Here is a 288,358-nt window from a genome sequence, read left to right on the forward strand (position 1 = left end):
TGTACTATCGAGTATGGCAGAGATCCAGCGACAAACACCACTTGTCAGAAAAGTCCACGATAAATCAAGCCCTCCTGTCTGATTCTAGGTGTACAGAGGTTCTGCAAGAAACAGGTGATAGAATTTATGTTTGTAAACATACCTCTGTCAGTCTGAAGCCTGCTTCTGGCCGATGAAGACATTCTGCGTGGCATTTAGAGAAAAAGGCTGAACATATTTGCAGGAAATAGTGCTTCAAGAATGTCATTAGTTTCGAATGAGAAAGCACAGGGCTCTACTTTTAACGGAGCAAAGCGGTGTACTTACACACATGAGTAACAGCAGAAAAAACAGCGTTAACTTACAAAACCGATCTGACACACCTTTCTACGCCTCCATGAGAAATGCAACAATTTCACCTCGTCCAGTTGTTACAAGGCGATCCAGAGTCTGCATAATATGACTCACAAATTGTAGAAACAAACATTTGCAATGCAATAGGTCTCGCATTTCCACGAGTTTAAGCTATTGGCATTGTAAATGGAAATGCCTATAGCTTCAACTCACATAAATACGAGACCTATTGCATTGCAAATGCTTCTTTAGGTTTAAAACTGAGCGCGGCGCCGCCTCAAGGATACTTTAACACTGATCGCGGTGTCCTTAAAGCGGGCGCCGCGCTCAGTATTAAAGTACAAAAAAAAAAAGAGGAACCGAGCGCGGTGTTCTTGAAGTAGAGCCGCGCTTAGTTTTAAAGTTAAAAAAAATCAAATTAAACCTAGCGCGGTGTCCCAAAAGTGGACGTTGTGCTCAACATGAAAGTTATATAAAACTGATATTTAAATTGATCACTGTGTCCCTAAAGCTAGCACAGCGCTCATTATGCATATGCCCCAAACAGCAGCCGCCATTGTCACCATCAGTGACAATAACAACAAAAATAGTGCTTACTTACTAGATAAAGCAGTCCGTGTAACATGCCAAGTAAAAGCTCCATTCCTTATGGGCGGTAACAGATGGAGACAAGGCGGTAACAAGGAGGGACTAACGAGCCTCATAATGAATCGGAAGCCAGTGTTTACCAAGGACAATGACACCAGCCAATGAAAAGTATCGGCGGAGAGTGGGCAAGGCTTACACAGCATACTCGACTACTGCATGCCTCGCAGAGCGAGCAGCGCATCCACCCTGCTCCTAGGTTCGACCTAAAAAACTGGCCCGGTTCATTCGAAAGAAAAAATCAACCAATCAGCTTCTGGCCCATACTTTGCCTGCTCTTTTTCTGGCTTGAATGATGCAGTTGGTGAAAAATAAATGTGGCCCAAAAGAAAGAACAACCAGTCGTAGCACTGAGCTATCCTGCACATTAAAACATACATTCCTAAACCTATATGTTCCAGCTTCCTGACAAAGGCTGTATGAATAGTATGAACCTCAACGGTGCAACTAGCTGTGAGTTATATTAATTTATAGTCGCGATTCAGTATGAAAAGATTACAAAGACTAACACTGCTAGATGATTGCATTTAATTTCAGATTTTGCAAACAGACTTTAACACTTCTATCTGGTTTGAATTATGTAAAATGTCACAGATGTACTTAGATTAAAATGAAATGCAACAGTGCATGCACAGAACAGAAAGGCCTTTTTTTGAGCTGTAAGATAATGCCCTAGATTGTAGACCAGCAAATTGCACCAGTGTTGGGAAATCTCTCCCTGCTGCTGGGCAAATTTGCAGTGGTGATGTGCACTTATTGACATCTTGAACTGATATTTGAATGAGCCTACTGGTATTAAAATGTTGTTCATGCACCAGGAAATCCCCCAAAATTTCCCATAACCAAAACAAAATGTAATGCGCGACCTTCAGCGGTGAGGGGGGAAATCAACAGACGACGCAATAGGTAAAGTTAAATAAAAAAATAAAACCACTTACAATGCGACGAGTGCAAGGTAAGTCATTTTTAAAAATTTAACTTTACCTATCCCGTCGTCTGTCTACTTCACCTCTCCCCCCACCCCACCCGGCCCCGCCCCACCAATCTTACCTGTGACGGCCGCACCTGTAATACTTCCCAGCAGCAGTGCAAATAACGTGATCTGGCCAAGACTCCATAGGTCCTGCATTGACGGAATTCCATAAAAAATTTGGTTTGTCAACTTCATTCTCTTTTTTAACATATAACACTCAACACAAAGCACCTTTTCAGCAATAACATCTTAAGTCAAAATATGTATGAAATGAAAGCTAGCAGAAGAAAAATGGGAGGATGATAAAGGTTTGTTAACATCGCAAACTTGTCACAATAAGCTGATAAATCTAACACAGTATTGGACTATTGCTGCGGCAATATTTCCATGTTTTTTTTAATTGTAATACGATCAATATATAGATTAATTTTCTATTTCTTTTGGGTTTTTTTGGATTCTCACTCTATTAATGTGAGTATGTTAATAAATTCAGATTATTAAGGTGTGGAAAGGAGAGGTCACAATCTAAATATGTGGGGCCTCATTTATGAGAAGTGACACATCACTGCGTGATAGCAGCGATGTGTCACTTCTCAATGCGCCCTCCTTGAGACATGATGGATGCGTCATATTTACTGTATGACGCTTAATGTTGCAAGGAGTTACAGATACGTCAGTATTTCTGATGTATCTGTAGGCGCAAAAGTGACGCATTGCTGGAGTGTGTCACAAAAGTGACGCCATTCCAGCAATGTGTCCTTTCACATGGGACAAGCCCCATGTGAAAGGGCCTGCGTCAGTCTTATGCCTGCTGTGAGGCAGGCGTAAGATATTTATGCATTTGCACCCTAGAAGTGGCGCAGTGAAATCTCGTAGATTTCACTGCGTCACTTCTACGAGGCTTACTTACGTGGGAACGGCCACCCTGCATAAATTATACCTGACACAGGTATAATGTAGCACAGGGGTTTACAAAGTGACACATCTGCTTAGATGCGTCACTTTGTAAATAGGGCGCAACAGGAGGCATGTTTTACGCCGCCGATACGTCACAAAAAGTTACACAACGGAAGTGCAAAACTGTCGCAAGGCCTCATAAATAAGGCCCGTGGTGTCACTGAGCTCCCACAAATCGCGAGCAAACAGACCCTGCAAAGGTAAACTGGGGTCTGTGAGGAATCCTTGACTCACCCATGGTAGCCTGGCTAAAGTCGCAACGTTTTTCCCAGAGCAAAATGCATAACTGTGAAGAGCTTAAGAAGGTTGGATAAGCTTTTTTGTCGGTCCCGCAGCATTCTTGAACATTACACTAAAAAGCTCAAGATGAAGTTGTTGAAGTCAGGTCTTTTTCGGGTAGTCTTGGCACTTTATCATGGTCCTCCGAAGATTGACCTTTTTTTAGTTTAAACGTTTGCGACTGTTCTGCAAGTCTCCATATCTTCAACACTGGAGTCTTCACACACTGGTCCTGGTCCACAGATTAAAGTTGCAGAAGGGATCCTCAAAACGCTAGTTCATGTCTCAAGCAAAACCAACTAGTCACTGGGATGTCTCTGCAGCAGCTCGAGCTTCATTTTCCTCCGAAACTTCTTCAACTCCCAGCATCACTGGAGCGGGTTCACTGCAAAAGGCTTGTCCAGTTATAAATGGCTCACTAGTTTTCTTTATGGCAGGCCGCAGCTTCCAAGACCTTTTTCACTTGGAAAACACAGGAGAGAAGTTATAGAGGCACAAGGTATCCTCACCTGCTAGACCTTTACTCCTGCATTGTTAGTGGTCAGCAAGATGCTAGTACAACCCGTCCAAGTAGAAGCGTTCAAGGATAAGATAGGATAGAGCATAGTTTTATAGAGTGCTCGAATGCCGAGGCGTCTTGGCGCTAAGAGGTGAGATAGGGGATCGTAGGAGCTATGACTGATTTTTAAGGAGGTGGAAACAGTCGTGTTTTTAGTGCTTTCCTGAAAAGAAGCCTGTTAGACATTAATCTCATGGAAATAGGGAGCTGATTCCACAGTTTGGCTGCACAGTGTGACAGACTTCTGCCTCCCCACCAACCACTAGTCATCAAAGGAAATGCTCCGTCTGCAGCGCCTTTAGGCTTTGAACATCCAAGGACTGATACCCAATTCAAATGAAAAGTGTGCAACTGCTGCTGGCTCTCTGGCTAAAGGAGCAAATATAATTTGAATGACAGGAGCCCAGCTAAGAATGTGAATTCCCTTTTGTTGAGTAAAGTAGACACGCTCTGGTAAACGAGCTCTACAATTCATAAGGTGTTTAAGAACCGCAAATGATGAAATATGACAAATTTAATGGTAATTTCATACAGGGTATTTGATGGAACTCTTCTATCAAAAGTTTCCTAATAAATGTTTTAATTCTTGGTTTCTATGGGATACAGTTTCATGTGTAAAAACACATATCACGCTTAAGGTGCCAGTGAGTGGTTTCTAAAGCCCCATACCTGCACTTTGTACTGGTGTGCACCAACTTTGCATACACTATAGACATACTGTTGAATTACCAGAGAACCAGATATTACAACTTTAACTACATTGGTTATCTTCTTAACAGAGCCTCCGCTCTGCCTGTGTCGATCAACACCAGATTTCCAAAGTATAAACATTAGGAGAACAAGTCTTCCTCATCATCATTCGCATCATCATCTGTAATGATATTGACAAAACATTGAGCAATTCAGCAAGCGTAAGATTAAAACTCACAAAACATTTTAAGTTTAAAAGACAAAATTATTTCATCTGATGTCCCTTCCTTCTACTGAAACAAAATAACAGGCCTGGGCGGAATACGCAGAGTTCCGCTATCCGCGAAGTGACAGAAAAACTCTGCAACACTACACAGAGTTTCACAAGCGGCGGAGTGCGTTAGATCACGCCATTAATGCTGTTTTTTTGCACCGGGTGTGCGTCTCATGCTGGAAAATCAGTTCCGATGGCACTATGCACAGCCAAGAGAGCGCTGCTTCTTTTTGGTGCTCGGGTAGATTTTGTACTCGAGCAGCAGCTTCCTCAACGCGAATAAAAGGTTGCTCAATGCGAGCAGTTGCGATCATACATGACAGCCCGCGTTGGGAAATTTCACTGGGAGTGGGTCTAGTGGTGGATTTTCCTCGCCCTCCCTTGCCAACTTAAGGTTGGCGAGGATGTTCGAGGAAAAAGCTCTGCTCCGCGAACACTGCGTGCTCCGCGGAGTGTGGAAATCTCAGCAAACTCTGTGAACGAAGCAGAGTTAATTATCCAGGCCTACAAAATGCATGTGGCACCATCCACTATGATTTTTTATGTAATGCCTTTTAACTTATTCACACCATTAAGTTCATATGTGATTCAATATAAAAAAAACATAAAAATGGTTTATGCAAATTCCATACTTAGTTACAAAAACAGAGGAATATTCCTAAAATACGTAAATAATTTTACAATGATCTGATTGCCTGTTCATCACAAAAATGTATATATAAATATAGCAGTGTAAAATCATTGTTATATATCGAGGTTCTCTATAGTGGTTATCTGTATATTCACAACAACATATATAATACCCTACAAAGGAACATAATGTGACTTATTATTTAATACTTTCCAATACTAAGCAAAATTCTCACATCATCTGGTACTCTATTGTTACAGCTGGTTACCTCCAGTACTCTCATTTGTTCCATCTTCGTAGACGTTTTCCTTTCGTTTAGGTCCTTGAGTATAACACAGTTTTTTTGCCATTTACCTTAAATAAAATAGTTGTGGTCTAGTGATTATAAAGCAGTGACTCCAGATATAATTGTTCTACCCATATTTAGCAGAACAGAATATAGATTTTCTTAAAAACCATTAAGAGCCATTGACATATCAGCTGATAAGTGGCATAAAAACAAATTACATAGTGGCGGGTTAAGCAACAAATTGCAACTTTAATCCAGTTGCAACAATCTCAAAATCAAGGCCAACACCAGCCTAAGTAATTATTCAAGAGTTGCATCTTTAACCTCCAATAACCACTTACACTCTGGGCTTTCCAAGCTGTATATTTGCATGGTGACAATTGAATACCAACAGAGTGCACAATATACCAGCTCTGAAAATACACTAAGCTGATATTCATTTTTCAGTTCAGGGTAAAAGCTCCCAAATTGGCATTGACTATTTGAAATGCAGCAGAAGGAGGGAGCAGGTTGTGCTTTTCAAATTTGCATCAAAACAAATCCCTATATTTAGGTAATAGGTTTGCTATGAACAGCATTAGCCAACAAAGCATTGAGGATTATTTAAGACTGACTGAGATGTAATGGCCTATGTACCAAGCAAATGGATGTTAATCATCCTAAATCTTTATACCCTCCACAGCGGCTTAGCATGGGTTGCCAGTGCTGGGGGCAAGGCAAGTATCCTTCCACTTTTCTTTTTAAATTTCACACCCCTAATAACATTTTGCACCCCTGATAAATGCCCCTAATAATTTTGCACCCGGAACAACTGCCTCTATGCCCACCACCCACCACGCTAGACCTCTGCCCTGCAAGAGCGAATGAATTTTTATTGCAGACTAAAAATCTTAGAATCATTTAAATAGTGGCTGAAATGTAGAGCTGTCACTCAGAGTATCATATGTTGATCTAGAAGTTGTGTAGCACACTCAGAATATTAACCAATGTATACCACCCCAGTCAGTATTTATTCCACAAGAAGCCTTTACAATCCTAATGACTATCTAAGAAAAGTTGATAAATGCATAATGCAACAGTAAGGCTCATGGGTGACATGCATGACTAGCCATGAGCGTAAAAGTCATGAATGGAAGGACGGTGCACCAGAATGAAGTCAGATAATTTCAGATGTCTTCCAAAATATATTCTTTATTTTTGACTTTTGAGTTAAAATTTGGACATCAGCCAACGCGTTTCATTCCGAATGGAACTTCGTCAGGGCAAAAAGTGTCTATGTTTTGTATCACTCAAACAGTATCCAACAATCAATGGGTTCCAAAAGGGTTGTTCTTTAAGATTTATCGAATTTCTTTGAGGGACTGGGTTCAGAAATCATATGCCAGTTTCAACATCCCACTTACTTCCAATTAAATCAATTCATTTGGAGGATTAAAAGCCAGGTCCTACGTGTACCTCAACACAAATCTCCTCAGAATGTAAGAAAATCCGAAGGTCAATATAATTGCCAAGGGTCCTCGTCAAGGTTGACTTTCGCACCAATCGTCCCGTAATCCAACTATCGGTGAGACGCGCCATATTGCAACAGGCTTAAGTAATAACATCCTGCCATGTGATACACCTGAGCGTAAAAGTCATTGGAGCGTGTGCCATCAACTGTCAAGAACTGGGCACCTGGATGGTTTCCTGAGTTCTCTTCTCGACTGCACAAAGAAAGAGTGGCAATAGCAAGTGGAGATCGTGCCACCATACAGAGTATAGTGTACATGAAAGGTGTCAAAATTGTCCTTACGATCAAAACTAGGAGGAAAAGCCCAAAAAAGGGAAAAACATCTTGGCAATCTTAAGAATCTCTTTAACGCTGAAGATTAGAGTTGAAGTGAACAGCAAAGAAACAGACTCCTCCTGAAGAAGGGGAAGCAGAAAAAGTCAGGTGAAATTCCAGGATTATAAATAAGGTGAAAGTTTCTTCTGCAAGGAGCAAAACGCAGACACAAATTGAAGCAAAGGGGTGAAGACACAAAGGAAAATAAGGAAAACAATGCACTGTTATGCATCTATAGAATTTCTTCCTTAGATATGGTTCTACCTGGAATTGACATCATATGAAAAAACACACCACTTCATCAAGATGAAGTGGTGTGTTTTTTCATATGATGTCAACTGAGAACCTCTGGCTGTGGCTCCTCACATGGACTTGGATTCTGAGAAGGTAAAACCTCCACCTGGACATACCTGGTCCCTGTATCAGACCAGCACTCCATTGCGGTTTGTTGGCCTGAACCTTTGCCTTTGAACCAGTCCAGTGCGATCATATAACCGTGAGCGACTCTTTGTGCTTTTTGGCACTATTTTCACCTAAAACCTTAAGAGCTGATAACTCCGATTCTACAGATTTCTGTCATTTAAAGTATGCAAATTTACTCACGTTTCTAAATTGAATCTTAAATTTGGATTTTTTCTTGTGTTTCGTTTTCACTTTATTACTGTTCTAGTGCTGCATAAATACTTTAATAGCATGCAACAATGTCTCAACAGGTAATATTATAATGACAAATTATATAAAGTAAATAAAATTACAAGCGTACGAAGCAAAACAAGAGAAACACCAAGGCTGGCTATCACAGTCTGTATTCAATGATGGGCGCTGGAATACATTTCAGAAAGCAAAAATAATATTACTTGTAAGTAAGTGTAATCAGCAAAAAAGTTAACACATAGTGCTCGTGATAAGGTGAATGACGCATTAGAGGCACATGACATGGTGAAAGCAAACAGTGAGAAGGCGTGACTTAAAGTGGTACACAACATGAGAAAACTGGGGAGAATAATTTACAGAAGCATGTTTTGTGCCAGAGTCCATACGTACGCTGAGGTTTGTAGACAGCATTTCAACTGTGTGATTTCAGGTCATCTTCAGGACAAGGATAACACAAACCACTTACAATTGCTGTTAGAAAGATGAGGAAGGAAAAGGAAAGGATTTAGGAAGGGCCAAAGAGAGGGTATCAGGCAGAGGGTGATTAATAGACTGGTGGATAGCTACCTGTGCGTAGTCTGTAAGCATGTATGTCTGCGCTGTCTGCTAAATGGCACATGGCCTCACCAAGAGGTAGGAGGTACGTAAAAATTAGAGGTGCCCAGGTCGGGTCACCCAGGTAGATGTTCGGAGGGACCACTAGGGGATAATGGAGTCTGCAAGTAAAGAAGTGCCATGTGAGAATCACTGCATGTAGAAATTGCTGCACAATAAGTAGGGACACTAATGGTTGAGGAAGTGAATTCAATATGCGTTAATCATGGGCCATAAAGAAGAAAGAATTAAAAAGCACCATATCAAGCTCAATATATGTAAATGCAGGCCACAGTGAGGGAGAAAATGCCAAATGAGCATCAAGAATGTGCCATTATGTAAAGAATGGGCCTACCTTAGGTGAAGCAGCAAAATTCAATTTAGTAATGCTGGAAAACAATCAGTGTCACCGCGTGGAGCATGAAAAGTGGTAGTATCAACCGGCCCAGCGTGGTGAGCGAGCGGGTGGTGACCGCTGCAAACCTGCTTTGTAATGTCCTTCTAGAAATTCCAGTTGCACTATTAGGAATTGTTTTCACTTTGCCCAATTACTGGCAACTTTTGTTTCTGACATCTGAGTAATTGTAATTGAAAATGTCCAGTGTACACTAATTGTACACTGGACATTTGTTATTACTTATCATGTGGGATACATAGTGGTAGGTATGCCACAAAACGTCAATGCAGTATTATGTTGTAAGGCACTCACAATGTTGATCAGCAGTATGATGAACATTGCCTACAGTTTGGAAGACAATTAGTGTATCATGAGCATGCAGGATACAAATGAAGCCAAAGGATTGAATCAGATGGGGGGTCATATACCATTTAAAAAGCAAGAAAGATTTTTTTCAACCCTCTTTTTCCTTCAAACCTCCAATGGGCTTAGTTTCAGTGAAAACATTTTAATCGGAAAAAGGGGTCTTATTGGGCTAAGATGTCAAATGTGTGAACTGATGGCATGATGCTGACAAAGTCCCACCCACCGGAGCAGACTTCAGAACCACGTTTGTTTTAGGACATGGTTCTTTTCCATCTCAACTGGTGTAATATTTTACTGGCCCATGTTGTCTATATCTACTCTCCCCTACATCATCACACCTCATCAAAGGTCATTTTTAAGTCTGACAGCATCACATCTGTCCTCAGAGAACCTCAACGGCACTCAGTGCCTACCCAAATCACATTCAAGATCTCCTGCTCCATCTACAGTGTGGTAAAATCTGCAACCACAACATACCAGGTGACCAAGATTAAAATGTTCGGTGAAGAAAGACCAGAACATGGTCACAGCATCACCAATCAGAAATCAGAGAATATGAGAAGGAAAAGAAGAGAGACCAGTTTTCCACTTTAGTACACAGAGCTAGTAGGTAATTTCAGTCTAGATATACCAGGCTCCATTCAATCTTAACTTCTGCAAAGAGTGAGTTCAAATCCCAACTTTAAAAGCAATTCCTCATCAAAGAGTAACCGGCTTGATGTTAGACCTCCCTTGAAACCTTTACACTTTTGCTCGTCTTCTCTAACAAATTTGTCACTCTCCTTGTGCCACAACCATGCCTGTAAGTCTCACATTCAACCTCATCATCATCTACACTGTAAACCCAGCCATACAGACGTCCCCACCAATGTTATCCCTCATAACTATGATATATTATCTACTGGCGGTTATAGTTAGGACTGTGTTTCCATAGGAAATCTAAAAATTCTATTTTGACTAACTTTGGCGCCGGTTGACGAATCCTCGCGAAATTTTCAAAACTAATGGGGCGCTCCGCTCAGTTCCTACCCTGAAAGTCTAGGGGGGATTCGTCAAGCGGGGGCCGAGAAAAAATGGGGGTCCCAAAACACATTTTCCCCATGCATTTTCCCATAGGACCTTTAGTCGAAGGTACAGCCCGAACGGCTGAACAGAATTACTTGAAATTTGGCAAAGAGGTAGTCCTCAGGTCAGGCATGTGCCTTTTGCATATATGGTGTCAAGCTGTTCAGTAGTTTCTGAGAAAATTGCAGTTAGAGGTACATAAATATCTATAAGCGTGCACCGTGCGCGCACCATGCGCGCACCGTGCACGCACCATAACGTGCACGAGCGTAATTCTGATTGGTGGTTACATGTCAGTCAACATTCGAATCGGTCGAAATCAGGAAGTGTCGGCCGCCATTTTGTGTGTGACAGTGAAAAAGAAAGGTGGAGAGCGTGAAAAGGGGGCAGGGTAGAGAGTTCCTGACCCCCTAGCCTTTGTCAGGGGGTCCTTGAAGGACCCCGAAGGGTGAAAAAAACATTTAATTTTTTTTGCAAAAAATCACGGGGTGCGCGCTCCATGCGCGCACGGTAAAAAAACCTTAAAATAAAAAAAAAACATTTTAAATGATTTATTCCATATTACAGGATACAGTCAATCTATAACTATATACATAGGTAGTTTATTGTAAAATAAGTATATAAAAAATATAATAATACATACATAAATTAGCATTTAAAAAAACCTTAAAAATTCACTTAAAAAACCACAAGTTTCACACACGTTATAGTTAGGAATTAGCATTTAAAAAACCTTGCAAATTCACTTAAAGAACCATAGGTTTCACACATGTTATAGTTAGCTGGACATTTCACTCGTAAAAAAACATTGAAATTCCCCCGTTATAGTTAGTTCAGATAACTATAACTCGCGCAACCGCCACTCAATCACAAGGATGATGTCATCAGTGATGTCATGAGTGATGTCACTGACCATGTCATGAGTGATGTAATATGTAACGTCATCCGCAGTGGATTGCGGTCGCGCGAGTTATAGTTATCTGAACTAACTATAACATGTGTGAAACCTATGGTTTTTTTAAGTGAATTTGCAAGGTTTTTTAAATGCTAATTCCTAACTATAACGTGTGTGAAACCTATGGTTTTTTGAGTGACTATATATATATATCCAATTTATTGGTGTGCCTCATAAAACCTTTTATGAAGATTATAACCCCAATATTCTGTCCTTGGGTTACACTGGGTGGTTCTTCTCTCTGGAATTGTCTTATTTATGAAATGTATTTTTCCAATCATTTTTAAGTTCAGGCATATTAATTGTATTTTTCTTTTTGTCATTAGTCTTTTTATATTGTTTGCACTCATCACTTTTCCATTTTAATGGTCCGTGGGGCAACCTGGATCTTTTAACACAATACCTTTTATCATAATATTTATATTTTTATGAGATATGTTGTGTTATTAGTTGAAGTCTGACCCGAGCAAATTGTTCATCCGCTTGTCGGCAATTAGGTTATTCATGCATAACTGGTACAATTCCTGTTTATTTCTTAGGAGATGCCATAAGTGTTACACTGTATTCTTTAAAGGCATTAGGCATTCATGCCGGTATTATAAAATATATATGCTATATGTGGAAAGGTTAGAAATATGCACAATGCTTTAGCCTGTAATTTGATTACCTGCATTTTTTGCCATTTGGTTGATTGTACTTTCTCGCTGTCTATGACTTCATACCCATGTGATTCCCCCCATGTGACCAACAGTATCACTTTAAATATGTGACATCACGAGTTACACGCTGTCATGTGAACAAGGCTCCACGGAGCCGAAACGTTATGGCCGTCGCTCTGGGCATTGAATAAAAAATTGCACTATATGCAGGCTCGTGTACTTACTTCCTTGGCAGTTGGAGGATCTTCAAGGCTGGTGGGAGAAGTCTTTGGACATATATATATATATATATATATATATATATATATATATATATATATATATATATATATATATATATATATATATATATATATATATATATATATATATATATATAGATATAGATATTATATATATATTGGTATATATTGATGTATATTGGTATATTAGATATATTCACTGAAAAAACCATAGGTTTCAGGGGCGTTATAGTTAGCTGGACATTTCCCTCGTAAAAAACCCTAGAAAGTCCCCTGTTATAGTTAGTTCAGCTAACTATAACTCACGCCCCCGCAATGCACTGCTGATGACGTCACATATTAGATCACTCATGACATGGTCAGTGACATCACTGATGACATCTCAAATGACATCACTGATGACATCATCCAGTGAGTATGTGTTTCTGTACAGTTTTAATATGTTTAATATATATAGGGAAAGTCCTGTTGAAGAATGAGTGGGTGTACAAGTGTGTGAATGGATGATTTTCTAGGTGCGTAACTGACTCTATAAATGATTCATTAAATGTATCTTACTGCAGACTAGCGACTAAACTGTGTGAATGTCTGTATGTGTCTGTGTGTTGGTGTATAAGTGGCTGCATGGTTTGTGAATAGCTATATGAGTGTCTATATGGGTTATTGATTGGTTGTCTGAGTATCTGTGTGGGTGCCTGAGTGTTTGTGTGGGTAGGGTGTGTGTGACTCTGTGCATAGATGTGTGAGTGGGTGATTCTATGGGTGCATGGTTTTAAGAGTGCAACTGTGATGGACTGTATGGTTGGGTGAGTGTATGTATGGGTGTGTTAGTGATTGAATGTATATCTCAGTTGTACATGTGTCAGTAACTACATATGTGAAATGCAGTGTATATGTGTGTAAGAGTATATAACTATCTATATGTGAGAGTGTGTGATTGCGGGAGTGGCTGTATGGATGAGTGTGTGCTTGTATTAGTAATTGTATAAGAGCGTCAGAATTTGTTAGTATTTTTATGAGTAAGTGAACTTGAGTGTGTTTAACTGTATAGGTGAGTAAATTGGACTGTGTTTAATTATTTGCATGACTGACTAGGTGTGTCAGTACCTCAATGGATGATTGGCGGTGTGTGAGTGTCTATATAGGTGTATAAATGCATATGATAGTCTTGTACGGAGTGACTATAAGTATGAGTGACTGCACAGGTGAGTGAGTGGAGATGTATGTAGACCTAAGAGTCAATGAGTGGGTATGTACTTATTGGTATTGGAGTATCTATGGTTTTCAAAATGGCCGTCTGAAATTTTGAGCCGGTGTATCAAAGGTTATATTAGGGTGTGAGAAGATGCACTAATTTATCACATGGATGACGTCATCAGTGATGTCATTTGAGATGTCATCAGTGATGTCATCAGTGATGTCACTGACCATGTCATGAGTGATATAATATGTGACGTCATCAGCAATGTATTGCGGAGGCGCGAGTTATAGTTAGCTGAACTAACTATAACAGGGGAATTTCTAGGGTTTTGTATGAGGGAAATGTCCAGCTAACTATAACGCCCCTGAAAACCTATGTTTTTTCAGTGAATTTCTAAGGTTTTTTAAATGCTAATTCCTAACTATAACGCCCCTGAAACCTTTGGTTTTTTCAGTGAATTTCAAAGGTTTTTTAAATGCCAATTCCTAACTATAACGTGCATGAAACCTATGGTTTTTTCAGTGGATTTCAAAGGTTTTTTAAATGCCAATTCCTAACTATAACGTGCATGAAACCTATGGTTTTTTCAGTGAATTTCAAAGGTTTTTTAAATGCTAATTCCTATCTATAACTTATCTCTAAAGATATCATCTTTAATGATGTTCATTGGATTTCTACATTTTTCAAATTCAGTGTGTCAATTTCATTAATTAAGTTTTTTATCACCATTTTTTAAACCTATTTTTTCAATTAATTCTTTTAAAAATATAATTTGTTTTTATTGGGTTTTTCAAACATATTTTTGTATATTTTTAAAATATTTTTTAACTATATGTTCAAAACTTTATTTTATATTTTTTTCCATGTTTTTTGGATCTGCGCACCCTATGCGCACCGTTCTCGATCCCTACGCGATAGCATCCGCGCATGGTATGCGTTGGGTACGTGTTTAGTGCGCGATCACAATGCGACCGGTACGCGACTCCCAGCCTATACGCGACACGTTCAATGTACGTAACGCGACGTTTACGCGCTTCAGCGATGCGTCATCTGCGTCTATGCCGTGGTAGGTGCGCGGATCCAGCGAAATATTTAACATTTAAATAGACATATATATGTATTTCATGTGAATATTAATTGAAGACAAACTCTAAACTAGTCTTAAAAGTAATATATTTTTACATCTAATCCTATATTTTTTTTAATTCAATTTTGCGGATGCGTGCTGGGTGCGTGATGCGTAAGTGCAGGGTGCGCGGATCCCATGAGACCTGCAAAAAAAGAGATTTGATTGGTTCATTACACTTCCTGTTCTAACTATTGAAAGATCCCACCCAATTCAATCATTCTTCTTTCACCTTCTTTGGAGGAGCATCTCTTTGCAGAGAAGAAGATTTTTGGGACTAAGATTTCACTAAGCTCTAACGTTTTTCAACCAAAAATGGATTCAGGACAGCAGGCATCACCTGCATCTCCTGATACATCTGAGGATGAATTGTTGGAGGAGACACCACGCACACCACGTTTTTCATCTGTGGTGTGGAAATTCTTTACTTTTCCCGAGGGGCAAACGAAGACCAATGCCACCTTGGTCAAGTGCAAGATTTGCAACAGAGTGCTGTTGCGAGGGGATCCTAACAAGAAATACTCGTGCGGCATGGCAAGTATGATGAAGCACCTGAGGACCCTTCATCCGAACAATCTTGCACGAGAAGAATGCCGACGGATGAGAGACACTCCTGCTCATGCGCCTTCCACCTCATCGCAGCCGAGCACTTCAAGAGTGCATCCATCAGCCCAAAATTTGGACATCCGTCCTCAATTTCAATTTTTAAAAGTGCTCTGCACTAAGTGCAATGCGACTTTGTGCTACTGTGAGCAGTCGATCGATCTGATCTGCCGCCGGCAAGAAAGTCACAATTGCTAGGTTTTTTTTTTGTGGTTTTTTTTGTTCCCTGAAGTTCATTGTTCAGTTCCTCCTGTTTTGTTTTTTGTTTTTTTGTTTTCCAGAAAAACCAAAAAAATCACATAATTGTTAGAAAAAACAAAAAAAATATATAAAAGAAGAAAGAAAAAGTTCTTCTAAGAACTTAATTTCCTGGTTTGAAAAAAGAGCTAAATTTTTTTCTTAGTGTGTGAAAGTTTAGATGAATGTATGTGTAGTACGTAATTGACTGAATGAATGCATTAGTAGCGTATGGTGAATGTATAAGTGCAGAACTATGAGGAAGTGCTGCAGCATCACACAGTAACCTCTTTAACTGCAGTGTGCTGTAGTACTTCCGAAGCACAGGGATGCAACATATGTACATAAATATGTTGCAAATCTATGCTTCTCTCTGCACGGCTGCTTAAACTGTAGCCATGTGGTGACACAGGCACCCTTGCACCATAATGCAAGGATATCTGTGTCATGTGCTGTTTGTTTTTCTGCAGGAAGACACACCTTCCTGCACAAAAAAAATGAGAAAATGCATTTTTCTCCTTCAATGAATGCTGAACATTTCTGCATGCATTGAAGATATAAAAATGTGGAGAAATGAAAACAATTCTCCTTGTTGTGCTTTCCTACACCAATTTCAGAATGGTGCAGCATTCACACACATATCGAGATTTATGATTTCTGATAAATCTAGACATGTGTCTTGGTCTATGAGTATTCAGTGCAATCATGCACAGCAACACTTATAGAACACCCTTTCAACGCAAAGTGGTGTGCATAATGAGGTTGTATTTACATGGAGTATAAAAAGTGCACAGAGTGCCTTTTCCTCTCGTTGTAAATCTGAAAGTGTCTTGCGCAATATCTATGTTACAAAAAGTGACATATTTCCGGTTTTAAAATTCCTTGCGAATGATAGAAGGTAAGCACAGAGTTTTGTCTGCAAAGATGTTCAAAGAAGAATGATTGAAATGATTGCGGTCCTTCAATAGGTACAATGGGAAATATTATGAACCCCTCAAATCTCTTTTTTTGCAGGTCACATGATATCTGATTATGGTCAGATTTCAAAACTACATAGGTATAAACAGAGTGTTTTTAGAAATGTGTTTCAACTTTGTAGCTTCTTGCAGACCTTCTCAGTCTGCATATTGAGACTTAGTTAAGCTTACCTTCACAATAATAGGAATAAAAAATGGTATACATTTTTTTCAGATTTTCATTGCAGTCTAAATTCATATAAATTGCTTATTTTAAAATGTGGATCTGGCGGAAGAAAATAAAAATAAAATTATAAAATGTAAGAATACATTTTTTACAACACAGCATAATTTCCACAAAGTAATTTGTTTGCCTTTTTTGCTGTTCTCAGAATATATTAAATTTCACTAGAAATAGTGATTTCAATCGTTCTCATCACTTAACAGCGGACAAAAAAAAAAACAATCAGAAAGATTGTTAAAAAAAAATCATCATGCTATTCTCAGTAAAATACCACAAGATACAAATCACACATATATAAAATGCTTATGGCTAACAAAATTTTATAAGTTTAACTTACAAAAACTGTAAATGTTGTCGCTTAAAAATATTCACCGAATCTAAGGATGAGTTTTTGGAGGAGGCACCACGCCCACAACGTTTTTCTTCAGTGGTGTGGAAATTTTCTACTTTTCCCGCGGGGCAAACAAAGACCAATGCCACCTTGGTCACGTGCAAGATTTGCAAAAGAGTGCTGTCGCGAGGGGATCCTAACAAGAAATACTCATGCGGCACGGCAAGTATGATGAAGCACCTAAGGACCCTTCATCGGAACAATCTTGCACGAGAAGAATGCCGCCGGATGAGAGACACTCCTGCGCCTTTCTGAGTTTCTTTTCTTTTTCTTTTTTTTCTGCCATGATTTCTCTATTTTAACGTTGAAAAACAGTATCTGTAAAAAAGAATCACAAATAAATGTATATTAATAACTTTCAAATTTATACTATTCCATTACTGTACAAACACATTTTATATAAAAACTGACTAAGAAACTATAGCCCTGAACCACAAGTGTGACGATGGTTAAAACACTACATGCATAGTGCATACTACTTTGAAGCAGTTCATGCCCTGACGCCTATCTCACTAAAAGACTACATGCTAACTGACTGACTGACTACAGTACTATAAGGAGACACACTGGGTGAGTAACAGGGTGTTTGCTAGAAGTGTATGAATACTGAGTGGGGAATTGAAGGTGTGAAAGACAACTGTGTAGGTGGTTAAGAGGACTGCATACATAGTGGATAGGCGTTTGAAGCAGTCCATGTGCCAAGGCCTGGCTCACTGCATGAGTACTTGGGTACTGACTGAATGATTAGAGTACAGCAAGGAGAGTGCCTGGGTGAATTTATAAGTGGTTGGCTTTTAGCACAGTGAATGGATTAGCACTTGGTACTGAATGGGTCACTAGAGGAGTGCAAAGGGAGTGACAGGAAGTTTGCTGGACTGTATGGATACTGCCTATGGAATTGAAGGTGTGAAAGACAAGTGTATAGTATGTTAGAAGACTGCATGCATACTGCATAGACATTCAAAGCAGTCTATGTGGTAATATATGGTTCACAACATGAGTACTTGGAAACTGACTAAATCATCAGACTACTGCTAGGACAGTGCCTGGGTAAAACTTTTACATTTTCAGTTCTGGCGCAGTGAAGAGAATAGTACATGGTACTGCACTATAGTGTCAAACCCTGACTAATTTTATCAATGCATAAGCAAAGACTAGCTTCTAATGCTACTAAAACTTGACAACATGACCGGTTTTAAAACAGTTATCTGTCAGCAAATACACAATGTTACCAAATGTTTCTCTCACAATCCTTACCCAAATGCACACAGATTCACAGTGTGATTTTAGACAAGCAACACTATGCTAGGAGTTTACCAAAACTCATTCACTAGTCTAGAAGAGGTAAGGGTACTGCACACAATCTACATATTTAAGTACTGCACTTTAGTGTCAAAGCCTGACTCATTTTATCAATGCATAAGCAAAGACTGGCTTCTAATGCTACTAAAACTTGACAACATGACAGGTTTTAAAACAGGTGTCTGTCAGCAAATACACAATGTTACCAAATGCTTCTCTCACAGTGGTTCCCAAATGCACACAGACTCACAGTGTGATTCTAGACAACAACCACTATCCCTAGGAGTTTACCAAAACTCATTCACTACTGTGGAAGTGGTAAGGGAACTGCACACAATCTACATATTTCAGGACTGCACTTTTGTGTCAAAGCCTAGCTCATTTAATCAACGCATAAGCAAAGATTGGCTTCTAATGCTACTAAAACTTGACAACATAACAGGTTTTAAAAAGAGTTATCTGTCAGCAAATACACAATGTTACCAAATGCTTCTCTCACAGTGGTTCCCAAATGCACATAGACTCACAGTGTGATTCTAGACAAGCAACACTATCCCTAGCAGCTTACCAAAACTCATTCACTACTGTGCAAGGGGTTAGGAGACTACACATAATCTACATATTAAAGTACAGCACATTAGTGTCAAAGCATGACTCATTTTATCAATGCATAAGCAAAGACTGGCTTCTAATGCTACTAAAACTTGACAACATGACAGGTTTTAAAACAGTTATCTGTCAGCAAATACACAATGTTACCAAATGCTTCTCTCACAGTGGTTCCCAAATGCACACAGACTCACAGTGTGATTCTAGACAAGCAACACTATCCCTAGCAGCTTACCAAAACTCATTCACTACTGTGCAAGGGGTAAGGGGACTGCACACAATCTACATATTTCACTACTGCACTTTAGTGTCAAAGCTTGACTCATTTTCCGAATACATAAGCAATAACTGGCTTCTAATTCTACCAAAACTTGAGAACAGGAAAGGTTTTTAAGCAGTTATGTTTATGCAAAGATATGAAGTACCCAAATGCTTCTCTCACAGTGGTTCCCAAATGCACACAGACTCACAGTGTAATTCTAGACAAGCAACACTCTTCCTTGTACTTTACCAAGACACGATCACTAGTCTAGAAGGGGTAAGTTGACTGCACACATTCTACATATTTTTCAGTACTGCACACTACTGTGAAAGTCTGACTCATTTTGCAATTGCATAAGCAATGATTGGCCTCTAATGCTACTAAAACTTGACAACAAAACAGGTTTTAAAGCAGTTATCTGCCAGCAAATACATGATATTACCAAATGCTTTTCTCACAATAGTTGCCCAAATGCACACAGACTCACAGTGTGATGGCAGACAAACAAATATCCCTTGTACAAAATACATTTACTAGTCTACAAGATGTAAGGTGATTGCACACATTACAGAAAAATTTCGACTACACATTAGTACCAAAATGTTTCTCTCAAAATGATTCCTAAATGCACACAGACTCACTGTGTGATTCTAGACAAACAACACTATCCCTTGCACTGTACCAAAACACATTTCATAATCTAGAAGGAGTACTGCATTTTAGTGTAGAAACGTGACTCATTTTGCAAATACATAAACAATGACTGGGTTCTAAATCTACCAAAACATGAAAACAGCACAGTTATCTGTCTACAACACATGAAAAACACAAATACTTATCACAGAATGGTTTCTAAATGCACACACACTGACAATAAGATTCTAGACCACAAAAAGTACTCCCTGCACTTTAGCAGGAGAAACACATTAGTCTGATTAAAATCAAAATAGACCACATACATCCCCTCACAATTAAAAAACTCACCTTTCAAGTTGTTTTGTAGATTAAGAAGTATGTCAGTCACACACCAGATTTTCTTATACAGAATCTCTGCACTGTGCACCTCTCAGCAGAACCAAAGAATGGCAAAGTTTCTCTCTCATTTCCCACACATATACATGTAAACATCAAATCACATTCCTGCCCACATAAATTCAAAAGCAAACACACATTTCTATTGGTTAAACATTTCAACCCTTTCCAAATGACGGAAATTTCAACCCTTCCCCCAATCTGCCTTCTGCCCGTTACCATAGAAACAGATCATGGCACACTGTACTGAGCACACGGGTCACAAGTTCAGCACACAATGTTGCTAATCAAGACAGCAAGTGTGCTTGACTTTTCATCATATCAGCTTATCATATATAATGTTTCTTTCAATCAGTTTTTGTTAACCAATAAGAATTATACGTTTAGAAAATATATATATATATACACCCTACCTTTCAGTGTAGAAGGTTGTCACACAACCAATGATTTCTTGTCTTTTTTCAAAACTGCATCTTAGCCACCATTTTAGAAACATCTTACTTTCCAAACTGCCATTTCATTTACAGAGACCATCTGAGTGCATCCAGACCTCCTTTCAAGATGCTTAGAGTGTGGATTGTGGGACACAGCTATATTTTCTGGAGCCAAAGGTATGCAGAAAACAAAGGCATTCACAAAGACCTAGGTTTGCCAAATGTAGACATTAAATGGATTGGACAGAGAGGGTTAAAGTGGCACCAATTGATGCCATTGGTGAAATCCTTCATGCATATCCAACACCCTGACCTCATCATAGTGCACTGTGGTGGCAATGACCTAGGCACTTTGACTGCGGTAGGTCTGGAAATCCTTATGAAGAACACCTTTGCAGAACTGATTTCACTTTTCCCCAAAACTGCCTTTGTGTATTCTAACATATGGCAAAGGCAGAAATGGAACTGATCCGATCATTTTTGTCCACAAATTGAGAAAGCTAGGAAACATGTGAATAAATATGTTTCTGCTTTTCTCCGAGACTATAGAATGGGGTCCATTTACAATAACAATCTGCGCTTTCATATGCAAGAGATGTATAGGAGAGATGGAGTACACTTTACTGATGAAGGAAACAGAGTCTTCCTCAACAACTTTAGACTCTGTATAGGTACTTACTTATAAGTACCAAAAACTCTCAATGAACACAACGGCTCTTTTTAGAGCCACTCAAGAACAAAACACTTAAGCTTGATCTTTATCTCCCAAAAATGTCAATTTTTTTTCCTTTGGATCCGCGCACCCAGCGCGAGAGAATCCGTGCACCCAACGCGTTAGGGTGCGCACACCCTGCGTGCATTTCGCCGTTTAAAAAAATAGGGGGCCCCAGGGGGTCCTTCTGGGACCCCCTAAGCACCTCTAGAGGGTCAGCGTATTTCCACTCTGCCCCCTTAATATGTTTTACACACTTATTCCCCTTGCTTCTTCAGCCTCGCTTCTACCGATGCAGAAAATGGCCACCAACAGTTCCTGGTTGCGAATGTAGACAGACACTCAACAGTCAATTAGCATTCAGCGTGCGATCGGGAGGGTGCGTGCTCGGTTCGGGGAGGATGCTCTTACGGTGCGGGTAGGGTGCGCGGATCCTCCCCAGCCATAGATATCACTAACTTTTTTACCCTAATTTTCTCAGGAACTACTGAACAGATTCACACCATTTATGCAAAAGGCACGAGTCTGAACTGAGGACTACCTCTTTGCCAAATTTGATGTCATTCCGTTCAGCGGTTCGGGCTGTAGCTGCGACAACAGATCCTATGGGAAATTGCATGGGGAAAACGCGTTTTGGGACCCCCCTTTTTTCTCAGCCCCCGCTTGACGAATCACCACGAAACTTCCAGGGTAGGAGTGGAGCAGAGCTGGCCAAAAGTTTGGAAAATCTCACGAAGATTCGTCAACCGGCGCCAGACTTATTGGGAATAAAATGTTGCGGATTTCCTATGGAAAATAGGTCCTAACTATAGCTATCTACTGGCGACCGCCAGTAGATAATATATATATGTATATATATATATATATATATATATATATATATATATATATATATATATATATATATATATATATTCACCGAAAAAACCATAGGTTTCAGACATGTTATAGTTAGCGGAAATTTTACTGATAAAAAAACCAATGAAATTCCCCCGTTATAGTTAGTGCAGGCAACTATAACTCACGCGACCGCAATCCTCTGCTGATGCTAATACTGTATTTAGGGGCATATGCATCAACATTAGCATTTGCGATTCCTTATTAGCGAAAAATAAGGAATCGCTAATAAGGAATAGCAAAAGGCTATGCATGTAGGAATCGCTATTCAAATAGCGATTCCTTAACATTCCTTATTACCGAATCGGTAATACCGAATCGGTAATAAGGAATACCTACCCATTCATTCCTATGGGCTTGGAGGCCCATAGGAATGAATGTAAAGCCATTCTGTATTAGCGATTCGGTATTACCGAATCGCTAATAGCTGGAGCACTTTCAAGGGTGCCAGGGTGTCAAAAGGACACCCTGTTGCACCCCTGAAAATGATATGTGCACATATGTTGCACACACACATGCTCTAAGGGCATGTGTGTGCGCAACATGACACTTTGAAAAATGCACAAAAGTGCATTTTTCAAAGTTTTTGCAAATTACCATGCAGTTCATCTTCATGGTAATTTGCTCCCCTTATTAGCGAAATCGCTAATTTTTTAACTTTGATGCATTGCATTTAAGGAATCTCACTTTGGGATTCCTTAAATGCAAGAGCTATTTAAGGAATCGGTATTTAAGGAATCCCTATTTAAAGAATCGCTATTTAAGGATTCCTTAAATACCGATTTCTGCTTTTGGGTTGATGCATTGGGATTGGGTATTTTCTACTTAATACCGGGAGCTAATAAGGAATCGGTATTTTACCGACTGGATTTTGGCTTGATGCATAAGGGTGTTAGACACTTATTTGCCCATGTCTTCTTCCATAAATTTTTAGCTATACATATATTACAAATATTTTTTTTTCATAAAGACACATATGTCATCAGCAGAAGATTGCGGTCGCGTGAGTTATAGTTGCCTGCACTAACTATAACGGGGGAATTTCATTGGTTTTTTATCAGTAAAATTTCCGCTAACTATAACATGTCTGAAACCTATGGTTTTTTCAGTGAATTTGCAAGGTTTTTTAAATGCTAATTCCTAACTATAACGTGTGTGAAACCTATGGTTTTTTCAGTGAATTTGTACGGTTTTTTAAATGCTAAGTTACTTTACGCCATTCGTGGCGTGCACGCCCACTTAACGCAGTTCGTTAAGCGCTTCGTGCACCGCGCGCCCACTTTACGCAGTTAGTGCCGTACACGCAAGGTGGTCACGCAGTGCGCTACGCGCACCGCGTGCCCACGTTACGCACCGTGCGCACATGGAGGACATATTATGCGCTTCCTTGTGATAGGTAATCTGTTAAATTTAATTTGTAAGTGATGACAATAATATGCCATGCACAGAGAGTGTTTTTTTTTTATTAAAATTTTTAGCGTAAGCGCACCGTACGCGTACGGTAAGCGTAATCGGCGAAATTTTCAAAAAATAAAAATTTACCGTTTTTGGCCTTGGGGGATCTTTGAGGACTCAACTAACATGGCTATGTGCATGGGCGCTGTCTAAACAGCCCCTTTATATGTTTTTTGCCTTTGTTTACAGCCCCCCCCTCAGAGTGCGAGAGAGAAAATGGCGGCCGCCGCTTCCTGGTTTCGACCGATTCGAATGTTTACTTAGATGTAACAGCCAATCAGAATCGCGCTCGCGCACGCCACCGTACGCGTACGGTAAGCTTACGGTAAGCGTACCGTAAGCTGGCTCAGATATATATATTGATTTAAAGGCTATTTTCTCAGAATCTACTGAACAGATTTACACCAAACCTACAAAAGGCACTTCCTTGACCTGAGGACCACCTCTCTGCCAAATTTCTAGTAATTCTGTTCAGCCGTTCGGGCTGTAGCCCTGTCTAAAGGTCCTATGGAAAAATGCATGGGAAAAACGTGTTTTGGGACCCCTCTTTTATCTCAGCCCCCGCTTGACGAATCCCCCCGAGACTTTCAGGGTAGGAGCGGAGCGTAGCGCCCCACCTATTTTGAGAAATTCGCGAGGATTCGTCGACCGGCGCCAAAGTTATTCAAAATAGAATGTTGCGGATTTCCTATGGAAACAGGGTCCTAACTATAACTACCTACTGGCGACCGCCAGTAGGTAATATATATATACATACACACACACACACATACATATATATCTACATATGATGTAACAATTTAGTATATTAAAAACGACATAAAATATTCAGCATGGCACATACATCATTCATAGAAAAACATAATAATACTTTTCCTTTAAAAGCAATTCATTCCAATATTATGTACAACAATCGGTGTGCAAAATAATCCCATAGCTGCTCTTTTAGGAAAATAAGTGCATAGTGCTGACCTGGACGGTCACATCCTACTTGTGCCAAAATATGACCAATGCTATGGCTCTGATTGATTACCAGGGTCAATTGGAGTAAAATCTATAATGTTGTTTATACTTTATTGTGTCGCCCTAAATGGGATGGGTATGCCCAGATGTGAGTCTTGTGCACACTGTGTCACTGGATCCAAGCTGTACCCGCTGATGAGCCCATAACTAGCCCAAAACTGGTCCTGGGTTACTTGTGTTCTGGCTCAGAGAGGACCCGGCTTGGCAGTTCGGGCAGGACTGTTCTGATGGGAGCAGGGTCAAGACTGATTTGCATATAGCTGGGTCCAAACAGAGGTGACATGGTGTGCAAAATAATGATTTATTGGGATGCAGCCCAGAGTAATTAATGGTGGCTGAGATTAATCACTTTTTTGTATACCTTAGAACTTCCATGAGTGACACCCTGCATGAGCCACCTTGATCCAATACCAGAAATGTGCTGATTCACCTGACCATTGCAAACATTATGCCGCAATCGGAATGAGGTCACACAGGGCTAGAGAATGTTTGGGACACAGGGATGCAGACAACATGTCTTGGAACTACTGCTCTCTCTGAGTGCTGGTGACAGGGCAAATGGGATGCTGGGAAACACATCCATTTCCCATTGTGACAATCAGGTGCTACAATGGCAGGAATAACTGGAAACAGTTCACCTACAGGTGTACCAAAAGAGGGTGTCTTTTACAATGTCTGGTTGTGTTCTAGAGTGTAACATAATAAATATTGTTTCACCACACTATTGAGGCATAAATATCAAACTCCACACTAGCATATATTGAATTTAGGAAGCCACTCATAGATTCTATGCTTGTGATTCCCAAATTTTCTTCTCTTCCTCCTCCTTTTCTGTTCCTCTTCAGGAACATCAAGAAGACCAGAGCAGGAGGTCCTTTCTTCTCTTTCCTCACGGCCAAGGCATGGAACACCCTCCGTCTCCACCTCCGACGGACTCCAACACTCTACAAGTTCATGAAGGACCTCAAGACCTGGCACGAATCGCCGTGAACGTCCAGAAGCTGCGCCCCCTCCCCCCCACACAGCACCTTGAGACCCTATCGGGTGAGTAGTTACGCTTAACAAACCAACGATTGATAGACGGATTGAAAGTAGCTCTGTTTTCTTTTTTCTTTTGGTAAGCCGATAACAGATAGTGTACATTTACAATGAAATTACATAAACAAGAGCAAAAGCATGAGGGACCAAAACATACATTTAGTCACAATAGAATTTCAAAAAGATACAAATATATACATAATACCAGAACCATAACAGGACAGCAGAGTCAAAAGGGGGAAAGAGTGAAATAAGATAACAAGAGAAGAGAGAGATGACGAAAGCATATAAGAGACCTCATGAATTATACATAAAAAGTGTATACAAACATATAGTGTTTCTCTAATTTCATCCTTCGTTAAACATCAAAACATTAATAAACACACATAAAGAAACAAGGGCATGCAACAATACAAAGGAAGGCAAATTTAAATCATAGTTATTTTAAATGGTCCACTAACGCCCCTCATGTCTTAATACCTAACCTATGTTTCTGTCGCCCTTTAAGGGTATAAAGACTATGTTCTGGCGTATAGTCTGCCCCTCCACCTTTCAAAACATGGCGGCTCTTTTTGCCTCCATAGTGACACTATGCACAGTCTAGCCACGCCACAGCTATGAATATAAAGTACCTGAATTCATGCATCCCCTGTGCAGCTAATGATTCCTCCAATACACCCAAAAGAATCCCCATGGATGTAATCACAGTCTGTGCCCCTGTTACCTCTGTCAGGAAAGCCTCAATCTTGTTTATCAGTTGTCTCAATTCTGGACATTTAAAAACATGTGCAGACTACCAGCTTGAACCATCCCACAGCGCATACGTTTGTGTCATGTCTATGGGCTGCGGCTCTAGGGGCATCTCCACACAGCGCAGTTTGTGCAAACACTCTCATGCACGCTCGCTTTGTAGCAAAATGCACTGCGCCTTCCCCTTGCCACGATATTGGTGGTTTTGTACTCAAACTTGTCACAGACACTTGAGACTTTAAATGTTATGCGTGGACGCAAGGAATGTTCTGTGCATCTATGAGCACAACCACTGTGACTGTACTGTTACTGTAAGAATATCCCATGCTCCAACAATGAATATGCCCATATAGCTCATGCGCTATGATCATGATTATTTATGCCCATATATTGTAAACAAAACACTGTTTCCCTTTTCGTTTGCTTTTTATTTAAAAATGAAACATTGTTCTTTTCTCCTACAATACTGCCGAGTTCTCCGCACTGGTAAATATGGGCCACTCTCTCTTCCAGGGCAAACTGAAGCGTGGGATCCATCTTGGCTTGGTCCCTTTTATAAAAAGGGACCGCGCCCTTTTACTCATGCTCGTTATTTTCTCCCGTTTTCCTGCTGTCAGAGCATCGTGGAGGCAGAGCTGGAACATCTTCAGCTGTTCAGCGCGGGGATTTCTGGATGAAGGTACAGAGAATGCTTGGTACTTGGAAGGGCAGATGCTCAACAGAGTTGTGGTAAGAGCATTCCTTCCATTTCTTTGGGATCTCGATTCGACTGTGATCTATGAGTGCTTCATGGATAGTTTTTGTGAAAAGAATATGTGAATAACAGTTATGATCGTGGAATTCTGAACTCTTTGGTCATCTCTACAGAAACTTTAACCCTTGAGTTGGTTATAGATACTTTTTGGAACTATTGACAATTACTGATTTCTACCTTGAGTGGTTTCTAGGTGATTTTGTGGAACTTTTGCTAATCATTTAAAGAACATTTGCTCTTGACAGTTAATCTCTTGTATAAAGTTGCGAGGCAGGTCCTGCATACAAACTCGTCATTTTATGGAACAAGCTGGTGCTGGTGGGTATAAGTACTTTCATTATTTTAACCTACTAAGATATAGTTGAGTATTCTAGCTGTATGCAGAACCACTGACGTTTCTCATATATTCTTTTGTTGTGTTCTCATTCCCATTCTTTACAAACTAAGCAGTAGGGGAGACACAGGTGAATATGTTAAAATCACTAGTAACATTTTATCAGTATTTAATAGAAAGTCAGTCTGTTTAACACTCTTTACAATTTCTATTTACAGATCTCCTTCCCTGCTGTTCCTACCCCAACACCCTTTCCCCCATCTGGCCACTCTAATGCTCTGTGTCATAATGACAATCAGACTTGGAGCTGCCTGGAGGTGAACCCTTCTAGGACCTTGCAAGCCCTGAGGAACGTTGACACCTGACAGAATAACGAGTCCACGTATTACTTTCCTCGCGGCTTGCTCGATTTTAGAATGGTCACCCTAGATGACATCCTCAAAGCTTTAGGGCACACGCAACAAGAGTTGGCAGACTCTAAAACACATACTACAGCATTAGCAGATAGCGTTTGACATTTACAACACAGAATAGAAAGTAGGGAAAAAGCGGAACGTAATCCTTTTGATGTTCCTGTGGGCAAATTTCCGAGTGCAGTTCATTCCGTAGGTCACGGCACTGCTGGTGGAGGTGTAAATCCTATGTCTATATCTGTGACGGTTCCTCCCCAAATACAACTAGCTGTACCAGAACGTTTCTCTAGAGATCCAGCTAAAATCCAGATCTTCCTCACCCAAATAGAATTGCATTTTACTTGTCGACCCACAGCATTCCCAGATGCAAAATCCAAAGTAGCATTTCTCATCTCTTACTTAATCGGTTACGCAGCTTCTTGGGCTGTCCCATTAGTCCGTGAGGATAACGCCATTCTGTATAATTGGAAAACCTTTGTCCAAGAGTTTGAGAAAGTGTTTGATAGGAGGGCAGCAACACAATCAGCAGATAGGTAACTATTGGAATTGCGTCAAGATAATCGAGATCTGGTCACGTATTTATCACACTTTAATCGTTTGGTGTCAGAAGCGAAGAGGCCTGAGGAAAAAAGAGCTGAGATTTATTACCATGGGTTACGTAACGAATTGAAAGATGTCCTAGCGTAAATAAACCCGCAAACTAAAGGATGCACTGAACGTATTAATCTTACCTTGCGTTTGGATCATGCACTAACTGAACAAAAAGGACATCATCCTGAACATAGTAGTTATCGCTTTGAACGTAGTAAACCACTATGCAGTACCGCACCACAGGACAATCGTAGTGAACCCATGGAGATAGGATCAGTTCGCCCAGCTCTAACTAAAGAAGAAAAAGAGTCACATAGAAAGAATGGATTATGTTTGTACTGTGACAAAAAGGGTCACTTCATCAAAGAATGTCCTACAAAACCAAGAAACAAAAGCTTTCAACCAGCCGTTAAGACCATACGTACAACTGTAGCTCCGACGGAAAACTAGTCTGCTCAAAAGATAAACAAGGGGGACCTTTTGAGTGCTTGGCAAATCCCCTCCATTAATACTTCCAGGAGTAGTCGAGTTGCCCATGTGATGCTAGAAATGGTGGTGGAAATCACATCAACAACTAGACATTCAATCACTGTGCTCCTTTATTCATGAGCAACAGGAAATTTTGTAGATTCGGTAGTGGCACAGCAATTACAGTTACCATGTGAACCTACGACAAAAAAGGAAATAGTGCAGACCGTAGATGGGCATGTTTTGACTTCTGGGCCCTTTACTAAACAAACCAAAGCCTTACAACTGGAATTTACAGTAGCAACCATGCAGCATACTGAAATCATCTCTTTTAATCTTATTAGTGCTCCTCAATATGGATTTATTCTTTTGATGCTATGGTTACAAACCCGTAATCCGCAGATCGACTGGGTTCAACGAAAAGTTACTGACCTTTCGGATTTTTGTAAACAACATTGTGTTGTGAATTCACGTAATCCAAGGAGACTTGAGCAAGTGCAAGATCATGCCTTAGCTACAACCGAAGAGAAAGAGACCATGTTATCCCCACAGTATGAAAAATATCATGAAGTTTGTAACAAAAAGCAAGCAGATAGTCTACTTCCTCATCGGGCATATGATTGCCAAATAGACTTAATACCTGGTTCCGTGGTCCCTAATTGTTGTATTTATGCTCTAGCTGAGAAAGAAAACAAATACTTAAGAGAATACCTAGATAAATACCTAGCCAACGGTTTCATTCAACCCTCCAAGTCCCCTGCAGCCTCTCCATTATTTTTCGTATCAAAAGCCAATGGCGAGCTCCGTGACCGTATTGACTATAGAGCAATGAACAAAATCACAGTAAAAAACAAATATCCACTCCCACTCATCCCTGTTCTTCTAGATCAAGTAAAACCAGCTGTAGTGTACACTAAATTAGATCTAAAAGGTGCATATTATCTGGTACGCATGAGAACAGAGAATGAGTGGAAAACGGCATTTAAAACCAGGTATGGACTCTTTGAATACACCGTGATGCCGTTTGGGCTTTGTAACACCCCAGCGGATTTTACATTTTTCCCGAATAATATCCTGCAAGACTTCCTAGACAAATTCGTCATTGTATACATAGACGATATTTTTATCTATACCACTTCCAACGAACTGCACGAACAACATGTTTTAACTATTCTGGAACAACTACAGAAACACGGCCTATACTGCAAATTGAGCAAATGTGACTTTCATGTCACAGAGGTCGCATTCTTAGGTGTCATATTAACTCCTGGAGGCTTTCAAATGGCACAAAGGAAAATTCAAGCGGTACTCAATTGGCCAAGTCCTAAAATGGTACGTGATGTCCAGTGTTTCCTGGGCTTTGCAAATTTCTATAGATGTTTCATTGTCCATTTTTCTCAAACTATAGCTCCAATCACCCATCTATTGAGAAAAAAAGTCCCATTTCAATGGCACTCTGAGGCTCAAAATGCATTTGATCAGCTTAAACTAGCTTTCACTTCTGCTCCTGTTCTAGTTCATCCCAACCCTGAACAACCTTTTATTGTGGAGGCTGACGCCTCTTATATAGCAATAGGTGCTATTCTATCACAAAGAAGTTCACTCACAGGTCAGTTACATCCTGTAGTTTTTTATGTCTAAAAAACTATCTTCAGCAGAAAGAAATTATACAATTACTGAGAAAGAACTATTAGCACTAAAAGAGGCATTCAAAGAATGGAGACACCATTTATTAGGAGCACGACATCCCATCACTGTGTTCACTGACCACCGCAATATAAAGTTTATGAAAACAGCTCGAGTATTGACTCCACATCAATTGCGGTGGATGGTCTTTTTCTCTGAATATGATTTTTTGGTTACATTCCGCCCAGGTATAGACAATAAAAAAGCTGATGCACTAACCCGCCAAGATTCAACCCAAATCCCTTTAACTGAAAAACTACAAGCCATAATCGATCCAGACAAAGTTCTTTGCATTATTTCCACTGAAGACTTTCTGGAGTCAGTATTAGATCATTTCCCTGTTCAAATGTGGAAAGACTGGTTGACACAAGATGCCAATAGACGAATTATTCAGGATCTACCATTTCATGAAACAGCCTTGTTCCTACCAACAGAACAGTTACGGAAAACAGTATTCGATTGGCATCATGATCATCTATGCTCCCGGGCATCCCGGTAGAGTAAAAACAATAACAGCAATTCAACTAAATTTCTGGTGGTCCAAATTGACTCAAGATATCACAAGATGTGTGGCTAATTGTGTAATATGTGCTTGCAACAATAATGAACATGGAAAACTCAGAGGTTTGCTACTACCTTTACAGACTCCACAAAGATCATGGGAGCATTGCTCTATAGACTTCATTACTGATCTACCAAACAATCAAGGTCACACATGTATCCTTGTAATTGTGGACAGTTTCTCCAAATTGGAGCATTTCATAGCATGCAAAAAGGTATCCACATCTAGTGAATTAGCTAACCTGCTCCTCTTTCATGTTGTCCGTTTGCATGGAATCCCCAAAAAGATTATTTGCGATCGTGGAACCCAATTTACTGCCACATTCTGGTCCCAATGGTGTCAAGCCTTGCAAATTTCTCCTGCTCTTTCCACAAGTTACCATCCTCAGACCGATGGTCAGACGGAGAGACTCAACCAAACTCTTAAGCAATACTTACGTTGTTCTGTTACCTCCATAATAAACTCATGGGTTCAATTACTTTGGTTAGCAGAAATTGCTTACAATGCTGCTCATCATACGTCCTTACAGACCTCCCCTTTCAATTCCACATATGGTTTTCAGCCCTCTTATTTGCCACTGGTTCTTCTCAAAAGTCAAAGTTTAGTTCCATCAATCGCTACAGGAGTTAAACATATCTAGAAAGTGCATTCTCAAATCATGCAACGACTAAATCTGGCAAAAAACAACTACAAGAAGTCAGCTGACAAACATCGCAGGCCTGATCCTCAATATGATGTGGGTGACAAGGTGTGGCTTTCCACCAAAAACATTCAGTTCAAAAACAAAAAGGCATTCCACCCCAAATTCATTGGTCCATATACCATCGTCAAACAGGTCAACCCTGTCGCTTACAAGCTGCAGCTTCCACCTCTGGTGAGGATCCATCCTGTTTTTCACACCTCGCTACTGAAGCCTGCGCCCCAGACGTGCTTGTCTCCACCTGCTCCTCTGGTGCTGGATGATCACAACGTATTTGAGGTCCATCGTATTTTGGATTCTCGCAGGCGCGGTTCGCGCTTATGGGATCTAATCTCTTGGAAAGGCTATGGTCCTGAACATGACTCTTGGGAACCTGCGGAGAACGTGCATGCACCTCAGCTGGAGCGCAGTTTGTACAAAAACTCTCATGCACCCTCAATTTGTGGCAAAATGCACTGCGCCTTCCCCTTGGCACGATATTGGTGGTTTTGTACTCAACCTTGTCACAGACACTTGAGACTTTAAATGTTATGTATGGACGCAAGGAAAGTTATGTGCATCTATGAGCACAAGCACTGTGACTGTACTGTTACTGTAAGAATATCCCGTGCTCCAACAATCAATATGCCCATATAGCTCATGCGCTATGATCATGATTATTAATGCCCATATCTTTTAAACAAAACACTGTTTTCCTTTTCATTTGCCTTTTATTTAAAAAAGAAACATTGTTCTTTTCTCCTACAATACTGCAGAGTTCTCCGCACCGGTAACTATGGGCCATGCCCTCTCCCAGGACGTACTGCAGCGTAGGATCCATCTTGGGTGGGTTCCTTCTATAAAAACGGACCGCACCCTTTTACTCGCGCTCATTATTCTCTCCTGTTTTCCCGCTGTCAGAGCATCGTGGTGGCAGAGCTGGAACATCTTCAGCTGTTCAGCACGGGGGATTTCTGGACGAAGGTACAGGGAATGCTTGGCACTTGGAAAGGCAGATGCTCAACAGAGTCGTGGTAAGAGCATTCCTTCAATTTCTTTGGGCTCTCAATTGGACTGTGATCTATGAGTGCTTCATGGATAATTAACCCTTTCCCCCATCTGGCCACTCTAATGTTCTGTGTCATAACGAAAATCAGACTTGGAGATGCCTGGAGGTGGACCCTTCTAGCATCGTGCAAGCCCTGAGGAATATCGACACCTGACAGTTTGCCCTCATTTGACCCCCCCCACCTTGCAATTTTGGCAGGCGTACAATATAAATTAAATATGGTTCTATAATGTTGCGCTTTGAAATCAGAAGCTTATCTGCCAAGGCGATTGATTCTTGTATGATATTCCCTCCCTGATCTAGTTTGGTGTTCCATTTGAGGTTCTGTATTTCCAGATCATCATTTTGTAGTTCAATAAGACTTTGATACGGGGTGCCAATCCTTCCACGCATCCTTATTACCTCCAGCAGGTTACTTTTTTTGGCCAGATTAACTACCTCTACTCTTTTTTAAAAATAATCCTGAATCAGTTTTAGGGAGATCATATTCGGATACCATTGAGGAGTAAGCCTTGATACCACTATTGTCAACTAAATCCCACAAGGTCAAAAGTCCCTTTCGTCTCCATCTAGTCATGATGGTGTCAGAGAAAATGGAGGGGGGTAGTGCTCGGAAGGAGGTAGGCGTATAAAAATTAAGTTTACCAATCTTCAAATACTTTCATATCTGCAGCCACGCTTTGTGGGTAGCCTGAACCACCTTAAATCGAGTTTTTTTTTTTATAGTAACTGGGCTCTAAGTTTTGAAAGAAACTCCTCTCTGCTTTTGATCCCAACAGCATCTGAAAAATGTTTGGAGACTCTTCTACCTTTACCTCACCTTCCCCAACCAGTAGGATTTCCATTTTTTGTAATAAACACACCCAATAATAAAAAAGAAAATTAGGAACAGCCCACCCCCCTCGAGATCCTGGTAAGATCATATACTTCGTTGCTCGACGGGGCTTACCTTGCGCCCACAAAAAGCTACTACAAATGGATTGAAGTGTCTGAAGTCGCTTCCCCATAAGTTCCAAGGGGACAGATCTGAAATAAAACAGCACTTTAGGCAAGACATCAATTTTTAAAACATTACATCTGCTCACCATTATTAGATGAAGGCCTTCTATTTTGTCCAAGTCCCTTTTTATTTTTCGCACCAGGTGTTCCCAGTTGGATAATACCATCTTATCCAAGCATGCGTTAATACATACCCCCAAATATGTAGCCTCGTCTGTAACCCTAGGATCATTAATGCGCACTTGCTCTGTACAAACTATTTGTGTTTTTGTCATATTTAATTTAAAGCCAGATCTTTCTCCAAATACAGCTGCTAATTTTTCGATCTCTTCCAAGGTCTTGGCTGGATCTGGTGAGATAACTGCAATGTTGTCTGCATATGCTAGTATAGTAACCTCCATCCCAGGTCACTCCAAGAGCGCATTTAACCAATTTGCCAATAAATTCAAAAATAATTAATGTAGAGGGCAAATAATAGAGGGGAACAAAGACACCCTTGCCGGGTGCCTCTTGATATTATAACAGAGTCAGACTCAAGCCCCAGCGCACATATTTTTGCCATAGGGGATCTATTCATAGTTTGGAGAGCTTCAATAATACCAGATCCAAACCATGCCATCGCATAGTTGCCCATAAAAACTCCCAAGAGACACAGTCAAACGCTTTCTCTGCATCAAGTAGCACTACTCCACAAGGCGCTTTCATTACATTAGTGGAGTTCAGAATAGCTACCTTGCTAACGTGATTGACCGTGCCTCTTCCTGGGATAAAACCATGCTGACGGACAGAGACTATGGGAGTTAACACTCGGGAAAGTCGTGTTGCCAGAATTTTTGCATATATCTTCCCATCGCAGTTTAAAAGCGAAATGGGTATATATGACCCCGGCAGCTTAGATGGTTTATCTTTTTTCAAGAAAATAATGATACTTGCTACATCCCATGGCGCTGGGGCATCACCTTTCTGTGCCTCGCGAAGGACCGTAAGCATATCGGCCTGTAACTTGGGTAGAAAGGTCTTGTAAAATTCAAGCAGGAGCTTATCGGGCGCAGCAGCTTTCCCTGTTGCTAACGAACCGACCGCCTCCACTAGCTCTTCCAGGGTTATAGATTCTTCCAGGTATCCACAATCTTCCGCACTTAATATCTTCCTATGTGGATCTTTATAAAATGCTTTAGATCTATCCTGATTCACATAATCCTCCATGTATAGCCCCTCATATAAGGCTCTAAAAACCTCTAGGATCTCTGCCGTCGTTTCTACAATTTTCCCATTTACATCTTTAATTGTAGTAATTGCATCTTTTACCTCCCTTCATCTGATTTTCTTAACCAGGTATGTTCCAGTCGATTCCCCATACTCATAACAGTCCCTTCTGAATATTTGATATTTGTTAGCATTAGCCTAAGCCCATTCCCCATTTATCCTAGACTTGCAACAGGCTACCTTAGTTTGTGCCTGAGAGCTTTCTAACTTCTCCCTCAGAGCATATATAAACGCATATTCAGCTTGTTGGAGGTTGTCATACAACCCCTGAATAAACTGCCTCTGTTGCTTTTGAGCATATAATCCAAAGCTCAGAATTTCCCCCCTGAGTCCAGCTTTTAAAGCATCCCACACACTGCCACATTTAGTGGAGTTCCGATTTATGGCAAGAAATTGCTTTAGCCACTGTCGTACATGACTAATACATTGCTTGTTAAGCAATAGCTTCCGATCAAAGGAAAAGGTCCCTCGTACCACTCCTTGCATTTTAACTTTTAGTAATAGTGGATTATGATCTGAGGTAATTCTCAGGTAAATCTGTATCTGCATGGGATGGAGGGACGCCTCGCATTGCCCTCTGAAAATTGACAAATGGATGGTACGCTGGGGGAATTGCCCTTCCGGACTTGCGTCTATATTACTGGGCCACACAACTAGTAGCTACTAACCATTGGATTCATGACTCCCCATTGAATCCGGCCTTTCATGTAGAACGCTATGAAACTGGGCAAGAGGGTTATTTAGCCGCCCTCTATAGTAAGGTCCGGAGGGGCCGTTACTAGGGGCCTATGTCACAAACAGTAGCTATTTGGCACCAGGCCACCAAGCGCCTGGAATGGACGGATACATTTACGAAAGCTACACCGCTATGGTCCTCACAGCGGCTGGGACTGCTTTGCCACCATACAGGATTCAATAAATGGGACACCATTGGTATAACTAACATAGGAGACCTAATACACAGGGGCAAACTTCTCACCCTCAAAGAGCTGCAAATCAAACATGCCCTCGCACCGGGCGACGTCTTTCAATATTATCAGATTAGACATGCACTTCTCACCAATATTCCAGACATACCCTCCTTACCAGACTCTTCTCTTCTGGAGGACCGCCTACTTTCAGAACCGCTATTGACAAAGGCTGTCTCCTGCACATATTGTCAGCTTTGTAACAACTTACCTGACTCCTTTCAGACTCTGCGGGATCATTGGCAGAGAGAAGTAGGGCCGTTAGATGATGACGACTGGCAGACTGCATTAATGTCCCCCAGGGAAACGGCGATAAATCATCGCTTTCGCCTTATCCAACTAAAAATACTTCACAGATCCTACCTCTCCGGGGTAATCCTGGCCAAGATAGGCAGTCGGGCGGACGCACTATGCCTTAGACAATGTGGTCAAGATAGGACCTTTCATTATATCTTGTGGGACTGTCCCGAGGTACACCCTCTATGGAACAATGCAACCAAAAAAATGAGGGACACACTGGGCAAGCAGCTCCAATTGTCACCACGGTTGGGAATTTTGAATATATAGGAAGCCACCGATCTGACGGAAATCGAGCAACAATGGGTGGCATTGGGGTACCTAGTAGTGTAAAGGGCTATAGCAATGCTTTGGGGGTTGAATAAACAGCCTTCAAAGATTGGATGGGTGGCGGAGATGGATAGGTGCATGATAGCAGAGAAGGAGGTCTACAAACTGCGAGGTTGCCCCAAGAAATGGGACAGGAAATGGGGGGTGGAACGCCTTTAGGGAGGATATTTGTACATCACCAACAGAGGATATGGCGATGCGCAGAAGAACAGAACAGTAAACACCCAACCGCCTAAAATATGTAGCATGATGCATTATAATTCACCATATTTGACATGTAATATGATATCGCAATGATGACTCTGTGATTTAACTTTAATAAAAGTTGTTAAAATAAAATATTTTTTTTTTAAAAACCGGTATCTGCTCTTCGGCCAACAGTGTTTTAGTAACAAAGAAATAATCAAGCCTAGCTAACTTCTGATACGGACAAGAATAGTGCATGTATCGAGGATCAGGTTGTTTTAATCTGGGCCAGACATCAGCCAGACCCTGCTCATATATAAGTTGCTGTAAAGCCTTATACACCTTGGGTTTCTGACCATAATATTTATCTCCAATAGAGCCCTGGGTGACTTCTTCAAGTTGAATGTTGAAATCCCCGCACAGTATATGGGTAGATAACCTAGAAGCTAGCTCTGCATTCAGATGATCTAATATCTGAGCTTCATCGTGATTTGAACCATACACCGAGCAAATTGTAAACATTTTGTTGGCAACAACACATTCAACAATTACCCAGCGACCACATTTATCTGCAAGGCTTTTCCCTACCATTAAATTGTGATTTTTGGCTAAAATGGCCACCCCTCTTGTTGTAGTCCCTTGTGATGTACAAGCCAGTAGTTTATACCCTACCTGTTTTAGCACCTTATGCTTAGTCCAGGGAATGTGTGTCTCTTGAAGACAGATCACATCAGGGGACATAATTTTAATTTCTTGTGCTATCCTTTGCCGCTTAGCCCTCTCATTGAGACCCCGAACATTAAATGAACATATCGAAAATATATTCATCATCAACCTTCTTCAAAGCTACAAAAACAACTCCCTCTCTCCCAATGCACCACATAATTTCTTCTTCTTTGCTTGAATTCATTTATTGCCTTTTTCCCCCATTTTTCAACCCCTGTGCCCCCGCAGCAGCCACCCCCCAAGTGCTCCACCCTTACACACCCTAGTGTCTCTTCTGCCAGCAGAGACCCCCTGCCCACCCAACCATAGAGGCTGCAAGACCGTCGGTCTTGGATGATGGAGAGCCTTGCAGCAACGCAGATGGCCCACCCCCCCAATTCACACAACCAATATGCTATTAAACCCAACTGTTCAGGCTCATCCCAACAAGTGCTTGTATAACAAAGGAAATGAAAACAAGATTGGAGCATATCTTTGTATATGACTCACATATTGAGAATATAGATACGTAGCATCCTTGTAATATAACTTAATCTGCTACAGCTCCCTTCCCTGAAATTTAAGATTTAATGTCATGGAGGTATTCTTTGGCCTTGATCTCAGATGTAAAAAACTGTGTGTTGTCCTTATATATAATCTTGAGTTTGGCTGGAATCGATAGGAATGCTTGGGCTCCTTTACCCTGAAATGGAGATATTAACTGCCAGAGTTGCCACCTTTTTTCCCACTGTTTGATGACAATAGTCAGGGTGAACAAATAACTCAAACCCATTCCCCTTTCTCTTCCTATCTGGCCTGGCCAAGTCATACAAAGCCTGCCTAGATAAAAAATTAGATAGACAAATGAGAATTGCTCTAGGTTGTGCAGCAGATTTACTGGACCCCTGGTTGTTACTTTGTCGGAAGGGGAACCGATGAGCCCATTGCACCTCGATGTCCCATGCCAAATGAGTCAACTTCGGGAAAGCTTCTGTTAATAGTCCTACCACGAACTTCCAAGGATCAGAACCTTTGATGCCTTCAGGCACACCAAGAATTCTTGAGTTGTTGCAGCGGAGCCGATTTTCCATGCTCTTGAGCTTACAAGCCATATCACTCCGCTGCGCTGTCAAGGCATCTGTAGCCGCTTTCTGAGCAGTCATTTCATCCTCAAGAGTGGACATCCTGTTCTCAACTTCAGTTATCTGCTCAGCAAATTCAGAGCAAGACCTGGCCACTCTTTGAAGTGAATTTTTTAGCTTTCAACATGCTCCCTGCGTTTTTTGGCTCGCTGCCCGGGTTTCCTCCCTATGTGACATATTTGTCTCATAAATGACGGCCTGGGATATTTTTTCCGTGTGGTCTGTCGGGTTATACTGTTCTTGTTGCAATACCCTCTCTGAGGACACAGTTGGGCCTAACTTAAACATAGGAGGCTGTGTTTGGATAGACATGGTTGCTGCATCCGTCGCCTCTCTGGGTGTCACTGTTGATGTTTTTTTTCGTATTGTATCTGGGCCAGACGTCCTTGTCCAATTCATCGGTGTCTTATCTTGGTGAATGTTGCTGGTCTCACTCCACTGTCCACTTGCTGAGCCAGAAGGGCCATCAGATATCTGTGCAGACTCATCTCCTGATGAGTTAGAATGGTCAGACAATGAGAAAAAATTACCACCCATATGCACCTCAGGCAGTTCTTGAGATTTGCTCTGATCTATCCGATCTCCCATTGGCAGCATGTTGCAACTCTTTTATCCATCTCTGGGTTACCTACTGCTAAATCTGCCATATTTGCACCATATTCCACCCCCGACGTTGTGTGGTTTGCAATACTTTGCCCCCTGTCCCATCAATGCCCCCTAGAGTATGCATTAAAGGGTCGCTATCCCTCTGCCCTCCATGGTTCATTTAGTTCATTGCTGCCTTCAAAAAATAGTCAGAAACCCCTGCATTTCCACCACTCACCTCTTCAAGGTGGGTAGTTACACCTGCCTCTTCCGTCATGGGACCGTCCGTCTTTAAGTTCTTTCCCTTCCTGGCTGTAACAAAATAGCGGGGGAAGTTTTCTTCCCTAGCCCCGCAGTCTGGCTGTTCCCGGATCCCACATTACTTCCTGGATCAGCAGCCGCTCCATGTCGTTGTTTCGCTTGGGCGTTTTCTATGTACTTCAACAACGTCGTTGTGGGGTCTATGCCGTGCTGCTTGGCTCCTTGGGTGCCCTTTGGTAGCATCTTAACTCCGACCGCTTCTCGCCAAACCCCAAAGACGGATCGGCGAGCTCCTTGAGGAGAGCACCACACTGGCCGTAGAAACTGAATCACCGCCTAGGGACCAGACATCGCTGAGCAGCGAGACTTGAGTACACTCCAAAGCATTTCTCGCTCACCCCTGCTATACACCTGTAGCCTCCAAGAGCCTGCATTAATCTCTGCTCTTGAACTTCTTGAGCCGCATCGTGTCCGAAAAGTTTGGGGAGTTTGTGGAGGGCGGTCAGCTGCAAGTGCTAACTCAACCACCGGAGCAGTCACCATCTTGCCTTCCCCTTAGATTAAAGTAGCTCTAGGGCTTTATAGACAAATAGGTGTTGATGACTTGCCAAGCGTGGGTCCTCTTCGTCAAGGTAACTTTGTCTTCTTGCAAGGCATTTGATCATGCTGTTGAGTTGTTTTATAGACACCTGAATGTTCCATAGACTCATATCTAGTAGCAACAGCATTGCATCTTCTAAAAAGAATCTAAATATAGAGATTGAGTTCTGCTGGTTTATTTCTAGCGGGTAACATGAGACTAGTGAGGTTTCTTCGGCCAGTCTGAATGTGTATCTCATCTAAACAAAAGAGCCTGTTGTGGCCCATGTTTGTTTTATCAGCCCAAGCTCCAGGCTCATTTGTGCCTGTGAAGTGTAACTCGGGACTTTGTGTACAGACTAGAAGGCTTTAGCCATCAGAAGACCTAACATCCTGGCCAACTTGCCCGCTATGGTTTTTCAGCCATACAAGATAGTTAGTAAAAGTGTATATCCTAATATACCGCTGCTTTATTGTCTACTATTTTCTTTTTTCTGAAAATGTGATTTTCTATGGGCCCTTAAAATGCTGTCATTCTCTGGTTTGTCCTTATCTGTTATCCTTGATTTCACCTTATTTTACAAGTTGTGCTTTGTGTTCAGTTTCTTTATGTCTGTTGTCTGTATTTCCTCCTCCCTGCGCCTTTTCCCAACTTCGTTCTTTCGCACTATTGGCCTTGTGGTTATCAACTTTCTTTTAGGGTGAGATGATATCTGCTCCAATTTACAGACCTAAAACTTGGTTTTATTATCACAATGAAAACAGATATCGAAAAACGAAACACTTCAGGCCTCATTTAGGAGGTTTTGCCGTAGGGCAGCACCACAGGCCTTCCTGCTGCGGTGCCCTACCGCAAAAGAAAAAGGCAGCAATGTGCCGGATCTATCAGATACAGAGCATTCCTGTCCTTTTACCCTGCGACGGCGCATAATAGGCTGCAGTGCGCCTACTCAGGCACCCTTGCACCGGGTGCCTGCGTTGTGGGGATGATTAGTTTTGTGCAGGAATGGAAACCTTCTTGCACGAAAACAATCACAAGAGGCTTTTTCCTCTTTCTATGTGTGTTACAGAATGCAACACACATAGAAAAAGGAAAACCAGGGAGAAATAAAGATGTTTCTCCTCGTGCCGTTGTAAATCTGAGGCAGTGTCAAAAAGCCACGGATGTTGCGGAGAACGCCCCCAGCAACACCCATGGCTCTCCCCTTTCATGCAGAAAACTGCATTATAGGGAAGGATATTTACGAGGCAGCATTAAGCCAAAAAAAGTGGCTGCCTCATAAATATGGAGCAGGCTCCTGCGCCACAGAACGCCACACAAAATGACGTTCCAGCTGCGCACGGGTCATCTGGTGTTTTACCCCTGTTATGGCTGCAGGGCTTTCTTTAAGCATTTGTAGAACACTGGGACTTGAGCAACGTATGCACTTTTTATTTCTCGACCTCAACAAATTACGGGGATATGGAACGTTGCCATCTGTTTAGAGTTCTATGAATTATACTTCAGACTGAATATCTCTCATACTTTGCTTAGTTTTCTGGGCTAGTGTACACACGCTGAAGTGTTCCTTTAGCAAACACAAACATAGTGTTTATACAATGTGATATTTCAAATATATGGAAACAGAGAACAACCGGAAATATCATTCAGGTCTCTGGGAAAATGGCAGGTATTATAAAGAATTCAAATTTTTCGCCTTAAGATAACTGCAGTTATACAAGAAGGTGCCCTTGTTATGATGCCTAAAAATAATATCTACATTAAAAAAAATGGTCTGCATCTAATTAAACAATGCAGGTTAAAACAAGATAATGTTGGAAAAACAGAGCTTGACAGAAGTTTGTGATTCTAAAACAGGTATTTAAAAATATGAAAGGTTTGACCTTGTTTGGCCTTTCACCGAAAACCCGAGAATTGGCAAAGGCTTGTACATTTTGGGTTTTGAAAGGAGGTTTGACTAAACACGTACACTAGACAAAAATGCCTGGCAGGACTCCAGAGATGAAATGCCTCCTTCAAACTAGTTTACTCTACCTATTATCATGAGAGGCAGCCCACCCCTTCTGCCTTCCTCCTTCCAGATGTGATGAATCATACTTTTCCTATTGATTTCAAATATACCTCTGAGATTTTAATAATGTTGTAATAATGTGTACCTTTAAATATGTTATTTTCTTTAATTCTGAGGTAAGGAATCAATCCATGCCATTAGCTTATTATTCCCTATCCTGATTTTGTCTAAACGCCTTCGATAAATCAAAGTACTTTACCCTTTTGATAAATTGATGTAGCTTAGGTCCTCAAAAGCAGGGATGTCAATTCTTCTCATAACTGCAATGGAGACGGAATGCCTGAATAAACCAAATAATACTGTGCCGCTCGCTGAACCTGCCACGGACTGAGGAATACCTTGGAGCTGGTCTCTACCCTGTTGCTGGACCGGAGGGGAAGTCGCGCTGCCTGCGGAGAGGCCGCTGCGGAGCTCGTGAGACCGGGACTGCGAGGACCAGGGTGCTCTCTGACAACCTTACTCGGCACACCTGGTGTCTCTTCCCGGTCCCGCCCCTTTATCGACCCCTCCCCCAGTTTAAGCCTATTCCCCGAACGCGCCAGCGGAACGCGCCCGGAGCGAAGACCGGGCAAAGAGCGGGCCGTTTGAGGCCGTTCGAGTACGGACGAGGGAGGGCGTGGGGCACTCCAGCGTGTCCGCAATCCACCACATATCAGGTGCCGTCGGTGACATTATGACCACGAGAGAAACTAGGAGCAAGAGTGCTATGGCGATGGCAAGGCCAACAGGTACTTTGGACACGTACTTTGCTAAAGCTGGGTCCCTTCTCGTGGATGAGATCTCCATTCTTGAAAGACGTATCTCCCAAGAAATAGACTGGGTGAGGAGATCCTCCCTGGGACCCATCGCACATGTTGCCACCCCCGCCAAGCAACCAAATCTCATAACACTTCCGGCAGGGGGGGTAGTTGGGCTGCCTGCTCTCTCAGACCTATCCGTTACTAACTGCTCCATTACCTCCTCTATTGACTGTGAAAATTCTGAGCATGCAGAGCTTAGCATCCTACCTCTCCCAAACTGTAAGGGCCCCACAGTACACACCACTGCTGAGGTAGCTGTCATTGAGCAGACCATAAGCAATACCAAGGCCCCGACTCAGCCCATACAGCAGGAGAAGGAGGGAGCAATCCCGAAATTGGATAAAAGGGCCTACAAAACCAGGGGGGGTAATTCTAAAGCTACTAAAGCTAATCCTAGAGCTAGGGGAACTAAACAGGACATAGTTAGCAAAGGGCCGGTCTCATCCCGTAAACACGAAGCCCTGCACCAACACACCCCGGCAAAAAATCCTCCTAGCCAACAAAACGCTGCCGGGATGTATGATAGTATGTTCTCTGATTTACGCACTCTATTGAGGGAACTGCTTAATCCCCTAGAAGACCGTCTGGCCAACATTGAAATCTGCCTAATAGATTTGCGTAGGGGATTACTAGGTTTAGTCTCAGACCAAAGAGCAGGTATGCACGCAGTAGGTGGGCACTCCATAGGGGCTCCCAATTTACCTAATCTACTTTTAAATTCCATCATCCCGTCCCCTGTACCCCTCACAGCCACCTCATTGGAAAATGTGCAGCCAGCTTCTTTGTTAAAATCCGCCTCCGCACTACCCTGCAACCACCAACCCGTCACAGGATCTACCAGTAGGCTGAACTCATCTGGTACGGCCTCTGGTCCTAATCAGGTAAAACTATTAAATGACGCAAGGAACCCTACAGACAGGCAAGACAGTCTACAAGATCGGCGCAAAGTGGTAAATTTGCCTCCCGAGGCTGCTGCCTATTCTGTTGTTTTGAAGGGAGTACCCCCGTTCGAGGGAACCGTGGTGGAACCATATGATTCTTTACATAACAAGGTCACTAGTTGGCTTAACACTCACAGGCCACCACCACCTAACACTAAGGGAGAAATTCTCATGGTTAGAAGAGTCCCTTGGATCGGCCATACCGATAAGAAATGTGCTGGTGACTGTATAATTGTAAATTTTAGGAACCCCAAAATTGTGTCCTATATTTGTAATTGGACCGGGAACAAAGGGTCTACATCTATTGAAGTGGTCCACCTGTCATACTTTTATCCCAATATTTTTAAGCCAATAATGAACATTGACAATGGCTGGACCCGGGTTGGAACGGCTGCTGATGGCCGCAGAGTCAGGCCCACCCGTAATGCTTCATGCACAAACTTTGGTAACCTTTTCCATCCCAATAGATATAGCTGTCTTGAACAGACAGATTGACTCTCTAAGGGCCAGGGGCATGGCGCATGCGAAATAGATACCGCCACTCAAGAATACGGTGCCCCCCAAGGGGAGAACTTGACATCCATTAACCCCCACGGTGAAGAAACTGTAACATCCAAAACTAAAATCATCTTGGGTTGTACTAATAACAAGTTAAAATTGTCAGTCCCAACGCATCATAATGCAGACCCGATGGAACTATCTACGGTGGAAACATTCCTGCCCAGTCTTACGATTGCACCATTGGATGCTGCCCCGCTTAAAAGTGCTGGAAGTGTCCCTGACCCGCTTAACGTCTCCTTAAAGGTTCTTTCTTGGAATGTCGCTGGCATTGTCAATAAACTCGACACGAGCGACTGGGAGTCCCTGATAGCCAACAGCGACATCTGCCTCTTTCAAGAGACATGGGCAAGGGAACCATTATCTAGAGTGGGGTATGCTGTGTTCGAAATAAACGCGATCTGGTCAGGCAGAGGGAGGCCCTCCGGAGGGTTGGCGATCTGGGTGGCTAGCCACATTGGGTGTAATGCGGAGAGCTTACCGACGCATTCGCAGGACATCCAGTGCGTTCTACTCAGGTGGCCTAACGCTTCGAGACTAGCAATAATCAATGTATACTCCCGTCCCACCAAGCTGGCCATGGAATCTCCCACACTTGATGATCTTACTTGCTTTTTGGCCAGCCTCCCTAATGACTTTAAGATAGTCTTGGGAGGCGATTTGAATTGCCACTTTGAGCCCTTAGAAGGCCTCAAGGAAGGAGCCCTCGTAGTGGAAGACGACCTCTGGGGCGTACCGCGTTGTCAATCGCCATATGTCAAAATCTGGTCGCCCCTAGTAGTACAAATTCTGTCCTTAACGCTAAATTTTTCTTTAAGGGCATGTAATGGCCGTAGTACCTCAGATACTCCCTCTGCATGTACTTTTAACAGGGTGAACCAAGAATCTAGGCTAGATTACATTTTTGTAGATATTAGTCTCTGGCCTATGGTTCTGGATTTTAGAATAATATCAAGAACGGACAGTGATCATAATGCACTTGTAATGTATATGGCGCACCCTAAAGGTGCTGATCGATCACTTGCCGTTGAGCCCAGCAAAGATCCCGGGAACTTGACAATTAGTTCCAATAGACGTAGGATCAAATGGGGGAAACTGGCGAGCTCCGAAGAGTCCCTAAGTAAGATTTTTCGGCTAGCACTCCCGAAGCTAATAGAAACGGACAATCTAATCTCACAGCCAAGAAACTTGGAATTCAATAAGAAACTAGCCCACATACATGAGGAACTGGTGGCCCTTTTAGGTGAGGTCTTTTACCCAGTGTTACCCCCAAGGAAAAATACAACTCGAACTCCAACCTGGTATAATGCATCTTGTAAAAAGGCTAAGTCCGAACTCCTGAAGTGTGTTAAAAAAGGATCGGACAAGAGCAAACTTGTTGAGCTTAGACGAATCTACAAGAAAACCATGGCAGTGGCACGAGCCGAATGGGATTGGAATAAATGGCAGGATTTAACATCAGCACTGGAAGCGAAAGATCTGAGGAAATTTTGGTCCCTGGTGAATACTGGTATGCCAGACCCCAAAGCTGCAATAGAGCCAAATATTGCAGCATCCGTTTGGGAGGGCCATTTTGGCCAATTATACCAGGAACCACCTCAAATTGATGGTGGGAGGGATATGGTCTCTACTGCTGCTCCCGCCTCAGTACCAGCCCTGGAATTTACTCTTTCCGAGGTGGTCAATGTTATTCTAGCCCTTTCGAGGGGGAAGGCCCCTGGTCTTGACAGGTTGCCTGGCGATCTTTTTCGCTCATACGCAGACATATGGGGTCCCTATCTCCTTACACTCTTTAACGCTATTCTGGGTGGGATGGAGATTCCTTGTACTTGGCTGGGGGCTGAGATAGTGCCCATTTTCAAAAAGGGTTCCCCTCTGCTCCCAGCCAACTACAGGCCAATAAGCCTCATAGATGTCCCCCAGAAAATATACTCGCGCCTACTCCTAAACCACCTTTTGGAGTGGATGGAGGAAAATAAAATTCTCAGCCCCTTACAAGCTGGCTTCCGGAAAAACACGTCCACCATGGATCAGATCTTCCGCCTCGTACTCCTATATTGGAAAACTGTGATCATTGAGAGGGGAAGACTGTACATGGTGTTCGTGGACCTGAGGTCAGCTTTTGACCTGGTCCCCAGGAAGAAACTATGGGAGACACTAACGGGGCTGGGAGTTCCACCCCATCTACTAAATGCCATTATTAGGCTCCATGAAAACAACTTTGCACAGGTCAGGTATGGAAGGACGGGTGCGCTGACATCTAAATTCCCAGTACATAGAGGGGTCAGACAGGGTTGTGTCCTTGCCCCGACCCTGTTCTGCCTCTATGTTAACAATGTAATTGCATATCTTGACAATGTTCATGATAATGACGCCCCGTCTCTGGCCGGCAGGAGGGTACCGGCCATTATGTTCGCGGATGATACCCTCCTGCTGTCCAAATCCCCGATGGGGATTCAACGGATTTTAGATGGTTTTGGCCTTTTCTGTAGCCAACATGGCCTGGAAATAAATACAGGGAAGACCAAATTTATGATATTTAACCCCTCAGCCAAAACTAGACCAAACCCATCCCTGAGTTCAGTCACACTGGAGAGAGTAAAAACCTTTCAGTACCTAGGGGTAACGCTGCATGAGAACCTATCATGGGAACCTCACGTAGCAATTAGACGCATGAAACTTGCACAACTGTCCGGGGGAATTCTGAAGGTAGCAAATTCCTCCACCTACAAACCAATTAGCCCGGCAGTTGTAATGTACAAGTCGCAAGCCAAAGCAGCCGCATCCTATGGTGGAGAACTCTGGGGATACACGGTGGGCACAGGAATCATTAATGTAGAAAACAATTTTTTAAGGCGTCTCCTGGCCCTCCCCCGAGGCACACCCCTTCTTCCCCTAAGAATGGATATGGGTCTACCCTCTATAAAAGAGGACCTGGAACTTATGCCATTAAGGTTCTGGCATAGGCTCTGGTCCACTGTTGAGCTTCTACACTATAGGCAAGAGCTTGTACATGTTATGAATCTGAATTCCTGCGATAAAATTACCTGGCTAGCCTCGATTAAGAAAGAACTCTATCGGCTGGGGCTCCCCGAATTATGGGAATCGCCAGAGCAAGGCTGTCTTGGGGTCTCCCGCAAACGCCTTGTGGGTATATATAGGGAACAACGTTATGCCTCCCTGGTCTCTGCATCTAACAAAGGGTCCTTGACTGATCGATTTCTGACTTTCAAGGACCATTACCAGTTTGAGGGATTTATGGATATTATTTTTCCCATCCTATCCAGAAAATTGTTCATACAATGGAGGCTAGGGACTCTCCCTATCAAAATTTTTACCCACAACTGGACAATAAAGAATGATAAAATCTGTCCAGGCTGCTGCAATCATGATGAGGAAGAAACCCACATTGTGTTCTTTTGCCCAGCTTACAATAGACCAAGAAGATACTGGCTAGTCCCGCTATGCAGAAATCTGGGCATTAGGAGTCATCAGCAGGTGTACAGAATATTGAAAACGAACACTGATCCGCACATAGTCTTTGCAGTTGCAAAATTTTTAACGGCTATGTGGCACATAAGGTCTAATATAAATAAGAACTGTGTTGTTTAATGAATTCCATTGTCTAGATGTCCGTAACATTTGTATATTGATTTTACTGGTTTTATCATGCTTGTATTTTTAGTGACCGTTTTAAATGTATTGTGTGATTCTATCTTTTATGGCCTAATCGGCCGAAATAAAGAAATTTTGGATTGGATTGAAATAATACTGGTGATTCCCCACCACACCAACACTAGCTCAGATGCTTTGTCAATAATCAGAACAGTTACCAATGCTTGTCTGTTATTTGTGTAAAATGCAATGAGCAATTAGTTTCCTGGACAGGCTCTCATAGAGTTCAAAACAGATGACCGCCAAGCAATGAACAACACCCCAAAAACATACAAGTTTGACTGACACAGTACTGCAAAGGTTCATTTCTCTCCCAGACTGGAGCAAATGGGAAGAGGAAGAATCCATCAATTCAATGCCCAATTTAGACTGCCCAGGGATCCATACCAATATACCTCATCTTCATACTCTACATAGAACCACCAAGGTCCAGCAATACCGACATCACTGTAGTACAGAGACGCACTTCCTGTTGGTAATCAGCCTAGGCAAAGCTCTACAACCAGGAACCTACCTTCCACATGTTGTGACCCACACCGCTTGGGGCACCGTTGGAATATTGTATCAAGGTGTGTAACACTCCAACTTCACCCCAGCTCAGGGAGTCCATTACCTCTGGTATAGCGCTGAGTGCCCTACATGGTGCTAGAAACAAAGCAAGGCTAAGACTTGGTGCAGGGAGTTTCACTCCCCCCAACCAGCATGCACTCCACTCGCTGGAAAGCGAGCAAACTCAGAGCTGCAACACTGACAATGCACATCACAGTGCATCACAGTGCATCACAGTGCATCACAGTGCATCTGCTGATCTTCCGGTTATAACGGAACCAAGACTGCAGACAGAAACACACCAGAGACTTTATGTGAGCCGAAGAGGAGAAAGTATAACTTATATTGATGGATGTTGCGTCTCCAGACGCCGTATCCAGTGCATTGCTCACAGCTCTGTGTAGGGTCAAAGGCAAGCATACGGTGGTAGGAAAGGTATCTGGTTTCTAGGAGAAGATGTGTACTGTTACTGCATTGTGATGTAATGTTCTTTTAAAAGTGTACCTTCAATTCTTTCTAAATTGGAGCAATGTTGTGTTAGTCATGATGGATACAGGGATACTGTTTCAGATGCTTCTTATCCTCCAGTCTGAGGGTTACCTGGCTGAGGGTGTGCCGAGCCATCAAAGAACGTAATAGTGACTGCAAAATATGCAGGAGTGCTGTTTGCGACTACTTTGTACATAATGCAGCAAAGGTTCGAAAAGGGTAACCACTATGTGCACACATAAGTGGATTGAAACTCCTAAGCCTCACCACACCTCCCCTGTTACACGCAACTTCATACAAACAAATTAACAATCCTAAGTGGTACACAGAATACTGAACTAATACAATAAATCAATGCCATAAGCAGCTAAAATACAAACCAAATGGAATGCTTACAATAAATATATAATATGAAACAATGAGTCCTGAGCCCTTGCTATGACAGGAGTAGTTTATGAGTGTACTAATAAATGTCTTTTCTGCTTCCTCACCAAGTGTCTCTGCCTTGAAAAAACACAACTTGGGGCCACTGGGAAGCCTAGGAGGCCATGGATAAGGGCATTGTCACCATCCAGGTGTAGGGACATAAGGGTTTGAACAACATTTGTGAGGTTGTTTTCTAGAAAAACCAGTTTCACTTTCTTTAGAAGTACCGTTGTTGAAGGTGGAGGCATTGTGGAACTTTGGAGATCCCCAAAGGTGATAGGGATCTTTTTGGACCTGGAGGTTCTCATGTGAATGAACTGGTGTTGGTTGGAAATTTAGGAGTAGAGTCAGCGGTGGACATTGCCTGTGAATCTTATTCTGGACTTCAGGGTGTGGATGAGGGAGAGATGCTCAATTGTGACGAGGACAACTGACACCAATATCAGGAAGATTAGGTCATCTTCATTTGTGGTCAGGAGGGCTTCATCTACAATGTGTACAGCAGCGAACTATCTGCTGCACCATGATCTGAAACCTGATTAGTAGCCATGCAGGAGATAGTAATTTTCTTTCATTGACATTTCCATAGTTACAATACCAGCATTAGTTGAACATACTGGATCACAGCTTGGATTATACGCAAATCGTAATATAAACCCCCCCCACACCCCCAACCATTACAGCCTTTGACCGTTTTATACAAAGTTAAAATCAATGCAGTAGTAAATTGGTGATATTCTACAGTGGAGTGAAGATCTTCGTTAGTAACACCTAGGCCTAGTAACAAACAATAGGACTCAGGCGTCCCCCTAAAGTATGCACCCTATCACATCTGTGCGCAATCTCAGCTTCCTCTTAACCTATGGGAGTAACACATCTGGTGGTGTCAGCTGCTTTGTGAGCATTGCCACCCGGCCCTCATATTGCCCTCCAATTTTTAAACCCTGCGCGTCTTTTTCATATGATACCCTTCTGCAGTTATCCATTCAGCCATATCTTTCAACCCATCATCTCTTTTGGGCTTTTTCGGAGACAACAATCCAATTACAATCCTACATTTTGCAAGCGCCAACCCCAGGATAAGGAATCTTCTACTTAATTTCCTCTTCTTTCTAAAGGGGATATGCCCCAACAGGCAAGGGCCCATCTCTCCAGGTATCCTCCATCCCATGGCTGTATTCAGTTTTATCAGCACTGATTGCCAGTAAATATCTATATTCAGGCAGCTCCAGAGTATATGCAGGAAATCAACAGCCTGTCCTCTACAGCGGGGGCATTCCGCTGAGCGCTCCAGGTTTGTGGTGTTTGATCTGCTGGGCGCAAGGTATACCTGGTGAATCACATTATACTGCAACAGTTTGAACCACGCATTTGTGGAAGTGGCTTTTACCCCTTCATGAATTTTATCCTAGTCTTCGCCATAATGGGCATCTCAAGATGTGAGTCCCATTTATGTTGTCCCGAAAGCTCAGCCATAGGAGCAGCCTCACTCAGGGCCCTATACATATGTGAGATTAATTCCTTGCCCCCTCAGCCAAATCTCAAGTGCCGAAGCCACTACTTTTCCGTATAGCAGAATTTCACCCGCACTGAGCTGAAACACCTCGATGGCGTCTGTCAAGGTAATAAACGTATTATTAGGGTAAAGATTGTGCAAAATGTCGCAGCTACCTGTGCGCCACTTCTACACAAACACAGAACGTTCCATGGGGCAGATTTACAAGCCCTTTGCGCCACTTTTGCATCACTTTTCCCATGTTAAAAGTGACGCAAAAGTGGCGCAAGGGGCTTGTAAATCTGCCCCCTTATTTTTAAATGTGCGCAATGTCCAGATGCTCATGTCCGGTGCATAAGTGCCCTTTTCAGTACAACTTTCACTTCTTGCTCCCATGACCCACAGACCATTCAACCACATATGGCAGGTTTGCTGGAGACTTTGCACCCATCATCAAGATCTCTGGCAGCGGATACCCACCACAGGTGCCTTTCGATAGTCTGTTTTCCCAATGATCATATTCATCCAACAAGTGGACTGCATACTGCAGTTGTGCAGCCAGATAATATTCCAAGCAGGGCAGTTCCAGTCCACCCCTCCGCCTGGTACGTTTCAAAGTAGCCAGACTGACTCTTTTCCTCACGGTATCCCATAACAACTCCACTATCAACCTGTCTAATTATTCAAAGAATGTTCTGTGTATGGCAAACAGTGTTCCCTGGAAGACATACAAACATCTGGGGAGTATGATCATCTTGAGCAAGGCGATTTTCCCCATCAGGGAAAGTTCGAGTTTATTCCAAAATATTATGGTAGGTATTAGGCCATCTATAACTCTGCCCATGTTTGCCACTTCGAAGTCCTGAACCCCAGGTGTTATACGGATTCCCAAATATTTTACCATCTTTGTTTCCCAAGGGAGGTCAAGCTGCGGCAGATCTGTTGCTGGTTTCCCTACCAACCTACCCAGGGGGAAGAATTTGGATATGTTGCGATTCACATGCAGCCCGGTGTGGTCACCAAATTTGGCCAAAGTCGCAAGCATGATGGGGAACGAGTACCTCGGGCTACGCAAGTATATTAATGCGTCATCAGCATAGAGGGCAATCACGTGTGTGGTCTCCCCAAGTTGGATTCCTCATAACCATACCACCTTTCTTAAGTGGCAGGCTAGTGGCTCCATTACCAAAGCAAAAAGCAATATGACATGGGGCACCTCTGGCGAGTTCCCTTGCACAGAGCAAAGCTCCCTGACACCATTCCCCTAACTCCCACCCCGCGCCGTGGGGGCTTTGTATAGTAGCTACACCCATCTTATTTAGTACTCCCCAATGCCAACTTTACGCAACACCTCCCACAGAAATTCCCAAGAAAAGAGGTCAAAAACTTGTTCGATATCCAGCAGCGCAAGCACATACTGGTCTTCCTGCAAGGTAGGCAAATGCAGTATCAGCAACAGTCTGCGTAAATTACAGAGGGTACTTCTATTTGGTATAATTTTAACGTTCACATTGAACATTGAGAGTGGACTATAGAAGGACACTGCAGAACTGTCCCTGTCGGGTGCTTCTTGCATGGACGCCGGGAGCAATCCCCCTTCATATGCCTCCTTATAGACCTCCAGTAGGCGTTCAGCCATTTTCCCCATTGTAATATGATAGAATGCGATCAGCTGGTAGACCATCTCCACCCGGGGCTTTGGCCATCTTCAATGCCCTGATTGCTGTCATAATCTCGCCCTTACACTGGGATGCCTCCGGGTAGCTACCCGCTCTATAAGTGCTGGTTCATTCATTCAATATAAGTGCTTAGTGATGGGTGCATCCAGACTGTCCCTATCATCTCTGGCTAAAGAGGACGTCTGTATAGTTGCCAGGTATGACTTCCCCTTCTGAGGGTTACTGCCCCCTGGTGCCGTGTATACCTACCGGAGGTGCTCCTTAAATACCACTGCGATACCCTGTTGCGAAGATACCATTCGTCCCTGCCTATTTCAGATTCCCACTATCTGTGTATATCTATTTTCACTTCGGAGTAGCATGGCAAGCATCCGACTAGCTTTGTCCCTCTCCCTATGTAGCCTCTTTCTGTAATTCATATGTACAAATTTATCGAGCCTATCCCAAGTGCCTAGAAGTTCTTTCTTACATTCTTGCCATGTGAGCAATCTAGGAGGCCTCCCTACTTCTCATGTTCCAGTGCACCAAGTTGTTTCTTAAGGCCATCCAGAGAGACCTAGTAAGTTGTTCTTTAACCCCATACATGATTTTCATGCAATCCCTTATCAACACAACCTTCATTGCATCCCATTCCATGGCTCTTGATGATGCAGTGCCCCAGTCTCAGTAAAATAATGATCCAGCCATTTCACGCGCAAACACCTGGTCCAATAGCGCCTCCAAACCCATTCTCCATAGGGGAACTGCAGGCATTTGGAAAATGACCAATAGTGGTGAGTGGTCTGATTTATAACACAATAGGTAAGTAACATTTTCCACCCACCGCAGGAGTACATATGATATTAAACAATAATCAATGCGGCTGTATGTCCTGGTAGGCACAAAGCAAGATTACATTTTGCCAGGCATCCTTCATCAACACCAATAGTGAACTCGTCATCAGTGGTTTAGTATTTACCTTAGGAGGGAGATAATCAATCTCGCCATTAATACACAGTTCAGGTCAACCGCCATAACTATGCCATGTACATATGTTTGAGGGCCTCACGGAGCACAGTACCAACAAATTTGTGATCGTCTTTATTCGGGGCTTATACACATCTCTAGCGTCCAGTGTCCCAGAAACTATCACATAGCGGCCATCTGGGTCTATTTTTGCCTCCTTCGCCACAAAAGGAACCTTGGGAGCCACCCAAATTAAATCCCCCCAACATAGCTAGAATATGAAGTAGCGAACACGTGCCCCCACTGTCTATGCCAAAAATAAGGCAGGCAAGGCCCACACACGTGGGTCCCCTGCAGGAAGGCCACTGAAACCCCATACCGACACAAATAAGAGGGCACTCTCTGCTGCTTTCTATATTGCCCCAGTCACCTGACCTTCCTGGTCATAAAATTCCAATCATAAGAGCCATTGGTATCTATGGTGTCTGGCACCAATGTCCCTTTGTGTCATCCTCTGCAACCCAACCACACCCTCCCGATCCTGCTTCGCAAACTATTATAATCGCTGTCGTCATGTAGTTTGAGCTTGACTCTCCCCGAGGAACAGAACCTACGCTCAAACCTCGGGCAACTCCCCCCAAAATGGCCAAAACTCATGTCCTACGCCACAACCCCTTCAAGGAGGCACCAGCCTCCGTCACTGTGAGCAGAAGAGGTGTGGCTCAGCAGCCATGGCAGCTGATTCCAGAGCGTGGGGCTCACGGTTTGATTCCCAGCGTTGGAGGCGGATCAGCTCCGCATCATGTGACTCTGGGCAATAGCTCACTTAATCTCCCCCAAGGGGGATAGAACCTTCACAACGCAACTATTACAACTCATGCCATTACATCGCATGTCGTTGCAACGCAAAAGGTATGCAGCAGTGGATACAAGGTGTTGGATTTTACTCCAACACCTTCCCTACTGTTGTGTTGCAATAGAAAATTATTCTATTCCAACTTTCAGCGCCCCCACCAGACAGAAAGTTGGAGTAAAGGTTTGCGATGCAACGGCATGCCATGTAATGGCATGCTGTTGCACCCCAAGGCCCCCAGCACCTTGAGACCCTTATGGGTGATTAGTTTGCGCTTTATAAATACTGAGTTTTTACTTGCAAAGGACCCATCATCCCACGAGGCCAGCGAGGCCGAGGCACCCAGCCTACCCAGCAGGACCATGGCCCTTAGTGAACTACCGCTGACATCTTAGTCATAGCACCCTTCATACCATATCTTCTAAGGAGTATAAAGACAGGTCCCTCCACCACCCGATCCCCCTGCATATGATAATACTCAACATATCCTCGATCAGCACACCTACAACATGCTCATATTGGGATGGGTGATCATTAAAATATAGTAAGACAAATATTCAAATATCAAAAAACTGACAGTGAATAGGCATAGTGTTCAATCCATCATCCCCGAACCAGGTCAGGGGCATCTCTCCTACTTCCCCCGGTGTCTCTGTGTAACATGAGGACTCACAAGTATCTGGCACACAGTTGGAGTCTGTCAACTGCCGTTCGGGCAAACAAGAATTTTCCCAGTGCGGTAGTCCTCTAGCTAGGCAGGGAGTCCGCGGAGCGTCTACATGTCTGTTGGCTGCTCAGGATGCCCAGCAAGTCATTAGCCTCATCAGGGCCTGAAAAAGAGTATGCCTTCCCATTAAACTGGACTCTGAGTTTCGCTGGGAACATAAGACTTTACCGGATGTCTCTGTCTCTTAGTAATTTTTTAATAGCTCAGAAGTTCTTCTGCAGGTCCTGTACTTTACGGTTATAGTCTGGGTAAATGATTATGTTCTGGCCATCAAATTGGGGTGTTCTGTGTGCTCTAGGATGCTGCAGAATAGCATCCCGGCCTCTGATATTAAACAGGCGTGATATGACCTCACGGGGCGGTGCACCAGGCCTGGGTGGTGGGGCCAACATCCTATGCGCTTGTTCACTTGTGAAAAAGTTTGAGAGTCTTTTGGGCAGAACGGTGTTCATGATCCAGTCCTCTAAGAAGAGATCCATGGATTACCCCTCTGCTCTGTCGAGATCCCCTTGAGGTGAAGGTTATGTCTCTGTGAACACCCTTCAGCATCCTCAACCTGGGTATCCAGGCATATCTATATCGACTGTTACTGTTTTCCATAGGGTGGTCACCTCGATCTGCAGGGTATGTACATTTCTTTCATTTTCTGAGGTCCCCATCAGATATTTTGCGGAAGTCGCGTGGAGCTACCCCACCTCCAGCGCCACCATATCTATTCTTGTTATGTTTTGTTATTCAATATTTGTATAGAGCACATCTCGTCCCCGAGGGGACATCTCGGCGCTCGAGGTAGCATAGAGTCAGTAGCTGCTAAATTAAACAGACAGGTTTTAAGCTGTTTCTTGAAGCCAGCAAAGTCTGTGCACAGCCTTATGGTCAAGGGGGGTTTGTTCCAGTAGAACAGAGCTAGGTAAGAAAAGGCAGGTCCTCCATATTTAGCTGAGCAGATGTGTAGAGGGCAGAGAAGGAGCTGATTTTTAGATCGCATGTTCTGTCAGGGCAGTAAGGTCTCAATTTGTCTTGTAAATATTTGAGTCCTTTACCTGCCTGGGCCTTGTGTGTCAAGCAGAGAACTTTGAAGATTGCTCTCTTTGTTATTAGGAGCCAGTGCAAGGCTCTAAGCAAAGGAGCAGCTGGAGTTCCCGATGGTTGTGTATTAATCAGTCGGGCTCCAGTGTTTTGAACTACCTGCAGTTTGGCATGGAGAGATGAGTTGGATGCTACTACGAGCGAATTACCATTGTCAAGGCAACTAATAATCTATAATTCTTGCAAGGGTAATCTCCCAGGACCCCTTTATTTCAGCTAGTATCTCTGCCATCGAGGGGACCCCCTGTTCTCCATGCGGGGCATGCTGAGTCGCACCTCCCTCTGCATCATCAGGCTGTAGTGGCTGTGAGTAGTTATCTATTTTATTAGCCTGGACCATCTTCACTACTTTATCTTTAGCTATGATGAGAGACTAGGCAGTCATTTAAGAGATCAATACACCTTGGGTTTAGATCCCCTTATCGCATTGGGCCCTGTCCAGTATCTCTGCAAGAACTCAGTACTCACTGCAGAGATGGGGATCTCCCAACCTGTCTAGCCATAAACTAGTGGCCCCACCACGGGAAACTCTTCTGTGCTCTGGATTCTCATGCATGCAGGGTCTTTAGCCTGATCCTAGCATCAGCCAGTCTCAAATAAAAAAAATAATCCAGTGCTTGTACAACAGGGGCTTCATCCAAGGTCAGGATGTTCTAGGCTCAGTCCCATCACCAGCCTGGCTCAATGTAATGTAGATGTAGAGGCAATGCAGACGAGGAGGTCGTCTCTGGCCCCAGCTATGACCCTGGCACCCTATGGGATGTACAGATGACGCACACGCAGCGCTAGGCTCAAGTCAGGAGACATACCCCAGACTCCAGGAAGTCCGCCACACCTCCCATGCGCTCAATCCGGTTACCCCCGCCCTAAGCTAGTCACTGTACCAGGGTGCCCAAAACCACTGGAGGCTGCCCGGGGCTCCGAGGATGCTGATATCTGTTGCACTTCCTCCCCTGCTGCATGAGGCTGTCATATTTTGGCAGCCCGCTCCGCCACATGGCCAACAGCACATCCCAGCGCTCGACAGTCCCACCTCAAGGTAAGGGTGATACCGCCAGGACAGGTCACAGCTCGGATTATTCCCCGCAAGTGCGCACTCCCAGCACGGCAGGCGACACAGCTCACCTCTTCGCCTCTGCTCTCAAGCACACAATCCATTGGGCCTCTCCCAATAGCGTCTCTCAATTGCACAAGCTGTTCCCAGGTTCCGGAAGCCTCCAGTGGCGGCCCAGGGCTACTTTGACCCTCCGTGGCTCTATGTCCCTGGCCCCCGCAGCAGCCCACCACTACAGGAAGCTGCCCCAGGTCCTGTATACCTCCTTTGGGAGCCGGGGCAGCAATTCACTACGGAGGACCTCTGTCCAACATGCCTTCAGCACCTCAAGCACTTTCCGGGGGATAATAGGCCTCTAGTTTCAGATGCCCTCTTCCACTCTACCTCTCCAATCCGCCTGGTTAACAACCTCGTCGTCGGTTGGGGGCCGACTTGGGGGGCACCCGAGCCCCCATACAGAAATTAGGGAAATCGATTGTAAAGGATACTGTAGTTTTAAGGATGTGTCGGTGGGAGCTCTGGGGAAACACGTCTAGGCAGTAATCTTGCCTGGCCTCACCCCCATGCAGGAGATCGTTATCATTGATGCAGCCTTAGATTAGGCTGTTGACTGTTTTTTTAGTTATCTTGCGAATGAAGGGTGAGTGATGGTCAAGCCACTAATGAGATCATCTGGATCTAGTGTAGGGTTTTGTAGGAGGGGAAGGACGTGGCCTGTCTTGAGAGGTCCGGGGAAGATGGCTTGTGTGAGAAAGTCATTGATAATGGTAGGTAGGAGTGAGAGATATACCAGAACAGTTCAAGATGGTGGTTGGCCAATACAGTGTTAACAGTGGTTCGCAATCCAATATAAGTATGAATGCTTCCTGTGTATTACATAACATTTGTTTACTATTTCATTGTGCTCTTTGTCTCTTGATTACATTTTTGCCCCAGATTTTTCCCCTGCTTTTTAGAATTGTTTGGATCCCTTAGACTGGACTTGTTGCTTGGCTCTTTCCTCTCCCTGATGCCATGATGAGTTTAGTTCATTGTTGTTACACTTCAATCCAATCTTTAGATTCAGTCATGTGCTACACGATTGTCAAAGAGGTTTCCCCGCTCACTCAGTGTTGACTGTAGTGTTACACAAAACTTTAGTGTAACACTACAGTTAACACTGTGGGGAACTCAAATTGTGGACTGCATGTACCATGATGCAAACGAGCAAAGTTTTTTGGGATGTGATGTAGTGTCTGGGCACACTCTTTTCCCTTCCCAAAACTGATTTTCATGACCTGCTCTACCATTCATCTCAAGTTCCTAATGTTCCTTTCTTTAAAAATTGTGTTCGGGCTGGAGATTCTGCCCCGGGTGTGGATATTCTGACCCAAGCCAGAGAGTATGGCCTGAGTCGTAGAGTAGGGTTTGAGCCAGATATTCCGGCCTGACTGCAGACATAAAGATATGACCCGTAAATGACCTCTGTGAATACCAAAAGTCATAAAATTAGGCTTTTGTCACAGATTACTTTTGTGAATCGGCACATACTTTTTACCCAAATTTAAACTTCTAGAAAGCCTTCCACATATTTCAGCTCACTCTGCCAAATGATTGTTACTGCATCTACCAGATCAATCGAAGGGAGAGCCAGATTACTCAAATCACATCCATAGGGTCATTAGTGACTCTGATAGTTCTGAAACATGTAAATCCAGCCAAAGCCCTTCTAATCATCATTAATCCAAAGTGGTGGGACATATACGTTCCGTCAGTTACCAGAGACTGTAGCCATTATTTTTCAGTATTTGATTACGAAGAAGACGAGACAGTATGAATCACATTATATTGCATCTTTATCTGGCTCTCGGTTTACGGAGATTGTAGTTTATCTCCACAAACTCAGAACAGAAACATCATGTATTAAAATGCTAGCTAATGCTGTCAATTTGGGGATAGGCAATTTTCATTTGTGTATTGTTCAGCTGGACCGCTATAGGGCAAGGGCTTTACCTTCTATTAAGCGTTGTTAGTTCCTTAATTTCTCTTTCTGCGATAAATTATTCCTTTAGCTTTTGCAATGTGATCTCTCGTTGTTAATCTAAGGACTTTAAATATATCTTGACATGTAGCTTGAAGGATCTGCCCTCCAGCTACCAGGCATTCACTAGCAGTTCTTGCATGGCAAGTCTCCACCAGGCCCATTAGCAGCAAATCAAAGCAAGGCCTGCTCTTCCCTTCAAGCTAAATTTTAGCATTCAATGAATCGGTAACCTCACATAACCAGCAAAGTCATGGCCATGAGTTCCCCTATCTCTCCACAGAGGCAGTCTATTAGAGCGAGGCCGTTTTCCTCTCTTTGTTCTGTGAAACTCCAAAGTTGCTCTTGCACCGCTTTCCATAGCAAGTCAAGTCAAGTCAAGAAAGCTTTATTCGACTATGCAAGACATAAATGAATTGCAATTAGAAGGAAATAAAACAATGATTACAAGAATTTAAGATCTGGATTAAACAGTTGTGCAAATAAGCAATCAAGACCGTCATTATATTACACATTAGATGGTAAAAACAAGATTTAAAAAAAAGACACATTGTTAAAATAACCCACATAAAACAATCATTAGCCCATTGGCAAGGGTAGAAGAGCCCGTGGGGCCATGTAAGCTCAATCCTATGCTCTATAGAGACATAACAATAGGCATCTCTCCATTTAGGTCTCTGACGACCTGAAAGAGACAAAGGACTATAACAGGTAACCACAATAACGGGTGAAGGCCGGTGCTTGTGCAGTATTTACTGTGCACATGTTTTGTTTCAATAATCATGATCAGTATTGCAGAAGTCACAATCATAATACTTGTGAATATCTGAAATACACGAAAAATAAGCACAAAGGGTGAGTGCCCCATGTATGGGTTTAATGTACTTGGTAATGAGTAACCAGCTCCACTGCTTCCAGCTTCCATTGTTGCAGGGATTCTGCTTTTGCACAGAACTATGCGCAGGAGACCAGGACCTCAGAGAATTGTGGTGTACCAGAAAACTCCCCTCAGAACCCAGAACCCCTTATCCGACTAGCTTAGTATCTCATTCGTTAACCTAGATCTAGCTAGGTGGTCCCAATGTATAGACAAACCAGAACAAGCGACTTAGATATTTCTCAGGAGTGGTGGGAATCCGAAATACCTGTTCGTACTTATTTGTTAGTCCACAACATAATAATACAGACACGGTAAAGTTTAAAGAGTTTATTTTATAAACCTCGCGTCCTAAGATGCAGTACTTTGGCTAACACTAGCAGACTAACAGTACAGATCAGAATCATGAGCATTATTACAATACCATATAGAATGAAAGGAGCAATCATACTATTAATGACAGTGGTATACGACCACACTCCTTTCACTATAATCTAATACATTATTATTATTATTAGACTATTAGAAGGTCTCGTAGGCTAACAGGGGGGACCCCATACCGTAGAGATCAGCTTAGTAGAATCACATCAAAGGATCAGCGCTCACAGCATGCATCAGCTCTTCTTGTTCGAATGAATATAGAACCAAACTGTTCTGCAATATTAAAGACGCTTGTCCTTCAAATATTGGCAGCTGTATGCATGATATGTCTAACAAGTGTCTACGATCAATCTAAACACAACACTCTGTACCTTCTAGTGACCCAGACGCGTTCTTTGCATGATGTACAGACCAAGGGCACATTTCACGGTTAAGAATGTGCAACAACAGTTTGTTATCCTGCAAGGCAAAGTCGAGTCAGCATTTTACAAAATGAATAACACATAACACCAGTGTCGTGTGCAGCGCAGCAGAAACGACAAGCTTGCTTGTTAACTATGATCTCGGTTATGCTAACTTAGTGTTGTAAATAGGACGTGGCTTAGTCCATCTCACACCATCACCCAAAAGCCAGCTGCAATATGCTGTCACTGGCCATGTCATTTACACAGGAGATCAAGGAAGGTACAGCCTCAAGATTATCGGGTGCAGAGACCAAAGATAGGGATCCACTTTTGGGTTACCCCAAAGCAGGGATTATTGAAGAGTACCAATATGCAAAGAAGTTTCGTATGGCATGGGCAAAGTGGGCTTGGGCCTAAGCTCCCCCCCCCCCATTCTAGGGTCTCTGTCATTAAACTTGCAGGACAGTCCCAGACAGTGGCCCCTGCACAAAATGAAAAGGGGCTCCCAGGCCTCCAGTATCTCATACATTCTGAAAAGCTTTGCACTGAATGGAGGCCCCCTGATGGACTGCGGTCCCCTTTTACGTTTAGAGGCCACCTAAGAGTGTTGGCAATGATCATACCATAGTTGCTGAGGACATAAATGAGCTAAAAATGGATAATAAATTCAGAGTTGTTTCTTGCAGGGACCCCAAATTATGTTTCACCCAGGACCCCCAACATCCTTAAGATGTCCCTTCCAATATGCAGTTTGATGGAACCATCAGGATGAGAAGCCCAAGAAACTGAAGCAAAATGACAGGGGTTCATTCAGAGACAATAGACAAAATAGGGAAGAGTTGCAGAGATGTTCTTATTTACATTGGATTCATATGAAAATGTTCCTTTTGTTTTTCTTGGGGTTCATTTAATTTATTGCTACACTGTCCCTTAGTCCCATTAGTCAAAGCCACTTATCTGCTTCCTTTAGTCTAATGACACTGGAGCATTCTGTACTTGTGAGATGGAACCTTCCCATGAATATTCTGTAGGTGGTAGCTAACATTGAACTGGCTGTGGGTGATGTGCAAAAAGATCCATACTTGTACTTACCTGCACCATGCATGCTATTTTACACTGGCCGTGAGTGTGTGACAGGATATGAGGAACTGGTCATTTGTATCCCAGTATGAATCTGTTATGCTACGCTGCAAATGGAAGTCTGTCACCTATTGTGGTGAGTTCTGTTTCCTGGAGATCATGAACCATTGGTTTTGTCAGCCCATTGTCTCTTCAAGTGTATGGACCCATACCTTGATTTACATAAATGTCTGCTGGTGGTATCTATCTGTGAGAAGCCATAAGTTATGGTTCCCAGTAATGCTGCTGTTGTACAAGTGTCGACTATAGAACGTAACCGATAAAGAGTAGCCAAAGAAAGAATGCTGGCTAGTGGCATTGCAGAACACAGACATTGGGCCCGATCCCGATCTCGTTCGCAAAGCCCTATGGCCGACTCAGTCCCGTAGAGCTTTCCGAACGACTCATGCTCCTGTGCTTCGAACGCCCGAGTACGATGCTAGTACGCGCTGACGGCCTCTGGTCGCTCGGAGCCCTATTGAAGTCAATGGGAGCCTGTTGTATGACGCGTACCTAGGCTTCCATCGTAAAAAAGTACGTCGTGGAAGAGGGAGCCCCCTGTCCTGGGTACGAGTCGGTGCCCCCCACAACGTAAATACATGTGTAAGGGGGACCTTGGGTCCCCCCTGTGACCGAGTCGTAGGGCTACGGGTGATGGGGGGCCTACGACGGCCCCCCAAAGTGCCTTTCCCGAAGCTTTTTCGAATCGGAGGCTCCTAGTCAATCCGGCTGCTCGACGCGCGCATCGTACTTGGTCGCTCAGAAATTGGACCCATTGTGCGCTGCACAAGTCAGCCATGTTGTAGTTGTCCCTCTTACCCTGACTAGAAGCAAGGGTCCCTATTTGGACAGCGGTACCTACCTCTGCCAACTAGAGACCCCCATTTTTAACAACAGTCAAACATATCTCTCTCATTCTTATGCACATATCATGTTCCCTCACACTTCCCCTTTTTGCTGTCTTGCATGTGTGCTCCTTCACATCTGTGAAGTTTTGGCCTTTCATCTACTTCTCCTGGGATTTTGTGCACCTCCATCTCTCATCAGTTCACTTTATCTGTTCCACTTTGCTGCTTACCTCCAACTCCACAGCTCTTATTCTCAAAACTCTATCTATACTTATCTTACACTTACCAGTATCTCTCCAAGTTTCAATCTACGCACCACCTATCATTCTCCTCTTTCCTTTCTTGTCAGTTCTTCTTAGTCTTCAATTTATTTGTGGTTTCCCCATTCTTATATCTCATTTGCTCTTGCTACGAAACCTATTTTCTCATTATAGCACGCATGTTTTTCATTCTAGTTATTCTAATCCTGTTCCTTTACTTTTTTTTTTAGATATTTTCCATTCCTTTTTATATCCTCGCTGTTAGCAAAGGGGGTCTCTAGTTCACAGTGGTAAGTACCCCGTCCAAGTAGGGACTCTTCCTCTAGTAAGGGCTTACACACCCAAGATAACCCCTTCCTACCCCTTTGGTAGCTTGGCACGAGCAATCAGGCCTATCTCTGAGGCAATGTGTAAAGCATTTGTACAAAAAGCACATAGAAACCCAGTGAAAACACTACAAATGGTCACAACAACACTTTAGAAAGATTAACCAATCTTTAAATAAATCAAACAAGACCAAACGACAATCCAACATACACAACTCAAGATTACGGGCCCGATTCACAGAACTAACTTAAGACAAAATCCTAAACTTAGTACCATTTTGGTATTCACAGAAGGCACTTACTCATTTTGGTATTCACAGAAGGCACTTACTCATTTCGGTATTCACAGAAGTTAGGAGTCCTAACTTTGAGACTCCTAAATGCCTTTTGTGAATACCGAAAGTCTTAACGTTAGGATTTTTCTCAGTTTAGGAGTAGTAAAGTTAGGACTCCTAACTTTAGGACTCCTAAATGCCTTCTGTGAATACCAAAAGTCTTAAAATTAGGATTTTTCTCAGTTTTGGAGTAGTAAAGTTAGGACTCCTAACTTTAGGACTCCTAAACTGAGAAACTGACTCCCTACAAACAAGGTTCAGTTGAATAGAGAGGAGATTGGGCCCAGGGCGTTGTCTCTGGCCAATTTGACATCTTATTTTTTGTGTTGTTTTTTGAAGGATTTTTTAAAATATATTTGAACCTTTTTTGTTTGAAACTATTGACTATAAAAATATTTGCTTAACAATTATGAACATTTGAATTTTGTTTCTTATTGAATTATTTTATTTTAAGGAGCATTTTTTATTTCTTATACTTTTTGTGAAAGTCATTGTGGTACTGTTATAATCATTGAGTGCTGTTCTGTAGTACCAAAAGAAGCACAGCTGGACTTCAAAGTTTTAACTAAAGATAGGTTTACTATAAAGGGGTCATATTTTTCATGTGGAGAGTTTTTAACTACACAACCTAGCAAAAAGAATATGTCTGAGAATAAAGTCAAATGCCAAATCTGTTACAAGGGAGTTCACAAAAAAAATGGGAAAAGGTACTCCCTTGGTACTTCCGGGATGCGTTAGCATCTCAACTCATGGCATTCCAACCTACTACACTTAGCTGCCATCACACAGATAGTGACCTGCTTGGGTCAGTAAATCACCATGTATGTGAATGTTTCTCCAAGTTAAGGCTCTGCACCCCTAACGCCCAGGGGATTGCCAACCCCCATTGAGCAAAGCCAGGTCATGTTTTGCGGTAGTGGCCAACTTCTTTTTTTTTGCATTCTTTTTTGGTACCACTTTGTATCAGGGTACTTCATAGGGGTCTTGCTAGTTCTTGTGCTGGTACCATAGTGTCTGCACAAAAAACTGCATTGCTTTCATTTAAGACACAGGAGCATCCCCATGGGCCGAGCCACATGGGCTTAGGGTGTGTTTACCCTGCACCCTTACATGGCCCTTTTTTCTTTTTCAGGACTAGTGGGAATAGTGGCTGGAACATTTTAACTTGATGTTACAGTCAGCCAATCAGAAAGCTCTGTTTCCAGGGCACCCACTAGGGAACCCTAGCATAAAATTTGCCAATGGAAGCAAAATCTCTTATGACACATCAGGGTGCCGATCACGATCCGGTAAAAAAATTCCCCGTGCGACTCGTATCCGGTCTTTTTACCGTACGAATCGTACAAGTGCCGTACGAACTGGCAATCACGATTCGCATGGGAAAAAGACCATACGAATCGCATTGGGAATAATTCCCCACACGTCCTCGGGTCGGAAAAAGTGTCCGACATGTCCTCGTACGATTTACCGTACAAACGTGAAAAGCGAAGTCCGACCGGGGAATCACGATCCGTCCCGGGCGTCCGAATGTACAACCGTATGGTTAAAAGACCGTCCGCACCGAACTCCTATAACAACCATGGAGACGTCCAAACAGGTGCCCGGTACGTGTCGTACCCCCTCAGCCCCCGCATGTACGCGCCGTACCCCCCCCCAGCCCCCACATGTACGCGCCGTACCCCCCCCAGCCCCCGCATGTACGCGCCGTACGCCCCCCAGCCCCCACATGTACGCGCCGTACCCCCCCAGCCCCCGCATGTACGCGCTGTACCCCCCCAGCCCCCGCATGTACGCGCCGTACCCCCCCAGCCTCCGCATGTACGTGTCGAACCCCCCGTGTATGTACACCCGAGTACGTTCGAGTCGTACCCCCACCCGTGTATGTACACCCGAGTACGTGTCGAACCCCCGTGTATGTACACCCGAGTACGTTCGAGTCGTACCCCCCCCCGTGTATGTACACCCGAGTACGTTCGAGTCGTACCCCCACCCGTGTATGTACACCCGAGTACGTGTCGAACCCCCCGTGTATGTACACCCGAGTACGTTTGAGTCGTACCCCCACCCGTGTATGTACACCCGAGTACGTGTCGAACCCCCCCGTGTATGTACACCCGAGTACGTGTCGAACCCCCCCGTGTATGTACACCCGAGTACGTGTCGAACCCCCCCGTGTATGTACACCCGAGTACGTTCGAGTCGTACCCCCCGTGTATGTACACCCGAGTACGTTCAAGTCGTACCCCCACCCGTGTATGTACACCCGAGTACGTGTCGAACCCCCCCGTGTACATACACGGGGGGTTCGACACGTACTCGGGTGTACATACACGGGTGGGGGTACGACTCGAACGTACTCGGGTGTACATACACGGGGGGGTTCGACACGTACTCGGGTGTACATACACGGGGGTTCGACACGTACTCGGGTGTACATACACGGGTGGGGGTACGACTCGAACGTACTCGGGTGTACATACACAGGGGGGTTCGACACGTACTCGGGTGTACATACACGGGGGGGTTCGACACGTACTCGGGTGTACATACACGGGGGGTTCGACACGTACTCGGGTGTACATACACGGGTGGGGGTACGACTCGAACGTACTCGGGTGTACATATACGGGGGGGTTCGACACGTACTCGGGTGTACATACACGGGGGGTTCGACACGTACTCGGGTGTACATACACGGGGGGTTCGACACGTACTCGGGTGTACATACACGGGGGGTTCGACACGTACTCGGGTGTACATACACGGGTGGGGGTACGACTCGAACGTACTCGGGTGTACATACACGGGGGGGTTCGACACGTACTCGGGTGTACATACACGGGGGGTTCGACACGTACTCGGGTGTACATACACGGGGGGTTCGACACGTACTCGGGTGTACATACACGGGGGGTTCGACACGTACATGCGGGGGCTGGGGGGGGGTACGGTGCGTACATGCGGGGGCAGGGGGGGTACGGCACGTACATGCGGGGGCAGGGGGGGTATGGCACGTACATGCGGGGGCTGGGGGGGTACGGCACGTACATGCGGGGGCAGGGGGGGGTACGGCGCGTACATGCGGGGGCTGGGGGGGTACGGTGCGTACATGCGGGGGCTGGGGGGGGTACGGCGCGTACATGCGGGGGCTGGGGGGGTACGGCGCGTACATGCGGGGGCTGGGGGGGGTACGGCGCTTACCGGGCCACTTACTCTGGTCGTTTCGCGCCGTACTTCGCATTTGCGGCACTTTTTGGGTGCCGTGAAAATATTGCCGTCCGGACTGCTGTCGGTTCGAATCGTAATTCCTGGGTCGTGAAACGCTGCCTAGAAGCGTCCCGACGTCACGTCGCAGCATTCCCGGATCACATTCGTATGCATATTTTCGTCGGTCGGTGTTTTTTACGATTCGTACGGAAATGGTGTTTCCGTGCGAATCGTAATTCCATGTTTGTAATGTTTTACAACCGGGTACGAGTCGGACGGAGAATACGCTCCGACCGACGGTTCGTACCCGGTTTTTACCGGATCGTAATCGGCACCCAGGTATGAGTATTGTTTTTTATTTTGTACCACAGGAGTCCCACAGTTACAATATCGCAGAGTTACCATGGTACAAAGGGTTCAGATGTTTCTAACTTCTTCTAAGAGTTAGCCTCTTCATGGCAACCTGAGACCCTCTTCAAATGCAAATTTCTCGAAAATGACTAAGCGGATATACACCAAATCACAAAAGCACGTTTTTCTCCTTTGGTTGCTGTGCTGTGATGTGACAAAAGCTATTAAATTTGGCCCATAGTTCCATGTATCCGTGTAAGTAAATCAAAGGTGTATACACGTTAATGTTTTAATATTATCATTTAGAAGTCAAACATATGGTCACAAGTTGTTCCATGTGTTTGTCAAATTTGAAAAAAATAGATGGTAATTGAACAATATTGTAGGGTTTAGAAATTTTCTAATAAAGTTGTAATAACCATAACTTTAAAATCTGATGGCACTGATAAAGTTTCCATGATTTGTTGAAGTTGGTTTTAATAAGGTCAGCCAGAATGTTGGCTACTTTCCAGACATGTCAAATGGGACAGTTATTGGGATCCTGCATTTTATGACTTTATTGCTGGTTTCATTTCTTAATAGCCAACCATGGAAAATGCGGTAGTCTATTTCTATTTGTGATCCTACATGTATATGTTATGACAATACTCAATCCTGCTTTTTTGCAGATTTTTGGATATCGAAGATGTTTGTCACTAAGAAGCTGTATAAACTGTGAAAGAAACTTCGACTACAAAGGCCTATCTTTTCCAGAACCTTTGAGTGAGTCAGTCCCTTTACAATCTGAAAGACTTCCTTGGTGAGGTTGGATGCATTGTTGCCAGAATGTGATAATACTGAGTTTTTGCCTCTTTGTTGTTTTTTAAAAATGTTTCTAGGAGCCTGTTTTTTGCATGTTTTGATTCTTCCTGCTATGATTGATTTTGGCTATTTAGCTGCCTAATACATGATTTTCCAGGGTCACTGTGAAACAAAGGAACTGCATTCTAACCTGCATCAGTCTTCATTCTGACAGGAAAAGAAGCTTTAAGAAATGATGTTGGGTGAATATTAGATTTAACATATACCCAATTACATGGTTGAGGCCCTCCTAGATATTGCGTGCAGGGACATTTTAAGGCTTGGGAAAAGTGGGCAATTGCCCAGGGGCCCCACCTCTCAAGGGCCCCCCTCGGAAAGTGAACTTTCTTTATATTTGACTAAAAAACTATATGAATTTGTTTTTGTGATCCTGTTAAAATGTAACATAATTTAGTATTGTTTGGCATCATGCAGTTTTATATTAGCATGAAATTGTTAATACAATTCTAATTTGTTTTCTACAGGAGCCCCCAAAATAAGTCTTGTACGGAACTCCACAATTCTTAAGATGACATTGTGCATGCATCCTAAAATGTTATATTATCTAATAGCTCCTTTATGCGAGGATCATCTCTCTACCTCTCTCCACAAATTAATGTCCCCCAACAGGAAATGCAGTATTGTAGTATTAACATAGAAATGAAGTCAGTTAGATGCTAAAATGATTAGAAACATTTATAGATCGATGTAATAATGTGACCAAAATGAAGGTGATAACTTCCAATTTATTTACAAATTCAGATAAAAGAGGCTTAGGAATGGTAAGAAAGCTAAAAGTCCCAAGTTTTCTCTTTCTGCTGGGTTATCTTTTGGTAGGCTTTTAGGCTGCTGGAACGGTCTCTACTTTGTTATGATTCCAGAAACTAAGGGGCATATTTACGAGCCCCTCTGCATCACTCTTGGACAACACAATGTGGCACAAAAGTGACGCTACACAAAAAAGAGATTTATGATGCCACGCAAGGCCACCTTGCGTAACCTTGAGTGGATTCATACATCTCAAGTCAAGCAATGTAGCGCAAATCGCTGCATTGCCTTACTCTGCTCCAGGGAGGCATTCCGTGGGCGATACGTGGGTATTTCCACGCAATTCCCATGGTTTTTGACGCATTCCCAGATTTACCAGAACTGGCAAACCAGGTAATGTCCCAAAAAGATACCACTCCCCAGGTGAAGCATAACACGCAGTGACATCATTATTTCTCCTTGTTACCTCCCCTTTCTATGTGTGCTGCAGAACCCATAGAAAGAGGAATTTGACTCCCAGAATTGTTTTTGTGCAGGAAGGTGCCCCTTAGTGTACTAAATAATCCTGTTTGGAATGCAGGCACTCTTGCACCATGGTGCAAGGCTGCCAGCATTGGCGCTAGGCAGTCAAACCGGTGCCAGTGCAGGGGCAAGGACAGGAATGCGTCCTATTCTTTTAAATAAGGCACATTCCTGCCTTTTCCCTGTAATGCAATGCAGCATAGCAAGGCGACTTGCCGCGCTGCATTGCGTTACTTTGCCATAAATATGGCCTTAGGTCTCCGTATATCCTAATGGCCCCAGACCATTTGCTTCCCTTAATGTGTGGACGCTTAAGTGATTTTCATCATACCCCTGGAGTTGACTAGTTGAAATTAAGAGTGTTGGTCCCATGGATCTGTTATTTACCACCGGTGATATATTAGGTGTATAAGTTTTTGCAGAGGTCTGTGGAAAGAACATACCTTTCACTGTTAAGGGCAAGCAGCCAGATCCTGGGATAATGAATCAGAGAGACTGGAATGATTTGGGCAGGACATCTCGGACTTTGCAAGGGCCTCGTGCAGGTGAGCTCTCTTTTACAGAATATTCCAAACATACTCCTGCCGTGGGGTTTCAGTCTATGCCCCAATCTTGATTTTTCTGGTATTATCCTATGTCATAACATGTGTGTTTGTGAAGAACACTTTCACCCCCAAAGGGGTATCTTGGTGCTGAATAACAGATGTTTATTGTTACACAACTCAATGGTGCTCATTTTATCAATCTCAGGAAGGATGAAAGGCCCAGTGGCCCTGCCGGGAATCGAACCTGTGACCATGAGGTTAAACACAGTCCCTTGTAGTGGATGCATTTGTCCACTAAGCCACCGGACACGACTAATGAGTGGCACAACTAGACCTCAGCTGGAGCATTGACTGATGGGGTCAGGGTTGCTCTCATATGATATTTTCAGGGTCTGCAGGATCCAATGGGCATCCAATGTGTCCATAAAGACTAAAACATATAGTTAATTCGTTTTTCTCTTCAAACTCCCTCACATTACACATTTACTAACCTTTAAACACTTGGGAAAGTTCTGCAATAAAAAAACTGGGTCTAACCGCTGACATGAGCTACTGATGTCTAAAATGTTGTCTTGTTTTCTGTTTATCAAAGAACTGCCACCAGATTAACATTCCATGGTGTCTCTGCTGGGATTTCGGTGTGGTTTGAAAAAATGTTACTTGTGTCACCGGATTTTCCTTCCAGAGGCTGACTTCACCTCGTGGGGACGTCAGGCCTGTACAATACACGCTGAAAAGGGGTGATGCGAATGAATGGGCCCAAACTCCCTGGGAAACTTTTACATTATAAACGAGCGGGAACTTGACGTCCAGGGCTGAGCGGGGGCGTAAACATCTAACTTCCACCAAATGTTCCACAACGAAACTTGTTATTGTTTGCTTTCTATTGGTTTATTTAAATTGAGTGTGCCGCCAAACAATCGCCGCAGCCTCTCTGAATGCAAGAGCTGTCCCTGGTTAAACATTTCTCCGTTTATTTAGTGGCATAAATAGAATCTTGCCACACACAATTCATAAATGTCAGCCCAGGAACACAAGGCACTTTTTGAATGTAAATTGTCTTTGTGACTTTTTTTTTTAAGTCGCAAACCCCCCAAAAGTTTCTTGGCTTTGCATAGTTAACATTTCGTTAATGGGCAGCCAAATTTCTCTCAGCAGCTCGGCAGCATTTTCTAAAGCTCGCTGGCGTTGTTGTAGCAACTGGTGGCTGATCTGAGAAGAAAGAAGATGCCACAGTGGCAAGATAAAGAGAGAACAATCCATCATCGAGTCGCTGCCACTCCTTGTGCCCAAGCAAGTCATCGCACTGACAGTCTTGGAGCAGCCGGCTTCATCTCAGGGTGGTGTAATAATACATTTACTCATCGTGCAATTAAAAGAAAATGAATGCCAAGTGAGAACTGCTGAGAATGTTTTCAACTCCTGCTGCTCGGCTGTGGAGTAGCGAGAGAAGCTCACTGGCTGTTTAGCAATGTCCTATCCGGGTTCTCACGTGGGAAAGCTCCCTGCTGGTTGCTTATGTTAAGAAACACACTAAGGGAAATGGAAGTGTAGGTCTGTTTGGTGAAGTGTAGGTCACTAAGCCGCAGTGTTTGTAACAGTTGTCGATAAAATTATGGGGCATATATACAAGGGCTTTATCTCCGCTTTTTTGGCTTTCAAAGCCAAAAAAGCGGAGATAAAACCAGCGCCCTATTTACAAGAGGGTGCTAACATGCATAATCGCGTGTTAGCACCCTTTTTTTCAACGCCTCACTTTGCATCTCCAATGAGATGCAAAATGGGCATTACTGGGCGTACCCAAGATGGACTACCTTGCAAATATCGCTGATGTTTACATCGCAATCTTTACAAGGCAGCCCACATGATTTTAGCACACATTAGATTTGGGCGAAAACTGCCGTTTTCGCCAAAACCTAACGTCTGCTAAAATCCTGACTTAGCCATCCCTAACATAGGGGGTGGATTATGCTGATATGACCCTGTGGGTCGTATCAGCAAATTTATCGCCAGCAATGTTCCCTGCAAAAGGGCGATAACTTCGCTATCTCTGGAATGTTTATCGCCCTGGAGTAATACGTTGTTAATAACGTGCTACCAGGGCGATAAATACCAGAGATAGCCTGCGATAATATAATTATCGCTAAGCACGGCCAGCGATAATTATCGCTGGCCGTTGTTAATATGCCCCTGAGTATTTTATGAAGGAAGAGGACGGACAGGCATGTGGTCTAGTCAGCGTTGATTATGGACCCTAGAAACCGTGAGTCAAATCACATATTTGGCACTTTGAGAAAGAATTGTGTGATTCTGGGCAAAATGCTTAACTTCCTTGTTTCTCAAATTGTTACTAGATTACAAAACTAACTGCAAAGTGCAATGGCGCATTATATTCTAGTTTCTAGCTACAACAGACCCCATACACTTAACATCTCTTGCCTTTGAAACTAGAAATCGGCTTTAAGTGGGATGAAAAAGCTGGGGGGGTCTCTCAAAGGGGCGTGTCCAGTGTAATTAAGGACGTGGCTTAAAAACACATACACTAAAAATCTGTGCTGAGCATAGTCTGCTGCCTGTATTTTGCGGTTTCTGTCATTGCATCCAGATATATGATACAACAAGTAATATCATACCTACAACAAGTCAGAACTATTGGCTTTGACAATGGTTGTTAGTTGCACGAGACAAATAAGCAGCACTATGGCTTGTATATAATGTTGAAAAAGCTTCCACTTAAAGCCCTGGTGACACCATGACAATGTTGCTGCTCCTGAGTTTCAAAAAGAGAAGGGAAATCCAGAGAGAAAATGACTCTCTTTAAAGGATTTCCCTTGTCCAACAGCGCTCACCTGGCATGGCGTTATGCCGTAACTTCTCCACTTGTGAAAAGTGAGCAGTGTAAGCACACGCACATGGATGTGCCTGATGTCACTGTAGTCCAGAAAAAAACAGACCAACCTGTGCTAGGGCACAAAACAGAGCCCGATAGCAGTGACGGCCCGTATAGGGCGTGTTACCGGGGCGGTGACGTGGGGCAGAGGAGGGGCAGGGTGGGGGGGTTGCAAAATGCGGCATACGGCCGATTGCAGGTAAGTTATGAAAAATAAAAAATAAAATAATTTTGTTGCGCGCGCAGCATCGCCACATGCGATGCAGCGCGCGCAACAAAATTCGTTTTCTTTATTTTTTTTCGTAACTTACCTGCAATCGGCCGTATGCCGCATTTTGCAACCCCCCACTCTGCCCCGCCTCTGCCTCACGTCACCGCCCCGGTAACACGCCCTATACGGGCCGTCGCTGCCCGATAGAGACCCGTTTCGAGGCTCCCATTAAAAAACTGCCAGTGCTCGGTGAGACCCGGCCCACTTAAAGCCCTGCTAGAATACACACTCTATCAAGGCTGCAGTAAAGTCACCATTGGGCACCCACTCAAAAGGTGGTTGGACAGTTTTGAGAGCGTCTTCAAGAGGGATCATGGAGCAATGCAAATATATATTTATTGTTTAGTTTTGTATTATTTATTTCTGAATATTTACTCATCGTGAATCTTTTGGGAGCACTGTGCAAGTCGAACAGCAAAGACTTCCAGGTTGAATGCAGTAAGGGACAACTAATAATAGTCTGAACATCAATGCAAGTAAATGAGTTTGGGAGACACAAAAAACACTGTAGAAATCAACGAGACGCTTTACATTTTTGCTTTTTCGTCAATGTTTTTAATTACAATGTGTATTAAAAACATTAAAGTTACCATTGGACTGGGATTTAAAATATGTTGGACCAGCATCTGATTTATTTTTGATTAACTCATAATACTTTATTCAGTTGCATCCTTCAACATGAGATAATATTTCCACAAATTGTCTCGAATTCTCGAAGACTGTCCACATATTGATCTATTGTTTATTACAAAAATGCTTCCTACAAGCATCCTTGGTGATGGCATGTTTGCTACTGTTTACCCCATTATTGGTGAAGCTAATAGAGCATTCTTCCAACATGATAAACAGCATTTGTGCATGCAACCCATGTTAAGAGCATGTGTGAATACCTGTATTTACCTACGATGGCGCATTAACCCTTTCGCTGCGGCGGGAATTCCGCCGCAGCGCTGGGGGGTGCGGGGGGGGCAGCGCGGTGGCGCTGTGCTCATGACGGAGCCACTCCGTCATGAGCCACGGTTGAGCTGTGCTCATGACGGAACGGTTCCGTCATGACTCCGCCCAGTTGCGTTGTCCCCCCGCACAGGCGGGGAAACAGCGCCACGTGGACGGAGCGGCCGCCAACGGTCGTGGCATGACGGAACCGCTCCGTCATGAGCACACGGCAACCGTGGCTCATGACGGAGCGGTTCCGTCATGAGCGGGGAAGGGGTTGAAGCCAGGCCTGTATGCTTTGCGAATGCTTCTTTATATAGCGATCCTGTCGTCTTGATGCATCTTAAGTACCACCCGTGACTATTACCCTGTTTAATGATACTCACTTTATTGACCTCAGAAGCATGGAATGTTGAGTTCATCCTGCTTGGATTTGACTTTTTGCAGATCACCCGGTATGCCAGCAGCAAATGTTTAACTGACTGACCCACACTAATGACATCTGTCGAATCTGAGTAGTAGTCATTAGCTGCACCAAAGTGAGGCCCTCAGTCTTCTAGCATCTTCATCTCTAGTAGGGTGCCTTCCAGGGCTCAGTTCTTGCTCCTCTTTTTAGACTTTTTATCGGCTGTACCACTTCTCTTGCTTATATATTTATTTGCCTTCTTTGATACTACAATTCACCACACTCTTTCAAATGTCTACCTGAGATCAACCAGCCAGTGTCTTGCCACTGTTTTCACCTTTGTCCTTTTGACACAGGAATGTGGTTCTCCATCACGGTTTCTTCAGTTGTGTGCCATTTTCATCATTTTTTTCTTTTAATAACACTCATAGTCTCAGTATCATTTTGAATTCCTTTTGTATTGTTTTTTTCCATCATATATCATATTTTGTATCTCATTAATCTATTTATCCTTGCTTAGTGCTTTGATGAAAGTGCTATATAAATTCATTATATAATGAAGAAGGAAACACATATTGCCAGGGTATGTTGAACTAAGTTATCTGCACGACACTGGAAGAAGATATGTAGGCCCCAGCATGTCTGCTTTAGTCCAAGCTAAAACATGTAGGTTCTTCCCTCTGCAAAGGTAGTTGTTTTTCACTGAAAGAACACCATGTCATCAGCCATTCATGTGCTCCATGGCTTGGAACACTGTAAATGTATTTGCTGTTGATCTATTTGCATTCTCCCAGGAGTTTAGATCACCAGAGATGGAAATATTCAGGGCTCAGTCCAGTATTTTGGAAGATTCAGTCTAAAGACTATTAGAGTAGTGTCAGGTCTTGAAGAAACTATATCGAAGGTTGAATCTTGCTCATCCGTTAGAAATCTTTTATCCACTGAGTTAAACATTTAGACATCCACTCCTTCAGGGAAAACATAAGTTATGAAAAGGTGTGATGTCTTGTACCAGTCAACCATCTTTGCATTAGGCTTCTAGAAATGTACTGATCAATCTATTTACTCCAAAAAGGTTGACAAATAGGTTGTTCTTCACAAGAGAACCACCCTTTAATCTCTGCCTGGATGACCATAATCATATAAGTCTGAAGCCCTTCAAAATACATTTTTTATAGGAGACATTCATAATTAGCTGCAATTATATAACAGTTAAAAAAAGTCCCCCTATTATTAACTTTAGCAATCCTCTAGTACAGAAGTTCTATTATTTTTATAACTATGACCTGAACCAGCTTTTACCTTGAGAAGAATGCTTGCCCATTAAAGTATACTGAACTTAACTGTAAACTGCTTACTCTGTTCAGGAGAAGATTTGAGGTTTTTGTAGCAAAAATATTGTAGTCAATATACTGTCTGACATAAATTTCATACCTTAAATATTGCTTACTAAAGTGTCATCCCATTGAAGTTAAGAATAGAAAATCTTTACCCAATATGGCGGACATTTTGTACACGATAGGATACAATATTTATAGAGAAATGTTATGTCAGACAGTATTTATATATATGATATTCTGAAATACATCTGGTTCCTTAATATTGTGACTACAATAAATTATCAGCTCTTGTATTGGGGGATGATCCTTTCCTTTGTGGTTCCTCCTGTGCTTGGAGAGCAGGTGTGACAACGTTCTTGTGTTTCCTAGTACAGTGGTGCATTCTTGTAAGTGAATAAGCACAGTGTCCAAGAAAACCTCTATTCCAACTTCTGTCAATGCATATATGCAGCCTATTAGACATGGCCATAAGTTTATATTGATACATCTATTGTGTAAGAGCACCCTCCAAAAATGCAGAGTCAGATAGGTTTCATATATCTGAGATGAAGTTGTTCAAACTATGCATAGTTCAAAGATGCTGCTAAATGTTTTCCAATGAGCCATTGTGTATCGATTGTTATCACCTTGTAAGCTACTGTTGTATGTAGAGATCAAATTTGTTTGGCACCATCCAACATAGACTCTAAGTGGTGAACTCTTTCTAGATAATTTCTGCTTTACATCATTGACGGGACTAGTGTGTCATACCCTGAGCAAAGATATTACCTTTGCTCTTTGAAACAGCTCACTTTTCTTTTTAAGACCTACCAAATTAAACTTTGGGGGAAACAACTTCCATTTTATATATAGGTCACACTCTAACATATATGATTCAGTCTCTTCATTGGCAGTTTCCCTTACAGCTTTATCACACCATTCTCAGGCTAGATATTATCAGGTTGCGTATAGAATTAATTCTAATAAGTTGTTTGTTCTTTCAGCTTGAGGGTGTTCATGGGTCAACTTTGGTGATACCTATGTGTCCACAATATGCACAATTAAAAAATCAATGTGTGCTCTCATATTACAATACCTTGGACAAAGTGTGCCTATCTATACAATTGTAATTGTCCATGGGACTGTGATGCTGGAATTGTGTTTTAACTTTAAAGCCGAATAAAGTATATTTTGATTTGATTTGATACTGACGTTTGACACCCAGCATAAAGGTGAAATGATGCATAATAGTGCAATCAAGCACAGGTGCACATATTTAGAAGTAATCATCATCCAGAAGCAATGTGATAGAACACCAATGTTGATTGACATGAGCCACAGCCACAGCGTTCAATATAATGCTTACAAGAAGAAAGTGCACTTGACAGTGTAAATTAGATGGATGGTCAGTCATACTAACAGATTAATAGCCAAGTGAGCTTTCAACACATCAAATGCTCAAAGAGATGTTAAGAGCTTGAAAGTTTCAAAAAGTATTGCTTTTGATTTGGAACCTTGTTACATTTTGTCAGTAATAAAATGTCCATGTGCATTTAAAAAATCATTCATAAGTCACGCACTTAGTGACTAAAAGATTTGGATTATTAGCTGACGACTGGAAAACCTTTTTCTCAGTTTGTTGAGACCCTCAATAATGCCATCCTGTTTCTGAGACTCTGGGAGCTACAGCTTGAAGAGGAGAGAGCCCTGCCAGGATTACATCATTGCTCCTTTAAAAGAGATGGCCTGATTCACATACTGTATTCTATGAGTAGGTGTGGTTTATGTCAAACTTAGTTGTGATCATTCCTTATCGTTCTTAAGTAAACAACATTCGCAATTAAGCACTTTGTGAACTGGGTCCAAATTCAGCACTTCCCTTTTGATGCACTTGGCCCACATGGTGCATCCCAGAGTGTAAGCTCCTTTCTATACTAAAGATTAATTAAGGAAAACCATCATCAAGCCTTCACAATGCGTTGTTAGGTGCAGCTAACTCATACAAATAACTGCATCTATGAAGTTGAAAATGGGATCAACATTGTGAAATCATTTTGACTAAAAAAAAAACATATCTTTCAAAATCCTGCTGATTATTGTGACTTACATTGTAATTGTGCACCTCCAAACTTATGAAAATAATGTTGCATCTCAAAAATCAGGCTTGAGAATTTGCATATGATATTTGACTCTTCCAATAATTATATTTCATGAATCTTTCAGCTGCAGTAAACGGATTACACCTCTGTGGATGATTAAAAATACAACTACTATTTGGAAGATCTTCTTGTCAAGGCTTGTGTGATTTCATGATAGTTAAACTATGATAACATTTTCCAGGTTCAAGGATAGGCCCCTCATGATTTTTAAGACAAAGTAGAATGTGACTTCCCAATAGATTGCCAGTCCAAATGAATTCCTCAATATTGTGTTAATACTGGAAACATTAAAGTTGTATGAAATAAAGAATGAGCGTAGTTTAAATGTATTACTTTGGAAAGAAATAGATGTTTGTCAGTCATCAACAGCCATCTCAAGAACTTGGTGTGATCTTAGCCAATCAACACAAAATGTACAATATGTTTCATAACATTCTTTGGTTATGTAAATTCCCCTACACAGCTGCTGAAATACACCACTGCCTATGTGTTGCCACTTTTTCTTTAGGCCTTCCCACTCAAACATTCTTCTACACTCAAGATTGGTATGTTTTCCTTGTCTTCAATGTATGTTTCATAAGACTACCCTCTTTTTCTTTTAATACATTCATCCCTGTCAATCCCATTTCTATGTGTACCCTCAATAACAATTGACTCACCAAACAAAAGATAAAGTTTAACAATGAAAAATATATTTCTTTGCATACTTAGCCATCAAACAACCTGTTGACAGGGATCTTTCTCAGGATGGCCCTGTCAAAAACATTGCATCCAGGGTTAAAGTGCTGGTTCCATCTGCTAATCTACATTATGAACCCATCCTCAACCTCACAAATAGAGTGAGTCAGCAAATCTGATTTTCAATGCTCTTTGTACCCACATCTTCATCTTTTCCACAATATTCTACCAGGCAGAATGGTTAGCCTCCTAAAATGTATTGTTTTCTGAATGACCAAAGAGAAAACATAACAGGTGTAAATACTGAAATTATTGTCTACAGGCCTATTATAATTAACCATCTTGTAGGTCATGTTCTCATACCTTTTCTTTTTTCTTAAGTTCCTGGCCTAAACAATAATTACACCCTTTGCTGTATCAACATGTCTTCTTTTTCAACATTTACTGCCTTAGCATCCCAATGCCCCATGGAAAATCTTCAGATTTCTTACTCTACTCTATTTGTTACATTTTTCTTCTGATCAATTCCCCCTCCTTTTTCAAAGTCACTTAGCATACTCAGAAACATTTCTGCTGGTACTGGACCTGGGTCATTGCTGGCTACCCCTTGACGGAAACAAGCCTCTCTTGAGCATGATACGCCTAGAGTAAATATAGCTAATTCCTTTTCAGACAGTGAGAATACCTGCACAAATAAAATGAAAGTACAGGTTCATTCTGCCATCCTGTTATTTTAGAAGATCCACTGAATTATTGGTTTGACAACACTATAAAAGACCAACAGTAGATATCAAATCAAGGAAAGGGATCCTAAGATGCAGCACCATGCCCCCCCCCCACATCTCACAATCACTCACTCCTATTTATTGCTTAATACTAGTCTGTTATGTCAAAGGGGGTGTCCATCCACTTCTGGAGAATCTATCAATCTATCAATCTATCAACTTTCCATTGAGGAATGTTGTGGTACATGATGGTTGCAGACTAGTGTACTTCAGGGCTAAATCACAGATTCCCAGTCATAGCAGAAAACTGCAATAGTTGCTGTTTTCATGACTACTTAAACTATACTGCACAAGGAGGCTCCAAACATTGAATTAAACTTGAAGGTACACACCAGAGTAGGTGCACTCCTGACTGTTCTCACCCTTTCAGGAGTGTTAAGATTCCCTCTGAGAAAGTAAAATCAGAGCTAACTCATATGCAGTTTGACTCCATGCTTCCAGTAATGATATCTGGTTGAGGACCAGAGCAAACCTAGGCATACATTATATGGTAGCCACAGACCCCTGTTTATGTCACCAGTAATTTAAATGTCCATGAGATTATTTTGGACTCTTCCAGGCCTGTTCCAAAGTTCCCCATCTGGACAGGTAATTTCCCACTTCTCTCAGGTGACAAATACACCCAGAAAATATTCCATAATGAAAACCTGTGATGGGTCAAAGAGGAATACTCAATTTTATTAACAGGAAATGTTAAATATGGCTCATGTAGGGTTATCCTTTTACTCTGCGACACTCTTCACCAATTCTTGGACAAGCCTATTAAGTGCTGCTCCCAGCAGTATTTGTTTACTGAGTACTTCCCCATTCATTAGTATCGATCGGGGTAACTGAGTGTTGCAGAACACACCTTTTGTATATTGATAATTCGACTGCAAGTTGTTGTTTTTGCCAGGTGAATCAGAAGCGTGCTAACTATTGGTTTGTGAATTGACCCAGGGCTATGAGTGTGTCTTGGCAGCAGACACTTGCTCCATCCCATTCTTTCACTCTAAGTAAGAGTGAGTTACCTATTATCACAACTTAGATAGTTCACTGTAGCCTGTAGTCTGTCTACAAACGCCCTGTTCAAATGTGAAGAAAGGCAGAAAGCATGTAGGTTGGTTAGGGATTTGTAAATAAAACAGATGATGTACTCTTACTCTCTTTTCTAGTGATGAATTAAATAATCAATTCCTGGTATCGCCATTTGCAATAACAGTGTGTCTGCTTATACTGGTAAGTGATATTTGTATAAAGCAATCATTTTAAATCTAATACACAACAAAAAATGAGTTATTTTCGAACTCTGCTGTTACTGGTAAATAGATTTTCTAGATTTCTATGTGTAATTGTTTAGGGAAGTATAACCAATCTTCTCCCAACCTCAATAAAAGTGGTGGGCCAGATTCATACCAGATTTTCAGGATTACCACAGACTTTGTAAATGAGGTCAATCTAAATTAATTGCATTTGAATGTATCTAATCGGGATATCCTTAAAATCCAAAATGGCTCTGGTCCGCCTACATTTATGTTAGACAAGCCTAATCTATGTGATTTAAGTAAGTGTTAGACCTGCCACCCTTATGGTGGTCTTCCTACAACTTTTGCCTACTTACCTCAACTATTTGCTGTATCTTTTTGTTAGCCTTAGGGCTCTGAGCACTTTACCACTGCTAACCAGTGCTAATGTGCATGTGTTTACCCCCCTAACCATGGTGACATTGGTGTATACCTGATTGGCAAATTTAGTTTACCCATGTGTCCCTTGTAAAGTGGTATATCATATACACAGGGCCTGTAATCTAAATGCTACTAGTGGGCCTGCAGCACTGGTTGTGCCACCAAAATATGTAGCCTTTCAAACCTGTCTCAGGCCTGCCATTACAGGGCCTGTGTGTGCAGTTTACCACCACTTCAACATGGCATTAAAAACCACTTGCCAAGCCCTAAACTCCCCTTTTATTACACATAGGGCTCCCCTAAGGTTGGCCCTAGGTAGCCCTATGGGTAGGGCGCTGTGTAACTAAAAGGAAGAACAGATACTTTTAAGTTTTACATGTCTTGGTAGCGGCAAACAGCTAAATTCCCTTTTCACTACTGTGAGTCATACTCCTCTCATAGGCTAGCATTGGAAATTCCTTAAATCACTTTAAAGCTGTAATTCCTGATTAGAAAGGAGTAGCTAAATCATGTTTTATAGCTTTGGAATGGTAATGGTAAATGGTCTTTAGTGGTAAAGTTGGATTTGACATGACTATTTTAGAAATGCCACTTTTACAAAGTGGACATTTCCCTGCTCTTAACTTAGCTCTGTGTGCTTGCAGCCAGTCTTCAATACACGTCTGGGCTGGGTGACAGCTACACTTTGTGCATGCCCTCTAGACAGCCACAAATGCAGGAAGGGAGGGTGTGACAGAGGACTCATATGCATTCATCTGCATTCTGATGGTTTTAGTGGGCAGGAAGGGGATGAGGGAGCTCAAACTTACATCTGAATAGGCTGTGTGCTTTCCCAACACAAGTGCCTGATTACCCCCCCCCCTCAAAGATAGCCTGGTAGACCAGGCTGGGATTAAAGGGAATTGTGCACTTCACGAAGCTGGTTTGAAGTCACCTCCCACTTCAAAGGCACATTTGGTTAGAAGTACCGGGGCTCTGACCATACCAAATGAGCACAATACTGAACCTGGGAGAAACTCTGCTGGAGTAAAGACTGCTCTGACGTACTTTGCCTCGACTGACTGTTAGGAGGAACTGCTTCTCTGCTTTGCTGAGCTGCCCTGCTGCCTGCTGATCTTTGCCCTGCTGAGGACAAGGACTGGACCTATCTCACCTGAACCCAGAGTGACGCCAAGGGCTTGCTGGCATGCCTCCTGTTTTCTGAAGTCTCAGTTACACAAAAGAGTCCCTGCTGCTGGACTCTGCCATATGTGAGTTTTACCCTTGCCTGAGACCCCCCTCCAGTTCTGGGTCTGGGTTCTACAGCTGTTTTGCTACAAAGCCAGCGTATCGTCACCTTTGCACCGATCGAAACCAAAGCATTCGCCCTTCGACGCTGAAGCAGAAGCTGTTAGGCGGCAGCGGTTCTACAGTCTGTGCAGCCCAACAACGTTGCTCTGCGCAGCCTGATAACACACATTGCCTGCATCTTGATGGAGCTTGACAACAAGACGGGTAGCCACTGAGTGAATCGGAACTGACACATCATGCTCTCAACGTTGACACTTTGCTCCATCCAAAGTACTTTTTAAGTGGGACCTGCGTGAGTCTCGCAGCCAGGCTGCCCTCCATCACGGTCAGCCTGAAATTTGGATTTACCCCTCTCCCTCACGACCTCAAGTAACCTTTTAGCGCTATTGACTTCTGAGAACTGTTTTTTCATTTATTCTTTAAAAATTCTTATCTCGACTTCTACTGATTGGAGTTTTGTCATTTGGGTCTTGTTCTACACAGATAAATATTCTCTATTTTACTAAACCTGTGTGGCCCCTTTTTGGTGATATTTTCATTGTGTTACTGTGTGTGTGTATGTTGCACAAATACTTTACACATTACCTCTGTAGATACTTCTGGCTGCTCTGTGCCACGCTACCAGAGGGTGAGGACAGGTTATCGTTTAGTGTGTCTCCAGCTTACCCTGACTAACATTGCAGTCCCTCCTTGGACAGGGTGCACACCATTTTTACCAGTGAGGTACATGTGTTTTTAATAAATTTGATTAAATTGTGGTGTCTTTAATGCTAATGTACTCTTACCCTCCATGTACCACTATTTAAAGAAACAGTAAACCTTGCCACTTTGCATCCTGCTGAAGGCAACGAAAACGTCATAGCATTGGCAGAGTTGAAATTCACTCCCGAAAACCAGGGTTCAAAGAACCAACATCTCTCCATAATGAGTAGAGAAAAAGATTTTCTTGACTTTTTGATGCAATCTGATTATGAACCGCCTTTTTGGTCTTCGTAATTATGGAACTATAAAAAGCCTTTGAATTCCATCTATGCATAGCGTATCACTTCTTTAATCTTCTATGTTGCCAGCCCTTTCTTCGTGAGCTCTGAATATGATTTAAAAGGGTTGCAGTTCAGATAATTCTGAAGCTTAAACCTTTAAGTAACTTTGTATCACTGTTCAAATGTAAGGCATTCTTAATATAAAATTCGAATTAAATGTTACATTTTTTCAGGAAATATTGGCTACTACTGCAAAGATAAAATCTTCTTTCTAATGCTTGATTCTAACATAGAAGGCTCTGAAGAATCATGCAATTTAAAGGTTGGTCACACCTGTCACAAAGGTAAAAACTTGTATTTACCAAACAAACGCATTAGCAAACTTAGATTTAAAAGAACAAAAACACAACAAAGATTTTAAAGTTAAATAAGCTATTTATAACTTTTAACAAACAATTCAAACTTTGTTCGTACACTGAGTGACTTCCTAACAAATATGACATCTTAAATTATGTATATGTTTCACAAAAGTAAACATTGGCACTTATATGTTATGTTTTATAACATTTTTAAAGTTACTAGTGGGCAAATGTTATACTTTTTTCCAGTAAAAATATTCAGTGGAAGACAGAGTTTCTACAGGTTAAAACTGGCAAATATTACGAATTCTTGCTTTTGGGCAGCATTTTTCACATTCCCTGACCCTTCCTCAAATGTTTCTTCCCCACTCGGTGCAATAATACCTGATGACATTAACAATGCACTAGCAACCCTGTACAGTTTATAAATGTGCAAAACACAAAGGTGAAGGGTGGAATGTTTGTAAAAGTATCAGTCACTGCTAATTGCTTGGGCCACGTTCCAGTCCATCATTTTTCAACCACTAGGTAGATTCAGAGACCAGCTATATGCAAATCAACTTTCTTCCTGCTCCAGTAGGTCTCATCAAGACCAATTTTGGAATAGTCAGCCCTCATCAGTGAGGTGCAGCAGTATATAAATGTGCCTCAATTGAATCATCACTTGCCAGTCAAACCACTGCTTCCTTCCCAACTTTATCAACCAAAACCATTTCAAGTTCTCCATTCCACTCACATACCCATCAACCAGCTATTCCTCTATTGGCGATGCTTATCTCCGTTTGTATGTCAGCCCACAGCTCATCTGCCACCATCCAACTCACTGTGTCAAATGAAAAACTCTGAAATCTTTTTCTACATCATGATTGCTGGATATTTTTTCTGCCAATGTTATTATTCTTCCTAGATTCTTCTTGTCCCTGGTTTATAAATACTGCCCTGCCTTTGATCATGATTTGCAACTATGTGCTATCACATGCGTCGGTGAGTAATGTTGTAAACTATTAAATGCTGGGGAGTACTCTCCAGATGCACAGTGTAGCATTTATAAACTTCACAAATAATCTTGTCTTCGGTGGTTGTACACAAATATATCCACTTTTGATACCGAAACGCACCTCCAATCAATAAATGTTGTGGAAAGAGATGACATCATACATGGTTCATTACATCATAATCACTGACTCTCTTCATTATTTGGATGTAAAGCTTGATTATCTATGGGGTCAGAGTCGCTCCACAGCACTAAAACACTGTGCCTGGTAACCGTGTTTCCCCTCAAACAAGGCACAGTGACCCAATAGTTATGAGGTTTGCATACCGAACTCGAAGCCCTAATCCTTCTATGCTTCACTGATGACCATCACAAATCGTTTTTAAAACAGCGATAAAAAGAGATTCGATTAAATCTTCGCCCCTTAGCTCCTGCTAGGTAACTTGTTTCATGTTGTCAGGCATTAGCAATCTAAATGTATTTCCTATGATTTCTGGCATTTTCATAGCCCAAGCACAAAATCTTTCCTGTTTTTATTGTTTGCCTAGATAGTTATATTGCATTGCATTGTAATTGTATTTATATAGCGCTGCCTATCCCTAATGAGGCATCAGTGTCCTTTTTGTGGCAAGCAATACTGTACTCTGGAATCCAAGGTTAGTAGTTGATTCAGCTATGTGTGGTTACTGAGTTAAGTCTTGGGTTCTCAGAAGAAACCCTTACATGCTATACCTCACTATGTGGTTAAATGAGAAGGGGTGGAAGGGGAAATGCATGCAAATGATTGGTGGAATAAACATATATATATATATATGCATATATGTAGAGAGAGACCTTCTGCTGTAAATATTTCACCTACAAATGTTTTTGTCCTTTCTTTTAATTTCAGTAATTTATGTACATTGATGTTCGAATCAAACCATGTAATTACCTTATGGACAAGTTTGCTTTGTGTTGTGGTAAATTCTCATATCCGTCATCTATATGAGTAGTGTTTCAACACTGATTAATGCCAAAGAGATTTAAAAAAAAAAAAAAAACATATTTGAGTATCAATCAGAATACCCAGATGCACCTGGGATTTGCTGGAACATAGCTGTAAATGACAACCATCACTTTGTGATGATTAATTACTAGAAATGAGTTCACAGCCTATGCGGGATGTAACATCACCAGTATCTCTTTATAAAACTTTAACACACTGCTGGGTACTGCAGGTTTCTCACTTGAGGAGGACAACGTGCGAGGGAGTCGAGTATCAAAGGTAAATAACATCACAACAAGCAGCTGAGATCAATCCTCGGCGTCTGAGGTCTCCACATAGAGGCAGAGGGGCGATAGGGGTCTCTGCTCTTTGATGCTAACCAAACACAAATTCTTCCCATGCTATGTGGCCGTGAAGATGATATGATCTCGGATGCTGACGGTCCTTTGCTGTGATTTGTTGGCACTCTGCTTGTTTCATGTGGGCGCACAGCTGCCTTTACAACACTGGTGCAGCGTGTTTACAAAATAAGTCTTAAGCGTGTTGCGCCGTCCTTGTAGGTGGACAATCTACTGCTTCACAGTGAAGCATTACTTAAGTTTGTTATTCTACTAATTAAGTTTGCAATTTTTAGGTAACCATGCATTTGCCAAGCGAGTCAATTAAGTTTAGAGGGACTCTCTCTTTAATTGTTGCTGTTGAAAGACGTGTCTTCATGAAGTTTGTGCAAACATAACAAAGACAACTCAAACTCACTCATGAGGTCTTTTCTTTTACCTAAAGTGTTCCCGTTCACTGGCATCAGAGCACTCACTTTCCAACTTTAGCATTTTTATTCAGCATGATACAATTGGAATTTAGCAGTTTTTGTACGTGATTCAGGATGTGCTAAAAATGTGCCCTGGCAATGGTAGGCCAGGCAAGGAGACATGCAGATTAAACTGGGGCTGCACTCGCGGAAAATATAGTCTGCGTTGGTTTCTTTTTGTTCCTGTTGCACCACGATATATTGCCGGCTTCAGAGTTTTGCAGCTCATATTGTTAGAGACGGTATTGGTGGAAAGCAAGGGGGACCGCGCATTCTAATGAGATGTGGGGTGCGATTGTATGTGTTGCACGTCCATTGTGGGATTCTTCCACAAGGAAAACAGAGCTAGTCTCCCAGACGACAAAGGACAAACTGTTTGAATAAAAAGTATCTGAGAAAACATAAATCCTTTTCTTTCTAGCCTTTATTCCGTGTTCTTTTCAGGCACATTTGTGAACAGACATGGCCAATTAACTCCAGATTCAGAACGTCCCCCCTCCTGGACCAGGCATCTAGTATGGTAGACTGTTCTGCTGCATTATACCACAGTGGCTCAAAAATTTAAATTCACTTCTATTTTTCTAGATGCTTAGAATTGATAACACCAGTAGGCCTCAAGGTCAATTTAATGCGCTAACATAAAAAGTTGGTGTCGCAATATTTTCTTAGAATATTCAACAGAAAGCCCTTTTACTACTACAAAGAAAATTCGTGCTGAATTTTCTAAACATAAATCCATTTTCTAAAGATAAATTCTTTTTTTCATCCAATAATTTTGAAGGACACCCTTATAATATTTAAAACTTTAAGCAATATATGTGTGGCCCAAATACGTTGTGTGCAGCCTTTAGGAATAGTTACAAGTGGGCCGATAATTTTGAGACCTGTTTGTTAATGGATTGAAATTCCAAGCTTTTCAGTAAACACTGTACCCTGCCATTTTGGTGAATTTCTGCAGGTTGAACCCCCTAGAAATATCCCAGGAGAAAGACTCTCCCGTTACATGTGCATTTTGGAGCAGAAAACACAAAATCCACCAAACAACTTCTAATTTTCAGAAACTCGAAATAGGAGGCATTCACTGCACCGATAAATACTCCTACCGACAGTGTTGGTAGGTGGCATAAATACATCACCCTCTTCAGGCCCATTTAGAATAACAGCCTTAGAGGGAGTTAAGGAAAACAGCAACAGAAGCAAAACTACTGTGATTTTCTATCATGCTTTAGAGAATTTGTGATGTGCATGCCTCAGTCCCTCAAACAGAAGTCTTTGCCATTATCTTCTGGAGTTCTGTGGATGTTGCTGATTTCCTTGTAGAATATGTATATATATATATATATCACAAACAATCCCGATAATGATGAAGGCAGTCTAACAGGACGGTCCGTGTCGGGGTAATCGGCGGCCCCAAATTATGGAACTCCACACTTTTCTCTTCAGAAAGTATACACGGACACCAAGGAGATTTGCAGTTTAAAGCTGGTTTAATGAACTGCACACACAACGCGTTTCAGCTTTCGCCTTGTTCACGCTCGAGCGTGAACAAGGCGAAAGCTGAAACGCGTTGTGTGTGCAGTTCATTAAACCAGCTTTAAACTGCAAATCTCCTTGGTGTCCGTGTATACTTTCTGAAGAGAAAAGTGTGGAGTTCCATATATATATATATATATATATATATATATATATATATATATATATATATATATATACACACATATAAATATATATATACATGTGTATGTATATATAAGTGTGTGTAGATATGCATGTGTGTGTGAATATATATATTATATATACATATAGGGGTGTGTGTGTGCACTTAGCATGATCGACCTTTATTATCCTAATATATGTGAAATAATTAGTTAACATATATTCGCCAATCGTGCTATTTTATTTAAGTACATTTTTTGCCAATTATTTAACTCCTTTCTTGTCTCTTGAAAGTTTTTTCAAAGAGTGGATTTTTGAACTGAGATAGCAAATCAAATGCATATGTTTTTACTCACTCTTTTATAAAGCATGAACCTGGTAAAGACAGTGTTTAATTTATAAGCCTGTTTTAGCCACTCACAGCTGCATTGACTGCGAATAGTTTTCATTTTGCTTTTTACACCAGTGGTCTCTTCATGGAGTTGATATATGAGCTGTGCGCAAAATTCCCTGCATGTGTGTGAATAGTTTCTCAGGCTGTAGGTAGTGCGCTTCACACATGTGTGGTTATTTTCAGCACACATGACTTACACTGGAGTGACTGAAGTGTAAGTGGTTTAAGAAATGTTTGAAGCAACGTCAATTGCATGCAAATTACAACTTTAGTGGGAGTAGTAAATGGAGACATTCAAAGAAAAACTTTTGTTCAAATAAATAAAAAGTAAATCAAAAGATAAAAGTAAGATTCCACAAATGTGCTGACCCTCCTCATGTGTACTCTAAGGTTCAGAAACTGGCATACATACATATTTATTAAATTCATTAACTTGGAAGATTTACAACATGCATAAATTGCACATGTCCAAGTAAGAAAATTATGGTATATAGCCAAACAAGTAAAGCCATAATCTATGTCTATGGGATTTTCAATTTATTTTTATAATTAAGCCAAGCGATTGTACAAGGATTACCTACACACTGGTACTGCAACCTGTTTTTGAAAATTAGCTTAACAGGTTTTAAATGATATGTTACTCTTGTAGTATTTCCAAACCTGTTATTGTGCAATATCCAAATGTGTGTAAAATGATTACTTATACTTGTGGTACTTTCAATGTTGTTGTGAATTAGCCAAATGGTTGTAGAAGGATTAGTTGCACGTGGTATTTTTAATCTGCTTTAATGAATGATCCTAAACCTCTTTTTTTGTCAGTACACCAAACAGCTGTACAGGGGTAACTTACACATGTGGTACTTTCAACCTATGTTTGTTGTTCTTGCCCTTTTTGCTGCCAGTAACATTATTTGGTGAGAGATGTGTTGGAGTGCTAACATTGGTTCCCGGTGCAATGTGGGCTCCTCGCCTTGTTCAAAACTGCTTAAGTTTTACTTCTAACAGCAATATGTCTCCCTCTAGTAAAAAAAAAAAAAAACAACATCTATTTATTTGATCTGTGTTAGACTTTCCACAAACTTTCAGTAGCATTAGAGCACATTGAACATACTGGAAGCTCCCATAATGCCTAGAGTGTTTCCATACTTTTAAGGGAGTATCTGCACTTAAGGATGACTGTCTCATCACTCACAATCAACAGAATTCCAACTAAAAAAATTGTTTTGCAATTGCATTGTCCATTTCTCCAAGATTCGTAAAGACTACAGTTCATTTTCAGATAACATGCAGATGTGTTATATTTGGTACAACACTTGCCTACTGCAAGGGCTAATGGAACCATTTACAATGAACACAGTTACCAGCAGTAGCTGTGCAGTGTTAACTGCACTGTAGTGTATCCCAGGGAAAGAGACATATTGACTCTGAAGTCACACTTTAATATGGACGTGCCAGCCCTGTGTGTTATCTGTGAGAATCAGGCAGCCTGTGGCATGCAAGTTTTTACAGTCAGTCTACAGTCTGCCAGTGATAAAATCAGATTTGACAGCAGCACAATATGAAGGTTTAACTGGCAGCCCACACAGCAAATTCGCCATTCACACCGCCGCAGTTTCAACAGATGATGCCTATGGGAAGCAGAATGGGACAAGTAAGCACCCAGGGAAGTACCAATCACGGATTCCGGCCATGTGACAACACTGATGCTGTGTCTTTTGTACATTCTGCGAATTGTAGTACAGGGAAAACTGAGTCAGTTTGTGTACACAGAATCGCATGCAGTCATACACAAACACTCTCTCATGAAGGTGCACGCACACATATCCAAATACACACTTCTCCTCAACGCGTTCATCTAAAAGAAATATTTTCCAGCTTTTTCACATATAAACTAACATTACACCGGAATATTTCCACCTGGCTACAGCAGTGCAAACAGATAAGGCAGACATCTATAATTTGTTCATGGGGCTATCCAGTGTGGAGGAAACAATCAGTTCTCTTTACTCTGCCCTGCACCTCCAACAATAACAGACAATAGACATTCCAGAATATTCCTTTGTTTGATGATGTTAGCTTGGGTTTTGAGATCTATTGTGCCATCATTCACCGGATGCCCCTTTAAACACCCTTAGAATGATTAACAGCGTTCTTGAGTTTAGAAAAAAAGGGACATGCTATAGCGGGATACAAGCAGACATGGTATAAATAAAATATTCATATAAAAATAGTCTCTTACAAAATATACTCTTTCATTTTATGGTCCATTTTCCAAAAGGTGGAGATTAGCCTGGAGTATCATATTGATGTCCATGGTATGTTCTTAAATGCTCTTGCTCTCATAAATGAAAATATAGCGAATGCACAGAATAGTTCTGCTAGATCGTATTTACAGACAATTAGCAACAAGCAGCAACTGTGTGTGTGTGTGTGTGCGTGTAGATGTGTACACATATAAATCTATATAAATATGCATGGCTATTTGTATCACTGCTTGATTTTAAATATCAGAATATAGCATGAAAGTACTATACGACCAGAACAAGATTGGAAAGAGCACTGCTATATACAGCTCCAGTGTTTCCTAATTGCATCTACCAAGATTATTCTGCAAAAAAGCAACCAATTGAGGTTTTTACAGAACCTTCCGAATGCTGATAGAGTCTTTCATTAAATAAATTAACATTAGTTTTAACTAAATACAATGCTTAAATATTGTTATAATTATGCCCAGTTGTTCCAAGTCCCTGCACTTAAAAAGAAAACTGCTGAACATAAAAAAGCATCAGAAAATCCAGTGTCTAAAAAAGCTGCGGCAGCTCTACACGATTTGGCTGAGCCTGAGGGAGAGGGCCAGCAAGAAAGGCAGAAGCGTTTCACTAGTGTAGAAACCTCAATCCGCGTAGTCCATACATTCACACTTGGGTACTGTTGCCCTCTTTTTTTTTTCTTTCCATTTCTCCCTTAATGACCGTAGGTGAATAATCAGTCATCTAGTTCCAAAATATAAGTGCCACACTTAGGTATTTTGCTCAGTCGTTATTTGTGTTCCTCAAGTTGATCATCGCGCCCACATTGATGTTGCGTTCAGCGTTGGTCTGGTCTGCCTGTCTGGATGATACGCATATGCACAAAAGGACAGACGCACTGAGGGACAGGGATCCACATGCTGGCTTCCTTTTCAAAGGCAAGTGGTCTTTGCCATAGTTTTGCAGCAGGTCACTTAAGATTATGTGCAATGTAATGGCGTCATTCCCAGGGATGCAACGTCTGTCCTCCCAGGGTGTAGGTTCACTTACAGGTAAACACCTCTGTCCTTTCACTGCATGTGTTACACTTGACATAGCAGCACCAATGGAATTTGCAGTTGCACTTCCACACCCTTGAGTACTGGTGCGTGTTATACCCACGACCACAACACATCAGGTCGCAGCCGCTGTTGTGCTGCGCTGTCTTGTTGCACATTCTACCCTGCGTTCCCACGCTTCCGGTGACAGGGTCTTCTTCACAGTAGTTTGGAGATTTCTCAATGTACACCAAGTCCGTATCCATGGGTTTGAGGTAAGACAGAGGCTTTTTGATCTTCAGGAAGGTTGGGCGCTTGTTTCGGCTTGCTCTTACTGGCTCAACGTGAACTGCTTCATTATACTTATCTTTCAGGATGTAGCCCAGCTCACGAAACTTTGGCAGAGTCGTCCAGCAAGTCTTGGTTGTGCAAGATCCAGAAACTCCATGGCACTTGCACTCCAGCCTCAGGTTTTCCGCAAGGATCTGGCATAAACAGAACAACACACAAGAGAGTTATCACACTGAAGACTGATTGTAAAATATTTGTAATTAAAGTGCTATACACGTAAACGATTTTAATGCCACTCCTTAACAAATTTGTTTGACCATAAACACATGCATGGGTATCAAGTGGTTAGAAATGACCTAGTACAGAAGGAACATCTTTAAAAAAAAAGTGAATAGAAAAAAATTTGCTTTTGTCTTAGATATGTTTGTTTTGTGACTTGCAAAAATGTCTTTCCAGGTATAGGAAGTAGAAATCTAGGTCTTTCTTAGATTTTCAGAGGAAGAGAAAAATCCCTAGCCCTTGTCAGATGGGTTTTCCACCAGGTTTAAGTGCCTATGCACAGGATTTGTTGTCAGTTTATTTTTCTAGACGGAGGACATACTTCTCAAGAAAGGGGTACCTCATACCCAACATCACCATAAAACTTGGGGATAAGACCTCTTACTTTGCCACCCTGCAAATACACTTATTCCATATTATCGTTGATGTATATTTACCAGTGTCTACAAAGTGAAAAACTATGCGCAACAGGTTGTGACAACCCCAAAATTAAGAACATAGCTGCTAAAAAATTATTATTCTTTCAATCAAGTCTTACATATTAGGAGCAGAAATCAACATCTTATGCTTGTAGGTGAAAATATTGAGCCAAAATTGATTCTGAGTGAATTTGGTGCATCCTAAAAGCTCAACCATTGTTAAAAACAAAATGAATGTCTAGAAAATAGAACAAATGTACAACTAAACAGTAGTGCATCCTCAATGTAAATTGAATTGAGATAAGATCAAATTCCTCACATACACAAAGTGATTTTTTTAGCAAAGGGTCTTTCACCCTCAAAACGTATGAAGGCAAGATAAACATGTAATTCTGCATGTGCGGTTGTCTGTAGTTTCATACACATAACTCAGGATCTGCATGCAATCGTTTGCAAAACATGTGCTGCTATTTATATAATCCCTTTGTAAAATCTGAGTGGTACTCAGTTTTTTATGTCAGCAGTTACACATAGCCATTACATATTTAACCAACAGTCTAGGTGTGATATTAACACCTTTGAGGAAAGAATAAGTGCAATGTGGGCACTTAAACGAGGTACCTATAGATTGTTGTGTGTCAACAGCAGTTACAATAGATGTTGGTTATTGTGGATCCTAAAAGAAGGACCCCAAAAAAATTGAGGTTGGACTGTATTAAGTAGGACTGCCCATGTAAGGATGGAGTTCCTCTTATGTGGGATGATGTATGAGAGAATGCACCCAAATAGGACCAATAATTGGAGGAACCATTCACAAGGACCAAAGGAACCATTGACTAGGACCAAGCCTGTATAAGAGGAGACTGAGTAGGGCCCAATCTTGTCAGGACAACTAACAATCTGAGGTAGACTTTCTAGGTTAGGGAAGATAACATTTAATGAATTAGGGCATCACAATAAAAAGGAAGTAATGACACTAATATTTCTCCAGAAAAAGAGCAGTGCAACTCAAATGTGGGTGCATATCTTCATATGGTTGACTGTAAGGAATTATCTAAGAAAGAATGCTGTCTTGCAGCATAAATTTATGAAGAGTTTACAGTGCTAGCTCGGTCACTCAGAGATGTGGGTGGGGAATGCTACATAGTAACCAGCGGACCAAGTAGAACCCTCTTCTGTTTGGAGAGAAAAACTCCCATGTAGTTGGCAAGACAGCCTCAATAGACTACATTGGCATAAAGGCAAAGGGTTCAAAAATCTCTTTCTGCTCACAACTGCTGCACAGTCCATCTGTAATCATTCTGGGTAGCTACAAATGCTACTAACTGCCTGAAAACTATTGAAGGAAAAACATAACTCTCCCCTCTTCTAAAGTTGCCTGTCTATCAGCTCTGAAATTAGTCTTTGATAGCCAATGATTCAATAGACGTCACTGATGTGACAGTGTGAATCTAATCATATACAGAACCTTTCCCATAGTCAAACATTATTTCACTTCCCAAATTCATACTCTTCAGCAGACTATCTATAATACACAAAACATTATTTGATCATGTCCTGGTATGCGAAACACACCTTAGCGCCTATACACCATGTCCCCGTCAAACAACAAAAATAGGAAAGACATAAATACAGTGTTTCAACGGTTTCTCCACATAAACACCTTCATCCGGACAAAATTTTGCTTACATTTTTCATTATAGTTTTATAATTATGATAAATTTGAAATAATTCTTTCTACAATAGAATTGCATACTAAATATACATTTCAGTCATACTTAGGGACACCGTGAAACTGAAACTCTCAGCAGTGTTTGGCCTCTTCGCGACCATGCAAAGTGCTGTCATCCGTTCAAAAGACTGATGCAGGGTGGCTACGCGGCGAAGTAAGATGGCCGCTAGCTGACGTGTCTCCGTAACACCCTCCCTGCAAACACCTATCCGCCATATTAATCCTTTCCCCAGAGGCCAGAATCGGAAACGGGAGGTGCCGCTGAATGCACCAAACCCAGTCTCGAAGACGGCAGACCTCTAGAACCGAAGTTGGCGGCATGACTGACTGAGGCCTTCACCGACGTAGAAGCCGGAACCTGGCATGGCGGCCGAGCCTGGAGAGTGCGAGTGGTTACCGTTGAATTTCCTTCATCTGCGCGGACTGACAGACCGGATTTCTCCACAACACCGCTGCATGACTGGCAACACATTTTGAAGTCCCGCAGCCCCAGCCTGAATGTGCCCCACGACTAATGAGCTCCGAAGGATAGCGACGGAGCCATCGCAGAAGAGTAGGCAGAGCAGATGAGAGGTGCGGATCATCGCGGTGAAGAAACTGCACGGTACACTGGTCTACTGAGGAGCCGTACACCTCGTGGGGCCCCGGTGGATGGGGGGCCAAAAATCGGGCGTGCAGGAACGGACTGCGCCTCATGAGTATCAGCCCGACTGGGATAGATCTGGTTGCGCACAGTGGAAGCAGTTGAGGTACTGGTGTCCCACACTTCACCTTTCAATCTGGGCTACTCGACGTCCGGGTGTCCGGTGACTTGCGGTGGCCTACCGGGGCATGCTGGAGGTATTGGCCCCGCTCCCCCCCCCCCCCCCCCTGTGGACAGACTGAGAGCGCGAGACATCGAGGACCTGGGACCCTTGAGAGTGGTGAGGAGTCCGGCCAACTCGCCCTATGGGTCCCAATTGATGCGGAAAGCGGTGGGCTGTGCCCCAAAACTCGCAGTGGGTACCGAGACCTCGGCATTGCACTCTGCTGGCTCCCCTCCCCTATAATGTTCCAGTAAGAACTTGCCTTAACCCAGAAGTATCACCCTCAGCTATGGAGCCCTGAACCTGCGACCCCACGGATCTCACCATGTCTAGCACCAAGACGGTCCAACAAAGTAGGCTGGACCACTACACCTGCCCAAAAGCAGACCTACCTGACCAGAGGCAGACTAAAGACAAGCAGCAGGGGGGAGCGGAAAGTGATATTCCAGACCTGACATTGAAGGACGTCATGGAAGCCATTAACAGGGTGCGCACCTCCATGGAACAACGGATGAACACCCTTTCCTCTGAGATGATGCTTATTAGAGCCGACCTCACCAAGAAAAGAGAAAAGGTCAAACACCTGGAAAAACCACGGCGAGCCTGGTGGAAGACACCTCGCAACTGCAAACCGAAATTCAAGAACTAAAGGCATTTCGAAAATTCACGGAAAGTAAGCTGGACGATTATGAAGGGCGCATGAGACGCAACAATGTGCGCATTCTAGGGATGCCGGAAAAATCGGAGGGACCAGCCACAGATCTCTTTGTAGAAAACGTAATCACTGTGCATCTGCAACCAAAGGGCCTATTTGTGATTGAAAGAGCTCATAAGGTGCCGGGAGGCCGCCGAAGCCTGGGGCTCCCCCTCGCCAGATACTGGCCAGGCTACTGGACTACGGCGATAGAGACACTATCATGCAAGCCGCCAGGGTCGCCCCACCGATCAAGTATGAAAACTCGGAGATCACCTTTTATCCGGACTTTACGCAAGCTGTCCAGAGGCAACGGCATTCATTTCTGGAAGTCAAAAAGAGACTTCTGGACAAGGGCCTGAAATATGCTATGCTGTTCCCGGCCCGTCTCAAAGTGGAAGCCGAGGAAAAGACTAGATTCTTCGATTTCCCAGACGCTGCGGTTGAATGGCTCGACAGATGGGGGAAGACGGCAGAAAGGAACTCCAGTGACCGCTGAGTCTGACCGCCTGAACTTTTCAGCGAGAGTCCAAACAGGCTCCCGATTGACCGCCCACTCTGGGTTGATCGCCACCTGCCAGGTGCAGGTACAGGTAGAACACTATCGAGAGGGGTGTACACTTGAAGTCCCCGGACTACTACCTGTACTGTAACTTTGGCCCCGGGAACTCAAGACCTAACGTAGCAGGGAGGGGGGGATGCAGGATATCTTATTCTCCCCCAGTTTCTTCTTTTAGTAAATTGTTGGGTGACAGGCACTCTGCGTTAAGTAAATTATGGGCAGTTTTGAGCCCAGAGTGCAGGGAAGCAGGGAGGGGGGTTGTTGGGTGGGATTGCTATTGTTTTGTTTGGTTATTGTTATTGGTCTTGCATCGACAGTACAGTTCGGTCTCGTCGTAGAGGAAATCGCAACCTATCCTGGTATCAATGTGTGCGCAGTGGGACAAAAATGTTAGATTATTGAGTTGGGATGTTAATGGGCTTGGGGACAATATTAAACATAGTATTGTCCTGCAGCATATCAGACGACTTGCACCAGACATTGTCATGCTCCAAGAAACACACTCGGTTGGTAACTCATGTAAGGCAATGCATTGATGGGGCTACACGATGATCGCACACGCTGGTTTCACATCTAACTCACGGGGAGTGGGCATCATGATGAAAAAATCATTTGCCCTAACAATTAACTCCACTTGGACCGATGATCGGGGTAGGTACATTGGGGTCACCGGTACATGGGAGGGGCAGATCATAACATTTATGTCAATTTACGTACCACCAGGTCTACAGACCACCACATTTAAAGACAGTGCTATTTTATTAGCACTACCAGATGGATTGCTGGTACTTAGGGGGGACTTCAACTCTGTAATTTCAGGCACACTAGATCGCCACGACCCCCCCCCCCCGTGTGCTGGGTCAGTCATCACACTGGTTGTCTGAATTTTTGGAGGCCATGCGGCTTGTTGATGGTTGGAGAACTTACAACCCAGATAAAATTCAACACACGTTCCATTCCGGGGTACTTAATAGTCTCTCCCGCCTTGATTACATTATAGTCCTCGCACCGCAGGTCACGTACATCCATGAAATCAGACATTTAGCCAGGGGCATATCCGACCATTCCCCGCTATGGGTGCACATAGTCCTTGATCGAACACTGGTGGGAAGAGTTGCCCCCATTAACCTGTGGTATCTACGGGATCCGAAAATCCACAAAGACCTGATCAAATCCATAGACGACTATTTCCGAGAAAATGAGGGGATGGTGGGATCTCCCCAAACGCTATGGGAAGCCTTTAAAACCGTACTCCTAGGTCAAGCCTTATCAATAATATCTGGGATGAAAAAGGATAGACACAAAGAAATTTCTGATGCAGAAGCAGAGATATACCGACTAGAGCATGAGCTAGACTCAGACATCACACCCGAGGCACTCCACATGCTCTGCCTCAAACAAGATGAGTATAGGGCACTTGGGCTCATGGTAGCCAAAGCATTGGGAAGGGACAAGATGGGCAGAATTTATGACTTGGGCGACAAAGCAGGGAAACTAATAGCCTGGCTTAATAAAAAGGAGTGGGCTAGCAGACTGGTTCCTGAGCTTAGAGACGCAGACATGACTCCCATAACGGACCCGCAGGGTATTGTAAGCCAATTCGCCGACCACTTCTGCGCTGTTTATACATCCGTAGTGCCATACACTGAAGACGACTCCACGGAGCTCCTGAGGGACATCTCTCTCCCCACACTTTCGGTTGATGACCATACCTATCTTGACAGCAAACTGACAACAGACGAAATAGCACTAGCGATACATTCACTACACTCTGGTAAAGCTTTGGGTCCCAATGGTATCCCTATTGAACTTTGCAAACTTCGGCCAGACAAGTTGGCTCCGTACTTGAAGGCCATGTACGAGGAGAGCCAAGAACGAGGACTGTTACCCATAGATCAGAGGGTTGCCACTATTGTCACCATCCATAAAGAAGGGAAACCCAAAACCGACTGCACATCATACCGCCCTATCTCGCTCCTCAATGCAGAACCTAAAATACTGGCCAAACTGCTAGCTAATCGGTTAGTTAAAATCATAGGGGGCCTAGTACACCCTGATCAATCCGGCTTTATGCCGCACAGGAATACTGCAATGAATCTGTGCAGGGTCCATGGTGTCCTGGGTAGGGCGGCCACAATACAGGAGCAGGCTATAACTGTCTCCCTGGATGCCACCATGGCATTCAATACGGTTGAGTGGTCCTATCTCTTCACTGTGCTCACAAAGATGGGATTCGGACCTGGTTTTGTTCAGTGGGTATGTCTCCTATACTGCGAGCCTATGGCTCAAGTAGTAGTCAACAACAAAAAATCAGACACCTTTAGGCTTAGTCGGGGGACCCGGCAGGGGTGCCCTCTCTCTCCCCTATTATTTGCACTGGCCCTAGAACCCCTTGCGGCATGGATCCGGAGAGACCCAGTCATACGCGGACTGCGCTGGTACCCGGACTGGGAAGATCGTATTTCCCTCTATGCAGATGATATCTTGCGGTTTCTTGTTCCCCCCAAGAAATCCCTGATTGTGGTTCTTGACATCCTGACCGTATTTGGCAGATACTCCGGGTTCAGTGTCATTTGGCAGAAATCCCTCCTCTATGCCCTTTGGGGAGACCCACCCCTGCCACCACGAAATTGCCCAATACAAACCGCCACCGAAGGTTTTAAATACCTGGGAATATTCATCTCCCTTGATCAGACGCTCCGCTATTCCGGTAACCTTCCCCCCCCCCCCCCCCCCCTCCAAAGACTCAAACGAGACATAGCCAGCTGAAAATAACTTCCACTCTCGATGTTAGACAAGGCAGCTCTTTTTAAAATGATGTCGCTACCCCGGTTTTTATACGCTTTGCAGAACTCAGCCGACCCTGTCCCTAATTCGTATTTCAAAGAAATTGAAGTACTTCAGCGTGACCTTCTGTTGGATGGAAAACCACGCATCGCGTTGCATAAACTCACACTGATTTGGTATGAAGGGGGCATCAGCTTACTAGACATCAAGAAATATTATTGGGCAGCACACCTTGCGACTATTAACCACGGCATATATGGCCGACCTGATGCCCCTGGCTTTATTATGGACAGGTGGCTCCTCCCTGGGGGCACCTACAATCGAGTGCTCTACTCGCAGCCAGGTAGATACCCACTCACGGGCCCCACTAAACATTCGGTCGACGTCTGGCATTCAGCCAACAAATTGCTCGGATGGGGGCAGAAACCTACACTAGCAAGCGCCCTGTGGGACTCTCAGATGCTGGGTGACCTGTGGAAATCAAAGGGCTTTGACAAATGGGAACTTATAGGCATCGCGCGTAATGGGAACTTATAGGCATCGCGCATATAAAGGACCTCTGGGGCAAAGGTGAAGTCAAATCATTTGCCACACTACGACACCAACATGAGTTAGCAGACTCGGAACGGTTCCAGTACCTGCAGGCCCGCCACGCTCTCCGGTCACTTCTCCCGGAAGGGTCCTCTCCCCCAGACGCTTCCCCATTAGAGGACAGGATACTTGACGGTCACTTACCCAAGAAAACCCTATCCTTAATATATGAAAAACTTATAAACAACATGGAAAACCCCCTCCACACACTACGGGAAAAATGGGTGAGGGACGGCATTGAAATAGATGATGAGGAGTGGCAGGAAGCGGTGTCCTCCCCTAAGACAGTCGCAATCCCAGCACGTCTCCGATTGATACAACTCAAAATCCTCCACAGAATCTATGTCACGGGGCCTCAACTGCTACACATGGGGGTGGCCGGGGGGGGCTGTAGAAGGGGGTGCACTCAGCTAGGCACTTTTATCCATTTACTCTGGGACTGCGAACATATCCAACACTACTGGCAAAAGGTACATGATGTAATCAGTGAAGTACTGACAGTCGTTCTCCGACCGGAGGCTCACAGGTGCCTCCTAAACATCTGGGAGCCCACTGACCTCAACACTTACGAAACACAATGGGTTACGCTTGGGCTCATGGTAGCCAAAAGGAATATCGCGCAGCTCTGGGGAGCCGCGCTTGCACCCACGATTGTAGGCTGGAAGAAAGACCTTGATTGGTGCATGTACAGGGAAAAGACAGTCTACATAGCTCGAGGTTGCCCCCGCAAATTACCCAAAATTTGAGACCCCTGGAACTTATATCGAGGGAATATATGTATCCCGCCCGTAGCATCGACTGCGACGATGTCCCCCCTCCATAGCACCCAAAGGAACATTAAGCTGTAATTCTCACGTCAAATCCACTGTACTGTATGTTTATGTCGATGTATGTTAATAAAAAGATACCAAAAAAAAAAAAGACTGATACAAGTACACGCATTCAGTGAATACTTACTACACCAACTCCTCCTAAATTAAGTAATCTACTGTTTATGTTACTCTTTATCATGTATCTTACATTAGGGCCTAACTTGACTTGATGAATTTCAGTCCCACATGGTTCCTCTCTCTCACATCTTACATACAAAATATAAACTGGGTGTATTCATTTAAGCAGGCTCTAATGTCCAATATGAACCCTTCCAACAGGAGAGGGAACTTACCCTTAGCATTTAGAGGGGTAAGCACTGGTCTGGCTTGGAAACCAGCTTATTATTATTTTTCACTTTTTTGTCACTTTCTAATCGCCAATGCTATACCAAGCCCCGGTGGAGAAACACATATTTATATAGCGCACTTCCTATTGCTCTGTATCGACATCAGTCCTCCTGTACTCCCCCTGAATAAAAAAATAATCTCTCTAGTCAATGAATATGGGGGATTCATGGTTTCTTTTAACTTATCCCACCCTCTCTGGAAACCCATCCATAAAGAATCAATCATATAAGCGGGCATCCATGTCTATGTCTGTTACCTCACTGTTGATGTCTATTACCTCAATGTTTTAATGCCACCAAGGACTTCTCATAAACTTTAATGCCATTTAGCACTTGATACAGAAGGTCTGAAATAAATCTGTCACATTTGACAATATCACACTAGTCTGAGCATTTTTCACAAAGGTATTACGTACCTGGATTGTGCTTAGGTGCATGAATAACTTGAGGTAGAAGTGTCCAAGAGCAAGTTCATGTTAATGTTCATGTTAACTCACAAAGCATGAACTTGCAGTAGACAATTAATTTACTCACAGTTAAAGATGCACCAACATGCCATTTGAAGACAGGTTGTATACAAGGACAAGGAAGCTTTCAGAATGTGGGATTATCGTATACATTTTGAATATTCACAAGTCTTTTTCAGGTATTTTCCCCACTACAATAAAACAATCTCAACATGTCTCCTTTCTAAGGCTACAGTGAAGTTGGCTTCAGGGTGAGAAAATGGTGGGAACACCACCAACATTGGCAGATGTGCGGCAAAGATAGTTTCTCCCTGGATCATTTGTTTGTTCCATGAAAGAGCAAAACAAAATTATTCAATGTACATTCAATAATACATTACACTTATACATGTGAAATTATTTCTGCGTTCCCAAATTAATCATTGTCATGCATCCAGGCCATCGTGGGAGGGGCAAATATTGCAGTGTCGCAGGATTTCTTTGTGAATTTTTTGGGAATTCCAAACTTGTTGCAAATTTAGGTGAAAGTGAACCCTTACAGGAGCAAATTTCGGACCTTCTTTGCAAAACAGTCCTTTACCTACTTTTCGCCGCTGCCGACATGCCCATTATTCGCAAGCAATCAAACCAATGTAGATTTCCCCCATTCACAGCAAAATTTAAAACATTCTCTAATATTTGCTCGACTATTTTTTTTTGCCTCTTTGTATGAATGTAAAGCAGCAAGGAAACAATGCTTCAGACCACATAGCTCCTCTGAAATCAGCAAAACAAAATACTGCCTTTCCAGCTGGTTTACTACAAAGGTGAAATCTTCTGAAAGTAATACTCAGGTTCTTACATCCATGTAGCATTAAACCAAACTATAAAAAAAGAACAAACACGTTTATTAAAAATAACAGCACTTAGTATCGCATAAATTAAATCTCCCGGACCAATCTGAGAGAGGGCTATTGTGCTAGTGGGTTTTCAGCCTGTTGTGTATTGGATATAGAAATCATTAGCATCATTCTGTCCCTCTATGAGCGTTGTCACTTCATCTTCGGGTCAGCCCCTCTGCAACAATGCTCTCTACATTTTTTTTTTTTTTTAAAAAGATAGCAGTCACGTGTGAATGCTTGAGTTCAGTGTGACAAGCACTGCACTTTTTTTTTTTGCCTCTGTGAGGGTCTGTAACTGGAGGAGTAATAAGTGTAATTGCTTTTTATTGAAGTGTTATGGGTCTCTTGGAATCAATCCCATTGCTAAGTCAGGGGAAGAGGGTGATATCAACATAAAACAAAATAGAGCAGTCTGCCTATTCTTAGCTGTGACTTTTTGTCCAAAAAGACCTCTTGTGTCATCTCGATTTGACATGTAATTCGTGAACTTAACAAAACTGTGCACTGATTTAGCTCCTAAAAAATAACCACAAAGCATCGTCCTTTGATGTTAAATAGGACAGAGAACAAGATACTAATTTAATGCCTGGATTAGGCAATGTGAGGCCAGGCAGTAATAGTTCAATTTTGGCTTCCTCTCTTTATGAAATGTGTGATTCTTGGCAATTACTTTACTTCAGATGCAATTATTTTATTTAACTTTGCCTCTTTTTCCTTTTCGTATTTCTGAGCACCTTGAAATAATTCAGCTCAGGGTATGCGTTGTCCAAGACCTCTCTTGCTGATGGTTTAATACAGCAGAATGGTCCGCCGTCTATAACAGCTATTTAGTTAATATATATGTGGGTGCATGACCGCTCACTTTCCACTTGTCACTAAGGCCATCAAAGTCAAGACGGCTCATTAATGTTTTTAAACATTTGTGAAGATATTATCACTTCTAAGCAATGCCCCTTAATGCAGAGATATCATCAGGTGGACCAAAGTAAAAAGCTTCCTCATATTGAAGAAATACACATTTGAATTGAAGTGTCTTCATCATATTTTTTATAGGACTTCATCAAAGATCCATATCTTCAAGCTTCTCCTAAAAAACTTCCACTCCATCGGCTTGAATGAAAACATACCTCATTGGTATTCTAGGGTCATATGTATCACAATGTTGTTTTGCGATTCTCAATTAGCGATTTTTTGCGAATCGCTATTTGAGAATTGCAAATTGCTATTATAATTGAGAATGTCTTCCCATTCATTCCTATGGGCCTCTAGGAATATGGAATAAGGAATATGTAGGATTCGTAAAATTATTAGCAAATCCTACATACATAGCGTTTTGCAATTCTCAAATAGCGATTCACAAACAATTGCTAATTGAGAATCGCAAAACAACATTGTGATACATATGGCCCTTGAAGTTGGTGGTAATTTGCGATTCCTTAAGGCCAAATTGAACTTTTTCTGTGCTTCTTACTCTGCATTTAAGGAATAGCAATTTGCGATTCCTTAAATGCAATCGCAAAAAAAGGAATCGCAAATTTTGCGATTTCCTATTTTGCGAGGCAGTTTTTCTTTAATACATACCACTGAGCCCAATTGCGATCGCAAACGCCGAAATTCAGCGAATTTCGGCATTTGCGATCGCAATTTGGAGTGATACATATGGCCCCTAGTTCTTCTGTAGCATAGACTCAACGTGCCCGCAAGGAAGCGGCTGCCAGAATTATTCCGTGGTATGGGACTAAATGACTGGTCTGGCACAGGCCTGGTCAGATTTGAATTTAAATTTAGAATTGTCGCCAAAACAAAGAGGAGGGCTCAAGGTAACCCCTGCAGACAGGTAACATTGACTCATACGTTTTTTCATGGAATGTCTAGGTGCCGCTTCACCTGTCTGTCTCTTCCTCTGTCTGGTATCTACGTTGGCGCGCGTCCTGGGTGTAGATTTGAAAAGCTTGTCCAGTGGACTGTAATGAAATGAGAAGGAATCGCAGAACTGTAACCAGCAGGATGTGGGCAGATATATGCATCAGATGGAATGACTCAGCAATTTATCTTTTCAACAACAGGTTGGATGTGATCATCAGTAGGCAGCCTCCCAATTCTGGTTTCATTTGACTCCAATAAATCAAGATAAAGTAGAAGGAGGATGTGGCTAAAACTCAGCGATACTCTTGGCTGTGCCTTTATCCCAAAAAGAAAAGTGTATTTATTATTTAGAATATGTTTTTGTTACAATGTTTTACTTATTTTTCTTTAATGCTTTGTTTTTAACCCTTGAGGCCTAATTTATAGTTTAGGTAAATGACAACTCATCTATAATTGCATTTGGAGTCAGGCAATTTTCTTTTTCCCTTTGTCTCTGACTTGCAATAGGCAGAGCTTTCATTGAAAATGTTAGCCGCAGCATTGTTGCTAGGGAAACCTCGCTCATGTCCAAGGTTACCAAATAACTCCATGTCATCACAGACACAAGTTCCGAGTTCGAGGCATCTTCAACCACCTAATGCATTGTGGGAGTCATATCATAGTCTATTTCCTAAAAATCAAGCAGACTAACGCGCTTAAATATAACAATTTGTAACACAAAAATCTGAGGTCTGGAACCTACTATCCCTGGTGACACAGAGAGATCTGTTAACCTTGCAATGACCATGGACTGAATGGTGAAGACTGCCGGCAACCCTGGTGCAACCTTGCTTGCTGCTCCCACAGCCCCTAGGGTTACTGTTAGGCTAAATAAAAGCTGCTGCTAAGCCTATATTTTTTTTGTGCAGCGATCTCCATCCCGACTCCAGAGTCTCCACAGTTGTAAACGTACTATTAACTTGTAGTTTGTGAATACCAAAAAATAGTAAACTTACACAAAGGTTTGCCTTTGTCAATCAGGCTCACAGTGTTTTAAGGGAATAAAGAAAAATACAATCAGCATGAAGTCAAGGATTAAGAGACGCAGGAAATATAAATACAAAAGTGAAGATTGACTTCACATGTGAGGGAATGCAATTTAGCAGAAGAAACCAAAGCAGAAATAAAAGAAGGATAGAGTCTCTGCCAACGAGAAAGCAGTATTCACAGGTATTCGGACTGTAGTGGTGAAAGTTATCCGGAAGTCTCCAGGTAAAGGGGTCACTAGTTCAGTTTTATGCTCCTTTAATAGCTGCAGTCCAATCTTTAGCCCAATTTATTTCAATGGAGTCACACAAGACCTACAACTCCCAGAATACTTTGATTTGTTAAAAGAAAGCCCCAGACTTTAACAATGTATCATTGGTGACCTAGAGTCATCCACATTTTAGTAGAGATTACACAGAGATGGCGAGGAAAGAGGCGGGAAAATGTTGGAAAAGAAGACCAGAAATTCCATAAGGAGATGTGGCTTTGTGGTAGGGATGGCTGGGAATTTCTGCCAAAGGCCAGAAAATGATACAATGTACATTGGTACTACACTATTCTGAGTTCCACATCTTTGACTGGTGAAACAGGTAGTGATACTGTGACACTTGAAATATTGTACACTCCAAACAACCCCCCCCCCCACACACACACACACAAATTCTGCCAGATATTATCTGGCAAGATCTTTGCGAAATTAAAAAGTGCAAAATTTGCCCACAATTTGCAATACCAATTCGATGTTGGAGCACAAAAGTGTTTAAAAAATAGTAACATTTATGTATAGTCATGTTTGACCTGGTAAGCTAGGACCAATACTGACAATTTGCTACTAATGTACAGAATACTAAATTTATTAAACCCACTCATGCCATGCAAATAACCTTCATTTCATAAAAGAATATTTATTTCATTGGTAGCCTGTCTACACACAATAGAGGTCTGGGAGATTCATCAGCCTCCCTGGAAATGGCTGAGTAAGCTGGTGGAGCGGATCAACAAGCGAATGGTGTCATGTGCACTGGCTATAGCTCTCAGAAACCTTCTGTGTGAAGAACAATGATGCCCGCTGAGTCAGGAGCTCACTGTGCTGCATGCTCTTTGGCACCCCAAATGGATACCTGGCTCGAACACCATGATTCGGTCTATGCGCCTGAACAGAGACATGGCCTTCATAGTAGTGGGCAACCAAACAAACAGGGAGAACCAAACAGAGCCAAGCTAAGGGTCCAACTCGGCCTTGAGAGCTCATACACAAGCTGAACCTTGAAAACTTTTGGCATGTAAAAAGTGCAACAAACATCATGTAAAAAAGGATGAAGTCTCTTGAAATGCAAAAAGTATAATTCTTCAACACACAGAGGCAATCAACCTTAATACATAAGATTATATCACTGCATCGATTGTTATTTATTGGAAGTGATAGTTATAAGCATAGGCTTAGAAATATTCATCCCCCCCAAAAAATAAATGCAATTACAGAACACAGAGGCAAGTCAGTTGTTATCTGCACTTTATATATGGTCTAGGCTGTTATTAGACATGTTTTTATTTTATACAACACATTGGTCCCTAACACACACATACACTGTAAATAATAACAAAATATCTTTATTTAACGGGAACCATAAATACAAAAAACGAATTGGGTGCCAGTGAAACAAAAAGCGCTCTGTGCACTTTTTGGTGTGACATAGAAGTGAATGAAGTGATCCCAATTGTCTATCATATAATCAAGAACATGGTCTATTTGATACAAATGAAACCATGCAGATGGGTTCTCTTAGAGAATTGCTCTCTGTGAAGGGTCATCCCAAGCATTTTGTCTTCCTCCTCCTATTATTCTGATCTTCTTTTTGTTGGCTTTAGGACTCTTGGCACTTTGCCATTGCCGCCTAGTGCTAAAGTCCTCTAAACATGGTAAAATTGGTTTGCACCTGTTTGGCATATTTGATTTACTTGTAAGTCCCTTGTGCAGTGGAATACCATATACGTAGTGCCTGTAAATAAAATGCTACTAGTGGGCCTGCAGGACAGACCGTGCCACCCGTAGAGTAGCCTTTCAAATCCGTCTCAGGCCTGCCACTGCAGGGCCTGTGTGTGCAGTTTACAGCCCCTTCAACTTGGCATATAAAACTACTTGCCAGGCCTTAAACTCCCCATTTATTACATATATGTCACCCCTAAGGTAGGCTCTAGGTAGTCCTCCTAGGGCAGGGTGCTATGTAAGTAAAAGGTAGGCCATGTACTTTTATGTTGTGCATGTCCTGGTAGTGATAAACAGCCCATTTTGTTTTTACTACTGTGAGGCCTGCTCCTCCCATCAGTTAGCATTGGGATTTTCTTAATATACTTTTAAGCTTTAATTCCTGATCAGAGGGGAGGAGCTTTTCATGTTTCATATGTTCGGAAAGGTAATAATAAATCCTTTTTACTGGTGAAGTTAGATTTATCCTTACTGTTTTAGAAAAGCCACTTTTAGAAAGTGACTCACAAAACGGGCACTACACTCGCGCACCCTTCTGTCGCACTGCTGAATGGGGAATAACCCCTCAAGGTAAACCACATCCTCTTGAATTTAACAATAATTGACACTGTATACCAAAATGTATCCAACTCTTTGTCAAGCAATCTTCCTGCTTGTTCAATCACCACGGAGACAGGATGGTTGTACCTGAATATTTTATTCACCAGTTTCAAGTGCCTGCTGCCGCCCATCCAGGTTTTCAACAGTGGCACGTGGGGTCAAATCAAACAGAGAAGGCTCATTAACTGCTCACATGCATCATAAGCATAAAACTTGGCCAGTAAATGAAAAATGAAGAATTAAGAGAAAGAGTGCATCCTCATCATTTTGTCATTTACTTTTAGAAAGTGGACATTTCTCTGTGCTTATAACTCTGTTGCCTTGCAGTCTGTGTCCAATACATGTCTGGGTTGGGTGACAGCTACACTTTGTGCATTCCCTCTGGACAGCCACAAACACAAAAAGGTTAGGCTCATCTGTATTCTGAGCACTCATCTGTATTCATCCTCATTCTGATGGGTCTTCCTGGGTAGGAAGAAACGGGAGGGCTGACACTTCAATAGGTAGTGTCCTGTCCACACACAAAGCACAGATGTCCCCCCACAGAGAGCCTGGCAAATAGTATTGGGTTGAAAGGGATATTAGTGCACTTGGGATAGGTGCTTTGAAGTCACCACCTATATCAGAGGCACTTTTATGTATAAGTACTGATGTCTCTGACCCCCTAAAATCAGACACTTCTGGATCTTGAACTGAACCTCTGTCAGAAAGACTGCTTTGCTGCTTAAAGGACTCAACTAGACTGGTTTTCTGGAAAGACTGCTTTTCTGCTTGTTGCCCTGTTTCCTGCTGCTTCCTGACTCTGCTGAAGAATAGTTGGACTCTGCCTTCCCTCCAACTGACCTCCAAGGGCTTGCTGGCTTGCCTCCTGTTTTCTGAAGTCTCAGAGACACAAAATACTTCCTGCAATCTTGCTGGACTCTACCTTCTGTGATTCCTACTCTTGCCCTCTACAAGTTCTAGCCTCAGAAGTGGGTTCTGCAGATTTTTTCTACAAAACCGACACATCGTCACCTTTGCGCCAATCGGAACCAACGCATCACCAATCAACGCTGATGCAGAGGCTGTTCGATGACAGCGGTTCTACAGCCTTCATGGCCCAATGATGATGCTCTGCGCAGCATTACCTTCACCACAGCGAAGCTCGATGATGACGCAGTGAGCAACTGCGTGGAAAAGATCAACACATCAGATCCTCAGTGTCAACACTTTTCTCTATCCAAGGTACTTTGTCAGCGGGCACAAAGTGGGTCCTGAGCTGGTCTGCCCTCCATCGTGGTCAGCCTGAACTCTGTATTTGCACCAGTCCCATCAACCTCTCGCAACCTTTTGACCCCTAGTGACTTCTAAGCTCTGTTTTTGCTTTCAATCTTTAAAAATGCAAATGTTTTGTGACTGCATTTCGGTTACACAACATTCTACTATACTGCTGCAATTCGGTATTAGGAAGGGACACCATAAACACGCCCCTTCCTAATACCGAATCCGTATGTATTCACAATTCCAAGCTGCGATTCGGTAACATGGTATTGAATCGCAAATTGGAATTCATACATACCAAAATGCATTTTCCCGGTTGCAAACGGCACAATTCTGAGAATCAGGCCATTTGTAATCGGGAAAATGCATGATACATGTGTCCCTAAGTCTCTCCCATTTACATTAAAATGTATTGTTTTGTCTCTAATTTGTGGCACATAAGGTTTGAGCATGGGTGGCAGCCAAAAGCCAAATGAAGGCTCAGGTCGTTTTGGGATCAGGGTCCAGTCTTTGGTCTCAGTGTCAGTAGGGTGACATTTTGTGCTATATCAATGCTTATTTTGAAAAATATGGGGCCTATACTTTCTTTTTAGGACCCTGGCTAATTTTGACTCCGCCTCTTCCCTCTTTCTTTCCACTGTCCTACACTTCATGTCTCTGTATCTCACTCTAGCAGGTTATTTTCCATCCCTGCTTTCTCCCTTTTCACTGTTTCCATAAGTTTCTGTTTCTTCATCTTTTTGTGCTGTGGCATTGGTTTAAAAAGCATGCTTCTAGACCTATGAGATGAGGTTTCAGGCTGCATTAGACTCTGGGAAGCAGGGGAAGGTCAGAGCTGACTATGGAGAAAATTCCATAGCAAGGAACTAAGCAGTTAAAATGATAGATACACAGATTAGGGACAGTGTGGCTTCTTACAGTGAGTATGTGTTGGTATTGTGTACAACACTATGGAAGATATTTGTGATGGATTATTAACTTTGTTGAACACAAATGTTCTTGGAGTGTGTGGAGTGATACAAGTACTTTTCTGGAACAGCTAAACCTAGGTCCAGATATAATAATTACTGATTGCAAAATACAGGTACAATTTGCAACCAGTATTTTTGCTATAAATATTTTTACAGACCGACCTATTTTCTATTAGGTCAGTTCTTAAGAAAGTAGTATCAGGTTGAGTAGCTATCCGACCAAGCTAATTAATATTCATTTGGTAGGTGGGAAAGTGTGGCTCAATTCAACTAGCCTCAATCACAGGAATAGTGGCCTACACAGGTAATATGGACACCATGTTTGTGTATTGATTTTACATAAAGTAAACTTTTATTAAATGTAGCCTGTTTTCCTTAAAGGAGACAGAGCTTTTTTTTAATTAAAATTTAGTTTTTTGTTTTTATGCAGTTTGTTTAAGAGTTGGCAGTGGTCCCCTGGACCCCTGCTTCCTATTCAACAAACGTTTTTGTTTACATTCACAAATGGGAAAGGGTCTCCAGGGAACTTCTACCCATTGTAAATCAGTTACTATTTCTTTTGAGGTGTTGGTAAATTTTCCTATTTTTGCAGCTGGCGTTTGATCGCTAAACAGTGATACATTTGGAAGAAATGCCTAAAACACACTCCTTCCAGATTCCAATTGGTGTTCATTCAAAATACCATTTTAGGAATCTGAATGGGAAAAACGTTTTAACAGTTGCAAGTGGGGAATTGTAGTATGCTTAGTACATGTGGCCCATTGTTCCTTTTAGGAAATTAATATTCTTGTTGAATGGGTACAAAGAGTACTGCTGGTAATCCATGGCTGAAATAGTTCAGCTAACTATTCACTAAAGTTCTGATCAGTGTCTAAAAGAGATCATGAGGACAAATACATATTACAGTGGACGGTTGGAGTCTAGTGGCTAAGGCAGTGCAAAAGATGAAGGATACCAGTTTTTAATGGTGGTGATAGTGCATCATGTTCCGTGATGAGTGGGGGTAGCAATAGGCAAGGTATCTAGGGGACAACAAAATTGGAGGGCAGGACTGCGGTGTAGAAGAGGCAGAAAAGTAAATTTAAAAAAGATTTTTATGAGTTTATCATTATGCACAAATTCTGGAATCCTCTTCATCTTAATGTGTCACTGTGAAGATTTGCCCAGCTCATTATAGAGATGCCCTCAGTATGTTCACTAATGAAAACTACCAAATGACTTTCTCCACACAATATGGGCAATGGAGATGCAGCAACTGGATCATGACTAATAACGGTGCAGGTGTTACCATTAATTGTGAGATTTCTTCAGTTTCCCAATAATTCTTTAGTAATATCAATGTGAGATAATGCAATGATAATATTATAATTTACTTGTGAATACCAACTAAAAATAATTGTTGAATTTATGAGATAGAGCAATTCCAAGAAAGTCACAGTTCTCAAATGTTCCTAATCTTCCAGCCCACCCACATACTTCTAGATCTTCTAAAGCCAAATTGAAATATAGGATTCACATATGGTTACTTTTTAGAATATACAAAGGGTTTGGTTTCAGATGTGGACATACCATGGGCGGTATTTGCGAAATTAACTTTCGCAGATTATCGTGAAAATGTTTAAAATTATCGCAAACAAGCGGAAATATCGTGAAAATGCGGAAGTTTTTTTCCCGCATGTTCGCGAGATTTTCTGCATGGTTGCGGGTCGCCAACTTACCCATGTGGTTGCTTGCGGGCGCGGCCATCTTGTTTTGAGTTGTCTCGCGGTGCATGATCACGAGAAGAAAGACGTGATCGCGCGACGTATGACGTCACTGCAGGCGCGAACTGTCGCGAGACAGCGCAAATGGCTAAAAACAATACAACATCTCATGGAGAACGTGACCGGATCAAGAAAACTTGTCGGCGAACGCAGGGATTCAGGTAAGGCGATCGTGGGCGCTCGAGAATGTATTATTTTACAGCGCGAGCAAGAAACAAATTATCGCCAAGCTGCGGAAACCGGAAATTTTGACATTTTCGCGCTCTCCGCGGAACGCGAAAATGTCAAATTATCGCAATTTCCGCGAACGGAACGAAATTTTTTCGCCCAGGCCTAACTACAAGTGATGTTTTATCGCACTGTTGCAACATCCACATATCGTTCATAACGGTCTACATTCCTTATATGTGTGTGTAGTGCCAATATATCCATAAAGTACCTCACATTCTTGGCTAAATCAACCATGGCCAGAAATGTCTTCCCACACATTATTTTTCTGACAGCGCCTTCACTACTGAAGATTCATTCAGCAGGTCCCTCTGAAAGAAACTTGGCTGTTCCGACTCTTGCAACAAGTCTTGTTCTTGAAGGTTAATTTGCGTTGCTTCTGTATGCATACCTAAACTTTCTATGAAGGAAATGAATATAGTGGTGACATTTGCAGCTGTTGCTGCAATGGTGAATAAGTTATCTTCTTATCAGCTCTGGGCTAAGGATTCATAGGTGCCAATCCTTACTTCGCAACTTCACCATTGTGTGTTCCTGTACAAGTTACTACATTTCTGTGTGCCTAAATAACCAGTTCTGGTAAAATTGGCGCCACTTATAAATGGGCCAAAAGGTGGGCTACAAAGGCAGCTATTGGAATATACCAGATTACCTGCTTAGCCAGATTGCTGTGACTAGCAGCACCGAAATATGTGTACATCCAATTTCATGTCTTACTCAAAGCCAGGGATGAACCAGAACTTAATGGGAGATTTATAAGCAATTCCACACGTTCTTCCACCCCCTTGTTAGCTGCATTGGTACCCACTTGATAATGACAGCCCAGTACCCATGCAAGCGAAAACCTTTACACTGAGTTCTCCTTATTGAGAGACAGCAAATACTAGTCAGAACGTGGATTATAGGTTACACCATGTCTGTATAGCAGTATGTTTTTACCATTTTCCCCTCTCCATCTTCTTGTTCTAGTGATTTTTTTAATTATTTTTTTTGTAAATTATTTTAGAATAATTAAACATAGCCCTAAAGTAATCCTTTTTTTCTAAGCCTGTATCCCAAGCATTTCTATAGCAGTTGTTGATATTATTTTTTGTCTGTTATAGTAACTCTGACACTATGGGGATCATTCTGATGGCGGTCGGACTGCATCCGATGGCTCATCGGATGCAGTCCAACCGCCATCTGCTGCGGTCCAACCAACTGCTGTAGGGATTACAATGACCCTTTCCTCCTGCCCTTTCATGGTGGTTTGTCCACCATGAAAAGGCAGGTGGAAAGTGACTTTGGGGCCCCCTTGCGAGGCCCTTTTCTCCCCTGACCCTCTGCTATGGCCTAGGTGCCCCCCTAAACATCCCTGCACCATGTGGCAGACCCGCATGGTACCTGTCACACAGTGCAGGGATGTTTTTAAAGTATTCTTTTCTATTATGGCTTGTGCAGCAGCATGCAGCACAGACCGCAATGGAAAATAAACATTGTGCGACCTCCGTGAAGGCGGTCTTATTGCAATAAGGACAGCAGGACCCCGACCCCTTGTTGGACAGTCTCAAAAATGTCCTACGTTTAAGTATATGCTGTTGTTTTAATATATTTTATTCATTTTTAACTGTATTTTTAAACATTTTCATTATTTTTAATCATTTAAGGGACAGTTAACTCGGTCCTAATGTTTACTCTAACTCTTACATTTATGTACTCATTTTACTTTTGTAATCAGTTTAATTATGTAAGTTTTGATTTATTATTATAAAATATAATGCCTTTTACATTTATCCTAATGCTAAATAAATGAGTAAATTTATTACATTACTTCAGAAGAAATTTGTGGGCCCTTATTTCTTCTAATCTTTTTAATAAGGCGGTCTCATCATTATTTAATTAATGATTTCCTTAACTAGGGGAACTGAATGAATATTTGAATAAATAAAATGAAATTGCTTTCATAGCATACCAGTAAATGCCTTTTTTTGTTTTCATTTAAGAAATTCTTCACAAAAGTTGGATTTTCTAAAAAGATTTAATAAATGCAAATTTCAGCTTACACATATGTTTTTAATGCATCACTCACATTAAGATGACAGCAACGCAATGCTTGATAATCACATTGCATCCCAGGAGGAATTGGTATGATGAGGAAATGTTAGCAAGTAAAGGCAGCCTGGCCAGCAGGGGGTGGAGCCAGCATTGTGCTGGCAGGGGCAGCCCTATTCAAACCCAGGGACTACTCCTCCCACCCATCTAAAGCAGATCTCCCTATTCACCCTGCTGCTGACTCATCCAGGCTCCTGGAGCCACCTAGCCCATCACATGACACCAGTCAGCCAACCAGCACACAGGCACACAGGAAGGTTAAACAGGAGAATAGCTACTTTCTAAAAAGTGCTATTCTCACACAGTGAATTTAAAAACCATCTTGCTAAAAAGATGTATAATTAAATTCTGAACACAAAGATACCAAACTTGGATTTTCTATCTTGGCCTTATGGGAAGATAGGCATGTAAACAGCCTTCCCCATTCTATCCTATGGGCAAGATAGCCTCTCAGCAGTGAAAAACTAAAATGGCTGTAATTCACTACCAGGGCATGTTACACACCTCAGTACATGCCCTACCTTTCAGATACACTGCACCCAGCCCAGGGGGGTACCTAGGGCCACCATAGGGATGCCTGACATGTATAGAAAGGGAAGGATAAGGCCTGGTCAGTGGGTGCACTGCCCAGGTCGACATGGCAGTCCTGGACTGCACATAGGCACTGCAAGCAGGCCTAAGACATCATTTTAGCGCTACTCCTGTGGGTGGCACAATCAGTGCTGCAGCCCACTAGTAGCATTTGAATCACCAGCCCTGGCACACCCAGTGCACTTTACTAGGGGCTAACAGGTGAAACAAATATACCAATCATGGATAACCAATCAATATAACAATTTACCAAGGGAGCACTTGCACTTTGACACTGATCAGCAGTGGCAAAGTGCCCAAAGCATCTAAACCAGCATAGCATCAAAAATACAGGAGGTAGAGGCAAAAAAGTCAGTGGTAACCACGCCAAAGATGCCAGGTCTAACAGGTGTATTCCCACCACAGTTGGTAGGATCCACTGACAATAGTCAAGCAGATTTAAAATCAAAGTTTAATTTGTAAACCAAAGGCCTGAAACTCTAGGCGGTAAAAAAAATATTGATTAGTGTTTGGATGAACGCAATAGTGATGCAGCAAAATGGACATTCTGAGAGGACAAAAGGTTGGATCCTAAAGTTCCTTTTTCAAGATCATCCGTGGAACAGCAATAACCTCTGTGCATTCCTGGATCGGGGGGACCCATGGGCACACCCCCGTGACAGATTTGGAGGGCTCCGGGTGAAGGGGGCCTGCTACAGTCCCCAAAGTACGCTTCCGACAGCTGTTTTGTTTTGCTGAGTCCAAGGCGAAGCGTTGACTAGACCTAATTTTACTTTCAATCACCTTATATTTCACTGAGAATTGAAAAAAGGGAATAACCTACCTCATTGACAACTAGATCAATAGTTTTCCTCTTTTTGCCTGTTTTTAACTATATCGCATGGACCCAGGAATAAATACCTTTGAGGGTACCGGTATGATATTTTAACCCACTTGCACCCATCCCACACACCTGCACTTACCACTGCGGCATTCCTCTGAAAAAATCTCCGCCAAAGAGCCCTCTTGCGGGGCCCATGGGGGGATGCAGCACCACCCCCACGAGGAGCAAAATGCCCAATGATGAAGCATGAGACCCTTATGAGGGCACTTCTCCAAATAGGAGGAATTCCCCCCTTTTTTCTGTATCCAGCCTTTGACCGTTAAGGAAGATAGGTATCTCTTTCACCTATACTTCAAGCTGCGGAATGGGCCAGCAATCTCATTAGGAACAGTGACCCTCCAGTGAATGACACGATAGATGTGTTATCCCATTTCACATGTAGACATGTTAGCCTCCAGTGTAAGCATCCATATTAAATGGCAGGCACCATAACATAAAGAACAAAAACATGTTCACAAAGAAAGGAGGCGTACATGATGCTAACATGTCTGCATGTGTCTCAACTTCACACATTCTGATAGAAAGATTTAAAAGAGCCCGCAGGCAAGTACACAGTAGCAATAGAAGTCATTTAAATGGGCCCTGTCAAATTGTTCATTACATGTCAACTGCTGGCAAAGTGTCTCCTGGTTGGTCCTCCAGCCCATAGCTACTCAGGGGAGGCTTTGAGACATCAGTTCTCTCCCCAGCTAGGTCTGCTAAAGTGTCCTGTCCTCAGTGATGAGCTGGGACCTCATTGAGGTAGAAGTCCGACTTTTTGTGTTCCTCAAAAACGCAAATAGGTGGCCAATTAGTTGGAGAGCTGTTCTAGTCCCTTAGTGAAAGAGAGAGTTAGAAATCCTAGTGTACTTTAGTTTTTGAGCCATTGAATGGGTCCTCCACTACCACAAGACTCAGGAATCTTACTCCAGCATGGCCTTCTTCTTCAAATGGAATCTTCCCAGGTCTAACATCGCTCTGAGGAGGTGGTGGTTGAAGTGCTATATTTATCCTGTGCACTGGCCATTAAAAGGACAAATTATGTGACATCCAATCCTAACTATTTTCTTGCGGTTTCCCTACCTCTTTTGCAGCACTCCTCCCCTCATAGTGTATAATTATCCAGGATCACCTGTTTTAATATTGCAGAACTCCTCTGCCGCTAGGCAAGCCTGTCTCTAGCCCTTTGGCCATTCCTTCATTTAGATCAGCTCTCCTCCTATATAACAGTGCCAAACTGGTTCCCTTCCCACTGTGGCTGTAGCCTGGCTGTGTAGGAGGGTCCAGAGAATAAGGATGAGAAGGCCTCCCTGGTACCTCCAGATCAAAAGAGTTAATGCTAAGGCAGTCCATTCTTCTGGTAGCTGTTCCAGATTGATAATCTATACTAGACTGTCAACATTTAACAACTCCCTTGCCTTCCTGAGGCAGGCCGTTGTCATCTAAGCCAGGTTTGTTAACTCGCACAGGCAAGGATATGTTTCCAGCTCTTAAGGAGGGATGGGAGGCAGATCTGTTTTTTTAAAGAATTTTCTGGGTCAGGCCACCTAAAATAAATGTTTATAAAGTTAATTTTCTACTTCAGGTATCAAACTTATATTTCACCTTTAAGCATGATTTAGGACATTAGGTAAGAAATAACATTTAAGGAGTTTGTTAGCATTTTCCCAGGAGGAGATAAAGAATTAACTATTTAATCACATCTAGACCTCTCTGGCGTAAAATGTCTACGGGCCTAAATAGTAAAATAGCTTATAGACATCCAGTCACTGTGAAGGCACCTTTGTTTATAGATAGAGACTGAGAGTTTTTACATATTAGGCACCCTCCTTTGTGGACGTACAAGGCACACACTGGGGTGACTTATTAATGTATAAAAATAGGTTTTCCCATAAAGCAAAGGCACTTTTCCTTTCCACCTGTTACTGCAGTGTCTTTACAATTAAGTCTGACCAGAGTGCAGTGGTGCCCATGGCATCCATATACTTTTGCCATCTATATCGATGATGTAAATACACACTACAGTCCTCATATGTCATTTGTAACTGTCAGGGTAACCGATGTAACCCTACCAGCCTGACTCCCTAAAATGGCCCCCTAAAGTATGCCTGTCCAAAGCACTCTTACTCACCTTGTTGGGGATAGATCCAGCATTTTTGCCCTGGAGTCTCAGAGACCCTTCTGAGAGAGTCCACAATGACAAGGGAGTCTCACATAGTGGAGGACTGGGATTGATCCCCTTACCGCTGGGAATCGTCTCCTACCCTGCCGGAAGTCGGACACTGTGTTCATGTTGGCTTTTCTACCCCCTCCCCCTCCTCTTCCCTCCTTCATTCTTCTAAGTGTACCCGTGACCAAAGCACTCCTCTCCCCTTGTTGGGGAGGGATGCAGCATCTATGCCCTGGAGTCTCAGCGTCCCCGCTGAGAGAGTCCACCGCGACAAGGGACTCACACAAAATGGAAGACTGAGAATGATCCCTTTACCGCGGGGAGCCATCTCCCACCCAGCCGGACATCAGACACAGTTACTTCCTCTTCTCCTCACTGTGTCTCCTACCCCTTCCCCCACCTCTTCCCTCCTTCATTCTTTGCTTGCCTCCCCTATACCTTTCCTCTCTTCCTTGAATCGCTCTTCCCTGCCTGCTTTGTTTATCCTTGTGCCTATTCTCCACTTAATCCCCATCCCCGTCCCCCTTTCACCTTACCCCCTTACCCTTCTACACGCCATGAACCAACGGATGTAACTTGGAATTGATGTACCTTCTGTAACAATGTGTAACTTGTAACCTATGTAACTCTCCTTATGTAAAGTGCTCTGATACCTCCGGGTCTAGCCAGCGCTGAGGGTACGCACCGTACATACACGGGTGGGGGTACGACTCGAACGTACACGGGTGTACATACACGGGGGGGTTCGACACGTACACGGGTGTACATACACGGGGGTATGACACGTACACGGGTCTACATACACGGGGGGGTTCGACACGTACACGGGTGTACATACACGGGGGGTTACGACACGTACACGGGTGTACAAACACGGGGGGGTACGACACGTACACGGGTGTACATACACGGGGGGGTTCGACACGTACACGGGTGTACATACACGGGGGGTACGACACGTACACGGGTGTACATACACGGGGGTATGACACATACATGGGTGTACATACACGGGGGGTTCGACACGTACACAGGTGTACATACACGGGGGTTACGACACGTACACGGGTGTACATACACGGGGGGTACGACACGTACACGGGTGTACATACACGGGGGGGTCGGCGCGTACATACGGGGGGCTGGGGGGGTCGGCGCATACATACCGGGGCTGGGGGGGGTCGGCGCATACATACGGGGGCTGGGGGGGGTCGGCACGTACATACGGGGGCTGGGGGGGGTACGGCACGTACCGGGCCACCTACTCTGGTCGTTTTGCGGTGTACTTCGCTTTTCCGGCACTTTTTGGGTGCCGTGAAAATATTGCCGTCCGGACTGCTGTCGGTTAGAATCGTACTTCCTGGGTCGTGAAACGCTGCCTGAAAGCGTCCTGACGTCCCCTATACCTTTCCTCTCTTCCTTGAATCGCTCTTCCCTGCCTGCTTTGTTTATCCTTGTGCCTATTCTCCACTTAATCCCCATCCCCGTCCCCCTTTCACCTTACCCCCTTACCCTTCTACACGCCATGAACCAACGGATGTAACTTGGAATTGATGTACCTTCTGTAACAATGTGTAACTTGTAACCTATGTAACTCTCCTTATGTAAAGTGCTCTGATACCTCCGGGTCTAGCCAGCGCTGAGGGTACACACCGTACATACACGGGTGGGGGTACGACTCGAACGTACACGGGTGTACATACACGGGGGGGTTCGACACGTACACGGGTGTACATACACGGGGGTACGACACGTACACGGGTCTACATACACGGGGGGGTTCGACACGTACACGGGTGTACATACACGGGGGGTTACGACACGTACACGGGTGTACAAACACGGGGGGGTACGACACGTACACGGGTGTACATACACGGGGGGGTTCGACACGTACACGGGTGTACATACACGGGGGGTACGACACGTACACGGGTGTACATACACGGGGGTACGACACGTACATGGGTGTACATACACGGGGGGTTCGACACGTACACAGGTGTACATACACGGGGGTTACGACACGTACACGGGTGTACATACACGGGGGGTACGACACGTACACGGGTGTACATACACGGGGGGGTCGGCGCGTACATACGGTGGGCTGGGGGGGGTCGGCGCGTACATACCGGGGCTGGGGGGGGTCGGCGCATACATACGGGGGCTGGGGGGGGTCGGCACGTACATACGGGGGCTGGGGGGGGTACGGCACGTACCGGGCCACCTACTCTGGTCGTTTTGCGGTGTACTTCGCTTTTCCGGCACTTTTTGGGTGCCGTGAAAATATTGCCGTCCGGACTGCTGTCGGTTCGAATCGTACTTCCTGGGTCGTGAAACGCTGCCTGAAAGCGTCCTGACGTCACGTCGCAGCATTCCCGGATCACATTCGTATGTATATTTTCGTCGGTCGGTGTTTTTTACGATTCGTACGGAAATGGTGTTTCCGTGCGAATCGTAATTCCATGTTTGTAAAGTTTTACGACCGGGTACGAGACGGATGGAGAAAACGCTCCGACCGACGGTTCGTACCCGGTTTTTACTGGATCGTAATCGGCACCATACTGTGGCACTGAATAACTTTGTCACAGTTCAGAGTCATAAAACCAGAAAATAGGACCCAGAAGAAGGTGAAAAATTTGGGGTGAACATGCAGAAAAGGCTATTTTGGAAAAACTGGTATATTTGTTTAACATTTGTGCGAATATTTTTGCTAGCATATAATATGGATATTTTGAAAATAACTGCTCATTACCTCTTTGTACTTGAGAGAACTTTGGAGGTGACAGAACAAATATGAATGGGTGATGAGCAGCTTTATAATACCTTAAACATGTTATATGCTGACTGAAGTGCATATTTACTACTGCACTTGTGCCCTTGAGATTGACTAACAGCTTGGTGCTATACTACTTTTAGTATTGGTGCTGCTGCAGCTAACACTTTACTACTTGATTTGTCTTTCCCCACAACTGTAAAAAGTAGGAATTTGTCTTTTGTAGTGTTTTGTGCATCTCCTTGAAACAAAACATTCCTATGTTTTCTTTAAGTTTTTCTTACTAAAAGACTAAGGCTTGGTACTGTTAAGGGTGCTGCTAAATCATGCCAGAAGACATTATCCAATTAGAATCAGCACTTGCCCCTATGTGCACCTGCTGCCTGGCACAGCTCAGTATTATAGAAAGGGCGACACAGACCATTCATTATTGCCGCGGCATTGGCAGACCGAGCCAAGGCATATTTATGATGGCAGTGTTCCAATTTTTCTAGGGAAGGTAATGGTATGGTAGAAATGTTCATGCACTCAGCACATAAAAAGTGTGATGCAAAAGATGCTGATGATCTTTTTAGTAGGCCCCAATTTCTTTTTGGTTAGCATGCCTATTTATATTGCACATAGCAAACTTTCTATTTAACTTATCACAGTTGTCCATTATTTTAGCTGCATTTAAATAGGCAGATTGAAGTGTGGCATATTATGTTTTATTTGTGCCAGAAAAAAGAAATGTCCACTCTCAAAATGCAAACTGAGCTCATAGCCTATCCACTTCACAAACGGGGCCCTGTGTGTTTGTTGATGACCTCCAAACTTTCCCATCAATTATCACAAATAGTTACATAAATAACATATTGGTCATGGTCCTTTCTGCAGGGTCATCTCTAAAATGTTTGCATTCAGAACTCCTACTTTTGCTGAATCTGTTGTTGTTGGCCTCAGGACTCTGCACACTTTACCACTGCTAACCAATGCTAAGTGCTTTTGCTCTTTACCTAAAACATGGTAAAATTGGCTTACACCCAATTGGCTTATTTAATTGACTTGTAAGTCCCTTGTAAAGTGACAATGCCTGTGCCCAGGGCCTGTAAAATAAATGCTAGTGGTGGTCCTGCAGCACTGATTGTGCCACCCACTTACATAGCACTTAAAGCATGTCTCATATGTTATATGTACATAAATAACATATTGGTCATGGTCCTTTCTGCAGGGTCATCTCTAAAATGTTTGCATTCAGAACTCCTACTTTTGCTGAATCTGTTGTTGTTGGCCTCAGGACTCTGCACACTTTACCACTGCTAACCAATGCTAAGTGCTTTTGCTCTTTACCTAAAACATGGTAAAATTGGCTTACACCCAATTGGCTTATTTAATTGACTTGTAAGTCCCTTGTAAAGTGACAATGCCTGTGCCCAGGGCCTGTAAAATAAATGCTAGTGGTGGTCCTGCAGCACTGATTGTGCTACCCACTTACATAGCACTTAAAGCATGTCTCAGGCCTCCCATTTCAGACTGTGTGTGTGCAGTTTTAAACTGTCATTTCGACCTGGCAAAGTAAGCCTTTTTGCAGGCCAAATCTTCCTTCTTAATACATTTAAGTAACCCTTAATGCCGACCATGGGCAGCCCAGAGGGCAGGGTGCAATGTAATAAAAAATTAGAACATGTTTTACATGTCCTGGCGGTGAAAGACTCTTAAATTAGTTTTTCACTACTGCAAGCCGATCACTCCGCTAGGATAACATTGGAGTTGCTTTACTTCATTTTAGAAATGTAATTTCTAAATGGAAAGAGATAACCAGCTCATGTTTGGTGCCTCTAGAATCACTATTTAAATTCCTACCTTAAGGTGAAGTCAATTTGAAATTGCAATTCTGAAAATGCCACTTTTAGAAAGTTGTAATTTTCTTGTCTTAGCCATTTGGTGCCAGCAGCCTGTCTCTGGGTCACATGACTGTGTGTGAGTGCCAGTTGGGCTACGTGTATTCCTCCTAGACTGTCACACACAATGGTGAGCTTTGGTGTGTATGGGGCATCATTGGCAGGATGGGAGCGAGGAGCTGGGCACAGCCCTACTTACACTTGTTGAATAGCCTGGGTCCTGCCTCCAACAAAAGGGCTGCATACCCCCTCTGGTTCATCTGGAACCAGGGCCAAGAAGGACGGGCATCTGTGCACTTCAAAGGCCTGCCTCTAGAAGCTTCTCCCCACTTCAAAGGCACAACTGTGTATAAAAGAAGGATAACAGACATCAACTCTTCAGTTCACTAATGGACCTGTAGATACTCTCCCAGGAATATCAGGCTGCTGTGCTGCTACAATGACTGCCACTCCTCTGGACTGCTGCTCTATAGGAACTGCTGCCCTGCTATGCTGACCTGCTGCTTGCTGCAAGTTACTATTTATAATGGTTCCTACTATTAGTTTCCTTCTGATGTCGAGATGTAAGGCATTTTCATTGCGGTTTCAGTCCTCCTCTTTAAGTTAACAAGGATTCATAGCATAGATGGGAGGAGATTGGTTGGAAATGTTATAAATTTGGTCTCAATTCCAAGAGTTCATGTTTTACATATTAAGGTTCAGTAAATGTTCCCTCGTCAAAGTCTGTACATTATCAGTCACCATTGAGAAATTTCAAAGTTGGTTTCTTTATCCATAGGTATTACTGCGTATCATCAGTGTAAAAATTCAGGATCCATGTTTAAATAGAATGTGGGATCTAAACACTGAATAGGAACAGTGACCATTAGGATCCATGGGGACTTCACTGGAGATAAAATGGTGGAGGATAGGTGGTAGCATATATTTACATATTGATTCCACTATGCTAATAATGATTTAGCCCATTTAAGGCATGGAAATATCTTATAACCATTACTGTAGAGCCTTCTAATGGAAGTGTGAAACTCTCCCCCCACATTGAATAGAATCAATGTAATGGTAACCTTCATAAGCTTATTGGAGACCATGAGTTCAAATGTTTAGTAATCGCTTTTCGGAACTGTGACCTATCCTGAATCCAAATTAAATAGTGTTCTTTGTCTAGAGGGAGTCCAAATAGTCCAAGTATAGATGGTGATTTTCGAGGGAGACAGAGATGTTGATAGCTGATTTTGAGGACTAGAGGACTGACAATTATTAGACAGAAAAACTGCACAATGTCATTTTGTGAGGATCCACAGAGGTTGTGGCTTATTCTCTTTTTGGGAGGGGATTGGAGAGACCTGGGCCCATCCAAATTGGAGTGAGTTTAAGATGCATTGTCAGTTCATACTAGCATAAATTAAATGTGAGGTGTTTGAATCTTGATGACTATGTAAGACCTCAGAACAGTGATGGTAACATTATAAACTGTATGAGAGAGATTTATGTTTTTAGGCTCTGGTGGGAATAAATAGTTATATTGCTTTTGGAAGTAGTGTGTAAAAAGAGCTCATTTAGAATGGCCTGGCCTAATCACTTTGAAGATTCTATTGACACATGGGTCTATACTTTATTTCTTTAAGCTTCTGATGCATACTTAGGTGTGCCTGATGCCTTTTGGAACTTGTGCAAGGGGTCTCCAATTCAGGCAATATCTTTAAAATTTTAGATCTATCAGAACTCAGCTCAATTTCATAAGGGAAAAGTGTTGATGGTTGTAGCAAAAGACTGTATACAATTGGTACATGTTTCCTGATTAGATTGCAGTTTTGGGAGCAGTTGATTGTAAGTGGACAAGTAAAGTTAAAAAAAAAAGTCAGGGTTTGAGAGAATTTCTAAATACATTTTGTACAACAATATTATTTGCTCACAAGTGAAGGGAAACCTATAGAAGCAATGTTTGTTAGGCTGAAGTTAATAGTTGCCAGATGTATGTTCATATCACAAATGTCAAAACAGTTTTGCTATTGTAGGGAATTCAGAGTGAATTTAGAAGCAGTCCTTTGTCATTAAGTGTCCCTTTTTGAAGTGAGCAGAAGAAGCTAGCCACTACAAAGGAGATTAAAAAGATAAGAGCAATTAAGTCTGTGAGGGTGAGAGAATCAAACAGAACAGTCACCTAAAGAGTGTGCATGATTCAGAGACTGAATTAGTAGACTGGGCTCATATCGTTGGACCAGGAAGGGTTCTAGGATTTTTCAATGTGTGGGTGTCACAGATGCACACAGTGTGCCAGTGAGATCCCAATTATGTTTTCCATGTCACTAGCCATTCTACCATTTTAGCCAACTATGACATTGCCTTCTATTTTTCTGGCCACTTTGCACCTGCATCCTTATTTTTAATTCCCTTTTCATCATTTGCTTAAACACTGTTGTTTCATTGGAAGCGAACAGACAACATGTGTAGTGTGGGAAGGGAGGGAGAGGAACATTCAGTGAAGTCTTATCCGACAAACTAGTTCATGTCTGGTATCACTACCCTGCCTCCAAGATGCTGCCATTCTCCTTTTCTTGGTACTGTGCAAATCCCCTTTGCTGTTTTTTAAATTATTATTGATTGGGCTGCCCCGCTTTCAACAAGCAACACTTCCTCCCAATTATTGTTTGCAATGGTGGTTCTCCGCATACCCCCACTTCCTCCTGTTTAGTTTTTTAACAGGGTTGCCTAATGCCAACTGTACTCCCCTGTTGTATTTTTCAACTTTGTCCACCTGCACTAAATGCAGTGTACTTTTCTCCTGTGAGAGGTTCAGGTGTTGAAGTCCCTTTCAGAAAGGAAGTGACATTGAAACGTCTGCTGCATCTCACTCAGGAGCTCTATAGCTGAACACACCTTGCTATTGTCAATTTACAGTGGCTTAAAACACCATGGCTGCTAATAATGTGCTCTCCAGGCACTTGGATCCCACAGTCATATTCTAACAAAATACAATTTGCTCCGAGGTCCCTTTTGCACTTATGCAAGCCAGTCCCTTCTTTAAAAGTCACACCGAGAGCTATAGCCCCAATGTGGCTCACTCTGGAAACCACAGCAGCAAACCTCAGCCTTTCTCCAGGATTCACTTGGCCACACCGATTACCTGTACACCTTATCATCTCTATCATCTCTATCAACTATGAAAAGACTACAACAAAATCAAAACTCTGCTGCCAGGCTACTGTTAAATATAAAGCCACAAGCCCACATCTCCCCTGCCTTAAAGGCCCTACACTGATTACTGGTTGCCAGAAAATCCACGTTCAAGTTTCTTTGCATCACCCACAAAGTAATACATGGAACAAGATAGCTTGCCATCAGAAAGTAAATCACAAAATACATGAACAAAGTACCATCCACTCCATATTGGCGCCCCGCCTTGAAATCCCAGCATGCCAGGAAAGGAAATTAGCACAGTGCCATCCACACCCAGCTGTAAAATAACAAAAGCCTTTTATCACTCCAGGCACAGTATTACAGCTTTGGATGGGTAAAATGATGATAGCGAAACATGTGTCAGGGATTGCTTTTATTCACTCCAGGTGGACTTGTATGGTAATTTACAGATCCAAAGCTGTAATACTGTGCATGGTGTGGTAAAAGGATGTTGTTATTTTACAGCTTGGTGTGGATGGCACTGTGCTGATCCTATGCTTAAAGACTTTGCTGTAGAAATGGCAGAACACCTTGTCCCTTTCTAGCTCAGTGTCCATGGCACTGTGCTAAGCCTATACTTAAAAACTTGCTACAAAAACAGGAATTTAAGGTGAGGAGGATCTGAGTGTCGCAGGTGTTGGAGGGTGCTCTATACTGGAGCTGCTCTCCACCTTAACTTGGGAACTACTTAGACTTTTTTGCTTCTTTTTATACACACATATATGTGAAACTTTATCATTATATTCATGTCTAAGTAGGTCAATCCTTCAATAAAGTATAAGAAATTGAGCGTATGCTTATGGTTTTTTTCCCCTATAATAACACATTTACACTATGGGTTTATTTTACCACAATAACACATATCTGTCACAACGAGTAAACATGAATATAGCTATTGTATCTAAAGGTGCTTCACTATTGAAATATTGGGAGACAAAAATCAATTCAAAAAGAAAAGAAAGTTAAAAAAATAATGAAAATTAAAATAATTTTCATCAAAAACGGCAATCCTGAGTTTGTAAATATTTATCTATGCCTGCACATATGGGACTTTACCTAGTGCAATTTTATATCTCCAGGTTTTTTCCATTCTTGTATCATGTTAAAACCTCTATGTATGTATACTTCTTATGTGTGGTCATGTATCAACACATATATTTTGCTCACACTGCAGAGAAAAAACGTTAACTAATTTCCTCAAACCTCACCAAATCACAGGTCTGTGGCTCATCCTATTCCTCTTCCAAAATATCCCTACCTCCACTCTCTGACTCATCCTAAACCTCTTCTATCCATCCTTTATCCTAGTCATCCTACTAACAGGTTCTCTGCCTCATCCAAAAACTCATTTACTACTATGAACTCCCAAATAATCCTTTCTAAACTCTTTCCTCCTATATCAATCATTTATCCTATTCATCCAAAAAACTCACATGTCTTCTACTGCCACCACTCCTAATAACAAGTTATATTTCCCTCTACTAATTCACCACTAACCCAGGGTTCCAGAGTAGTGTGCTACTCGCCAAAAAGAGCTTCACCACCTCGTCAGGGGTAGTAAGCGCTATATAAATACAATACAATTACAACTATCACTCATGCCCAGCCACTGGCTGTGATACCTTCAGAGCATCAGGGAGCAACCATGACTCCCAAAAGCAACATTGTCACTGGTAAGGCCTGCCAGTGGCTTTCCACAGGGAGCTTTCTACAAATTGGAATTGAAAAGGTGCTGCTCATTTAAATTCCCCAGATCAGGACTATTACTAATCCGGCAGAACTACCACATAGTCTTAGAAGTCAAAGATTCCCAGGACCGATGCATTAGATCAAAACCTTGTTGTTGCCCAGCCCAAAAACCAACTTGGGTTGAAAGCAATCCTCAAAAACAACTTTGAATCAATGTTTAATATCTACATTGCTATTTTAGATGGTTGCGGTTTCCAAATACATACACAAAGACTGTCCTGCTTGTACAATTGCAGAAACACCTTCTCCTCAAAATCAAGCAAGTTTTTCTTTTACCTAACGCTCCCGTAGACCAACAAAAACAAGACATACCACTGAAGATATAAAATTTATGAGCCCAAAAACTGCAATAGTTTAATCTCTAAATCGACAGATGGCTAGCTTTTCCCTGCAGCAACATTTTGCAATGTCATAGGCAAAAAAATAATTCCACAATAAAATTATGGAAAATGCAACAAATCATAATTACAGACAGCACAAAAATGTAGTTTCCATGACACCTGTGACAGGAAGACAGCCGGGGATGTGTCACGTGGCATGACATAATCTCATGATGATGTGATGCGTGTTTCCAACAAGGTGTTTCAACAGAGGAGTGAGATGCGCCCCGCAGATAGCACAGGGCTGGAATGCACCAGCAAACCTCCCTCTGCTCTAACAGCAGAAAAGTGCTTCTGCAGGTTAGCGTGCCTTCGGTTTCTGGTAATGTCTGCCCAAAATGGCCGCCAACTAGCCCTGTTTGCTACTTGTAAACAATCTGTCAAACTGGGGAAATGGCAGGCATGCGTTATCTGGGAAAAGGCGTGATGGACTGCATTCGTCGATGCATGGGAGAGAAGATAGTCGACTCTTAAGATCAAAGATTCAGATATAAAGTAGAACTCGTGTGGGCTGTTAAACATCATTAAATTTTACAGCACATAGTAGATTAAAAAAAAATCAGGATACTAGAAAGCATATCAACACCTCCTCTTCAGTTTTTATGGCTTGTACCCTCACAAATCACTTATAACTTATTAGGCCTGACAAGATTGAATAAACTTTTGCCTGAATGTAATGCTTCAGACATTACAGCACTGTTTCTGTTGAGATTTTCAGAGTGGCTTTAACTTTGTACGTCACGGAGGTTGCTTATTATTCTCAGAAGCAGATATTAATCCAGGGAATTCGATTTGATAAGTAATTAGGAACCATATCTGATAAATGCTGCACTAGTTAAATAAAATGGCCAGATACATTTGTAACATTTATTCAACACTTGCATCAGGGCAAACATGAGAATTATTTCACACTATTGTTGATGGTTTTGCATAAAAGAAAGTAGAGACATTAATTTGCTTCACTTTTTAAATGTTAAATTTGGGACTTAATTTGACGCAAGATCATTTGCTCGATTCTATCTGCATACGTAGAAAACATCATACAAAACCAATTTGCAATAGATTTTAGTTTTTTTTAAAAAGGACTACAATTTGTTTAGAATTTTTTTTCTAATATTTGAGAACGTCAGTCTGTATTACACAAGCAGTAAAATGGTGTAAATGCCTTTGTATTTTTTTTGCCCCGTTGCTAAGTTTCTATGATATAGAGGGTCATATTACTGAAGTATCGTACAAATGCAAAAATAAGAGCAAATCCAATCATTAACTGCAATAGCTCCTAGGTCTGTGATCAGGAATAGGGAGGTCTAACAATGGACCAAGAACCTTGCTTGGGGTCCGCAGACCCAGGAAACTGGTTTGCAAACTTTGGAAAGTGTCTCGGTGCACGAATCCCACTGTGAAATATACTCTGTTTTTCCTGATTCTTTCATATGTTTTGGGGGACCCATTGGAACACCCCACCTCAACATGGGCTTGGGGGTAAGGGTTTATATATATTATGTGCATTTTAACATTTTTGTCACAGGATGTGGAAACTGAACCCTGTACTCTGTAATTGCAGCTGCCGCTGAAAATAAGCACAGCCTTCAGATCCGCAGACCAGAAATGGACGACAGTAGAAAAAAGTCACCTCATCCAATACAACGCTTATCTTTCCGAAAAGAGAAGAATTTCGCCATATCAAAATAAAATGCGACTCAAAGGAATATGCCCGTGTGTACAAAGTTCTATAAGACATACTACCGGGAAAATAGGCAAAAAGGCATTGGGATTACAATCATCTCACAGGTGTGGGCTGACTGTGATTAGCATGATTAGAATTCACTGCCCGATTACGATCTTGTCAGATGCGATACTCCTTCACAAACGTGACGAATATCCTGGCCGCTGTATTACAAGTTCCATAGGATATAATGGAATTGTAATACAGCGGACGGGATATCCATTACGTTTGTGACAGAGTAACCCTGTCCGCCAAACTTGTAATCAGGCCCTCTGTGTTAGTGACTCATAGACCAGTCCTTGAAAGCCCTGATCACTGGCAAACCCACCATAGTTTTTTCGAGAGTGAAAACAGTCCCAATTTCTGGTTAGCACAAGTTCAAGAGTGCCGGGGTTACCTGACCATCACAGTAGCAAGGTTGCCACCACAAGGCCCTTACTCCGCACACCTTCAGGAGGAGCCTCAAGACCTGGTTTTTCGACTAATGCGGAGCTGCACCCCGCCAGCCCCAGTGCCTTGAGACCCTCACGGGTGAGTAGCGCAATTTATAAAACCCTGATTGATTGATTGACTCCAGAGTATGTTTGTGTGTGACAATGAGGTGGTCCACTTATGTTATTTGAAAGCTCCTTGCAGACAGGGACTGGTCAGCAGGAGTGGCTGCAGGCCCCAATGAGGGAACAGACCCAAGCAAAAGCCAGCTTCTCACACAAGTAAAGAGTACCACTTCTGGTGATTCTTTAACAATACTCAGCTCACAAAAAGAGTCGGCGCAGGATGTCAGGTGTGAAGTGCAGTCTTTGAAAGCCATCTAAATAGTCCCACTCTTTCGCTCTCTCCTTCCCTTTGATTGGAGGAACACAACAGTTAAGGTTTAAGAAATGATTACAAGCCAGAAGACCCACTCCAGAACTCAGGTTGCCTCCTGCGCTGCTCTACCTCTGTCTTCTTGAGTGCAGCATACGATGGTAGTATAAAAGTGATCAGAGAAACAGGGAGACACACCCCAGTGCTCGGGTTGGCTCCTGCATCAATCCCATGCTAGTCCACATGTATTGGCAAAAATAATTCTAATTTTCTTTCTTTTTACATAGGAAATTATTTGTTAACGTTTTTCCCAACATCTACAATAAAATTCTGGGTGTTTCTTTACCATTTATATTTTCTAAATGCATTAACTCCATAAATTGACAGGAGGAAATCACCAACAGCTTCCAGAGTGGGAATGGGTCATACAGTGGCATACCAATAGCCCGTCAGCCCAGCTCGTGACTGGGTCCTAAGCATTGGGGGGCACTCTTGAAGATACACTTTGAAGCGGACCCCGCAAGTTTTGTTACACCAGTAGGGTCATGGGGAATATCCACAATTCATGAGTTTGTAGATGCTCCCAATATTTCTAAGCTACCCCCACCCAGGAATGCTCAATCCTGCCTCTGGGAGAGGATTTGCTGGTGCACAACATTATACCAGACTGGGATAAAATTATATATGAATGAATCTATTTGCAAGCGCAAATTTAACTTCAGTAAATTGCAAAATGGTTTTTCTAGCCTTTTGTGAATGTATGATGAATTTACACCTGCAAATAGAGTTGTGAATCCAGATTCAAGAATCAGAATCTAGATCCATAGCCAATATTTGGTATATTACTTCTGGAGTGGAAAATCCTATAAACTTTAACAACTTCAATTTACTACGTAGTAATGCTCTTAGAATGTACCAGTATCAAAGCATCTGTATACTTCATGAATATTACATATAAACCACTTTCGTGCCTAAATCACAATACTGTTCCAAGATATAACAATGAAAATCTGATTATTAATCACAAAGCCTGCTCTGAAACCCACCTACCTTGGGTAAATACTACTTTGTAACTGAACCCAGATCAGCGAATACACTAGTGGTCCAATCACAAACTGCATTTGGTGGCAAGTAAAGTAGTACTCCAGTAGTATTACTTACTTATTACAAAATTTAAATCACAAATCTACTGATGGAAATCTCCAGATCCACCTCTTCTATCTTTACTGTGTGGAGATCTCCACACCGCTGGCTGAGATCTCCACACAGTTCTAGGTTAATTGCAATTATTTTAAATTATTTTACATTTATACTTCACATTAAAATATATTTACATTTTTTTCATAAAATAAACTTTATTACATTTCCACATAATTTCCTTAGGGTAATTATTATTATTAATATTATCTAAGGCCATGTGTTAAGCAGAGCATACTCTCCACAGGAGTCTCCAGGCGCTGTATGAACGACTGTGATTGAACTGTATATTTAGAGAAAAGTCAATCTTATAGTGCCTTCCTGAACTGTATAAGAGAGGGTTATGTTTGTATGTCCAGCGCTGTTTTATTCCCTAGGTAGGCTCAATGGACACGTAAACCATGCACACCCCCTTTAGTGTAGCTGGTGGGGATAATTCAAATATTGCCTTATTGCCTGATCGGAGGCTACAAGCAGGTATGTATTTTCTCAGTTTGCTAATTAGAAATTTGTGTCCGGTTTCATGATAGTTTTTGTGTAACAGTACATTTTGGATTTTTTTTAAAATTGATTAATATTTTTCAGCCTGAAGATCTCCACCAACAATTAAAAAGTTACTTGTAGTAACTTTACGTTCTTAAGTATATTAAAAGGAGGCTACACTCACTCATCAGAATGGGTGGAGACATGTAAGTATCCATCTGGATCAAATAGTGCATAGAAAAAAAGTGGAGCGTTACACCTCGGGTAGGGACAGGGGTTGTAAATCAGTGGAACAAATTCAATTAGTGAAGCAATTTAAAATGCAGTGTATTTATGAAATTACATTCAAACTAAAATGTTTCCAACCACTCATTAGTAACCTTTTCAGGATACATTTTTGCCATTAGTCCCTCAGACTAACAAAAGCAACATGTCTAGAATGGAACAATATAAAAATAATCCTTTTATTCTATCTTCAGTATAAAGACTGGGCATAATGGGGCTGGGTACAGCACGCCTGACGTTTCATATGGCAGGAGCTTTGAAAAACTCACTTTTTATCAATGGGATCTAGTACTGAACCCAGCCATTCAATTGGGAAAATACCGTATTTCAAGTATATTCTGAAACCTACTACCTGAAAGAGACCGCCACTGAGCTAGGTTCATTGTAAACACACTATGGGGCTAATTAGGATGTCGGTCATAAAGCCTTCGACCGCTGTTATCCAGTAGAGAAGGCCATCGCTGCAGTGGGTCTTCTGTCTCTAGCAGCAAAATCTAAATATGGCGGGCGGACCGCCATCGGCAACACGGAGTACTTGGGACCACTGTTGCAGTGGGACGGCGGTAATACCGCCAAGGTCTATATCAGGCCCTATGTCTTTTGACCTGCAGATGGCAAGAGTCTCCATGTCAGTTTAATGGTGGTTCCAGTTGGTAATGGAGCATTTCGGCCCTTGTTCCAAAGAACTTTGTGTGTAGTGCATAGACTTTTAAATCTGATCCTGTATTCCACTGGTAAGTGATGGGGTTAATTTAATGGGGCTGGGGTAAAGCCATTGCTTATAGTAGATTAGTAGACGGCAAGTCTTGTTCTCTGATGGTCAATTCCTTGAGACTTGTCAATGTGTTTTAGGGCAGGTTTATGTATACTATATGAAAGTAGTCTAGCCAGGACCTTTTCTTATGACTTGGCAAACTCCACACTATATGGTTAAGTGGAAACACTTTGTTACAAAATGGTAGTTGAAAACAGAATCTTTACACCAATACATTCATTTGAATGCAAATGACTGAAAACTTGGCAGCAAATATTAATCTGTTTCGTCACATTTTGAGCTAGGATTGAGAATGTTCCAATTGCTGCAGGCCTTGGAGATGAGCATGTGTCCATATCTTTTCTAGCTAATAATAGAATTTCAACCTTAACGCCACCATTAAGGAATAGAAAGCTTTCCCTCATTAAATGAATACTTGGTTTAAACTATCTCTAGTTCTGATTTTTTTCAGCTTAGTTATTTAAGCACATTATTGTTGCATGCATCTAAAATTCTCTGCTCTGGGATACAGTGGACTCTATTCTGAACAGTTCAACTTGATTTCCTAGGAATTTATTAATCCTGTCTACGTCAGTGCCTGTTGTTTCATCCGGCTCATTCAGGTTCTCATATATATTTTGGCAGACTGGGAGATTTGCCATACATTTTGAGAGCTCCTGCTCTATAAAGTGATGATTTCCTCTGCTATTCAGGCTAGGACCAAGGGTCAAGTGTGATTTGCATATGGTTGCTGCCTGTCTGCAATGGACTAAAATGTATTCAAGAGTAATTACCAGTGTGTGAAATTAATTCAAGCATTCCACCCATCACTCTTTTATTTCTCTTAGTGTGGCATGCTTTGTGCAAGATGCATACCCAGAGATCCCTACACCAACACCTTTCCACTCCCTCTCACTTGGCCATTTTCGGATGTGGGCCACAATGTGAATCTCTTTGTCCCAGTCCCAGTCTAGTGCCTTTACTCCTGGCTTTCCATAAAGCCTCATCTCCCCATGTCAAGCAAGGGGTCACTGCAAAAAAAAGCTCTGTGCACTGCTAAAATAGAACTCACCCACATGGAGTATGCCTGAAAGAAATTAACACAAGCACTGAATTTACCACTGAGTTACATGTCACAGTGCTTGTTTAATAATTACAATATGAATGCTTTTGAATTTGAAACAAGGAAAGAATGCATCAGTTATGTAAAAACAGAACACGAAGTGATATGTGGCATCCCGCAAGGGCAGCCCATCAGTGATTCACAAATGAATGCTCTGACGTTGCACCAATTTCTACTTTTCCAACTCAAGTCATGGAGTCCTCAGCAGGTGTGGCAGGGGCATTACAGCACACCTTCTCCACTAGTGATTGATTGGGATTCTGACAAAGCTCCATCAGTTGTTAATACTTATCCATATCTCTTAGTGCTTTATTGAATGCACCCCTAGCCCTGGCTTCACTGCGCCTGTCTCTCCTTCACTGTCAAAGTTTATCATGTCCTTAATTTGATGTTTCCTCTCTTGTCTGACACGTAACTATTTCATAAGCATTTCCATTGAAACCCCACTCTTAATTACCATACTGAGACTATGGGGCAAATTCACAAAAGCACGTATGAGTATGGTAGTACTTTTTGATGTAATCTTAAATTCCTTTGTAAATTGACCCGAAACCTCAAACCTCCTGCTAGTAAAAGTACAAAAAAACCTCCTGCTAGTAAAAGTACAAAAAGAGTGCACTATTTGCACTAACTGTATATGAATATTCCCTGCCTCTTCCCAATTTAGATGTTATGGGGCTCATTCAGAAAGACACGTAGGAGTACGTAAAATAATATTACAGGAGTACTACTTTACATACTCGAAAATGCCTTCGCGAACATATTTTGAACACCAACTTCATTACAGTTGTTATGTCGTAAAACATAAGTCCTGCCTGTTTGCTGACTCGGAAAGCGTATCTGTGTTTTTTTAGGCTTGAGCAAAATTTTCATCACACAACGTCGCAATCTCATGTAATTTCCAGCATTTAACTTCTTTTTCTTAGCTGAAATTTCCAAAATTATGCCATTGCGGCAGCTCATGTATTTAAAGAACATCGGGCAAAAATCCTATTGCAGAAGCACCAGAACAATGCGAACAAACAGAACACAAGCGACTGTTGTTTAGGGCATTTGCAATTTGTATTATCTTTTTTAGTACAAGTACACATTTCAAACTAAAATATGGCGCAAAAATGCCTTATTCTTATTTTATGTAATTTCACGTCATTTTTCCAAAATGTTATCTAATTTCGAAAAAAGAAATGATGTGAATTTTGCACACCCTAGTATTTTTTATTTAATCTTTTTCTATAAAGCAAAGCAGCATACCAAAATATATTTTCCCGCACTGTGTTAGTTGGATCAATCTCTTTTCCAGCACAACAAATCGGTGATGGACACATTGGGAGCTCAAAGAACTCCCAGCAAATGAGGGTCCTAGGAGGTCCGGGTCTACCTTCTGAACCCTATAAGTTTTCCTCCATAGTTTGCCAATGCAACCCTTCGCGTAGAGTCCAACAACACATTACCGGTGCAGTGCAGGAAGGCGGTGATATGGTTGTCTGCACATGACCCTCATTCTTTTACTATTACAGTAGTCTGTTGCAGTAGTTTTAGTAACAGCAAAGATAATATTTTTAACACTGTCACAAACACACAAAAGTCCAAAACAATAGGATCCCAGAGTGTTGTGCTTGCCAGTGGTTTGGTTGACTCATTGTCAAAAAACAACACCATCCATTTAGGAATGCGTGTAGACATTTCATTTATACCAACATGGTTTAGCCATTAGGTAATACAAAGTAAAGTCCGAGCTGGAGTGCTGTATTTCCTCAAACATCTGTGGCAGATGCTTAAAAGATTAGCCCGTGCAGACACCTTCAAATAATGAATGGTTTGCCCACGCTCACAAAATTCTCTAACGTCACCCATGCAAGTAAGTGGTGGCATTCATCATGTTTTAATGTTAAGTGCAAATCGCGAATTTATTTTCCCAACGGCGGTGGAGAGAGATGAAAGCCGCACTTGGAGAAGGCCTATGTATCCTGACTTCTGACAAGCAAAACATGGGGCGAAGCGTTGCCAAAACCAGTCTTGCAGATTACAGGGCTCGTGTGTCTCAATCCCGCTCCTAATTTCCAAGTGAGTGATTTGTCACTTTTACAGAGCGCTATCTGCAGATCTTATCTCTCCTTCTCTCCAGTCTGGTTTACATAACATGTAGAGCGGCCATCCCTTTTAAAGCTTGCATACTACACTTTGAAAACCACAAGAACGCCACAAAATCAAATTGTGAAACTATGGAAAGCAAAGGCAATAACGCCACCCCTTCCAAAAAAACTTCAAAACTCTCTAGAAAGTGAATCAATGAGTTACTGAATTACAATATTGATTCACAGAAAACCTGATACTATTTGTCATGTTTCCAATACACGATATTTTTGCATAGCAAACAGTACACAGACCTTTCCTACCAAATACCTGACCTGTATTGTTAGCTTATACCATGAATATAACATAGTTTTAAAGAATTCTCAGTACAGCATGAGACTGACTTTAGGTGCAACCTGATCTGCGTGAAACGTGTGAGACTATTATCAAATAACTAGGTAAATACAACGCACAGTAATAAACATGGCTGTCAGCCATATTTTCAGTGGTTAAGAATCCGGGGCTTAATGCAATAAAGGGTTTTCACTCTCACAAAGCCTGAAGATGCAATGTTTGACAATGGCACTGCAAGTCAAAAATGTCTTTGTGACTTAAACAATGTCTACACAGCAATACTTTATAAATTGCAGGAGAAAGAGAAGGCAAACAACCATTGCCCCCTCCCTTGTGATTCATAAGGAAATGTATCAATGTTTTGTTGGTGGTCGTGTGGTCACAAAGCATTAAAAGGTTGCCAACGGACCCTATCAGTTAGTAACCATGTGCACAGAGAAAGTCGTCTCAGGGAACACCTTTCACTGTGTGACTGACTGACAGCTATGGACATAGAGTAAAGGAGATAGTGGTATCAAAGATCGCTATTTTCCTCACCCTAATATTCTTTTAACAACATCCCACTTTGCTGGAAGATAGAAAGGTACCTTTAAGGCCTCTGAACAGCATGTGCTCCTGCCACAAATTCACCATAGAAAGCTGTAGCTTTTTTAACCTCACCTCACCGCAAAAGTCAATAACGAATGTATGCTGGATGCAGTGCCGGCTCCTCCACTAAGGCGGAGGAACGTCGCCCCACTGCTTTTTTGCAGTGAAACAAATAAAAACAAAATGATAACTCATGTTATTATCATTTTATTTTCTCCTAATTCTGCAGCTTTGTGTGAGGGGAGGAGTGGTAGCACCCTCCTAAGTGCACAATGACTGCTTCGCTGGCTCTCTCAGGCCGCCTAAAACAGTCTGGCGCACTTCACATGTTCTCCATGCAGGCTGCAGTACATCCTGCATGAAGAACATGCCCAGGCTCCCAGTCAGCATCTCAGTGACGAAACACGGCGCTCAGACCAATCACAACGCTGCTAAGGCAGCGTAGTGATTTGCTGACTGGGAGCCTGGGTATGCTTCATGTTGAGGCCAAGCAAGGGAGGACTATGGAGGAGAGACGCGGTGAGTAAGCAGTGAGTTGTTAAGTTTTTCATTGTGATTTAATTTTTGTATTCCCGCTTCCCCATGTGTCCTCCCTCCCCCTTTGTGCCCCGCCCCTGATCTGTGACGGCCGCCGCTGACTGGATGTATTATTGTAACAGGAAAAAAACAACAGGAGGAATCCCGTAAACCTAGTTGAGACCTGGATAATGTGGTAGCAAACAACAACGTCTCAATGGGTAATATTTGAAGGACAATTAAACAAATGTAAACAAATACATGAGGGAGACAAAAAAAGGAAGGGACTCCAAAATTGAGTATCATGATCCGTATTAGATGTTGTAGCAGGAAAGCATGAATTTCGGACAGCAATACTTTTTCTTCAAAAGGTGTAATCACACAAGTGAACACATAGTGCTCATACAAAGATGAGCAGCGCAGTGAGGAACGTGTTGTGGTGACAGCACCAAAAGTGTGATTAAAAATGGCACATAGCATGAACAGTGGGGCCACAATCAATTTGAAACTTTATCAACTAAGGATGCTTGTTTGCTTTGTAGATGTATTGAAAATTGAGCAGCACCATACCACTAGGGCAATTATACTTGTAGCCTCAACCATTAGATGATGTGCTACATCCCCAGTCTGAGAAGCTATCACACACAAATAGTTCCTTCCTTCTTTCAGTGAACTATCAACTATACGTCTAATCAATTTCTTTGTTACTCTGCTGAGGTCAATCTCACTACTTAGCTCTGAAGACCCATTTAATGAAATATTTTCAAAGGTTCATATTTTGCAACATTACTTTTTATGTCAATGAAAGGTTTGCTGTATTTAGTTAATGACAGCAATTCTAAAATTCATTACAATGGCACACCGTTTTACTAGCAAGGGATGTAAAAGTGCAACCTAACATACAGACTCTTAAAAAGATCACTTTAAAAGCCAATCAAATTGCATCCAGTAATGATGCATTTCTGAGTCTGATGATTATATTTACAGTGTTTCTCTTTAGGAGTGCATACATCAAATAAACCACAACATTCATAAATACAGTTCCCCTATAATCCATGGACCGAAAACAGCGAAATGGAAATCAATGATCAAAATGTTTTATGTTCTGTTAAATGCTTCTAGTTCACCCAGTAGTTTCTGGAAGCCAATCCTGTTTAGGCCAAGCAGTCCAGGGTCTTCAAATACATCAAAGATGAAGAGGAAACCTGTGCACTTCTCCAAGAATGTTAGGAAAATAAAAACAATTCATTGCACCTCCCTAACACAGCCCATTTCTAATAGGGAATCATTGTGACACTTCTCCTGAACCACTAATTTGGATTTCAACACAAACCTACGAAAACACAGCAACTAAAATGGGCAAAGAGCGTTTTCATGTCTAATATGGTTCGTTCCCTGTCTCTATGAAATATTTCTACGAAAAAGACAAAAACTGAAAGGTAGGCTTGTTTCAAATAATATTAACTACTAAAAGTTCCTTCGGGTGTATTCCAATCTATAGCCTATTGCTCAAGTTGCCATTACAGCAAGTGACAAACAATATGGAAATTATTCCCGGGCAGACCTGAAAGAGGATACTCAAGCCCAGACTGCTAAGCCACAGTCCCTCGGGAACCTTCTTATGTATAATATGGTTCATTTACTGTCTCTATGGAATATTGATATAAAAAAAGACAAAAAGTGACAAGCAGAAATGTTTGAATTAATCTTAACTACCGAACATTCCTCTAGGTGCATTCCAATCTATAACTTCTTGCTCAGTGTGCCATCATAGTAAGAGACCAAGCATATGAAAATTATTCTTGGGCAGACCTGAAAAGGGCAGTCAAGCTAACACTGCCAGGCCCCATTGCCTCTGACATGGTTCACAGGAAACCCTGTGAATGTTTCGATCTTGGAAGACCTCTCCATTGAGGTGCAGCCTGAGTGTTTACAGTGCAGTGAGCTACCAAACTCATGTCTGGACGGAGGTGTGACAATTTATGGTTTTATACTGAGAAAGGCAAAAGGCGATAGATGGAAATACTTCAGTTAATCTTAACTATGTGCAATTGTTCTGGGTGAAGGCCATTTCACAGCTCATTGAGCTATAGGGACTCAACTAGCAGACAACTAATGAGGCTCCTTGACTTGTTGCCAAAGGCGAAGTTAACAGACTGGCTGTCAAGCAATTAAGGCAATGACTGTACACAACAACAAATTAAACTACAACGATCAGATTCAAAGAAGTACTTGGCGCCATTGCCAATCTATCCACAAGGATATTGATATCCACAAAAAAAAAAAATATATATATATATATATATATATATATATATATATATATATATATATATATATATATATAGATATATATATATATATATAGATATATATAGATATATATAGATATATATAGATAAATATATATATTGCAACATTCCTTTTTCACACGTTGTTCCCTGGAACCTGGAACCAGAAATAGGAACGGACTCCTCTTATTTTGTGCAAATTTGTTGTTTTATTCAGTTTGTGCGCTGTGCCATCATGACTCGTTTCGGCCTTTGCAGGCCTTTTATCACATGACGCGCCTACAAGTCCTTTTCACATTTAAAGTGCAAAGTGCAACGACGATATGGAAAACAGACTAGCGTCCTGAGTTCCAATGTCACAGTACAAAATAGCTGCATATTATTAACATGTTCATAAGAATTCATCATAGATATGTTAAACATTTGCAAAATACAAATGTCAAGTATAAATACATTTGATATGTCACACATGAATAAAAATATCCTTGAAATATTGTTAAAAAGCCCAATGCTTCTCAATTGCAGTATAATACGTTTTTGCATGTTATAATACTAAAAGAATGTTAATATCATAAAAGCTCAATCTTAAAACAACTTCTAAGAGTAATGCTGCCCAAGTGGGCTTGTACTCCGCTGCTAAAAGTTGTAAAGTGCATAAATAAGTGCAAAGTGCTAAAAAGTGTAAATAGTGTTTAATTTGCGTATGCCTGTGCTCCTAAAAGCATATTGCTGCAAATAAAGTGTATAGTGCAAAAAACAGTGCTAAATTGTTTTATAAAATCAATTGTTTTACAAAACGGAAGGTTGTGTACAGGGATTGTGAGGTACAGCGTATTTTAACTTTATATGCCTTAATGCATGTCAGTTAAATCGGATGTGTTACTGGTCATTATAGTAAAATCTTAGAGCTAGGGCATTACTAGAGCCAAATGTGCAGGTCCTCGGTGGTATTGAGTCCCTGTGGGTTTTTACTATCGAATTCCAAGATATACCTGGTTTCAAATTTCCTTAGAATTGCCTCCCTATTGCCACTTCATCTTAATGGAGGAACTGAGTCCACGGCATAGAATTTTAGATGTTCCAAATCTTTGCCGTTGACTTCTTTGAAGTGGTGGCCCACCGGGTAGGTTGAGTCCGAATTTGTTAAGGCCCTTAGGTGCTGAAGAATCCTCTTGCGGACCTGCAGTTTTGTGCTTCCCACGTACTGCAGTCCACCAGAGCACTCCAGCACGTAAATAGCAAACTCCGTTTTACATGTAAGTAGCTTGTTGATTTTGGTGGACTTATCAGAAAATGGTGTGCAGTAAGATGTTTTACTAGTTCCAAACTTCCACGCCCTACAGGAGGAGCATCTGACAAAACCTTTACGGCCTGCCAACCAGCTGGCACCTGATCTTACTTCAAGCCTGCTGTTAACCAGGAAGTCACTAGTGGATGGTGCCTTTCTGAATGTTATTGTGGGTGTCTGAGGAAGTTTGTCCCCCACCACTGGGTCGCTTAGCACTAAGTGCCAGTTCTTCTTTATAATCCTAATGAGACTGTCTTTTCTGCTTATTAAATATTAAAATTAATCTAGGAATACTACTTTCTGACCTTGCGCAATTGACTAGCTTGCCCTTGCTGTTTGATGGTTTAAACAGTAGGTCATATCTGGATAGGTCCCTGGTACGTTGTGTTGCCTTGTTGACAATATTCTCAGACTAACCTCTTGCTAGGAAGCGTGATTTGCTTTCTTCCTGAGCCTCTATCAAATCACTCTCATTACTACAAATTCTACGTATTCTAATCATTTCCCCATACGGGATGCTACATATGGTATGCCTGGGATGGAAACTTTTAGAATGTGGCATGGTGTTTCCTGCATTAGGTTTGCGGTGTAGTTTTTTCTAAAGACGACTCTGGGCAACATAAATCTCTACATCTAGGAAACAGACTGAGCTAGCACTTATGTTATGTGTAAAATACAGATTTGGATCCTAACAATTTATGTTAGTGACAAACTCCTCTGCACTTTGTGTGTTTCCCCGCCAGATCACAAATAGATCGTCAATGTACCGTGTCCACTTTATCACATGGATATATATATATTTATATATGTGTGTGTGTGTGTGTGTGTATATATATATATATCTATACATGTGTGTATATATGTATATATATATATATATATATATATATATATATATATATATATATATATATATATATATATATATATATATTGTCAACACGAAGGAAAAACAGAATGCAGTGATAGCATTTAAAAAGTCTTCAATTAAAATTCAGTTGCTCATTTAACTGCTTGGTCCACATCCTTTCATTTATCAATTCAAGAAACAAAGCAGGTACTTGTTCCTAAAAAGCAAAACTGTGATGTCCCTGAAGTGTAGGTAGTTTTGTCCCCCCAAGTGAGGGCCATTGTTTGTTTGCCCTGCCCGGGTCGCCATGCTTTTCATGGCCCACCCAGGATGGAAATATTAGTGACGGTCACCCCACACTAAATATGGTGGAGGCACCATCACTGTGACACAGTGACCCTGAGGGGGACATACCACCTTGTCAAATGTGTCTGACAGTAGAGCCAGCTGAGGTTCCGGTGTCAAATACTCAGTGGAAGCCACGCCCTCTAAGGATGAGGAGGGAACCACAATTTCAGCAAGGCAGGAGCTCTGGAGATCCTGCTCCACTGAACTGCAATTGACCCCTAAGTCTGAAACTGAACTAAAGCCCTTTACTTCTCAAAAGAAAGCTTTACACTAATACCATCTGATCACTGGTACAGCAATTTACAGGCTTTCCTCACCACTTATAATATTTTTACTTCGTTTTTACCTCCTAGACTGTTTGGAGTCAATAGTAATTGAAGAAGATCCAGGCAGAAAAAAAATCTCTGTTTGTGCGCCCCATTGAAGACATTCTTTCACAGTGGTATAAGCTGTAGTCAAGGTTATGTATGACTAAACCTTAATTATAACGCAGTGCCCTTGAGAAACCACAACTAATCCCCAAGGTTAAATCCATGAAGAGAATATGATGAAACACCTGCCTGTAAAAGGTAAATACTTTCATAAATCCTTACACCCGAATATATTTATTTACATCAGATTTTATATAGTAATTCACATCTCATCAGTAAATAAAACATGCTTTCAAATTAGGCACTAAAACAGCTTATTGGGGAGGAGTGTAATTGCCTGGCCCATTTTAACCAAAACGTCTTAATGTCTTACAATAACAGCATGTCACTTATTACTACTATATGCACCTTACTGAGTTAGTAACACTAATGTTAACACAACATTAGCTCTCCTCCCATGCGCATTCGCTCCATCTGAATCTCAAAACGGTAGCATACAACTGAATTAGGATGTAGTCTTATAACCAGGACGTTAAAGTTTGCTAGACTTACTTTTCATACAAGAGAGACATTGCTTTACACGTATTATCAACTTGTAAGGGTTGCATGCACATTGTTTACATTGTTTGCATGCAGGAGAAGCTTATACCTAGAAGGCAAATGGCTTCCCTTGTCAGGCTGTTGTTTAAGAGAGGGCAGCTCTGCTCTCTACTCAAATGTGTGAGCACCTCTCATTTCAAGGCAATCATGGTACATTATGTAAACTTATCTTTAATGAATTTTGCATCTTTTATCAAAATTTGATACAACAGCAATTATGAATGTAGCTGTTTGTACGTGTAAATGGAAGTGTATTTTCGGTTGCATATGGCACTTTGCACTATGTTACTGCTATTATAAATCATGGTGTACATGATTCCAGAGCCTGCAATATGTTCTATGCACCTTTTAGCAAAGTTTGATATAACATCAATTATGAATGTACTTGTTACTACATGTATATGGAAGTGTATTTTGGGTTGCATATGGCACTATGTACTATGTTGCTGCTATTATAAATCGTGGTGTACATGATTCCAGAGCCTTCAAGAAAAGGGGATGAGTTTTACTTGAATTTTGAAAATACAATTTTCGACTTAAGTAGACATACTTCCTTGCTGTAGTTGTATTCCGAATAGCAGAGCTAGGCAAATATACTCAGAAATGCAGCGTTTTAAAGAAATGCACATAGATGATCCAGATCTAGGTGGAAGGCTCAGATTTCGCAAATTCCAACATAATTTCAGCAAGTTAATGTGAAATGTTTTGTAATGGTTAAATAATCTCTATCTGGAAACCAGAACTGGACAAGGCTCACCGCCTCTTCAACCACACTTCGGCCTACTCGTGATCTAAACTTTGCCTAACTTCATCTCACTTTAACCTCAACCTCCATCTCACGTCAGCATCAATCTTCCCATAATCTCACTACATCAAACTCAACCTTAGCTCAACCTCATCTACAAGTTACCTCAACCTCACCCCAACCTCATTTCAGCTTATAACTGTACCTCATTTCTGCCTCAGCTCAACCTCGCTGCAGCCTCACCTCAAACTCATGCCTTCACACTTTAACCTTTCTTCACAGCAACATAACATCTACTTCAATGTTATCCTCATGTTACCACAATGCAACCTTCATATAATTTCAGTATCATGGAATACTCACTCTACGTCTCAAACTCACACAATCGAAAATCTAACTTCATCTTACCTCACCTCAACCTGAACCTCACATTGTTTCACTTCTACATCACTTCAACAAGCTCAACCTCAACCTTAACCGTCCTTCAGCATTAACCTCACTGCAACCTCGCCTAACCTCAAATTCAGCTGAACCACAAACTCCTAACTTTCCTTACTTCGACCTCATCACAACCCAATCACTTCTCACTTCAACCCAGTATCAACCTCAACTCTACCCCAACCATATCTCAATCTCATTCTCTTCAAACTCGCTCAAATTCAGCCTCAACTTACCTCAACATTACCTTAGCCCCCTCACTTAATCTCTACCTTGACCCAACCTCGCCACTCATTGCCTCACCCACATCTCAAAATCACCTTAATGCCAACGTCATCTTAATTTATACCTCAATCTACCCACATGTCGAACTAACCTAATCTCACATGAAGCATTCCTCAATTTCACCTCTACAACAAATACAACCTCACCTAGACTTCACCTCAGTTTCACCTCAACCAGATCTCACCTCAGCTTCACCATGGCTCTATACCTGAAACTCACTTTGACCTCACATCACATTCTTTCACCTCCATCTCCTCTCAACTTCAGATAATGCCTAAACGGCCTTAATATCATCTCACCTCAGCACCACCCCAACTTTAGCCCAACCTCATCTCAACATTACATCAGTCTCACCATAATTCACCACACCTCATGTCAAAATCCACTCAACTTCTCTTGCAAGTCAATCTCATCTTACCCTCACCTCTCCTTACCTAAACAACTCACCTCAAATGTAACTTCACCTCTTCCAAATCTCACCAGCAAAGCACGCCGCCCCCACCAGCCTCACCTCAAAATTTACCTTATCTCAACCTCGGTCCCTTCTCATCTCCAACCACCTCATCTCTCTCTGTATGTTCCATAATAAATTCTGTTAGAGGCTCTTGTCATTTCTATTCCAGTGTTAAGACCCTTTTATAGATTTTGAGTGAGTAAGCTAGTATACTACCAGACTCTTCTTACAGACAACAAGTGGAATCACAGTTACCTACCTTTCGCCCCGCCTCATTGTTGTGTAAATTCATGAGCGTCCTCGCATTCTGCTTGATCTCACGGGCATCCACAAACACTTTTGAAAATCCTAATCCATATCTGATGTCCGCAGAGCAGCCTCCCCACTTCCATCCCTCTTCAATATGGAATTGCCCGTGCTTCCTTTTGTCGCAGCCACAGTCACTCATAAGTCCCTGAGTGCAAGCAGATGTGATGGCGTGGGCGACTCCTGCAGCAATGATGGCGTAGGTGAATGCCGCTTCACGGCTACCTGGAAGAAAAATCTGGGTTAATATAACTTCACACCCGGCCTAAACATGTTGCAACCGACAGTTCAAAACCTACCCACCAATGGCATCTACAAACAGCTGTAAATAGTTTTGCTATTAAAGAAACCTTTAAAACAATAGCATATCCTTGGTGCTCACTTGTAATCAAAATGTTAATCCATTGAAGCATAAATATATATCCCATATGCCTAAATCTATCCACGTATTTGATTGGTTATCCTTGGAATGTTCTATGGAAATTACAATATTTACACATGTTCTATATAGTCACTGATTCAACTTATTCACATAAACAGTTAGCACAGAATTATCACAGTGCGTAATAGAAACAGTCAATGAGCAGAACATCAACCAATTGAAATGGTCTTTTCTGAAAAAAAACATAGCATCAGATTATCAATTTGGTTGCTTCAGATGTTGTTGCTTCCAATGTGTTGTTTCAATGGGACTTACTCCATGTGTTCAGAAAAATTTTATGATGCATAAATGCTTTGTTTAAAAACTAAGGGCCTGATTTAGAGTTCAGCGGGTGGGTAATTCCATCACAAGCATGATGTATATCTCGTCCACCATGTTACGAGTGCCATTGGGTATAATGCACGGTGTAAGGGAAATATGTTACTTTTCTAATGGAGCAATCCGTCTGCCGATCTCTAAATCAGGCCCTAAAAAGGGCTAACTGCTGCATCATAGGTGATCTACGTATAGAATGATTTTAAAAGTCAGGTACAATGCTACAACAGTTATTTGGGGCAACACTGGGTCTGCTAAACCCAGATAAATAAAGGCCCTGCGTCCTGTACCTTGTGGCAGTAGAAAAAACTGAACATGCATGACCTGCCATTGTGGGAGGCAGACTACTCTTTCTGCATATATTTCTTGTTGTGCCCTAAGGCACATAGGCAAACGAGTGCCAAAAATCCATTTGGTTTTATTGGGTTCATGTTACAGGCTGCCAGATGTAGTGAACAGGTTGGAGCCTCTGTACACCAACTATTGTTTCTCTATCCTCATATCGGTGTTACTTCTCTTACACCTCATTTCCATCTGATTCTATCTTTTATTTGGGTTATGTGTCTCGATTTTTAGAGATCACACTTCTGTTATTGGCATAGCCTTTTATTGCCTTTGGTGCTGTAGGTACTGTAGAATTTAAGTGGTGGTGCAAGATGAATTTTAGGATGTAGGTGAATTTTATGTATAGAGGTGGCATAGGGTGTGTCGAAATTGGGGCAAAGGATGTGTGTTGCGGTGTTCGGTGTAGGTTTGAGGTAAGGTGAGGTGAGAGAGTTGGGTACATGAATTGGTTTAGTTCATTAACAATCATGAAGTTGGGGAGGAGCCTAGCGCGCAACCAAGATGGCCGCGTAGGTGCGAGGCTCCCGAGGACCTCCGCGACCTCCTGAATTAATCCTGGCGATATCCTGTCCTTGTTGAGGGGACTGTGTCGGGGAACCCGAGCTGAGGCGCCACCCGTTTTTTGGGCTCGAATCGGACCCCGAACACCGGTGGGAGCATCGATCGAGGGTTGCGGCCTTCTCCTCGCCGGCCCCCCGGATTGGAGTAGTGGGGCGATCCGGGGACGAAGTGAATAACAGCGGCGGGCAGGGCTGGGCGACTCGCGTACCCCGCACTTTCACTTTCGCTTTTGCGCCCTCCTTGCTCTCAAGCGGGGTCGGGTTGTGGAGCGGGGTGTGGCGGTGTGGTCTTGTCCAGGAGCCCGACTGACCTGCCGGCGGTGGGTTGACCTGCGGTTCGGTGGTCGCCCCCGCCCCCCCCCTGGCACCAGCGACTTGGTATAGCGGCCCGTTCGGGGAGCTTGGCACGACGGTGGAAGAGCCAGCATGTCCACCAAACAAGATGGCGACCGGGCGAAGGTGAAGACAACCCGCCGTGGCACGGCGCACCAGGCTAACAGTATGGACCGCTACACGCTCCAGAAGGGTTCTCCGGAGACATCGCGTGCATCCCCGGTGGGCCCGACGGAGGCATCTGCTCATCCGGTGGATCTGACCCTCCGGGACGTCATGGGCGCCATCGCGGAGATGAAGGCCTCGGTGGACCAGCGTTTCGACACCTTAGCGCAAAAAATAGACTCGGTCCTGGTGGATGTGAGCCTTGTGAGGGCAGACTTGTCCAAAACGAACGACCGAGTCGACTCCCTGGCCCACACCACAACGAGCCTCACGACAGACGTGGTGGCCCTCCAGAAGGAGATGCGCCGGCTTGGCCAGGTGAGCGCCCTGATGGACCGGCGACTGGAGGATTCCGAGGGTCGGGCCCGGAGGAATAATGTCCGTATTGTGGGGGTGCCGGAGGGAAGAGAGGCGGAGGCGGCGGATCTTTTCGTGGAAGACTTGATCCTGACCCATCTCCAGCCCCGGGGGCTGAGTAAGCTTTTTGCAGTGGAGCGTGCTCACCGGGTCCCCGGGGGCAGACCTAAGACCGGTGCCCCGCCGCGGCCCCTCATTGCCCGGATTTTTAATTTTCGGGACAGAGATGCTATCCTCCAGACCTCCAGGCAACAGGGACCGGTCAAGATTGACAACATGGAGGTACATTTCTACCCAGACTTTACTCCGGCGGTCCAGAAGCAGAGACAGAGCTTTCTTGGTGTTAAACGTCGCCTAAGGGACCTGAACCTCAAGTACTCAATGCTCTTTCCAGCTAAGCTGAGGGTAGAGGTGGATGGTCGCACGCACTTCTTCGACCGGCCCGAGGCGGCTGGGGACTGGTTGGACACTCTGCCTGGAGATCGGGGCCGGGGGGGTGGGGGGGGCGCGGCTGGCGAGGAGGGCCCGCCGGATCAGAATTGAGGGGTGACTGAATAGGCCTTGCTCTGGACGTTGTTCCTTCACCATTTATTGATTGCGTATGTTCCCCTCCTATGGAGGTCGTGCGGGGTCTGTTGGGGGCTTCCCTCCTCCTCTGGGGGACTAGTTAGTATTTAGCTATGGGGCGACAGGCACACTGCACTTTGGGGGGGCTGTCTGGGCTCATGCAGGGGTGCAGGGAGGGGGGAGTTCTGTTGGGACCGGGGGGTGGGGGGTGTGTGTTGTTTGTTTGTACCGCAAGGCAAACCCGCTACTGTGTTGTTGTTTTTAAGATGCTCGGTGGGGGACGACCGATTGTTCTGACGTATGATGGGGGGTAGGGATTTGACTGTGTTGTCATGGAATGTTAACGGCCTGGGGGATAGGATTAAGCGTGGTGTGGTCCTGCAGTACTTAAAACGTATTTCTCCAGATGTTGTCTTCCTGCAGGAGACGCACCTTATAGGTAACTCCTTTCATGCAATGAATCGGCGGGGGTATCGTTTGGTGGCCCATTCCGGCTTCACTTCGGGCTCGCGGGGGGTGGGTATTATGATCAAGAACTCGCTCCCGTTGGAGATTGACGAGGTGCGCCATGATGAGAGGGGACGCTACACTGTTCTGGTGGGAAGAATGGAGGGTAGAGTGTTTGTCTTTATATCAGTGTACGTCCCGCCTGGGTTACAAGCCACCACATTTGCGGGCCTGGGGCGCCTCCTTCTGGACCTTCCGAGTGGCCTGCTGGTGGTTGGAGGGGACTTTAATGCGGTAGCCTCTGGGTCTATGGATCGCCATCCCCCTAGGGACCTCCCCCGGGCACAGGCATGGCTGCCCGGCCTTTTGGACACGCTGGGCCTGGTGGATTGCTGGCGATTAAAGCATCCCGCATTGCGACAGTACACCTTCCACTCGGGTGCCCATGGTAGCCTCTCGCGGCTTGATTACATCCTTGTCCCGGCGGCCCATGCAGGGAGGGTGGGGGAGGTGCGCCATCTGGCGCGGGGTATCTCAGACCACTCCCCATTGTTGTTGCATTTCGATGTCTTCCCGAGGGGGGATGGCAGGGTGGCCCCAATCAATGCATGGTATTTGCGCGACCCCACCATTCGTGCCGATTTGATCAAATCCTTACAGCGATATTTCGACGAGAATGTGGGGTCGGTTCCTTCGGCCATCTCCCTATGGGAGGCTTTTAAGGTAGTTCTTAGAGGGGAGGCCCTTTCCTTTATCTCCCATGCCCGGCGGCGCGAGCGGGAGGAGGTGACCCGGGTAGAGGCCGAGATTGCAGAACTGGAGGGTGACCTGGGGAGCGGGGTAACAGACGCCAAGTTGCATGTTCTACACTTAAAGCAGGCGGCCTATCGGGCCCTCGTTACGGAGGCGGCCAGGGGCCTCAGTAGAGAGCAGCAGGGGCGATTGTATGATGTGGGGGATAAGGCTGGCAAATTGATAGCGTGGTTGGATAAGAGGGAGAGAGCGAGCCGCGTGGTGCCTTTGATTGAGAGTGTGGATGGTGCGTGTGTCACCGAGCCGGAAGCCATTGTCTCCTGCTTCGCGGATTATTTCCGCGACGTCTACTCCCCGGTTTCCCCCTGCTCGGAGGAAGATTCCCATGCCCTGCTTCGGGACATCGCACTGCCCTCCCTTACGGTGGAGGACAGGGATTCGCTGGACGCCCCTCCCACCTCGGACGAAATTGCCTTGGCTATTCGCTCGGTCGCATCCGGCAAGGCCATGGGCCCTAACGGTATTCCCATCGAGCTATACAAGCTGCGCCCGGATGTGTTGGCGCCCCACCTGCGCGCGATGTTCCTGGCGGCCCACTCGCAGGGTTCCCTCCCGCCGGACCAGCGTCTGGCCACAATTGTGGTGATCCACAAGGAGGGGAAGCCCCGTGAACGGGTCACATCCTATAGACCGATTTCGCTCTTGAACGCGGAGCCCAAAATCCTCGCCAAGGTGTTGGCCAACCGGTTGGTTGGCGTGGTGGGCGATTTGGTCCACCAGGACCAATCTGGCTTCATACCACACCGCAACACGGCGCTCAATTTGCGGCGCTTACACGGGGTGCTCGCACGTGTCCCATTTGTGCGGGAGCCGGCCATCTTGGCGTCCTTGGACGCCACCATGGCGTTCGATACGCTTGAATGGCCATACATCTGGGCGATGCTGGCGAAATTTGGGTTTGGCCCAGGTTTCATTAGCTGGGTCAAATTGCTATATTCGGGCCCGTTGGCGCAGGTGGTGGTGAATGGGCGAGTCTCGGCCCCATTCGCGCTGGGGCGGGGCACGCGACAAGGTTGCCCCCTGTCGCCTCTCCTGTTTGCCCTGGCCCTGGAGCCCCTGGCGGAGTGGCTGCGGTGGCACCCTTCTATCCGTGGTCTCCGCTGGACCCCCGAGCATGAGGACCGCGTGTCCCTCTATGCGGACGATATCCTTCTGTATCTTGCCTCCCCGCGTAAATCACTGATCGTCCTGGTTGATGTCTTGCGCTCATTCGGTCGCAACTCAGGCCTGGTCATCAACTGGGCGAAATCCTGTGTCTATGTGCTTTCCGGGGAGGCTCCGGTCCTACCACGGGACTGTCCGATCCAGATTGCCTCCCAGGGTTTTCGGTACCTGGGTATATATATCACTCTCGACCCGGAGGCCCGCTATGAGCGGAATTTGCTACCCCCCCTCCAGCGCTTGAAGGAGGACGTGGTGCGCTGGCGGCGTCTGCCGCTTTCGCCGCTCGGCCGAGCGGCCTTGTTTAAAATGATGTCCCTGCCGCGCTTCCTGTACGCCCTCCAGAACACTATGGACTTGGTCCCGGCACGCTACTTCCGTGAGGTGGAGGGCCTCCAGCGGCGCCTGTTCTGGGACGGGAGACCGCGCATTGCTCTGGCTAAATTGACGCTCCCGTGGTACGATGGAGGGGTCGCCCTCCCGGACATTAAACGGTATTACTGGGCCTCCCAACTAGCTGCAATTAATCATGGCCTCTACGGGCCCGCCCTGAACCCGGCGTTTGAGATGGACAAGATGCTCCTGCCCGGAGGCGATTACAATCGAGCGCTCTACTCTGGCGCGCCCGACTCCCGTTTGACGGGACCGACGCGTGTCATGGTGCGTGTCTGGCACGCGGCCAATGCAGCTATGGGGTGGAAGGACCGTTTGACCCGGGCGTCACCGCTGTATGCGTCTGAGAGGTTGGGCTCTCTGTGGACGTCGAAGGGCTTCGAGAAGTGGGACACGATCGGCATCAGCACGGTGGGAGATCTCTGGACGAGGGGGGGATTCAAAACTTTTGAGATGCTGCAGGCGGAGTTTCAGCTGCAGGGCAAGGAGTACTTTCGGTACCTACAAGTCCGCCATGCGCTGGGCTCCGTCTTCCCGGATGTTGCATCCATTCCGGAGTCTTCCCCCCTAGAGGACAGAGTGCTAGATGGCCATGTCCCGGACAGCACGATCTCCCTCATATACAAAAAACTGATCAACGATAGATCGTGCCTGCTGACCAGTCTCCGCGAGGCTTGGGTTGCCGATGGGCTGGAGCTGGACGACGAGGATTGGATTTCCGCGGTGGCCTCTCCGAAAGAGGTGGCCATCCCGGCTCGCCTTCGTTTCGTCCAGCTCAAGATCCTTCACCGGGTTTACGTGACGGGGCCAAGGCTTCTACGTATGGGTTTTGCTGGTGACGGAACGTGTAAGCGTGGCTGTGGTGCGTTGGCGACTTTCATGCATATACTGTGGGAGTGCCCGAAGGTGGAGCGATTCTGGCGTGGTGTGCATGAGGTCCTGCGTGTGGTTACGCGTGTCGCGCTGCTGCCTGAAGCGAGGAGATGCTTGCTGAATGTATGGGAACCAAATGACTATTCGGTCCCGCAGACGCGGTGGGTGACTCTGGGATATATGATAGCTAAGCGTGATATTGCTCAATTGTGGGGATCCCAGAGGCCCCCTGCGGTGTCGGCCTGGAAAGAGCATATGGATTGGTGTATGTTTCGTGAAAAGGTGGTGTATGTGGCGAGGGGTACGCCTGGGGCGTGGGCGAAACTCTGGGGCCCCTGGAACGCCTACCGCGGGGGTATCTGTGAGCCGCCACTACTACCGGCTGCCTCGCCTGCTCCGTCTCCCTAGACGGCCCCCCTCCCTCAGCCGCGGGCGCGCGGTCCCCTAGTCCCTGATCTACTCCCATTCCCCTCCTCAGAGTTCTGCTGCTGGTTTGGATCCCCCACTTATGGAGCACGTGCTGTCACTTTGGATCGCGGGTTGCCTTGCGGGTGTGGTTTTTTAGTGTTGTTTTGTTTTAAGAAAAGGGAACCGTACTGTGGGCATGGAGCTGTGTGGCCTGCACCATTGATTACTCCTGTTTCACTACTCTGCACTGCCGAGAGACTTACTACTGTATATATGCAATATGCTTTTGTCACTCTAGCGGCCGGCCTGGTGGTTGTAGGCCCATACCTGTAACTTTTACAAACTGCAATAAACGGTTTCAAAAAAAAAAAAAAAAAAAAAAACAATCATGAAGTTGGGAGCGCAGATTGAATATCGGTGTTGGATGCCAGAGTCGGTGGATTGGTAGGTTAAAGTTGAGTTGTGACTTTAAGGCATTCTGGCATATCAGTGGTGTTGTATATGTGGTGCACGAGACATGGATGTAGCTGGTTTTGACAACATAGAGCAGAGATGTAAGTATACTTATTGACCAGGTGGTGAATGAGAGATAACAACATGTACAGGTGCTGAGAGGAGCTGTAGATTATGTAGTAAGTAGGTGTAATATGTAGGTTGTATTGTATATAGGTAGTAAAGAAGATGTAGGTGGCATTGCAAGGTGTGGTGTATGGTGTAGGTGGTGTAGGATGTAAAGAGTATAAGGCTATACCTGTGATTAAGTGTTTAAGTGAGTACTCTGTTAGATATGTTATGTAGCATGCTATTCGTGGGGGGTGTCGCGGGGGGATCGCGGGGCTGTCACTGGGAAAAAAATTAATAAAATTAAACGTACCTTTCCGCCAGGTCCCGCGTCTTCTCTGCTCCTGCTCTCCTGCCTCTGACAGGAACAGGAAGCAGGCAGCCAGGCTCCCTCCCCTAAGCCAATCAATGTGATTGGTTGGGACTGCACCCAGCTGGGGTGGACATATTCTCATGCCTGGAGATGGGCAGAGTGCGCATAACTGCTTTAGGCAGCCCGAGAGGGCTGACCAAACAGGCATTATGCACTCACGAGTGGGAAAACTACTCCTCGCATGCCCTGCTCAAACAGCAGAGCAGCCCCACCCACCCGCCTGCAAAGCAAACATAAAAGGGTAATAACTAAATGTTACCATTTTATGTTTTGGCTTTCTCACACTGCGAGAAAGCAGTTGGGTGAGGCTCCATCGCCCTAGTGGAGCAACTGCCCTTGGTGGGGAGTGGGACTGAGGAGCACTGAGGAGCAATGGATGAATGCCGGTGAGGGTAGATGATAGAAAGAGCTTGGGGGGTACTCACTTGAAATGAATCCAGAAGAAATTAATGAATTAAAAAACTCAGAAGAGGATGGTGGATAATTGAGATTGGTGAAAGCAAAATGAAGAGAGTGTGGCAGGGCCTGTAAGTGAAAGAAGCAGCTGGGGAGAGAGCAAGGAAAAAGGTGCTCCGATGGAGTGCAGATAGAACAAGAAAAAATTAGAGTCCCCTCAGGTGAGCAGTGGAAGGACACAACTCATCAAATCTAAACAAATGTAAATCAGATGTGTTCCAGTGGTGAGACAAGCACAGCAATAGGAAGGAACAAGGAATTTAGACAGACTAGAAAGACATCCAAGTATGATCAAAGGACAGACCCAAACATCAGTCTATCAATCATATTATAGACAATAGAGCTTTGACCACAAATGGCTAAAGCTACCTGCAGTCAAGATCTTAAAATTCGCTTTTATCACATCATGACCATTGTTGACTCTCAAAGGTGGCCACCTTTTCTGCTGTCCACCATTCCAACCCTCTGGGCTTCTTATGTGATAGCTGGGATGGTCACGATACAAATAGTGAATAAAGCCACTAAAAAAACTCCTTCCTACACTGAGGGCCTCATTACGATGTCGGTCGGAAAAGCTCCGAACCAGCTGCAGCCTCTGCAGGTAAGAGTGGTGAGGCTGTGGGGCCAGGTGAGGGGGGAATTCGGGAGATGACTACGAGGGAACATTTATTATTTATTTAATCTTCCCTCGTGGTCGTCTCTTAAAATCCCTCCTCACCTGGCCCCACTGCCCCATCGCTCTTACCTGCAGCTAGCGACCACTGGTGGGAGTTTTTTTAAAGTTTTATTTATTTGTTTTATTTATTTGTTTGTGTACTTAACTCTGTGCAGCCGTATTCCGCAGTTTACTGCGGCTGCTCCGAACGGCATTTTGATTTTCCTAACCCATGTCGGAACCCATATTTCCGACTGACTTGGAAACATTTCCGACCGACCGATTATGATGGCAGGTAACCATTCGGTCATTCCGAATCGGTTCCGACCGACATTCGGAGGATCCGAATCAGTTGGAGCTAAATCGTACAGCTCTATGGACTGCGTTTCTGACCAACGTATTACGATGTCGGATTCGGACAGCCTTTCCGAATCGGTCTGTCATACACGGAACAGAAGTCAGAAACTGACTTTGGGGGCCCATAGCAGGCCCCCCTTCACCCGGAGCCCTCCGGTTGGGGCCTGTAGGGGTACCCATGGGTCCCCTCTTTAAAACCATGCACAGTGTGGCAGGCGCCATGGGGTGCCTGCGACAGGGTGCAAGGTTTTCTGCAACCACCCCTTTTTTTTAGTTGGAGCCTGTGTTGTCGGTCAGAACACAGGCTTCCATTGATGTCAATGAGAGACTTTCCGAGCGATGTTAGGAACCATCATAATCAGTCGTTCGGACTCTCCGAACCCGACTCGGTCGGAACTGATTCTGATAAGGAGTCGGTCGAATTGCTTTCTGACCGACATCGCAATGAGGCCCCAAATGTTTCCACCTTTCACTGGTGATTCGTAATATAGCTGGTGGATGGTTTCCAGAGCGATCAGGGACAGTACATTTTAGAAAAGAACTCCTCGCCCTCCCAATATATGTATTATAATCATGTTTTATAAGGATGTGGCACAATGTGTAGAATAGTACAATTGCCACATGAGCTGGTCCGCAGCAAAATAAAAACTGAAGCCTATCCAAATAATGCGTCTTCATCCCCAACTGAAACACCAGCATGTTCATCAATTATATGCAGTAAAAAAAATGAATTCCTTCCAGACTTCCTCGGATTAAACCCTCACTATGTAGAACTATAGCAGGTAATATAGTTCCAAAGACATGAAAACACCAGCGCCTTTTGTAAAAGTGAGAAAAGAAACAGAGCATAAGATATCTTTCTTATTAAAACTAGGACATGCAAAACTATTTTTCCCACCAGCACAGCTTTTTGACATTTCCAATGTTATTCTCTTAGTATAGCCTGCCAAATGTCCTAGGTTCCTTTCCAGTTTTTTGCCCTCATAGCGATAGGGATTATAGAGAGCAAGTTATAAAATGGTCATAATATTGTGGCTAAAATATCAAAAACACAAACATTGAGGAGGTAAGTGAACAGAGGAAGGTATGAATTTACCATTACAACTCAACATCTATGTACTTTGAATATATATATATATATATATATATATATATATATATATATATATATATATATATATATATATATATATATATATATATCCACCAATTCTCCCCTCTGTGCGAAGGAAGTAGAGCACACTCAGGATTTTCAGTTCAAACTGCTTTTATTCCCCAATTGGCTTTGCATGACGCGTTTCGCTATAGTAGCTTTCTCAAATGCTGCCAAACAATTCACGGTTCTCCCGCCCTCCCTTTAAACTGACTGCATCATTTCGATTGGTTGATGCAGTACTGACGTCATGCCACCGGGAAAAGCCGAACCCAGGAATCCAGGTCCAAGCGGAGCAGACACCAATGTAAGTACATGCCCCAGTGGGCGGTGTCTGCTCCCATCTCCCCATGGCCGCCTAGTTCATGAAGGCTACGATGTAAATATGAGCGGGGTAGCATTGTCCTGAGTCCTTTACCCCACCGCCCTAACTCCCGACGTTAGCCTGTGCACACCGCTTAAGTAAGCAGTGCGTCCCCTGTGAAGTCGCCGTCCATCGTTGATAGCCAGGCACTATTCAGGTAAGCGGTGTTCCAGCGTCTACCACAACGTCTGTAGTTTCACCAAAGTTTGCCACATAACCGGTGGACACTTAGGGGTTGGTACTCTCAAGGTGCTCGTGGCTCGCACCAACAACATCCACCAATTCTCCCCTCTGTGCGAAGGAAGCATATATATAAATATATTCTACTAATGTTGTGTCCTGCATGGTCAGGATAACAAGTACTGTTAGTTTCAGAAACTGCATAAGGTGCACAATATGAATGTTCTTATGACATGTGCGATACATATGTCTTTATTTTATTGCCCTACCTATGATGTTATGCCTAATGGTTTTATGATGTGTAAGGTGATGTTTTCATCAGATTGTATGACATGTGCAACTTATAAGTATTGATGTAGTGCCAAACTGTTATACTTATGACACTTGCCTAGTTGGCAAGCTAATTGTGATTCATGTGATTGTGGTCTAATGTGTTCTACCTATAATACAAAGTGATGTTTTTATATAACCTTGTGCGGAGTCTCTTTTTGTGGTGTATTTTGTGTGTATTGCGCAAACACTTTACACATTGCCTCTGGAATAAGCCTGACTGCTCTGCCAAGCTACCAAGGGGGTGAGCAGGGGTTATCTTGGGTGTGTAACTCCCTTAACCTGACTAGAGTGGTAGGTTGCCTGGCTTAGGTGCATAACCTAGCCAACCAGAAACCCAATTTCTAACAATACCCAACCCCCATTCACAAAGAGGTAACTGACTATACATTAGGGCCATTCATTTTTTTTTACATTTCAGAAAAAAAAACTTTGGTTGAAGGGGTTTTTTCGGAAATTGAAAAAATACAAGCTAGTCTGCATCACATGATAGACAGCCAGCATTACTATTTTGACAGAAATGCTTCTACCATACCAGAACAGTACACTTCTATAATTTGATCCCCCCTGTTATAGCAAAGATCTCTAACTGTAGCAAGCAGTTCTCTGCCGGGTGAATGGAGATGGGAGCCTCCCCACCAGTAGTGCAGTGGGCGACCCACCAAATTGTAAAGAAGCCCCCAATCTACTGTGCAAATTATATCTTTTGCATTACCATTTTATAGCATTGCCCAAGACTGTGTGAAGAAAATTATCACAAAAGCCACGATTTCCACACAGATGTCCCGAAGCAATAAACTCAACAAAGTATGCAAAGTTTCAAAGTTTTCCACACACCACTGCAAAAACCTGAAACTTTACAGATCCCTAATTAAAACACCAGGCTTGTTAACTGTGCTGCTCTCTGGCACGCACTGACATCAATAAAAGACTATTTGCTGCAACCTTTTCCACTCTTCGCAAGGGTTATCACTTGTTCAAACACCTGGATCCCAGGTGTGGCGTATTCACTATTCACATAAATAAAGACAATTATCAGGACTCAATGAAAATTGGTCTTCACTTTGGCTGTCACTGAAGGATGAGGTACCTTCATGGAATGTGTATCTGCAGATCTCGGCACACACAGAAATGACAGGATCATGCTTCATGCTGCCAAGCTCCCTCCAGCTGTTTGGCAATCCTGCACTTAATGAGCACTGAAAATATACCGTAGCACGCAGCAGGGGAAGAAGGAAGGCCCTGCCACCAGGTCACCTCCCCGTGAAGTGTCATCGGTACTGAAGAAAGGGGGGCAGAGATTAGCAGGGGGTTCTGCACCCCAAGTGTGGGCTTCTGTTAGATATACATGGAGACATTTCATTTGAGAACATATTAAGGACATACTAGTCTGCATTGACTGAAATCAGATTAAAACAAGATTGCTGTATAATAAAACATTCTCTTTACTTTCAATTATTGTATTACTGCTATGCACGCGCCAAGAGGGCAACTAAACGTCGAACAATGCGCTATATAAAAAGATCATTCCATAGTTTGTTTTTACTGTCTATTGTCTCATGTCAAGAGGTTAGGGAGGGGGTATTTTCCAGTGTCATTTGCCACCCAGAAATATGTTCTGTTTTCGAAAATAAAGCAATGGAAAATGGAGCATATCTTTCCAATCCTGACATATGATGGGTGTGATTTATGGGTGCAGCAAGCTCCAATCCTGCAGTTTAACGGCTGCCCATTACTCATTTTTCTATCTCCATCAGGCCATCACCAGTGTGGTTCTGCCCTTTCCTTTACACACTGTAAGCCCCGCAGCAGAAGGGCTATAGGAAACAATTTTCACACTGGGAATGCCCTCCTCTGTTATTTCTCGCCATGGCATTCTGCCCGCTTTGGCTGCTTTCCCAACTCGTGTATCTCTTGTCTTCTGCTCTCAGACAGCTTCCTCTTGAGTTAAAGTTTGTTTACTGCTCTAAAAACGATGAACAAAAACTATGAGCGATGAAAAGGCAATGCTTTCAAAAGATATCCCAAACCCAGCTGCTTTCGTCTCTAAGTCAGCGTTAACAACTTTTATAACTTTTATAACTGTGTATCAGGAAGTCCTTCAATCTGCACACGTGTTCCTTTGCATGGAAAGATACAATACATGTCTTTCTATTTTTACTGTCTTCATGAAGGATTCCCCTTTGACAACCACAGTAATCGAAGTCTTCCTTAATCTATAGAAGACGTGTATTGTAGTCTCTACTCGAAGTTCAACAACAATGTAACTTAATCATCGATGCAAAAGTCTAGTATTGAGGTAATGAAATATGGGCATGTAAGTAGTGAGTTCTCGTCTAAAGATGTGCAACCCGGAGCCATGAATGTCAGAATTAATGTCAGCATCAGGCATTGGTCAAGATGTGGGATGCATTAGCGCAGGCGTTCATGTGACCCAAGCCCCTACTCCATGATGCACAACGTGGCAAACAGCAACATGGATCTTTTTCACACCACCCACATTTTATTTATATTTTTTGCTGAAAGTTGGCCCAAGTGCAGTGCTAACTGGCTTGGATTAGCGTGTTGTCAAATCCTGAGTAATTCATGCAAACTGGACATAGCACAAAAAACTCTAGGTGTCACTGCAAACCCATATAAAGTAAAGCCTCACAAAGAAATACGAACTAGCTTTGCATGAAACCCTAAAACACAAAGAAAACAGGTGGGAACAAAAGGCAAAACAAAAATTCATGCAACTTTGCTTGCATAATACGTGTACTTTCCACTAACACTTGGTTGACTGGGTGAAGAGATGTGGGCTGAAGGGAGTGCCTCGAGTGCAAATATCATGAAAGGCACCGCTTGCTTGAGTTTGCACCATAGCACAACACTAATTCTATTTACCATCACTTTAGGATGGTTGTGAAAAAGTTTAAAGGGCTGCAAAGCACGGGAGGCAACTTCTATGGTGTTCACTTTGGGAGTTTCAAAAACATGTTGAAAGTTTGACCAATGTCCATCATCAGTTTGATGGCACTATCAGTCAAACTTTGAACACCACAGTGACGGTGGTTCCTGCCACTGACCAGAGGTATCCGTGTGGTTGGCCATCTCTAAATGAGGAGGATGGGTACTCAGTGAAGACAGACTTTTTTACTCCCTCGCCCGACAGAGTGCAAACCAGACAACCCATTCTAAGACAAGCTCTGTCATATATCCATTCCTGAAGCTCATAAGACAGATTTCTGGGGCCAAATGTGACTGCATGTCTCCTGTTTCGCTCATATCTGAGAATGGGCATCTATTATATCGTTCATTATATAAATTAAAGGGTGTTGATCATATTAAATGTAAAAATGATGTATATAATTGGATCGTCACGTAAGGAAGAACCCTTGATCTATAGCGAATGTCACCCACAAACAGTGCACAACGTGAGGCTAAGACAATTGGCTCAACGTTAAAGGGCTTTTCATACTCAAAACTCTGGCACACCATTGGGATTCCACTGCAGTGCAATGGTATTCTAATAAAAAGAGAACACACAATTGTGCATAGACGTGCAAATTGGTGTATACTTTATCTCGATCCCTTATAGCATCATTTTGCATAACAAACTACTCCATTGATTTCTGTCTACTTGCATTGGGGTAGGGGCATCCATTCAGGGCCAGTTTAGCACTGGTGGCACCTGGTGCGACAATTGTTTTGGGCGCCCCCCATGACCTGCCCCTCGGATTCCCTCACTATCCCCTAGCAAAAGTGCTCCTCATCTCTCCATCGTGCTTCTCTCACATACATTTCATTTGTTTTAAAACGCTGGTAAAGGCTGAATTCACTAATCCACTCAGCTATCCACATAAAATATACAGATCTGTTCTTTGCAGCAGGCATATTAGCCCTCTGTGCTACTTTATCTCAAGTCAAACCTGCCACTAGACAAAACTCCATCTTACTCTCTAGCAAGCAAATTCATCACAAGCGTTATCTTGACATTTTTATTGCTGCCTGAAAGCTGGCAGCACAAAGAACTCTGCAGCAGGTGCTTTTAAATTGTAGGTTATTGCAAAACACAGCACCCCCCCATGAGGTCAGTGGCCCCCCTGTGGTCAGTGCCCCCTCCAGGTCAGCGTCCAGTGCTGCTGCACCAGTTGCACCACCCTAAAGCCTGCCCTGCATCCATTAACAAACAGGGACTCTTTGAGTAGAGTTGATGACAAAAGCAACACCTCGTTCATCTTGAAGGAAAAACCGAACATTCTGTGCCCTTACATTGCTGCCTTACACTACTAAGTCAAAGGTCTCCTATTATTGCAATTCCATTGTGCACCACAGTTTGTGTAGTGTCAATGTTGCATGTCATGTACCACGTTTTGACTCTTTACAAAACACAGCACAGACATACATAAGGTGCGAGGCAATCGCGCATTTTTTCAATGTTATACACAAGTTTTAATGCATATTCCATTGTTTGCGACACAAGAAGAACAAATATTTTGTTACCGCAGTGTTTTTCTTTAGCATGGTATCCTTCGCGCATATCCACTTTTTTTTTAATTATTTAACCATAGCAGACTTGTGGTGCTAAAAGGAAATCAAGGTTCAGCTACAAGAAATAGTTTTGGGTCTAATCTGAGCTAAAAGTAGTGCTTAATAGGTGCAGGTGGTTGCTGGTGGTGGGCACCACAACACGTTTTGGACGACTAGGTCGTACTTTTCATCATCAGGCTTTGAGCCAGAGCAAAGGAAGGAAGAGAAATACTGAAAAAACAGTGAACAGGGGAGAATGCAGGAATCAAAAGGAACCTGCAGGTTCAGAACTAGGCAGCCAGGACTGAACTCCTAAGAAAATCTCTCGGGCCCTGCTCTTATATTTTTTTAACAAATTATGGACTGACACCAAGGTATTTCCAGCTCAAGCAGTCAGCATAATACTCGTTTCCAAAACACATGACTAGATTATTTCCCTACTAACGGACTGCTTTCTGGACTGCCTGCTCTTAAAGGAGTCAGCAACAGTTCCTAAAATGTAGAGAGGAAGGACTGCGCTTATATAGTTGAAGGAAATATTTTCACATTTCGCTATCATACTATAGGTGTCCCTCAAATTCAGAAGGACTATTTTTTCCATGCAGGCCACCAAAGTGAAGGACAAGTGTCAGGGATATATTATTGATCCAGGCAGTTTTGGAAATCAACAGAATGGGAGTCATATCCATGCAAAGTAATGTGTTGATTGACAGACAAACATGTAAGAAACGAATATGATAATTGTCTGTATTATACTTGTGGTGAGAAGATGTAACATTATTGGTGAAGCCCATGGCTGCCCTGTCATACAGACTGAATTCCGCATTTGCAGCAGAGATTTAAGAGTTACGTCCACATTCCATATGTGAATCCCTAGTTTTGGCATTTTTTGAGAGACGTCAATAGGACACACAAATGCTTTGCCACTTAATGGGGGAATTTCTTTCCTTGGCACTCACATTAAGACCCATGATCAAATCTCTCCCCCATCCCACACCCTCTTCCCCTGGGGTTTTCCTTACATCTGCAATACCGCTAAACATACATATGTGATTTAGATACATACCCATATGATTTTGTCTTGATTTATTCATGGATGTATGGTTATGTCACAAGGATTATCATCATATTGACTGTCCGACAGCCGCGGTCGGTAGTAGGAGTAACTGCAGGGCAGTGACGTGGGGAGAGGGAGGGGCAGGGTGGGGGGTAGTAAACTATGGATTACGGAGGTTTACAGGTAAGTTAACATATAAATTTGGGGATGCAGTGCACGCAACGAAATTCGTTTACTACCCCCCACCCTGCCCCTTCCCCTCCCCACGTCACCGCCCTGCAGTTACTCCTACTACCGACCGCGGCTGCTGTCCGATACCCCTCCCCTGTTTCCTCCCCCCTTTTTTTTTGTATCCCATAAAACCAATAAAATCTTTTGAAACAAGACTCATGGTCCAATTTTAAACAACAAATGGCCATGCAGTTTTAAAGGGCTCTTTCCCTGCAGATCACTGACACAATATCGGAATCAACAATATTGTGTAACCCAAGTATTGTGTTATTTACTCTGGAAATAGGGATTGATATGACTTTGACCCTGGTATAATGAACTGCGCGTGCATTTTCCATCCATTCTCCTAGTCCCTTCAGCAGTGGAGTTAAATCTAATTAGAGCACCATAAGAATCATAATGACTGAACTAATCAAGGTCCAGTGACTGATGATTTATGTCCAATCTTTCCAGGGGCAAGGCGACTCAGCCTGGGACAATGACTCTTATTCTATAGACATGTCAACTGGCATCTATAAGTTTTAATTCACGTTTTCTTTTGTAAATAACTCAATGTGTGTCCTAGTTGCCCACATTTTAACATTTTCTGATTGTATTTATATGCTTATTTGGTTTGGAACAGATCATGTAATTGGAATTACTGTATTCCTTGAGATACTGTATTTTGGACAGCAAACCTTTATAATGTATGCCATTTGTTCTTTTATCGTCTTTGTGATTTAGCATTTAGTTACCTTGTAAATGTTGAAATTTATTTTTGGAGATCCAACACTTGTTGTCCTGTGTTTTACAAAAGGTCTTCAGTAATTTAAAATTCGACTTACAATTCTGGACTGATAACACTACCATAATTGTTATGGTCGCTAATAATGTAATAATGGATTTTGTGCAGATAGATATGTAGAGGGTAGAAACACTGGTCGTGTTCTACCATGTTTGTGCATAACACGTCACTATTTAAATAGAGGATTCAATATGGCGTTCTATGTGGTAAAAAGGCCGGTCACACGACCGAAACGCATCAATGGCAAGCTATGTTTGAATAAAGGCTTGTGAAATATGGATTCTGTGCTGTGTCAAGCCTGTTCTTCCATTTGTGGAGCAGGTAGTTGGAGAAAAATTATATAAACACAAAGGCATATATATATGTGTATGTTTTTATATATATATTTACACACACACATATATATATATATATAATGTAAAACAATTATTTACAATATATATTTTACATTATATTAATTCTTTTGTTAAATTCTTTAAATGTACTACTATAAAAAGCAAATTATATAAATATATATTTATTTTACATGAAACAGAAAGAAACTAACAATTCAATTCCCAAAAATTAAATAAATCACCAAACAAGTAACATAAAAAATGTTTTAAAAAAAACAATAAAATACATTTACAAAAAATATTATAAAAACCTTAAAGCAAATGAAATATAAACAAATACTATAAAAAAATAGCATAATTTATGCATCACTGTATGCCTGAAAGGGTTTTGTTTTGACTTATACTTGGTGCTCCCTTGTGTCTGGACAAAGCTACACCTCTCTGAAGAGCTCTAATGAGAGCAAAACATGTGTCAGGGGTTGTTTTTATTTATTTCAGGTTGGCTTGGATGGTATTTTACCAATCCAAAGCTGCAATACTGTTCTTGGAGTGGTAAGAGACTTTGCCAGTTTACAGCTGGGCATGGATAGCACTGTGCTAATCCTATGCTTAAAGACTTTGCTGTGGAAATGGCAAAAGACTTTGTCCCTTTCTATCTCGGCGTGGATGGCACTGTGCTAAGCCTACACTTAAAGACTTTGATAGAAACGCAGAAATTTGAGGTGAGCAAATGTAGAGTGTCGCTGGTGTTGAGAGTGCTCTATATTGGAGCTGCTTTCCACGTAAACTTGAGAACTACCCAGAGTTCTCTGCTTCTTTTTTACCTTCTTCTCTCCCTTTTTCGCCCTTTTTATATAAATATATATTATTTTTTTTACATGAAACCGAATTGAAACTAACAATCCAATTCCAAAAAATTAAAGAAATCACCAAACAAGTAACACATTTAAAAAAAATCAGAACAATAAAATACATTTACAAAAAATATTATAAAAATCTTTAAACAAATCAAAATATAAACAAATACTATAAAAACAAAATTTTAAACAAATATTAATAAAACATATTTTGAAGCAATAGCAGGAACTGTATTGGAGTCTGGGTCAAATAGTTGTACTATTCCCACTACAGTCTATGCGACAGTAGAGAAAGTGCAGGACTTCGGTGGGGTTAAATATATTATTCCCACTCCAGTCTGCGCAACAGTAGGGAAAGTGTTGGACTTCAGAGGGGTAAGATTTACCATTCCCACTCCAGTTTGTGCAACAGTAGGGAAAGGGCTGGACTCAGGAGGCGTAAAATGTACTATTCCCATTCCAGTCATTGCAACAGTAGAGAAAGGGTTCAACTCAGGAGGAGTAAAATTAACTACTCCCACTATAGTCTGTGCAACAGTAGGGAAAGCGTTGGACTTTTGAGGGGTTACATTTACCATTCCCACTCCAGTCTAAGCAATAGTAGGTAAACTACTTTACTTCAAGCACATTACATATTTCAAGAACACTATTAATTTAGAAAAAATATGTAACTCGAAATCTAAACATTATTGTTTAACATAGCATATATATATATATATATATATATATATATATATATATATATATATACATATATATATATTTATATTTATATTAAAAAAACAATGAATCAATTTACAAAACTCATAAATATTGTAATAAATTAAAACGTAATGGCTATTTAATTATTACTTAATTAATTTGACTCCTAAAATATAAGTAAAATAAAAAAGTTTAACACAATTTACATAATTGATCATCATTTACATAATTAATTAAAAATTAATAATTAATTGTTAATTAATTATAACTTAATTACATTCCACTGTACAACCCTCCAAACCCAGCAAACCACATCTAAAATATAAATAAAATATATAATTATTACACAATTTACATAATTTTTAATTAAATAAATATGTAATTATGAATTCATGATTATTATGTATTAATGATTGCTTAATTAACTTCCCACCCTAAACCCCTACAAACCTAGCAACCTGCAACTAAAATATAAATACAAATAAATCAGCATTACATAATGTACATAATGAATAATCAATTCAATAACTAATAATAGAATAATAAATAATTGTTAATTAATGATTGCTTTATTAACTTTCCATCCTATAGCCATACAAACCCAGCAGCCCATACCTAAAATCTAAGATATATGATAATTACAAAACTTACATAACTAATAATCAATTAAATATTTAACAATAAATTATAAATCATTGTTAATTAATTACTTCCTAATTAACGTCTCATCCTATACCCCTGCAAATGAAGGAAGCCACACCTACAAAGATACATCAAATAAATCAGCATTGTATAATATACATAATTAATATTAATCACAAACTTACTTAAAAAATATTTTAATTAGTTAATAATCAATTATTACTTAATTAACTTTCCACCTATCCCCCCCTTCAAACCCCAAAACCCAGTATGACGCTATAAATTACTATTAGCAATTAAATTAAAAATTCTAAATCACTTCAAATTACAAACTATATTAAAATAGTAACACATAAAATTAATATATGAACTAAACTACATTGAAATAATAAAACAATTATATTCTTCACAACTAGGTTATTGAAAAATATATTTACAACAATGATATTCCTAACAAACATATTACTTACCTGAAAAAACGATATTCTTGACAACGATATTTCTGCATCACGATATTTTTGGATAACAATATTTTTTGGCTGACATTTCTGACTTCCGATAATTACAAGTCGATATTTTGCCCAAATACCTACCCTGCCACAGCTATCTTGTAAGGTAGATTGGCCAAAGCAGAGAGATTCTCTCTGTCTTAAAAAAGGCTTCACCGTTCCAGACTATCACACCTAAGAAGCTTAATGATATTTTGATCAACCAGTGGTACAGCTGTTTAAGACTATGCCTTCCCTGCCATAGATGCATTTAATGTAATGGGGATCTGAGGGGTTAATACCTTGTTTCAATACTGCAAAGGAATTAAATATACTCATGAAAAGAGTTTCGTTTATTGAGAGATTCACACTAATTGGTAATCTCAGAATTTCAAATGGAAAAACTTGTTTTAGACCTAGTGAATGCTCCTCGAAGCAAAATACAAAACCTGAAACAAGTATAGACTCTTACATACTTTGCAACGTGTCAAATTGCAATCTTAGAATCCTCTATAATGCATATACAAGACAAAAGACTTTTGCGCCAAAATGTATCCACATGGGGGCAGATTTATGTTCCTGGCGCATCCCTGCAAATCAGCAAGGATGCGCCAGGAATGATGCGTCACGCAAGTTTACCCTTGCGCCACACATGATGCGCCGCATTTACAATGCGGCGCATCATGGCGCAGGAATAAACAGATGCGTGACGCATCCGATGGCGTAAGGTTGGCGCAGTGCTTCAGTTGCGTCGCAAGCGCGACGCAACTCCAGCACTGTTCCAACCTACCCTATCCCTAACATGGTGCGTCAAGCCTTACGCCTGCTTCAAGCAGGCGCAGGGTTTTGGCGCATCAGCGTTGGGAAAGTGACTCAGTCAAATCTTATAGATTTGACTGAGTCACTTTTCAGGGGCGTTCCTGCGACGGAACGCCCCCCCCTCTGTCGACACGCCCACGTGAAACCTGACGCAGGTTTTACGTGGCGCAGGGCTTTACATCGTGACGCATCTCCATAGATGCGTCACGATGTAAATATGGCGCAACGTGGCGCAGGGTTTACACCGCCGCTGCGTCACAAAAGTGACGCAACGGCGGCGTAAAAGTGGCGCATCTCCAATATAGATCTGCCCCATGGTGTTTTATAAGGTTTGACCTTTAAAGTATTTTCACTTAAACTCTGGGAACTGTAGCACTGCATTATGCGTAAAAATGTTACAAGACGGCTAGCCTTCCCGGATAAGCAACACTCAGTTATGTTTAAACACAACGATTCATATACATGTGTGCTACTTGTGAACATAGTGACTCTAATACTTTCAGTTTCCATGTGCATCCAATACAGTCTATAGATAAAGTGAATGAATCCTTGATGTTTGGAAATTTCTTGATGATCTACATCACTAAGAAAGAAATTGCTTCACATTAAACACTTGTGAGAATAGCCATATTTCTCTACAAGTTTGAACAACATTTGGGTTGCCTCTGTTTTTCACCCTTTCGAGGTTGCATAAATGAGGACTGTTGGGTAACAGGAATGCATATTGTTTACAGCAGTAACACACACTATACAAAAGCAGGTTATTAATATAAACAAAAAAACAGTTTCCTTGAAATTGAAATATCTTGTTAAAAAGGAGGACAGGAGCTTTTCCTAATCTCAGATTTCTAACTGCTGGTTTATATTTCACTCTAGGACCGAGTCCTAATTGAACAACTAGACACAGAAACTAAACCATGCAAATGAACATCAAATAAAGTTGAGTTGGAAAGATGTTGTGATTGGAAGCATTAAAAGCAGTATCTGTCTCCTAGTCAATTTATCTTGGGCTCCCATAACTTAGTAGAGGGTCTGAAAGGCAAAACTCCAGCAATGTCTGCCATTGGCCAGACTCATCTCTTCCCACCACGACAGAAAGTTGTCTTTCTCAACTTCCTCTAAGATAACTGCATGGCTGAACCTTACATTGCCACCTACACTCTTTCTCCATATACAGGTAATGTTTCATGTATTTTAGTAATCAGGGTTGTGGACGTGCACCATCCTTAGCTTTGTACCCCAGATGTGACTTGATACTGGGAAAGCACACGTACCAGACTGGAAATTGATGATCAATGAATCTATGGTCAAATACTCTCTCTTATTCCATCACCCACATATTCAGTTCAGATGGATTGATATTCCCACACACTACAAAGGCAGTACATATTTGCTTAGGTATTTTGCATTTGAGGACTGTTATCCAGTTAGGCCTCTTGTTTTGACTATGATAGGGTTTTCAGGAGCTTACAATCTGCTGTTCACATTGAGCAAAGACACAACTTGTCATTTTTACCAAGTTGGTCTATTGTAAACAGAGAATGAGATTGAACACTGCTAATCTAATGTGACGAACCACCACGATATTTAATACCACCACTGGAGGTGTCAAATAATTTAGAAAACAAGACAATTATCGATTAGCAACAGAAACTAAATTTGTGCATTAATAGATTAGGGCTGATTCACAAAGGTAAACATACATGCTTGTTTAAGTTTACTATTTTTTGGTATTCACAAAACTGCAATTCAATAATAGTTTTACAACTGAAGAGACTCCGTACTCGTGGCAGAGACTCTGCACATTAAAAGAAGGGCCGTCTAATCTTTTTATGTGCTGAGTTCCCCACCCCGACTCCAGAGTCCTCACGCATGTGCACATGCAAACGGCTATTTTAGAATGTTTAACAATAATTTTAAGATGGCTGCCGGCTGGCATGAAGGGCGGGACACAAAGCACCAGAGTGGTGCACGTGCAAGAGGGTGCTGTGTGGAGGGTGGTAAAGTGAGGGGCTAGAGAGAGGGGCATAGGGAAAGAAGAGCACAGAGAAACCGAGAGAAGATAGTCTCTCACATGCACTACCATGCAAGGTCTGAAGTCAGCAGTGGAAGAATACATGATCCAATTAAAATACAAGACCAAAATATTACTTAGCGGGACAAACACAATAATAGGCAAAAAGAACCATCAAATCAGGAGCAGGGACATGATCAGGACAACAAAACCATCCAATCTGAGCAAGGGGCTGACCAAAGCTCATGCTAAGAATATGTAATTATATGTAATATGTAATGTACTGGAAGGAATAGGCAGTCAGAAAACAGGTAAAGTTTACTGTATCGAAGACCCAAAAAAATGAAGGGCCTCATTCTGATGTCAGTGGGCCCACCACGAACAGGCCTTCAGTGGTGGGCTCACAGACATCCACAGAAGTGGTCCGATCGCCGGATTATGATTCGGCGGTCAGAGGCACTGGTGGGAGAGACCAACTGCTGCTTTTCTGACAGGCACAAGGAGCTCATCGGGCAGCAGTGGGATCGCTATCGCTATAATAGGGGCAGTGCCTGCTCAGGCACCGCCGTTGGGGTTACGATGTCCGTTTCCCTTGGCCTGTACATAGCGGTACGACTGCTATGTACAAGCAGAGGGAAACTGACTTTCGGGGCCCATCCCTCCTGGGACTCCGCTATGGGGCTTGGGGGGCACATGTCATGCCCCCCCCCCAAATATCTAAGCACCGTGTGGCACACGCTGCATGGGTGTTTAAAAATATGCCTTTTTCAATTGCAGCTTGTGCTGTGGCCCTTTTCTGGGCCGTAGCACAAGCTGCAATTGAGGAAGGCATATTTCCGACCGTTGTCCTGGCCATCCAATTGTAATACAGGGGGTGGAACCGCCGGCTTCTAGTCAGGCGGTTTTACTCCTACTGCGATGTCAGTCGGACGCTTGTCCGCTCTGCACCGTAATGAGCCCCTAAATGCCTACCTCATTGTAGTACACCATAAGGAGGCAATCCTTGGGAAGGCTGCTCTAAAATGTGAGCACTTTCAACAATCCATTTCCTAATGACGCTTACCAAAAGCTGAAGGGGCTGGCCCAATTCCCTCCTTATGTACATAAATATATTTCATTATTCATGGCTCTAGGTCCGGCTGATAGCTAAAACTGTGCTTGTGCCAGACTAAATCAAAAATAAATGGTGAGGCTGATTAACAAATGAAGTAAAACATAACACCACAGAACGTGACACAGGGACCCTATGCCCCCCTGTACACCAATTTAAACTGATTCATTTTTCACTTCACTGATATTATCTGCACTTTTCTAGGGAGAAGATTGTCTTGTTAGATAGACAGTGTGAACATCTCATATACTTTACGTGATCCCTCATATTAATGAGAGCTTGACATTGAAACCAAGCATCTCCGTTTCTAAAACCTAATGTGGGGTCGTCACTTACTCCCGAGACCTGCGTGTGGTCTGCAGAAGAATTGATCCCCGCATTGAAGGAGTGGCAGGTTGAATTGGGTAACAATATAACGTGTATTCGTAAAGCGCACAATCACCCCTCTATGCGCTGAAAAATAGATTCTTACTGTTACTCATTTCATCGTGGAAGATTGAGTGGACTTGGGATCCATACATGTATGCAAACGCATTTTACTATTAAAGATAAAAGCACCATTCAAAGTACAAGGTATTTTATTATAAAAGTATATGGGTCATTGTGGAACTATTATGTTTCACCCTAGCAGAGTTTGAACTCGAGTCAAAGCACAGAAACTCATCCACGGTTCCGGCGCTCTAATACGAGTCATAGCGGGCACTCTCACGTTATTAAGGCCCTCATGCAGCAATCTAATCAAAAGATCACAAAAGGGCAGGTCACGCGCTTAGGAACCCCAAATGTGTCTCTCTCCTGTGCTCTTGTTAAAGTTCAAATGTATGCATTTATTACACAAGCCGGCAGCTGCAGCTGTGTCTGTTGCAAAGTGACGCTTCAGCGTTGCTCACATTAAAAGCACCGGGTAGCTGCCCCTTCTCGCCTTCGCTTCTGAGCTCGGGGAAACGGGCCACCCTCCACTCCTGCCCTGACAATATAGCTTTCGATATATTAATATGGGATAGCAACAAGGATTGCCATAATGACAGCAAAGACAATTCGTGGTTGATTTTCTCTGCCCTGTGGCGCATTGGGAAAATGAGCTTGGCTGAATAGGCGCCTTATAAGAATGAATAAGCGACTCTTGCGGCTCTGAACACTTAATTAAAACTAACTTTAATTCACATTTTCTTAATAGTGACCTGTAAATCACATCTTTATCCACAGCTTTACCTGCCCCGGGGCTCTCAACAGAAGACGCCTCTCGCTGGCACCCTGTGGTGTGCAGACTTGTTAAAACAAAGGTTCTCTTTCATGACTCTTTACACATCCCTCCAATTGAAAACGTCTCCTTTTAATGCTCTGTTGTTAAATGTCTTGTCATTTATTCCCTTATTTTATGGCTTGTCTTTCATTCAAAATGTATTTTGCCCCCAGTAACAGTGTATTCTGATGGTAATAAAGAACCTGATAGTAGGTTCAGACAGACAGACAGACGTACCTAGTATACCAATATGTTTGACAACCTGTAATGCGTTTGATCCTCAGCTGGTCTATCAAGGTCAGGGATAGGCAACTGGAATTATGCACTTTTGCGACATGTTGATTGTAGCTCAAACTGATCAAAAGTTACTAAACACATGACAACACACGTTGAGGGAAGTGGAAGGCCTTTTTCAAAGGTTGATTGGTCCCCTTTTTGTTGCCTATTACTATATTTGGGTGTTACTCTGCTACTAATGGGGTGATTCCTTTGCCCAGACGGTGTTAACCTGTGTACAAATAACAAATTAAGGCAGTAATACTATACAAAATAAGCTGCATTACACTGCATAATTTGTCTTTTCATGCCTCATAATTTAGTCAACCCTGCCACATAATTTGGTCCTGGCCACCTATATAATCCCAGTGGCTATGCATAAGGTGTACTCATCAAATGCTTTTTAAACACTGTCAGATGACACTCTGCAAAGTGTTACCTCCCGTCTCAGTCGTGCAGATGTGGGTGAGTAGTCCATACTTTGAGTATGAAAGGGGAGTGACACTCAAGTGCCTGCATTTTACACCTTCAAATCTGCAAGGATATGAAATGTATCAATTGCAATGCCAATGGTATATTACAAATCACATTTGTGCATTGCAAATTGATAGTTACTTTGCCAATCTGTCCCAAAGACAAATGTGTCAAAAAATGAGCTCTAATAAACACCATAAAGGTGTATATAGGCCCATCCCGGCCCCTTTTATATGCTCTGGCAAAGCTGCACTCCACGGACTACAGAGCTCATAATAACTTGCAAAAGTACTTAAGTATCAATGACTTTCAAAACTATCTGGCACACATACTTCTGATCTAGTGTCAGCTGTATGTAAGAATATTCTCTACAGAAATATTGTCTCACATGTTAATGTGAATGTTAAAAATATTTGTAAAGCGCATGGCTGCCCCAGCAACAGGGCGTCCCAGCGCTAGCATGAGAACCAAAGGAGATAACAGCACAGAGAGAAGTTAGATTTGGGAGAATAGCCATGTCTTCACCAGCCTTCTAAAGGTGAGGTGGTCAGGGGTGCTGCGAATATGATAAGGGAGGGAGTTCCAGAGGGCCGGAGCTAACCACCTGAAAGAGCGCCCGCCTGCTCTGGCCCTCTGTATCCTAGGAACTCTGGCCAGGAGTAAGTCAGGTGAACGCAGCGGGCATGTGGGAGCATAATGAGAGCATAAATCACTCAGGATGCTGGGCTGGCGCCCCCCCCCAGGATTCTATGAGTAATGCACAGCGTTTTAAAACACACTCTGCTCAAGGGGAAGCCAGTGAAGTCGACAACGGAGACTAGTGACATGACAGTGTTTAGGGAGGGCAAAAACTGCGCGAACCGCAGCGTTCTGCACATGCTGCATCCTTTTTACAAGGGATTTAGTCGCTCCCAAAAGAAGCACATTACAATAATCTAGTCTGGCAAGGACAGATGATTGCATGATCAGTTGACGAATATTGGAGTCAAAAAGACCCAGTAAAGGTTTGAGGCCTCGCAGAAGTCCAAAGCATTTCCCTGCCACTGATTTGGCATGAGACTCAAAAGTAAGGTCACTGTCCATCAATATTCCGAGGTTTTTTACCACCGATTTAGGGGTGGGAGAGGCTCCAAGAACAGAAGGCCACCATTGATTCCTCCAGTGATGGCGACCTCTGCGTATCAGAAGAATCTCGGATTTGGACGAGTTTAGCTGCAGATAGTTAGCGGCCATCCACTCCGAGATTGCTATCAAATCCTGTCCAAATTTCACTGAATTCTGATCTGGGTTGTTAGAGAAGGCAAACACCAGCTGGGTGTCATCTGCGTATGACACCAGGGAGATGCCCCGGGTTTTGGCCAGCAGCGCCAACGGCCTCACGTAAATATTAAATAGAGTAGGGCTTAATGCTGAACCCTGGGGCACCCCACAGCGTAGTGGATGAATGCGGGAATGGAAGGGGAGACCGAGACTTGAAAGGTCCGATCCTCCAAGAAAGAGGCGAACCAAGAGAGAGCCGAGCCTTTGACAGCGATCTCCTTCAGCCGGAGAAGCAGGATCTCATAGGAGACGGTGTCAACGGCTGCACTCAGATCCAGCAAAATTAATGCTGTGGTTCGGCCTGCGTCCAAAGAGGTCCGCAATTGCTCTGTGACAGCCAACAGAGCACACTCAGTACTGTGCTGAGGCTGGAATCAATTCTGAGAAATATCAAGAATAGAGTTATCCTCCAAATAGCGCGTTAGCAGAGAATTGACATAGGATTCCGAGATTTTGGACAGAAAAGGGAGAAGCGAAATAGGACGGTAGTTTTCTGGCAATGAAATGTCTAAAGATGTTTTTTTTAATAGAGGGACCACCTTAGCGTGCTTCCATGGCTTAGGGACCACCGCCGAGGAAAGGGACAGATTTATAAGCTCCAAAAACTCAGGCAAAAGACAATGTTGATATTTCCGGAAGGTATCAGGTTTCATAGGACGGAAATCCTGATTTTACTTTGCTGAACAGGGCTTCCATAGCTTGCTGGGAGATCGGGGGAAGCATTGCGAGCGTATGGGACTCGTTGCTAGCCTGATCAATAGCTCGAGGGATAACCCCCGGAAGGAAGCTACTATAAATGCGTTCTACCTTCTCAATGAAGAATTTGGCCAATGCCTCACATTGCAAATTCGAAGATATGGTGTTGCCAGTGGCGACGGTGGGCTTTACAAGATCTCTTAAAAGACATAAATGTTGCATCCTAAATAGCAGATACATAAATATCATTGCTCTATTTTCCATCTTTGGGAATAGTTGCTGATGCAATATTAAAGGACAAGGCCAATTTCAAGATTGCTACTCCATTGAGGGAAGTATAGCTAACATCAACATGAAGGCAGAATTGTTCTGCATGTACGACTTCCAGTGAACTTTGTTTCTGTCTAAAGGCATGCAGGTATGACACCCGAGTTTGAATGTAAACAACAATGTGATGTATACAAGAGCATCCTATTGGCTCCGTTTATCACTAACAAAACATTTTGCTAGAGTCTTGTAAATTCACCATGCCAAAACGTAATAAGATATTTCATCTGCTTTAAACTTTGTTTGGTGAGATTTGCAAGTTCAGTTTGTATTACGATGTATTTCTGAAATATTATTTGCAATTGTGCAGTAGATATGAAATATAAAATCTTAAACAATTCTGCAAAGATTCATTTGGGATGAATGAGTTGTTGGGGATATATTAAGAGAGTTAAAGGTATCTAAGCTGTGATGTCACATCAGTAAAAAAGAGCCTCTGCTAATTTTCTGCTGAGCTAGCATCTCAAATATCTGCCTTCACCTCTCAAGTGTTGTGGCCATTATCCAATAAGTCACAAGCCTTCGACTCATCACTGTTGCACGAGGACAAAAACTCATCCCTGCACTAAAGTGCAGTGTGTGTGCAAGCGTTGATGGCTATGTCCTCAGATATGACAATTATTTCCAATGTTGCAACTATTACAACACCTATAATGAGCAGTACAACCGAGTGCAGACCAATGCATGTAGAAGGACCTTTGATTATGCTCTGTGTTTTCCTGTCTATGCCTTGGCCCTTGGTTTCCGTCCTTTGTGCAGGGCTCTGTCTGTACAGAGTCCAGTTGCCTAGTTGTAGGAGTAATAAGACCTGAAGAGACTACATTGCCCAAAGATCCTTATTGGTTGCCGTTTCGATGCACCACTGAATGACGAATGACGTATTAGCAGGGTTTGGAATGGGAGCAGTTTTCATACAATCTTCAGACGTCTAGTAAAGGGTTTCAGCTTAACCAGTGATTTCTGGTAGCCTTTGTGTATCAAATACACTCCGAATCAACTATGAGTTACCCATTAAGAGCCAGTGTGTTGTGTATTTATTTGCTCTAATGCATTACAACATGAAGAATTGTACCCTGGAAAAGATATATTTCAATCCAAAATTCTCTAAAACTGTGACAACCATCTGAGATTGTGCCACGGAATATCAAGCATAGGATTATCATGGTAGCATAATATCATAGACAACATATTGAAAGATAAATGCATATAGAGGAATCATAGATGTATACTCTTAATTCTACATCTATGCACCTTGAAGATATATACATCATCAAGATACGGAAAATCTATACATATTTGCTTTTCAATATTCTGTCCATGGGATTCTGTCTATGACATTAAGGTCCCACGATATGCCTTAATGAATATTTAGGAGGCATGCTATATCTAAACTTGCATACCCTGTAAAAAGAATATAATTACTGACGTCAACATTGAGCTATGTAAACTGACCACTGAATCAATATTGAAGTAAACAATATCATTTGACACAATTATTGTGCATATATTGTGTCAAAAATGTTGTTTACTAACCCCCAAACATAAAAATATAATTTTAAAATATATATACTTTTTAAATATATATCTAGTTTAAAGTAGTAAATCTTGAGAAATGTAGTATACAACATTAATATAATATAAATTATATGAATTCCACTAATACTTAATACTATATAAAAATATGTACTTATATAAATACACGCATACATATATATATGAGTATGTGAGTTATATATATATATATATTTATATATTGTAACACAATGTTTCAAAATATATATTTTGCATTACATTAAATTAATTTTTAAGATTTTTTAAATATAGTACTATGAAAAAATATAATATAAACGTTACAAATCACAAAAACACAATTACAATTTTTTCTACAAATGTAAAAAATATTTAAAATATAGAGAAATAAATACAATTACATAATAAACCAATAATAATGAAAACTGGGGGCCTGATTAGGATGTCGGTGGAACCGCCACCAACAGGACGTCGGTGGTGGCCCTACCAACATCCAGCAGAATGGTGTGACTGCCGCATTATGATGCAGTTGGTTGGACCGCATCGGTTGGAGGGACCGACCAACGCTTGCGACGCGCTAAAGGAGCCAGTTGGTTGGTTCATATTCCCTACAATAGGGGGAGTGCCTGCTCAGGCATCACCGTAGCGATTACGGTGTCCCTTTGCAACAGCATTTCTATGGTTGTCTGACCGCCATTGAAAGGCTGTCAGAAAGTGACTTTGGGGGCCCCTGGCAGGGCCCCTGTCCTTCTTGGGCCTCTGCAATGGAGCCTGGCACACGGTGCAGGGATGTTTCTAAACATGGCAAACACAAGGAGATGATGGACAGAGTGCTGAAACTTTTCAGACACTCACTCCCATTCACATATCTGGGTTGAATCCATCATTGTTCTCACTTCGCCACCCCAGTTCAGACTCAGCTATATGCTAATCAGCCTTGACCCTGTGCCTCATGGGAACAGTCCAGCCCGAACTGCCAAGCCAGGTCTTCCCTGTACCGGAAACAAGCATCCTGGGACCGGTTTCAGGGTAACACCCCTCATCAGCCAGGTTAGCTTGAAACCAGTGGCAAAGTGAGCAAGGGACCAACGTCTGGGAATGCCTTTTTTGCATTGAAGCTTGTGCTGCAGCCCTTTTCTAGGCCACAACTGTCTACATGATAGTGGGATTGCAATTCGAAGGTCGGGACCGCTGCCTACTTGTCAGGGGGTCCCGATCCTGAAACAATGGTGGTGGAACGCTCATCCAGCCCCCATTGTAATCAGCCCCTATATGTAACCAATATTAGGACAAGTATTAGAGTCTTGGAAGATTAGATATACTAGTCCTACTCCAGTTTATCCAACAATAGGGAAAGTGTAGGACTTGGGAGAGGTATGATTTACTATTGCAACTTCAAACAACACAACATTAGGCAAAATGTTGGACTTCAGAGGGGTTATAGTAACTATTCCTACTCCAAACAACCTAACAGATGGGAAAGTGTTAGACTTCAGAGATGTTACATTTACTATTCCTACTCCAGTCAATGCAACAGTAAGGAAAACGTAGGACTTTGGTGGGATTAAAGTTACTATTGCTTCTTAGGTCTGTGAAACAATAGCGAAAGTGTTGAACTTCGGAGGGTTACATTTATTATTCCCACTCCAGTCTAAGCAAAAATAGTAAAAGGTTAGACTTTGAAGAGGTTATATCTACTATTCCTACTCCAGGAACTGCAAAGTTGAGGAAAGTGTGGAGCTTTGGAGAGGATAAATGTACTTCTTCCACAACAAACAGCGCAAATTTAGGGAAAGTGTTGGACTTTGGAGGGGTTAAATTTACTATTCACACTGCAAAGAGTGCAACGGTAGGGAAAGTGTTGGACTTTGGAGAGGTTAGATTTGGTCTTTCTACTCTAGTCAGCGCAACAGTAGGGAAAGTTTTGGTCTTCAGATGGGTTCAATTTACTATTCATTCTCCAAACGGCACAAAATTAGGGAACGTGTTGGATTTCGGAGGGGTTAAATGTACTATTTCCACTTCATTCTAAACAGCAGTAGGGAAAGCATTAGACTTTGGAGTGCTTATGTTTATTATTCCTACTCCAGTCTGCACTACAGTAAGGAAGGGTTGGCCTTCAGAGGGGTTCAATTTATTATTCCTACTCCAAACAGCACAAAAGTAGAGAAAGTGTTGGACTTCAGAGAGGTCCTATGTACTATTACCATTCCAACCAGTCAATAGTAGGAAAAGTTTGGGACTTGGGATAGGTAAGGTTTACTATTCCTGCTCCAGTCTGTGCAACAGTAGGTAAAACACTAGATTTCAGAGGGGTTAAATTAAAAATCCCCCCTCCAGTCTAACCACACGTAGGGAAAGTACTTCACTTCAAACGCAATAGATATTTGAATAACCCAATTAATTTAGAAAAAATATAACTTAATATAAATTAACTTTCAAAATATATATATTTAAAAAAAGAAAAAAACACTAATAATCAATTAAATACTTAATTAGCAACAAACAATTGTTACTTAATTATTACTTAATTAACTTCCCACCTAATACCCCCAACAATTTTATTAGCCCACACCTAAAATAAAACTAAAATAAACGTGTATGGCACAATTTACAGAATTGATAATAAATTCAATAACTAGTTAACAATTATTAATGAATTGTGAATTATTACTTAATTAACTTCACACCCTATACCCCAACAAACCCAGCAACCGCACCTAAAATGTAGCTAAAGTATGAGTATTATGCAATTTACATAAATAATAATCAATTAAATACTTACCAATTCATAATTAATTGTTAATTAGTTATTTCTTAATTATCTTCCCACCCTTTACTTCTACAAACCCAGCAAACTTCACCTAAAATATAACTAAAATATATGATTATTAAACAATGTACATAATTAATAACACATTAAATAATTAATTAACAATGAATAATTAACCTTGAATTAATTATTACTTAATTAACTCTCCACCCTCTACTCCTTCAAACCTACCAACCCACAACTAAAATATTACTAGAATATATCAGCATTACACAGTTTACATAATTATTAATCAATCAAATAAATCATTCTGAATTAATCATTAACTGGTAAAGAATTAATACTTAATTGACTTCCCCCTATACTCACACAAATCTAGTAATCTACACCTAAAATATAACTAAAATAAATCAGCACTACACCATTTAGATAATTACTTTCAATCACATAATTGATTAAAAATTATAATTAATTAATGAATAACATATTTTTGCTTAAATAACTTTCCACCTTATCCCTCTACAATCCCAACATCCCGCTAAGACAATATAAATTACTATTAACAAGTAAAGAAGAAAATTCCAATTCACTTCAAATTGCAAATTACATTTTGAAAAATTAATAATTATACAAACAATTTTAACATCAAATTAATATATCAATTAAAACACATTATATTAATGAAAAAACTATATTTATTTAAACTATATTACAACAATCTTAATAAAAAAAGATATTAAAACAATGATATTCTTTCAAAACAATATTATTTGCCTCTATACTTATATTTTTGTATCACAACATTTTATTAACGATAATTCAGTCTCACAATATGTACCATCTAAATAACATTCTCAATGCTAATGAATGCAAACAATGAATCCAAAGCTATGCTCTAAGCTGAAATATGCACCACTTCAACTCACTTGCCCATTTTACATAAATCCACAGGAATGAATGAATTTGTCAAATAAACACATTCAGGTATAACATCAACACCACAACACACATGTAAAAACAATAAATTTTTCCCTGACCTGAAGACTTTTTTTAACCATTCCAATCCTTAACAATCCAATGCCTGTTCAATAACAAAAGGTCTCTACAGGCAGCTAATCAGAGTGAAGACATCCAGTCCTCAACCATCAGCTCCCTTGATCTGAATCATTTACAACCGTTGACATGAGTTCTTCCCTTTGTGCACACATCTACAAAACTTACTAAAAAAAACATAAATACTGACTCCCCAATTGTATCTCCAGTGAACATTCAAACTACCTCCAATCATGAACCTCAATTCCAGAGTAAAATCCATGTGAGCTGACCAAGGACACCTCAACCTTAAAATGTACTCTATAATGCAGCTCTGAAACTGCTACTTCCCATTTCTCTGGAATGATGTATTCTCAAATGAACTCATCCCACTTCCTGTAATCCATGGGGTTCCACAGGGATCAATACGTACATCAATGCAAAGAGTGTACATTTGTAAATGTATTCACTTTACACTCAATCCACTTGATCCTATTCAATGGTAGCACATACTATCATCAAGTTCAAGCCTGGCCCAACAAATACAAATCTCGAGAGCCTCTCATCGTGCCTACTATGAGGTAGCCTTTTTCTACGCCATCTCACCTGCTTGTAAATCTGTACCGCTAAATAAGAAAGACAGATAAACCAGACTGCTTCATAGCCACAGCACAGTAGCACAGAGGGCTCATTGTGAATTACCAAAATTCCTGAATCAAGCTAGCTGGCTAGCCAGCCAGGGGATGGACTGGTGGCAATTCATCAGCCGCCGTCTCCATCATGTGATAAGGGAAGGACTATACTTTGGCTCACCATCTCATTTCTGGGCTTCCAATGTGAGCAAGGGCAGTAGGGTAGGCAAACAAAGATTAAGCAGGGTTTTGGCTTAGTCTAACCAGAATGAAGAGGACTGCATTCTGGATAAAGTCCAGTGATGTTCATGCAGGCCAAAGTCCAGAAAATGATCAGTGACCTGCTGGACAGCTCCAGATGATGTTCACCAGGCTGAGCAGTTGGTAGAATCCCAGTGCCCAATCACTGTTTGTGCATCCTTACAATGTTAAAATGCCAACTCATCAGGCATGGCTCTGGTCTCCCTTCTGCAAGAGGAGTCTAGGATAGCAAGGCTTCTACCTAAAAGCGGGGGCGCCGGGTGGACCCTCAGGGACTTCACTAGTGGGAAGCTCTATGAATTTCCTCCAGATTACCTCAAACAAACTGAGAGTAAAAAGAAGAGATGGTTGATGGATGATCTCTTTGGACAGTACTCACCATCTGTCTTGCAAATGCCATTCGTACTTATTGAGAAATGTTTCTGAAAATGCATAGGTAATCTAATTTAGGCACAGTTTTAATGTTCTAGAAGCCTTTTATCAAATGTAATATGTTCTAACATTTGCAAAACATTATGCCTTTGATGAAGGTATTCAATGTTCGCAAACAATATTATGTATTATTTATATTTATGATTTTATTTGTGTTATTTCTTGATATTTTTCATTATGTACCATGAAACTCCAATGGCACTCCCGCCAGCTCAAACCTGTGGACTTCATTTCACGCCGGGTAGCCAGTGGGAAACTCCCCTAAATCTAGGCTCCTCAAACTATTAATCAGCTGCCACCAGCCAGAGCTGGGTCCTTAACGTTCTCTGTGGAGCCAGGTGCCCCGCAGGATCGTGGGTGGGGAGACAATTTATTTCTGCTCTCTCAGAGCTCACCCATGACTGAGCCACAGAAGCCAATCTGAAGCCTGGGGTCTGTAGGGATTAGCAAAAATGCTGAGAAAAATTTAAAATACAGGCGCTCCAGGGGTTAAAAATGAGAAAATGGCGGGTATACCTGTAGCACAAGGTGGAAGGGACTGTTGATATTACAGGGTGCTTAAAATTAAGGTTACCTCACAAGGACAATAGTTACTACACATTCCGAACTTCCAGATGTGTCTGATGCTCTTAAAGTGCTTTAAAAAGTTGCTAAAACAGCTGCTGTCTAGCGAGGATGTTCACAATATACACGCGGATTATACAATGATTCACTCGAGATGGATTTGGAAAGTCAATAGATATTTTAGGCATAATTCCAGTGCGCCAGGGGATGATTTCCTACATGATGCCAACATTCACTGGAAGTTGGCCACAGCTAGAAATAATTAAATATGCAGCCCAGGGAATACAATTATGGATCCAACGGGCTATTCAATGTGAAGGAGAAATGATCACGCTTGTTCTGCTAGGACTACTAGACACAATAGCCAAAAAGTAAGGACCAGGTTGCTTAAAGAATTTTTGAAAGCAGGTAAAGATTTTTCAATTATGAAAGGTAGAAATATTTATAAAAAATAAACATCTGTCAGAGCTAAACCTTAACTGCTATTTAGTTTTCCATGTTAAAATGCTTTGGTTACAATTTTCGGAGACACCGATGACATAAGGTAGCAAGGTTTCAAAGCAAAGTTAACAAAACAGAAAGTGGCGAGATTCTATTGCCCACAAAGGTGAATGGAATTCAAAATACACACCCAATCCCTCCTCATTGCAGAGCAAAGCCAAAGGGTTGCCTGCAAGCCCTGAGAGTGGCGTTACTGCCTCCAATACCATTCAGTGAAGGTTTGGATTCCATAAGTTGCTGCGTGTTCATGTTGATGCCCATAAGACTAGTTATCACGTTACTGTCAGCGCCGCAGAGGCTCAATGTAAATCACAAGTCAAGGGTTCAAATCCTACAGGGTCATCCCTGCCTGTCTCTTTTACAGGGGTCAATAATATGAATGCCGAGTGTGTCGGCAGCTTTGCAACAAACCTAATGAAACGCCTAGACACGCTCCAAAGATTATTATGCGCTATAAAAGTGCCACTATCTTTATGATCTCATGGAATTGCTCCAAGCCTCCCTCTCAAGCTCTACCGAAAAGGATTTAAGACCCAAGAGGCACCTCCCAACGTCACTTAAATAGTAGCCTAGATTTTTACTGCGTCCTCTCTCCTTCTCTCTCTCTCTCCTTCTCTCTCTCCTTCTCTCTCTCTCTCTCTCTCTCTCCCTGTCTATTCCTTTCTCTCTCTTCTTCCCTCTCTCCTTCTCTCTCTCTCTCTCGCTCTCCCTTTCTATTCCTCTCTCTCTCTCCTCTCTCTCCTTCTCTCTCTCTCTCGCTCTCTTTTTCTCTCATTCTCCCTGTTTATTTATCTCTCTTTCTTATTCCCTCTCTTTCTCTCTGGCCACGGTGCTAAGCAGAATGACAATGTGGGTCAAAGTTCACATGGTGCCTAACGGGAACTCTCCCAAAGACTTATACCTCCTTGAATCAACCACCTACGTTGGCAGTATCCATACCACCTGGCCGTCCACAATATGCTATACTATGATCCCACGGTGCGATGAGTATGGCAGCCTGCTTAAAAGATCTGAAGGTCAGGGATGCGCAGGCCCAGCCTTGAGAATCCTTCCATTTCACAAACTGATTACCAATCCAATAAGAATGGTTTGCATGCAGGTAGCAAGAGGTCCCACAAGCAAGAAGTGGATATATTTCAAGGCACTGAAAAGCTTTACCGCGCGTGATACTAACAAACACGCATTATGCACACACTTCATAAGTCGTAGCCTTTATTTTTTTTTAAAACATATTATTATTGCCATTTATAGTTTACAATAACAAAGTGCGTTAGGATACATTCGGTTGGATTGCATTTTTCGCATCTCACATCGTGGTACAGTGCTATCCATAAATTAATTTGTTCGATAGATATCCTGTCGATATTAGGATCTGAGGCTAAGTGATTGCCATATAGAACTGGGGCAGAAAACTGGGAAAACGTTCATGGAATTTCTGGGTACGAACATCAGATGAGGTGTCAGGGCATTATGTGTCTCACTAATCAGTACATCTGTGTGCTATTAGAGATGAGGGGAAAAATGTGGTCGGTCCAGCTCCGACACCTGGCCATCGAGTGTGACGTGATGCGTAGGTCGTAGCCTCTATGCTGCTAGTCTATTGTGCTAGTAAAGAAGAACACGATTTGGTACAGTTTGAATAATTTGTTACAGAGTAAACAGTTTCACAGAGTATATGAACTACAGGTGGACAATGGCCGTGTGATATGGAGTTGCTCTAGTGTCATTGTGTTCTGGAGGGAGATTATGCAGAGAACTGGGGCATTCACAAAGCAACTGCTGGAATGTTGTTCAGAAAAATGTACATTTAGGGTGACTAGCAGAAAGAAGAAAGGATGCCACGTGTGGAACTCCAATCAACTTGCATTTTTGTTGGCTAGCAAAAGACATAGGGCCTGATTACGAATGCGGCAGTCGTAAGACCGCCGCACTCGCGGTGCCGGTGGACCGTCTACCATATCACGACTACATGTAGTCGTAGCGGCAGAGGATCACTGCCTGCGCCAGGTAACTGCCATTCCCTTGCGCTGGCGCGGCGGAGGCCCAAGGTAACGTGCTAGGCGGGACTGGCGCAGTCCCGCTGAGCATATTACGAGTTTCCTCCACCGCCAGCAATTTCATGGCAGTATCCCTACCATGAAAAGGCTGGCGGTGGAGGAACAAAGGGGAACTTATATGGCCGCCATCCTCCCTGCCATGGGGATTCAGTCAGGGTCTGCTTGCACTCCAGGTTCCAGCGTGGCATGGATGTCACCGTCCATGCCATGCTGGAACATTTTTGCCGTTCCCACTGCGGTGCTTGTTTTTCTGGCACCGCCATGGAAAAGGCAAAAGGACCGTCTGCCTAAACGAGTTAAACTCGTAAGCAGGTTAGCTGTCCTGGTGTAGCTTTAGCACAGCTGTGACGGCAGAGAGTCGGCGCAACTGCGCCAAAGTCGCCATCAGCCCCATTGATAGGAAAAATGCTTAAATATGTGCTGCTGTAGCCCTCTGTGATGCTCTTGGTGCTACAGGCAATGACTGTACTATTACAGTCCTGACATATATCTCATGTAGGGCTCGCTGATGACCTTGGAGCGACCTTCAGTGACTATACTGTTACAGGCGTGACTTAAAAAGAGGATTGTCATTATGGAAAGAAAATAATGGAAAATGCACCACTCTGTAGAAAATAATAAAGTTTACAAAAATATCCTTCACAATCGGGGCCATTGTGTGCAGGCAGTAACTCATATAATGATAACTTCCCTGTAAACGGGATTACTTCAGTGAATGTCGAAAATTTGCAGTCATGTCATTTCAGGATTAAAGTATAATCAATCTGACAGCATCTTTTCTTTTTATAATGCTCATCAAATCCATGCAGAAAAAAACAAGTGCAATTGATGGATAGTTGGCACATTGCATCCGCGTCTTCATCGTTTAGCCATCACACTCTCTTGATCGAATGATGCCAACCTGCACAGGCACTACTGAAGATAAAGATGGAAAGAACTGTGATAAAGAGCTCTCTCTGGACTACATGGTGAGGCTTCGCAGTCACAATATACAATCTTGGAAGCTACAAGTCAAGCGTATGATCCTTTGCTAAAACCCTTGATGTTCTGTGTCCAAAGATCCGAAAATAGAAAAGATGGAGATGCTGCCAAATAAGTCCAAACCCTGGAGCATGGAGTGTTTTCAGACTCTCAGGGCTGGTGGAAGTTCAGCACATGGAGCTACAATAATCCGGGGCTTAGTGCACATGAAGTTTGTTCTCTGATCTTCATACTTTGATGTCTGTATGTACTAAGCTCCTTCACCTGGAGGAGCAGGTGAATAACCTGTCATCATAACCACTTAAAAGGGGAAGGCCTGCCTGAGTAAAAGAGATTGTTTGGAGACAAAGTATTCCTTCGCCTTGACAATAAAATTCTCCTTCCAAAATCAAATTTCTCATTCAATAAAAGTCACTTGGTTGATGCTTAGGGTACTGGATAGAGTGAGACTGGGGAGAGTTGAGACAGATTGATAGTAAAGCAGGAACAGAAACTATAAGGATGCTGAAAGTGTTCATATGTACGTTGTTATGTAACATCACAAGTTTTTGTATAGCTCAATATTCTACCTTTTCTCAAGTCTCTTTAATGTTATTCAGATGTAAGTAGCCTGGTCACGGGTTGGCATAAAATGATAGGCTCTCCATAGGTGATTAGTTTGTGTGAATCTCAGCCTTAATATTGAGTACTAAATATTGTGCTACGATACCTTAATATCACAGCTGAAATATCGACAACCAAAACATCGATAAGGTAAGTGTGTGTATATATATATATATATATATTCACTTAAAAAACCATAGGTTTCACACATATTATAGTTAGCTGGACATTTCTCTCGTAAAAAACCAATGAAATTCCCCCGTTATAGTTAGTGCAGGCAACTATAACTCACGCGACCGCAATCCTCAGCTGATGACGTCAGATATTACATCACTGATTAAATATGTGTCTTTCTGAAAAATAAATATTTGTAATATATGTATAGCTAAAGATTAATGGAAGAAGACATGGGTAAATAGGTGTCTAAATACAGTGATGTAATATCTGACGTCATCAGCAGAGGATTGCGGTCGCGTGAGTTATAGTTGGCTGCACTAACTATAACGGGGGAATTTCATTGGTTTTTTACGAGGGAAATGTCCAGCTAACTATAACATGTGTGAAACCTATGGTTTTTTAAGTGAATTTGCAAGGTTTTTTAAATTCTAATTCCTAACTATAACGTGTGTGAAAACTATGGTTTTTTAAGTGAATTTGTACGGTTTTTTAAATGCTAATTTATGTATTTATTAATATTTTTTTTGTCAGGTTCTTCGCGCACCGAGCACCCATGATGCATTGTGCGTGCCGTGCGCGCACAGTGCGCGCACCCCGCGCTTTTTTGAAAAAAAAAAAATGTGTTTTTCATCCTTGGGGGTCCTTCAGTGACCCCCTGACAAAGGCTAGGGGGTCAGGAACTGTCCACCCTGCCCCCTTTTCACATTCTCCACCTTTGTTTTTCACTGCCTCAGACTGCGAGAGACAAAATGGCGGCCGACACTTCCTGATTTCGACCGACTGGAATGTTTACTGTCATGTAACCACCAATCAGAATTACGCTCGCGAACGTCAGGCAAATCCACTACGGAGAGGCTCCTACAAGCGGATCCCCGTCCCTACCTACACATAAATCAAGCTGCTAGTCGAGTGCTACTTAAGGGGGAACAACCTTGGAGCAGAACATATATATATATATATATCAACAAATCGATCACTCCTTTCGAGTAACCAGAGGACACAGCAGGGATGCGTTCGGGAGTTCCTTTAATAACAAATGCTCGGCATAATGCATTTCGGCTTGTATGTGCCTTCCTCAGATGCCGCCTGCAGTCAAAGGTTCCATTATGCCTCTTCCCTTGAAATACTATGGCCCTCCCTTATGTAGGAGGTCTACTGGCTCCACTTGATCGGATGCAGCTGCAGTCTGGTGTTGGAGACTGCAACTACCATAATTCCATATTCCGGTAAGTACCGCTCGTGGAGTCAAGAGTCCGCTCGCATGAGCGCTGCTGTGCCTGGCAAGGGAGGGGGTTTGATGTTAAAAGGGAACTCCTAAATTAATGTCCAGGACTCCCTCGGGTCCCCAACGTTCTGCCCCACAAAGACAGACCGGGCCGTGAAACGGGAATGTAATCTTCCTGTCTCCCCGTGAAGTCACGGTCTGTACCTGACAGCGGCCACTTGCCTGGCCTACTTCTGAGGCGGTCCTGCGGAATCCGATCCCTCGGTAAAGAAAATTGCCACGTTGCCAACAGCCCACAGGACACTTGAAGAACGGGTCCTCTAAAACGCATGCTGGCAGCGCGTGAAAAAGTCAACAAATCGATCACTCCTTTCAAGTAACCAGAGGACATAGCGGGGATGCGTTCGGGAGGTCCTTTAATAACAAATGCTCGGCAAAATGCATTTCGGCTTGTGTGTGCCTTCCTCGGATTCCGCCTGCAGTCAAAGGTTCCATTTTGCCTCTTCCCTTGAAATACTATGGCCCTCCCTTTTGTAGGAGGTCTACTGGCTCCACTTGATTGGATGCAGCTGCAGTCTGGTGTTGGGGACTGCAACTACCATAATTCCATATTCCGGTAAGTACCGCTCGTGGAGTCAGGAGTCCGCTCGCATGAGCGCTGCTGTGCCTGGCAAGGGAGGGGGTTTGATGTTAAAAGGGAACTCCTAAATTAATGTCCAGGACTCCCTCGGGTCCCCAACGTTCTGCCCCACAAAGACAGACCGGGCCGTGAAACGGGAATGTAATCTTCCTGTCTCCCCGTGAAGTCACGGTCTGTACCTGACAGCGGCCACTTGCCTGGCCTACTTCTGAGGCGGTCCTGCGGAATCCGATCCCTCGGTAAAGAAAATTGCCACGTTGCCAACAGCCCACAGGACACTTGAAGAACGGGTCCTCTAAAACGCATGCTGGCAGCGCGTGAAAAAATCAACAAATCGATCACTCCTTTCAAGTAACAAGAGGACATAGCGGGGATGCGTTCGGGAGTTCCTTTAATAACAAATGCTCGGCAAAATGCATTTCGGCTTGTGTGTGCCTTCCTCAGATGCCGCCTGCAGTCAAAGGTTCCATTTTGCCTCTTCACTTGAAATACTATGGCCCTCCCTTATGTAGGAGGTCTACTGGCTCCACTTGATCGGATGCAGCTGCAGTCTGGTGTTGGGGACTGCAACTACCATAATTCCATATTCCGGTAAGTACCGCTCGTGGAGTCAAGAGTCTGCCCGCATGAGTGCTACTGTGCCTGGCAAGGGAGGGGGTTTGATGTTAAAAGGGAACCCCTAAATTAATGTCCAGGACTCCCTCGGGTCCCCAACGTTCTGCCCCAGTCACAAAGACAGACCGGGACGTGAAACGGGAATGTAATCTTCCTGTCTCCCCGTGAAGTCACAGTCTGTACCTGACAGCGGCCATTTGCCTGGCCTGCTTCTGAGGCGGTCCTGCGGTATCCGATCCCTCGGTAAAGAAAATTGCCACGTTGCCAAAGGCCCACAGGACACTTGAAGAATGGGTCCTCTAACACGCGTGCTGGCAGTGCATGAAAACATCAACAAATCGATCACTCCTTTCAAGTAACCAGAGGACACAGCGGGGATGCGTTTGGGAGTTCCTTTAATAACAAATGCTCGGCAAAATGCATTTCGGCATGTGTATATATATATAGTGGGGGTGTGTGTATATTTAATATACTTAACTCCACATACATGTACCTTGACAATGTATATCTATAAGAAACATAGATGTGGAGCTAAGAATAGTAAATGTATACTTACCAATATATGCCTACCTCCTCTATATTTAGATGTCTATATTTTGGCAATGATTTTATGTGTCACAAAAATTAGTACTCGATATTCTGACATACAACCTCTGTTAGGGGCTTGTGTTCTTGCTCTCCACATGCTACTCGACCCACTGACTGGTTGGCAATATTATTTTTAAATTTAAAACAACAATTCCTAAGGAGAAAGAAAGAGAAAACATGATATTTCTAAGTTATAAAATATTATAGTTCAACTTTATTTTCTACATCAATTAATCATCAAAACTTTTACAAGGATTACCAGCATAGTTGCAAAGAGATGAAAAGTTGTTTTTCATCCTAGACAAAGTGAAATTGTGTCATCTAACTCTTCTGGCCCTAAGGACATGTTTGATCCTTGTAGCAGAAGCCTGCCACCACATGCTGAGGGTATCTAGGAAACTCCCTGGTAATTCCTGCCATAGAATACCTCTGCATAGTTGACTCAGAAGTGAAGGTTTGCATTGGACGCAAAGACAATGGGCCTGATTAGAAAATATTATGCTGAGACCTACTCTTGTAGTACTCCTAAATTCCAAGAGTAAGCCAGAAAGAGTACTGCAGTCATCGTACTCCTTTATAAATCTGGCATGTAGTGGTAGTTTTCCAGTTCATGGTTCACCCTTCTTATACAGCAGATATAAAATATTTCTTTCACTGTTCAGCCCATATAGAGGGGACATTTTAACAGGTCTGCATTGTAAATTGAGAAACGACAGACACAGTCCTTTAGAGCAGGAATACCTGAAAAGTTCAGCTTTTCAATAAAACACCTGAAAACAGGTATGTTTTGGTTCAGTGAATCGATAAATATTCAACTTCTGTGAGGTTTGGAATGCCATACAAAAATGAGGATATTAATTCCTTCTGGTACTAAGTGAAGATCTCTAACTATTGGAACGAAAGCTGAAAGAATAATTACTGTATATCACACGGATCCCTGGCACAATATTGTGTTAAAGAATATTGTCAAAAATATTGTGTCAAAAATGTCATTTACCATAATATCATAATCCTATATTATAATGGAATGAAAATATAGGAATAAAAACACGTTTCACACTAATATCGTCCACAAATAGACAATATTATTTTTTATATAAATAGAGTTTAAAGTATAAATGTTATAGAGTTTAATATATATAATATATATATGTATATATATATATATTTTTTTTTTTTTAAATATACATACATATAACTATATATATATATATTTACATGATGAACACACATATATATATATGCAGATAGTGTAACATAATTTTAAAAAGTATACATTTTTCGTTATATTATATTATTTTTTAATGAAATTTATTAATATGAATGTTATATTATATATATAAATATATATATATTCGTTCTAGCAGTTAAAATATTATTAAAATTAAAATAATGTAAGATAAATAGTTTTATTTATTATGTTAATAAGTATATCGATAAAATACTAAATATTTTAAAGGGCAAAAAAACACATTTACAAAAAGTACTATAAACAATAAAACACATTCTCAAATAAAAACACAGAATGGTATATATAAAAAAAGTAATTAATGTGATAAACTCTATGTAACCACCATTATTAAAACTACTAGAGTCTAAGAACATTAAATAAACTATTCCCACTCTAGTTTATGCAACGATAGGGAAAGGTGTTGGACTTTGGAGGGGTAACATTAACTATTTCCATTCCAGTCTGTGCAACAGTAGGGAAAGAGCTGGTTATTTCAGAGGGGTGAAATGTACTCTTCCCACTCCAAACAGCACAACAGTAGGGAAAGCGTTGGATTTTGGAGGACTGAAATATTCTGTTCCCTATTCCCACTAGAGTCTGTTCAAAAGTTGGGAAAACGTTGGATTTCGGAGGGGTGACACTTACTATTCCCACTCCAAACAGCACAACAGTAGGGAAAGTGTTGGACTGTGGAAGGGTAAAGTTTACTATTCCCCCTCCAGTTGTGCAACAGTAGGAAAAGTATTGGATTTCAGAGGGGTGAATTTAATATTCCCACTCCAGTCTGTGCAACAGTAGTGAAAGCGTTGGATTCCGGAGGGTTGAAATTTACTATTCCTTCTCCAAACAGCACAATGGTACAGAAAGTGTTTGACTTTGGAGGGTTATAATCTACTACTCCCACTCCAGTCTGTGAAACAGTAGGGAAAGTGTTGGACAGACTGGAGTGGGAGGGGTGATATTTACTATTCTCAATCCAAACAGTGCAACAGCAGAGAGGAGTCAAATTGCAAAGAGGTTAATTTTACTCTTCCTACTGCAGTCCAAACAAGAGTTGGGTAAGTACTTCACTTCAAACACATTACATATATAAGTAACACCATGAATGTAGAGAAAATAAAACTCTTAATATTAAGTTTTTGAATTTACATACATATGTATGTATATCTATTATATGTATGTAATAACCAATTTACATATTTACTATTCATTAAAATATTTATCAATTAATAAATATTTGTTATTCAATTATCAATTAACTTGCCACCATATATCCCTGAAAGCCTAGCCGCTCACATCGGAAATTTAACTTACAAATTAAGCATTCCATAATGTACATATTTTGAATCCATTAAATAATTAATTAAAAATTAATCATTAATTATTACTTAATTAACTTCACAGGCTAGACCACTACAAACCAAGCAGCCGGCAACTAAAATATAATTAAAATAATCAAATAGTGCACAATATTCAGAATGCAAGTAAATAATTAATTTAGAAATAACTATTAATACATTATTTATTAATTAACTAACTTCCCACCCAATACCGCTACAAACCTATCAGCCCACAAATAAAATATTAGTACACTAAATCAGTATTCCATATTATTTGGCTTCAACTGGCCAGATAGCAGCATAGGGAGGTAGTAAAGGGGGTGTTTTTCAGGGCCAGACTGGCCATTTCACAAATTTCCTGACGGGCTGTAAGTTAGAATGTCTACATTCAGAGATGGATGGTCTGCTTGGACCTCATCATGAAAACCCATCTGGCTCCATTATAGTTGCAGCTCCAGCAGCTCCAGCAAAGTTGGGTTGTCTGAACATTTTTCCCAACCCGATTTTGGTTTCCCATCTGGCCCTGGTGGTGTTACTAGAATGCTGCTCTTAATTGCCTTTTGTGTTTGGGTATGTCGGTAATTGGTAAAATCCTACTCAAGCAGCAACCCCAATCCTTGTCACAGAGAAGAGCTAGCAACCCCAATATTAAGTTATGCTCAAACCTCTGGTAGTTTGGCACAGAACAGTCAGGCTTAACTTTAAGGCAATGTGTAAAGTATTTACGCAGCACTTCAAACAGTAATAAAGGGAAATTACAACAGAACGAAAATCCCACATCAATTTAGAAAAAATACAGTAAGTTTTAATAAATAAATTAAGACCAAAAAGACAAAAATCGAAGATATGCAATTTTGCCCCAAAAGGCACAAAGCTCCAACTGTGGTTGGTCACTCTGGACTGGGACAAAGTTTCAAGTTCATGCTGACTGTGATGAAGTGCGGGTCACCCACACAGTCCAACATCGGTCCACTGAACACAGTACCTTAATCCTGGTTGCAAAGAGATGCAGAGTCTCACTTTGAGGATGTACTGTGCAGTAGAGATGATGCAAGCCCCAGGTGAGGAGATGTATCACGCAGCAGAGGTTCTGGGGAGCTTCACAGTGCAAGGTGATGTCCTTGCATGGAACTGCATCACGCTACAAGGGTTCTGGTGGGCTGCATCAGGTAAGGTGATGTCCTTGCGTGGAGATTCAGATGTGCTGCGATGGGCGATGCAAAGTCCTTGCATCAGCGAGTCTGTGCAGAAGAGGCGATGCATGTGTTTCGAGCACAATATGTCGAGTAGCAAAGGTGATGTGCTGGTTCTGTAGGAGATGTGCCACACCACGTAGGAAATGCTTCAGTTCTGCTGAATCCAGAAATGTGCTGGCAGAGCACCTTCAGGTCAACTTCCAAGGGTCCAGGACTTAAGTGGCACCACTTGGTAGGGCACAACCCGCAGATGGCAGAGTCCAGGTGCTGGGGTCAAGGTTATTGGAAGCCTGTTCTGTCCCAGAAGTTTCTGATTCGGTGGCCAGCCAACCTGCCCTTAGAGTCACTTTGGGTCCTGGGTTTAGAGTTGCAGGCCCAGTCCTTCTCACCAAAACAAGAGGGCAGCAAGGAAGCAGTCAGCACAGCAAGGTGGCAGTCCTTCTGGGAAGCAGTCCAGAGGAGTGGCAGTCCTTCAGCAACACAACAGTCCTTCCTGGCAGAGTCAACAGGTCCAGAAGTTTACAGTTCAATATTTATAGCTGGTGCCCACTTTGAAATAGAAGAAGCTTCTAGAGGCCTCCACCCCTCGAGATGCCAAGCATCCCCTTCCTCCCTGTGCTGGCCCCAAAAGAGCAGTGTTAAACCCTTTGTTAGAGTTCTCTGGCATAGACTTTGTGATGGGCAAGTGTGGTAGGTGACAGCTCCTCCCCCTCCTTAACTCAGAGTAACCCATCCAGCCAACATCTATCTTCCCTTTGTCTTACTGGCTGTAAGCAATACCCAAAGACAAACTGATGGGTACTCCTAGTCATGTGACCCAGGATTATACTGCAGCCTCAAAATGGTTAGAACAAGAAAATGCCAACTTTCTAAAAGGGGCATTTTCAGAATTGTGACAAAAAATCTGACTTACCATTAAAGAGAGCTTTTTATTACAATTCTTTAGACACCAAACTCAACCTTTCTACCTGTTCCAAATCGAAAATTATGACTTATTAAATATAAAATGGTATCCCAATGTTATCCTGGGAGAGGTAGGCCTCAGATTAGTGATAAACAAATCTAAGAGTTTTTCACTACCAGGGCATGTAAACTTGAAAGTACATGTCCAACTTTTTAAATACACTGCACCCTGCTCTTTGTAGGGCCTACCCTAGGGGTGACTTATATGTATTAAAAGGGGAGGTTTGGGCCTGGCAATCTGCACACATAGGGGCCGATTGCGATCTCGTTCAGAAAGCAAACCAAACGACTTGTGTCAGGAATGCTTTCCATACGACTCGTGTCAGGGGAGTCTGACTGAACAAGTACGATGCATTTGAATGCATCTGGATACGATTTGGTCAGACTCCCATTGACTTCAAAGGGAGCTTGTGTGCCGAACGAGTACACAGGCTCCCATTGACAAAAGGGGTGGTTGGGGATAATCGTGCACTCTGTCGCGGGCACCACTTGGTGCCTGCCCACTGTGCATGGTCTGAAAGGTGGTACCCACGGTTACCCCCACAAGCACGATTCGGAAGGCCCTTGGGGAAGGGGGGCCTGCTACGGGCTCCCAAAGACTGATTCCGGAAGCCTTTTCGATCTGGGCAAAACGAATCGTAAATGCTGCCCGAATCGTTCTTCGTACTTGCTCGCTTGGAAAACCTACTCCATAGAGTTTTACAATTCGGCTCTGGAGGGCTCTATCTCTCCATATGCCTTCCAAAACCGATTCGGTCAATGCTAAGACTTTCCAGGCATCGTACTAGCTCATTTGGAACTTGGAGCGAATCGGTCAAGCACAAGGTCTCCGGATCGGTTTAGGCAATTACAAATCTGAGCCCTTCCGAACGAGATCGGAATCGGCTCCATAGGCTGCAATATCAGGCCTGAGACATGTTTAAAGGGTTACCTAAGTGGGTGGCACAATCAGTGCTACAGGCCCACTAGTAGCATTTAATTTGCAGGCCCTGGGCACATGTGGTACCATTTTACTAGGGACTTACAAGTAAATTAAATATGGCAATTGGATGTACGCCAATTTCACCATGTTTTAAGGAGAGAGAGCACAAGCACTTTAGCAGTTGTTAGCAGCAGTAAAGTGTGTAAAGTCCTTAAAGCCAACAAAAATGGGTTACAAATGGAGGGTGAAGGCAAAAGGCTTGGGGATGACCCTGCAGAAAGGGCCAAGTCCAACAGTCAACTAGTGTATAAGAGTTGTCAATAGCATGTGACATTAGATATAGTACTGTGAAAACTTACATGAATCTTGTATTTCTATAACATCAAAGTCCCGTTGCACTTTAATATGTCAATGTGCACTGATGTTTTTATAATTAAAAATGAAAGTATTTTCTTATTAATATGAAGTGCCCTTGAGCCTCAATATGCTTGCTAAGTACAACTTTTTCTAGTAGACCTAGAAGCCATTTGAGGTAGTACATTTGCACGATCACTGCCTTTCATAGTAAAGGGTAGCTTCACTTTGGATATTGCCAACGAGACGCACATTTTCAAGAAATAAAAGAAGTCAGCAGTGTATTCATATATTGTATCTTCTGACTCAAGTATGTCTCGCATTTTCTCCACGAGGAGATCCTGCCCCCTGCTCTTTAGCAAAGTTTTGCTGAAAGTATCATGTTTCTTTCACAGGTTTTTGTCCCATCAGCTTGTATGGAGACAAAAATATATAATTATGTGTGAAATTCAGCACTACAAGCTCCAACTGGCCATCTTGGGCCAGAAATCTGGTTGGTTGAAATGACAATTGTCTCTTAATTATTTGCTGTGCTGTCGCTATTTTCACGTTAAATGCTTGTTAGACTTTTGGCTTCCCAATGTGTTGTGTATTATTTTAACACCACCTTAATCTTTCAAGAGTTATAGTAGTTGATTCATTGAGTTTTTATAGCGGACATCAAGCAATAGTATAAGTTGCTGAAATCCACATTGTTTTGAAAAGGTTGTAAAGAGGCAACTACGTCCAGAACCAAAGTATTCTTGGAAATGATTGTAATAAAATTGAGAAGAAATGAGTAGCTGGGCACAGTGTGTCTAAAACAGAATTATATTTGGTGGCCAGGGTTGCCTAATGGGTTGGCCAAATAATCAATGAATGCTCAGAGATATCATATTTGGGACATATTTAGTGCTTTGAAAGCCAAGAATGAACCAAATCTATAATAACAGTTCACAGAGATGCTTGGTTTTGTAGCTGCAGAGAATTATTGTATTAAAAGAAAGTCGTTAGCAGGCACATTAAAAAAGATATGGTCTCTATATCTGAAGTCAGATGTCTAAGTCTTCTCAAGAGCTCAAGGCATTGTTTTTCTACCAGCACTGGTGGATCTGGCGTCCATTTTGTGTTCATAATACTTTACTGTCACCCGCATAATAAATGCTCCAAATGGACTTCTTTTCGGTTTTACAATAAATTATAATTATTTGTTTGTCTTGGCTTGCCAGCTGTAGTTTTGTTAAGACATAGAATTAGCAATAGCACATATAAGAAAGGAGAACAACAAATTAGTATTAACTAACCAAATTCCAATGTAGAGAATAGTGGAAAAAAAGAATACATTTCAGTTGCTTATGGAAGGAACCACAAAACTGGAATTGCTATATAGGCAGAGGAAGAGTGTTGTAGATCTGAAGTGCTTGGGGCCAACATTCTTGACCTTCTTAGACTCATCTCGAACAAGGAATGACAAGTCCCTGTTTCCATAGAATATAAGTTGATCCATGTAATAAATGGCCAGAATGTATCGTTGACATATGCAGGCCTGGCTTGATTCAAGCACTTAAAGGTCAAACAAGGCCCCTGTCTTGAAGCCCTCCTTGTCCATCAAAGGCAGCCAGTGAAGCAACCTTAGAACCCTAGATATATGGTCCCATCTTTTCTGCCCATGAAGCAGTTGCACTACAACATTGTCCAGCACCATCTTGCAATATATCCTGTGCTGTAAAGAGCAGCATCTAAGGAACTACCATAGCCAAAACTAGCGGTGACCATTGTGTCTGTGATTTTTTTATTTTTTTTATTTTACTTTTGGTATTGCATATAGCGCAAACCTACCTCCATGGAACAGGAAGCACTTTACAAAGAATAAGAGAAAGTTCAACACACTCAGCTGGGTATACCTTTTCCAACTGCTCGAGGCGATTAATTTTGGACCACGTTTCACTGCATATGTACGCCTGCTCTATACAAACTTAACGGCGTCTGTCCGAATAGCCGGGCACTGCTCACGCTCCTTTCCTATCCAAAAATACACTAGGCAGGGCTGTCCCCACTCTTGTTTACCCTTGCGGGCCTGCCCTTAGGATCGTGGGTTCTCCGTGGCTTTGAATGGTCCCCATCGCGAACGACCGTTATACGATGTCCTCTTTTTTATGACAGATCCCTGGTTTTCCGGGCCCCGCATCCTGCAAATCCTCAGAGTGTTCGGGGAACCTACTGGTTTACAAACGAACCCCGTAAAATCAGTTCTGTTTCCAGTGTGCGGTCATCAAGGCTGTGATGCGTCGGCGCGCAGCTAACCCGTGCCATAGATGGCTTTAAGTACCTCAGCATTTTGGTGTCGCCAGGCCCTAAAGTCTCATGGGCGCATAATATCACTCCACTGCTAAATAGTGAAACGGCAATATGGTCCTCCCTTCCCTTGTCCTAATATATGGGTGCTCGGCCATCTTCAAGATGGTATCGCTGCCTCGGATTTTATATCGCCTCCAAAACTTCCCATATCATATTCCGGGTTCCTGGTTCGCCCAGGTCAACGCCACAGAAAACTAATTTCTTTGGAACGGTGGGGCGGTCAGGGTTGCTCTCTACACATGTGTGCAATCCACATACTGTGGGAGGATCACAGCAGCAGACATTTATTCATATTATGTGGTGTCCCATATACTCATGGTAAATGAATGGTGGTATAACTCCCTCACGGACCCAGCATATGCGATTGAGCATGTGGCAATGGAACGGACCTCCCTCCTTCATCTCCTATATAGTGCCACACACCTGTATTTTATGCCTCCAGCAGGTAAAGTCATGATACAGCTGTGGTGGGCCAAAGTCCGACAGATGGGTTGGAGCAGAAAGCTCACTCGAGCAACCCCACTATGGCAGGGTATGTACCTCAGCCCAGTAGCCGCCTTGGGGGGGTTCCGGGGATTGGATCTGGTGGGGATATCCACTCTTGGTGATGTGATGCGGGGTACTACACTGAAATCCTTCCAGCAACTACAGGCGTAGTACACATTACACAAAACACAATTCTACAAATTCCTCCAGCTCCATCATGCACTCACTCCCCTGATCCACACGCTTGAGACCCGTCCAGAATTCCACCCATTAGAGGGCCGTCTGCTGAAGGGAGATTTAGGCCTCCACAAGATCAGGCAAATATATCAGACCCTAATGACCCATACACAGACAACGCTCGACAAGACACGGCTGGCGTGGCAAGCCGACATTCCTGATTTGACGGATGACGACTGGGCTGAAGCTTTCGCTACCTCACAGGTTGCGGCGGTCTCTACAAGATACCGCCTGATACAATTTTAATATTTGCACCGGGCTTACTATACACGGACCAGACTTTGGCAGATGGGAGTTATCCAGTCCTCTACATGTCTGCTGTGTGACCGAGAGGAGGGGACATTCTTGCATACTGTCTGGAGTTGCACGGCGTTGCTACACTTTTGGTGCAGAATTAGGTCCTGCCTACAGGAGGTGCTTGCGTGGGAACACCCGCTGGACCAGCGACTCTTCCTCTTACACAGCACGGACGACATTGTGGGAAATAAGTATAAGCAACACTTACTGTTTTTAGCTCTCACTATTGCCAAGAGAGTCATAGCACAATTGTGGAAAGGGACGTCTCCCCCGACACTGGGCAAGTGGAAGACCAAACTAGATAGATATATGGGGGCCGAAATGGCAGTATTCCTAGCTCGGGGTTTCCCTGTTAAACACAGGAAGATTTGGACCCGATGGGCGTCATATCGAGGACTTGAGCTTCCCCCCTTACCACCTGCAGACCCCTGATTGGTGCCTCCTTTTTTCCAATGCTCATTGCACGGACTATCCCGCACTGTTTGATAATGGATCCCTATGCTAATTTATTGTATACTCATGTCTTGAGATCTAGTAATGTCTGCAATTTGTTTGAGTTGTACCACCTGCATGTTTGGCAGGTGTTGGAAATTGGTCAAAATACTGGATTTTTCTGATATCAAACCTTTTTATCCTACAGTTCATTCATTGTAGGGCTATCGCCCGTCCTTTCAATGAAAAACCAAATAACATTTGTTGTTTAAAAAAGAATAAGAGAAAGAGTTACACCAGGATGTTATTAGAGGGGATCAAAAGATATCAATTGAACAGTAATAGACAGTACACTAATATTTTCACATTACACTATTACATATTTGTACATACAATTTCACATATTCACAATGTAGGGAATAAATCACTGGATTTTAGTCAAGAACAGAGCCACGATTAGAACCCATGGTCTAGGGTAAGTAAGTAAGGCACTAAAAAACCTATGACAATGTAACAATTCTTCTCGGGCACAAACATTAACATACTTTTCACCATCCATCTTTGCCAAAAACAGTTTTTTGTAATCAAAATAAAAACATGCATACATATTTATGCCTTTGTATATTCACCAGAATTCTACATTTTATGGCAAATATTGCCCATATTCCCAAAATATTTCTAGGATGTCTTCAGACTCACGGCCCGCTGCCAATTTTGCATATGAATAGGCTTCAAAGGATTTGTTTAACCTTCCAGTGAGATAAAACAACTAACATTCCAATGTGTGCATCTTGAAGGTTAAGACAATGAGCAATTGCCAATAAAAGTGAGAGATATCAGCTGTGACCTATCCCATTGACACAGTTAAACCCATACTACATGACCGATAAAGACCACCAGGTCTTTATCTCGCTAACCAAAGCAATTGGGTACATACAGTCCAACTGCACATGCGCACAAGCTCTCAACAGATATCTAGAAAAATGATTTACGCCCAATGCAACTAAAGGATCTATAAGACTCAAGACATATGAATTACAGCACACAGGTGAACAAGGTCTGACCGCACCCCCTTCTGAGATAACCCTAAAAGCACTTTACCCCACATGGGTTTGGTATGCACATCTCAAGATCTATTAAACTGGCACATCATAACTAAAGGAAAAACAATACCATGCCCTATACTGGACTTAAGAATATCAACATCTCCCGAATCGAAAATCCAGCATGGCTGCACCCAAGCCTGCAGACATATAAATCAGCAGTTACAAGTGCTAAGGGGACAAATATGTGATGGGTGTTTGTGATACAAAAACATGTACCTTAACTATCTTTGCAGCACTGAGCTAAGGCAAGCTATGTTTTACCACATATATTTATTCAAGAAACTTATCACACATACTATAAAGTACATCCCCTCTAGGATGGGAACAGCTGAAAGCCAGAGACACCAGGCCAGGGATCACTGGAATAGTTGATTCTTGAGCAAATTTCCTTTAAGATGGTATGACACAGTGACCTTGCACATAAAGAAACAGGTGGTTCTGTGGCCTACAGTTCAGGGAAGCGAGGTGGACATTCATACCACTTACATATTTAGAAGTTGGAAGATAGATACTAGTATGTTGTTTGCAAAGCAAACATTTTTATGGGTGTGATTGTGAATTCCTGAGAGACAATTAGAGGTGAGGAAGAGCAGGGAAAGGTGATTCTGGAAGTAGGAGGGGTCACTGAAAACTTTTCATTACAAGGGTGGATGGGCCATGCTCTTTGATAACCCTGATCAGTTTGTCAACAGCATTCTGAACAACTTTTTAATCAGGAAGACCAGAATACAATGCATTAAAATAGTCTACTTTAAAGAGACCAAAAAGCCCAAATTCACGGCATGGGGGAGGCCTGAAGGAATGTGAGGGAGGATGTGTCTGAGTTGCTGAATTTGAAGGAAGGCTTAGAGGATCATGATCCAATTTGGATACTCTGTATTTTTGCACCTTTTGTGGAGGAAACATTGTGATGAAGTAGGTTGGCAATGTAATGCATACCAGAAGAGTATTTAGGGTAAGCAGATGGTGTGGGACTACGAGAACTGTTCTGGGAAAATGCAGACCATGTGTCACTCTCCAGGACAAGCATGCTCTAGGGAGAGATATATTCATGCAAGTAACTGACACATGGGTGGATTTGCATGTAATCTGCATCTTCATAGGAAAAGGACCCAAGTCTACAATTGACTTTCCTTAAAGGGAGTAATTGACAAGATTAGAAGAGGTGGAAATGGATTCTGTGAGCAACACTACAGGCAGCAGAAGAAGACTCTGAAAGGAAGGGGCCTTGCTCCAAACATTCAGATCTGCAACAAATAACCGGAACACTTTGGGTCCCTTTTCCTTTGGAATGTGCTTCGATACAGTCTGCCGCTTACGCAGGGATGGGTGTAGAAGTCAATGCTTAAACTTCTTAATGTAATAACAGCCCCTTCCAAAAGGTAGGCGATCTGTCTTAGCCGAAACACTGGTTTCAGAAGGTTACCCCTAAAGAGTAATCACAAATAGCACCAGAAGGAAAATCCACAAAGATATAAAAAAACAGTCTAAATACAGCTTCCTTATATCAAGGCCCGCTTGTATAGCTGAGTCTTCAGGATAATGACCCGACGACGCAGAATAGGAGTTTTAGGAGCTGTACTAGCCAGGCCTGGAGCTTTTAAGTCTGGTGGCTTAGCATCACTGGTGTCCAGCTGCTGAATTGCAGGTGACTGGCTGTAAGCCATTTGCTGTCCTAAGAAGCTGAGGTAATGTGTGATGCTGCAATGCAGGGCTCTTTTAATTCTCTCTGTTTTTTTTAACCTTCACTGCTTTGGCCCTTTGTGAGGTTGGCAATGATGTCAGAGATGCACACACATGCCTTTATGTCACAGGCATCGCTAAAATCTCAGCCTAGACAAACTAATCAAATTGATGTAAATCTCTTCCATGATTGTCCCGTCAAAGAATTGTATGACTATTGTAAGGGACAGGTGAGACCGCCTTTTGGTAAAATGTTGTAAATGGCTGTATTTGGAGCTGACTCGGATTCAGTCTCAGAATGACTCCTAAACATTTTAGTTAAGAGATAGCCCAAAGCCATTTTTGATTGCGAATTGGTTTAGTTTGGACGCTTCTGATTCAGTGTACATTGCATACAGAACTGAAAGCTATAGGTTTGAGTGTCATTGACTGCATCTAATGAGTGAAGGCCACATCTGCGTGGTCTAATACATGCAGCATGCAAGTGAAGACCACAGCCTTCTGCAGTGATAACTGCAGCATACAAGTGAAGACCACAGCCGTGTGCAGTGATAACTGCAGCATACAAGTGAAGACCACAGCCTTCTGCAGTGATAACTGCAGCATGCAAGTGAAGACCACAGCCTTGTGCAGTAATAACTGCAGCATGCAAGTGAAGACCACAGCCGTGTGCAGTAATAACTGCAGCATACAAGTGAAGACCACAGCCTTGTGCAGTAATAATTGCAGCATACAAGTGAAGGCCACAGCCTTGTGCAGTAATAACTGCAGCATGCAAATGAAGACCACAGCCTTGTGCAGTGATAACTGCAGCATGCAAGTGAAGACCACAGCCGTGTGCAGTAATAACTGCAGCATACAAGTGAAGACCACAGCCTTGTGCAGTAATAACTGCAGCATACAAGTGCAGACTACAGCCTTGTGCAGTGATAACTGCAGCATGCAAGTGAAGACCACAGCCTTGTGCAATGATAACTGCAGCATACAAGTGAAGAGCACAGCCTTCTGCAGTGATATCTGCAGCATACAAGTGAAGAGCACAGCCTTCTGCAGTGATATCTGCAGCATACAAGTGAAGACCACAGCCTTCTGCAGTGATATCTGCAGCATACAAGTGAAGACCACAGCCTTGTGCAGTGATAACTGCAGCATACAAGTGAAGACCACAGCCTTGTGCAGTGATAACTGCAGCATGCAAGTGAAGACCACAGCCTTGTGCAGTGATAACTGCAGCATACAAGTGAAGAGCACAGCCTTCTGCAGTGATATCTGCAGCATACAAGTGAAGACCACAGCCTTGTGCAGTAATAATTGCAGCATACAAGTGAAGACCACAGCCTTGTGCAGTAATAACTGCAGCATACAAGTGAAGACCACAGCCTTGTGCAGTAATACCTGCAGCATGCAAGTGAAGACCACAGCCTTGTGCAGTGATAACTGCAGCATACAAGTGAAGAGCACAGCCTTCTGCAGTGATAACTGCAGCATACAAGTGAAGACCACAGCCTTGTGCAGTAATAATTGCAGCATACAAGTGAAGACCACAGAGGCCACAGCCTTGTGCAGTAATAACTGCAGCATGCAAGTGAAGGCCACAGCCTTCTGCAGTAATAACTGCAGCATGCAAGTGAAGGCCACAGCCTTGTGCAGTAATAACTGCAGCATACAAGTGAAGACCACAGCCTTGTGCAGTAATAACTGCAGCATACAAGTGAAGGCCACAGCCTTGTGCAGTAATAACTGCAGCATGCAAATGAAGACCACAGCCTTGTGCAGTGATAACTGCAGCATACAAGTGAAGACCACAGCCTTGTGCAGTAATAACTGCAGCTTACGGCTGAAGCCCTCAGCCTTGCACAGGAAAAACGGTAGCTTACCAGTGAAGGCCACAGCCTTGGCCAGTAATAATTGTAGCTTGAGAGTGAAGGCTACAGCCTTATGCTGTACCAACTGCAGCTTACCAGTAAAGGCCACAGCCTTGGGCAGTAATAATTGCAGTTCGCGAGTGAAGGCTACAGCCTTGAGTAGTAATAACTGCATGTGAAGGTTACGGCCTTGTGCTGTAATAAGTGCAGCTTACAATGAAGGTCACAGCCGTGTGCTGTAATAAATGGAACTCATGAGTGAAGGCTACAGCCTTCTGCAGTAATAACTGCAGCTCACGAGTGAAGGCCACAGCCTTCTGCAGTAATAACTGCAGCATGCAAGTGAAGACCACAGCCTTGTGCAGTAATAATTGCAGCATACATGTGAATGCAACAGCCTTGTGCAGTAATAATTGCAGCATACAAGTGAATGCAACAGCCTTGTGCAGTAATAATTGCATCATACAAGTGAATGCAACAGCCTTGTGCAGTAAGTAATAACTACAGCATACTAGTAGAGCCCATAGCCTTGTTTAGCAATAACTGCAGCTCAAGATCGAAGGCCACAGCCATGCACATTATTAACTGCACTATCCAAGTGAAGGTCCTAGACTTGTGCAGTAATGGCTATAGCTTACGAGTGGATGCCAGTCTTGTGCAGTAATAACTGTAGCATACTAGAGGAGCCCATAGCCTTGTTTAGCAATAACCGCAGCTCACGATCAAAGGCCACAGTCTTGTGTAGTAATAACTGCAGCTAACGAGTGAAGGCCACAACCTGGAGCAGTAAATATTGCTGCTTACAAGAGAAGGCCACAGCATTGTGCTGTAATAATTGCAGCTTACAAGTGAAGGTCCTAGCCCCGCACAGTAAAAGCTGTAGCTTACAAGTAGTGGCCACATTCTTGTGCAGTAATAACTGCAGCTTACAAGTAGTGGCCACATTCTTGTGCAGTAATAACTGCAGTTTACGAGTGAAGGCCACCGGTGTGTATAGTAACAACTGCAGCTTATAAGTGAAGACCACAGCCTTGTGCTGTAATAACTGCAGGATATGAGCGAAGACTACAGCCTTGTGCTGTAATAACTGCAGCATAAAAGTGAAAGCTAAAGCCTTGTGCAGTAATAACTGCAGCATAGGGGAAAAGGCCACAGCTTTTTGCAGAATTAACTGCAGCAGAAGAGTGAAGGTGACTGGCTTGTGCTATAAGCACTGCTGTAATTGAGTGTGTAGTACTAACTGCAGCATACGGATGAAGGCAACCTCCTTATGTGGTACTAATTACAGCATAGGAGGGAAGGTTCCTGTATCATGCAATGTTAACTGCAGTATAGGTGTTAAAACCACACTGTGTGCAATACTACCTGGAGCATAGAAGGGATTACCCCAGGGTTGCACGGTAATAACTCCTGCATACGAGTGAAGAGGGGCGTAGCTTCCATTGGCGCACCAGGTGCAGTGGGCCAGGGCCCACTGTAGTCTGATGACTGTTGTGTTTCACAACTCAAACAGCAGCAGGGACCCTATTTCCTTCCTTGGACTAGGACCTATGACACACTGGCTATGCTCCTGGCGTGAGGGACACTTTCTTAAACTGTAGTAAATGCAGCAAAGAAATGACCACAACTGGATCTTAAGTAGTACTAATTGCAGCCTAGTAGTGAAGGCCAGACCCTCGTGTAGTAATCAATGCAGCATATAAGGGGATGGCCATGGCTCGTGTTGTACTGCCACCTGCATTGGCACAAAGGCCACTGGCTCGTGTGGTAATACCTGCAGCATATGAATCAAAGATGCAACCCTGTGTGGTAACAACTGCAACAGGAGTGAAAGTCACACTGGGTACAGTACTATCTGCATTACAGAAGAGAACGTCACAGATTTCAGCATAGGAGACAAACCCATAGTCCCTGCAGTTCTAGTAAGTCATGTGTACTCACCGAGCTATCCTCATTACAGTAGTTCAGCAACAGTGACAAGACGAGACGCGCAGTGCAGAGTGACTTGAAGACACTACAGAAGGACCACCGAGGTGTGCAGGTCTGTACATCCCACAGATGTGCAGCATAATGGCCGAACAAACTCTGTTACATGGCCACGTATGGCCTCCAAAATTGACTTTTTAAATAGCACTAGAGAATTACCAATGTTAGCAATCACAACTACCCATCAATGATGCCCAAAAGAGAGGTATGTGGAACCAACAGAAACTGAGGGAAACCAAAGATTCAAACATATATCTAATTCACTAATTTCTGCTGACTTATGTTTCGAAGCTCATCGAATATCCCTTTTCAAAAGTCCAGGATTGGCCAGTGCATTTCGACTGCATGGGAAAATGTGTGAACCCCTGGATTTACAAAGACTCCTTACCGCTGTGTGATGCTTATTCCAATATCAGTCACCCTGAAGATGGATAAGTAATTATGGTCTGTTTCACAAAGGTTTTTCTGTAAGCAGGTGTCTTACTCCTGAAATTTCTGAAGTAAGTCACACCTACTCATTGAAAAAACATTTGTCAGTGGGGCCGGCAGTGGTTGGCTTTTTTTATATATTGGGGTGCTTAGAGGCCTCCAAAATAAAGTGTTTTACATTATAGGTAGACAGAACAAAATGTAAGATTGTAAAAATGTTCCAATAGATCAGTTAGGATATTTGCACCAAAGTTAGGCAGCTGAGACATCAAACCCCAGCCTTCCAGGACTACAGAAACAGGTAACATACCCACTTTCAGCTCTTTTCCAAAGACGGTCCTCTCGCCCAGGGCCGAGCAGTTCCAGCGCCCATTTCTGAACTGGAACTGGCACTCATTGATGCCCATCTGAGCCCCCTCTCCGATCACTATGATGGCGTCTGGCCGGTTTTGGCAGATGGTCCTCTGCCTGGGGGCCAGGCCTGGGATACGATTACAGATGATGCTGGCCCCCAGAGCCACCACCGAGGAGAAGCCACTGGGGGGAAAGAGAAGCCATAGTTAATATCCTGCTGTGAACAGGCATGGACCATTGCAGTGCTGTTTATGAGAGATGTGATGCTAAGCAATAAAACAGCTGGAAATCTATTAAAACACTGCAGAATGGCTCTTCCAAACAATAGACGTTTACACGTAGCATGTGACATCTCAATTAAGTATCACTGAGATTACTTAAAAGGACCTCAAGAATTATCTACCAATGTTCCCTGGAACCAACCAATCACATCGCTGTGCCCTCCGGTGCTGAGCTACAGTGAGCACCACGACTCAGATGTGCTGTGATAAAGTACAGTCCACATGCAGTGCGAGATCCAGTCCTAGAAACCTCTCTGACCCCCTTCCCCATTCTCAATCAAGCTCATGCGCACCTGCAAGGCCTTGAAGGCATGTCCACCCAAGAAATCCAATAAATCTCCAAGAAATGTGAGATCTGCGCCTCACTGCTCTCTTGCTGAACATCTCGTCAAGTTAGGACCGGCACTTGGAATAGCACTTTAAAACCTGGGTGATCGAAAGCTTCACGAATTTTCAAAAACGCAAAGGGAGACAACTGTGACAAGGGGGTTGACTACTGGGGAGACTGGTACCATGCCTCATAAAGGGGCTGCTCTGACCTGAATCCCCAAGATAAGGCAGACAATAATTGCTCAATTCTCACAACTGTGTTCTGAGGCAGGTGAGGAGATGGCCGGGCCAGCTCAGATTTGCATCCACTGCTTTATGTTTCATTCACAATGCCTTTCATTAGAGAAAATGTGTGCTACATCATCTAAAATGTACCCCTGTTGCCTCATTCCTCCTTTGCAAATGCTTTCAATGGAGTAAATTTGGATTGGACAAGTGGATCTTAAGTAAGGTGGGACTATCCAATCAGGACACAGGGAATTCCCCAGTATGCTGGAAATAATGTCCAACTTTCCAGGGTTAGAGCGGAGGGTTCCTCGGCCAATTCAACACAGAAGCAGGAGCTCTGAGAGCAGCACATATGTATACTTGAGTTGCTACTACGGAGAAGTGGTGCTCCTATACCGTACTAGACTATGGAGAACAATTTATTTCAGCATATATTTAGAAAAGTAACAGAGATAGGGGCTCTACCGTCAACATTAGCTTACCTTTCCTGTATCTATTTACTTATTTAAGGGCTTTTCAAACTTGGCCTGGCAGGTCATCAGAGTGCCTTATGTGTCCGAGGAAATCAAGAAACTGAAACATGCATTCATAGATGATCTCATTATAGAGTTTTAACACTGGGAGGACGAATGAACTTTAAATAACTTTACATTAAAAAAATACTCACAAATGAAATAACAGTCAGAAGATAAGACATGGGAAAGGCGATTTTAAATCACCTGCAGAAAGTATTGTATTTCATATGCATAATATAGCGCTTTATGCTCATGATGAAGTGTTAAAGTACATGAGTTAATGGGTAGCCCACAATACCATGAGGCGTGCGCTGGTTGGAAGAAAGTTGAGCTGTCAGCTGGCCTGTACGTAAGTATCAGCATTAAGACACAAAATGAACTTTGTGGGTAAGCGCCAGGACACATCTTCTGAAGCAGCAGTTACACTTTATAAGTATCTCTTCATTCATTCATTCATTCATTCATTCATTCATTCATTAATGGGTATTGATGTACCACATTATTGAAAGTCAGCCATAGAGAAGCATAAACACAGCACAAACCCTTGAAAAGACAACATTAGAACATTTATGCATTCTAGATCACATTCATGTACACATATATCAGATTCATAGCTAGCAGTGGTGCAGCATGTGCAATGGCACCAGAGTCCAGGAAAGCCAGATATGGCTTTTACTACCCGAGCACGGTGCTAGAAACCCACTTCCCTTGCGGCTTTATGGCTCATAGCACCCTTGATGTGCCACTGACGTATAGGGACCTGTAGGTAAGCCTGAATGCCTCTACTGCTACGGACGTTGAGGCCACGTCCTGGTAAAGACCCAGACCCAGTGGTCAAAGCATGCAGGATCCGATGGGCACAATGCGCCATACTTTCTTAATTTAAGAAAAACGGTTCCCCTACTTTTTGTGAAAAGACAACCGTACCAGACAGATAATTCCAACAGTTGAAATGCTTCCGCTGAAGTGTACTTCAAGGAGTGTCCTGTGCTGTGGAACCGTGGAAGGGGCAGACAACTATACAAGCCTTCGTGTCAGGGTACCTGCTTCCCTGACAGAAATGTAAATGTGCACAACTGGTTATTCTCCATGTGTAAAGGCTGCTTGGAAGTCAGTATTGGCTTTACTTGATGGAATCACTTGAGGCTTCCTGATGACACAGCTTTATTCTTTTTGAGCGGTAGCGCTGGGAGTTACCAGCTGAGCTGTGAAGTGTGTGCTTTTAAAGGACAGACATAAAAATGCACTATTTACAGGCAGGGTATTTTTAAAATCTATATTTTGGCAGCACTTTTTTATCTGAAGCCTTATAGTTAAAAAAGTTACAGAATATTTTATGTTTTTTAGCCGCACCTTTGACCCTGCCCTAACGCTCATTCACCCCGCCCCCATTGCGCACACCATCATGGTTCCCATACTTTTTTTTAATGCACTTCGACCACTGTCCAGACCGAGATACGTGCGATGCCATCAAACTCCAGCTCGAGAAGATGGATGTCGTGAGCACTTTTGAATGCCTCCAGAGGGGTATCGGAAAAATGTCATGACTTTGGGTTGTGAACCTGCGGCTTTCAGATAATGTCCCTTGACCAAACCCCCTTGCAGAGTATCACGCTCCTGCTACCCTCACACACTGACACATGTAGTGGAATCAAACTATTGACAAGGGATGCTTTAACAATGCCCCAGTTCGCGTTTTTGTGTAAAACTGCAACCAAGTATTCACAGTTTTTACACAAAAAAGTGAACTGGGGCAATGGTGGAAATGTCTAAAACATTTTGAAGATGCAACTAGGCAAATACTTGTGAACTTCATTGGCACGGGATAACCATAAAGATGCTTTGGGAACCCCCGGATTTTCTTCCGAGCAAAACAGAAGGATTATGGCTAAAGATGCCCAGTGTTAATCCCAGTTACTTTGGGCGCCTCATGATTGTGCCCAACGCTTATGAATGATTTTAAAAACGGTCTGTGTTCAGCTGGACTGCTCGATTCATCTCTTAGTTCACTCCAAACCAAGGCATTCTGACCAGAGTTAGAGGTGACCTCTGTGATCCGAGATTCTTCTGATGGCTCCTGATTTTCCTTATGATTATAGTTGCAGACACCCAGTGTAAATCTGAGCTCCTTCCGGTATCTCCTGATGTTGTTTAGACAGAATATTTTTTATTTCACTGATACGTGGCCAGAGAGCATTTTGCTTGCTTCTGATGTCTCCTTATTTTCTCCGCAGTAAATGTTTATTAATACCTACTAAAGGGAGCAGTTGAAACCTAAGTTGCACCAGACATCGCCTATATTTCTCCAGATTAAGTATGTTTCAACTGAGGGGCTAAATCAGATGAGCACAACTTCACTGACAAGTGCCCCATTCCTCCATATTTAACTTTTTTTAAATAAAATCTGCTAATCCCAGGCCTTCGAGTTTATACATATTATTGAAAGGGGGGTGCTTTTGAGTCACAGAACATGTATGGGAAAGCGTATCTACAGATGATCTGACCTGCAGGTTTGAAGGCCTGTAAATGGAGAACATACTTTGTGGGGTGTCCCAGGCCTGTTTCTTTAGCTTATTTTGTTATTTTCGCACTTTTCCTTTTGAGCTTCCTGAAATCGGCCTGTTTCTTTTGTAATGTGAAGCCAGTGATACTAACATAAAAATAGTGTTCCCTTCCATAAAACTTTGTGTTTTTCTTCATAGAGGGTCAGGTCGATTTAACATGTGATAAATGTATTTATCTAACATGTTCTAATTTATCTCCAGAGTGAATTCAATACAAAGCTAGGTATGACCTTCGGTTTTGAACAGAAGAATGAAGGATAGTAAGACCCTTTGGCTGCATCCCTCTATGTGTAACCAGTGAACCTAGTCCCACATTTTAGCTCCAACACTTGACCACATTCCTTGACCCTGGGCACATTACTTTACTTTTATGTGCATCATTTTCCGTGGCAGCCAAATCTCTGAACAGTCTTAAACGATTTAAACTTTGAAGTGTTGATCAATTCAGCTCCGTAACTAATATGGATATCGACACTATACATACACACTGCACGTGACAATGGCGAACCAAAGTCGTGTAACTCATGGAAACGTCATAGTGCAATGGGATATGATAATAAATGCTTCCACGCTTATGTGTAGAAAACATTATTTTTAATAAATGGCGCTCGGCGCAGTGATACCGTCTGTACACTAAACTGAAACACGAATATTGAAGAAATACACGTTTTTGTAATTACCGTATTTATCATATTTTGAAAGCCGCTTGTTGCGCGCACTATAAGCCAATGTTTACCATAGATCGGCGTATGCTTTGTGTCTTCGGGCAAAGTCAGACCCTTGGTTGGCTGGATTCGCTGTCCTGTTCCCCTCTAATGGCAATATACACACCACAACACTGCCCTGTCTTCGGGTGCCTACGCACACCGCTGCCAGGGCTGTGATGCATTCTGGCATCTTTGGAAATAACTCCGGTGTGCTTAATGCGGCGGGTGTTTGCTGCTGGGCGAGCTGAGCTCCACTGTGGCCTCTGGCTGCTGTTTCTCTTCTCTGGGCCCCTCCTCGTGTCGGGGGGTGCGGTGCGCGCCCTGTACCTGATATCCAGGCAGAGAGGAAGCATATTGCCGCTGCCCCCAACGCACAAACAGGGCAGGGCCGCTTGTTTTCTTTCTGCTCGTTCCAGTTAAAGACCATCAACGCGTCCGATCATAGGGAACGGGGCGGGAAGGAAAGTTTGCACGAGCGCCGCGGCCATCCCGGCCTCGCCTTTTTCCATATCATTTTTTTCTATAATTAAAACCGAGATAAAGCGCCGGTGGGGCTCGCGCCAGAACGTGACCAAACTTCCTGGCTCGTAAATTTAATCGCGCGCCGCTCCTGGCAGCTCCGGGGCCTGCCCGGGACAAGTGGGGCTAAAGGTGTGTGGGGGAGAGGAGGGGGGGCAGGGAGGATACTGGCATTAGAGGGGGCCCAGTGTTCGCGGTTTGGGTTGATGCTCGGAGGGGTGTGCTGTGGGCTATATATTTATTATTTAACAGATGTGCACGAGATACCCAACTTGCAGTGCACCGAGGCCCAGGTGATAGTCCAAATATTATCGGATAAGACAGTCCTAGTTATCGCATGCCCCCTTCGGTGCAGCAGCTTTTCTTCCTGCATGATATTTAGAGTGCAAGTTTTGACTTGCATGGTGTTTGTACTTCCCACTCTTCGGCTCCTACCGTGCACGGCGTGCATGTCTTCTCTCCTCTGTGTGCCATTTAAAGATACACGCGAGTTTTGTTAAGATCGGTGGGAGATAGTGCGTTGCGCCTTTGGTGAAAGGCTCTGTTTACTGGGACAGAGCACTGCTATCCAAACCTGGCGAATGCCAGCGGTCACACCGGGTGCCTAAGGGTGCGCCTCCCACATCGCATGTGCTGCTGCAGCAGGGGCACAATGATGAAGTGTATAGCAGGCATATCACAAATCAGTGTCTCGTGTTATAGCCTATGTTGTGTCCTAATCATGCAGGCATCCAGGGCCTAGTATCTGGTTTCTAGAGTTGTAAAAAATGACAGAGAGGGAGACAGACCGGTAGATGCTTGGTCAGACAGGCAAGAGAAAGACTGCAGACAAACAAGTTGCTGACAGTAAGCGAGAGATGCAGACAAAGCATAGGCGGCGAGGGAGACAGACAGGCAGGTAGGTAGGTAGATAGATAGATAGATAGATAGATAGATAGATAGATAGATAGATAGATAGATAGATAGATAGATAGATAGATAGATAGATAGATAGATAGATAGATAGATAGATAGATAGATAGATAGATAGATAGATAGATAGATAGATAGATAGATAGATAGATAGATAGATAGATAGATAGATAGATAGATAGATAGATAGATAGATAGATAGATAGCACCTTGGAATGACTGACAATGCAGGGTGTTGCCTCTTCCATAGTTGTAATTCTGTATCAACAGTGCAGAGGGTGGGAAAAGTTACTCACCCAATTTTGATGTAGACAATCCCCAAACTGAGAAAAATGTGGAAAATCCATCGCCTTGTTTTTTTGTTCATATTCCTCGTCTGTGTGTTCCTGACAGGGGTAAGCTCGGTGCGTGCTCCACGTGTGCCCCTGCAGCGCGCCCCAAGTGACCCTGACCGGCACCGCGCTGTGCTGCGAGCCCCCGGCAGACAGTGCGTGCACACCCCGCAGAGCAGCCACCTCTCGCCGCTCCCGCTGCCTGCTCTGCTCGCCTCGTTGCGGATTGGTATGCGTGTCACACGTTGAGCTCGCCGCTGCTGCTGTGAATGTATTGTCGGGGAGGGCAGCCCCGTGAGTTCCTTTAGAGGGTGAGTGAAGCTGCGGCACCAGCCTGTCTGTGCTCTCCGGTGCCGGGATGTTAATGCTGCTGCACAAAGTGGAGCACTACACACAAGAAGCCGCAAACTGACAATCACCTGTTGGCGGCCCGCTCACGATCAAGTATAACCGAATCACCATTTCCAGGGAAGCGTGATGGAATTAGAGATAGCGCCTCTGAAAACTCTCCCAGCCTGCAAGACTCTCGGGCTGCACCCCTCCCGAGACACCCTATGCGCCCCAGGCACCAGGCACAGTGCAGTGTTCCGAGGCTCACACCTGGGCGCGCTGCAGCCAGCCAGCCCCCCGCTAGATCACTGCGATCCTCCTCCACGCAGTAGACGCCCCCCTTCCAGGTGCCTCCTCGTCACTGTCTCTGCCTCTTCGCTCCGTTCCCACCTGTTGTTTCATGCGCGGATGTGCGCGTCCCCGGCGTCTGCTCTGCGCTCAGCAGACATACCTTGTCAGGCAGGGCGGGGGGCCTGCGGCGCTCAGATAGGGGGCTGGTGTAATGTATTCACGACTAGCCCACTGTCCCTCCCCGCGCCTGCCCACCCCACCTGCCGCTTCCCAGGCCTCCCACCCGCGCGCACACGCGCAGACGCGCGCAAAATTTCCCTGTCAGAAATAACAAATCGCGTCCGCATAACTTGTCGCGGGCCACCCTCGCGCTGGCCGGTAGCAGCGGCGCGAGCCCCCTCTCTTCAGCGTGGCTGAGGGAACTGCTTCCCCGGGAGGATCGCTTTAGATGGTATCTGGCTGCCCGTGTTAAATGGAGGGCAAGGTCTCCGGCAGCCCCCGCGATGAAGGAGCCCATTGTAGTCCGCGGCCGCTGCACGGTCCCTTACTTTTTAACTGATTTATTTCGGGCCACAGACGGGGCATTGCCGCGCGGTCACTAGGGGCGCGGCTGGGCAGGTGCTTTTTCTATTGTAGCGTAGCGCTTAATACCGCCGGTGTGGTCCCTAAGCGCTCTGCTGGCTGGTCGCCTAAGAGGCTACCTAACATTTTGTGCATAGTTGGCAGACAGTATGTTTATGGTGTGCTCTGTGCGGGAATCGCTGGGTGATGCGTGTGGTGGTAGGAGTGGTGCTCCAAACTGCAGTACTGTTTCATGCTACCGTTATATGAGTAAGGACATGATGTAGAGTTTGGCAACCTTACTCGGTCAGGAACATGGTCAGGATATCTGGGCACCTGTAACAAGGCAGAAGGAATATCTGCCAAGTTTATGACAGAGAAACCTGTCCATCAAACTTTCTATAGGCCCTAAGTGAAGCAGAAGGGTGTAAGTTGGATAGATCCATGCTGGGCAATACACACCAACTCCAGCTGGTCTCCATAGATGAAGCTCCAGGCGGCAGGCGGCATAGGCTCAAGCCATAATACACCCCAGCCCAAGACACCTGTCTTGCCACGTCCAGGAAATACACCCCCTGCACCTTAGACTAATCCCACCACCTTAGCCAAAGCTGCACTGGCGGCCCAGCTCAAAAGTAATGAGAAAAATAAAACATCTCCCCACTGCTATCCACCCAGAACATTAGCTATGCAGTAAAAAAAAAAATACTCCCTCAATACTTCCTGTTTAAACAATGCTCACTTAGTATCCTGCATGTTATTTTTAAGCACAATTTGTGACAACTATGAATCTGACCCCAAAAGTGAATTAATATTCACATATGTTTTCAATAGAATACCATCATTCTGAGGCAAAGGGCAAATTGTTGTTACTATCCTTCTCCGACCTCTGAGTTGGCGCTGCTTTAGTAATACAAATGCAGAGTTCCTGGTAATCAACCCTTGCCTGAAGTCAACCCAGTTATGAGAAAATTCTTATCCTGCTCGCAACCCTCATACATTAAAGGAATAAGCGTATCGGTTCTTAAAAATTAATGCGGCTTACCTTTATTTGTAGATTCTCACTGCCACTTGTTTTTACATTTACATTAAGGATTTTGAGCAAAAGTAAACTTCTGTCCTCCCAGAACCACTTAAGAAGAGCCACACTTGTCTTTGTTTATTCTTAGCTTAATTAAATCAAATCAGATTCTCTTTATATATAGAGGCTCTGTCTCCATGTTCAACATCTCATTCAAAAGGAAGCCAGAAAACTGGTGTTAAACTGCTTACCTGAGAGGCTGGGACCATGCCAATGTGCACCTCACCATCCCCAGTAGATGTCACCAGCTTTCTAAATTCAATTTAGATACTTAGGTATTGTCCATATTCTTCAAGGGTATGTGCTGTGTTCTCTGGAAATCCCACAAATCAGAAGTACAATAAATCTCCTATTTTTCAGGTAACAGCCAAAATCCTGCAAGCGATACGGAGCGTTTGAGCAAATCAAACACTCACCCCCAGTCAACTGACCTGGGTTTAATTCATCATCCTTCTTTAGCTCACTCCACCACCCCAGTTCAGACATGGCCTTATGAAAATCAGTCAGACCCTGTGCCTCATGGGAACAGTCCAGCCCGAACTTCCAAGCCATGTCTTCCCTGGACCGGAAACAAGCATCCTGAGACCGGTTTCGGGTTCATAACCCTCATCAGCCAGGCTATCTTGAATCCAGTGGCAAAGTGAGCAAGGGGCCCACGTCTGGGCATACCCTACCAATTTAGGGCGAACAAAGCGATACCAAAGGGGATGATGGACGGAGCGTTTGAGCAAATCAAACACTCACCCCCAGTCAACTGATCTGGGTTTAATCCATCATCATTCTTTAGCTCACTCCACCACCCCAGTTCAAACATGGCCATGTGCAAATCAGTCTGACCCTGTCCCTCATGGGAACAGTCCAGCCAGAACTTTGCTAAAGAATGATGATGGATTAAACCCAGATCAGTTGACTGGGGGTGAGTGTTTGATTAGCTCAAACGCTCCGTCCATCATCCCCTTTGGTATCGCTTTAAAATCCTGCAAGCAGCACCAGCCTTTGAAAAATGTCCAACCCCTAATCTCACCAGCCAGATCAATTGCATTATACCCATCACAAAATTCACATAACCCACATATTCCCAACGGGGATATCACCTAACCCAAATACCCACTACCTAGATTGTAACCCACACCCAGTCATCTTAATTGCTAAACTATATTATTCTCATTGCACTTCCTGAAATAGTTTATGTTTATTTATTTGTATAGTGCACACTGCACAACGTAATTCTCCTTACGAGTTTGAGACTGTATGTAGTTGTTAAATAAAGTAGGAACAAATATGTGAGCAGAGAGAGGGAAAAGGTGTATTTTTCTTTTTCAATGTAATGACGATAGTGTGCATGACGCGCTGAGGTCATTACATTTAATTTGAAACTTAGTTTCAGTTTCACTGTTTCAGTGCTCGTGGGGCTATCTCAGCCCCTGAGCACCAAAATACAATGGAGAGGTATCATTAGAAAGGGTAGGATCTCCCCTTTCCAATGGCACCACTCTCTAGTGGATCTCTGCTTGGGAATCACCCCAGGAGGAGCAGAAAGGCCTCTAGGCACCTGGGATTTTTTTTATACATAGGGCTGGTAGCTGACCAGAATGGACATGCCAATGCCCCCACCCCAAAAAATAAATTGCCACAGTCTTTCTGCCCACCGGGAGGCAGATTGGGGGCAATAGCCCATTATCTACCCCCCACTTCCCCGCTAGGGCAGAAAGCCCACTTTGCACCAGGGATTATTTATTTTCAAAGTTATGGGGTGGGGCTGCCCACCATCCCAAAAAAATGCCACAGTCTTTCTGTTCCTCACCCCCCCCCCCCCCTCCCCACAGAAGGCTGATGTGCATCCTGGGGCAAAAGAAAACCCACTAGTCATTAGGGATTATTATTATTTTTTTTCGTCATAGGGATGGAGGATGCCTAGAATAGGCATGCCAAAGCCCCCCCCCAAAAACATTGCCACAATCTTTATAAGCCCCCCCCCCCAGAAGCAGATGGGGGCAACAGCCCCTTATCTGCTCCCCCCAGGGGCCAGAAAGCCCACTAGGTATCAGGGATTATGTTTTTTAAAGTTCATGGATGGGGGAGGCCCAGAAGGGCCATGCCAATGCCCCCACACCCCCAGAAAATGCTACAGTCTTTCTGCCCTCCCCAGGAGGCAGATGGGGGAAAGGCTACTAAGCACCCGTTTTTTTTTATATATACATAGGGGTGGAGGCTGCCCAGAAAAAATTGCCATAGTGTTTCTACCACCCCCCCCCCCCCTTCAGGGAGGCAGATGGGGCAGAAGCCCCATATCTAGCCCCCTGGGGCAGATAACCCACTAGGCATCAGGTTTTTTTAAATAATACGTAGGGTTGGGGGCTGCCCAGAATGGGCATGCAACCTCCCCCCCAAAAAATTAACAACAGTCTTTCCTCTTCCCCTGGGAGGCAAATGGGGGCAATATCTGTTTTGTTTTATATGTAGGGGTGGGGCGTCCTAGAGGGGGCATACCAATGCCCCCATACCCCAAAAAAGGGCCCCCGATCTACCCCCCCAGGGCGGCCGAAAGCCCACTAGGCCCAACCTTTATTTTTGCAATATGCCTAGCTGTGGATTTTGAGCCCTTGCGCAACCGGCACCTGGGGAAACCTAGCACACCTCTACGGGCAAGGGTATAAAGCGCCTGTTGTTACCAAGTGCCGACCTTGCGGAGCAGTGGAGGAATCACTAATTCATATATTGTGCATTTGCCTGAATCTGCGTCCTCTGAGTGAGAATAAACTGGCTTCGTCCAATCTGGCGGATTTTAAATATTCGAACTTGTCACGCCGCCTTAATTGAGTGCATGAAAAGTGAATCAGCGCAACTGGTGGCCTGTTTCCTGAAATATTTGATGGCAATAAGGGCCTTTCTGGACTCCCCCACCATATAGAACTCTAACTTGTAAAGCAAGGCCATGTTAAGTACTCCTTTTAAGGTTTTTATGCTTATAGTAACTGTTAAATGGTAGCGGCAGTTTCAGTCGATAACCTTTCAAGTATTTGCCCGGCGGTAATCGCCTCTCATACCACTCGATAATTTACCAATGAAAGAGGCAGGCGCCGGAGACTGGAAGGCAGGAAACAAAGTTTTATTCCGTCGGAGCAGAACACATCAGATCAGACAGCAAGGTATCGTCACGAGGTGCTCTAACCGCATCTCTGAGACCTGGTCTCTTATACACCGGTTTATTGCTTTATTACACATAGTACATTCTTGAGATTCTCTTGATGCATGAAAGAACACATCCCCTGAAGCCCCGGCTCAGATCCGATCCCACACATAGTTACAGTAGAGGTTCCCACCCTACCCGCAGTGGGAGATGGCTATCGCGCAGCAGGGAATTCCGCTAATTCCCGGGGGTGTGTGCAACCGGCCGGGTCTCAGGGGGTAGGGGCTTTGATCTACTGTAATCCCTTTGATGCGGGGTGTTTCCCTTACAGTAGGGGCAATAAACTGCATCCGCAGGGCTAGGTGATGGCCTGGGACCAGTTCGGACAATGGGGCGCAGAGGAAGGGGGTTATCAAAGGAGAGGCATGACCATGTATGGGATGTCGGTCGGATGTGGTTCCGTAGCAGGGTCGCGCAGAAGGAGAGGGTTTATGGCCTGTATGAGAGAGCGGGGGTGGCCGGCGCGCGGGGGATGCTCGCAGCGCCAGGGGAAAGCGCTGGCGATCGAGAGTGAGCGGGGAGAGAGTGGGGTGCCTAAAATGGCGGCCGTGCATTCGCTGTGCGTGGCGCTGGGGAGAGGCAAGATGGCGCAGATAATGTTCAGTTTGCAAGATAAATTTCCACAGTCCTCCCTTTTAACATATCTCGCCAGCTTGTCTAGTTCGGATTTATCCCCATAATACTGCGGACTTCCACCTCATAAAGGGCTTTCATCCGCTCTGTTTCAAAGTTCAAAGTCTTAGGGCAGATGCAGTTCATAAAAAGCGAACATAAAGGTGGCAGACACTGAATCCCCAAACAACATCCACATAGTATCACAATCGGTATTAGGATAAATGAAAACAGCCTCCATCCCCAACTTTTAATAGTGTCCCAAAACCAACTCCCCAGCGACCATTCTTCTTGCTCTTGATGGACCTCTGTGGACAGTCTGTGGAGGTGTTCAATTGCTTTGTAGACTGAGGGTGAGTTATCTGGTACGTAGGTACAACAGCTGGACCCAATAATGCGGCATGCTCCTCCACGATCAGCCAGAACCACATCTAGAACAAGGCGGTTCTGAAGAGCCACCAGGCGGACGGCCTGAAGCTCAGCGGTGTTGTTGGCGAGGGCGCCAGCTGTAATGTTCATTGCTGTTTCGACTGCCTGGGTTAAGTGGCGGATGGCACGGCTGTTTGCCATCGGACCCCAGAGCGGAACAAGACCTTTTACTGCGTCCATGAACTGTGCTCCGGCGGAGTCGGCTTGTACAATGTCTTTGGCACGTTTCTGTCGGTGATGGTTTGCTGGAGCCACATATGTCGGGGGAAGGACGAAGGCGATGTAGCAGGTGCCTCCCCAACCTTTCGGGAGCCAGGTGTAGGCCTTAGTACCACAGACGAAGTACATATTCGGGGAGGCAACAAAGGAGGGTGGGTCAACTGAGTCCAATGTTCGGGTGATGAGGCAGGAGCTGTGGCCCACCAGCTGTGCCCCCAGGCCTTCGAGGCATACAGATCCAGTGATGTTGATGACGGACAGGGCCACTGTTAGGGTGGCGGCCGTCCGTGTTCGGAGGTAAGAGAAGGTGAGTCTGGCTGGATTGTTGAACACTTGCATTTCAACTCGTTCTTTGGCGGGGATGTCCATGTGAAAGGAAGTGTTCGATCTCAGAGGGCAGAAGAGGGCGGAAGTTCTACCAGTTTTGTTCAGCCAGAACCCATGGTAGAAGTGTGACATGGTTCTGCCGGAAGTGGCATTGTCCTTGTAGCTCTCCTGCAGGAAGATCAGCCAGGCGAGGCAGGAACCATGGACAGAAAAAGGTGAAGGGATGAAAGGGATTGAGTGCCCAGTGGCATGGGGTAGCAATCCACAGATCCAGCAGTTAGTGGCGTTGGTGGCAAGATTGTGTTGGTGGAGCAACTGCACAAAAGAGTTATTCCAGAACTCCTTACGCCTTTCTCGGAGTTGGGGTGAAAGTGAGATCAGATGGTGTTCTTTCGTGGTGGTAGGTTGAACGGTGGTCAGCAATGTCTTATGAGCGGGTGTGCTCTCCTCCATGATCCAGAAGGTGACCACGAGGAGAAGGCAAAAGAGAAGGGAAATGAAAAGTGCTATTGTCTTAAAGCTGTGCATTCGGTCAGTCTTTGGGTTTTTGTAGTGGATCTTCGGACGTCCGGTTGCTTCCATCATCTTCATGTCGGGCGCTTCCATCACCTTCAAGAGGCTCGGTAGCGGGCAGAACCACAGACTTTGTTTTAGTTTCTCTCCTGGTGGCCTTTGAGGTGACTAGGCTACCGCTCTGAGATTTCCACTTAGCCTGTGGTCTGCTTAGCCGAAGTTCTCTCCTTTCGTCGCAAGTTATACCCTTCTTTGGATGGCACAGTGGGATCGGGATATTCAATCAATTCAAGTGTCTCTGTATCCGGGCAGCGGCTCAGGGATGGTCGGTCTTTGTCCAGAAGTTCCTCTTGGGCGGTGATGTTGTCCGTGGTTGTCAGGGTCGGTGATACCTTCTTGCAGTGGTGTGCATGCAGCCAATTGCGTTTCCCCTCCACTCGAAGAGCTGTTTGGGTGGTGATCAGGACTTGCAGGGGGCCCGTCCACCGGGGCTCCAGACTCTTGGTGCGCTGGAAGTTACGCACTAAGATGAAGTCACCGGGTTGGATGTCGTGCCCGGGGCCCCTGGAAACATCGGGAATGGCGTGCAGCACCTGCTGATGGATAACAGACAACGTCTTAGTTAGGTTATACAAATAGTCAGACATGAGGACGTCCGGGACGTCGTGGATAGATGTTGGTTTTGGTGCAGTCCAAAGGTTCATGGGCCGCCCAAAGACGACCTCGTAGGGGGTTAAGTGGTGTTTGGTGGGGGTGGAACGCATTGATAGCAATGCTAGTGGGAGAGCGTCTGGCCATCTTAGTCCTGTGGTGGCGACTATTTTTGCTATCTTAAGCTTCAATGTGGCATTGTGTCGCTCAACCAGGCCTGCAGATTGGGGATGGAAGACCGCATGGAATTTCTGTTTTACACCCAACCCTTTTAAGATGAGTTGGATAACTTCGGCTACGAAGTGGGGGCCGTTGTCGCTCCACAAAATTCGACAAAGGCCGTATCGGGGGAAGAATTCCTTCAGTAGTACTTTTGCGGTAGTCATAGCGGTGTTGTCATGGGTTGGGTAGGCTTCCACCCACTTGCTGAAGGCACACACAACGACAAGTACATACTTTAAACCTTGGCACCTTTCTAGCTGGACATAGTCCATTTGTAGGACTTCAAAGGGGTGATTGGGGACCCCAAACCCTCCCCGGGGTACAGCAGTTCCTTTCCCAGGGTTGTGTTGGAAGCATACTAGGCAATGTTGGACCAGACGTTTGGCTGAGTCTGGTATTCTGTCGTTGTGCCAGACTTTGGAGATGAGTTCGATCATGGGGGCAGACCCTATGTGTGCGGGGGAGTGTGCCATGGTCAGCATGGGGATCAAGTATGAGTCGGGTAGCAACCATTTGTTCGAGTCTTTAGTCCGCCAACAACCGTCATCGTCCTTCAATCCCACCCGGGCCCATTCAGTTAATTTGTGTGGTGTGCTGGCTAGTTGGATATCCCTAATCGTTTCCCTAGCATCCTTCCATTTCTCAGTTTGTGACCTGGTCACGTACATGCGGGTCGTGGACCTATTCTCGGCTGTGGTTCGGGCAGTAATGTCAGCTAGTGCATTTCCCTGTCCTATAATGTCTGTCACCTTCTTGTGTGCGTGGCATTTGATCACAGCTAACCGTGTGGGGAGGAGGACTGCTTCGGTCAGGGCAGAGACTAGATCTCCATGCAGGATGGGTGTGCCATGAGAAGTCAAGAATCCCCTCTCTTTCCATAAGAGCCCAAAGTGGTGAACTACCCCAAAGGCGTACTGACTGTCTGTGTAAATGTTTGCGGTTGTCCCTGCTGCCAGGATGCAGGCTCGTGTGAGGGCAATTAGTTCCGCCGCCTGTGCGGATCGCTGTGTGATGCGGGCTGTCTCAACAACTGTTCGAGCCGTGGTGACTGCATAGGCAGCTGAGGTGGTGCCATCGAGGAGCTTGATGCATGAGCCATCCACCCACAGTTCTCCGTCAGGGTCCGGGAAGGCAGTATCCCGGAGGTCAACCCTACTCTTGGTTTGTTCGTCGGTGAGGGTCACGCAATCATGTATAGGGGATGCATTGGGGTCAGCGTCAGGGAGAGGTAGTAGAGTAGCTGGATTCAGAGTGGTGCATCGTTTTAATGTGATGTGGGGTGCAAGCAGAGTCAGTTCATAACCAGTCAGTCGTGCGCTAGTCAGGTGTTGAGTCTTGGTTTGGTTCAGGAGGGTATCAACAGCATGGGGTACCAATACTGTGAGGGGGTTCGAGAGCACGATCCCCTCACTTTGCCGGATAGAGACAGCAGCGGCAGCTACTGCTCGAAGGCAGGCGGGCAAAGCTCTGGCTACGGGGTCAAGAGTGGCAGAGAAGTAGGCACAAGGGTGTTGCTTAGGGCCTATGGACTGGGTTAGGACAGACAACGCACATCCCTCCCTTTCGTGGGTGTAGAGGGAGAAAGGTTTAGTGTAGTCTGGGGTTCCTAGGACTGGGGCCGAGCAGAGGGCGTCTCGTAATTCTTTGAAGGAGGATTGACATTCGGGTGTCCAGGGGAGGGGGAAGGGGGTATCTTTAGCCAGCAGGGAAAGCAGAGGTTTTACGATAAGACTGAAATTTGGCAACCACTGTCGACAAAAGGAGGTGAGGCCCACTAGGGACCGCACTTGCTTCTGAGTTTTGGGAACAGGGGTTTCTAGAATGGTTTGAATTCGGTCAGGGGTAAGTTTCCTCCTGTCTTTGGATAGTAGGTGGCCTAGATACGTTACTTGGGGCTGGCAGAATTGCAATTTCTTTCTGGAGACCTTGTGACCGTTCTCCGCAAGGAAGCGGAGGAGGTGAATGGTGGCTGTGACGGCAAGTGGAGTGGTGTCGGCCGCCAAAAGAATGTCATCGACGTACTGTATCAACACCACTCCATCGGGTAGTTGGACTGCATCCAGTTGCCTCTTGAGGGCTTGGCTGTAAATACTGGGACTCTCAGTGTAGCCTTGGGGTGCCCTGCAGAATCTGTATGAACGGGCTTTTAAAGTGAAGCCGAACAGGTAGCGGCTGTCTGGGTGGATGGGGATGGAAAAGAATGCGTTCTTGAGATCAATAACAGTAAAGATGGTGGCAGTGGATGGAATCAGGGTGAGGATGGTGGTGATGTCTGAGACCACGGGGTACTGGGGTATGACTACTTTGTTAACCTCTCGCAAGTCAACAATGAAACGGTAGGCTTTCTCATCCCCCTCGCCTTGCTTCTTTACAATGGGTAGGATAGGGCTGTTGCAAACATTACTGACTACTTCTTCTACCACTCCTGCCTCGACTAGGGACTCGATGATTTCCACCAATGCCTTCTCGCCTTCGGGTGATATCCTATACTGTGGAAGCTTTGGGAGCACTGCGTCCGGTCGGACGGTTATGTGTACCGGGTCGATCACCATGCGCCCTACATCTGAGTCGGTTTTAGCCCATAGATGTGAAGGTAATGTGTCGAGTAGGGACATGTCAGCATCGGTTATAGAGAGCATACGCCGTGTGTGACAGGGTCTGGACAGATCTGGGTTATCGTGTAGGATGACTCGAACTCCGTCTGGGGAGCATCTGATGGTAGCTCGAAAATGTTTTAGCAAATCAAGTCCCATAATAGCATCGGGGGTGTTGGAGGAGAGCAGAAAGGTCGTGTCAGTGGTGTTATCTTCTAAGTCAAAGGAGATTGGTGCTGATAAGGGGTTAGTGGAGGGCGTTCCATCGAAGCCTATTGAGGTTACATGTGAGCCAGACAAGGGTGCCCTAGGGATCAGTCGTTTGGATAACGCACTACGTGTCGCCCCAGTGTCTACCAGGAATGGAGATTTTGTGCCCAAGACCTTAGCAGTGACATAAGGGCCTTGCTGGTCAACACGGAGTTCGACTGGATCCCTCCCTTGCCCCTGGCGGTCCTATGCGAAGTCATGGGTGCTTTCATAGTCGGACTGCTGACACTGGTTTTGTCGGGGGCGGTCAAAGGTGTTTGGTTTGCCTGGCCTGACGTTGGTTGCGTCGTTCGTGTGCCCTCGTCCCTGTCCTCTGTTTCTGGGGTCATATGCTGTGTCTCTGGGATCCCTATTTTTGTTTAGTTCCAGAAGGACCGGGCACTGGGATTTCCAGTGTCCGAACCCTCTACAGAACGCACATTGGTTCCCATCTAAGTCTCTCCGTCCGTTGTAGGGTGCAGGTGTATGGTCTCTAGGGGGTAGCTTTCTAGGGGCGGTTGGGTGGTAATTCTCTTTCGGGGGTTCCCTTCCTATGGTCACCCCTTGCAACTGTGCTATCATTACCCTCTCCTTCAGTTCCTTTTTCTTCTTCTCTGATGCCCTATCGTTCTCGTTTTTCTGATTTTCGTAGTATTGGGCCATCTGGAGAATTGCTGCGGGTTTGGAGGCTGCCCAACTACTCTCGCTAGTCTGTAGTTTCTGGGAAATTTCTTGTGTCAGACCCTTCACATAATTCTGGACAAAGAGGTGATGTCCGGTTGCGGTGGTCATGTCTTGGCCACTGTAATCGGAAAACACAGTCTCGAATCGGGAGAAGTATTCAGACACATCCTCCTGGGGTTTCTGGCGGCAAGCCGTTACTATCGACCAGTCTACCTTTCTTTCTGGGATTAGAGTCTTCAGTTTTAGTACAATCTTGTCTGGGAGCTCTAATATGGCTTTTGGGGGTTTCTGTCCTGGTTCTCGCTGCTTATCTATGGTATCGAGTTGTACCCAGGTATATCCGAACGGCTCAGCGTGGTCAACTTTCCGGATTTGTTTCCACGCATCAGCCGGCAGACATAGCCCAAAGAACAAGTCGATATCTGCTAAAGTCATAATCGTAGAACCTAAGGCTGTACCCAGTTCAGTGTAGAAGGCAGTCGGGTTCTTTCTCAAGTCGGGTAGAGTTTTTCTAAAGGTCAAAATATCTTGCCGGTCCCACGGCTGGTAGACCCAGTTATATACAACCCTTCCCTTCGCATCTTGGTGGTTGATGTCGTCATGTGTTCCCAGACCTCGTGGGGGGACCCAGTAGGGGGCAGCTTCTTTAATGGGCATCATGGCATCAGCCCTTCCTTCCTGGGGCTTAGTCGCTATGGGGGTTTCTGCTTTGGTGGTCTGTCCATGTTCTTTAAGGTGTCGGTAGACCTCGAGTGTACGAGTGAAGAGGTTCGTAACGTCGCCCTCTCTTTCCTCTCCGATGTCTACCTTCCTATATAGGGCTGCTAAGCCTTCGGGACCTTTATCGTGGTATCTTTCCTCATATGCATTCAGGGCGTGATAACAGAGCCGTACGACGAAGTGTCGTCTGCGGCTGTCGGCATACGAGTTATACACGTCTGTTATATACTCCTCACTTTCTTTTCGCTCCACCAGTGTCCCTACTATCTTATCAATTCCTGCTCGTTCATCCTTTGTTAATCGATTCATTCTGGTGGACTCTTTCTTTCCCATCTCATGGTCATCTAGCGTTGTAACCGACATTGGGTTCAGTACAAGAGGCTCAGCCGGCGCGGAGGCCGTGAGGGCCGAGGCCCCTGTACTGCTTTCGATCGTGTTCGGGGGTTGTAGGTGTTGCACTACTGACTGGGAGGGTGCATATGGAGGGGGCATGTAAATGATCGGGGGACCTAACAGTAATTCATCATTCGTTCGCTGCTTGGAGGACAACTCAGGGTAGAGCAAAGAAGGGGTCCTAACAGCGTACTGGCCTGAGGTTTCGGGCTCCTGTCTTAGTTTAGTTTCCCTTCTCTCCTTTATGTCTTCTTCTAACCTTCTAGCGGCAAGGTGAGCTGCCTTTCGTAATTCCTTTTCTGCTTTTACTTCTTCCCTCTTTTTCCGTTGCGTTGCTTCTTTGCGCCACATGCCGATACTGTCAAGCATAGTAGGCGTCGTCTTATTGCTACGCAGAGCTACTTCTAGCGCTTCTATCTTATGGTCGTCGAAGGATCCCATCAGTGGCCACTGACTCTCGGGGTCCTTCTTTGTATATTTATGCCATAGCTTGGTATAAGCTACGGCGACTAGTCCATATTTAGTGAACATGTCCTTATTAGGGGTGCCCTCCAGTGGAGCCGGATGGTTCACCTCTAATAAGCGGTCCGGGCAGAACCAACTACCAATCAGTGGGGAGAAGATAGGCATGACGGGTTTCAACGGGGACAAAAGTCAGCATTACCTACCCTTCACTATTTGCAAAGACTAGACAGAATATTCCTATTCTACATTATTTGCAAACAGAGAATATCTCAAAAAGCACTATTCTCCAAAACAATCAATGTTCGGACAACCAATCAATGGGGAGATAAAGATAGGCACGACGGGTTTCAACGGGGACAAAAGTCTGCGTTACCTATCCTTCACTCTCTGCAAAGGGAGAGAGAGAGAGTATTTCTACTCCTCCCCGTTTGTAGACAGCGAATATCTCAAAAAGAACAATCAATGAGCAATACTAGTATTTCCAAAGCTTTAAACAATCAATCAATTATTTCGCAATTTGTCATGTATCACGACCTTACCCGGACCGCGTGGACAGTTTCTCGTCTTCCGCCTCCAGCGCCCGATCGTCCTCTACTCTCCGTATTTGCCGCGGCACTCCTGATGGTTCCCAGTCAGGACCGTAGATCACTCGAGAGAGGTCTGCTCGGAACCAGTGAAGTTCGGATGATCGGCTGCCAGACGAGGGTCTATTGGGCAGGAGCTCTCCCGATCGTTGCAGTCGTTCACTCTGTCGTCGGGACCTCTCCCACTGGATCCACGTGTCGCTGATGGGCCCCACGTTTGGGACGCCAATTGTTAAATGGTAGCGGCAGTTTCAGTCGATAACCTTTCAAGTATTTGCCCGGCGGTAATCGCCTCTCATACCACTCGATAATTTACCAATGAAAGAGGCAGGCGCCGGAGACTGGAAGGCAGGAAACAAAGTTTTATTCAGTCGGAGCAGAACACATCAGATCAGACAGCAAGGTATCGTCACGAGGTGCTCTAACCGCATCTCTGAGACCTGGTCTCTTATACACCGGTTTATTGCTTTATTACACATAGTACATTCTTGAGATTCTCTTGATGCATGAAAGAACATCCCCTGAAGCCCCGGCTCAGATCCGATCCCACACATAGTTACAGTAGAGGTTCCCACCCTACCCGCAGTGGGAGATGGCTATCGCGCAGCAGGGAATTCCGCTAATTCCCGGGGGTGTGTGCAACCGGCCGGGTCTCAGGGGGTAGGGGCTTTGATCTACTGTAATCCCTTTGATGCGGGGTGTTTCCCTTACAGTAGGGGCAATAAACTGCATCCGCAGGGCTAGGTGATGGCCTGGGACCAGTTCGGACAATGGGGCGCAGAGGAAGGGGGTTATCAAAGGAGAGGCATGACCATGTATGGGATGTCGGTCGGATGTGGTTCCGTAGCAGGGTCGCGCAGAAGGAGAGGGTTTATGGCCTGTATGAGAGAGCAGGGGTGGCCGGCGCGCGCGGGATGCTCGCAGCACCAGGGGAAAGCGCTGGCGATCGAGAGTGAGCGGGGAGAGAGTGGGGTGCCTAAAATGGCAGCCGTGCATTCGCTGTGCGTGGCGCTGGGGAGAGGCAAGATGGCGCAGATAATGTTCAGTTTGCAAGCTAAATTTCCACATAACCAAAACGGGGTTTTCATTTTCTTAACTTTTAAATAATTGATTGAATCAACCTGTCTTTTTATCTTGTAGAATAAGGGAACAATATTTATACTGTATATTTATAAGTGCTCTTATTGCAATGGTTTTAATTAATTATGCAGTAAAAACTATCTTATCTTATCTTATCTTATCTTATCTTATCTTATCTTATCTTATCTAGCACACCTCTATATTTTTTAAAACTAGACACCCAGGGACATCCAGGATGGGGTGACTTGTGTGTCTCACACCAGGTTCTGTTACCCAGAATCCCTTGAAAACCTCAAACTTGGTAAAAAAAACACACATTTTCCTCACATTTCTGTGATGAAAAGTTCTGGAATCTGCAGGGAGTCACAAACTTCCACACACCCAGCATTCCCTCAAGTGTCCTGATAAAAATGGTACCTCACTTGTGTGGGTAGGTCTTGTGCCCATGACAGGAAACATCCCAAAACGCACATGGACACATCACATTTTTCCACTGAAAACTGACCCTTTTTTCGCAATATGCCTACCTTTGTATTTTGGACTCTAGCTCAGCCGGCATTTAGGGAAACCTAGTAAACCTGTACATTTTTGCAACTCAGCCACCCAGGGGAAGCCAGGATGGGATGGCTTGTGTGTCTCTTGCCAGGTTCTCTTACAGAGAATCCCTTGCAATCGTCAAAGTTTGTAAAAAGAAACACTTTCCTCACACTTCTGTGCAAGAAAATTTTAGAATCTGCAGGGAGCCACAAACTTCCACCAGTAGCAGCCTGCAACATAAAAATATGTTGGGGCGCAATGCCAAAAAACTCACCATATGTATGTTGATGTCCACAGCCTCCAGTCTTCGTCTCTCATTCTTTTGCTCTCCTCAGACTCGGGCAGAAAGGAGGGACTTCTTCCCTTATGCCACACGAATCCAACCAATTGTTTGGTTGGAGCAAACTAACCCAGCGCTAATTTAGAGGCTGTGAGCCTGCGGCTGCAATCACTCGGCTGGTTTTTCAGCCCTGGGATTGCAGGCTTTGAAGTGCCCATGACAGATTGGTCGGCAGTATACAGCCGGACAACACTTCATGTGCACTGGCAGGGGGATAACGCAAGTGCAATTGCACTAATCAGCCCCACCCCTTGCCTTCGTACTGAAACAGCATGAGCCTGCCACACATAATAAAATGGTATTTTTTACCATTTTATGCATGTGTGTGCCTGCTGCGCTGGCAGCAGGCGGGGCGATGCTCCTCTGCCTTAACGGAAGAACCCGGAGGAGCATCCGCTGACTTCCACCCACCTAGCATACCTCCAAGTCTCCCGATCAAAATGGTACCTCATTTGTGTGGTTAGGCCTGGTGACCACAACAGGAAATGGCCCAAAACATACTGTGGAGACTTAAAAATTATTGATTACAAAAAGACTTGGTTTTGCGAGGGAGTCACCTGCGTTTTTGGTCCCGGCTTGGTGGGCATCTAGGAAAACCCACCAGACCCAGACATTTCTGAAAACTAGACACTCTATAGAGTCCAGGGAGGTGTGGCTTGCATGGATCCCTAACATTTCCCTACCAAAAATCCCCGGCAAACATCAAATTTAGCTGAAAATAATAAAATTTTCCTTACATTTCTGCCTGGGATCACAGCACCGGCACACATTTCCCACCACTTAGCATTCCCCATGGTCTCCAGATGAAAATGGTACCTCACTTGTGTTGGTGTCTAATGCAGACTCAGACTAAAAATGCAAATAAAAAATATTTATTGCTTAGAGCTCGCTGTGCTATCCCCTCAATCCCTATGTTTTTGGCCCTTTTCAGTGACAGGCCCTTTGGCTCACCCACACAAGAGAGGTATCATTTTACTCGGGAGACCGAAGAAAACGCTGGGTGGTAGGTATTTTGTGCCGGCACGGTAATCCGAGATAGAAATGTAAGAAAAGTGTGATTTTTTAAATCAGATTCTGGGTCAGAAAATGTTGTGGGATCCACGCAAGCCACACCTCCCTGGACTCCACCTGGGGTCTAGTTTTCAGAAATGTCTGGGATTGGTAGGTTTCCCCAGATGACTGCCGAAACAGGTACCTAAAACGCAGGTGTCCCCTTGCTAAACCAAGTCGTTTTGTGATAGATAGGGGGCACCTGAGTTTTTGGTCCTGGGCTCACCGGACATTGAGGGAAACCTACCAAATCCAGAAATTTCTGAAAACTAAACACCCTGAAGAGTCCAATGAGGTGTGGCTCGCGTGGATCTCCCAATGTTTTCCTACCCAGAATGCCCAGCAAACCTCAAATTTAGCTGAAAAAAAAATCAAATTTTCCTTACATTTCTGCCTGGGATCACTGCACCGGCACATGTGTCCTACAACCTAGCATTCTCCTTGGTCTCCTAATAAAAATGATACATCACTTGTGTGAGTGTCTAATGTAGAGTCAGCCTAAAAACGCATTGTTGGAAAGGGCCCTTTTTGTAGGGTTATCCCTAAACTTTTTGCTTCTTCCTCCTATTTTTTCCTGACTTGTGTTTGTTGGCTATAGGACTCAGGGCACTTTACCACTGCTGATCAGTGCTAAAGTGCATATGCTCTCTGTGTAAATTGTTATTGTGATTGGTTACCCATGATTGGCATATTTGATTTACCAGTAAGTCCCTAGTAAAGCGCACAGAGTGTGCCAGGGCTGGTATATCAAATGCTACTAGTGGGCCTGCAGCACTGATTGTACCACCCACATGAGTAGCCCTGAAAAGATGTCTCAGGCCTGCCACCGCGGTGCCTGTTTGCAGTTTGTTGACTGCCATGTCGACTTGGCAAGTTCACCCACTTGCCAGGCCCTAACCGTATCTTTTCTTACATATAGGTTACCCCTATGGTAGGCCCAAGGTACTCCCCTATTCAGGGTGCAGTGTGTGTGAAAGGTAGGACATGTACTGAAGTGTGCAACATGTCCTGATAGTGAAATACTGCCAATTTCTTTTTTCACGATTGAAAGGCTATCTTGCCCCATAGGACAGAATGGGGAATACTTTGTAACATTTAACAAGCAAATCTTCCATAGGGATAAGATAGAAAAATTGGGTGTGGTATCCCTGAACTCAGGATTTAATGACAGATATTTTAGCAAAGATGGTTTTTAAATTGTGTGTTTGAAAATACCACTTTTAGAAAGTGGCTATTTTCTTGTTCAACCATCCTGTGTGCCTCTGCCTGTTTGTGGATTGACTGTCTGACTTTGGAGTGACAGGGGCTGGGGAGGTGCAGTGGCTCCAGGAGTCTGGATGAGTCAGCACTTGGCTGAATAGGTCTGATCTACATTTGGAGTGTTGGGAGGTGTAGCACGTGTACCTTAATAGGACTGTGCCTGCCTTACACAATGCTGGCTCCACCCCCTGTGGTGTGTCTTGGGCCAGAGCCTAAACTGACAAAGGAAGATGCTGTGCACTTGTTAAGAGCCCCCTAGAACTTGTTTGAACTGGGTCCCAAGCCCTGTACCAGGGCAGAACAAAGAAGAGATGTGGTGTAAGTATTAGGGCTGTGACCCCATATAAAATGTGTACTGCTTGGTGCTTATTTGGGGCTGGCAGGCTGCCGGACTGCCAGGAGGAACCACCACTAGGGGACTGACCTGCTGCCCTGCTTGGCAGCTGAAGGGTCTGCAATTTCTGTCCAGAAGCTCCAGTGTGCTGGCCTGCCGGTGCCATCTCTGCCCTTGCCCTTCCTTGGAGGAAAAGCGCTGCCTGCTCCCTGCTAGTATCGGGAAGTGGGAGACAGACGGAGCGCTGTATGTCTTGCTTAGTTCCCTGGGCTTGATGCACTCTAAGTTGCTGTGCTCTGGGGGTGTCTCACCATGGGAGACACATAGTACGAAGAACTGCCCGTGCTGAAAGGGCAAGCGCACTGTGAGCGCTTTGTCATTATTTCCTCAGAGCCCGAGAAGGGGGCTCCTGTAGCCTTTGTGGCGAGGAGGCGGCTCCCAACGCGACTAGGAAGTGAGGCATGACGAGCCTGACTGTGGGCGGGAACCGGCACCAAGGGCCAGACGAGGCCGTCGCCGGAAGTCATGCAAGCTTGTGCCTAGAGGAGGGTGGGACTCCTGTGTGCCAGTGAGAGCCCTACGTGTTGCCCTTTAGGAGGAGACGGGGCCTCGCAGGCTCCCCACTGAATTCCTACTTGGTGGCCGGTTGCCGGCAGAGGAGAAGGCAGGAAGTCTGGTGTGTTGGTGTCTGACATGCTAAGTAGGAGAGCCCGCATGCCTGCCATTGACGGCGGAGCCTCGTAGGCTCACCGGACCCCATGGGAAGAAGACCGGAGCCTTGCAGGCTTCCCCGGTGACCGCATCCATCCTGGTGTTCTCAAAGCAACCAGAGAAGCCCCAGTGAGTGGGGCTGGGAGGGCACACTGTTGGTGCCTGCTTGTTTGATCTCACTGCGAAGAGGAGCCCCGGTGAGGGGGGTTCACAAGGCACACTGTTGGTGCCTGCTTGTTCCCCAGCTGTGCTGCCAGATCACAGCAGCTGCAACGTGGGGGGCATTGTTGTGTCGAGGAGAAGACATGGGTGAGTGTACCCTCAGCCCCATTTCGGTACCGGCTCACTGGGGCCAGTACTCTGCTGCATCGGCAGCCTGGTTGCTAATACAAGACCATGTTGTAATAGAGCCCTGACTTTGGGACAGTGGGCATTACGGGACAGCCCAAGACAGGCCCCAGAGGAAGGTTAGCTGGCCTGGACGTCACCTTGTGTTCTGGTGGGGCATAAGGCTCTAAGGTGATGTGTGCACCTCATAAGTGTTACTGTTGTACCCTGGTAATTTAGGATGTGTGCCTAAGATGTGATGCATAATGTGTTTATGCTACATGCAATGTTGCCAGCAGTTACTGCTTGTGATTTTCACTACTTGTGTGTACTAATGGTGATGACAGTGGCCCGATTGGCCCTTTAATGTACATAATCCCTTGTAAAGTAATACCTAGTGCAAGGTGGCACAGTGTATATATGTGATTATGCTCTAATGTGATTTATGAGTAATACAAAGGCTATTTTTATATAACCTTGTGTGGGGTTTCTTTTGTGGTGTGCATAGTGTGTTGCTGCTGTGTGTGTGTGTGTTGCGCAAACGCTTTACACATTCATTGTCTCTGGGATAAGCCTGACTGCTCGTGCCAAGCTACCAAGGGGTTGAGCAGGGGTTATCTTCAGCGTGTAACTCCCTTTCCCTGACTAGAGTGGTGGTTTATGCTTAGCTTAGGCGCATGCCCTAGCCAACCAGAAATCCTATTTCTCACACGCATATAAAAAAAACATAGTGCTTAGAGCTCGCTGTGCTATCCCTTCAATCTCTATGTTTTTGGCTCTTCCCATTCACCGGCCCTTGGCCCAGCCACACAAATGAGGTATCATTTTACATGGGAGACTGAGGGGAATGCTGAGTGGTATGTATTTTATGACGGCACAGTAATCCCAGACAGAAATGTAAGGAAGATGTGATTTTTTAGCTAAATTTGAGGTTTGCAGGGGATTCAGGGTAAGAAAACGTTGGGGTTCCACGCAAGCCACACATCCCTGGACTCCCCCAGGTGTCTAGTTTTCAGAAATGTGTGGGTTTGGTAGGTCTCCCTAGATGGCCGCCGAGCCCGGGACCAAAAACACAGGTATCCACCTTGCAAAACCAGGTTGTTTTGTGATAGATCATGGGTACTCGCAAACATTTTCTCAAGGGCCACAAAGTTTGGTCTGTGATGTGACGAGGGCCACATCAATGCCAGCAGGGTGGGGATTTGGTGGGAGGTTGAGGTGGGTATAGGGGAAGCAAACCATATACATCTAGTGGCTGAATTGCACAATGTGAAACCAGAAAGCCAGAGATTAATCAGAGCTGCCCCGCTTTATCAAATTGTGTACAATTAAATATACTTTTTGAATTTTTTAAGCAACACTATCATATTTTACACTTTTGCTGCAAGACAGCATTAAAAATGAAGGTGTTCCTAAAGTTAAGTGGAGCAGGACAACCTAGTTACTTACTTTTTTAATACTTCAATTAACCTTTAAATTAAAGCTTGCCTGTATATTTAATGTCCTTTTAATGTTAGTGCTGAGTTCAGTGAACAGAAGTCGAGTGCTGCTATTAATCGGGGGGCCACATGTAATGGTATCACTGTGATGAATAATTTTGATGTCTCCACAATGTGCTTTGGGCCCTTCCCTGCCGCGGGTACTCGGCCCACCCACATAAGTGAGGTACCATTTTTAACAGGAGACCTGAGGTACTGCTGGGTTGTAGAAAATTTGAGTCAGCCCAGTGATGCAACAACATTCCCACACAGAAATGTGAGAAAAATTTGATTTTTTCCGGCTAAATATGAGGTTTGCAGGGGATACTGGATAGGAAAACGTTGGGGGATCTACACAAGTCACACCTCCTTGGACTCCCCCAGGTGTCTATTTTTGAGATATGTATGGGTTTGGTAGGTTTCCCTAGCTGGCCACCTAGCCCAGGACCACAACCGCAGGTGCCCCCTTTGCAAAATGAAGTCGTTTTGTGGTAGATAATTTTGATGTCTCCACAATATGTTTTGGGCCCTTCCCTGCCGCGGGTTCTTAGCCTACCCACACAAGTGAGGTACCATTTTTATTGGGAGACCTAGGGAAATGCTGGGTTGTAGGAAATTTGTACCAGACCGATGATCTCACAACCTTCTCAAACAGAAATGTGAGAAAATGTAGATTTTCATCAGCTTTGATGGACAGAAAATCTGGATTTTATTAAAGACACGGAGGCTATTATTATGCAATCTTCTTTATTGCCGCCACCCACAGCAGCATTGTTAGAACAAAGAATACAACAAACGTTATTTCCAACATATCAAAGATCTGGAACCTCTAATACTTTTCCTTATTTTATGCTGCAATTAAACGAAAACATAAGTCTTTAATAACTCCAATAACATCCAGGATTCCAAACAACTTCAGACGTAAATAAGATCCATCTTCTTCTTCATTGTTGTCCACGAGCTGAAAAACAACAAAACATTACCAACAAGGGAAGGGAGAGGAGGGATAATATTAGCCTCCGAGTCTTTAATAAAATCCAGATTTTCTGTCCATCAAAGCTGATGAAAATCTACATTTTATGGCAAAACCGGAGGCTAAGATTATGCAAGTTCAAAGCCTGTCAACTAACAAAGAACTTGCATGCGTCACAGGTTTAAAATAAAATTTCCGAAAAACAGAATCATTAGACCAATCTGCACTTCTAAGAATATCTTGTAATGTACATCCCAACATAAAAACTTAAGACGCAGATGCACTCCTTACTGAATGTGCACCAAATCTACTCACATCCACACCTGCATTCTTCATTATCTCTTTCATCTATCTAGCCAAGGTTGAACTCGATACACCCTTGTGAGGCTTCCTATATGAAATCAACAGCTGTTTTTCATTCCCAGGACGAACAAAAGATGTTCTCCTCTCATATTCTTTCAAACAACGAACAACACACAATTTTTCACGTGCATCAAAATATGGATAAAAAATGCTGTCGGAATTAGTCTTTGTTCTTCTGCACAAATAAAAACAAACACCTTCCGGATTAAAAATTCTTGTCCCTACATCTAAAGCCCTGACATCTGAGACTCTTCTAAAAGAGATAAGACACAAAAGCATTGTCAATTTCCCACTTAAAACTCTTAAATCTAGACCACTATTACATCCTAAATTCTCCAAATACTCCAAAACCTTTGAAACATAAAGGCAATTATCTTTGCGTCCAATTCCGGCGTCATAACTATTTTGTTTTGCAAACTTGGCCTTGGACACTCTGAACGGAGCCTTAACCTCACGTCCTTCGGTATTTGTTTCCTCATCCATAATTGAACATATTCTGCAACATGTGGAGCTGGGCTCCATTCAGGTGACAATGGGTGCTTCAACAACATTGGGTCGAACATCGACTCCCCCAAAGGATCTTTAACTTCAATACCTCCTCCATTTTTATCTTTTGACTTATCCTCGGCATCTTTCCTCTTTCCTACTACCTCAACTTCTGAATCAAAATCTGATGAGCAACTTATTTCTATCTCCGCACTACCCGAAGACTCCTCACAAATAAGGGTAGTATGCCTTCTACCATTCTGACCTCTATCCAGGTCACCTTGCGTGTCCTCAACACAACCATGTTTCGCACCTTTGCGAATTCCTGAGTCTGGGTATGCGCCCTTTGCTCTTTTGGTTTTATACACTTCCATTTCTATATTCCTCCTCTTCCTACTTACTGTCCCTGATTTCCTTTCCACTATTGGCCCTTCTCCTGCCGACCAAAAATGTTCTTCCTGAGAAGAATGTGTACCTCCTCTTCTAAATTCATCTAATTTCTTTTCTATTTTCGAATCTAAATCATTCGCAACATTTTTTAACATTAAAGTAATCCTTTCCCCCATATTCTGACTCCCTGTAGCACAATCACTCCCCTCAGACATATTTTTATTTTTTATTTTTTTTATTTCTCTAAAAGAGATATTTTTATTCTCCTCCTTCAAAATCTAATATTTCGCCCAAATCTTTTTTTTTTAAAGTTTATTTTCCCAAATTTTCCTATATTTCCCTTTTAAACTCTTTTCCTCTACCTTTCACTTCCGACTCTACCGTTTGCCTTCTCTTCCTCTCTATTTCTCCCTCACGTCGCTTCTATTTCTCCCTCACCTCGCTACAACGAGCTCTACACATGCGCGATAAGCACTCGCTACCTTCTCGTGCTCCATGCATGCGTATTTGACAAACTCTTCCCCTCGCGCTTCGCACATGCGTGCCAATTTACAATTGCGCATTACTCCCTGCCCGACCCAACATGGCCGCACACTCCTATGACGCTACCCTCGCGCCTCTTCACACCAACGGTAAGCTTATTTTTAAATATAAATTTTCATCCTCTACTTTTTCGCATGCAAATACTTCTTGAAACCAAAACTCAACTCCTCGTTCGTTTTTAACTCAACACCTCGTTCGTTTAAAATCTAAACATCATCTGTTTATAACTTGTTAGTCATTTCTGTCTCTATTTTTAAAAACCCATCGTTCATTATTAAAACGCTGGTCTCTTACTTTACATCCTTAAACCTTCCTCGCATGTTAATTTAAAACATACTCTTTTGATAGAAATCGTCCATCATTATCTCTTTACTCGTAAATTAAACGTTTTTCTACACCATTCATCTTTACTTATCCTAATTACTCATTAATTATTTATCTAGCATTTTAAAAAAACGTTTCTTCAAACAATAAATTAACCTCTCACATACAAACTTAAATTTTTAAATGAGAGCCAAAGAATTCGTTACTTAACTCACGGGCAGCAGCAAAAAAGAAGGAAGAGTATTGGAGGTTCCAGATCTTTGATATGTTGGAAAGAACGTTTGTTATATTCTATGTTCTAACAATGCTGCTGTGGGTGGCGGCAATAAAGAGGATTGCATAATCTTAGCCTCCGGTCTTGCCATAAAATTAGATTTTTTTTCCAGCTAAATTTTAGGTTTGCAGGGGATTCTGGGTAAGAAATCATTGGGAGGCCCATGTAAGTCACACCTCCCAGGACTCCCCCAGGTGTCTATATTTCAGAAATGTGTGGGTTTGTTAGGTTTCCTTAGAAGGCCGCCAAACCCGGGACCAAGAACACATGTGCCCCCCTTGCAAAACCAGGTTGTTTCGTGATAGACCATTTTGATGTCTCCACAATTTGTTTTGGGCCCTTCCCTGCCATGGGTACTTGGCCCTCCCACACAAGTGAGGTATCATTTTTATCAGGAGACCTGGGAGAATGCTGGGTGGTAGGAAATTTGTGTCAGCCTAGTGATACCACAACTTTCCCACACAGAAACGTGAGAAAAATTTGATTTTTGTTCAGCTAAATTCGTGGTTTGCAAGCAATTCTGGGTAGGAAAACATTGAGCAATCTACACAAGTCACACCTCCTTGGGCTCCCCCAGGTGTCTAGTTTTCAGAAATGACTGGGATTGGTAGGTTTCCGTAGATGGCCGCCGAGCCCAGGATCCAAAACGAAAGTGACTATCTCGCAAAACAAGGTCTTTTTTTGTAATCGATATTTTGGAAGCCTTCGCAGTACGTTTTCATCAGTTTCCTGTCGCGGGCACTAGACCTACCCACACAAGCGAGGAACCATTTTTATTGGGAGACTAGGGGAATGCTGGGTGTGTGGAAGTTTATCGTTCCCCGCAGATTCCAGAACTTTCCATCACAGAAATGTGAGGAAAATGTGTTTTCTTTTTTCAAAGTTTGAGGTTTGCAAGGGATTCTGGGTAACAGAACCTTGTGAGAGCCACACAAGTCAACCAATCCTGGATATCCCTGGATGTCTAGTTTTAAAAAATGTATAGTTTTGCTAGGTTTCCTTAGGTGCTGGCAGACCTAGGGTCCAAAATCCACAGCTAGGCACACTGCGAAAAAAGGGTCAGTTTTCACTAGAAAAATGTGATGTGTCCACATTGCGTTTTAGGCCATTTCCTGTTTCAGGGACTAAGCCTATCCACATAAGTGAGGTATCATTTTTAGTGGGAGACTTTGGGGAATGCTGGGTGGCTGGAAGTTTGTGGCTCCCTGAAGATTCCAGAACTTCTCATTACAGAAATGTGAGGAAAATGTATTTTTTTGTACAAAGTTTGAGGTTTGCAAGGAATTCTGGTAACAGAACTCACCCCATCCTGGACTCCCCTGGATGCCTAGTTTTTAAAAACATATACGTTTTCTAGGTTTCCCTAGGTGCCGGCAGAACTAGGGTCCAAAATCCACAACTATGCACATTGCAAAGAAATGCTCAGTTTTCAGTGGGAAAATGTGATGCACCCACATTGAGTTTTGAGCCGTTTCCTGTCACGGGTACTAGACCTACCCACACAAGTGAGGTACCATGTTTATCTGGAGACTTTGGGGAATCATGGGTGGCTGGAAGTTTGTGGCTCCCCACAGATTCCAGAACTTTCCAGCACAGAAATATGAGGAAATGTTTTGCTTTTACAAAGTTTGAGGTTTTCAAGGGATTTTGGGTAACAGACCCTGGTGAGAGCCACACAAGTCACCCCATCATGGATTTCCCTGCATGTCTATTTTTCTACAATGTATAGGTTTGCTAGGTTTCCTTAGGTGCCGGCAGAGCTAGGGTCCGAAATCCACAGCTAGGCACATTGCAGAAAAATGGTCAGTTTTCAATGGAAAAATGTGATGTTTTCATGTTGCATTTTGGGACTTTTCCTGTCACGGGCACTAGGCCTACCCACCCAAGTGATGTGCCATTTTTATCGGGATACTTCGGGAAATGCTGGGTGCATGGAGGTTTGTGGATCCGCGCAGATTACAGAACTTTCCATCACAGAAATGTGAGGAAAATGTGGATTTGTTTTACAAAGTTTGAGGTTTGCAAGGGATTCTAGGTAACAGAACCTAGTGAGAGCCACACAAGTCACCCCATCCTGGATTTCCCTGGATGTCTAGTTTAAAAAAAAATAGAGGTTTGGTAGGATTACCTAGGTGCTGGCTGAGCTAAGGTCCAAAATTCATAGCTTGGCACATTGCAAAAAAGGGTCAGTTTTCACTGGAAAAATGTGATGTGTCCACGTTGCGTGTTGGGCCGTTTCCTGTCACACAAGTGAGGTACTTAGGAGAACACAGAATAGTAGAACAAGTGTTATTACTAATTGACTTACTTTGTATTTCTGCCTTCCATATGTAAGACAATGTGTAAAAAAGAAGTCATTTTTTTAAATGTTCTCTAATTCACATCCTTATATGGGTACCCACAATTTCAGACATGTGCAAGTAACTAATGCTTCTAAACTCTATATTTTTATTTTGGAAATATATAGGTTTCCTTTGTACCTGTTTTTCACTCTTTGTATTTTACCAAATGAATTGCTATATATTTAGTACACCATAAAAGCATTGCAAGATGCAGCTCAGTTATTGGCTCTGGATACCTCTGTTTCTTGGTGAACCTACAAGTCCTATATAACTCTTACAACCAGAAGGGTCCAACAGACGTGACGGTATATTGCTTTAAAAAATCTGCCATACTTAGAAGAAGTTACAGGTGAAAATGTTGGCACAAATGGCTGTTTTTTCCAACTCTATTTCAATATTCTTTTATTTCAATTGTTAGTTTCTATTAAAAAACCTTGAAGGATCTCCACAAATGGCCCCTTGCTAAATTCAGAATTTTGTATAACTTTCAGAAATGTATAGTTCTCTGGGATCCATTATTGATTTTACACCAATTCCTACCACTAACTGAGCTTGAAAGCAAAAAAATAGAAAAAATTGAAAAAATAGGCTATGCCCCAGTAAAATGCAAAAACTGTGTAGAAAATGTTGGCTTTATGACAAAAGTCTGCCTGTTCCTGAAAGCTGGGAAGATGTTGATTTTAGCACCATAAACCCTTTGTTTATACCTTTTGCAGTGAGAAAAACAGACGTTTTCTTCTGCAGTACTTTTTTCTCATTTTTCCTAAACATAATTAGCTGTATTTTGGCTAATTTCGTGGTCTCCTCCAGGGGAATCCGCAGTATCTAGGTACATTTAGAATCCTGACGTTGCAAAAAAAGGACACAAATTTGGCATGGATACCTTATGTGGACTAAAAGGTACAGGGGCCTATGCGCAAACTACCCTAAGTAGCCAAAACATTTCGTAGCATGGGGGGGCCTAGCAGCAAAGGGGTTAATGCACTATTGTGTGTAGAATCTGTAGCTTTTTAGCTAATCTGTTTGAAAGGTGTGTTGGAAAATGGACTGTTTCACTAATTTTCCCAAAATTTCTTGTGATGTGGGGGCTTTCCCCATCTCTTAAACTGTTCCGAGAGGGTCAGACCGATTTCTTATTCTGACACACCAGGCATGTGCACCTGCGTCTGGTATTAAAAAAAAATTTCTGTACTACTGTGATTTCTCCTTCCAGCTCCTTATCACAAGAAGCCACTGCACCCATTTTGAAATCAGTCATTTAGAAAAATCATTATAGGAGAACCAAACACATAACTGTTAAGTTATCACCACTATATAGTGCTGAATCCCTGAAAGGGTGACAAAGGGCATCTCACCATGCATTTGCCTACTAGAATCAGAATCAGAAAAACCTATATTCGGATGCTAAAAACATCCATAAAAGTGGCATTATCATCCACTATAGTTAAAATCGTACACACAATGTAAAAGTGGTTATCGAGTTAAAATTTTGTATAGCAGCAATTATAAAATATATGTACAATAAAAACAGTATTAGCAGCATGAATAGAGGACAGGGTTTTGGAGGTATGTGGTAGGAATCAGGCGCCTACAGCGAGTGTACGTCAATCTGGTTGTCGTTATTCTTGGGACGGTGCCAACAGGAGGGGGTAGACCCTAAACTCCCTGAGTTTCAGACCAGAGGTCTCAAAGAGTTACCAACAGCTACGTGGTATGGGTCATAGGTGTGTTGGCGCCTCAAAGAAAATACACATTTGTTTTCTGTTATTCACTTCTATGATGGTGCTGTAAGGTGTAGAGAAACCACAAACTCTACAGGGGAAGGCAAACGCTCGGCACAAATAATTACAAATCCCCAGCATACGTAAATATAAGGTTTCTAATGTTTTTAGGTCTGTAAGTAAAATACAGTACATAAACAATTCAATGAGTCATGTATGAAGTCTTCTTCCTTTTCTCTTTATTTCAAGAAGCTTTCAAGAGGAACATCACAGTCACAGCCAACACGTGTTTCGTCGTATAGGGAATGTAGTCCCACGACTTCCTCAAGGCTGTGCAAATAAAACAATAATAAACACCAGATATGGCATCACGAACTATGAACAAAGAGGGGTTTCTCATCATTAGTATAAAACCATCACAATCCAGAAAGAGAAGGAAATATAAAAGATTCAAGCATTGTAGATTGTAAATTACAGATCTTACAAGGTGTAATAAGAACAGAGCCAAACGTAAAGGCGGATTCGATAAGACTATGACCCAAAAGAGATGGAGAGAGAAGGAAATCTAAACGTGACAATATCACTGGTGACATATTCTCGCATATTATATGAGAAAACTAAAGACCGTTCCTTGACACCGTAGTGACAGAGTGAGCCTCAAACCAGCATGCAAACCGGTGATAGTTTACACATCCATAAGGGCCCCACGGCCAAGTATAATTACCTATTTCCTTGTTCAGTAAATCTCTGTTAAGTAAAATGAGAGAAAACACCAAAAGAAAAGAAACCATATTAAAACATGGCCAGCCAAGGCTGTAATATCTAACCGTCTCATTCGTGAGCAAGGCACATAACCTATTTTAAATGTGGTTCAAATTCCAGACCACATGGGGATCTATTCTCGGACGAGGAAAATCGAAGTTTCACACTCTTGTTTCCAACGTGGCGCGTAAAATCAGGGTAGTCTGTGAAAATGAAAGTAGGCCCGTGAATACTCCTATGGGGTACAGGTCCCCTCAGTACCGAGCTATAAACACAATCTCCTGCCTTAATCTATGGCTGCGTAGATAAGATCAAACACGCCCGAGTCTAACCAAATTCTACCACAGAGTCCGTAACTCAAATCCAAAGTGGCTGTTAATCATTAAAATAGCCACAATCTAAATTCATATCACTGAAATAGTAAATGCATCCTCTTACCTAAAGTTATCAATATGTATATCCTGCCCTCGTCCTCACGTTCAGAAAGGCGTTTCCGCCGAGTACAGCAGCCCGTAACCCAAGTATCTCCGTAACGCCTTTGAAACCTCTCAGTAGATAAACTTCCGGATGGCGCTAAACGTCTCGCGTCAGAGTCATAGACCTAGAAACAAGACTCAGTGGAGTCTCCCCATACTGGTATTGCTCTGTATCCAATTCAATTTAAAACTCTCTTAATTTGAGATTTCCATATTTACGAAAGCCAAAGACTATAAAATTAAATTCGAAAATGATACAAGATAAAAAAGGATATCTTATCTTGATTAGGCGTGCAAACCACATGTGCGTGTCCCGTATTCGCCAAACCCGTCGTTAAGCTGTCGTCCAAATTTTTTTTTTAGTGTTTACAAAGCTCAAGATCAAAGTATATAAAGTGAGAATATTTTGTGCAATGATAGGCTCACTTAATACGTCGTTTCTTATTAATGTCTCGTTGTGTTTCCCAGGTTTCTGTGCCCTTGAATCTCTCCATCGGTTATGGTCAATAAATGAAGTTATGTAAATTTCAAAACAAAATTCATCCAAATGTATGCAGAAGCTACTAAATGGTATAAGATCCAGAAATAAGGCTATACATACAACAGGACATAGACATCAAACATCTTGTGTAAAGTATTATAATTGATTTGCTCTAATGCATCAGAGTCGTGGTCATTCCGTTCATCAATATATACATTGACTTACATTTAATCACAGTACGCCACTGAACAGGGATGATTAACATACTTGAAAGAAAAAAGAAAGAAGAAAGAATGAACACACATCCAATCTGCCTAGGAAGTAATGTAGCTCTTGATCAATATTTAAGCCACACTCTGTGCTCCTCAATTTCAAAATCCATAGTGCTTCCTTTCGTCTTAATGTCAATTCCCTATTTCCACCCCTCGGGTGTCTAGGTATGTGGTCAATTCCGTAAAATTCAAAACATCTATTAAAGTGGCATTATCATCCACTATAGTTAAAATCATACACACAATGTAAACGTGGTTATCGAGTTAAAATTTTGTATAGCAGCAATTATAAAATATATGTACAATAAAAACAGTATTAGCAGCATGAATAGAGGACAGGGTTTTGGAAGTATGTGGTAGGAATCAGGCGCCTACAGCGAGTGTACGTCAATCTGGTTGTCGTTATTCTTGGGACGGTGCCAACAGGAGGGGGTAGACCCTAAACTCCCTGAGTTTCAGACCAGAGGTCTCACAGAGTTACTAAAGGTCTGTGCACACGTCTACATATAATTGTCGAGTATTGCTCTATGTCATATGTTAACACAAACGGACATTCAATGTACAAACATGTATTAGAAATCACAATGAACACTCAGGAGTAATTGTGTTCTTCTTTAATCCTGAACAATTGCCCAGCCAACGCATGTTTCATCTGAGGAAGTACCCCAAGACATCTTTAGGGCTTATGGCAATGAGAAGGAGATCAACAATCTTTCTGCTGGCTGTACTTCCGTCCTGGCTGGCTATTAAAGGTAAATATTCCTTTAGCGGATAGGAGGGGTCCAAAGTAAGGACCATGGTGGAGTATGGGCTTTACTCTTAACCGGTTATACTTCCGTCCCGGTTCCAGGGAAGAGGTTTGTATATGGACCAGGAACGGTCCAGCTGGTGCATCAAGGGGTAGAGCCCGGAATAAGGGCTGCACTTAAACAGCGAGTGTGCTGATCTGTATGAGAACGGTTGCAGACGCTGCGACCGTTCTCATACAGATCAGCACACTTGCTCCACCCCATGCGTTGGTCTGCAAAGGGGTGTGTTCAACAGCCCAATGATGAAACATGCCACAATTTATTGTGGGTGAGGGCAGTTTTCCAAACATTTTCACTTTGCCAAAAAACCTCTTAAAAACGAGTTTTCTCACTCCTACTTCTTTGTGTGCGACTAGTCATTTATAGAGGAGGTCGAAGTAGGAGTTCCCCTCCTCCCCCTTTTATTGTGTGGAACAACTACTCCTGTGGTCCCCAAACCCTTGCGACCTTCTCCCTCCAAGCAGACCAACCTGACTTACCTGTATGTCCCTACGTGCAGTGCTTTTTCATGTGGAGCCCTTCATCTTTGTGCACCAGTAAGTTAGGTCCAACTCCGCATGACTGATGTAGTGTGATGTGGATAAAGGGACAGCAAAAATGTCCCTACAAAATTTATTGTCTTCCATTTGTTGGGCTGTGCAGTCGGTGATACCTCAAATTCCCGCCCGTAAGATGCTATTGGAGTGCACAGGGTGGCATATATCTACACCGTTGGGGCCAATGCCCTGCCACCCTGGGGCATGGGAGACTAAGGAGTGATTTGACTGCTCTGGATAGCTTCACCCTACATTGGGAATACGCGGAGCCCAAGAGCCAGAGGAGCTAAAGGTGACACCCAAGGAAGAAAAAGGGCTAATGCTTGATAGGGAGTTAGGACCAGCTCTCATAATGGACAGTTGATTGCCCTTACGGCCACACATCATTGCAAAGGATTTGGCAAAATGTGATGTCAGGTTGTGTTTGGCCATGAAGTTCACAAAGGAAGGGACTAGCAAACGTAAGGCGTGAGGAGTATGGGCAATTTGTACAGTGTCCTCTGCGTAGAGCAGAGCTGGAAGTAGGACACCATTGATTTTAGGGACGTCTCAAGTGCTCAAATTCAGCTGAGAACTGAGTTTGTTAATGTATAAAATAAATAACAATGGTGCATGAACACATCCTTGGCGGGCTCCCCGCCCAATACTAATTTAATTTGATACTTTATCATTTGGGCCAAATCTGACCCCGTCTTTTGTATTTGTATTAAGTGTTACTAGTGAGTGCACAAGTGCCTTATCCAGGGCCATCTCTGAAAGGAGTTGCCATAGCTTCGACTAATTGACATGGTCAAAAGCCCTGGACAAGTCCATGAAGGCAAGATAAAGGGAAGTCTGCTTTGCCACTGCATATTTCTCAATAGCTAAGTTCAAATGCAGACATTGCTCTACCATACCAAAGCCAGTACGAAAGCCGTACTGACGTGCACTTAGAATGTTATTGTCCTTGACCCACTCCTGTGTCCTGTTATAAAGAACTCGACCTAAGATTTTGGCTGGGATATTGATCCGCGAGATGGAGCGATAACAATGGGTTTAGAGTGATCCCCTTTTTTAAAGGTTGGGACAATGACTGGTATGGTGGAATGGCTTAAGTTGTATAAGACTTTAGTCAGCAGTGGTGCCCAGAGGTTCATGTTGCATTTAATTAAATCTATGGGAACCCCATCTGGCTCCAGTGATTTACCCTACGCTCTGCTGTATAGCAGCAGAGAATTTGCGTATGGAAACCAACATAAATAAGGGAAATATTCTTGCAAGCTGGAATTGTAGGGTTGGACTCAGTAGCTAAGTAGATCTGGGGAAAGTGGTCAACCCATGTCTAGCTATATATATGGCAGCTAATCGAGGTGGCTTCCTGGCTAAAAGATTGCCTGCTAGATGCAGATTTCCAGAAGGATTTGCTCAGGTTGTGTGTGATAAGACATCCCACTGCTGGGTGATGGCTTCTTTCCGCTGTCTATATAATACTATTTTGTATTGTCTCAGGAGGGTGGTCACTGCAACCTGATATCTGGGCCTCACTTTTAAGGTTCCATGCATTAGGCGGGTTGACAAAGAGCACTCGTGATAAAACCATTTCTCTACTAGACAAGTGATAGAAATATATCCAAGTGGGTTGTGTAAAGAGGATTTAATTCCAGTGCACAATGGACATTCCATATCACAGAAGGATCACATCTTCTTACATTCAGACTGCTCTCCTTTTTGACTGAAGTCAAGATCACAATGCTTCTGGTGTTCTGTGGACTTAAAGCTCCTGTAATTGCTGCCTGTGATGTGGTGCACTCTGTATTCAATTGCTCAAATGGGTTACGGCCTCAGCGCATCTCATGCACTCCATATTTAGTGCATCTGGTGAACCACAGCATCTATGGTGCGCTCTGAACTAATTGCGAGCAGTGTTGAGGTGCAAAATGAAGATCACACAATATATGTGAGGGTCTACTTGCTTCCTCTTAACCACATGCCACAATGTCACCATCGCCAACTGAAAATTAAACCCACAAGACTTACACTCCTTCAAAGAGCTGGCCAGACTGGATTGTACCCCTTAAAACAATGTGGATTCTAGAGCTGTACTAGAGACAGGATCTTTCAAACCAAATACCCCTGCACCTAGGTAATCCCAAGATCTCAACAAAAAAAAGAAGAATCCAATAAAAGCAAAGTCTTCCTGAAAGCCTCAACCCTTTCTGTCCACTTATACAGCACTCTTCTGATAAATTCAAAGAAATGAACCAGATTGTTTATCGAGAATATAAACAAAATCTTTCACATTGGCAGAATGAAGCAGACCTAATTCTACCCCCTCTCCCACCATGTGACACCATGTGACACACCCAAAATATCAATTTTCCTGCCACGTTAAACTATGGGTTGAAGAAAAGGTTACCTCTAAGTAAGCTTTTATGCCTAATAAGGCATTTAAAGGTAGGACATGTAAAAGTTTAATGTATACTTGTCCTTACAGTGACAAGGCTCTAAATGTTATTTTCACTGTAGCAGGGTTATCTGTTCCATAGGAAAGGCTCGGGAGTTAAAATTGAAATTAAATGATGTTATCTCCACCTAGGAACCAGCTAAAAAGTTCATACTTGGACTTTATTTTAATTTTTTTTCAAATCCCATTCATTGGTAAAGTTGGTTATATACTAACTATATTATAAAGGGTACTTTTAAACAGTCACCTTTAGCGTGGCTAAAGCATCTTGACGCCCATTTACAAGAGTTTGCACTGTCACCCAGGAGCTGAACATCTCCTTGATGAGGTGTGATGTTGCTCCCAGGTCTGTGACATAGGCCTTGGATAATGGAAGGTGTTCATTTCTTCTGACAAGGTGACCATCTGGGCTGTGCTCCGGAACCTAATTATTTTCAAAGAGGCCTTTTTGGTCAGTAGCTAACACCTGGGCTGATCCCCTCTTTTGTCTTGTTAGCAGCCAGGAACCAATCCCAGTTGAAGCAGAGCTGCCCAGAACCGGATTTGAGTGACCAGAGCGGAAAGGTTGCTCATTTCCTGGCCACAGTGGTCATATAAGCTTTGCACACTGGGAGAAAGGTTCTGCCATCTTGGTGTTAGGTAGAGGGGGCACTGTGGAACTGTTTGCAGTAGCACACACAGGAAACGCTGCAAAGGTTTGCAGGGTTACCCATGGGAACTTTTTCCCTATTAGTTAGGGAGGGGCTAGGAGTCACCCCCACCCACAGGCTAGTTCAAGGGCTAAATGTGACACCCCTGGGTACCCTCTTCAGAATACTGCTGGATCTGTGGAGAGCAAAAGAAGGACTGCACCTGCTGTTGAGACCTGAAAGGAGAACTCACAATGGCTGGACCTGCTCCCACTTGTATCCAGGACAAAGACAAGGACTCCAAGGTTCAGCTGGCTGAAGGGGATACAAAAGCTGCAAGAAGTCCACTTTCCTGGAAGAGCCTAGCTGACCAGTTTCCATTGGATCTGGCCTGGACCCTGTTGGTGGCTGCTGTTGGACTGAGTCCTGAGAGCCAGGCGCTGCTCCTGAGGTCCAGGAAACCTTGGCTGATGTTAGAGTGTACTCCTCCTGCCAAAGCCGAAACACCTGGGACTAAGAAACATTTTTCTAACTTGTTGTTTGGAGAACCTTTGTGTGAGCAGGATCAACCTGACAGCCAATCCACCCAGGGTGCATCTGTGGTTGGCCAGACTGTGCTGCAGCTCCCTCTAAATTCCAGATAACTAAGTCCAAAGGTTGAAATCTTCACCGGGCCCAATGACGAGCAGCATCCAATCTACGCCAACTGGTTCCTGGGCATGAACTATGAACTTTTCCTACTCTGAGCTTTTCTCACCTTTTTCGACAGCTTTACTGAGACCTCATCCTTTGTCAACTCGTTACCAACGAGCCCATATGCGGATCCAGCCTGCAGCTTTTCCCCACAGAGGACTTTAGCTTCTTAAAAAATGTTCAAGTCTAAAGGTATCTCTTTGGCCAGGACCAATCTAGTCATTGTATCAAACCTTCGCTCCATCGCAGTCAGCCTCAAACCTTACCCATATCCCGGTCTAGCGCAACCAGTTGCCATCGGATAGCGCTTTGTGTTTTTTCATGCTACTTAAAACTTTTAAAAAATCATGTTTTCTATTCCACTTATTGGACCTTTGCTGTTTTTGTGTATTTTGTTCCTTAAAATATTCTGTAGTTTTATAAATTAGAGTGTGATTTTTACTATGTTGTGTTTATGACTATTTAAATGTTTTGGTACTTTTAAATGTTCTGCACATTTTCTTACATTAATCCTGCCATAGCTAGCAGGGATTGAGCTAAGGCTCAAATTACTGAAATCTTTACTGCACCTAACGAAAATAGTTCTAATATACCTTGTGGTGGACTACCATCCCACCAACTAATACCTATTTTCTCACACGTCAACGTGTGTTTACCTAGGCATTTACCCCTCTGCAAGTAAACAACAGCTTGTGGCTGCTTTGGTCTTACCTGAACAGGATAAATGAAAGTAATCCGAGGGTGATGAAACTTCTTGGTAGACGCCAAGCGTACTTCACACTCTGAAATCACTGCACACTGTTCACAACTATTAGGCACATGAAGAATCATTAGCCATCCATCATACAGGTAGCCCCGGAGTCCTAGCATGTGGGTCTACGTCTGCCCTCAGCCAATGAGATTCACAGAACACAATACCTAGACATAGGGCACTAGATGACAATTTCCACTGGAGGGGTGGGGCTGGTCTATATTGTTTCTAATTTCCTACAGAACATCATGCGACATAGATCAAACTTAGGTTGACTTTATTTTATTCATCTGATTTTATTGTCAAAATTGACTGTTAAAAATCAAATTGATGCTCTTCACCCAGAGACTCTGAATGCATTGTCACTTTAAACTTGCGAATGAAATCACTGTGATCACTCTTGTCTGTGTTGAATTTTAAATGATGGGATTTTTATCTGATATTTTACTATGTATTTTTACTTGTATCTTTTATGACCTCTCTTCGGAAGGCCGAATAAAGAAAGTTTTGAATTGATTTGACAATTTCCAGAAGTCTTTGGTGAGTTCACTGTGCTGTAAAAGAAGTTGTAGCCTAATATTGGAGTGGCTTATTAATGTTGTACTTGAGGCCAGTGATATTTAGAGGTTGTATCCTACCTAGTGTTCTTCTATTTATAGCTTTTGTTGGAAGTGGACTTTATGCAGTCTTAGATGTTCAACACCTAAATAAATAAGAGGATACCTGTTCTCATGTCCAATACTTATGGTGGGATACTGTGATCGCCTACTGTGGCAGATGCGAGGGTCTATGGCCTGGTCACAGTTGGACCAAAGGAGTATAAAGAAGTATCAGACTGCACTGTAGATTTCTGAAAACCGATGATCTTTGTGTCTTCCGCCCCCTGCTTGTCTGGCAATGTGCAATAAGAAGTCGGAGGCTTTTGCTTTGAAATGTCTTCCTGTTTTGAGAGAATCTAAGTTTGCAAAAGTCTAATTGAGCATTTATTTCCTTGGGCCAAATATGGTAGCACTGCGTTTTAAAACTTAGGTGCTAAGGAAAATTTAAAAAATCCGGCATCCATTGGAACACAATGGTGAAGTTCCAGCAATGATCTCACAGACGCACAACTTTACTAGCTTGTCCAGTGCCATCCTTTCCAAATCTTACAAACCTCTGTTGAGGTGCTCCTTTAACAGAGACATTTGGACCTGCCTGGCCTGAAGTTGCTGACTGCACCCACTGGACAGACAGAGACGCTCCATTGAAGCCTCATAAATATGACTGACCAAGAGAAGTAATCTATCGAATCCGACTGACCGAGCTTCATCCACCATCAGATGCCACCAGCCTCCTTGAGCTGTTTTATCTGTGTTGTTTCTTGGTCACAATGATGGTCTAATAGTGCACCACGCCTCAGGGAGTCTTCAGTGGATTAAGCTTTGGGACCCAGTCCACCAGTGAAGTGTTTATTTAGAATCAGAGATTATGTTAAAGGCACTTAATAAACCTAACTCACTACCACATCTAGCTGTGTTATGCTCTTGGGTCCAATTACTTCATATCAAGGTCCTGCTAAAATGTTCTTTATAAATATTAGGGGCCCGATTTAGAGCTGGGTCATAATGGCCAACAGTTTGAGGCTTGATGTATGTGCTCCTTTTTGAAGCGGACACGTGTTTAGAATGTAATCCACCATAGACACCGATGATGGAGAAGATTCCACCTGTGGCTACTCCTCTAACAGAAGTCAGATTCACGGATAATCCAACTCAATGAAATTGCTTTAGCGACTTCGGACAGATTAATTCTGAGTAAACATTTTAGACTTGAAGGTATGACCATTTGGTTGAACACCTTCTTTTCCAGTGGGACAGTGAATTATGTGTACCCCCGTTGAATCATGGTTGGAATCTACGGACCACCACTGAATAATTTTTGGAAGTCGGGTTACCCTGGCCTAAGCAATTTCTATGATTTGAACCTCAAAGCAATACACAAATTTACAAACAAGTATAAATCAAAGAAATGCACATATATTGAAATATTTAAATTAATTCAAAATTAAATATAGAAAACTCTACACTTTAATTACAATGGAAAGGCTGAAACATCTGTAAATTTGTTTCAAATTTTTTTTAAGTCGCAGAGATATGCTAAACTCTAGCATATCACTTTGTCTTTTTTCTCTTTACACATGCTCTCTTTTTGTCAGTGCTTCAATTGAGGCCACCCATTATCAACACTATATTCAGTTTCTTGCCGCCCCAACAATTCAAGCTATGTATACCAATTTTTTTTTCAACCTTCAATTTAAAATTTCTTCATATTTACAGAAAATTTTAGCATTTTCAGTTTTCAATTTGGATTATTTATTTATATAAACTTCTTAATAATATTTACATTTTCTAGCAGTCCGGGACCCCCTGAGTAGCCATCGCATACACCAGCGCGTCCACGGACCACACGTTAAGAACCACTGTTTTAGTTAACATGAAGGTAAATCTCTGGGCTGTAGTCGCAGAAGTCACTCCCTGTTTCTATACATCAGATATCAAACTCTTTCCTCAGATCCTGACATAGCTGTGACTCCGCATGCCCTGTTTTGATTTCTGCAAGTGATTCCCTGGCTTGCTCATACAGCCAACACTCTCTCAAGCTGGGAGAACAGAATAGCTCCAAAGGGGATCTATTCTAAGTATAATTGCAGGAATTAACACTCATTTTGTGATTATTTACGCATTCTTCCAAAGTATAAGGTGCAGGAGTCTAATAGCATCTCGGTGGATGAGCAGGCCTGTCTGAAACAGACAAAAGGTCAAGTGAACCGAGCAGCTCTGTGCGCCTCAAAGCCTCTCTCAGGGGGTGTTTAGACAATGATGTCTTCTGTAGGAGTCAAAGGCTCAGCATGCTTTCAGAAGGGCTTACCTCCCTCAAGTACAGGTTATTGGATTATGCATCATACAGACTGCTTAAGAACTGTTCAGGATGCTCTGCCAGAAGAGAGCTCCATGACTCCCTATCACCATCTTTCCTTAAATGGTGTTTGTTATTTCTAAGGCCCTGCACAAACCATATTGTGTGCTGCTGTGAATGTTTCAACAAAATAGTAATTTGTAACTATTGTACATAGTTCGCAAACTGCTGCATGTTTTGCATATTTTAACTGAAAAATACATATTACTTTAAACGGATCAAAAGTTATTGATTTTGCTGTATACAGGTTGGAAACGGCACGCCAACCACTTTGCAATTGTTAACTGATCACTTGAGCTGTTTGTTTTATTTTCAGGCATATAAAGGGGTGACGATGTTGCCCTCACAGTTCAATTGGTCCACCAACAAAAATCTGAAATATCAAAATGTACTTGAAACAGGGAGGATTTTTTTTTCTTTGTCATGATTTTTTTCACAACTCCCACAAATTAATTTTTATGTCACAGATGCTGTTCTCGAAGTAGCAGCTCTTTCATGAATGCGGACTCTCAGGTTTCAGAACAATTACAAAGATGTATATATTTCCAAGGTCTTGAATCCTTACGTACCTCCTAGCGACAAACGTGTTATATTTACAAAATGCACTAGACTACTCTGCCAGGTTGTTTCTTTCTTGAAAGTGCTGTTTTCTGAGGCCCTAGTGTGTGAAGATATGGAAACTGGAAACTGAAGACACGTTTTAGAACATAACCAATATATAGTGAATTTATGAGGCAAGGAGTCTATGCATTATATGTTTTTTTTAGTTGACATTAATGCTGTATGTGTTTACAGTATCTATTTTACTTAGAGGGAGTAAATACAAACAAAATGCTACCAATCAAGTCTACATTATTACATTGTGGGTAATCATATTTTGTGGGGCATTTGCAGTTGTTTTTTTGTCTGAAGAAACATATATTTCAATTGCTTTGGAATCTTTTTTATTTCAGTGTGTTAAAATGTCATTAGTGCATCACAACACATTTATTTTCTATCTTGTTATAGAATTTGCACCAAAACGTCTGAATTACTTACCCACAGGGCATTGATGGGGTGTGTCCTATCAGGTTCCAAATTCTCCAGTAGTGAAAAACTGATTTGAAATGAGTCCTTTTCGGGCCCTAAATTCATGTGCTTAACTGTCTAGGAAAAACACTGATCAGCTTCTCAGCGATGACTGTTGCTTCATCTTTCATCCCTAAGTGTATATGCTTTTTCTAGTTGCCAAGTTTCTGCCGTTTTTCATTAAACTTATGACTCTTGAGTTGTCCATAATGTGAAATGAGTCCCCTGTTGGTGTCTGGGAGATTTCAAGGTGCCAGTGGGTCTTCATGATGCTTAAGAATTCTGGAGTTGAGGCTCAAGGCCGTGTGAGATTCTTGCAGGGCCTATCGGGATGTCAATATGTGCTCATCCAAACCTTGGCCTCTCTGCAGAGTGCACTGAGAGATAAACATATATGTCCCAACTGTAAGTGTCATTTTATGTGTGTGTGCACACCTGTTGAAATATTGGGAATGTCAAAGGAAATTAAAATGCTATGTTTACAGGGGAGGAGAGAGAGAGTATGTGTGCACAGAATAAAAAGACTTTGATGAAGAAGAAGGCGATGACGTGTTATATGCAGGTGGAGGATTTCAGAAAGATGTGGGGATAAATAAGGTGGAAGTTTCTAACAGTCTGAGAGGCTGCAGAGTAAAGCGGAGTGAAGGGGTAATTGAAACACTCCGAAGAGCATCAGCTCTTCAACAGACCTGAGCAATGTTCAAATCCCAGTCTAATATTCTCAGAATTGAAAAAAAAAAAATTCTGATTTTTCAGAACAAAGTCATTGTTACTAATGTATTTGATGCTACGAATACCATTGGCAAAGCCTAAAGGTCTGGCTTGTTTTAGGTGTGTGCTCATTTTTGTGTCCTATGTTTAGATGCAATAACAGATCTCCCCCAGAGAGGCGCCCACGTGATGGTGAAGCGGCAAGCTCTGCGACTCATGGGTTTCTTGGTTCACATAGTTTAAATCATTCTCTTAATGACATAATCCACGCCTCTTGTGAAGGATACCTGGTTTTGAATCCATGGCCACCCCCCTTCCAGCAAGCCCCACCCCCACCCTTTTCATCCCATTTAAAGCACCGCATGTGGTTAATCTCCATTGTCCCTTGGCTCTTCTTCCTCCTCCACTTCCTTACTCATAAAGTGAAGAAGGGAAGAGAAAGTGGATCCAGGAGAGGACTTGGTTTATTCTTTAATGCTCTGTTGCTATATTTCTCAGCTCATCCCTTGAATTCACAGCATAAGGAAGGAGATGAGGAAGTGGCCCCCAGGTGTAATTTGCCTTTTCTTCGCTTGACCTGGCACCTAACTTGGGCCACTTGTACAGCTGCTGCATAATTCCAGTGGCACTGATATTTTACACCGCCAGCACAAACCTTTTAAAACTGGGGCCTTCTAGTGATGCACTCTACTGGTGCAGAGCAGAGCTGAATTCTAGTATGAGGCACCTGCTTTGCTTAAAGGGAATTTATTTCGCCCAATATTTTCTCAGAGGTACTGCTTTATTTTTGAACTCAGAAACAGAAAGAGGCAAACCACCTATACTGTTTCCAAGCTGCATTATCTGGGGGGAAACGCACTAACTTTAAGAAATATTGAGATAAATTATTTCACTTTATGCACAGCAGGTGCATAAGAAACATGCACTCTGCCCTGCACTCTGCCTGTAAAGCCCATCATGATATGCAGGCGCTTTGGAATTGTGCCAGTTTGCGGCTGCAATATTTTCTGCATAGTTCTGAGTTTGACGCATTTGCCACATGATCCATCATCTGCTGCATAATCTGCTGATTTTAGCCAAAATAAATCATACTAACTAAAACGGATCAAAAGTTATGAAAAACGAGGCAGCACGTATTTACACACAGTTGAGGGCCCTTTGCAGAGGTTGACTGGTCACCTGTCTGTTGCTCCTTGCTGTATTTGGGTGTCAAACTGGTACTAATGAGGTGAACACTTTGCCCGGATAGCGTTAACATGATAATGCGACAAAATAATGAGGAAATACTATCACAAAGTGTGCCGCAATATCCCAGATAATTTGCCTTTTCTAGTTTAGTCAAACCTGCGGCACAATGTGGCCCTTTCCTGTCAATTAATTCTAGTGGCCCTCGTGATAGGGCCCCCGAAGAACTTCGAGCGCTTCCCTCCATATCAAATTGCATACATTCCACAACAAATGCAGTTTCAGCTGGCTTGCAGCTACGTGTCTCAGTTCGAACTAAGATTTTACAATTGGTTTATTAAAGCTGAATTCAGCCCGTCCTGCCCGCAGAAACAGAGGGAGATTCGCTGTTCCTGATATAAAACCGGAGGGCTTTGTCTTTGTCAGTACACCCCCTAGTGGAAGCAGGCGTTACTGCACCAAGCGCATCGCGCCCTTCGGATGCACGCTTCTGTATGAGGACTATGTGGGAGGGCGCCATCACTTTCAGGTACCTGCTGTCTGTCTTCGCCTCTCACAAACACGCACCTGATGCGACCAAGCCTCCTCAAACTCTAAGCCTATTTAAGTCTGTTTCCCCACCGGCGCGCGTTAATCATTAATGGCTAGTACATCGAAAGTGTAGCTATAAACAAAGGCTCAGAAAGATACTTACTATTCGTAGCCACTGATCCAAGGGATTGCAGTGAAACAATGTATCGGTAACTATAAACACACAGCAGCATGGTGGTGATTGCCTAATGAATAGAATGAGCCGGCAGGCGCAGCCAAGGGCCCCTCCCCGGCCGCGGAGGTTTCCAGCTTCCTCTTGGTTGGGTAAGAGGGTTTCTGCGGATTTGCATGCGACGGAGCCCCCATCCTTGTGGGCAACGTGACTCAACGCTTTACAAACATGCAGCGGTTAGCATAGCATTCCTATGCCCGGCTCAGCTCCATCCGCTGTTAGAGCCAGCATTGCCTGCTTTAGGCGAAGTATCGATAAAGGGCCATGTTTACCTCAAAGCATGAGCCACATCCCTCACAAGGTTGGCAGAGTGCCCTCAAACACGACTGGCAGTGTTTACCCTCTTCAGATGTTGGATACAACACATAGTATGGATGTGATTGGGTGAGAGGGCAGTCAATCATACACAGGGCAAGTTCATGCTTAGATTACTTTCTGGTAGTTTTCATGACCCTGATTCTTATTCCTTGTCCTGGTTCTTACTGCACGAGGTGTGAGCTTAATTTGAGGCGGTGCTTTCCGGTGCTCGGCTCCAGCACTTAATTGTCAACATGGCACTTCTGACATTCTGCCACAAGGCGGCGGTGTTGTCTAATACAGAGAAGAGTAGGATAACAGTTGTTTATTAATTTAATATACATTAAAATGACTAATACCTTCTTCCAAAGCCACTCTAATAGCTTTGGGAGTCTGAAATAGTCTGAATTGTCACTCTTGTTAGAGCGTGATGGTTGGTAGTTGTGTTGGTACTGTCATTGGCAGCGCTGGCAGGGACAATGAGTGGTGCAGGCTGCAGTGGCCTTCTGGTGAGGGCCCTCGCACTTATTGTTTTTCACAAATTAAGCACTATTTACCAAAGCTAACGTCCTAGAGAAAAGTGAAGTGCATGCCCCTCCCTAGGTACCTCCAGTGTCCCTCCGGAGAAAGTCTTCATTTGTACAGGTGGTTGCAGGTGGCGGGCAAGCGCACTCTTTTCTTGGCACCAGGACTCGATTTTTATCATCAGATTTTGATCCAGAGAGAAAAAAACGGCAAATGGAGGAAGAAGGAGAAACATAAGAACACTGTGACAAAGTAAGAAAACAGGGATAAAAAAGAAGCTGCAAGAGAAGTGAAGGGTGGAGGCAGAAAAAGGCATGAGGTGCAATGAAAACTAGGAAACCTTGGTATTCACAACCACTGCATTCAGCAGTCCCGGTGGAGAACTCCTTAGAATACATTTCGGCCCCTGCACTTATTTATCTACTAATTAAGCACTGCCTGAAGGGTGGCAGTAAGAGATCCCCCACATTTCTTCTAACCCAGGATCTGGACAGAAAACCTCTTTGAGAGATGGTGGCTGGTAATGAATGGGACAAGGAAGGAGAATTGGAGCAATGGAGACTGGTTGTAAACAAGCATTTCCAATGCAATCGGTCTCGCCTTTGGGACCTTATATGTATTTAGCTATGCATCACATTAGCCTGGGTGCTGAAACATCCACTGTTCTTTAATATGGAGGGAAAGTAAGCACCAAACTGCGTGACACGCCAGGTATGGGAACACATGGAGAGAAATATTGCCGTTGAGCGGAAAATGGTATAGTCCAAAGCTCTGTTTTTAATGTAAAATCAGGCCCTTCTGTGGTTATATCACTGAAAATACAAGATTTGAAAAAAATATTATTGTCTACGGATGCTCGTGGAAGGCAATTTCTATGGACTGGAATCTAGAGAATGCTAAAGTGAATCTGAACCCTCTGTTCTTAGATAACCAATAGGTAACTTTATTAATATATGGGTCCCCTGATTCCGTCTGGTTATGCCTCAGTAATGGGATGCCAGTGCGTATCACAACATAAGGGCTGGTACATGGTGGAAGGTTCATAACAGTCTTATTTGTGGCAGCATCAGTGTGCTGCATATCCAGCAAGGGCCTATTGCTTGTCAGTTGCAGTTCCCTTTGGCCTTTGGGTACCACCATTTGTTGAATAATTGGGATCACAGTTTGGGCAATAGGCCCCGTCCCTGTATGGTGCTGTACACGTCCTCCAGGGAGTCATCCTTTTTGGGGGGCAGTAGGGCTCAAAGCATAGAGGTCGCCATAATAATAAGCTTCAGAGACAATAGTGGCGGGAAGAAGGTGAAGATCTTGCTCTCTGGCCGTGTGCTGCACAGGGAGGCTGGAGCATGCAGAATTAGTCCGTTTGGCAGAGCTGATAATGGCTAACTGAGATTCAATTACCCACAAGCAATCAAGGATGGGTTACAGCTGTGCTGGTAAAACCGAGCTGAACCTGCTACAGCATTGGTCAAGTAGCGAGGAATCAAGCTCTGAAGTTAAGGGGCCAAGTTGAATCCCACCGCATCACTTAACCAATACAGACTACCAGTGCTTGCTTTGGAAAAATCGAAGTGCAGGTACTCTGTACCAGAGTGGCCCCCTCATAATTTTTCATATTTCTTTATTAACATTTTATCTATTAAAAGTATCCACGGTGTGTGGCTGGGGGGTTTGAAGAATATTCGGAGTCCCTTCCCTTTTGACACATACTACCAGGTAGGGAATAAATAACAACAGATGTTAGTGATGGCCCATTACAGAGCATAATGCTTCTTTTGGCCAGAGCCTGAAGCCCCCCCTTGGGATCACCCAAAAAAAACCCTGGGGGGGCCCTACCCTACGGGGACAGTGACTGCTATGTCTAGAATGGTCTGGTGGAAAGCCAGCAATAACTCCTGTGCAGCGTTTCTTCGCATAATCTGTAATTTCTCCTTCCCAACATATACCAGTGCAACAATTAATATCAGTCAGACTCAAATGCACATTTTCCTCTGGACAGGATACTGCCCGTGTTGAATGGCACACGACAAGTACATCACAAATTAAGAATTAATAAGCATCATCAAGGCACAGTGGTAGATTCACATGGAGCTTTGCGCCTTGAGGTACAGGGGATGACAGGACCCTGTGGAGCTTTAAACATAGGATGACAGGACCCTGTGGAGCTTTACACATGTGGCCCCAAACTCCAACCACCCCCTCCCAACCAGGAAACAGGAGTGTGTGAAGCAGGGGCATCTAGAGGCTTGACCAGAAATTAGGGGTGGCCGACAGGTCTCTCAAGGTACAAGAGTCTACCTCAAGAAGGAGCCGGAGTTATCTGAAACGGAGAGTTTACAATGCAATCTGGGCCACCTTCTCTGTAATTCCGGAGCCAGTGTTTAAAAAATGTAAGCAAATGTATGTGGACTTGTGCAGAAGGGGTGGTAGTTTTGAATGCACAAGACGCATGCACCATTCTGAGTGGGTCCAGGACATCACATTTGTATGTTCCCAAAGTTACAGAATACCAAGAGTGGCATGCCTAAAGCTGGTGCTCAAAGTTGGTTCCAGACCCAGGCCAGATTGTCAGCAGAAAATGTAAATAAACGTATGGATATGCCAAAAAGATCCTAGCAAAGATCAAGTCCTGCTGAACTTACGTTTGATACCCAACCTACAGCACAGACCTCAAAGTGAAGTACCAAGAGAAAACTGGAGGGTGGGGGGTTGGAGGATGGAGTTAAATAGTTGCATCATGGCTGGTACCCATTGGTCACAATAACATGGCTTCCCTGGCTACCTCTAGGCGTAGCTTGGGCTTCTCATCCACCAATGCGCAGGGCAGGAAGAGTTTGCTTCCCACAATGCTCAGCGTGACGGGCTGCTTCCTGCTATTTCTCCCAGGTAGCCAAGAGTAAAAGTTCATATTCAAAGTTGCTGCGGAGAAAGAGGCATTGTTAATTTGTTTTGTGATAAAGTGAGTCACAATGACAACAGTAATGCTGGTTTAGTGGTAGCTCCTTTAGACAAACTGTACTGAGATTTAGGATGTGACGTAACGGTCAGAGCTTGGGGAACCAGGTTAGAGCCTTGGCGTCAGCTCAACATCCTGTGATTCTGGGCTTATCCCTTAATCTCCTGTGCCTACCAAAAATGAATGTGTCCTTGTGTAACATAACTGGTGCTTATGTAAAGCGCTCCAATACCTTCGGGTCGAGTTTGCTACATAAAACTGCAAAAAAACAACAACTCCTGCGTGTGGAAGGGGTGTGCTTGAAACCACGCTGCGTGCCGGTGTAAGATTTACTAGACGGTACACTGAGGCAAACGTGTGTACAGCTCCTGCAGGTATACGTCTGCAGCCACGCCCCCTCCGCACCTTGGCGAACCGCGTCGGACCCCGTTGGGTATAGGGCCTCCAGCTGGGTCTGTCCGAGTGCATTGTACAGTACCAAGCTCTTCCTGGTGGCGTCAGTGATGCGGCACAGACAGTTCGGGAAATGCCAGAACCCCTTGTCTTCTGTGCCCAATTCTTTTATCTCATCTAAAGTGACGTCACCTGAAAAGATGAGATGAACATTTAGTTAATACAAGAGAGCAGGACACCCGAAAGCACCGTGCTCCAGAATGGCTGTTTTCGGTGAACTTTAGTCTTTTTGGTAATTTCAGCTCCATGTGGGTAGATAAAAGTCCAATCCGGCCCCTCTTAATAGCTTGTCGGGGTCTTACTGCAAGCCATTAACCAGTCGCGCCTAGCAACACAATTGAAGAATTTTTTCCGCACTTACCCAGAAAGAAATCAAACAGTACAAGAATAAGCTGAGAAATAGGTTCGGACAATTTAGCAAAAGACGTGGCAAGCCACGCTTCTTTATCCTCAATATGCCCTCATCGGCAAAACTCGCACCCAATCGGTGAATAGGTTTATATGCAAAAAGATCACTTTTACTGGTTCATTGACCTCGGAGAAAGAGGCGGAGGCTCGGCATTGATACTTGACATGCAGCTTGCAGACAACTGAGCTGGGTGATATAGCATTATTAACTTATCCGTTACGCCCAGATAACTCTGCTGTGAAGTTTCAGGAAAAGGCATAAACCCCTTCCACACCTCCAGATGAGGGCGCCACCTTACCTTCCTCCGCGTCGCTTCTTTGGATTTCCTGGTTTTCCGTCCCGAAACGACAGTAAGGGAACTTTGCTGGTTCGAAGCTAAAAGTGAAGGCCTGTGAAGACAAAGGCAGAATGAGGCCCTGCTCTGTGCAACATGCTAAGTTCAGTTGCCATGGTTACACAGCTGTACCTGAAGACAGTCTCAGTGCAAACACACCCCTATGCCACCCACTCTTGCTTGTGCTAAATGGGCAGGGGGTGGGAGGGACGAGGATGTCATAATATTTATTAGCGGTATATTGCCCCCGCCTAGGGCAAGCGATAGCACGGCATGTGGGCGAGTGGCCGCTAGATGGCGCTGCAGGTTTGTGCTACACTCAGCAATATTGTATAGATTATAAAAACACATGTACACTTTGCAGTCTAACCGCCCCGGGAGGGTCTGACTCGCTCTATGGAGTATGGGGCTAGTATAAAAAGCTGTGTCCCAAACTGCAGTGCGAAAGTCCTGGAAAGGGGGCCGATTAATGTCAGGAGAGTGCCCTTCCATAACGCGTCAACTCCAGCTTCTTTAGAAGAATCATAAATTAAGCTGAGGTGACTGATATCACGGTTGACCCAGTAAAGTATCTTAATTGAGCGCACCGAATCTGTGTGTGGAGCACGGCTCGCCGCCGAGCGTTGAAAAGGAAAAACAAGAGGCAGAGTTAGCGCCACGCATGCGTACGATGTATAGCATCGCACGCATGCGAGAGGGACAGGTCAGGCAAAATAGAGTGCGAATGCAGCCAGCCAATCAGAGGGGGAAAAAAGCATTTACAAATGCAATAGGACTCGTATTGACGCGAGCCCTATTGTATTGTAAATAAAACTGCGGTTGTCCAAGAAGGCAGGAACGGGATTGGGTGGGGGTGTTGTGGTGGGCAGAGAAGTGACGGAACGCGGGAGGGAACGGGGGCAGGCAGAGGAACAAAACAATTTTAAAAGTAAAGGGTCCGATGGCTATGGAAGGAGAAAAATTACGACATGGCCACCAGGAGGCGGGATTCAGTTGAGGAAAAACAATCAGATTGCAGCATTTAGGAATTCGGCCAATCAAAAAGATAGCCGGAAAGTGGGCGGAGCTTCTCTCACTATACTGTATACACCATCTCTAGAAGAGACAGCGCAAGCGCTGCCTAGTCGAGACCTAAAAATGCAACCATTGCCTCTTCTTCATCTTCCATGTTCCAGCCGTACCTTCACGGGAATATAACAAGGTGGCTTGTATCAGTCTCAATGGGACTCATCCAACAAAAAACAGGCCACCAACCTTAAAGCATGCTCTAATCTCTCATGTCAAGCACAACATCGGTAAAGATAGGCCCTCTAAGTCATCGGAGAAGGAACACTGAGCGATCATCCTCTGAGACTTCCTCTGCCATGTACCATGATTCAGCAGTTGACTTCAATCGATGAGGCACACATGTCAAAGTCTACGTATCCTGAGCTAATAGCAATGTTATTAATAGAGAATCCACCAACACACACATCAATCACCTTGAAAGTATGCAGGGCTAAGTAGATCAAGATTCATACTAGCAAAACTAGGTTGTACGAGGCTGCAGGTGAGCAGTATGCAAGATGCGATATTGGCAGGGTATTGTGTCTTCCCGTTGAAGATTCAGTAGCTAAAGAAATACCAGACAAGTGAAGCGTCATCCTCCCAAACCATCTCCATCTATACCATGGACAAAACACTAAACGTATACCTTTTTAATCATGCGCTATTACTGGTGATATAATTGTTAAAGAGTTTATATTGTTAATAATTATTCTGGTTTTTTATTGTGTTTAAAGACTAATGGTCTAAATAAACAGTGCTTTTTCATCATCATCACTAAACGTATACAACCCAGTCACCATAGTCACTGCAATACTGCACATTGGAGAGAATCCCAAAGCCTAGATAGAAATTAGAACTCAAGAATAGGGACCTTATCCTGCCCCAGCTGATAGTCTGATTCGCAACAAAGAGTGTCTGGGATATAAAGACCACTGAAAATGCCTCTCTCGCCCCCAACTCCCCAGTGTAAGTACACAATTAGCTCTAAAAACATCTGAGACAGCAGATGAACATAGGTTTATAACAAGGATAATAAATGAGCTCTGAGTCCAGCAGAACCGACCAGCCCTCTACCACCAGGCAGAGAAAGCCCAAATGTTCTACTTAGCTGCCAACAAATTCCGAAATTCACCTCCAACACTACCTTGTCCACTCAAAGTTATCCAGACAGGAGGAATGTACAGAGATTAGATGCAAAGTCCATTGTCTGCCCCAAGCATGTTACCACTTTCCCAACACTGCTTTTACATAGCTTGGATATTCGGGAAACAGCATTTAGAATGCTGCTATTACCACGCAGGTAGGTAACAACGCGGACGTTATAACACCGCCTTGATACCACGCGTGGCTTTACATCGCAAGTCATTTCTACGACTTGCGCTAGGTGGCGTGCAACACCAGGGAATGTGTTGGATTTTAAATCCAACACCATCCCTGCTGTTGCACTAACTGGAGTAGGAAAAGTAATTTTTACTATTCCTAAGTCCAGCGCGCCACCTAGCACAAGTTGTAGAAATGACTTGCGATGTAAAGCCACACGTGGTAACGCGGTCATTGTAACGACCGCGTTGTAACCTACTGGTGGTAATAGCACACGTTGTAATGTGCTATATTCTGGATATTCTTGTGAAACTCAAGGAGAGCCCAGCGTTGTTCTTGAATTTACCATGACTGGTAAATCCCACAGTCTACTTTCGGACATCTGATCACTAAATCTGAGTTGACCAACCTTTCGGTTATCTAGCAGAAGAAAGAGGAATTCTGGAGCACCATTGTATGGCACCTGCCAGAATTAGAGGGTGGAATCTAAGCAACAACATTTAGTTGTCTTTAGGGTTTATTAGTTTCGCAAATAAGTGAATTTTTCGTAAATTGAAAACATGGTATGAAGAAAGGATCGGCACTAGGAAGTAGATTAGGAATTACTTGTACAAATTAAAGATATCATGTATTCACACATCAGAGGAAAATAGATAAACAATTTATGGTGTCTGTACAGGTACTGGAGAAAGTGATCAAGAAAGTATGTCAGCATTAGTATGCAGTGCTAAAATTCACCAAACTGAGCACAGGATACATTAACATTGTGACATCTAGATTTGAAATTAGCGTTGACTCCCTTCTATATTGGAAACCCACAATAAACTTTAGTTCTAACATTTTTGTCCTAAGTTCTCCTCCTGTGAGAGATGCTTAGGCAGTTTTCTGTGGCATTAAAAATGAGCTAAAGGTGTTATATACATCAGTGATGTCATTTGAGATGTCACCAGTGATGTCATCAGTGATGTCACTGGCCATGTCATGAGTGATCTAATATGTGATGTCATCAGCAGTGCACCTGCACCACTCTGCAAATGCGCCTCCTAGCCCTTTCTGGTTTGGGGATTAAGTCTCCGTCGCTACCGAGTGTGCTTGGGGGCCAACTAAGCCACCAGGGAGTTGCAGTAAGCCCCACACAGTGGGATTGATGAGAGGTGGTCCGAGGCCATGCCCCCTTTTTACACCACTCTGCAAACGTGCCTCTTGGCGCACTGCTGCTCAGGGAATGAAATCCACTTTAGTCCTGAGGTCCTCAGGACACAAGAGGACCTAATCGCCTCACCAGCAGTGCGCCGAGAGGTGCGTTTGCAGGGTGATGTAAAAAGGGGCATGGCCTCATACCATCTCTCAGCAATCTCACTGTGTGGGGCTTACTGCAGGTCCCTGGTGGCCTACTTGGCCCCCAGGGACCCTCAGTAGCGACGGAGACTTAATCCCCCAAACCAGAATGGGCCAGGAGGCACATTTGCAGAGTGGTGCAGGGAGGGGGCAGGGCCTCCGATGAGATGCCAGCTTCTCCCTTCTTTTTATTTTTTAGAAGGGAGCTGTGGGGCCCCCTTCTCTTAATATTTTTTGTGCTCTGGGGACCCTATCCCCGAGGGCCTAACCCATTATATAATAAAATAATTTAAAAAATGGGCAGTGGGCCGCGCGGCTCCTCTCCCAAAGCCGATTTTGGCCCCTGGAACCCCATCCCCAGGGGCATGGCCACTTGTTTTAAAAAAAAAATAATCTACATTTAAAGGAGGGGGGCTGTGTGCCCCCACCTGAGGTCTTTTTCGGCCCCGGAGACCCCATACCCCGGGGCTTTGCCTCTTTTTATTTTATTTTAATTTCAGTTTTATGGGAGGGGGGCCGCGTGGCCCCCCTTCCCATGCCGAATAGTGGCTCCAGGGACCCCATGCCCCGGGGCCTGGCAAGCCTTTTTTTTTATTTTGAAGGGGGTGGAGTGCCCCCCCTCCTGAGGCCAATTGTGGCCCCAGGAACCCCATCCCCCGGGGCTTTGCCTCCTTTTTTTTTTTTAAACAATATTTTTTAACAGGAGGAGGGCCTTGTGGTCCCCTGCCCTTTGCCAATTTTGGCCCTGGGAACCCCATCCCCCGGGCCTGGCCTCACTGTTGGGGACCGCAGGGGAGCCCCAAAGCCCCCACGGTCCCAGCCGGCTTCCCCGCCTCCTGCGGGAGCCGGCATTGCTTTTGGACAAGGGGAGCTGCTGACATGCAGCTCCTTTTGCCCAAAAGCTATCTGCTTTACTACATGGAAGCGAGAGCAGGTTACCTGCTCTCGCTTCCATGAACCAAAGCAGGAGTTGCCATAGCAAACTGCAATGTCCAGGGGATGGGCACCCCGGGACAATGCTGGAGCCAGCCCTGGGGGGGCAGTCCCCAGGGCCAAGGAGGGCTCCACAAGGGGGACCGTGCGGCCCCACTCCCCATCATGATTAAAGCCCCGGGGAGGTGGTGGTCCCTGGTGGTCCGCTACTGACCCCCATATTTTAAACATTAGCAGTGTGGGGAGGGGCCAGAGACCTCCCTCCACACTTCTGTATTTGTATTAAAGCCCTGGGGAAGTGGTGGTCCCCGGGGCGTTGGGGGGCCCGTGAGGCCCCCTGCCCTTAATTTCAGTGTGCCCCGGGGAGGTTGAGGTCCCCGGTGCAGTGTGGGTGGGGGAAGGAGCCCCTTCACACTAATTTTCATTATTTGATTATTTCATTATTTAATTGGAAGTTGCGGTCCTCGGGGTTTGGGGGGACCCGTGAGGCCCCCCCCAATATTAATATAAGCACCGGGAGGTGGTGGTTCCCGGGGCAGCGTGGGGGGTGGCAGGAGCCCTCCATGCATATTTATAAAAAAGCCGCAGGGAGGTGGTGGTCCCCGGGGCAGTGTGGGGGCAGGAGCCCCCCACTCATATTTATGAAAAAGCCCCAAAGCGGTAGCGGTCTCCGGGGCTGTGGAGATCCCCGCAGGCCCCCGCTACATGAATCTGCATTGGCCCCGGCCCACCCGGGGGCTTAAAAAAATGAAGCGCAGGAGCCCGTGTTTAGTTTTTTTTTCTCAGCTGGATTTGCGCACTCAGCGTGAATCCCACCAAAAATATTTTTAAAAAGTGCTTTTTTTGACCCGGGGGTCCCTCTGACCAGGCCTAGGGGGTCAGGGTGTTTCTACCCTGTCCCCTTTTCTTTTAAAAAAAATCATTTTCTTCCCTTTTTGCTTGTGACTTGGTTCAAGCAAGTCACAAGATGGCTGCCAACACTTCCTGGTTTGAAGTGTTGGCAGCCAATCAGAGTGAAGTTCGTGCTTGGGAGTGTTCGCAGATCTACTGCAGTCACCAGATATATATTTATTTTTATTTTTGATTTTTTTCAGGAACTACTGAACCGATTTACATCATATAAAGCAAAGAGTGCACTCTGGACAAAGAGCTACCTCTCTGCCAATTTTGGGTAATTCCGTTCAGCAGTTCGGGCTGTAGCTGCGACAACATTTTGTTATGGAAATTAAGATGGAGAAAACACGTTTTGGGACCCCCTTTTTTCTGGGCCCCCACTTGACGAATCACCCCGAAACTTTCAACACAGGCGCTGACCAGAGCGGGCCCTTAGTTTTGAAAATTTCACGAAGATTTGTCAAATGGTGCCAAAGATATTGGCAAAAGAAAAAACGCTTTTCCTATGGAAACAAGGTCCTAACTATAACTACCTACTGGTGACCGCCAGTAGGCAGTGTGTGTGTGTGTATAACGGCATTAAAAAAATCTAATCATTCCCTACTCACTCTTGATTCTAAGAATGAGGTCAGGCTTATACTTTAATGAAACCAAGATAGGTCCAGTAACATATAATTAAAATGGTTCAGAAAGAAACACTGGAAATTTGGAAGGAACTTGGACAAAGGCTATTTCTAAAGAGACTCCCTATATTCACAATGAATGTCTGTTTGACTGCTTGAGAGCTTTGATTTGCTCCTGGATTGAGCTCTGAAATGAGCCCTATGTGTGTCCAGATGAAACTGCCGGCCTATTTTGGTTGCCCAGTTTGTGTTACAGCTGGACATCTTGAAATGGACTGAAACATGTTGGCTGTTGTGGACTAGTGCTTCGAGGTCTGTGTAAGGAATATCTAAACAACAATTTCTGTAAATTCGAAGTGTCCCTGGCAACCTGCTCTAATGATTTCCTTAAATGTGGAAGATGAAAAACTGTCATTACCTACTTTCAAAGTGAATGTACAAGATATCTGTTAATGAAGGGGTGTCCCAATTAAATATATCCAAGGCCCTTGAAATCCATTCTGGGCACAATTCTATGTTAGCCCCTCAAGGATGTTTGGCACTCCTTAGCAATTAATGGTGGTGCCAGATAGCCAAAGGTGAAAGGGTACTTTGACAAATTTGTGTCAGGGTTCCTTGAGCCCTAACTGGACATATTTTCAGGTCGGTCTACTTTGGAGCATTTTTACTTTTTCTTTATATCTGACCCAGTTAGCCCACTAGGGCTCTTTTGATCCTGTTGATTAAAACAAATATTACAGTTTCCAGGTTAGTCTAAATAAACATTATGGAAATCAATTTTTACTCCTTCACTGCTTTTAGAAATTCTGTTTTTCGTCTACTCACTTTAAATATCATTTGTGGTTATTGATGTTTTCCACTAATTTTTAGTTGATATTTTTACTATTAATTATTAAACTGTGACATTTTTAGATATTTTTCTCTTTTCCTTGAATTGTTACATGACAATGTTTAAAAGATATTTTCATAGGTGATGTTTTTCATTATTTTGATTTTCCATAATAAGGAATTCGACATATTTTTACTATTGAATGTTAAATAGTATTTTCTTTTTTTGTTGCCACGCTGGCTTTTGAGCCTTTCAACCACGTGTCTAATTTTTGTTTTATGGTTCTCATTAAATTGTAATACTTTATGTAAATATGGTGTGGACATATTAAGTTCTATATTTTTATTGTATTGTTGAACTGTTCATTTCTTTCGCTCATTAGTATATACATTGTTTTAAGGTTCATCTTGTCACTAAAGGCACAGTACCAAAAGTGAGCGAAGGTTACCATCTTTAAAACCTGTCTCACTGACCTACACTTGAGGTTATTGCCAATAGGTCAGCTTCTTTCAGATATCATAGAGCAAAGTTTGCAGTAGTCTTAGCCAGGCTCTTTAAAAGTGCAACAAAACTCAAATGTTGCGACTGAATGGGCCTGATTCACAAAAGTATAGGAAAGTGTACTACAGAGTCCTTTTATTATATGCCTTTTTGAATAGACTGCGAAACGCTGAACTTCCTATTAATAAAAGTTCAAAGACAGAACAATTGTTTCTATTTGTGCTAGCTGTATATGAATATTCCTATTGTGTAAGTTTTGATGCCAATTCACAAAATCATGTAAGAATACATAAAAAAAGTACTCTTCAAAGTACTCTTACACAGTTTTGTGATTCTGCCCAAATATTAACACAATGATTTATATAAGTGAATAGATGTGTCTTAGGGACTAATTACGAGTTTGGCGGTCCATTGGACTGCCAAACCCATGGTGGAAGTGTGGTGGAAGTTGGGGACTGCCGCACCAGTTTTATATGTACGGTGTTTTATAAGTACGGTGGTCAGACCATATTGGGATGCCGCAACTACCAGGGATCCGCAATCCCTGGCGGTGGTACAGCAGTGTCAGGCCACAATATGCTTGGCGGGCCCGCTGCAGCCTCGCCAAGAGCATTATGAGTTTCCTCACTGCCAGCTGTCTCATGGCGCTGTTCACTCCATGAAACCACTGGCGGTGAGGAAACTAAGGAGCCCCTACAGGGCTCCTTGTTGCATCTGGCCATGGGGATAAATGCAGGGGGCACATGGTGTACTCCTTGTTTGCATGCATGCCCAGTTCCTGCATGACATGGACTTAATAGCCCATGCTGTGCAAGAACTTGCTTTGGCGTTCACATTGCAGTGCCTTTTTCAAAGGCACCGCTGTGGGAAGGCCAAAGGATCGCCCGCCAAACTCATAATCTGGCGGGCAGCGGGCATTCGAGTTTAGCAGTGTGGGAGGTGGCGTGCCATCCCGCTCCCGCACCACCAAACTTATCATCAGGCCCTTACTCTTGTAGTGCTCCTAACTTACTCTGGAATTCCAGGAGTAAGACAGGAGTAAGGCTGAAGTACTTCTTTGCTGCTACTTATTTCTAGGTTAAGCCAGGAGTACTACAAGAGTAAGTCACGTCTACTCATAAGGTACATCTATTCACATCCACTATTTTTATTTTTATGAAAATCCAAGTGAGGAAGTATTTTTTTAAGCTTGTGCAAACATGTTTTGTATAATGTATTTGTTCTGTGTATTGTGGCAACGTGTATTTGCTGGAACTGTTTCTAATATAAAAAAGAAATAAAATATCTAAAAAAAATGATGTTGTTTAATGTTTTCATTAATTGTGCCTGTTTCTTCTTGTGATGCTTAAAGGAGACAATTTTGAGCACGTATGTGGTTGTGGCTAGAGATCCTGCATAAGAAGTTGCTTTTATTGGTGGCCTAATTTGAGGGAGAATAACTGGTGCAATTTATTTCCTGCCCCTAAGCCTTTTGCTCCTTTTATTGTAGGTAGAACACTAACCTTGGCAGAGACACTTTAGCTTTTGTAAAATGTACACGGAAATTTAATTATATCCTCTGGCCTTTTTCCTTCTAACTTCAGCAGCTCCTGCACAACCGACAGATCAAACTGCATTACATTCAGGCACTCCGTCAATAACCACCTATTCCACATGCAGACTGACTTCACGATCACCTCAGCAACTCACAGCAGCTACCTTCGTTAAAGTTCACATTTGCTCCATCTCAATTAATTAATACATTTATTCATGTGTTTATGTATTTATTTGCTTGTAAAGCTTGTCCTGGACCTAAGTTGGTAACAGGGTGTAGGTGGCATAGAATTACATTTATGTAGGTGATGTACAATCCCCATAAATGTGGTAAACATAATGAGGGCTATTCACCAAGGTATATTCAATCATAAGTATAGGTTTATGTCTGAAAATACCTCTTTTATGCATGTCAGGAATTCATAAGGGGATTGCTAGAAGGCAATTACTACTGCGGATTTATCTGCCATAGATAAGAGGGGAAATCGTCAGTAGTAAATCCCACTCGACCGTGGGAAGTGAGATGTGGGAACCCCCATAAACATAATCTATCTATCTATCTATCTATCTATCTATCTATCTATCTATCTATCTATCTATCTATCTATCTATCTATCTATCTATCTATCTATCTATCTATCTATCTATCTATCTATCTATCTATCTATCTATCTATCTATCTATCTATCTATCTATCTATCTAAAACCAGGGCTAGTATTCTTATTATGGGAGGGGGAGCATGGCCCACTCTCATAGCCTTGTAGAGGTCCTGGGGACCCCATCTGCCGGGCCAGTGTATGTTTTTTAGGGGAAGGGGGCATGGTGGGGCCTACCTACTTGAAGATCTTCTCCAGGGACCCCATCCCCTGGGACACTGCGGTCCCTGCTTGGGAGAGTGTTGGTGAATATAGCATGTTACAACGCATGCTAATACATCGCATACTATTACAATGTGGTCGTTACAACTACAGCGTTGTTAGTACGCAATAACTTTACATTGCAAGTCATTACAACAGGAGGCACGCTGGACTTAGGAATAGTTTTATTTACTATTCCTACTCCAGTTTGCGCAACAGCAGGGAAGGTGTTGGATTTTGTATCCAATACCTTTGCTCCCCCTACAGCAAGTCATTGTAATGACTTGCAATGTAAAGGTATTGAGTACTAACAACGCGTTGTAATAGCATTGCGTTGTTTTAACAGCGTTATAAACGCTGTTTCTCGTGTTGGCAAACCCTGCCAGCACTCTCCTGGGCAAGGAACACTAACTCGCTCCCTCCTAGGTGAGAGCAGAGAAAATGCTGCTCCCACTTGGACAGGAGCACAGTTACCGAGCTGGCTCCCACCAGCACTACAATGGGTTCTGGCTGGGGAGCAATTGGGGCTATGGGTGCTTTGGGCACCCTGGGTGCCCACAACAAATACAAGGCATGTGGGTGCCCTGTGTTGGCACACAAACACCGACTACAAAATAAATAGTGTCAAATTCCCGCCAGGGGAACCGACATGGGCTCCGGGGGTCCTGAGGCTCCCACCACAGCTCCTAAGAAGTAGAAGACATGTGGTGCCTCAGGTGGGCACTGCGACACCTACTACCAAATAAAACGTTGCTGCGTCCCCCCATTAGAGCTGCAAAACTAAGAGGACTCCCCTGCAGCACTAGTCCGAAACAGAACAGGGGAGCACATACCATCGACCAAAAGAGCTGGGGCATGCAAAGCTCTGGCATCCAGGAGACTGGAAGCAGGCAAAGTAGTGACTAGTGCCATGAAGGAGGCACTTCAACAGCCTTCCTGTTCAGTCCTTCCAATTCACACACACACGCCATAACCACAGGATCCTCTCTCCTGCGCTGCGTCTTGTACAACGGCATCTCAGTCATGCCTTCTACATCGGGAACATAGGCTGGCCATGCTTCAAATCGAGGATGGGGCTCTGGAATTAAAATCACAAGCATTGGCATAGCCAATAGGTCTCGCTTTTGGGACCTTATAAGTATTTAGTTATGCAGCACAATATCCTTGGTGCAACAACATCAACTGTTACATGGCTAAACACTTATAAGGTCCCAAAAGCGAGACCTATTGGCTATGCCAATGCTTGTTATATTGAGTGTTTGACCCCTTGTCAAAGTCAGTAGGTCTGCTTTACTTCAAATGACACACTTTAGGTCTGCCTTACTTTAAATGATTCCTTTTGTATTGTTAGATCCCATGGTCAGCCGTGCATGTCCGTGAGGGACAGAAGTAACTATAACTCATGCCCTAAAGTGACTATTGCTCGCCCTGCCATGTATAGTGTTTTCATCAATGATGTCTTGAGTGATGTAATAAGGGAGGAAATTAGCAGTGCATGGCAAGGGGACAAGTTTATATTTACCTCATTAACTATAACTGGTAAATGGCAGTGCTTTTCCAATGTAAAATGTAATGTTACAACTGGCACCTAACCACAACATTACTTTAACTTTGGGGGTTTATTAAGTGAATTTCCAAGGATTTTTTTAATTAAGGCTTTTAAAAAAAAACAAAAAACTAGCTTTGCTTTTTTTCTGTGAATTTCTAGGTTTTTGTTTTTAAGTATGTCACTATCAATATACACAAAACAGGCCTATTTGTTTTGCCATGAGGTTATTGCAATATCTGTCAAAAATATTTTAATAAAGCATATATAATCAAAATAATAATAACTAACTGTAAGAATTTCTTTTACACACTTCAAGCCACATAAAGCAGCCATAACCCAACCACAAGATGTCCCTGCATTCCCAAGCTGAGTGCTAAAGTGCCAGCTTCAGAATGCTTAAAAAATGATTAACGTTTCCTGGGGTCATGTTATATAAACCCCAGGAAACACAAGGTTAATTTTTTTAACTATTTCTGGGGGCTGCTGTACTCTCTGCAAATCCCCAAATATATTTAAATTAACCCATAGAGGGCATAATGGAGGGCCACTTTGTGAAACAGTGAATAATACATAAGCAGCTCCGACTGCTAACTTACTATTCTATAGCCACTTTATATATTTTTATACCTTTTTTGTTGTTGTCCTGGTACCACCTAGGACACCCTCCTCAGGTGGGAACTGACCACTTACATTGTTGGTGGGTTCCCCTGTACCCACCTGGGGCACCCACATGTCTACAATGCTATGGGGGCCACAAGGGAGCCCCAGTGCTTCTGCAGCCCCTGCAGCTCCCCTGGTAGAAGCCAGATATTTTGATTCTTGGTGTGTGCTCCGGTGCCCACCCAGGCCACCCACACATCTCCAATTGGTGATGGGCCACCACAAGGTCCCTGTGGCCCCTGCCGGCGGTAGCCAGCCTCTATGATTATTGGTGGGTACCCCAGAGCACCCACAATGCCTCCATCATTAGGAGGCATGGGGGTGAGGCCCAAGGCCTCCTCAGCCCCTGCCGGCTCTCTAGGCAGCACCCATTGTGGTGCTGCTGGGAGCCTGCTCACTAACATTGCTCCTGCAGAGGTGGGAGCACCATTTTCACTACTTGTTGTATTCCCCACCCGGGAGCATTGTGGCAGGCACTGTACACCAGTGTCCCAGGCAATAGGGTCCCCTGAACACTGGAGCTGTCTCAGGCCCAGAGGAATGGGGTCCCCAGGGCCAGAGCAAGGCTCAGGAAAGTGGGCCGCACACCCGTTCCCCAAAATGTAAGTCTTGGCCCCAGAGGATGGGCTCCCCAGGGCCTCAATGAAGCTGAGGAGGATGCTCACATGCCCCTCCTAATGGAAGCAGCCCCAGGGGATTGGGTTTCCAGGGACTGAAAATAACTCTGTGAGGGTGCAGCATGCCTAACTCCCCATAAACAAATACAGCCAACAACCCCTCCTCCCCAGGTCCTGGTCCACCCAGGAGAGCTAATTTAGAAAAGCCTGTGGCTTTTTCCCTTCATTTTTTTCTCATTGCTACAGATCTTCTGTGGATCTGCAGACTCAAGAAAATAAATTACTTTGTTGCCTCCTCCCCATCCAGGCCTAGGGTGGAAATGTATGACTACCCTGCCCTCCACCTGTTTTTTTTCTCTTTTATTGAGAACAGGGGACTGAGTCCCCCAGTCCTAAAATGGCTGCCATCACATCTTTGTTGATTTTGTGGCTGTCAATCAGATCTTATCTCAAAATCTGTTGGCTCTGCAGATCCTCCATGGCATGAAATATCTATACATTGTTAGCTTAATTTCTCAAAACCTACTGAATGGATTTACACCAAGTTAGAAAACGCACACTTTTTAGCCCAAGAGCAAGCTTTCTGCTGAATTTGGTGTAATTCATTAAGTTGTTGATGCTGGAGCTGTGTCTAATTTTTCAATGGAAAAATCAATGGGGGAAACGCATTTTGGGCAACCTCCTTTTTCTTGGCCTCTGCTTGATGGATTACCCCGAAACATTCCATAAGGAGCTGAGGTGGATGGGGCTTTTTTGGAACGTTTTGGGAAGATTCATCATACGGCACCAAAGCTATAAGTAACCCAGAAGATCCAATTGCTATGGAAACATGGACTTAACTATAGCTACCCAGTGGTGCCTGTGTCTCTCTCTCAGGAAAAAAAAAAAAAAAAAATATATATATATATATATATATATATATATATACACAAAAAAGAAGCAGAGAACTCTGGGTAGTTCTCAAGTTTAGGTGGAAAGCAGCTCCTGTATGGAGCACTCTCAACACCAGCGACACTCTAGATCTGCTCACCTCAAATGTCTGTTTTTCTATCAAAATCTTTAAGCATAGGATTAGCACAGTGCCATCCACGCCGAGATAGAAACGGACAAAGTCTTTTGCCATTTGTACAGCAAAGTCTTTAAGCATAGGACTAGCACAGTGCTGTCCTTGCCGAGCTGTAAAATAACAAAAGCCAATTACCACTCCAGGCACAGTATTACAGCTTTGAGTTGGTAAAATACCAATCAAGCCAACCTGAAATGAGTAAAAGCAACCCCTGACACAGTGTTTCGCTCTAATTAGAGCTCTTCAGAGAGGTATAGCTTTGTCCAGACACAAGGAAGCACCCAGTATAAGTCAAAGAAATACCCTTTCAGGCATAGAGTGACGAATAAATTATGCAAAAAAGAAGCAGATAACTCTGGGTAGTTCTCAAGTTTAGGTGGAAAGCAGCTCCTGTATGGAGCACTCTCAACACCAGCGACACTCTAGATCTGCTCACCTCAAATGTCTATTTTTCTATCAAAATCTTTAACATAGGATTAGCACAGTGCCATCCACGCCGAGATAGAAAAGGACAAAGTCTTTTGCCATTTGTACAGCAAAGTCTTTAAGCATAGGACTAGCACAGTGCTGTCCTTGCCGAGCTGTAAAATGACAAAAGCCAATTACCACTCCAGGCACAGTATTACAGCTTTGAGTTGGTAAAATACCAATCAAGCCAACCTGAAATGAGTAAAAGCAACCCCTGACACAGTGTTTCGCTCTAATTAGAGCTCTTCAGAGAGGTATAGCTTTGTCCAGACACAAGGGAGCACCCAGTATAAGTCAAAGAAATACCCTTTCAGGCATAGAGTGACAAATAAATTATGCAAAACAGAAGCAGAGAACTCTGGGTAGTTCTCAAGTTTAGGTGGAAAGCAGCTCCTGTATGGAGCACTCTCAACACCAGCGACACTCTAGATCTGCTCACCTCAAATGTCTGTTTTTCTATCAAAATCTTTAAGCATAGGATTAGCACAGTGCCATCCACGCCGAGATAGAAAAGGACAAAGTCTTTTGCCATTTGTACAGCAAAGTCTTTAAGCATAGGACTAGCACAGTGCTGTCCTTGCCGAGCTGTAAAATGACAAAAGCCAATTACCACTCCAGGCACAGTATTACAGCTTTGAGTTGGTAAAATACCAATCAAGCCAACCTGAAATGAGTAAAAGCAACCCCTGACACAGTGTTTCGCTCTGATTAGAGCTCTTCAGAGAGGTATAGCTTTGTCCAGACACAAGGGAGCACCCAGTATAAGTCAAAGAAATACCCTTTCAGGCATAGAGTGACGAATAAATTATGCAAAAAAGAAGCAGATAACTCTGGGTAGTTCTCAAGTTTAGGTGGAAAGCAGCTCCTGTATGGAGCACTCTCAACACCAGCGACACTCTAGATCTGCTCACCTCAAATGTCTATTTTTCTATCAAAATCTTTAACATAGGATTAGCACAGTGCCATCCACGCCGAGATAGAAAAGGACAAAGTCTTTTGCCATTTGTACAGCAAAGTCTTTAAGCATAGGACTAGCACAGTGCTGTCCTTGCCGAGCTGTAAAATGACAAAAGCCAATTACCACTCCAGGCACAGTATTACAGCTTTGAGTTGGTAAAATACCAATCAAGCCAACCTGAAATGAGTAAAAGCAACCCCTGACACAGTGTTTCGCTCTAATTAGAGCTCTTCAGAGAGGTATAGCTTTGTCCAGACACAAGGGAGCACCCAGTATAAGTCAAAGAAATACCCTTTCAGGCATAGAGTGACAAATAAATTATGCAAAACAGAAGCAGAGAACTCTGGGTAGTTCTCAAGTTTAGGTGGAAAGCAGCTCCTGTATGGAGCACTCTCAACACCAGCGACACTCTAGATCTGCTCACCTCAAATGTCTGTTTTTCTATCAAAATCTTTAAGCATAGGATTAGCACAGTGCCATCCACGCCGAGATAGAAAAGGACAAAGTCTTTTGCCATTTGTACAGCAAAGTCTTTAAGCATAGGACTAGCACAGTGCTGTCCTTGCCGAGCTGTAAAATGACAAAAGCCAATTACCACTCCAGGCACAGTATTACAGCTTTGAGTTGGTAAAATACCAATCAAGCCAACCTGAAATGAGTAAAAGCAACCCCTGACACAGTGTTTCGCTCTGATTAGAGCTCTTCAGAGAGGTATAGCTTTGTCCAGACACAAGGGAGCACCCAGTATAAGTCAAAGAAATACCCTTTCAGGCATAGAGTGACGAATAAATTATGCAAAAAAGAAGCAGAGAACTCTGGGTAGTTCTCAAGTTTAGGTGGAAAGCAGCTCCTGTATGGAGCACTCTCAACACCAGCGACACTCTAGATCTGCTCACCTCAAATGTCTGTTTTTCTATCAAAATCTTTAAGCATAGGATTAGCACAGTGCCATCCACGCCGAGATAGAAAAGGACAAAGTCTTTTGCCATTTGTACAGCAAAGTCTTTAAGCATAGGACTAGCACAGTGCTGTCCTTGCCGAGCTGTAAAATGACAAAAGCCAATTACCACTCCAGGCACAGTATTACAGCTTTGAGTTGGTAAAATACCAATCAAGCCAACCTGAAATGAGTAAAAGCAACCCCTGACACAGTGTTTCGCTCTAATTAGAGCTCTTCAGAGAGGTATAGCTTTGTCCAGACACAAGGGAGCACCCAGTATAAGTCAAAGAAATACCCTTTCAGGCATAGAGTGATGAATAAATTATGCAAAAAAGAAGCAGAGAACTCTGGGTAGTTCTCAAGTTTAGGTGGAAAGCAGCTCCTGTATGGAGCACTCTCAACACCAGCGACACTCTAGATCTGCTCACCTCAAATGTCTGTTTTTCTATCAAAATCTTTAAGCATAGGATTAGCACAGTGCCATCCACGCCGAGATAGAAAAGGACAAAGTCTTTTGCCATTTCTACAGCAAAGTCTTTAAGCATAGGACTAGCACAGTGCTGTCCTTGCCGAGCTGTAAAATGACAAAAGCCAATTACCACTCCAGGCACAGTATTACAGCTTTGAGTTGGTAAAATACCAATCAAGCCAACCTGAAATGAGTAAAAGTATATATATACATACACATACACATACATATACATATATATATACATATTATATATATATATTCACTGAAAAAACCATAGGTTTCACACATGTTATAGTTAGCAGGACATTTCACTCGTGAAAAACCAATGAAATTCCCCCGTTATAGTTAGTACAGGCAACTATAACTCACGCGACCGCAATCCTCTGCTGATGATGTCAAATATTACATCACTGTATTTAGACACTTATTTACCCATGTCTTCTTCCATTAATTTTTAGCTATACATATATTACAAATATTTTTTTTTCAGAAAGACACATATGTCATCAGTGATGTAATATTTGACATCATCAGCAGAGGATTGCGGTCGCGTGAGTAATAGTTGCCTGCACTAACTATAACGGGGGAATTTCATTGGTTTTTCACGAGTGAAATGTCCTGCTAACTATAACATGTGTGAAACCTATGGTTTCTTCAGTGAATTTGCAAGGTTTTTTAAATGCTAATTCCTAACTATAACGTGTGTGAAACCTATGGTTTTTTCAGTGAATTTGTACGGTTTTTTAACTGCAAATTTTTTTTGAGATTTTTGGTAAAAAATAATATCCAACCCATGTATAAAATAATATATGTACTATATCCTGCATGGAATGGTTAATTTTTTAAAAATTAATGTTTACATACAGTTGTACATCACAGTTATTATCTTCTACAACTCTTGAAACTTGTATTTTTTTTTTTATGCATTTTTTGCCATGCGCGTACGGTAAGCTGACGCTACGCGCTCCGTACGTCATAAGTACGGTGCGCTTACGTGATACGTACGTGACGTACTCGTACACGCATGCGCGTTGCGCGGAAGCAACGTCGCGGTTACGCAGGGGCGTGTAATGCGCATGCGCGAGTGCGTCCTACGTACGCGCTCCGTAAGCACTCCATAAGCGTCACGTTTGCGCATGCGTACTTGTTTACGAGCGCGTACCGTAAGCTTACGGAGCGCGCACGGTAGGTCATGTGATCCACAAAGAACACTTTTCATTCGTTGAAACTACTTTCAGTTCCAGAAACTTCCCACACCACACCCATTCCCCTCATTACTGCTTGAGATCCCCTAGGAGAAGGAGCTGAATTGACATTGAGATACAATGGCAGAGCAGCAGACCTCTTCTGAGAGTGAGCCTAGCAGCACCATCATCAGACAGAGAAGGAGGAAACAAAAGGATTCTTTTGTGTGGGAGTATTTTACTTGTCCAGAGGGGCAGAAAAAGGTCAATGCTCCATTGGTCACTTGCAGACTTTGTGAGCGTGTTTTATCTAGAGGAGATCCAAGGAAGAAGTATTCCTTTGGAAATCACTCTATGATGAGACACCTTAGGGATAAACATCCCAGGACCTTTGCTCGACATACTGAAGAAAACTCTTCAGTAAGTCACCGGAGCCCAACCTCAGAAGCTCAGCCGAGTACATCATCGGCAGCTCAGCTGAGCCCTTCCTCTGAGGTGGGAGCATCACCTTCTTCAGCTCCTCTGGACATTAACCCTCGATTTCGGAGGGTTTCAATGAGGTGTACAACGTGTCGTGGTCTTATTGTTTTTGGGGAGACCAGTGTTTCCCTTATTAACAATAAGATAGACCAGCACGTTTGTAGACGCTCATAATATTCCCATTCTTTCTTTCCTCTATCCCTGTATTAACCCAATGGCTCTTTTAAGAGCCAACCTTATCTCACAATTTTGTTTTTTTTTTTAAGCTTTCCTTGTAGAAATTTTTTTTTTGCGGTACGCGTATTAGTTACGCGAAGTTTGCGGAATTTTTCTCGCGGAATTTTTCCGTTTACGCCGTGCGCGTACGCTACGCGCATTCCGCGATTTTTCGAAAAAAAGTTAAAATTAATTTTTGCCCTTGGGGGTCCTTCTGGGACCCCCTGACAAAGGCTAGGGGGTCAGGAACTGTCCACCCTGCCCCCTTTTCACGTTCTCCACCTTTGTTTTTCACCCCCTCAGACTGCGAGAGACAAAATGGCGGCCGACACTTCCTGGTTTCGACCGATTCGAATGTTTACTAAGATCTAGCAACCAATCAGAATCGCGCTTGTGCACGGCGGCGTGCGCGTACGGTAAGCTTACGGTACGCGCTCGGAGCGCGCCTATAGATATTTATATTGATTTAAATGCTATTTTCTCAGGAAATACTAAACAGATTTACACGAGCCTTCAAAAGGCACATCCCTGACCTGAGGGCTACCTCTCTGCCAAATTTCAAGTAATTCTGTTCAGCCGTTCGGGCTGTAGCTGTGTCTAAAGGTACCTATGGAAAAATGCATGGGGAAAACGCGTTTTGGGACCCCCTTTTTTCTCAGCCCCTGCTTGACGAATCACCCCGAGACTTTCAGGGTAGGAGCTGAGCAGAGCGCCCCATTAGTTTTGAAAATTTCGTGAGGATTCGTCAACCGGCGCCAAAGTTATTCAAAGTAGAATTTTCAGATTTCCTATGGAAACACGGTCCTAACTATAACTATCTACTGGCGACCGCCAGTAGATAATATATACAGATATATATATATATTATCTACTGGCGGTCGCCAGTAGATAGTTATAGTTAGGACCGTGTTTCCATAGGAAATCTGAAAATTCTATTTTGAATAACTTTGGCGCCGGTTGACGAATCCTCGCGAATTTTTCAAAATAGGTGGGGCGCTCCACTCCGCTCCTACCCTGAAAGTCTCGGGGTGATTAGTCAAGCGGGGGCTGAGAAAAAAGGGGGTCCCAAAACGCGTTTTCCCCATGCATTTTTCCATAGGTACCTTTAGTCCAAGGTACAGCCCGAACTGCTCAACAGAATTACTTGAAATTTGGCAGAGAGGTAGTCCTCAGGTCAGGGATGTGCCTTTTGAATATCTGGAGTCAATCTGTTCAGTAGTTCCTGAGAAAATCAAAAGTAAAATCATATATATATGTGGGCGGAGCCTAACCACACATCTCATCCTGAGATCTGATTGGCTGTCAGCACTTCATCCAAGAAGTGTTGGCAGCCATCTTGGGACCAATATACATGATAGCACCTCATTAAAAAGCATTGCAGTTAATAGAAGGTTTTAAGACTTTAGTTACATTATAAATCATTTGTTGATGGTACCATACTCATTTTAGGAATTGTGGTATGTTCTAAGGTGATTTCACCAAGTGAAAAAGCCTTCTGCTGGGATATCATGATTGATAGAAAAATATTTTCTCATGCTTTTCCCACAGAGGTGTGGAAGGTGATCTATAAGCTAAACTGAGAGCTTATTTTCTGTAAATTCACATTATCTTTCTCAGTCATGTGAGAATGAAGTCTGACATTCTCAGTAAAACATGTACATCCAACAAGGGCAGAGACTGTCAGTTGATTCCTTTGTGTTCTACTGCAGCTTCCCAGAGTGTTCCAAAGAACAACTAGAGCGCTAACAGTCCTACTTATGATAAACGTATGGCACACCTGAAGCCGTCTTGCTTGGATTAAAGTGGTAACTCTTAAAACATTTAATTTAAAAAGGAACAAAATCAGGGGGTTCATTTTTCCATAAAAAGTATGATTAGTGCTGCAGAAAGAAAAATTAGGGCACATTTTGAGTGACTTCTCAAATCCTCTTCTATTTCATTAAAAAATTCTGACATGCAGACTGAAACATGCACTTTCGATACCAGCAGCAGTTTTCCCTGGTGAGCAGTAGCTTTACTACAGTGATCTAATGAGCAAAAAGAGTGCTAACATTCTGAATTTATGGCAAATGTGTGAAACATCTGAATGCCTTCTTGATGGAATCAAAGTAAAAAACTGAAAGCATTTCCTACTGAGGAGACTGCAGTAAATGAGGAAATTAGGAAACTTCATAACAAATAAGTCTCCCAAGATGGCCACCAGAGACAAAAGAGCCCAAATGTAGCCCAAATATCACCCAGATGTAGCCCAAGTATAGCCCAATGACAGAATGTCCCAGAGTGTTCTTAAAAAACAACTAGAGCGCTTACTGTCTTCATTATGACAAAAGTATGGCACACCTGAAGCCATCTTGATTGGAATAAACTGGTAACACTTAAAACATTTAATTTAAAAAGGACCACAATGAGGGGGTTCATTTTGCCATATAAATTATGATTAATGCTGAAGAAAGAAAATGAGGGCACATTTTGAGTGACTTCTCAAATCCTCTTCTATTTCATTAAAACATTCTGACATGCAGACTGAAACATGCACTTTTAATACCAGGAGCAGACTTCCATGGTGAACAATAGTTTTACTACAGTGATCTAATGAGCAACTAGAGTGCTAACATTCAGAATTTATGGCAAATGTGTGACATATCTGAATACCTTCATGATGGAATCAAAGTAAAAAACTGAAAGCATTTCCTACTGAGGAGACTGCAGTACATGAGGAAATTAGGAAACTTCATAACAAATAAATCTCCCAAGATGGCCACCGGAGACAAAAGAGCCCAAATGTAGCCCAAAATCACCCAGATGTAGCCCAAATATAGCCCAATGACAGAAGTGTGCAAAACACTTATTATTTTGTGTTTTTGCAGTGTTATATAGTGCAGACTTGTCAGGTATTGGAGTGCTTTACATGAGCATTGGTTACATCACACAAGAACAAATTCATTTTGGTTGTAGACATGGGGAGACTAAGTAATTTGACCAGAATCACAGAATGTCCAGCTGAAGCAGAAACTCCAACCTGGTTCCCCAGTTGCAAAGTCTGCAGTTCTGGAAGTAACACCACATCCTCTCCCCTAAGTGCAACATTTAATCAAGTGGTCAACTGGATAAAAAAACATAAAGATAACAAATAATTTAAAAGTGCTTTGTCGCTATTTGAAAACTCAGAAAATATGTCCTTATTTTAGTCTTTTAGAGCACTAACCATAATTTTGATGCCAATAAGACCCTCTCATATATGTAATTTCTAAAGGAAATGCTCTAGGTATTACAGTTTTGATTACATCAAGATGACGTCAGGCGTTCCACACTTTTGTAATAAATATAGAATGTTAGCAATCTAGTTGTTCATTAGGATACTGTTGAGAGGCAGAGGCCAGGGGCACGGACTCTGAAAATTGAAGGCAGGTAGGAGGGTGCAAAGGCAACAATTTAACCACACTGAGCAGGCAGGAAGGGCCGTGGCAGCACAACAGACTATGGAGGGCAGTGGAAAGGGGGGCAGGGGCAACAAACCAACAATACAGGACTTGCAAGAGAGGCTGTGGCAATGTAATAGACCATTGTGGGCAGAAGGAAGAGGCAATGGTAGTACAACCATACATGCCAACAGACCCGATTCAGCCAGGAAACGTCCAATGTTTTTAAGCTCAAATGGGCTTTATTTGATCTGTCTCCTGTCTACAATCTCCTCTTTTTCAATGTAACTCAAAGGGGAAAATCAATACCCCAGTTTTTTTTCAAAATCTCCCTCTTACCAAGTTCAAAATGTTCGCAAGTATGGCACATTGGATCATGGAAGGAAATGGGGTAGGGACATGGACTTGGATAACAGAGGACAGGAGGGACATGGAGAGGTGCACTAAACTGACCCTGCAGGGCAGACATCAGGGTTTGCAGCAGCACAATACACCACACAGGGCATGCGGGACGGGAGTGCAGCACAACAATCCATAGAAAGCAAGAGGGAGGGGACAGGACCATGCACATGGACAACAGAGAACAGAGGGGCAAGAGGAAATGGTAGCTAGCTGACCATAATGGACAGACAGGAGAGAAAGCTGCAGCATAACAGACCATAAAGAGCAGGAGGGATGGATCAGGGGCATTACAATGGAACAGACAAGCCAGGAGGGAGGGAGTAGGGGTCTGCACATGTAAACAGAGGGCTGGGGGCAAGGGGGCAGGGCAGGAGCAGCAAGATAGCCATGGACGTCAGGCAGGATGGGCACTAGAAGCAAGACACACCATGAAGAGCAACAGTGAGACTGTGATGGCATACACACAGACCATGGAGGGAAGGTGGGAGGGGGTCAGGGGCAGCTAACTGACCACACAGGGAAGGTGGGAGGGGCCATGGCAGCACAGAAGACCATGCATGGCAAGTGGGAGGGTTAGTGGCAGCACAATGGCTATGATGGGCAAGAAGGAGGGTGCAGGGGCATGCACAAAGGACGATGGAGGATAGAAGGGAGGGTCAGGACCTGTGCACAGACAAGAAATTTTAGGGGAAGGGGCCTCACAACAGACCGCACGGGGCAGGCAGGAGGAGCAATTGCAGCACAACAGACCAGGGAGGGCAGAAGGGTGTGGCAGTACAATGGACCAAGTAGGACAGGAGGAAGAGGATAGGGGCATGGCATGTGGACAGGCAGGGTGGAGGTGGCAGGGACAGGTTACAGTCATCTGACAACGCTAGGCAGGTGGGAGGGGAGTGGCAGCTCAAAAGAACACTCAGAGGAGATAGGAGTGGCAGGTCCATGGAACATGGTGGGCAAAAAGGATGGAGCAGGGGCATGCACAAAGACATCGGAGGGCAGGGGGAAGGAGAATAGGGGCAGCAAGCTAAGCACAGAGTTTAAGCAGGAGGTCAATGATGGGGCATAGAATTGGGCAATGGATGGCAGGAGGAGTGGACTGGTACATCATACTAAATTGAGGGCAGTGGCAGCACATCAGACCATGCATGGCAGGAGGGAGGAGGCTAGTCCATGGATTCACACAACAGAGGATAGGGAGGAGGGGGATGGGGCAGCAAGCTAACTGTTCAGAGAAGGCGGGTATTAGGAGCTTTATTGTTTTTGAAACGTGTGTCTGTGCGAACTACTTAAAATATGAACAAGTATGCAGCATAATCTCACTTTTATTCAGGAAGAAGAGGACGTTTGTGACTGTGACTCCGGGCTCACTTGGCAGAAACACCCCCTGACCCTCCACCCCCTATCGCAAAATGTAATGCCTGTGAAAAGGGTAGGTGAACACAGTGTTATATAGAACATAGTCCTGAGAGCACGATTGAAAATGAAAACTAGATATAGTGTATGGTATAAGCTATGCACCAAAAAGTGTGATATAAGATGAACCGGGCGTGAAATATAATATGCAATACATTGTGCGCAATGACAGATTCATTGGAGAGCGCGAGATAGCACAGGCACTAGCGCGTGCTATGCGATATGCGCCTTGGAGTGTAATATGCACAGGGCAGTGTTGTGTAACCTAACTAGTCTCTAAAGTTGTAATATAAAATATGTGCTGGGGAGTGTAACGTTGCATATGCACTGTGACAAAGATATGGATCCCAGATTGTAATATGTATGGCATAGCACTGTGCGTTATAACATAGGCATCGAGGAAGGCACGTTAGATGGGGCAATATAACCCGTGCGAAGACAAGTGTGGCATGACATATTGGTGGTGTTACAGTGCACATGGGCTAGAGAGTGTCATAGCATATGCACTAGCTAATGGAATACAACACAGAGGTGTGTGACACTCAGCAGGTAATGGTGGGTGTAACACAGCATTGGGCTCTGCCAGGAGCGCGCTGTGACTCTCAAGTGATGTTCGTCCCCTTTCCAGAGAGTAAAATAAAAAGTATTACACATCCGGCAGTGGATGTGTGTTTTATTAACCGTGAGGGGGGTTTCTTGCATAGTTTTGGTCGAATTTTTGTCGAATCCCCTTTGAATGGCTTGGTGTGCATGTGTATTAAATGTGCCCGTCAATAGCTACCCATGTTTGTATAAATAAACGACAAGGGTGTCTACCGGGATTAGGCACGGTAGGGCATCAGACATGTCAGAGCTTCACTAGTGGTGTAAATACATTCCACGTCGATTCATTGTATGCATAGTCGCCTTTTAATGAATATCACGCAAATCATCATGGTGATAGGTACGTACGGTTTGTCCAGCATGTCCTAGGTGTGTCTATAAATATATATTTTTTAAAAATAATAAAAAACAGTGGCCGGCCCTGGGGATTGGGGTCAAAAAAATATAATTAGGAGACAGGGTCCCAGGGATGGGGTCATCAGGGCCAATAAATTAGAATAAGAAGGGGAACCACACAGCCCCCTTCTTAAAAAATTAAAATTAATAAAAGACTGGCATCGTGCCGGAGGCCACGCCCCCTCCTTGCAGCACTCTGCAAACGCGCCCCCTGGCGAGTTGTAAGTTGGGGAATTGATTCCTCTTCAATACTGAGGGTCCCTGAGGGCCAACTAGCCCAACAGGCATCTCCAGTATGCGCCAGGGAGCTGCGCTGCAGACAGGTGTTCTGAGGCCAAGCCCCTTTTTACACCTCTCTGCAACGCAGCTCTGTGGTGCTTACTGGAGGTACCTAGTGGTCTAGTTTGACCCTAGGCACCCTTAGGATTCAAGGGGACTTAATCTCTCAACTTAGAACAGCCACAGGGCGCGTTTACACAGTGGTGAAGGGAGGGGACGGGGCCTGAGGTGACATGTGCAAACACGCACTATGGCACGTTTTAAATTGGGGATATAATTTCCCTTCAATACTGAGGGCCCCTGGGGGCTAACTAGCCCACCAAGTGCTTCCAGTAAGCGCCACTGAGCTGCATTGCAGAGAGGTGGTCCAGGCCGTGCCACTTTTTACACCTCTCTGCAACACAGCTCTGTGGCACTTACTGGAGGTACCTAGTGGGCTAGTTGGACCCTAGGGACCCTCAGGAGTCAAATGAACTTAATCTCCCAACTAAAAACAGACACAGGGCGTGTTTACACAGTGGTGAAGGGAGGGGACGGGGCCTGAGTTAACATGTGCAAAAACGCCCTGTGGCCTGTTTTAAGAGGTAGTTTTAATCCCCCTGTCCTATTATATACTAGGGGCTTACAGAGGAGGTCATGCTAATCACAGGGGGACCCCAACGCATAATATTCCCTATTGTATGTAGGTGTTTTCACTGTATTCTAAGTGTCTTTTAACATAGCACTGGCTCTAGGACTGGTTAGTCAGACTCAGTTACCACCAGTATCCGTCTGAAAAAGTTGAGGGTACAGGATGATTTTGCAACAAGGCTTCTTTCTGCTCTTCTTTTTGTTCTTTCTGCACATTATCCTTCTCCCTGCACTTTTCTTCGTCTTTGAGGACTTCTGTTGCTTCTTTCTGCACTTCTTTTTTTTCTTTCTGTGCATTTTTTCTTCTTTCTTCACATGTC

General features: G+C 43.3%; 1 protein-coding gene across 1 annotated transcript; it reads right to left on the minus strand.

Annotated features, from left to right (window-relative positions):
* Window positions 1-92,218: 92,218 nt before the first annotated feature.
* LOC146797528 (protein Wnt-7a) lies at window positions 92,219-214,887 on the minus strand. Its single transcript, XM_085624554.1, has 4 exons — window positions 214,219-214,887; window positions 207,823-208,049; window positions 146,495-146,766; window positions 92,219-93,036 (listed from the first exon to the last, which is right to left on the minus strand). The coding sequence occupies exons 1-4, from the start codon at window positions 214,287-214,289 to the stop codon at window positions 92,557-92,559; spliced, it is 1,050 nt and encodes a 349-aa protein (XP_085480680.1). The 5' UTR covers window positions 214,290-214,887; the 3' UTR covers window positions 92,219-92,556.
* Window positions 214,888-288,358: the final 73,471 nt, after the last annotated feature.

The sequence above is a fragment of the Triturus cristatus genome, chromosome 9 (assembly GCF_964204655.1).
Source record: "Triturus cristatus chromosome 9, aTriCri1.1, whole genome shotgun sequence".
Taxonomy (NCBI): domain Eukaryota; kingdom Metazoa; phylum Chordata; class Amphibia; order Caudata; family Salamandridae; genus Triturus; species Triturus cristatus.

Bases quoted from the DNA above. Each gene is read 5' to 3' on its own strand.
- LOC146797528 (XM_085624554.1), bottom strand. From the start codon at position 214,289: ATGAACAAAAAAACAAGGCGATGGATTTTCCACATTTTTCTCAGTTTG. The intron at 208,050-214,218 runs GTGAGTAACTTT...CTTTCCCCCCAG, and splicing joins ATTGTCTACATCAAAATTGG to TGGCTTCTCCTCGGTGGTGG. The intron at 93,037-146,494 runs GTAGGTAACTGT...TGTTTATGCCAG, and splicing joins ACAATGAGGCGGGGCGAAAG to ATCCTTGCGGAAAACCTGAG.